The 224237-nt window shown below is 42.1% G+C and overlaps 4 protein-coding genes across 10 annotated transcripts; all 4 read left to right on the forward strand.

Annotated features, from left to right (window-relative positions):
* Positions 1-7078: 7078 nt before the first annotated feature.
* ZNF180 (zinc finger protein 180) lies at positions 7079-32680 on the forward strand. 3 transcript variants are annotated; one of them, XM_060000164.1, is made up of 5 exons: positions 7079-7297; positions 10212-10301; positions 22776-22850; positions 27536-27662; positions 28804-32680. In XM_060000164.1, exons 2-5 carry the CDS (start codon positions 10251-10253, stop codon positions 30546-30548), a joined length of 1998 nt encoding a protein of 665 aa, XP_059856147.1. In that variant the 5' UTR covers positions 7079-7297; positions 10212-10250; the 3' UTR covers positions 30549-32680. The 3 variants fall into 3 exon arrangements, with proteins under 3 accessions (XP_059856147.1, XP_059856149.1, XP_059856148.1); XM_060000165.1 differs by lacking the exon at positions 7079-7297 and adding an exon at positions 7423-7534; XM_060000166.1 differs by lacking the exon at positions 22776-22850.
* A 12792-nt stretch (positions 32681-45472) lies between these two features.
* On the forward strand, positions 45473-59714 carry ZNF285 (zinc finger protein 285). The gene is given in 11 exon segments (XM_060000643.2): positions 45473-45487; positions 46797-46854; positions 53707-53757; positions 54531-54589; positions 55976-56132; positions 58076-58425; positions 58428-58897; positions 58899-59040; positions 59042-59115; positions 59117-59262; positions 59265-59714. Coding segments are annotated over 7 exon segments (1557 nt in total). The 5' UTR covers positions 45473-45487; positions 46797-46854; positions 53707-53757; positions 54531-54589; positions 55976-56074; the 3' UTR covers positions 59582-59714.
* A 9744-nt stretch (positions 59715-69458) lies between these two features.
* LOC132416234 (zinc finger protein 112-like) lies at positions 69459-100452 on the forward strand. 2 transcript variants are annotated; one of them, XM_069540158.1, is made up of 6 exons: positions 69459-69499; positions 81001-81139; positions 81242-81286; positions 84081-84207; positions 87747-87842; positions 97043-100452. In XM_069540158.1, the coding sequence occupies exons 3-6, from the start codon at positions 81272-81274 to the stop codon at positions 99541-99543; spliced, it is 2739 nt and encodes a 912-aa protein (XP_069396259.1). In that variant the 5' UTR covers positions 69459-69499; positions 81001-81139; positions 81242-81271; the 3' UTR covers positions 99544-100452. The 2 variants fall into 2 exon arrangements, with proteins under 2 accessions (XP_069396259.1, XP_059855524.1); XM_059999541.1 differs by lacking the exon at positions 81001-81139 and having other exon boundaries at positions 69465-69499.
* Positions 100453-111068: 10616 nt separating this feature from the next.
* On the forward strand, positions 111069-168804 carry ZNF235 (zinc finger protein 235). Of its 4 annotated transcripts, XM_059999547.1 has the most exons (6): positions 111069-111171; positions 111510-111549; positions 126604-126666; positions 130127-130253; positions 131060-131155; positions 164556-168804. In XM_059999547.1, the coding sequence occupies exons 1-6, from the start codon at positions 111080-111082 to the stop codon at positions 166523-166525; spliced, it is 2388 nt and encodes a 795-aa protein (XP_059855530.1). In that variant the 5' UTR covers positions 111069-111079; the 3' UTR covers positions 166526-168804. The 4 variants fall into 4 exon arrangements, with proteins under 4 accessions (XP_059855530.1, XP_059855534.1, XP_059855532.1 ...); XM_059999551.1 differs by lacking the exons at positions 111069-111171; positions 111510-111549 and adding an exon at positions 123877-123918; XM_059999549.1 differs by lacking the exons at positions 111069-111171; positions 111510-111549 and adding an exon at positions 123978-124482.
* The last annotated feature ends 55433 nt before the right edge of the window (positions 168805-224237 follow it).

Consider the following 224237-nt stretch of genomic DNA (forward strand, 5'->3'; position numbering starts at 1 on the left):
CTGACCTAACAAGTGATGGGGTGCAAAGGAAGTTTTGGAGTAGAGATTGCAGAGGTAGCCAGGTGAGAAGGAAGAGTTCTGGGCCAGGGGTAGGGTCCTGGGTCCTAAACCTATTTCTGCTTCTGATCCTTTGTAAGAACCAGGTCAAATCTCTTTGTCTCTGGATCTCTGAAGGGTGAAAGTTGGAACTTTCCAGTTGCTGTGATTCTAAGGCAAACGGTACCTGTGGTCCCTAACTGATCTCTTTGTTCACTTCAAGAAGGAATCACCTTCCACAATCCATGGGGACTATTCTCGCGGCTCCAGGAAGCCATCGCCCAAGCTTGCGTTGCATCCCTTGGTCCCAACTCTACCAAAAGAAAACAGAGTCAAAATATGAGGTACTTTTATGCCACACTGAGTCTTTGGACAGTTGGAGAGCTGCCACTAATCTGCTTTTTCCTTCTTGCTAAAGAATCTGTAGGATAAACTATCAAGAGATTTCCTTTCAAAAATCTTTTCAATCCCATTCCACCCATTTCCATCCTATCACTTTCTGGTTCATTTCTTTCCATTCCCTTCCAATCCACTCCATTTTACTCCATCCCACATTTCCATTATATTTATTTTCACTCCATCCATTTCCTTTCTATCCATTTAACTTCATTTCCTTCTCAATTCCAGCTATTTCCTCTCCATTCCAGTTAGTTTTATTTTTCCATTCCATTCCACTCCACTCCCCCCCACTCCATGTCTTTCCATAAAATTCCTCTTATTTCCTTTTCACTTCTTTTATTCCTCTTATTTCTTCCCATTCCATTCCTTGTCATCACTTCCCACCCACCCCACTCAATGCCATTCCTTTGCATTCCATCCCACTCCACTCTGCTTTGTCTCATTGTGTTCTGTTCATCTCTTTCTTCTTTCATTCCTTTCCATTCTTTCCCACTCCTCCCTATTACATTTTATCCATTTCTATTTTTTCCTTTTAATCCCACCCCATTCATTTCTTCCACATTCCATTACTGTCTATTTTATTCCTATCACTTTCCATTTCCATACCATCACTCTATTTCATTTCCATTCTTTTCCTTCCCATCCCATTTCATTCCTGTTCTTTCCAGCCACATATTTAATCCACTCCATTCATTCTATTTCCTACTATTCCACTCCTTTCTAGTCAGTACCCTACTTATTTCCATTTTGCAGTTCCATTTGATTGGCTTTTGTTTCATCCCACCACGTTCCATTTCTTCTCATTCTGTATATTTCTTTTCCATTCACTTCATTTTCTTTCCATTTCCTTCTTTCTCATCTCTTCATTTCCCCTTCCTCATCCCTTCCCTTTCCATTCAATTCTGTTTCATTGTTTTCTATTTCCTTTCATTGCACTCTCTTCCCTTCAATTTCTACTTTTTAGAAAAAATTATCTTACTGAAGTATAGTTGATTTACAATGTTGTGCTAGTTTCTGGTGTACAGCAAAGTGCTTCAGTTATACATATATATAATAGTTTGCATCTGCTAATCCCAAGCTCCCAATCCACCCCCACCCTTCTATTTCTTGTTCATTCCTCTTTAATCCATCTCACTCTGTTGTATCACATTCCATTCTGCTCCATTACCTGTCAGATGAACCATTCTCAAAAGATGTGAATGTCTATATATCTTAGGGTTTTTTTAAATAAGAAAGACAAACCCCTTGAAAGTAGTTCAGATTAATTAAAGTGTGGATTAATTGAGAGAACAGTGGGGAATCTCAGATAACTCAGTGTCAGAAATTGCTTGTGGGCCTCATGGGGACTGGAATCAGGAAGTTTCTCTCTCTTATGGTTGCTCATTTTTGCGGATCAATGAATTTGTTCCATCGTCTTTGGTCCAGATTTAATTCCTATGCAAGCTTCCTGGTCACTACTCCTCTATAACTTCAGATTATATATGACAACATCCTCTACTACTGCTTAAAGTTTTCTAGGTTCACATTTTTCAGAGGAGAAGCACACTTACTCCAGCCGTTGGATGGATTGTACTGACAGTTGTCAGCTCTCCGATTAGCTGTGAACTGGTACAAACATAGCCTTCTAGGTCCCTCTCTTCATCAGGGTCTGGGGAAAGGAGTCGCATTTGTTTCCTTTTATCAGTAGAACAAAAGCTCTTCCTGGACATCTCACCCAGTGCACTTCCTCTTGTATCTCCTTGGGTCAGAATGCTGTCACATGGTATTTCTTCTTGCAAGGAAGGCTGAGAAAATGAGATGTTATCCTTCCCAGTCTCTTCAATAGAAGCAGGCAAGGGAGGAGATATGGGGAAGAGTGTCAGGTCAGCCCCCTCAGTGTCTGCTAGATTCTGAAGGGATGAGAAGGGGCAAACAATGCAAAGCGTCTGGAGTAGAACATTCTGAGTCGAGGGGCATCAGGTGAAAAGGACCTGAAGTGAATGTCTTTGTTATCTGTTGCTGTATAACAGATTACCACAGACTTAGTGGCTTAAAATAATACACATTTATTATATCACAGCTTCCGGGGTCAGGAGTCTAGGCACTGCTTAGATGGGTCTTCTGCAAGGCTGAAATAAAGGTGTTGGCCAAGTCTCAGGTCTCATCTGAGGCTTGACTGGGGAAGGATCCACGTCCAAGCTCATATGGTTATTGGAAGCATTCAGTTCCTTGCAGGCTGTCATAAAGAGGGCCTCAGTTTCTTACTGGCTGTCAGCTGGAGGCTGTGCTTTGCCAAGTAGCCCTCTCTGTAGGCAGCTCACAACATTGCATCTTGCTTCTTCAAAGCCATGACACATGTCATGCTCTTATAGAACAGAATCACATACATGTAAGCATGTACATCCTGTCACCTTTGCCGTATTCCAATGGGTAGATGCAAGTCACAGGTCTTGCGTTCAAGGGGAAGATTACGTAAGGGCATGAATACCAGAAGGTGAGTATAATGGGGGTCACCTTAGAGTCTGTCCTCCACAGTGGGGGAGCATGCGCCATTCCAGGAATGGAGAGGTGGCAGCATGACTGACATACAATGAGAAAGGAGGAAGACCGTCAGAATTTTCAAGGATGAGGGAGGAGAATGCCAGAAAGTTTGGGTTCCTACAGCAAGTAGCCCAGGAAAGCCCACCTAGAAATGGAACTTACCTTTTCTCTTTGTGTAATAGGTGCTTGTGAATCCAGAACACGACATGTACTGCCAAATCAACCCCTTCATCTAACAGAAGCAGAGATCTTTTCCCCAGAAATCCTAGAGAAGCCATGCTTAATCACACATTCAACGACATTTATTGCGTACATATTATATTCCAGCCATTCTCTTTGTAAACCTGGTGACATTCTATTTCAATGTGTTTTTCGGGCTCTGGACCCTAGATCCCACCAAATCTTAAGCTTTTGACTCATGTTTCTTTAAAAGCAATGGAAACAAGGCAAAAGCAGCCTAGAATTAGAGGGCCAAGTTCTGATACCCAGAAGCAGGGGATGCCATAGTATTCGCTGCATCCCAAACATGGGCAAAGACTACTGATGGACACAGCAACCAAGGGAGAAGTGTGAGTCTGAGTCAGCCGGAGTAGAGCATGGGATGTATGCATGGGTCAGACGAGCAGTGTCTTTTCAAATCGTGGTAGAGGATAAGGAACAAGGAGCTATTAAGAGATGACAAGAAAAAACATAGAGTGAAGCATGGGAATGAGGCACCTGGGGAGGCGTAGACGTGAGATGCTTAGAATCCTGAGGGACTCAAGGATGGAGATGTGAGAATGAGATTTGCTAGAGGTAAAGAGGAGTCAAGGATGACCCCCAGGTTTCTGGCCAGAGCAACTGGATGGCTGGCAGACCACTTTCTGAAGGAACAATGGGGGAGGAGCAAATTTGGGATAGAGAGGGGAAATCAAGAATTTGACTTGACATGTCAAGGATCGGTTGGAGAGTCAAGCAGGTAAACGTTCATAAAAGTCTAGATAGAGCAGGGCTTGTCACTGGGATTTGAAGTTATGGGGCTAGATGAGATCTTGTGTCGGGGGTCCCCGGGACCACCCTCAGGCTCAATGATTTGCTAAAAGGATTCAGAGGACCTGGAAGTTGTCATACTCGTTGTTATGGCTTATTACAGCAAAAGGACAGAGAGTAAAATCAGCAAAGGGAAAAGGTGTAGATGAAGTGGAGTCTGGAGGAAACCATGCATAAGCTTCCAAGGGTCCTTTCTCTGTGGAGTCACGTGGGGATTCCCGCGATATGTGACAACACGTGTGAAGTGTTGCCAACCAGGAAGGCTCACCCTGAATGTAAATGTCCACGGTTTTTACAGGGGGTCAGTCACTGAAGCTCCCGACCCCCAGAAGGAAAGCAGGTGTGTTCACTATAGATGACATTGTATAACTATCTGGACAAACCGGTACAGGCACGCAAATACACTTCTGCCTGATAGAACGTTATAAAAGCTCAGTTCCCGGAAGCTGACCAAGAACTAGTCCTTTGAAACAGGCCTTTTGGGGGGAATGTGCAGGGTTTGAGCAACTCAGGCCTGCTGAGTTAACCCTTGCCCCTACAGATCCCAAAGAGACTAGATAACACAGAGAAGAGTAGGGGCTGACGACCAGTAAGCACTGGTCCCTCCAACATTTATAGTTTGAGGTAGAGGATTGAGCAAAGGAAAAGGACTGTCCTTTTTTTTTTTCCTGCCGAAGACTTCTTCCCAGCTTTCCTCCCGAATATCCTAAGGACAGGTCACAGTCTCCCTCTCCCTTATCTTTATCTTTAAAGCAAATGAACTTACAACCTCCTTGCTCTTCAATAGATGTTGAGTCCTCACCCAACTCCTTGCCAGTAGAACCTCAGTAGGAAACTTGGGTCTCAGCCAATTGCCAAACAACTGAGAGAGAAATCTCTGTGTTAGTTGGGCATCTTTGTAGAAGGAGTTCCTGTTCCACGGTAGTGGCTGTTCCAAAGTCCCTATAATATTCAGGTTAGGTCAGGGATTTGGGTGCTCCTGGCAGTAAACATTACCATTTGTTCATTTTGAAAGAAAAAAAAAAAGACCAAACAAAAGACAAAGTCAGTTTTAAGTTATAAATTACTAATGCTTTAATGTCTGAATATCTTGAAGTAAACACACACACACAAACAAGTGAACAGAAGAGAAGGAAGATGAGCTAACACTCAAAGCACCCCATCGTGATTTTGTCCTATTTGTATTCAATCTGTAGATCATTCTGCAAAATTTGATACCTTTACAACACAACCATTGTAATGTGGCATCTGTACATCTTTTATCTCTCTCAGTAGGGTTCTGAAGGTTTCTTCTAATGTCTCTATACACCTTACTAAATTTATTTGTAAGACTTTTTTTTTGCTTCTATTATGAATAAATGTGACCCTTTCTCTGTCTTGTTTGCAAACTTAGCATTGCTTGTGTAGAGGAAAGATATTGATGTGTAGGCAAGGGGCAAAATAATGTAAAAGTTAAGAGCATGGACTCCAGAGTCAGACTTCCTGAACTCAAATACCAGCTCTGCCCTTACAATACAATCAAAGGTAATGTACTTAATATTATTGGGCTTCAGTTTCATCTTCTGTAAAAGGGAATATCTGGTTTAAAATACTGTTAAGGAAGAGATGAAAGTATTATCTGTAGATGACTGTCTCACTAAAGAAGCCAGGAGAATCAAATGGAATACTGTAAGAATTCGTAACATTTCAGTAGGTTAACCAGATACAAAATAAATATTGTTTTTAAAAAATCAACCACAATAACCAATTATAAGAAACTTTGGGGTAGAGATTACATTTCAAACAGCAATAATTTTTTGTTGTTAAAAGTCAGATTCACGTGAGGAAAACTACAGGAGTTCTTTGACAGCGTTAAATGAAAAAGCTTAAAAATACCCTGTTTTCATATAGCAGGGCTCCAGTTTTTAGCCTCCTCCCTGATGGGGTGGAAAGAACCATCACAATTTCCTCACAGGGTGATTGTGCTGGTTAACGCGATGATAAGATGTTAAAGTGTTTAACGGGGGGCCAGGAACCTTTATTCAAAACAAAGTATTTGTTGAGCAGCTATTATGTGCCAGATATCTTAGGTGCTGGGGATACAGCAGTGATCAAAATAGATATAAATCCTTTCCCTTATGGAGCGCACGGTCTCGTGGTGAAGGCAGATAGACAACAGACCAAAAACAAAACCAACAACAACAAAACACCTAAAATATATTCTACGTTAGTGAAAAGTCCTTTAGGGAAAAAGTAACGGTGCGGGGAGGAGGGAGTACGTGGGGAGTGCAGAGTGGGTTTGCAAGTTTACAGTGGTTGGTGGGGGAAATGCCTCAAGAGGTGACATTCGCCTAACGACCAGACGGTGGGGGAATCCTCAGAGGAAGAGCTTGCCAGGCAGCATGGCTAAGGTCCTGAAGTGGGAGCCTGCTGGAGTTGTTGGAGAAAGTGTAAAGGCCAGCGTGACTGGAACTGAGCCAGGAAAACGCTCAGGAGATGAAGAGAAAAGAGGAGGGGTGGGGAACAGATCCTTAAGTCCTTACAGGTAGGGGGAAAAAAACCCTCAATTTTAAAAAAAAAAAAAGGATTCTTACTATTTTACTATTATTGACTACAAAAACATTTCAGACTCTTGAAGGGCTTGACAGGAGCTCCCTGGACTGTATAACGGGTTTGTAGCAACTATCTTTGCCCACAAGGACCAAAGGAGATGGTGGGCGCAAAGCGCTTGACAAAGGCAGCAGGCGCCCAGGAGGGGTCCCCGCCGTTTCCCTCCGGATCCCGTTTTCACTGTCACTCCTGGACGTCAAGCCGAGCCCAGGGCCGGCCTTTCCCAAGCCAGCCACTCCCCACGCATCGGTGTCTTGGCCTCGGCCTCCGATCTGGCTCCTCGTCTCGGCGCCCCGCAAAAACTCGGACATGCACACTCTCAAACCCCAGTCGGACCCCAACCCTAACTCTCTCTTCCTGTGTTGCCGCGTCCGGGTGTCCACCTTCCCTGAGGAGCTGGAACCCCGCCCGCGCCGTCGAGCCTTCTGGGAATTGTAGTCCAGACTCGCCGAGCCCAAACGTACTTCCGGGTTCGGCCAGAAGCGCAGCCATTGTCCCGCGCGCGGACGTTTTTTGTCACCGCGCACCTCGGCCCTTCGGAGGTTAAGCCCAGTGGCCCTGTGGATGCCGACTAGGGGAGGGGACAGAAGTAGCTTAACCCGAGTCTGTCGTGTGCAGAATCGGGGCAGAGAGTTGCTTAACCGAGCTCGTCTTGCCGTAGAGCCGTGCTGGGCACTGAGGCTGGGACAGGCCCTGCCTGGTCCTCGACCCGGTGGACGCCCAGGTTGGTGAGGGGCGGGGCAACGCCGGTGTCCCGTGCGCGCATGCGCAGGGTCTAGGCGGGCCGCTGGGATGGCGAGTGTGGGTGGGCGATCTGGGACCTGCGTGGGCGGTGCTTCAGCTTCGGGTCACAGAAGTTGGTGGTGATACTAGGGCAGCTGCAGATCACGAGACTGTGCTCTGCGCACGTGTGCGGGTACCTGGTCGGGTGTTGCTCTTAGGATGCTCTGGGGAAGCCCAGGTTGGTGGAAGACAGGCTATATGCACGGGTGTGGGGGAAGATCCTGAGAACCCCTCCTCTCCCTCATCCAAGGCTGGAGGAGCTGAGAACGACTGGGTGATGATGTGCCCAGTTGCAGATTCTGGTTCTCGGAGGAGAGGGGCTCTGTCATTATTCCTATACTCTTGAGCAGGTGTTTGAGCAGGAAACACGAGATGGGAGGTGAGATTCTGGGTAGTTGACTCTAGGACCCTGGAGCAGACACCACTCTTTTTGCAGACCTGGGGGCGCCCTGGGTAGTGGACAGACTAAGTCGGAGTTGCAGTTTCTTGTTTTAGGAGAGGCAGCGCTACTTCAGCGGCCCCCCCTGCCCCCCCGCCCCCCGCCGTGAGACTGGCTGATGGACTGCAGACTCCTAGGTTGACGGAGAGACCAGAGCCTAGAGGCAGGTTCTAAGCAGAGGGCTTCCTACACATGTTGGAGATGTCTGAATGGAAAGCAGGAACTTGGACCAGTGATCCTGGGACCCACGTTGGATAGTGCAGAGTCCTAGGACATTCAAGTTTGCTGAAGACACTGGGTGGCAGGTACAGATTCGGAGCCCAGGAATGACAGGCTGCAGCCGCTGCCATCAGATTGACAGCTGTTTGGGAAGGAAGTGGGATGCTGCCAGCATGATTATGAAGCAGGTGTCCCCAGGATCTGTGCTCGGGCTGCCTAGCTTGCAGGCGTGAGAATGCTCCAGGTGGTAGAGGAACAGAGTCTGGGCTGCAGATTTGGACCTGGAAGGGGCGGTATGCTAGGCGGCACACAGGGGTTGACATTTGGGTTGGAGGAAGCAAAAGGACCCGGCTCCCATGGGAGCTGCTCTGTCGTGAGTTTGAGAACCCCCAGGCTGGTGAGTGCCCATGTCCTAGGCCTGATTCTGGAGTTCTCTGCTCCAGTTACTGTTTGGGTGTTCTGAAGCAATGGCGGTAAGCAGGCAGTGAGGCTGGGGACCTGAGAACCCTCACAGGGGCTGGTGGGTACTTGAGGTAGCCCAGGGAGGTTGAGGAACAGATTGGGAAATGCAGCTTCTCGTCTCAGGAGTGGGAACTTGCACAGTGCCCCGGGCTGGCCGAGGGCCCAGGTCCTGGATGCAGATTCTGGGTGTGAGACTGCACTGCGTGCGTGGGTATGCCAACAGGAGGAGGGAACCTCGATGGGTGGCCCCTGTGCGGTGGCTGCTGGAGTAGAGGCCTGAGGGCCCCAGTTTGGAGCTTTGGGTTCTGAACTTGGGAGGGCCAAGGCTGCGCTCTGCACATGCACTGGTATTTGGGCAGAATGGGCGCATGGGCAGTCCTAGGACCCTGGTGCTGCCTGAGGATGTCCAGGTGGGTGGAGGGAGTAGCTGCAGATTCTGGGCTGCAGAGGGGTAGGGCTGTGCCAGGTGCCTTCTGTGCACATGAGCAGGTACTTGGGTGAGAAAGGAGGAGCTGGAGGTGGGTATTAGAGGGCGCTGGGGTCTTTGTGCCCCTGGCACCCCACTCACAGCCTGATGATGCCCAGGTTGGTGGAGAGACAGGATCTCCCTGAGCTGCAGGTGCCCAGGAAGATGTTTGGGAGGAATCTGGGCAGGTGCGACTCAAGTAGGGGCCTGGGGAGGTTGGTGGGGGAAGCAGTTTGGGTGCGGGTTCAGGGTACAGCTGCATTGTGAACTCACCGTATACTGTTTGAGTGAGAATCCAGTGGGGCTGAGGGGTGGGTAAGAGGGAGAGATGGGGCAGGGATGGCGTGCGGAGGTGGGGGATTTGCTGTTCTAGTCTCCGACCCAGAAACATCGAGTTGGTACAAAGACAACTGAGGTCCACACTCTGGGCCTAGGAGGGGCTGGCAGGTGCTGGTGTTTGTCGGGCAGCCCCCGGTCCCATGCCGGCTTTGTTTCTGACTCAGGCCTGAGGACACCCAAGTTGGTGGAGGAGCCAGGTCAGAATTACAAATTCGGGGCCCAGGAAGATTTGGGGTAGGGGAGAATCTGGACTGGCGTTCTTCTGGTAGGAGCCCGCCCACCCTAGAATGCTTGAGGGGCCAGGTCCCGGGTGCAGCTGAGCTCTGTGCTTACACTTGGCTGTTTGAGCAGGAAGTGAGAGGCAATCCACCCGACAGGTGCTGGAGGGTCAGGCTTGTCAGTGGATCCTGGGAGGGGCGGGGCTACGTCACGAACTTCATGCAATTAGTCACGCACGGAGGTTGAGCCGTCAAGCCCAGAGCCCTGCTGTTTGCCTGAGGAGGAGGTGCTGATCTGGGGCTGCAGATTCAGGTTGAGGGTAGTGGGTGCACACCAGGGGGTCCTTGATGTGCTGGGTGTTTGTAGGGGTCCCAGGGTCCAGTGGGATAGAGAGGGACTGATCGTGCTGCAGGTTTTGGTGATGGACGGAAGGCCGCATTTGGGCATGTGGTGGGCTTCCAGGTCGGTGGTCCAGAGGCCCCAGACAGTGGAGGAGCTGCAGGCTAGAGCTGCAGAGCCTTGGCCTGGGAGAGGAACTGAGGGACTCTAGGTGCGAGCACAGTTGTTCAGGCAGGAATCTATCTGGGCAGGAGCCTCTAGAAGCACAGTTGCCATGGGTACTGCATCCCGGAAGCAGAGACTAATCCAGGGAGGGGGGAGCCACAGTGGACCTGCACGAAGATGCTGTACTCAGGGCTTCGCCCCTTGCAGCTCGGGACCTCAGGCCCCTGCCCGTGCCTGGAGGAGAGCATGGAAGAGCGGGATGAGAAGCCCCCGGGACCCCTGAAGGCCAGCGCGCAGGTGAGTGGAGCTTCCCTTCCCTTGGGAGACCCAGAGCTTGTCCCCACCCATGCCCCACAGCCTGATCCCCTGGGTTTGGGACACTGTCCAGCTCTCTTTGCAGTGTTTCGGGGGCTTCTGGTCCCTCCCGATCAGCAGGCTTCTGACACACACTATACATTTTATGGGGCTCCCTGCATTTCCTCATCCTCTTAACCCAAATAACTCTTTCTGGAAGGAATTTGGTATCCTGTATCCAAAGCCCTTAGCCAGCGACTCACAGCTTTGCTTGAGAATAAGCAATTGGAAAGAATGTTTGTGAACGTGCAATGCAAGAGGAGAGTTGAATGAGTTCTAGTAAAAAACCATGAAATGGAATTCACTGTAGCCATTGATAGGATAAAAAGATATTTATGATCTACGTTAAGTAAATAGCATTTTGAAATGATTAAAAAAAGGATGTAGTTTGCGTGTGCATAGAAAATACATTATATCAGTTAACAAAGATTATCTGTAGTTATGTTCCCAGTGACTTTATGTTTTTAGTTACTTATCTATACTTTTGTACTTCTGTACAACACATTTTAAGGTTAGGAAATTAATGATTTAAAGCATTTTCTTTGAGAACATTTCATTTCTTAAAGATGTTAAATTAGAATTTCACCTTTCCCTTCCTGGACAGTTCAATCCTGAAGCTATTAGGTGGGGCAGAGCCAGGTAGGCGTCTGCAGTTGAGGGAGGGCTGCCTGCTGTGGGGCGGCACAGCCTCATCAGGGTGATGAGGGCATCCATGTGTGAGGGTGTCAGTGACCCAGTGGAGTGAGGTAAGTGTCCACACGGAGGAGGAGGTTCTGGTTTGGGGTGACAGGGTCAGCGCAGGTGAGAAGAGCATCCAGAGAGGGGATGCCCCGGTGTGGGCAGCCCAAGTGCAGTGAGGGTGTCCATGCAAGGGGTGGTCCAGCTTAGGGTGTCCGAGCCAGAGCCAGGTGAGGCGGGCACCCGCGTTGGAGGTGGGGTGCATCCTGGTGTGGCGTATCACAGGCTGAGCAGGTTGAGGGCATCTGCATGTGAGAGTGACTCGACGTGGAGTATCAGCTCAGACGAGGGCATCCACACGGAGTCCAAGGCCAAGTGACTCGAGAGTGAGTCCTTGAGAAGAGGCCACCTGGCCTGCAGAGCCAGAGCCCAGGCAGGGTGACGAGGGCCCCTTGGCAGAGGCCGGCCCCACGTGGGGCAGCAGAGCCCAGGTGGGCCGAGGAGAACTGTGCAGGAGAGGCGGTGGCGGTGGAAATGGGAGATTAGTTACTTACAGGGGGGTCAGTCAGATAAACAGATCAAATAAGGGTCATGATGAAACCGCTAGGTGGCGTTTCGCGGGGGCTTCTTGGAGCTCCAGTTCTTTATGTCTCAGCGCAGAAAGAATTCAGCAAGAGGCAAATAAGAGATGAGGAGTGATTTATTAGAACAGGACGCTGTGAGGCTTACAGGTGGGCAGGCAAGAGGGTGCCGTGCCCCCCAAATTTAGTGGGCTACAGTTTTATAATCAAAGGAATAGTGGGGAGGGGGAAAAGACCACCTTCTTCCTCATTCTTGAGTAGATCTCACGCTTCCATCATCAGTTCTTCCTCCGTGTCGGGCAGGGGAGTTTTCTTGTCCCTACGCGGTCAAGCCGGGTCTGTCACGGCGCAGTGGAAATGAGCAAAAAGGCGGTACATGTGCCGAAAATAGTAAATCATCTCAGGTTTTAGTATAATGCCACCTTTTCCTCATATTTTTGTTTTTAGTGCACACAGAGGAGCATGTCCTAGGAATCATTAACTTACTGAGCTCACTGGGCAGGATGTGGGTCTATGCCACCATTGTTTTATTGTTTGGGGGCATGTCTCATGCTTCTGTTGCAAAGCGAGCCCGCTTGGTTTTGTGGCTAAGCAAACCTGTTTTCTTGAGTGATCATTAACTTACAGGGGTCTCCCATACTTCTTTCTTTAGTTACAATCCCCTAGTGGCATTAACTATTTAATTATCTACTTTGTCCCTTTACTCTGTCCTTATCAGTCAGTGGGAGGCAGGGTTCTCGCCATCAGCTGTGGAAAGAGAGGACTTTGGAATGAACTTGGTGGTGATCAGTGGAATTGGAGGTATTGGGGTGGCTCCTGGTATATGTAGATGTAGAAATACGTACAGATGTTGTGTGCCTCTGTGTGTGTGTGTGTGTGTGTGTGTGTGTGTGTGTGTGTGTACACACAGATATACACATAGGTATTCCCTGTCTCTGTCCACTGTGAGGGCCTGAGAGCAGTGACATTCTGATACCAGTGTGCACCCCTAGTGCCCAGATCTCAACTTCTAAATATGCCACAGGTTTTATGAGTTTACTGTTAATGGGTATTTAGTGTTCGGTTTGTTGCTGTTATAGGCAGCACTGCTATAAATGTTTTTGATTATGTAAATGATTCCTTGTACACGTACACAAGAGTTTCAGAGAGAGAAGTTAGGCAAATATAAATTTACATAAGTTTGCATTCACATCTTTATCAAAAGTACAGGTAAAATGAGTTTTGCTGTGACCATTGGTATTGTACTTTAAGCCAGTAACTTCAGGTGTTTTCTGGGAATCCTAATGGTCCTTTCACCATCTCCTTCTATGTTATACAACTGAATTAGCAATCCACTCATGATGATTTTTACTTTCCTCAAATATTTATTGATGGACTAACCAATGTAAGGCCCTGTGTGAGGTGCTGGGGAGAAAGATAGGCTCTCACAGACAGAAAGGCTACATAGATAGAAAAAGCAAAAACATCTTCCTTCTTGTATTAGTTATCTCCGGTTGCATCTCTCAAACTTAGCAGCTTAAAGCAACGAACATTTTTTATCTCACACAGTACCTGAGGGTCAGGAATCTGGGAGCAGCGTATCGGGGTGTTTCTGGCACTCGGGGTCCCTGGTGCAGCTGTAGTAAGTTGCTGGCTGGGGCTGCTGCCTTTGGAAGGCTTGCGTGGGTAGGGGATCCACTTGCAAGCTCACTCATGTGGCTGTTGGCAAGAGGCCTCAGTCCCACACCACGTAGACCTCTCCCCGGGGCTGCTCACAACACAGCAGCTGGTTTCTCCCAGAGCAAATGATGAGAGAGAGAGAGAGAGAGAGAGAGAGAGAGAGAGAGAGAGAGGGAGGGAGAGAGAGAGGGAGAGAGGAAGGGGGGAGGGGAGCGGGAGCTTGCACACAGCCAAGATGGAAGCCACCGTGTCTTTTATCATTTGATCTCAGAATGACACACCATCGCTTCCTCTGTAGTCTGTTGGTCGCACGGACCTACCCTGGTACCAGGTGGGCAAGGACTACATAAGGCTGTGAATACCAGGAGGCGCGGCGGTCACCGGGGGCCACCTTGGAGGCTGGCTTCCACACTTCTCAACTCTGAACGGCCTCTAGTTCATTTTAATCGCTATCAGAAGACGCACGGGTGCTTTGGGCCTGGAGACGGTAAGGAGAGCCCTGGCAGGGAGAGACAACCAGGGAGCCCAAGTCTTGGCTCTGAATGAGGGACACTCAAGGAGAGACTGTATTGGGACATCACCTGAGAGGTTTCAGTGACTTACATACCTGGAGGTAACTCGGCCTTGAGGCGACTCTGAACCCTGCCTGCCTTCAGGGTCCGGCCAAGGTGGTGGCGGAGCCTCGCTTGTTCCCTGTCAGTTTCAGCATCAGAGCCAGGCAGGTTGTTGATGAGTCGGTGACCCCGTGCTGGAGGGTCTGTTCTGTCCATCTGAGGAAAGTTGAGAATTTTCATAGGTAATGGTGTGGGATGGGAGAGAGAACTTGCTTGTGCATGAGCACTAGCGAGAACCTGCGGTCAGGAGGATCTCTGAGAAAATCAGGCAGGGGAACCTTCAGCTTTTGGTATGAATAGGGGTTGCTTTTACTCCCTCTCAAATTAGTAATTAAGAAACTCTGTGCCCTCCAAATGGACCCTGTACATCACTTCCCTTGAGCTGAAATGTGAACTCTGCCCTACATCTCCTGTGGGCCATAAGAGAAATTAACACACCAAGGAGGGAGATTCTCCTAGTGTGATGCCTATTAGAGTTAATATCCTGAACCTCCTCACAGATGTAGGAGTTTCCCAAAGTTTCCCAAGCTTTCACAAAGCTTGGAGAATTGAGTTCAGTAATCATTCTGTGATTTGACTGGAAGCTTTTTTTCCCCCAAGAACCACCCCCCACCCCCTGAGTTAGGTATGTTTGGTCAACTCTGTTTACAGGAGAGCCAGTAGCAAATAGTCCTAGGACTGATTTGAGCAAGGGTTCACTGTGAAGGGGACAGGCCACTCCATGAGGGCTGTGCTTGTCTCTCTTCCTCGGCCCTGGATCACACATGTTTCCACTCATGTCGCAGAGAGAACGGTTATTATCTCTTGCCTGTAACTCTTCTCCACGTGGAAGTCAACAGGCTAATTCCTATTCCAATTCTGTAAAGTACACAAAGAAAAAGGAAACCGTTTCTTCATTACATGGAGGGGTGATTGTTGAACAAAAGGGAGACTTTTTAAAATGCTCCAGAAGGACATTATACTAAGTGAAATAAGCCAGACACAGAAAGGCAAATACTGCATGATCTCACTTATGTGTGGAACGTAAAAGAGTCCAACTCGTAGAAGCAGAGAGTACAGTGGTGGTTGCCAGGCAGTGGGGGAAATGGGAAGATGTTGGTTAGATGTTGCAAAGGGTCAGTTACGTGGGATGAGTAAGTCCTGGGGAATCTAATGTACAGCATGGTGACTAAAGTTAACAATATTGTATTGTGTCCTCGAAATTTGCTGAGAGTTGATCTTAAGTGTTCTGACCATATGAAAAAACTCGTAACTATGTACAATTTTTATTTGTCAGGTATACCTCAGTAAAGTTGTAGAATAAAATAAATTGTAAATAGTGAAAAAGAATAAAAATAAAAATGCTCCAGAGCACACAGAAGTGGGAGTAAAGGCTTTTCATTCCAGTTATATATCCAAAACCGTGCGCTTATCTCTAGCCTTGTCACATTCAGACCACTCACGTTGTGCTCCTGGTCAGTACTGAGGAGGATACAAAAGTGAAAAATATACAGTTCTTTACAGTTTAGGATTCATGACCCAGGTATAGAGACATGGAATTAATTCGAGGAGAATGATTTTACTGGTACAGTTAGGGTCCAATAAAAACAGCTAAGAAACTAAGGGAAGAAGAGACAAGACTTTGTGCTATCTGGGAACGCTTCATGGAAGAGGTGGCATTTGCTCTGGAGCTTGAATGATCAGATTTTGAGCGATGGGGCCATGGAAAGGGGAGGAGTTCACATCAGGCAATCAGTGTTTGGACCATCTCTGGTGAACTCCATGGACTTCAATGAGTTTACGAAACTTTATTACCATTTATTTCTGTGTGGGTAAAATTGACATGTCACTCCCTTCTTCAAAAGAGTTTAGATAATTGTGTGAGACAGTCTGTGTTGAAGTACTCTGTGTGTTGTTAAACACACTAGCAAATGATAGGTATTATCTGAAGGAAACCGCAGGAGCTAAGACGTAAATGCAGGAGACATTCCTAAAATGGTTGGTAATCCGAAGTGGATAGAAGGAGTGGGTGGGTGTAGGGGTGTGTGTGTGTGTGTGTGTGTGTGTGTATGTGTGTACATACTTTTGAGACAACACGGTTGTTTTGTTTCTTTGGCCGCACTGTGCAGCATGCAGGATTCTAGTTCCCTGACCAGGGATCGAACCCAGGCCTCCTGCATTGGGAGCGTTGGAGTCTTAACCACTGGACTGCCAGCGAAGTCCCGACAACATGGTTTTGGAGCATTTAGTTTGAGAGAGTAAGTTGGGGGTAGGTTCTGGAGGCTGATGCTTTTTCTGAGCAGAAAGGGCGCCCAACAGAGGTTTCTTCTAACCAGAGGAGGGACTTGAACTCAGCAAGGACTTGGTGCCTTTGGGGACCAAAGGACAGTGTGAAGGCTCAGGTAGCACATTCCGTGTGGTTGTTTTACTGTCAACACTCGTTTATGAAGTGGCTACCATGTGTCAGTACAGTCGGTCCTCCATATCCTAGGGTTCTGCAGATTCAACCAACCCAGGATCAAAAAAGTTTTTTTTTAATTCCAAAAAGTTCCAAGAAACAAAACTTGAATTTGTTGCTTGCCTGGCAACTCTCTCCATCACGTTTGCATGCATTTACATAGCACTGACATTGAATGGGGTCTCATAAGTAACCTAGAGATGACTTAAAGTAGACGGGAGGACGTATGTTGGTTATATGCAAGTACTGCGCCATTTTTATATAAGGGACTTGAACATCAGTGGATTTTGGTATCAGTGGGGGTCCTGGAACCCCCCCCCCCCCAGGACACTGAGTGATGACTGTGCTGATTGAAGCACAATGAAACCATGGTAAATAGGAGAGAGGAGAGCTCAGCTCTTATGGAACCCACTCTAGTGGAAGTTGGATTTTTTTAAAAAGGCATAAATATATGTGTGATGCAAAGAAATGAAAGCAAAGTGGCGGAATTGACTTATGGGCTGGTGGCAGGGAAGGACATTTGGTGCAGAGAAGACCGTGAGCAGAAGTGATCTCTCTTTTGTTTTCCTTGTGAAAACTTTTAAATCAAAAGATGTTGACAACAGTTTTGATTAAAGAGAAGGTGCATCCGTATTCCCCAAGTAAAATGGTTTTAGCAGGTGTGGCAGATGGGGAGCATTTTGGGGTTTTGTCTCTACTAGCACCTCCTGAGTTAGAAACATGAAGTCTTTCCGTTCTTGGCTTTGTTTCTTAACTGGTCTTAAATGTTAAAAACAAACAAAAACCGCGTGAAAGATTATGTAATAATTTAAAACACAGTCCAGTGTTTCTAGCTTTTCCTTTCTTGAGAAACTTCTCATTTCCCAGGTAGTTTTAGATTATAAGATGAGTTAACTTCTGGCCCTTAAGTTGTTAGAATTCAACGTCTGCCACTTTTGTAGCAAGAAAAGACAGCTTTGGTGTTGTCACACATTAAGAATGCGATTTCTCTTAGTAGCCGAGTTTCCATGATATTTGAGTCCGTTAGCAGTTTGGGGTCAAAACTTGTGGCTCCTTGGGGCTATCTGTAGTTTTGTTGTTGTTATTTTAGCCTTGTGAGTTAGACTTGTATGTTTTTGTTCCTTGGCCTTTGGAGCTATTTTGTAATGCCCAGGCAGCCATGTTAAGGCAGTTTAACCATCCTGGCATTTGTACTCAACAGTAATGCAGGTAATTAGCAGTTAAGCTTTCACATTCGGCCACCTTTACATTGCAACAACTCCAGTTCATTAAATACTCAGCGTTACCCTTAGTACCTGCCCAGGAATTATAGAGAGGTGTTTTTAGGCTTGGAGAAATCCTTTTCTGACTTTAAGCTACCTACTTTTCATGACCCTTCCCAATGCAATGGTGAAATTTTATCTAGGTTGATAAGGGAGGGAAATTGGCACACCTGTGAAAAGTACAGTAGTTTATCTCCTTTTAGTTTATGATTGAGACTGAATGATAACTGAGTTATAATCAAGAATCAACAGTAAAATCATCCCTCGATATCCGAGAGGGATTGGTTCCAGGAGTCTCCATGTATCCCAACATCCTCAGATGTGGTTACACATTCATGGATTCAACCAACCAAGGGTTGGATAGTACTGTTCGTACTTATTGAAAGAAATTCACATATAAGTGGGCCCGGGCCGTTCAAACCCATGTTGTTCACGGGTCAACTGTACTTATTTCTCAGTGTTTGAAGATTTAAGAAGGAACAAAGTACACAGGCATATGCTGGAGGTACTGCGGGTCCGGTTCCAGACCACCGCAGTAAAGTGAATATCGAAATAAAGCGAGTCATGTGAATTTTTTGGTTTCTCAGTGCGTGTAAAAGTTACGTTCACGCTATACTGTTGTCTCTTAAGTGTGCCAGAGCATTATGTCTAAAAAATGTACATACCTTAATTTAAAAATACCTATTGCTAAAAAAAATGCTAACCATCATCTGAGCCTTCAACAAGTCATATCTTGTTGCTGCTGGAGGGTCCTGCCTCACTGCTGGTGGCTGCTGACTGATCAAGGTGGTGGGTGCTGAAGGTTTGGGGAGCTGTGGCAATTTCTTAAAATAAGACAACGATGAAGTTTGCCTCATCCATTGACTCTTTCTTTCTCGAACAGTATTTCCGTGGCATGGAGTGCTGTTTAGTAGCATTTACCCACAGTAGAACTTCCTTCAAAATTGGAGTCAATTCTCTCAAACCCCGCTGCTGCTTTATCAACTACGTTTATGTCATATTCTAAATCCTTTGTTGTCATTTCAGCAATATTCTCAGCATCTTCACTGGGAATAGATTCCATCTCAGGAAACCACTTCCTCTCCTCATCCATAAGAAACAACTCCTCATTCATTGAAGTTTTTCCATGAGATTGCAGCAATGCAGTCACATCTTCCGGCTCCACTTCTAATTCTAGTTCTCTTGCTGTTTGCACTTCATCTGTGGTTACTTCTTCCACTGAAATCTTGAACCCCTCAAAGTCATCCATGAGGGTTAGAATCAGCTTCATCCAAACTCCTGTTAATTAACAGGAACTCCTGTTAACATTAACTCCTGTTAATGTTGGTATTTTGACCTCTTCCCATGAATCACGAATGTTCTTAATGGCATCTGGAATGGTGAATCCTTCCCAGGATGTTTTCAATTGACTTTCTCCAGATCCACCAGAGGAATCACTATCTATGGCAGCCATAACCTTATGAAATGCATTTCTCAAATAATAAGACTTGACAGTTGAAATGATTCCTTGCTTCGTGGGCTGCAGAATGGATGTTGTGCTAGCAGGCATCAAAACATTAATCTCATCGTACATCTCCATCAGAGCTCTCAGGTGAGCAGTAATTTTTTTTTTTTTTTTTTGCGGTACGCGGGCCTCTCACTGCCGTGGCCTCGCCCGTTGCGGAGCACAGGCTCCGGACGCGCAGGCTCAGCGGCCAAGCTCCCACGGCATGTGGGAGCTTCCCAGACCGGGGCACGAACCCATGTGCCCTGCATCGGCAGGCGGACTCTCAACCACTGCGCCACCAGGGAAGCCCAGCAGTAACATTTTGAAAAGAATCTTTTCTTCTGAGTCATAGGTCTCAACAGCGGGCTTAAACTATTTGGTAAACTATGTTGTAAACAGATGTGCTGTCATCCAAGCTTTGTTCTTCCATTTATAGAGCACAAGTAGAGTAGATTTAACATAATTCTTAAGGGCCCTACGATTTTCAGAATGGTACATGAGCATTGGCTTTAACTTAGTCACCAGCTGCCTTAGCCCATAACCAGAGAGTCAGTCTGTCCTTTGAAGCTCTGAAGCCAGGCATTGACTTTTCCTCTCTAGCTATGAAAGTCCTAGATGGCATCTTCTTCCAACCTAAGGCTGTTTTGTGTACATTGAAAATCTGTTGTTTAGTGTAGCCTCCTTCATGAATTTCTTAGCTAGATCTTCTGGGTAACTTGCTGCAGCTTCTCCATCAGCACTTGCTGCTTCACTTTGCACCTTTATGTTACGGAGGCGGCTTCTTTCCTTAAACCTCAGGAACCAACCTCTGCTGGCTTCAGACTTCTCTTCTGCAGCTTCCTCGCCTCTCTCAGCCGTCACAGAATTCAAGAGAATTAGGGCCTTGCTCTGGAGGAGGCTTTGGCTTAAGGGAACGTTGTGGTTGGTTTGATCTTCTGTCCAGTTCACTCACACTTTCTCCATATCAGCAATAAAACTGTTTCCCTTTCTTGTCATTCGCGTGTTCACTGGAGTAGCACTTTTCATTTCCTTCAAGAACTTTTCCTTTGCATTCACACCTTGGCTGACTGGCGCAAGAGGCCTAGCTTTCAGCCCGTCTCAGCTTTCGACCTGCCTTCCTCACTAAGCTTAATCCTTTCTGGCTTTTGATTTAAAGTGAGAGATGTATGTATGACTCTTCACTTGACCACTTAGAGGCCATTGTAGGGTTATTAACTGGCCTAATTAAATATTGTTGTGTCTCAGGGAATAAGGAGTCCTGAGGAGAGGGAGAGAGACGGAGGAAGGGCTGGTCAGTGGAGAAGTCAGAATATACACAACATTTATGGGTTAAATTTGCCCTCTTATTTGGACACGGTTTGTGACACCTCAAAACAATTACAATAGTAACATCAAAGATCACTGATCACAGATCACCATGACAAGTATAATAATAATGCAGAAGTTTGAAATATTTTGAGAATTAGCAAACTGTGACACATAGACATGAAGTGGGCAAATGCTATTGGGAACATGGCACCAATAGACTTGGTATCTGTGAAGCGCAGTAAAGTGCAATGAAATGAGGTATGCCGGGGGAATTCCCTGGCAGTCCAGTGGTTAGGACTGTACCTTCACTGCTGAGGGCGTGGGTTCAATCCCTGGTTGGGGAACTAAGATCCTGCAAGCTGTGGCGAGACCAAAAAAAAAAAAAAAAAGTATGCCTGTCCTTGAACAGAATGTCATTTGACAGGATGAGTCATTGTACTCAGTAGTAAAAACTTCAGGAAGAAAAAAAAAAAAAAAAAACTTTGGGAAGCCACAAAGAAATTATCTTGTTTCAGAGTGATTTTTTCAAGAGGGAAACATTTGTTGCTGTTTGGTAAATATTGAATTAAGGAAAAGAAATGTCATTAAAAAATGGATACCATGTTGAAACACAGACTGTGAACCTGCACCTCAATTCTGCTTTTCCAAAATATAACTGCTTTTAATGCTTTTGAGACTGTCCTTCTGGACTTTTCTGGGCATGTTTGTATTTTATAAAAATTTATTTATGGTCTATATACGGTTCTTAATTTTTTCACTCCACAATATATTATAGACATCTTTCTGTCCTTTATATGCATCAATCCATGCAAATCTATCTTTTCTTCTCTTGGCTGCTAAATAATATTCAGTTATCTGGATGAAGCATAATTTATTTAACCAGGCACTTACTGATGGACACTTAATCTCTCCTCCCATTTTTGCTATGATAATGTAACTCTTTAATGAGATTTCTTGTACATACATCTAAGTGTTCTTTCTTTCCTTCTTTCTCTCTTTCTTTTCTTTCTCTCTTTCCTTCCTTCCTTCCTTCCTTCCTTCCTTCCTTCCTTCCTTCCACCCACATGTTTTGCAGGATCTTAGTTCCCCGACCCGGGATTGAACCTGTGCCAGGGCAGTGAAAGTGCTGGGTCCTAACCACTGGACTGCCAGGGAAGTCCCTAAGTGTGCTTTCTGTTATTTCCTAAGGAAATACTATCAAGAAGACTTACTGGATATTACATTTTTAAAATATTGCCATTAAAAAAACAAAAATAAAAGCAAAGAGTATATGTAAAAATGGATGAAATCTGGATAAAGTCGGTACCTGAGTTAAAAATGTTGAACTGATATCAGTTTCCTGGTTTTGACAATGTACTGTGGTTACGTGTGATAGTATCATTGGGAGAAACTGGGTGAAGGGTACACAGGAACTCTCCCTGTTCTGTTTTTGTAAATTCTTGTGAGTCTTAAACTATTTCAAAATAAAATGTTATTTTAAGAAATATATTGCCAATCCAGGGAGCTTGTATCAACTTAAACTTCCACTAGGAGTATATGAAGCTCTTGACCCGTGGGCCACCAGGGCAGGAGTCATTAGCAACAGGCCAAAGAAGCAGTCCATGTGGTTGGGATATTGGTTACATAAAGGAGATTGAGCAGATAAGTAAATATAAATAGGATAATGGGACGCAGAGAAGGAAGGTAGAAATATAGAAGGTGGGAAGACTAGAATTGTTGAATTGTAATTGGAATTATTGCTGTGAATTTTATGGTCTCTAAGGTATAGAGGTGTCATAGAAATAGAGATGTGATTTTATCTGATTGAAAGAGATGAGCATCTTTTTGTATATTCACTGGCCATTTTATTTCTTCATAGTTGAGTTGCCTGTGCATTTTCCTTTGTCTATTTTTCTTTCTTTCTGATTCGGAGGAAATCTTAACAACATAGATTCTTATTGGTGGTGCCTTTATCGGTGGCACTTTTTGCCAAATATTTTATGAAGTTAATTTGTTGATCTTTGTCTTTATCATTCTTTGGTCTTGCTGTATTACATGTTATTTCCGTACAATTCCGTGATCCAGGAATTCAGGCAGGGATTTAAGCTGGACAGTTCTTTTCTTCTGCATCGTGTCTGGGGTCACTCAGCTCCGTTCAGCTGGTAGCTGGGCTGGTCTGGAAGATGCACAAAGACATCATGCTGTTTCTGATGCCTCTTGCTCCTCCAGATGTCCCCTCTCTCTCTCCACATGCTCAGCTTGAGCTTACCAGTGGGAAGGAGCAGAAGTTTGGTAGGTGGGATGTGTTAAAACAGATGGCCTGTCAAATCCTAGCCAACTCACAGTGGGAGTTTTGAGCCATGGCTTAGCTCCCTGATTATTTTCCTTTTTCTCATCTGCTTTGCCTTCTCAGGACTGTCTCCTTCCTCAGGAGATTATCGTCAAGGTCGAGAGAGACGATGCTGGGTCACTGGCCGTTGCATCCCAGGTGAGTTGGACAGGGCCTCTGTCTTCACCTCGAGAAATGTGCATGGCTGGTGGGTGGCAGAAGCCACATTGAAGTGAGCTGGGAAGTGAGTAGAAAATGGGGAAATAGAGATAAGAGTGGGCAACTTTTTACAAAAAGTTGGTTATCTATAAAAGATTGAAGAGAGTGATAACTGCAAGGAAATCTGAGGTTGAGGGTTGTTGTCTTTTTTCCCCTAAAGGTTTGAAAGGATTTGGCTCGGTTTAAATGGTTGCAGGAAAGAGTAAGTGAAGGAAAAGAAGTTAACGGTCAGGAGAGAGAGAAGATAAAACTATAAAGCAGAACTCACAGATACAGAGAACAAACTAGTGGTTACCAGTGTAGGGGGGTGCAGTAGAGGGGTGGAGGAGTGAGAGGTACAAAGTATTGGGAGTAAGATAGGCTCAAGGATGTATTCTACAATGCGGGGAATAGAGCCAATATGTTGTAATAACTGTAAATGGAAAGTAACGTTTCAAAATTGTATAAAAATTAAAAATAATAATTTAAAAAAGAAGACAAAAGCGATAAAGCAGAGTCCTTGATTAGTGCCAGGGGAATTAATTCAGAGCATATGTGAATGCATTAACTCTATTAGAGGAAGAAGGGCTCATATAAGAAAAATGAGGTTGAGGGAATTATCTGAAGGCTTGTGTTTTTCTCTGTGAACAGTCAGGTGAAATTATCTTTTGAGCATGTGGGTGGGACTTGGAATGGAGAGATGTTTGACTAGAGTAGAGAAGACTTAAAATAGTAATTTGGATTATGAGAGACAGGCTGCTCCAGGAGGTATAATAGGGTTGCTGGTCAGTCCGAAAAGCTCATTCTGAGATAGTGACTGTTTTTAAAATTTATTTATTTATCTGTTTATTGGCCGTGCCACACAGCTTGTGGGATCTTAGTTCCCCAACCAGGGATTGAACCCGGGGCCTCGGCAGTGAGAGCGCAGAGGGATTCCCGATAGTGACTGTTAATAATACTCTATTCAGTTGCTTTTGTGGATTTTCTTTCCCTGTGGCATTCCGTAACCTACTTTCCATGGAGAGCAGATTTGACATTCAGATTTGTTTAGTTTTTGTAGCCAGGTATATTCAGTGGAAGCCCCATAGGTCAGGGTAATATTTGAAAGAGAATTTTTGAATATATCAAATAGAAAGATTGAGGTGAGTGATCCACAGGCTCTCACCTGAATAATGAAGATGGGAAAGATAAAAGAGGATGCTAAACAGAAAGGAAAAGACTACAGACTGGAGGATAGTGATAGTAGATATTTTAGTAAAGGCCCCAAACCAGCAGAGAATGAGAGGAGTAAAGGGAGTGATTAAGCATGTAAAGTGGAGAATTCTGATGTCGTAATGAAAGAGTGAGCGCTTCTGGGTGTGTGACTTGAGAGGTGGAGTACTTTATGGTGATTTCAAGATCTGGGGTCTCACACTAAGAATGAGGGGCTGGGAGTTGGGCTGGCCATATGAGTTGATGACTGAGAACATAGTCTGTGATGTTAGGGAAACTTGAGGTTGCATCCCAGTCACTAACCTTAGGCCTACGTGTTAATTTCTCCGACCTTCTAGCTCTTCATCTGAAAAATGTTGCTGCTAATGGTATTTTCTCACAAGGGGCCTTGTGAGAATTAAGTGAGTGATAATTTATGCAACATGCTTAGCACACTGCCTGATACCACATAGTAAGTGCTTCATGAAAGTCAGTTATTTTTATATTATTACCAGAGAACTCTACATGTGGATGCTATAGACTGCGCAAGACGAGACAGTACACGTTCTTGAATTAGCGGATAAATCCTGGGTATTATAAATCTTCAGTGGTTGGGGGCATGGGTGGTGTTCAAGAAGTTGGTACAACACAGCTCCAAGAAGTGAGGTAAATGGCATGAATTTCAGGGTAACTGGGAGCACACACACCCTCCTCCCCCTCTGATGCTGAGACCCCTGGGATGGGAGAGCACGACCACCCTGAGCCTGTGAGGACTTCAGAGGAGGGAGTCCTCAGGGGGGAAGTGTAGGTTTCTATTAACACAGGAATGTAGAGAGAATATTTGGTGAAGATGTAGGATTTCTTTTTTTTTTTGCTGTGCTGAGTCTTTGTTGCTGCATGCGGGCTTTCTGTAGTTGCGGTGTGCGGGCTTCTCATTGAGGTGGCTTCTATTGTTGTGGAGCATGGGCTGTAGGTGTGTGGGCTTCAGTAGTTGCAGCACGTGGGCCCTAGAGTGTGCGGGCTTCAGTAGTTGTGGTGCATGGGGTCAGTAGTTGTGGCTCGTGGGCTCTAGAGAGCAGGCTCAGTAGTTGTGGTGCACGGGCTTAGTTGCTCCACAGCATGTGGGATCTTCCGGGACCAGGGCTCGAACCCATGTCCCCTGCATTGGCAGGCGGATTCTTAACCACTGCGCCACCAGGGAAATTCCGGATTTCATTATTATAGAAGAAGAGTTCCCAAGGGCACAGTTGAAGGGTTTGGGAAGAAATTTTGAGGACTTGGGTGTAGGGGACAGATGAGAGGAAGGATAGAATAAGAGGGATAGAAGTTCAGAAACAGCCAGTATCCACGCGCTGAAGGACCTTTTCAAATGGGTATGTGATGGGCCTTGTGAGATTCAGGTGAGAGGAAAGGATTTCCGTCAGAATTTGAACCAGGATTATTTTGATATATTACAGAGTCTACTGATATACTGTTGATTCACTTACTGAAATAATTTACCAAATATATAATTAGTCTATACTACACACCAACACTGTACTAAGCTCTGGAGTTACTGCCCTCATGGATTACAGCCTAGTGACAAAGATGACCATTATGCAAATGATAAGAAAGCATCGTGAGTCTTATGATAGAAATTCCTGGAGCTTTGAGAACATATAGCCTGGGGTGCAGTGGGGGGTGCTAATCTAGTCTAGTATTATTTATTTAACATTTGAAGAAGTTTGATATTAAAGGAACCTACATTAAACAGTGAAGGGGAGTGTTTATTAAAAGGAAGCATGTATTGGAGGTTGAAAAACAGTACGTATAGATCCATGTTCAACACGGGGCAGTTTGCAAGTGATATTTCTTTTCTTTTCTTTTTTTTTTAAGTATTAGATCGATGTTTTTTATTAAGATCTTAAAAAAAATATGACCTGAAAGAATAACACATATATTTGTAGGTTCTTCTGGCTGAACTTTCTGTTTCTTTAAACTGCTGCTTAAAAATATTTACCTAATTGTTATTACCTATAAACAACATTGTGGTTCTGATTATTTTCTTTGACTCAGTTCATCCTTTTAAGATCTTCAATCCTGAAGAAATGGCACAAAACGAATAATGAGAAATAACAAATGATATTTCTGAATCCCATTTTGGGGTAACTGTGAAAACCTTTGAGATTTTAGTGAAATTTATGGGCCACAACTTAGAAAAAGGTACAGCAGCATTTTGCATGGAGTTTCTTGGGATACAGGGACTTTGTGTCCTATGCATGAACCACAGCTTAAGAACACCCCATCTATTTAAAAAGCCTTGGTAAGTGGCATTTGACTTCTGTGGTTTTTGCTGCCTTTGGGTAAGGACAGATCATCTCCAGCACTTTTTTGGAACAAAATTCCTGCCCAAAAATCTTAGGAGGAGGTTCTTTCCTGCTTAGAGGAGGCAGTCCAAGAGACCCCTTTTACATGGCAGTAATGACAGGCCCTATGGTGCAGCTCATAGTGTGGACAAAATAGAAATGTTTTCTGAAGACTTAAGAATTCAGGATAAAGGTTTCATTGGCTGTCACTTATTTTTTGAGGCTCCTCAAACCTAATCATCCTGATAATAATTCCCAGCCTTTGTTTTTTTTAGTAAACTCTGGTAATGGCTTTTCATATATCGTTACAATTAATTCACTCAACAGCACAATGAATTGGGTATCATTAATCCTAATAAATAGAAGTGGAATAAACTCACCATTAATAGACAGATGATCAGATTAGATATATTTAAAAAAAAATTCAGACATAGGCTCTTAATAGGTAAGAAAACCCACATCTCTTTTCCATATCCAGTGCTCTAAACCTGTACATACTGCCTTTCATTAAGGCCCACATTTCATTTTCCGTCTCAGGCATCAGTAAAGCCTGTGTGCCAAATCTGGCCCGTCACCTGTTTTTTGAAAATAAAGTTTTATTGTAATACAGCCACATCCATTTGTTCATGTATTTTCTGTGGCTGCTTTCTTGCTATAGCACCAGAGCTGAGTAGTTGTAATAGATAGAGACTGTATGGCTTGCCAAGCCTAAAATATTTGCTCTCTGACCTCTGAGAGAAAAAGTTTGCTGACCCTGTTCTGTTAGTTTCTCGGGAATTTGGAGGGAATTCCTAAGTAGGAATTCTATATTCACCAATGCAAAAATCAGAATAAGCATTTTCTTTAAGGTCAACAAGAGAGAAAACAGTTTACATCAGTTCTTAGCTGGTGTTCTTCTTTGGGGTTATATAAATAGGTCCAGCATCCAAAACGCAAAGGGGCTCACCTAGAAGGTACCTGTATCCCTTGACTAGAATCCTTTGAACGGTGATCATCTCAGGACAATTTCCAGGCCATCAGGTTTTCTTTCTTCCACCTGTCAAACTTTTCCTCTGTGAACATTGGAAGGAAATGATACCCAACTGAGCAGGAATGTGTGTCCTCTTTTAGGAAGGAGTGAACTTCCATAGAGTGACTGTGGACTTCACTCAGGAGGAAGAAGGCACTTTGAACCCTGCCCGGAGGACCCTGGACAGAGATGTGATCCTGGAGAACCACAGGCACCTAGTCTCTTGGGGTAAGAGTACAATCCCCTTTAATGAAGTCTATGTATTGAAATGATTTCTCATTTCCATTGATCAAGAGCTAGGGAATTCAGAGGCCAGAATGATTTTGGCCACACATAGATTGCATTTGTGCTTTTTATTCCCCAGTGAAGATTTAGTTTTAATTTGTAGGGTAGCAAAGGTACAGATTCTTGGGTTTGAGCTTATGCAGTCTTCTTGGCTCCTAAAGGCCAAGGACTGGGACCAAATTCTGCAGTGATTTTCTTTTGTCCCCAGCCCAAATACCCAAAGTCCTGTATCTTTCCCTATCGGCTTTTCAAACCAGATGCAGTCTCCTAGTTGGAACAAGGGGATAAGTATAAAAAGAGTTTCTCAACATGCATATCCAGGTGAGAAACAGACATTTGGGAGTCATTACAGGTATAGAAGATTTGTTTGAAAAATCCCCATAGGGCATGCTGCATATTTCTCCATCTCCCACTCCTGGTGGACTTATACATCACCACTTTTTCCAAGTGCGCTTCATATTGCCTGGCCTAATAGCCACCAAGGCTTCTGTTTATGAGCTAATCTTCATCCTCTCTCACTTGGGACTAAAGGAATTCATGGGGCCATATTAGCCCCTAAGGCATTTAGGGAACCTGGGATAACAGTGCCCCCATTATTTTTTCCTGGTTCACGAAGTAGTTTGACCTTGTTTTACTAACACAGACTGTGCTAGCAAGTTTCATGCCTCCAGAAATTTCTAGAAATGTAGACACTAATTTCTATTTCAGTGAACATATATCTAGCACTAAAGAAGGTAGAAAGGACCCTCTTTTTTTGCTAAGGATTGCAAAATTGTTTTGCAATTCTGTAGATTCTGCATAGGGGATCTTATTTTGGAATATGGAGATATTTGACATCTAAAGTCTTTTTATTCAGCAACACTAAGATTGAAATAGTTTCATATTAATGCCTTGTTACACTATTGGACTATGGTAGTTCTCTGCTTACTACTTCATCCCATCCTTTTGCTTTCTCAATTCATGTTATAGGTCCATAGCTGAAAACAAATCCACATATAATTGCATACTTTCTTGTCAGCTTTCATTCCCCTATTCCAGCTCTAACATTTTTTTGGCTAGGGTGTTTTATTTTGCTTCCTTCCAGAGTCGGCAACTGCACTTGGAAGAAGAGAATCAACATCAAAGCAGAGCAGTTTTGGTGATGAACCATCCCACAGAGTGAAGATAGAAAGGTTGACAAGAGATGATCCTTGGTTATCTTCATGTGAAGAAGTTCAGGATTGTAAGGAGCTTTTGGAGAAGCAACAGGAAAAACAAGAGAGACTTTTGAAGGAAGTGACATTCACTCACAGAACAGCTATTAGTCATGAGAGAGCCTGCAAAAGTGATGACCTTGAGGAGAAGCGTGGTCCAAATAACAGTCTTCTTTCACCACAGATGATACCCATAAGAAACCATTTTCATAAACATGCTTCACATGTTAAAAAATTTCATTATAATTCTATGGTAAACACTCATCAGATGATTAATGATAGTGAGAAACTCTGTGAAAATAAAGAATGTGGAAACCTCCCCCAGAGCATTCATTTTTTTCAGTTTACAAAAGCTCAAACAGAAGATAAATCCTATGGATTTAGTGACAGTATTCAACACTTTAGCCATGATAAACCCCTAAATCTACATGAGAAAATACATGCACAAGGAAAATCCTTTGATTTTAAGGAACATGGGCAAGTTTTGAACCACAGCATATCCCATAATGAACAACAGAGAATCCCTGTTGAAGAGAGTCAGTATAAATGTAATAAAACCTCCCAGAGTTCATCCCTTGCTCAAAACATGAGAAATCATTCTGAAGAGAAACCCTTTGAATGTAATCAGTGTGGGAAATCCTTCAGCTGGAGCTCTCATCTTGTTGCACATCAGAGAACTCACACAGGGGAGAAACCTTATGAATGTAACGAGTGTGGGAAATCATTCAGCCGCAGCTCTCACCTTGTTTCCCATCAGAGAACTCATACTGGAGAGAAACCTTACAGATGCAATCAGTGTGGGAAATCCTTTAGCCAGAGCTATGTCCTTGTCGTGCATCAGAGAACTCATACTGGAGAGAAGCCTTATGAATGCAGTCAGTGTGGAAAGTCATTCAGGCAGAGCTACAAACTTATTGCACATCAAAGAACTCATACTGGAGAGAAGCCCTACGAATGTAATCAATGTGGGAAATCATTTATCCAGAGCTATAAGCTTATTGCCCATCAAAGAATTCATACTGGAGAAAAGCCCTATGAATGCAATCAATGTGGAAAGTCCTTTAGTCAAAGTTACAAACTTGTCGCGCATCAGAGGAGTCACACAGGAGAAAAACCCTTTGAATGTAATCAGTGTGGAAAATCCTTCAGCTGGAGTTCTCAACTGGTTGCACACCAAAGAACTCATACTGGAGAGAAACCCTACGAATGTAATGAGTGTGGGAAATCTTTCAACCGCAGTTCTCACCTTGTTATGCATCAGAGAACTCATACTGGAGAAAAACCCTATGAATGTAATCAGTGTGGGAAGTCCTTCAGCCAGAGTTATGTTCTTGTTGTACATCAGAGAACTCATACTGGAGAAAAGCCCTATGAGTGCAGTCAGTGTGGAAAATCCTTCAGGCAGAGTTCATGCCTTACTCAACATCAGAGAACTCATACTGGAGAGAAACCCTATGAATGTAACCAATGTGGAAAAACATTCAGCTTGAGTGCTCGACTTATTGTACATCAAAGAACTCATACTGGAGAGAAACCCTTTACATGTAATCAGTGTGGGAAAGCTTTCATTAATAGTTCTAAACTTATTAGGCATCAGGCAACTCATATTGAAGAGAAACCCTATGAATGTAACTAGTTTGGAAATCTTTCAGCCAGAGTATATCCCTCCCTCCTTCCCTCCTTCTCTCCCTCGCTCCCTCCTTCCCTTCCTCCCTCCCTTCAGCCCCTCATTTCCTCCTTCCCTCCTTCCATTCCTCCAGGATTACATGTATTGGAAAGAACTACTATGAAAACAATGTGTCTGGAAAAAGCTTTCAGTTAGCTCTCTGTTATTGTGTATCTGGAAATTTGTTCTGGGGAAGAAACAGAGAAAAACTATCAAATATTTTACTTAACAGTTCCATGTTAAAAAATCAAACTTGGCCCTTATAACACATTCCCACAAAAGTAATAACTACTGGCGCTTTTCCTTGTAGAAAGCACTTCGACCTGACTTTGAGAGAATTACCATTAAATGGGCAGTATGCTGTGGAGTGATTGCCAGTGAGGTGGACCTCTTTTCCAATAAAGAATAAATGAGAATGCTGATACCAGTGGGCTTGTTGTTGAGAAGGTTGGAAAATTGCTGTAGTTGTTAGAACTTAGGCTGGAAAACGGCATTTCAGTGTATCATTTTCCAACATGATTTCCCTAGCAGCTACTTAGTAATCAGTTTCATACAGCACTTTCTCTTATATGTGAAGATTTTGTAAAAATTAGGGAAATGGCTATGATATGAACTGAAAAATGCAGGGCAAGAGTATAGAACATTCATTTCTAGAACCATCATGATAAGATATTTGTGTTTGGATCAGGGTCTAAAGGGATTCTAGGTGTATCTGTTTTAATTTTAGGCTTATGCCTGTTTTTTTTTTGTGTATGCTTTTTTATAATACTAACAAATGATATGAGTAATAGTCAAAAAAGTACAAACATTTCCATCTCTTTGACCATTTAGGAAAGACCTGACAGTCAGATAGCAAAGATCCCTCAGGGTTCTGAGAGTTCCATTTGGATTAGCATGAACAGGTTACTCCTTAGGACTTAGATTCCCAGGAATGTTCCTCATTGAGAATAAAATATTTCCCTGTGAATGTGGAACTGGAAATTTAAGCCAGAGGGACTGAGAATGCATGGGCAGTATGGAGGGCATATGGGCTTTTTTTAACCCATATATCAAAAGCAGTATAAAGGAGCTTTATTTTTATGGTGTTTTTTTTTTTTTTTTTTCTCTCCCCTCATGTAGTATTGTCTTTTTTTCCTCTGGGATATGTTCCCTAATGTGAGAATCCTCTGAATGGGAAGGTACTGCCCTGGCTAAGTGCTTGCCATCTAAATTAAGCACACAAGAATGCTTTTAGTGAGGTAATATTTGTAGCTTCTCATTGGTTTTTTAGATTTGGTTCACAAGTCTTTCTGGCCTTTGCCCCTTATCATGAATTCTAATTCTGTGGATTGTCATGGACCTGAAACCTCTGATCCCAGAGAGTTATTGAAAAATAGGCTGAGAGTTGAACTGAGAGACCAGAGCATAGAGGTAAATTCCCTGGAGAAAGAAGAAAAAAAAAAAACTAAAGTGATATCTAATAGGGGTTACCCTTAGTAAATTCTGTCCCCAGGATATGACCCTAAGTGGATTCATCTTTATGAGGGTTAAGCCAGAGAGTGCAGCACACCTCACAGTGACTGAAGTTCTGGGGGAACAGTTGTTGACGGCTGGAAAACTGGCTGCCCACCCCAGGAGAATCTTCAGTCCATGAATGCACAGATAGAGGAAGAGAAGGGGTTCTCTGTGCACTGCCTTTGGGGGAGGACATAAAATTGTGAAAATGCTAATTTGGTAGTGGGACATGGTTAGGCTTCTTTTCCCCAAAATTATAGATAAAACCAATACCAGTGCTAGGTACAAGTGGATGATTTTCACTGGGCATGTTGAATCTTACTTTGAAGACAGGAGACAGGAGACAGGATTGTACAAATGAGATTAAAGCCAACTGGGCTAAGAAGGAAGCCTGTGAAGATTTCAAGTTTTGGAAGGGGTTTATCTCAAACTAATCTTTTTAGTGTTAAAAATATTTCATTGAAAATGAAATTGATAAAACTGCAAAGAATTTTGAAGTGAGTATGTGTGTTTATTGGCCAGGTTGAATATGAGTCATCTGTGTGCACTAAGTCATAAGTATTACATCAGTTCCTAGGTGGTGAATTATGGTTGCCAAGTGTTTTGAAGTAGGGTAGATCCACTAAATAAACAAAAATGTTAATTTCATTATTTGCTCAGTAATTTCCCTCTGTAGGAAAGGTATTCTTTTAAAAAATGGTCGACCAATAATGAAGAGAAGTTAAAGTGACAGTGTGCTAAAAATACATAATTAAACCTCTGAACCTAAAATTTAGGTTTAAAAGGGGGAATCAGCAACTTGATTTTAATGACATATGTATGACACATATATAACCACGTATGTCCCCTGCATAAAAATTTTTGTGTAAAATTCACGAAGTAAAATTGTACTTTGCCATAGCAAAATGTATAGAGATTTGACAGGCCAAATTTCTTTCACCATATTCCAGTAAAATTAGAAATAAGTGAAAGGTGACCAAAGCGTTTTAAAATACATGGATGTTAAAGAATACTCTCTCTCCTAGAACTAATTTTTTAAAACGTTTTTATAGTTTTATCGAGATATAATTGACATAAGTTTAACATGTACAGCATAATGACTTGACTTACAAATATTGTGAAGTGGGGACTTCCCTGGCCGTCCAGTGGTTAGGACTCCACACTGTCACTGCCGGAGCCGTGGGTTCAATCCCTGGTCAGGGATTAATATCCCACAAGCACAGCCAAATATATATATATATATAGTGAAATGATTACCACAATGAGTTAACATCCATCATCTCATATAGATACTAAAAGAAGAAAAAGAAAAAAAGTGGGTTTTTTTTCCTGTGGAGAGAAATCTTAGGATTTGCTCTCTTAGCAGCTTTAAAATGTACCATTCAGCAGCGTTAACTGTAGTCATCATGTTTCCTCCCATACTCCTGCTTAGTCTTCAGTACTTTTGTACTTTGTCCACCTTATTTTGTGGTTTGATGTTTCAGCTTACTCCTAGGCCTGACAAAGATAAACGTGCTTTTAATGTTTTTGTTTGTTTGTTTTTATTGTTTTTATAAATTAATTTATTTATCTATTTTTGGCTGTGTTGGGTTTTCGTTGCTGCACGTGGACTTTCTCTAATTGTGGTGAGCCGGAGCTACTCTTTTTTTTTTGCGGTACGCGGGCCTCTCACTGTTGTGGCCTCTCCCGTTGAGGAGCACAGGCTCTGGACGCGCAGGCTCAGCGGCCATGGCTCACAGGCCCAGCCGCTCTGCGGCATGTGGGATCTTCCCGGACCGGGGCACGAACCCGTGTCCCCTGCATCGGCAGGCGGTCTCTCAACCACTCCGCCACCAGGGAAGCCCCTGGAGCTACTGTTTGTTGCAGTGTGCGGGCTTCTCATTGCGGTGCCTTCTCTTGTGGAGCGTGGGCTCTAGGCGCGTCGGCTTCAGTAGTTGTGGCATGTGGGTTCCAGTAGCTGTGGCTCACAGGCTCTAGAGCGCAGGCTCAGTAGTGTGGCACAGGGGCTTAGTTGCTTTGCGGCATGTGGGATCTTCCCAGACCAGGGCTTGAACCTGTGTCTCCTGCATTGGCAGGTGGATTCTCCACCGCTGCACCACCTGGGAAGCCCCTGTTTTTGTGTTTTTTTTGTCCAAAGAGATTTCAGCTTGGAGTGGGGAGGGAATCCAGACTTTTTGATGCTGTTTTCAGATATGCCTTTTATATTTCTAAATTTCTTTTGGATTTTGTACTTAATCAGTACCCTTTATTTCATATGTCTCATTTAACGTACTTGAGAAGACCAATTAATCTTACCTACCCTTTAGAACTTTATCTTGAAAAATCAGTATTCTTCCTGTTTGCTGAAAGAGGTTGCACATGGACTCAGTTTCCCTTTAGAAGACTTGATGAGTCACATCAGTAAATTGCATATTGCTCTTTACAAATTATAGCAGCCTGGGTTCTTAATTGGAAAGCACATGAGCCAGTTCTAACCAGCTGATTCAGAAGATACTAGGTGGCTTCAAGAACTGGCAAGAAAGACAATGTTCAGGGCTTCACAGAAACAACTGCTGAATCATGCTGCAGAGCCATGAGAGTTCCTTAGTGTTCCCAAAGCTCCTTGAGATATAGTAAAGAACTAACTATATCTTCTGATTCGAAGTCTGGGCAAGTGCCTGGTTCTGGTGGATCATAGGCTGTGCCTGCACCTGAGTTGTGTGGAAGGTTAAGATGCCAGGGCCACCAGTGCCTAGTGTTTCCTGGAGAGTCCATAGTTGTAGATGGGCTCTACCTTCCACTCATACTAATTCTTTGGGCAGTTTGTCATTCATAGAATTGTTACTCATTTGCTAAGCAACAGCAAAGGAAAAAACAAAAGATTTCCAGTATAGCAGGCCCTTGCCTAGCCCATATGTCAACATTTTCTTCACTCTCTCCATTTTCACTTACTCTAATATGTATATGCACCCTCCTACTTAACCTATCATACCTCTCTTATAACCAAAAACATGTGTAGTCTCTTCCTCACCCAGGGCTTCACATCTTTGCTTCCACTTCCAAGTCTGGGATCTCTGAGTGGTGTCCATTCCATTTCTAGTGAAAAACTCCTCGTGTAAAAAGATGGTTCAGATGCTGGGCATTTAAAAAGGATGGGGGGATTATAAACCAGGTCAAATTACCAAGCAAATATTCAGTAACTTTGGTTGTGAGTAGATATGCAAAAGCTTTCTAAAGCTGCTTTTGTAAAACCACAAACAAGTTGGTGACATGGGTAGTTTTTACTGCTTAGGATAATTTAATCCTCATTTGGATTTGTTTGGGGGTCTAACTAAATCAATGTCTGTTTTATTATGCTTTGCAGTAAAAATAGTATTGTTAAATTTTAAAATATCACTTTTGGCATTTGCCAAGTGGATCTTCATGTTGGAACAGTAAAGTTGGACCTTCTATCTTATGGCCAATGTGGTACTGATTTGTAATCCACTGAGGATGGCATTTCAGTGGAAACAGGTTGATAAATAGGATTGATAAACCTTTCCGTAGTAGTTTTAGCACCTTTCTGGACTCTTTAACATCTTCTGTGTTCTACTGAGGTCATGACAGTCTTCATGATCACCTCCTCTCTTCTTCAGGGAGGACTCCTGGCATTTAACTGTTGGATCAAGTTCTTGAAACACATATTCCTTTGGAATATTGTTCCTCTTTTCTGCCCAGGCTCTACTAGTTACTCTCTGACAGTGTTTGCTTAGATCTGGACTGTTGATACCTATGCCTGTGGTTCACTGCACAACAGATCCAGCAGGTTGGTGATTCTTCTGACCGGAAGTTCTTCTTCTTGTTGTATATTTGGTTTGTCCACATGTTTCTCCACCTTTCCTTGCTTTCTGAAGGGACTAGGACCACACTACCCCTGCCAGATATTTTGTAGCATGCTGGAACTTTCTATGGGTGTAAGTTCCTGATTTTTCTGTACTCTTGAAAAAACTTCATGGACATGCCATTAACTTTAATTGATAATTTATTTTTAAGAAGTAATACGTAGCTGTGATCATAAGTGGAATGTGCTGAAATTTTAGTAGTGGGGATTAGGTTATAAAAGAACCAAACCTGTGGAAAAACCAGAAGAGGGTTTTCTGATGAAATCTCAAAACTGTTTATCTGTAGTCTCTGGTATTACTATTCTCTACTAATTATATGGGGTTCCATCACTGAAACTCTCTGCTTTAGTATTTATGTTGCACTGGGTAGAGGGAGTTGGAGTCTCTTTTTGTAATCTGGTGCTTTAATTAGATATAACTGATAGTATTGATCATCTAGACCTGTATACAATACAGCCAGTTCCAAGATGTGTCCCCAGAAAACTGGATGACCAGTCACCACAGGCTACACCTATCCCCGGGTGGTGTAGCCTCTACCTTGTATGAGTATCCAACCATGGTTCCTATGTTCACATGGGAAGATGGGATGACTACTGTGTTTGGAGTATTGTTCTCTGTTACTTCTGGATAAAGTCCAGTTGCATTTTTTTATGCAAGGAAAACTGAAGTTTCTAGCTTTAAATGAAACTATAAAATTGTTTGTGGGGGGGTTGTGTTTATGAAACATTCAAATTGGTCAGAAGACACTGAATGAGAAAAAAATGTTTAAGTAAAAGATGGAGACTAGTTCACACCCTTAAAAGCTGAGCAGCCTCTTGGGTTGCACATCATCCTAGGGATCTATCAGTGATGCAGCAGCAATTTGAAACTAGGGCTCTTTGGTGAGTAGCTTATGTTAAGGCAGAAAGGTAGAAATGGGCTTGCGCTATCTTGTGAATAATAGGTTAAAAAACACTTCAAGAGACATTTGGGTGGTGTTACATATGCCACCGGGGCCACTAACCTGTGTGGAATTCCTGCCAGCCAAGCAGGAACACCTTGAGCATTGAGAAACCATTAGTCATAGACAGCTGGACCAAGGTAGGTCAATACAGAGCCATGGGTCCTTCGTAAGATGCAGTATCAAGCGTGCTGAAGAAAGGCATTCTTATTCTGTTCAGACTGGTCTAACAAAAATACTTTAAACTGGCTGTATCAGCGTCTGAGGACTCACTTCCCGCTCGTTCGCTGCACATCTTCTTGTTCTGTTCTCACAAGGACTCTGAGGTCTCTGAGGCCTCTTTTATAAGGGCACTAATCCCATTTGTGAGGTACCCTCATGACCTAACCACCTCCCAAAGGCCCTCACCCCCTAATATCACATTGGGGGTTAGGATTTCAACATATGAATTTGGTTAGGTGACACAAGAATTCAGTCCACAACAGGCACAAACTCAACTTCTAATAGCCTTCAAATAAAGGTGCATTATATTGGTCAGTTCCAGTTGCCCTGCAGGCAAGTGTTGGTCATCATTAATTTTATAACATATGAAAAACAGGCTTATATGGAGGTCCATACAGAAAAAGGCACCTTCACTAGGATGAAGATCTGGAAACTATACATTTTAATCTCACAATGAAAGGGGCATCTAAAATTCCAGCTTAGGCCCCTCACTGACTGACACTGGAGGTTGATCTCTTCATTACTTGCTACTGGTGGATAGGCCACCGGCTCTATAAGGACACATAAATATGCCATCAATAAAGGAGTCCAGCGGTGATGTAGAGGGGTGGGATAGGGAGGATGGGAGGGAGGCTCAAGAGGGAGGGGATATGGGGACGTGTACGCATATGGCTGATTCGCTTTGTTGTGCAACAGAAACTAACAGTCTTTTGAAGCAATTATACTCCAATAAAGATCTATTAAATAAATAAAAAAAAAAATAAGGGAGCCCAGCCCCAGGTGTATTTGGTCATGTTTATCATTGAAGGGAGCAGATAAGGGGGAAAAAGTGATTGGGATTAATGATAACTCACCTTCCATGAGACGCTCGTTTGCTCTTTGATAAAACTTAGGAAGAAAACAAGAAAAAATATGTAAATGAATATGGCCCATTTCATGAAATGGGAGTGGAGGTGGGGCAGGCAACGTGTAGATTATTTATCCAGGAGGCAAACCATAAAGGGGGGGAAATACAAATACCAACTCTAAAACAACACTAAATATATGGCCGAGGGATGTTTAGGAACCAAATATCTAGGTAGAATTCTGGTCAATAGTTCTTTTTCTTGTATGGTTTTCTTTTTTTTTCTTTTTTTTTTTTTTTTTCTTCTTGTATGGTTTTCTTAATCCCCTTGCTTTTAACAGTTGCTTCCATTTTTCAAGGTTGGAGGGCCTCACATCACTCAGCCAGATGTGCTAGAACCTGATTGAAATATGGGCTTCCTTCCTCTTGTGGAAAACAGTACTCCATCTACCAAACATCTGGGACAAATTAGACTATAATTGGTTTCCTACTGCCCCCCAATTTACACAAGTATAATTTAAACGGTTTAGTATAATTTAAATAATTAGATGATCTAGTGATCTAGAACCATCGAATTCCTAACCTAATCACCCGAATGCAATCAATCCACCACCTCCCTAGCTTCCATTTCCCCAGATGATAAGAACAAAATCTTAATTTATACAACACATATCTCAACTTAAAAAAAAAAAAACACAACTTTTCCTTTACGTAGGTGGTTCTTAAACTTTGCCATGCATCAGAATCAGAGGGAGTGCTTCTTATAACACAGATTTCTGGGTCGCGACCCGAGAGTTTCTGATTCAGTAGGTCTGGGGTGGAGTTTGGGGGTTTGCAATGATTCTGCTGGTCCAGGACCACAACCTGAGAACCACAGCGCTAGAACGGTTTTAAGTATTTAAATGGAATTAACTTATAATATATCGGGCTCACAAAAGTTCTAAGTTCTTGCCTTAAATTGTGCCAAACTTTTAACTTTAAATCAAATTAGGAGAGGAAGTTTGTATTGGGCAGAGTCTGGCAGCCAGAGCTGAACGAGATGCGTGAGAAGGTGTGAAGCCCCGCCCCTTCCCCCGTCCCCGCCCCCCACACCCCACCCCGCGCTCCTCCCTGGTATTTGAGCCCACCCCGGCTTCTCTCCGCTCAGATCTTCCCAGGGGAGAGCAGCGTTCAGTCTGGGTTGCCTGAGCCGCCTGCACTTGGTCCTTACAGAGTCCTCCCTGTGTGGAACCCGATTCAGAAGACAGAGGACAGAACACTTGGTAAGTCTGTGTCTTTTGTTTGTTTATTACTGCATTTGTCTCGAGACCGTGGTCCACCCCCCCACCCGACCCACGCCCGTCCTGCCACATACACAGCACACTACTCTCCATTTGTGGGGTCATAAAAAAAAGGAGGAGGCTCTGGGAGCTGCAGGCTCCTCAATCATGTCTTCATCTAAAGAGAGTGAAGTCCCATCTGGCTTCTCCCCTGAAGGGTCCCCCAGCCCTGACTCACCAAACTACATGCTACTCTCTTACCATCCCCAGATTTCTGCAGGAGTCAGCCCATCGCCCACAGGAAACACCTACTAACACACAGAACTCACCAGTTTCCTCCCCCATGTCCCTTATCTTTTCACCCACAGCCCTCAGAGAATCCCCTGTGTCCCCCAGCTACTGTCACACACTTTGCCCACAGAAGGGACACTTCTAATGGCCGACTTTACCACATTGGCCATTGGCAGCCCTTGGCTGGGCAGTGTGACCCTCCTGCCTGATTCCACAGAGGATCCCTTAATCCAGAGAGCAGGTGGGAATGACAGAGGTAGGAGCACCTGATAACAAGTACCACCTCATCCTTCTCCCCGATACCGTGGCCTTGAAGCCTAGAACCAGCCACAGTGATTGTTTGGGCCAAATAGTAGAGATACGTAGTACATACAACTCCAAATGTCATTTGTTGGAGGATGCAGGTTACCATGTTAGGCTGACCAATGAAAAGTAAGGAGCAGAAGAAGTGGAGAATGAGAAATGAGCCGAAGGGAGCTGAGTACCCAGTTTTCGACCTTGACAGTGGAGGTTTCTTGATCTTTCACAAAGATCCCGAGAATCACTGCTGTGAGTATAGACAAGGAAAGAGCAGTGCAGGCCAGCACCATCCCTACAGTGTCTTCAAATGCCAGGAAGGTCACGATTTTGGGGAGACAGCAGTCTCTCAGCGTTTGTGTACTAATGACTTGAGCACGCCACACAGTGTTTCATATCTGAAAAAACAAAAGCAAAGAGGATTTCACATTGAACAATTCATGCTTAGTCCCATGACATAATCATTATCACATTTTTTATCACTGAAAATACTGTCCACCTCTGACATGGTTTTTGGATACAAAAATCTTGTGTCACGCTGGAGAACCCATGAGCATAGTAGAGTAGTTGTTGCAGAGACTATATCAAGGTTAATACTGTCCACTTCTCTATCGGAAGTAATGCTTTCACCCACAATCATCAGAAAGTTTTATTCCACATTTGGGGTGGCTTTTGCTGTTGTTTGGTTGGTGTGTTGGTTTAACAATATCATCAAGGTTCACTTTGATTTCGTCTCTCTGCTGTCCACAAGAAATGCTTCAAGGTATGGTTTCTTCTCAGAGTTATGTGATGTGGTCCACAGCTTTATCATTACCATTTGAACTGAGAGAGAAAGGCATCCTGTAACTTTTCCAGAGGAGCAAGGAAGAAATTTTCTAAGAATCCTCTACCACCCACATCCTTCAATGTGAGGGGTGGATGTAGATATCATTCAGTCAATGAATCAACCTTCAACCTCCGATTTTCCTGCACTCCGATGTTTCTGCGATGGGGCAGCAGGATTTAGGGAAGAGAACACAAGCTTGGAAGCCAAGAATTCCTGATTACAAATTCGTTTCAACATTTCATTGGCATCTTACTGGCTATGTTACTTGGGTAAGTCATAGCAGATGGAATTAAGGTTACTAATCTGCTGCTTGTAATGTAAGGAGATTACCCTGAGTACTGGTGGCCCAACATAATCACAAGTATCCGTAAATAGGGAAGAGGTAGGCAGAAGTGTCAGGCCAGAGTGATCCATTGTTGGTTTTAAAGATGGAGGGAGAGGGCCACGTCCCCTAGGCATCAAAGTGAGGTTTCTGAGAATAGGGAGTTAGTATAGCTGATTGATACGGTTGCCATGTGGACAGATCCTCATTTGTATTCAAATTCCAAGTGGGCTAAATGGGAAAAGAAAGGGAAGAAAATATAACTTCGGGGGAAGCACCATATGGCAGATTATATTTTCCAACAAATCCTCTAAAATCCATACTTTTCTTACACTGTGACTTTAACATTCCTCCCACTGAGAGGTCGGGGGAGGGGCATTGATCTTCTTTGCCCTTGAATCTGAACAGGCTTTTGATGATGATGACAGCAGCACTATATGTGACTTTCGATGCCAAATCATAAAAAGTGTTGCAGCTTTCCCCTTGTTCTCTTGGAGCACTCGCACTTGGAACACAGCCGCCGTGCTGTGAAGCAGGCTTGGAAACCACGTGGAGAGGCCATGTGTAGGTATTGTAGTTGACAGCCCCAGCTGAGGTCCCAGCTTAACCTCTCCTTCAACCACCAGTCATGTAATTCCATTCCCCAGCTGTCAAGTTACCACCCAGCCTGTGGGTCTTCCCAGCTGAGGCTCCAGACATCATGGAACAGAGGAAAGCCATCCTTGCTGTGCCCTTTCTAATTCATGACCCAGAGAACCCATGAGCGTAATAAAGTAGTTGTTTTAAGGCACGAAGTCTGTGGTCATTTGTTAGACTATAGTAGTAAAGGGGACCTGCCACATAATCACTGTGCTCTATCAGGTTCTTTTTCTAGGCACTCAAGTATATACAAGAAGGCAAGCACATGATCCAGCAGTCCCACTCCTGGGCATATATCCAGATAAAACTCTAGTTTGAAAAGATACATACAGCCCTATATTCATAGCAGCGCTATTTACAATAGCCAAGACATGGAAACAACCTAAATGTCCATCGACAGATGAATGGATAAAGAAGATGTGGGGTGTGTGTGTGTGTGTGTGTATATATATATATATATATATATATATATATATATATATATATATATATATATAAAATGGAATACTACTCAGCCATAAGAAAGAACGAAATAATGCCATTTGCAGCAACATGGATGGACCTAGAGATTATCATACTAAGTGAAGTAACCCAGAAAGAGAAAGACAAATAGCATATGATATCACTTATATGTGGAATCTAAAAAAAAATGATACAAATGAACTTAATTACAAAACAGAAACAGAGTCACAGACATAGAAAACAAACTTATGGTTACCAAAGGGGAAAGGGGGTGAGGAAGGGATAAATTAGAGGTTTGGGATTAGCAGATACAAACTACTATATATAAAACAGATAAACAACAAGGTCCTACTGTATAGCACAGGGAACTATATTCAATATTCTATAGTAAATCATAATGGAAAAGTATGAAAAAAAATATACACATATATATAATATATATTAATATGTATATATATATATATATATGAATCACTTTGCTGTATACCAGAAACGAACACAACTTTGTAAATACTTTAAAAAAAAAAAGAAGGCGCGAGAAGTCCTCTGTAAGGGATCTCAGCAAGGAGTTCGGATATTTGTTTTTAGCCACTCAGGACTTTTAAAAGGTGACCTTTTTTACTTAGGGCAAATGCAAAGACAGAGAAGAACAAATACTGTATGATCTCACTTACATGTGGAGTCTAAAAAGGTTGAACTCATAGAAACAAAGAGTAGATTGGTGGTTGTCAGGGGCTGGGAGGTGGGGGAAATGAGAAGATATTGGCCAAAGAGCACAAACATTCAGTTATAAGATGAATAAGTTCGGGGGATCTAATGGTCAGCATAGTGACTAAAGTTAACAATACTTTACTGTATACTTGAAATAAGCTAAGAGAGCAAATCTTAATGTTCTCACCACAAAAAAGCAAGGTAACTATATGAGGTGATGGATGTGTTCACTAACCTTATATATCACAATGTAGACATATACCAAATCATGACATTGTACACCTTAACTTTACACGATGTTATTTGTCAGTTATATCTCAGTAAAGCTGGTTAAATAAATAAACAAAAGGCAGCCCCAACCAAAAAAAAAAAAAAAAATCAAGTCAAGAGCACTAAATAGGAAAAGATCAATGTTTACTGGAAAAAAGTACCAACCATAATGCTTATATAAATATAATAATCATGAATCGTTAGTGATAGAGAAGAATTGGGGGGTAACCACACCTCTTGCATTCAGTAGAAAAAGTAAAATACACATAGGAACTGACCCACATATTCAGTCATCTTCATACAATAACATAATGGATAAAATGGTAGAGCTTCAGGAGATGATACCTTATATTGAAATACATATGGCTTGTTTACAGTTTGTAGACCAGAGCTTCCTAAAAGCCAATTTCAAATTTTCCCTGGCTGTCTAAAATTATGCTATTTCCTGTGCCCTAGCCTAGATTTGTGATTAAGTGAGTTAAAAGTAGGATGTTGGGCTGGGAATATATATTTATTATAATTTCTCTGGAAATTCAGCTAAGCAGATTGGATTGTGATCCACTGTCTATGACCAAAAAGCAATGAGGAAACAAAATATTAAATTGTAAAATACACACATATATGTATATATACATAGAATAACACAGAAATCATTCAGTTAAAATTTTTATATGTCAAGACACTAAAACAAAAAATAATTAAAACCATCACTAGCAAGATTAAAATCTCTTACTATTTAATCTTGGTTTATAAGGGAATTTAAACTCACAATTAAAGGATGTTCATGTAAGGTAGAGGAAAGCATTGATCTAAACAGGGAATATTAAATTTTATAGTTTGCCAAAATCTTTAGCAGTTTCCATAACCTTAAATGCTTGTTATCACAACAGCAAAATATAACCAATACATGAATCATAGAACTCAAATTGGGAAGTGGAATGAAAAACAATTGAGGATTAAGAAATCAGTAGGAATGGAGATAAGATGAAAGCAGGATAAACCTACAGGGGAAACAAAACAGAAAAAAAAAGAAAGAGCTTAAAACCCAAACAGCTGGAATAATCCCTAGAAGAAAACAGAGCATTCAGAACGTACATTTGAGTATGAACCATAATTAGTATTTGACATGGTAACATTTCAAATCAGTTATGATAACTGGGCAAAGGCTACATAAATAGGCAATTCACCCACCACTGATATATTAACATCTATTCAACATCTCCATAATGAGACACTGTGCTTGGTTTATCAAATTGGGAAAATTTCAAGAAAATTATTATCCCTAGTTTTGATACACTAAGACTGGAAGCATAACTTCATTGGAGGACAAGGCTGTAACATCTAAAACTGAACAATCCTAGGCAACCACTTTAAATGATTCCATTATTTAGTAACGTGGAAAGCTACCCATGATATATAAAGTGAGAGAAAAAAGTTCCAAAATATGCCAATTTTGTAGGGAGAAAAATATTTTTAATACATATTTACTGTCATAGAGGATCGGGAAGTAAATGGGCCAAGATATTAATGATGATTGTTTCTGGGTGCTAGGATTACAGACGACTTTAATTTCGTCCTTTTTTCTTACATTTTTCCTTTTTTTTTTCTTACTTTTCTCCTGTGTTTTCTTAACATTGACCATGCACTATTTTGGAATTAGATATATATGTAAATATGTAATATAATACAATATGTATACATATATAATACATATGATTTTTATATGTAAGTTATATACTTAATATATATAAATATATAATAATTATATATAGTTTACACCAAAGCATCAGTAATGCTTTGTATCCCCTGTCAGGGATTGTGGATTTGTTTGAGAATATTGTCGGATTTCCTGCAATGTGAACATGTTAGTAGTGAGTGGTAACTTTTTAAAAATAAGGTTATTTACTTATGACTGCATTGGGTCTTCGTTGCTGCGTGCGGGCTTTCTCTTGTTGTGGTGAGCGGGGGCTACTCTTCCTTGTGGTGCATGGGCTTCTCATTGGTGTGGCTTCTCTTCTTGCAGGGCACAGGCTGTAGGTGTGTGGGCTTCAGTAGTTGTGGCACGCGGACTTAATAGTTGCGGCTCGCTGGCCCTAGAGCGCAGGCGCAGTAGTTGGGGCGCACGCGCTTATTTGTGCCGCAGCATGTAGGATCTTTCGGGAGCAGGACTTGAACCTGTGTCCCCTTCATTGGCAGGCGTATTCTTAACCACTGCACCACCAGGGAAGTCCCTAACTCTCTTTGTTTTAAGCAAAGTGTAGCGGCGCCCCAAAGCTGAGCGCTGCAATCTTGAGCGCCCCCTGCCCTCCGCCACGCGTCTGGCAAAGCTCCAGGCGGACGCTTATTTCCATCACCATCTGGACTCAAAGACAGCGCGCCGCAGAGGGTTCTGGGAAGTGTAGTCCGGGCCCTCCCTAGTCGCCCACTTCCGCTTCCTGTCGGCGCACCACTGCTTTGGTTTCTTATGCGACGGTGAGTAGGGAAAGGGACGTGAGTGTTCTTGGAGGTCTTTGTTCCGGCCTTAGGCACAGGGGCCAGATCTCAAGGATCTGAGGGGGAAAGGGCGGCGAATGGCGGAGGGTCGGAACCAGGGAATTTCAACGAGCTCGGCTTGGCGAAGGAAGGGTTTGAGGAAGCGGGTCGCCGAGCATCCCGGGGTGTGGGGGGATGGGGGGCGGGGCTCGGGCCGGCAGCCCTTGGTACCCCTCAGGCTCGGAAGGAGCAGTTTGAGGCCGGCAGCTCTGACTCTGAGACGGGCATGTCCCGTTTGGGAGACTCCAATCCAGGCAGTCGCGGATTGATGGTATCTTGACTTCTTTCATGGTAGCCACCCACCCACTTCTGTACTAATTTCAGAGATTTCTGTCTGTGAAGGCATTTCTTTTTTTCTTTTTTTTTTTTTTTAATTAACATCTTTATTGGGGTATAATTACTTTACAATGGTGTGTTAGTTTCTGCTTTATAACAAAGTGAATCAGTTATACATATACATATGTTCCCATATCTCTTTCTGTGAAGGCATTTCTGTAAAGAGCTGCTGAAGTTGAATCTTCATGTTCTGTATGTGTTCCTTGGAGAATTTTAAAGCACTGTGCAAGTTGTGAAAGATTCTTTTGCTGATGTATTGTTGCTGCATCTGGTTTTTGTCGCGTCTGAGGTACGCACAGGTTGAATTCCGCTCTAAATGTCACAAACTGATATAGAGACCAAACTAGTGGTTACCAGTGGGGAGAGGGGCAAGATTGGGGTAGGGGATTAAGAGGTACAAACTGTTGTGTATAAAATAAGGTACAAGGATTTATTACACAACAAAGGGAATATAGCCAACATTTTATAATAACTATAAATGGAGTATAACCTTCAAAAACTGTGAATCACTATATTGTACACCTATAACATATAATATTGTACATCAACTATACTTCAATAAAAAAAATCCTTCCCCCTCCCCCCAAAATTTAAATGTCACATAGCATGTGGGAGTCACAGCTCTGAATTCAATTCGAGACTGTGTCCTGATTCTTTTTGTCTCCTGGGAGCTACAGTGAGTGCAGGCTTGTAGACAAGGCACAAAGCAGGACTGGCATGGGACCTTCTCTCTGAGTCCTGTAGGGAGGGTGGTGCCTTTCTAGGACACCTGAAGGAAGTAATTAATAGGAGTAGATTACATCCAGCTGGTGCTCAGAGATTTTTCCCTGTGGTGTGTTGGGAATTATGATAACATCATGTTATCTCATGGCTCATTTCTTTTCTTGTTCTCTTCCAACTGTTTCTTTGCCAGAGAGAACTGCATCAAAGAGGACGGAATAATCCCAGGTCTCTTGCCACTGGAGCTCCAGGTGAGTAGGACTTTGGTCTCTTGTTGTTGTTTTATGTCAATGCTTGCTGTCTTCCCAGGTGGAGACCTGTTTTTCCGACCTCATTGTTTATCCCATGGTTTTGACACATGTCCCGTTCAGGCCCCTCAGGCTTACCCCCTTCATTCAGAAATGGGTTTCTTCTAAGGTTGGGGAATTTCCTGGTGTCTTACTCGTATGTTCTCTCCTTGGCTTCTAGTAGTGGTTCATTTGATCAGTAGATCGCTCAGGCTTACACTGTTTCAAGGATGTGCTACGTGTAGGAAAGAGGTAATAATAGTAACTAATGGTATGCGTTAATTAAGTGCTTATTATATAACAGTTATTATGTTGAGGGCTTTCACTGCTGTATCCCTGGTCCCTGGAACAGTGTGTGGCATATAGTAGCCTGTCAATAAATATTTGAATGAGTGAATTAATTTTTCTATTTATTATTTATTTATTTATTTGGCTGCACCGTGGTCTCAGTTGTGGCATGTGGGATCTAGTTCCCTGACCAGGGATCGAACCCAGGCCCCCCCTGCATTGGGAGTGCGGAGTCTTAGCCACTGGATCACCAGGGAAGTCCCTGAGTAAATTAATATATATTTAATTTGCTCAGTAACTGCAGAAGTTAGATAATATTAGTCCCATGTTACAGATAAGAATACTGAGGCTTAGAAAGGTTAAGAAACCTAACAAGTGTCACTTGGCCAGGAGATGTTATCACCAGAAGTCAGGGCCTTTGTCCTTGCACTTCCCCCTGTACTCTTCTCATGCCGGATCTTTACACAACTGATTTATTTTCATGCGGGTCTTAGAGACCTTCCATGACCACCTGATTTAATGTTGCCCCTCCCAAACCTGCCTCCAATGTTCTGTCTGAGAGAACTTACATTCTGGGGGTAAACAAGAATCTGTCACATGTGTTTCCTTTTCTTCATTGTCCTTTTTGTAATCGCTGATCACCTTTGTAGATTTGTTTACCCACCAGAAGGCATAAGAACAAGTACCTTGCCCGTCTTATTTACTGCTGCATCCCCAGTGTTTGTTGTAGCATCCAAGATGTAGTTAGGCACTGAACGTATATTTGTTAAATGAAAGGATGCTTGTATTCTGAGGTTAGTGCCTGGGGAGGAATGAATAACAGCAATGATAATAGTTTATAGAGGATTTTCTATGTGTCAAGAACTGGGCTATGAGCTTCATTCAAATAGGTAGGCATGTATATGTGTATGAGAAAGAATTAATTCTTTCCACTCTGCAAGTAAGGAATATTATCTTCATTTAACAGAAGAAAGAACAGACTCAGAGGTTTGTCACTCTTCTAGTGTTAGTACAGCTACCAAGTGGCTGAGCCAGAATTTGAACCCAAACCATTGCACAGCTCCCAATATTGAGAGACAAGAGCTGTAACTTCCAAAACCTGGCTCCTCCTTTTGCTGTCTAGGTTAAAACATCATAATTTCCCCATTTTCCTCAAGTTTCAACCCAGACTCACATTTGAGTTCTCCTCCTTTTCATCCCCGTACATAATCTTATTCATCATAATTTTATTCATCTGTTACTTCTACCTTTGCAGTATCTATTATTCCCGTTACCTCTTCATCCCACTGCCTTTGTCACCAATTATTTCTGTCATCCTCTTTCTCCCTGCAGTGTGAGCATCACATGGTCAGGGACGGTATCTTTCTTTATATCCCACGCAGCTGTCACATGGTAGAATTTCAGTCAATGTGTGCTGTCTTCCCAGCTGGAATGTCAGCTTGAGTGCAGAATCCTTTCCTGCCCTGATCACCATTGTGTCCCGACACACCCCGCATGGTCCTTAGCATGTAATTTACTAAGTGAACGAGCTGCGGAACAAAATCCATTCTGCTCTATAACTGGTATCAGCAGACCCAGGATCCAGGTAGCAGCAGGCTGAGTTCAGGCAAGTCCCAGTCTCCATTTAAATATTTATTGAGGGGTGGGGGAGGGATGGATTGGGAGTTTGGGGTTAGTAGATGCAAACTATTATCTATAGAATGGATGGACAACAAGGTCCTACTGTATAGCACAGGGAACTATATTCAATGTCCTGGGATAAACCATAATAGAAAAGAGTATAAAAAAGAATGTATATATGTGTATAACTGAGTCACTTTGCTATACAGCAGAAATTAACACAACATTGTAAATCAACTATACTTCAATAATAAAAAAAACTTTTTTTAATAAATATTTATTGAGCACCTACATTGTGCCAGGAGCAGACTGAAATCCCAGCCCTCAGAGAGCTCACGTTCTAGTGGGCGCAGAAAGACAGTAAACAAGAAAAACAGGTGGCAGTTTAGATGAGAAGTTTCATGGAGAAAAACGAAGCAGGAAAAGGGCTTTGGGAGTGCTGGCGGAGGGACTGGGAGCTTGAAGTGGGATAACCAGGGATGCTGTCACCGAGAAGGTGATGCCTGAATAGGGACCCAAAGGAGGTAGGGGGCCTGTGGACATCTGGGGAGAGGGAATGGCAGTGAAGGCCCTGAGGTGGGCGTATGACTGGTCTATTTGAAAACCAGTACGAAGGCCAGAGAGGCTGATGAGAATGAGAAAGAGGAAGGGTAAGTAGGAGATGAGGTCTCGGGAGGCCTCATAGTGTAAGGTCGTTTGGCCATCGAAAGGACGAAGGTTGTGAGTCAAGTGAAGGTTTTGGCCACAGAAGTGACATGACTTTATATTTTTAAAACTTCATTGTTTTATTTTAAGAAATTACCACCTCCACCCCAACCTTCAGCAACCACCATCCTGATCTGTCAGCAGCGTCAGCATGAAGGCAGGACCCTCCACCAGACAAAATATTATTACTCTCTGAAAGCTCAAACGATGGTTAGCATTTTTTAAAAATTTATTTATTTAATTTATTTTATTTTTGGCTGCGTTGGGTCTTTGTTGCTGTACGTGGGCTTTTCTCTAGTTGCGGCGAGCGGGGGCTACTCTTCGTTGCAGTGCATGGGTTTCTCATTGCGGTGGCTTCTCTTGTTGCAGAGCATGGGCTCTAAGCCCGTGGGCTTCAGTAGTTGTGGCTCACGGGCTCTAGAACGCAGGCTCAGTAGTTGTGGCGCACGGGTTTAGTTGCTCCGCGGCATGTGGGATCTTCCCGGACCAGGGCTCGAACCCGTGTTCACTGCATTGGCAGGCGGATTCTTAACCACTGCGCCACCATGGAAGCCTGGTTAGCATTTTTTAACAATCAAGTATTTTTTAATTTAAAAAAAAAAAGAGAGAGACCACTGTGGCTGCTTTGTAGGAAATAGACTTGCAGGCAGGACTGGAATAGAATCAGAGAGACCAGTTAGGAGGCTACTGGAGTATTTCAGGCAGGGAAGATGGTGGTTTGGATGGTGACAGCAAGAAGAATTGGTCTGAGTCTGACTATACTTTGAAGATTCTTGCTGCTGATTGGATGTGGAGTATGAAAAAGAGAGAAATCAAGGATTGCTCCAGAATATATCGCCTGCTTATTTGAAAGGGATTTGAAAGGGGAGGGGGACCTCTAGAGGCCAATCTGGAATTTGGTTTGGGGGCATGTTTGAGACACCTTTTGGACACCCGAGTGGAGCCGTCAGGTTGGCATTGAGTCATCAGCATATGGATGCGCTTTGAAGTCATGAAGTCGAATGTGTTCACCAAGAGAGTGATGAGTCGAGATAGAGAAGAACTTCCTGGACTGAATCTTGAGGCAGCCCTAACTCTTGGAGGTCAGGGACATGAGGAGGAACCACAAGGAGATTCTGTACAAACTAGAAGCCCCTGGAAACCTTGGAAATCAGCAAAGAGTATCTTAGCACGTGCTGCTTAAAGGGTGGTCCCTGGGGCAGCTGTATCAGCATCACCTGGAAACTTGTTAGAAATACAGATCCCTGGGCTCCACTGCAGAGCCCTTGCATCAGAATCTTTGGAGGTGGCATCCAGCAGTCTGTTTTAGCAATCTCTTGTGGTGATTTTTAAAAACTCTAAAGTTTGCAAAGCACAGTCCTGGAGGATCCTAAGGAGTTGAGTTTGAAAGGCATTGTTGTGGAGGACTCGTTACAGACCTGCCCTCTGCTTTCCTTTGCCCTTTATCCTCCATACAGGAGGTCAGCAGGTGAACCAGTCTTCCACATTTGCTTTGGAGAGAGCGATCCTAGTGCAGGGCAGGGCACACATGGTGTGAGACAGGTGCCTGGCAGAGCAGGCTGTGTGAAGGTCCAGGACAGGTGGTTAGAGGAAAGGTGGACACCTGAGCTCCTGAAGCGCCACAGGCCAGGGAGCATCTTAGAGTGGACATCCCAAGCAGGTGTATCTGTCTGAATTTGCCCTGTGGCTTGGATCTAAGGGAAAAACAGGTAAGGGAAGGCGGAAGCTCCCGGTCAGTGTCTTTGCATTACTTACTCTCTAGCTCCAGGCTGATTTCAAGAGTTCTGTTCTTCTGGGTGCATCACAACCTGTTGATGGGATCTGCTAAGTGCATCCGAGGGGCCACACCTGTCCAAGATAGTGAAGATAAATAAAGGAAGAAGACTGGAGTCCATCAGTGATTTAGAGATGTTAACAAGGCAGGCTGTGTGAAAGGTGCTAAGCCAGCATTTTTTTTTTTTTTTCCGGTGTGGGCCTCTCACTGTTGTGGCCTCTCCCGTTGCGGAGCACAGGCTCCGGACGCGCAGGCTCAGCGGCCACGGCCCACGGGCCCAGCTGCTCCGCGGCACGTGGGATCCTCCTGGACCGGGGCACGAACCCGTGTTCCCTGTATCTGCAGGCGGACTCTCAACCACTGCGCCACCAGGGAAGCCCTAAGCCAGCATTGTAAACATAGTGTGGCTGGGTCCCAGAGTGGTTCATCCTATCTGGTGCTGGCAGGAGAAGGCTTCATTAGAAAAGGAGTTCTTGAACTCGAGTCCATGGTGTAATGCAGCAGGTCCATGAACTTGAGTGGGAAAAAATGTATACTGGTCAAACTGAAAATCAGCATTTCCTTCCATTATGAATGTAGGCAGCAAACCGCAATAGTATTAGCAGAACCTGTGACTCTGTTATCCATGTAAATCATAGATATTCTTTTTTTAATTATTTATTTGTTTTTGGCTGCGTTGGGTCTTTGTGGCTACACATGGGCTTTCTCTTTCTCTAGTTGTGGCAAGTGTGGGCTGCTCTTCGTTGCGGTGCACGGGCTTCTCATTGCGGTGGCTTCTCTTGTTGTGGAGCACAGGCTCTGGGCACGTGGGCTTCAGTAGTTGAGCCACGTGGGCTCAGTAGTTGTGGCTCACGGACTTTAGAGCGCAGGCTTGGTTGTGGTGCATGGGCTTAGTTGCTCCGCAGCATGTGGGATCTTCCTGGACCAGGGATCAAACCCATGTCCCCTGCATTGACAGGAAGATTCTTAACCACTGCGCCACCAGGGAAGTCCCATAAATCATAGATATTCTTATAATACAGTTGGTGTAGATGTTTCAAAATATTGCTTTTGCTCATTACTATTTTGAAATTACAGTAGTTGATTCATTCTTGATAATTAATAATGAAGCACACACTTGATGTTTTAATATTTTTGAAGGTTGTCTTTAAGTGTAATTAGCTTTTAAAATCATCCTGTGTTTTATTTTATGCATTTAAAACATTATTCTGAACAGAAGTCCATAAATATCACCCAACTGTCAAAGGAGGTCATGGAACAGGAGAGGTTACAAACTCTGATTTAGAAGACATTTGCTCACCCATATCCTGATTTTTATTTTTATTTTTTAAAATTTATTTTATTGAAGAATAGTTGATTTACAGTGTTGTGTTAATTCCTGCTATACAGCAAAGCAATTCGGTTACACATTCATATACACTCTTTTTCATATTCTTTTCTTTTTTTAATATTTATTTATTTATTTATTTGGTTGTGCCGGGTCTTAGTTGCGACAGGCGGGCTCCTTAGTTGCGGCACGTGGGCTCCTTAGTTGCGACACTCAAGCTCCTTAATTGTGGCATGCGAACTCTTAGTTGCAACATGCATGTGAGATCTAGTTCCCTGGCCAGGGATTGAACCCAGGCCCCCTACATTGGGAGCACAGAGTCTTAACCACTGTGCCACTAGGGAAGTCCCTCACATTCTTTTTCATTATGGTTTATCACAGGATATAGGTCCTGTGATATACAGTATGACCTTGTTGTTTATCCATTCTATATGTAATAGTTTGCATCTGCTAATCCCAAACTCCCACTCCATCCCTCCCCGCCCCCTCCACCAGCAACCACAAATCTGTTCTCTATGTCTGTGAGTCTGTTTCTGTTTCGTAGATAAGTTCATTTGTGTTGTATTTTAGATTCCACATATAAGTGATATCATATGGTATTTGTCTTTCTCTGGCTGACTTATTTCACTTCGTATGATAATCTGTAGGTCCATTGATGTTGCTGCAACTGGCATTATTTCATTCTTTTTTTATGGCTGAGTAGCATTCCATTGTCATATCCTGATTTTTAGAATCCTTGAGGGCAGGGATGTGGAGTTTTTATTTTTGCAATCCCCAGACTGGTGCGTTAGTGAAGCTTTTGCACTCCAGGTTTTACTTCACAGGGCACAGATCCTGTATGTTGGTGGGATCTGTACCCTTCTGTAAGGCCCTGTGTCTCACTGCAAGATTTCTGCTGCTGGGCCCTCCCTGCAGACACTCCTCTGACTGTACAGCCATCTGCGACATTCATGGCTCTCTGGACTGTGAGTTCCCCCAGAGCAGGGACTGTGCATTTAGCCGTTCAGTACATATCCTCTGAATGAATGGCATCCAGAGGGTGTGAACTTTGGGGCCAGAAGAAAGAACTCAGATAAAGTCAAGTTCCTTCTCGAGCCCACAGGTCTCTGGAACGTGGAAACCAAGACGCAGGCTCTGGAGAGTGGAGGTGGAGGTAGGTACTTGGGAGCCCAGGTATCCATCCAAAGCTCTGCATCAGAGCTTGGACAGTCTCAAGAATGAAGAACCACTGGATCTTCTGCTTCTCCAGTTCAGGAAGATCAGAGAATAAATAAAACTGCTGGGCTTCCCTGGTGGCACAGTGGTTGAGAGTCTGCCTGCTAGTGCAGGGGACACGGGTTTGAGCCCTGGTCTGGGAGGATCCCACACACCGCCGAGCAACTGGGCCCATGAGCCACAACCACTGAGCCTGCGCGTCTGGAACCTGTGCTCCGCAACAAGAGAGGCCGCGATAGTGAGAGGCCCGCGCACCGCGATGAAGAGTGGCCCCCGCTCGCCGCAACTAGAGAAAGCCCTCGCACGGAAACGAAGACCCAACACAGCAAAAAAAAAAAAAAAAAGAAAAGAAAAGATTAATTAATAAACTCCTACCCCCAACAGCTTTAAAAAAAAAATAAATAAATAAAATAAACAAATAAATCTGGTTTAAAAATAAATAAAATAAAACTGCTGATGCTCCAGAAACCTAGGAGGGGTGACCACGGAGACTTTTTCCTCCTCAAGGCGGGAGGAAAGAGTTGAGAGCTTATGAAGGGTGGGGGAGAATCTAAGTCGGGTGTGGAGAGAGGAAATGTGAGGTGGATGAAGAGCTGCGTCCAGTGAAAAGAAACCAGTCTGTAAGGGGGCAGACATTCCTGAGGTCCAGGTGGGTAGTCAGAGCGCCCAGGCAGGCCCCACCTTTCTCAATGCTTCCCTCTTCTCCTGCAGCTCTGCGTTCTCAAGCCGCAGCCCTTTCCCAGGATGGGGAAGACAAAACCAAGCTTCAGGTGGGTCGAGTTCTCTTTTCTCTCCAGAAATAACAATGTAAGGCATCAGAGAGTAAACATACGTCCCTCCCTTGGTAAAAGGAAAAAGAGGGGGAAAAAACATTTTAGGTGAGCACATTACATTACTCAGTGCATTTATGCCCAAAATAGCTGTGCGAGAGAGGTGGTATGATTCTGCTTTAGAGATGAAGAAATGAGTGGTGAATCCTGGACTTGAGCCCAGGTCTGTAGGGCTCTGTAATGTGCCTGTTTGCTCTACATGCGGCCTGTCAATAATGGTTTCATCTCAGGGCCCTGAGCCCACATTATGTAGAGAGGTGACTCCAAATAATGAATCCTCCTTTTCTGCCCAGGTTTTTCTCCTCAGTGGCACATTTCTTCTCATTCATTTCCAGATGCTGTATTCTCCACGTAATACACGCTACCAAAACTTATACCATGAACAAAGTTAAAAGACAGCATATTGGGTGAAAAAAGCTTCATGCACAACAAAATTTTAATATCCTTATTTTAAAAACAGGAGCTGGGAATAAAGACCTGAGCCTTCGTGTTCAGGAAGGGAGAAAAGAGGAAAAACAAATGACCAATAATCATATGAAAAGATGATCAGCCTCTAGTAATCAAAGTGATGCAGATTGAAACAAGATGTGATTCTTTTCCTAGCAGGTGACCAAAGATTTGAAAGATCGGTGTTCACTGTTAGCTAACATATGGAGAAATGGGTACATCCACACAACTGCAGGGGCATTTCAGCCCTTGTAGAAGTTCTGCAAACCTCTGCTCCAGTATTTCCCACTCCAAGAATTCTAAGTCAGAGCAAGTGTTCAAAGAATGATCATCACAGCATTGTTTATAACAGTGAAAAAAAAAAAGATGGTGGCGTGGACTCCATGTCCATCCACTGGATTGGTGTTGGATCAATGGATTATTGTGGTTTCATTCGTCCTCTTGTCTCGACCCTGTGCTGCTATCAAGTGAGATAAAGTGGGTGAAAATATTAGGACATGGAAATATGTGCGTGCGTGCTCTCTCTCTCTCTCTCATTATATGTACACGTGTATATTGTAACTTATCTTTAAATTGGGGGAAAAGAAGTCAAAGTGAATGCAGAATTTTAAGTACTTTTTTCCATACATGATATTATTTTATAAAGCCTTCTCTAGTGAAAAGAGATTATAGAAAAAAATTTTGCAGGAATTCCCTGGCGGTCCAGTGGTTAGGACTTGGTGCTTTCACTGCCGTGGCCCCGGGTTCAGTCCCTGGTCAGGGAACTAAGAGGGTTTGGAGCAAGAAGACCACAACTTAATGACTGGCACAAAAGCTTCCAACATGGCTCTTCTTCCAGGGGTCACTTGTGCAGATGATGAATGTGGCATGTGCTTGAAGTTTTAGGAAACTGTGACCGTCAAGGACGTGGCTGTGGTCTTCACCGCGGAAGAGCTGGCGCTATTGGACTCCACCCAGATAAACCTGTACCAAGACGTGATGCTGGAGAACTTCAGGAACCTGGTCTCTGTGGGTGAGGACAGCGACCTCCCTGTAAGTAAGCATCAAACCACTGGTCCTATTTTCTCAAGTGGTCAGCTTCAAACCAGATAGAATATTCCAGTTGGAGCACAAAGGGAAACTTTGGCCACCAGAGAGAAATCTCCTAAGAGATGCACGTGCAGGTGGGAACCTGCAGTTCATGAGTTTTAGCAGATAACTGTGAGCCGGTGGTCCCCTGTAAGGTGTTGGTGAGGGAGCCCTTGTCAACGCTGCGCCCCCTGCCCTGTGGGCATCTGATGCAGTTGGCCAGCCTACCCTGACCTCCTCACACGTTTAGGCTCTCATTCTCTCCTCATATTTCTCAGAGTGAGATTGAGAAAATTCACACATTACCAAGACCTTGGTCCCTTGGTTGCCTCTAGAGCGAAACCAATGTTTTGGACAAACTAGTGTTAAAGGAACCAAATTAGGATCTGGTTGGTGGTCAGTGCAATATAAGTGTCTGCTGATTTGCTTCCGTGCTGATCAATATCTAACCTAATTTCAATTTCTCAGAGCCCCATATACAGATATGTATTACCTCAGTTTAGTTTATGAGATAGTTGCTATCATTGGCCCCCTTTTACAGAGGAAACAACTGAGGCACAGAGTGGGTAAGTAACTTGTCCAGGGCCACCCAGCTTGTCAGAGGAACTAGGATTTGAACGTTCCCAATCTGGCTGTAGACCCTGTGCTTGTAATAACCAGGTGACACTAAGTACCACTATGTCCATAGATTATAAACAGGGCTCCTTGGGCTAACTCTGCAGGATGCAACCCCATTGGTGAGTCCTGAAATCAAGTGACCATGTCGTAACTAGCAGTTTTTGAAAAGCAAAATAGATAAATGGACTAGAACACAAAAGGATTTATCAGAGTACATTGCACCTGGTAAGGTAAATCTCAGCTGATAAAACTATTTTAGTTTATGGTATGTGTCTACGTGTAGGTACTGGGTCACAGCGTAAATGCTTTTCTTACTATGGGTACAGTCAAAACCGGTGGAAAACTGCTGCTTTAAACCTGTTTCCCTTTTCTCTGACACCACCTTATGAACCAGAGTCACTGTCAATAAAATGACTCAGAAAATTACCTTGAACCAGAAGCAGTGTCCAGACGGTTTTAACCGTGGTTTTTGTGACATTTTGAAGCCTATTTTTGGGTGCCAAGGGTGTGACCATCCTCTTCTGCCTCAAACCCCTGTTTCTTATGTCCCTTTAGTACAGTCTTGTGTCCCTGGGTGCCAGGCCATTGACAGTTTCATGCTGCCAATTCTCATAGCCATGGCTGTTTGAGATTCTGCAGTAACCTCAAAGGGGAGAAGTTAAGGAATTGGATGGCAGGATCTTGGTGGACTTTGTCTCTTCATGAAGCCAGGGAACCTCAGGAAAGATAAAAAGGATGTCTCGTATTTCACAATGTTATCCCCGTTTCAATCCCCACTGCAGCTGTAGGCCCACCCTGTACAGTTGTGAAGGTTGTACACAAACATACATGATAGTTCTATCCCATATAACAATGATGTAAGGGAAGGGACATCGTAAGAGATAGGACTTGTTACTTGTTTCTGCAACCTTTTACAGGATCCTGGAAGGTCCCTGTGATCGTTTGTGCCTCTCACCATGTCCAGAACTCCATTATTATGCATATTACATGAATCATATGGGAGCCTTCCCCATGCCTTCTGTAGCAAAATGATTAAAGGCTTTTTATCAACTACTCTTATAGCCGAGAGGTGAATTTCTTCCTTTATAAACTATTTCCAAGATTTCTTTTCATTTCCCTGCAATACCTGGTTTTTAATTAGCAGCTCACCGATTAGAATTACTGGGTTTCTAATTGTTTCCTATATGACTAGGAGCCAGTGGCAACTTCTCATCCCATCCTACTTCATTTCCTCAAAGCCTTTGGATAGATGATCTCCTTGTTCACTTAGCCAAATTCTCTTTCTCCTCATAGGAGACAGGATTAAAAACAACATTTCGAACCTTCAGGAAAAAGGGTTGAGTTACCTCTCACCAGAAGCGCTCTACTTTTGGCAGATTTGGAAACGAAGGATCAGTGAATTGAGTGTGAGTCAGGGTTATGTCATGCATCTTCAAGGAGATTGTCCCCAATATTTAGAAGGAGATGTTTCCCTCTGTGAAGAGTGGGCAGAAGTGTCTGAAAATGAAAGGTATGTAATAAATGCCATTAATTTAGAAAACCAAGACATCACAGCTCGGAAAGGCCTGGCACAGGTCCTTACCCCAGAATCTTGGAAGAAAGCCAACATAATGATTGAGCCTGAGAATTCTCAGGGAAGGTACACAAGAGAATTCATATGGAAGAGAAATTGGATGGATGTGCTCAGTGTGATGGCATCTTCTTTCAGACCTCACGTGATTGTAATGATTTCCAAGAATGTAAAGGAGAGGAACCTTACAGATACACCGGCTGTGGGAAACATTTGGTTATGAAGTCAGCAGTCAAACACAGTCACGTGGTCTATGCAGTGCGGCAACCTTTCAGGTGTAATAACTATAGAATGGGTTTCATAGATGATGCAAATGCTCCTGTTCATCACAGCGCTCACACAGGAGAAAAATCTTGTAAATATGACCAGTGTGGAAAGGACTTTAGTCAGAGCTCAGGACTTACTGTTCACTATAACACCCACTCAGGGGAGAAAACTTGTGAGGGTCAGGAGTGGGCTAAGGGCTGCAAACAGAGCTCAGACCTTCCCAGGAATCAGAAAGGCCCCTTGGGAGACAAACCCTACAAAGGCATTGAATGTGGCAAAGCGCAGTTCTTCTCTTCACAACCGTCACCGAGTCCACACGGGGGAGATGCCCTACACGTGTGACATGTGTGGGAAGGGGTTCGGATTCAGGTCGCTTCTGTGTATCCAGCAGGGCGTCCACACAGGGGAAAGGCCCTATAATATGCACAGAGTGTGGGCAGGGCTTCGATCAGAGCTCCAGACTTCTTGTCCATCAGAGGGTCCACACTGGAGAGAAACTACAAATGCAACCAGTGCAGCAAATGCTTCGGCTCCAGCTCCGTCCTCCAAGTCCACTGGAGGCTGCACGTGGGGGAGAAGCCTTATAGGTGTGGCAAGTGTGGAAAGGGCTTCAGCCAAAGCACACGCCTGCACATTCACCAGAGGTCCACACAGGGGAGAAACCCTACAAATGCGACGTGTGCAGGAAGGCTTTCTCCTACAGCTCGTTTCTGCACACTCACCGGAGAGTTCACACGGGAGAAAAGCCTTACATGTGCCAAGTGTGCGGTAAGGACTTCAGTTACAGCTCCTATTTTCACTTACATCAGAGAGATCACACCCGAGAGAAACCGCATGCATGTGACGAGTGTGGGAAGGTCTTCATTCGGAACTCCGATCTTCACGTTCATCTCAGAGTCCGCACGGGAGAGAGGCCCTGTAAGTGTAAAGAATGTGGGAAGGGCTTCGGTCGTAACTCTTAATCCTCTTGCCCGTCAGACAGCACATAGAGATGAGATGGACTATGCATGTCATGAGCCTGGCAAGGCTCAGGAAGTATGTAGCTCAGACCTTCGTACTCAGCCAAGACTGCACAAGAGAACAGAAACATTATAAATGTAGTCAGTCTGTTCAATCAGGAAAACAGAAGCCACTTACGTGTTCCAGATGACAGAGGCTTACTCAGCCATTGGGAGGGCCGGGGGGGAGCAAAGGACAGGGACACGACGACCCGTGAGGTCAGCTGGCAGCACTGAAGCACGTGGTTCTTAAGGGCACTCCAGGAAACCACTGTGGATCTCAACACCTTCCTTGAAGCTCTCATCAGCTGCCGTCTGCTGTCGTGGCAAAGAAAGTGATTCTTTCTAGGTTTTGAAGCTTTGTTTATTTATTTATTTATTTATTGAATTTAGAAAGTGATTCTTGACAAATGGGTTGTTTGTGGCAATAGTTACAGGTCAAATTTCCATTAATGGATATGCCCAGGAAGGAAATTCTAATTGGGATGAGGAGAGTAAGAACTTCAGTCCAGCCATAATCTTTAGGTGATTTTGTTTTTTGTTTTTGGAGTCTCCTCTAGAAAGACAGGCTCCGTTAAGAACATTCAAAATAGTGCTCAGACATGAGAGCTATGTTATTAGTATGGTAAGAATTAGGCCATACTCAGGTTTTCAAATGCATTAGAATTTCCACACAGGAGAAGCTCTGTAGAAGTGATATTTTTAGGGTGTGGCAGAGATAGTGATATGTATTCATATTCGTACTGGTTCTATTTCCTGGGCACATAGGAAGACTCCATTTCCCAGCAGGCCTTGCAGTTAAATGTGGGCCCATGTGATTGAGTTTCAACCAATGGAGTGTGTGCAAAAGTGATATGCGCTACTTCCAGGACTGGCCCTTATAAGGATCTGTCCATGTCCTCCAGGCTTCTCTTTCCTGTCATGGTGGTTTTGGAGGCTGTTTCTTCCAGATGGGAAGGTGGCTATCTGTGTTGGACTTTTTTGTTTTTGTTTCTTTTGAGTGAGAAATAAACATTTATTGTGTTACACTACTGGGATTTGGGCAGTTTATTTGTTACAACATTGCCTAGGCTGTACTGCCTAGTACAGAGGGATTTAATAGCAACATATTTCACAGTCACTGGCGTCCACATAAGGAAGCAACATTAGAATTCGAGTTCAAAACTTTTAAAATATATTTATTTATTTATTTTGGCTGTGCCGGGTCTTAGTTGCGGCATGCAGGATCTTCATTGTGGCATGAGGGACCTTTAGTTCCGGCATGCGGACTTCTTAGTTGCGGCATGTGAACTCTTAGTTGCTACATGCATGCGGGATCTAGTTCCCTGACCAGGGCTCGAACCCGGGCTCCTGCATTGGAAGCGTGGAGTCTTACCCACTGGACCAACAGGGAGGTCCCTAAAACTTTTAAATCTTTGAGGCACTCTGTGGCAGTGCAGGCATTTAAGTGGTGTAGGTAGGACTTCTTTTTTTGCGGTATGTGGGCCTCTCACTGTTGTGGCCTCTCCCATTGCGGAGCAACAGGCTCCGGACGCGCAGGCTCAGCGGCCATGGTTCACGGGCCCAGCCGCTCCGCGGCATGTGGGATCTTCCCGGACCGGGGCACGAACCCGTGTCCCCTGCATCGGCAGGCGGACTCTCAACCACTGCGCCACCAGGGAAGCCCGGTAGGACTTCTTTAGTGAGAATCTTCATTCATTGGTCTGTACATAAAAGAGACCTGTTCCAGGTGCTGTGCATGTGATAAAACTTTACCGAAAGTGCAATCTATGGACATAAGAAATCCCATGCAGCAGAGAACTTCCGTAATGTGTAGTGAAAAAGTTTGTCAGCTCACATCTTAAATGCAATTTAAAAAAATGGTGCACTGCAAATAGTCTTAATAAAATTAAGTAAAACTAACATTTTACTCAAGTGGGTAACAACTATAGAAGGCCAAGCCAAAGTGTTCATTGTCAGAAGCAGACACTACTGTTTCTCAGCAGTCTTGTTTAATGATGGGTTTTTAGAAGGTGCTCATTTTGTCAAGTTCCTACCAAAATAGTGATTTAGTTTCGGATTATAGTTGGATTTGGGAGGAGGAGATACTTTACAATATCTTTATTCATCTTCAATAACAATGTATTCTTTTTTGTATCTTAGTTTATTTATAGGTTTCTTCATTTGGATCATATTTTATTCCTAGTTTTTCTTACATTACATTTTCATACTAGTTATCGTCTGTATCTGAAACAGCCATTCAAATGCAAATAAAACCATCCCTGAAGTATTACTTTCTTACCGATTCAGGTGGGCAATAGTGAAAGATTAACAAAGCTCATTGTCAGTAAAGGAGTAGAAAAAAGTTAGCATCCTCACATAAGTTAGTGGGGAGAAAAAAACAGGTGTAACATTTCTGGAGAGGATTTTATATATATGTATCAAAGTGTATAAGGAGCATTGTCTTTGATCCACTAATCCTACTGCTCAGAATTTATCTTTCAGACATAATTGCACAAGTTGGAAAAGATGGTTTTCGAAGGGAACATCTTCTAAGAATTTTGCAATAATAAAAATTGCAAAGAACCTAAAGATCCATGAATAAGAGATTGAGGAAGGATTTCCCTGGCAGTCCAGTGGTTAAGACTCTGCGCTTCCACTGCAAGGGCTGCTGGTTCGATCCCTAGTCAGGAAACTAAGATTCCCACATGCTGTTCAGTGTGGCCAAAAATGAAAAAGAAAAAAAAAGAGTCATGTTTAAAAAAAAAAAGAAAGATTGAGCAAATTATGGTATCCCCATGTAATGGAATAATATACACCATTAAAAATGATCTAGACCTACAAATTTTTCACATATTGTTTGGAGGGAAAAAAATGAAGTTATAAAAGATCAAGTACAATCTGTGACTAATAGAAAAGATTTTTAGAATGCAGAGCAGCACCGGGAACCATCCCCCTCCACCACTCTACACTTCACTTTTCAGTGTTGTAAGGCTTTCCCCAAATTATTTTCCTCATCTGAAAAATCTTTGCTTTTATCTTACCCTGTTTAATATATGTGAAAATTCAAAACAGATTACCAAATATTCTTTTGCCTCTCACAAAGATAGAATCTGTTATATAGGAGATCATGTGATGTGATTTGTGATAGTGCTTTCCTTGTTTTAAGCCATGTGTGTTTTTTTACATATTTGCTGTTATTTCTTTTTGTTTTTCTCTTTGTTGGAGAGAAACTGGCCCAGGATTTGCATTGGCTTTGGTTGAACAGAATGTTTCTGTTCAAATACTTTCAGTCCCTTCTATGAAGTATTCTTGCCAAAACAAAAACAAAAACAAAAAAAACCTGTATCTAATCTAGTCTTTAAATCAAAATTCTACTTTACAGGAAATCTAGAAGATTAGAGGAGAAAGTATGAGAAGCCGTTAGACAAATCCAGAATTCAGACACCTAATTTGACATCTTGATTTCTCCAACAGTTCAAGGACATTAAAAAATGGCAGTGCTTGTGTATGTATGTAGGATATAGTTCTAGAATAAATGAGCCTCAGCTGAGATAACAATCAAATACAATGAATTGATCTACTTGGATAGTAACTAGAATAAACCAGCTGTAAAATATTATTATTTTTAAGCAATACGGTATTTGGAAGGAAATGATAATGTCAAAGACTGTTTTAAAATCCTTTAGTAACAAAATTTTAAAATGATAAGTGAAGCCAGTGTGGCATGTTGATAAGTGTTAAATTTAAGGTATATGTATTTAGTATTGATATTTCATATTACTATTCTCCATACTTTCCTATTATTTTTAGAAGTTTCATTTTAAAAAATTATTTCCTGTCCAGAAGGAAAGCGGTAAGTACATACTTCCTGTAGTTTCACTTGTTATATGACTCCATCTCCTACATCAACCTACCTACCCCACAGCCTCAAATAAACATGACCTCACTTTGTTTAAACAGATCTATAGAAAAGAAATATTCTTAGCAAATATATGATGTCAAAGAGAACAACACAGGAGTAGTCAAAGGGAAGCCTGAGTTTGAACTCAAAAAATTTCGAGGAAAGAGACCTTTTCCCTAAAACAATATTTTCTCCAGTTCCTTGCCAGTGCACCTCCTCTCATTTGTCAGAAACAGCACTGCAGTTTCTGTTTTACGGCCTGAACAGTGCGTGAAACTCCTTGTGGATTCTTGGCATCTTGCAGTAAATAGTTTATACCAGACAGCAAACTCAGAAGTAGATGAAGACAGGCACAAATAAAGAGACAATGGAGTCAAACCAAGTCTGAAATTCCATGTTCCTTAAGGTCGATATCCAGTGCAGCACAGACCAAGTCCCTTGTCTTTTGTCATAGGCATATCCTGCTAAAATGTGTTAATTTTCTTTTAATGTGAAATGCGTCTCTTTTTTACCCCTAAATATCCATATTTCCTTTAAAATCCCACGTTTTAGTTTTTTCTTGGAAAAAAAAAAAATACAAGGTTGAATTTTACCAAAAGAAAGAGTGGAGGGAAGGCGGAAGCACTACCACGCAGACCATTCTGGGAGTTGTAGTCTGAAGCAGTTCCACCCCAGATAGGCAGGGCTGTAGACCCATTGGGAATTCTGGGAAGTGTAGTCCAGAAGCTGCGTGCAATCGACAACACTTCCTCTTCAGGAGTGCGGGGTGCGGCCCCTCTCGGGTGGTCTCCGGATCCAGGGAAGTGAGTTGCAAGAACTTCCGCTCCAGGGGAGGTTGCGGCCATCCTACACCATGTGGAGTGGAGACTTGAGTCCCAGCAACTACTCCGCACCTCCTCAGCCTAGACGAGGGACCAGCAGTGGCTCGGCCCTCTGCCTTGAGGAAGAGAAGCGATGGTCGGCAGACGACAAGGGGTAGAGGCATTTGCGCCTACCTCTCGGCAGAACCTCCTAGCGTTTGCAGCGGTTAGCGCGTCCCAGGTTGGGGTGATGCATCGCTGGTTTGATGGTCTGTTGGGTTCTGTGCTTCCCCAGTCTCTCCTTGACTCGCAATCAGCACAGCCACTTCCTAGTGTTATAACTTTGGGCGAGTTAATCTCTGTGAATCAGTTGCCAGGGTATAATTATATACTACTTAGTGGGATATGAGAGTTAAATGAAATTAATACTTTTAAAACGTGTGGAATAGTAATGGAGCACAGAAAAGGTTGCTTGTTATAGATGCACAGAGTTCTAAGCAAAGCAAATATAACAATGATTAAGTCTGTATGGAAAAAAGTTAATTTCCCTATATTAAAAAGGCAACATACGTAAAGGTAGAAGACATAGTAAACTGGGCTGAAAATATTGACCTATTTGACATATATTGACATATATGCTAGAAAATGGTTTAAAATCCTTAACACGAATCTTAAGATAATGAAACCTCAATAGGAATATGGATATGAATACAGCAAAGGATATGAATAGTCAAGTTTTTAAAAGAAGCAATCGCTATAGCAAGTAAATACATAGGAAAAATGTGATTAATTATCAAATAAGTGAACATGTTTAAACAAGTAGTTCTTCACTGATTCCTCTGGAATCGCGTGAAATGTAATCTAGGCTCTAAGGGTAGTAGCCAACCTTCCGCCTTAGGAGGGCAATGACGTGAGGGTTCTGGGAAGTGTAGTCTAACAGCTCTGTAGGCGGCGAACTTCCGCTACAGGGGGGCGCGGCTGTGACTAGTATCTTGTCGGGAGTTCTGGGAGCGTAACCAAGAATTGTGGGTAGAGTCACTTCCTCCAGGGAAGTGAGGTCTTGGCAGTCCTTCTTCTGGAGAAACTCAGGCACGGGACGGCAATGCTTCTTTGCTTGGCTGGGGTCAACTGTGACATGTCCTTGGCCTTATGAGAGGGAATGTGCAGCCAGAGGCAGAGGGTGGGGTTGGGCCCTACTAGATTGAGCCTTGAGTGCCACGACTGGTGGTCGAGGGTTGAGTCTCCTGTATTCTGTGCTGTCTGTTCCTAATCGCCAACTGACCCTGCAGCTCTGCCACCTCCTAGGGGTGGGGGTGTGAGATTAAGCAGCTAACTTAATCTGTTTGTGCCTTGCATTCCTTTCCTGTAAGAAGAGGGAAATAATAGTACTTACCTAGTAGAGTTGTTTGGAGGGTTAAGTGGGATAGTCACAAATAAAAGGTTTAAAGCCAAAGGTAATTGTATCTTTTGGTTAATGTATTTAATTTCCTGAGAAATGTTCAGTTACCTGACAACTTACATGAGCCCAGGAAGAGATGAGTCCCACTTGGCAGTGCTACCAGACCTTTTCTCTGATCCCTGCAGGAATCCAGGTTATTCCTGAATTTCTTCTGGGTTCATTTTCTCTCTCTTTCAGGAGAGAGAGAGAGAGAGAGAGAGAGAGAGAGAGAGAGAGAGAGAGAGTGTGTGTGTGTGTGTCTCCAGGATAGTGTGTGTTTGTGTTCTGTGATTCGTGCAGAAGGGAGACACGGTTCTGATTCCCCCCGCCTCCTTTCCTTTCCCAGCCTTAACTTCTTTTTTGAAAAGTAATTAATTAATTAATTTTATTTTTGGCCACGTTGCTGCGCGCGGGCTTTCTCTAGTTGCGGCGAGCGGGGGCTACTCTTCGTTGCGGTGCACGGGCTTCTCATTACGGTGGCTTCTCTTGTTGCGTCGGCTTCAGTAGTTGTGGCACGCGGGCTCTAGAGCACAGGCTCAATAGTTGTGGCGCATGGGCGTAGTTGCTCCGCAGCATGTGGAATCTTCCCGGACAAGGGCTCGAACCCGTGTCCCCTGCATTGGCAGGTGGATTCTTAACCACTGCGCCACCAGGGAAGTCCCTAGGTGTTTTTGTTGTTGTTTTTTTTTTAATGTTTATTTAGGCCGTGCGGGATCTTTGTTGCAGCATGCGGGATCTGTTTTTTTTGTTTGTTTGTTTTAGTCTTGCGACATGCGGACTCTTAATTGTGGCGTGCATGCGGGATCTAGTTCCCTGACCAGGGATCGAAACCGGGCCCCCTGCATTGGGAGTGCAGATTCTTAGACACTGGACCACCAGGGAAGTCCCTCTTCAGAAGATTCTGATACACATGACTTTAAAATCCTGATACCAAATATGTGAATCACCGTCGCCCTCTATTGGCAGAGCCTAACATAGACCCAGATGGCAAAGTAAAGAGAATAGCTGCAGATTTCCCTCTCATTCCAGCCCCATAAAGCAATGTAAAGAAGGTTGGGTTTGGAGCTAAGAGATAATTTATTAAATGCATACATGGAAATTTTTAAATTATCTTTTTGTTATTGATTTTTGGCTGAATTTCATTGTATTCAGAAAGCATTTAATTTTATTTCAGTATTTTGAAATTTGTTGTTATTCTTTTTGGCGCACCTTATGACCCCTTTCTGTAAATATTTTATGTGTGCTTGAAAAGATATGTATTTTATAGGTATTTCCAGCACCTTTTGTTCCCCTAGCCCCAAATGGGTGTCAAGAGTGCTACAGAGCTTCTAGGCTTTTCGGCTCTTTGACTAGACCATCACCCCAGGAGAAAAGCAGCCCCTAATACATGACTCCCCAACTTTTTCTGAATTTTAGCCCACTAACTCTCCATTACCTTGTGTTTTGATGCCTTCCAATACTTAAAAAAATGTATCCACCTTTCATGTGCCAAATGTTTGTCCCAAATTACCTATTTTATTATTACTGGAAGCGTAGGTATACAAAACATTTCCTTTATTTTGTCTAGTGTATTTTAAAATTTCCCTGACATTTTATCCCCCAAACTTACCTTTTATCAGATTGATCTTCCTTAATACGTGAGCTACGTATTAGATAAGTATTTTTAAAAAGACATTTCCTTTTGGGAGGGGTTGTTAAAGAGTCACGTGGTATAATTTCTTTAAATGATCCCCGTCTTTAAACCACTGCGCGTTTTCACATAGTGGCTGTTATGTCATTTTTCTTTTACTCCTTAGTGAGAGTACTTGCCCAGCATTAGAACTGGTTTCAGTTGGACACTGTATGGGACCTTGTTCAGCTATTTTCAACACCATATTTTCCTTATCCTTGCCAAAAATCTAAACTTTAACCTCCAGTTCACAGAATATATCAAAGTTTCAGGGCAATAAATGCCAGGTCAAAAAAGCCATCGGACAAATGCAGAATGTAAGCAATCCTACATGACAACTGATCTAGTTAGTTCACTAGGTGAAGGGCATACAAAAAAGGGGAGGGGGAGCTGTTCTAGATTATAAGAGCGTCAAGTGATATAACATCAAATACAATTAATGTACCAGCATAAAGGAAAATAATATGCATTTCTTTTTTTAAAAATTCATTTATTTTTGGCTGTGTTGGGTCTTCGTTGCTGCGCGCGGGCTTTCTCTAGTTGCGGCGAGCGGGGGCTACTCTTCGTTGCGGTCCGCAGGCTTCTCGTTGTGGTGGTTTCGCTTATTGTGGAGCACAGGCTCTAGGCACGCGGGCTCAGTAGTTGTGGCACGCGGGCTTAGTAGTTGTGGCGCGTGGGCTCTAGAGTGCAGGCTCAGTAGTTGTGGCACACAGGCATGTGGGATATTCCCGGACCCGGGCTCGAACCTGTGTCCCCTGCATTGGCAGGCAGATTCTTAACCACTGAGCCACCAGGGAAGCCCAAGGAAAATAATCTGTATTTCTTCCCCAAGAGAAGAGTGGACAATTAAACTTTCTCCTCTCTTTTTTTCTTTATTTCTGCTAGTTTTCTGACAACTTATAGTATTTATGATATCAAGAGCAGGGTGAAAATAGGTGATGTGATACTAGAAGCTCAAAAAAGAAAAAAATTCAAGATTTCATAAAGGATTTATCCCTTCCCATAGTAGAATGTTTTATCTATCACTACAGCTCCTTCCATTTGCCTTATGACCCACATTTCATAGTTAGCAATTAAAGCAAAGGAAATGTGGAAAACATTTGCTGCTGCTGCTTTATGCCCTGGTCAGTGGTTGCATCTGCTTCTTGTGGATTCTTGGCATTCACGTCCATTCTCGTGGATCTTGGCATGAACAGCTCATGGGAGGTAGCAGTGTCAAGAGTTCTAGATGCATTCACACCCATACAGAATAAAAGAAGCAATCCAGTCAAAGTAAGGTTGAGATCCTGTATTCCTTACATTCAGTGCCCAGTGCAGGCAGCACAATTTCCTTTTAGTATTGCATTTTTTGCCTACAAATCGCTTTCTTTATATAATCTATTCCCTTACTCCCTCCTTCCCTTTCTTCTTTTTTCACACTTCAAGTTTCTCTAGTCTGTCTTTATGGGTAGTTTCTATGAATAGGTAGGTGGATAAGTAAATAGAGTTTGCTCTGGTTGAGTTTGCTTTGTTTCGGTCACGTTTTAAAAAAATTTTTTTTTAAGAAAAAAGGGAGAGAAAGACCAAGCTCGACTAACAGTATAGAGTTGATTCATACTGACTATCCTAAAGAGAATACTGACTATCCAAATACTGTCTACCCAAAAGAGAAAAGGCAGTCTTGCGGAAAGGGCTGCCCCCCAGGAGATTCGGTAATGGCAGCTCAGAAGATCCACAGAATCAGAGATAGTTACGCTCCGAAAAGGCGCCTTTAAGCAAATACAGAATTGTGTAGTAGAGCGCTCTAGGTTTGGAAGCATTTCGGCTCCAGGAAGGCGGGGTTACGAAATTCATTCTGGGACGCTGTGAAGTACAATCCACACGCTTAGTATAGCAGCCAGCACTTCCGCCCTGGGAAGGCGACGAGGTGCCTGGGAATTCTGGGAAGTGTAGCCCGGGAACACCGTAGTTGGATAACTTCCGCTACAGGAGGATGAGGCTGAGTCCCTGCTCCCGTTGGGAATTCTGGGAAGCGTAGTCCAGGAGGTCTCTGTAGGCAGAGTCACTTCCGGCCCAGGTACGCGAGGCCGCGGCCTTCTTTCCTCTCGGAAAGGTGAGCCTCCCCTCCCCCGAGCCCCTCTCCCCGCGTCTACACTGACCTTTCTTCGCTTTGTTGTGGGCCAGTAGCGACCCGGCCCTCGACCTTGGGGAAAGAATCCATCTGCGGCGAAGGGCGCGGTTGGTGCTCCCTTTGAATGAGCCTCCTGGAGCGTGGGACTGTTGGTGCATCCCTGGTTTAGGGGCCCGGGCCAGGGCCGTATGTCTCTGGGGTTGGGAGTCTCCTGGGTTCTGTACTTGCCTCCCCCGCTTTTTTCGCGACCACCAGCCCGCGCTGCCGCTTCCTGACAGTATATTCGGCGAGTATGTTCATGTCTCTGTCTCCTCTTCTTTAAAGTTGGCCTTAGTGTCTACCTAATAGGGCTATTGTGAGAGTTAAATGAGAATGTTCAGGAAAAGACTTAGAACAGAGGCTGGCTTGTGGTTAAAAATCACAAGGTCTCTTGTTACTAGTATTTTTTAATTTCCTGAAAAGCGCTCAGGTCCCTGAAAGCTTTTGTGGGTCAGCGCTCCTGCTACAGTGTCCCTGGCCCTTCTCTGATCCCTGAAGGAATCGGGGCTGAACCCAGACTCCTAATTTTTTTAATTAAAAATTTTGGAGAGGATCACTTCTGGCTGTTGTCTGGGATGTGCACTGTGATTTATGCGGGAGTACTGATGAAGTTCTGATTTCTTTCAGCCTCTTTTCCTCTCCCAGCCTTACTTCTTGCAAAAGGCTGAAGTGAGGAGGGAATGACCCTTTGGCCGCAGGCAGCAGAGACTCACCTGACTAGGACTTAGCATCCTTCTTCCTCTTATGTTATCTCTTCGCAGGGGAGAAGACATTTCCATCACTCATGGGCAAATTCTGCTACAAAGATGCCCTGATATTTGTTGAATAAATGCAGGAAGGGATGGGGGAATACGTGGGCATGAGTAATAATGATAATGTTTAAACATTTAGTACTAAACATTAATCTAGGAGCTTTATATGAATGAACATACTTAATCCTCACAAGAGCCCTATGGGAACTGGGGATACTGTTATTCCCATGTTAAAGATGAGGAAACAGACACAGAGCCTGAGTTGTTTATCCTAGGTCACACAGCTAGTAAGAGGCTTACCTGGGATTTGAATTTAGGTAGTTTCGATCTGCTGCCTTAGTTCTTAATGTGTTTAGTGTCAGGTTGAGAAGGCATATTTGGATTTTTATAGAGGGTCATGAAAGCTTTGAGTTTTTGATGAGATTTTTTTCAGTTATCTGCAATTTAATTGAGTTTTATTTGAAATAATATAGTTCATATTCTATTATGAAAATAATGATTGCATATTATAGAGAAGAAAATTTATGAAGGATGTAGTACAGGATGTAGCGATAACAGTATTAATATTTTAATGTTTTCCTGTTCTGTAGATTTATTTTTGGACTTTTACTTAAGTTTTTCAAAATAGGTATCATAGGTTTTATTTTCCCCTTAAGTTCTTACTGTGGAAATTTACAAACAGAGCCAAATGTAATAAGAATAAAATAATGAACCCCTGTGGAACCATCACCCAAATTCAACCCTTGTTAACATTTGTCAGTCTTGTATCAACACACCCCTGCTCCAATTTTTTTTTGTTTCAAAATTTTAAAGCAAGTCCCCAACATTGAGTCAGTATGATAGTGATTGATTTATTGTTATAATTGCCAAAAATTGATTATCATCCATTGTTTATACCCAAGACCAAGAAAGGGAGATGTTAGCAGCTACTCCAAGGTTTTTATTTTTGCAGCTTGGAGAATGGCACTCATTTGAGAAAGCTAGGGGACACGAGCATTGCACTTTGGAGAGGGATGGTTCCAAAGTCCAATGCTCTTTGTTTTCCCGTATACAGTTTGACTTACCTATGTCTTGGGGCTCTTTGTTTCTCATCTCTCTCTTTTCATACACTGAAAGTTCTTCTGTTGCCGGGACCATGTCATATTTTTCTCTGTGTGCCCAGCACACAGTACAAGATTGGCAAGGGTTTGGAGTTAGAGTAGCTACTCAACAGACTGCCGGCATCAAGAGTTTGCAGTGCAGAATTCCTGAAATTGGAATTAGGTAACAAAACAGAATAGAAATAACCCATGGAGATGTTCCTTAATCTTTAATGTTGGTGAGCTGTAGAATCCATCATCTATTTCAGATTGTTGAAATGCTTATGAGCAATTATTTTCATGATCTAAAACAAATTTCCTGAGATATACATTGATAGAAATGGTAACAGCTAACATTTATAGATTGTGTTTTATGACCAGGCAGTGTTTCCAGTGACTTACAGATACTTATTTTTCATAACAGACCTATCATTACCCTCATTTTACAGATGAGAAGCAGGTTTTTTAAAACAATCATCGTACAGTAAAATTAACTGTTTTTTTCCTGTTTGGGATACAATTCTATTAATTTTACCACAGGTGTAGATTCGTATAATCACCACTTTCATCAGCCACAGAACAGTTCCATCACACCAAAACATTCTCCTATTTTCCTTTTATAATCACCCCTCACTGCATCTGTAACCACTGGTGACCACTATAACCCTATAATTTCATCTTTTTGAGAATGTCACACAAATGGCCTTATACCACGTGTAACCTTTTAGGGCTGGATTCTTTAACTCAGCATAATGCGTTTTTTTTAATGAAAAATTTTATTTGAGCCAAATCGAGGATTATAACCTGGGAACAGCATCTCAGAGAGCTCCAAGAACTGTTCCCAGCTTAATGCCTTTGACATTCCTCCTAGTTGTGTATCAGTACTTTGTTTTTATTGCTGATTAATATTACATTTATGGATATACCATAGTTTATCCATTCACCCATTGAAGAATATTTGGAATGTTTCTAGCTTTTGGCATTTATGAAGAAGCTGCTATAAATATTTGTGTACAAGGTTTTCTTTGCTTATTTTTCTAGAATTCATAACCAGGAATGGGATTGCTGGGTCATAAGGAAAATGTATGTTTAACTTTGTAAGAAGTGGCCAAATTATTCTCCAGAGTATCTACTATTTTGCATTCCCATTAATGATATATGAGAGTACCAGTTGCTCCACATCCTTGTCAGCACTTAGTATTTTCTGGTTTTGTTTTTTTAATTTTAGCCATATGGTAGGCATGTGTTGGTATCTTATTGTGACTTTTATATACATTTCCTTAAAGACTAATGATGTTCAGCAGATATACCTTTTTTCAGCTTATTTATCTTCTCTACTAAAGTGTTTTGCCCAGTTTTAAATTGAGTAATTGAGTTGTGTTTTCCATATTGTTGATGTTTGAGAGTTATTCATGTATTCTAGATACAAGTCCTTTGTCAAGATATGTCCTTTGCAAATATTTTTTCTCAGCCTATAGCTTATCTTTTCATTCTCTTAACAGTGTCTTTTGCAGAGCAAAAGTTTTTAATTTTGATGAAGTCTGATTTATCAGTGTTTTCTTTTATGAATTGTTCCTTTCATGTCTAAGATCTCTGCCTAATTCCAAGTCAGGAAGATTTTTCTCTTATATTTTCTTCTAGAAGTAATGATATCTACTTTTTCATTCCTAATATTGGTAACTTTTGTTGTCTCTCTTTTATTTTTTGCCACTCTTGCTAGAGTTTTTGTTATGGTAAAAAAAACAACAACTGCTTTTGGTTTCATTGATTTCTGTATTTAGCTTTATTATATCCTTTCTTTTGCTTGACTTGGGTTTATTTTGCTTCTCTTTTCTAGTATCTTAAGTGTAACTTATAGGTTTTCTTTTTTTCTTTTTTTTTTTTTTTTTGCGGTACGCGGGCCTCTCACTGTTGTGGCCTCTCCCGTTGCGGAGCACAGGCTCCGGACCCGCAGGCTCTGCGGGCCGTGGCTCACGGGCCCAGCCGCTCTGCGGCATGTGGGATCTTCCCGGACCGGGGCACGAACCCGTGTCCCCTGCATCAGCAGGCGGATTCTCAACCACTGCGCCACCAGGGAAGCCCTATAGGTTTTCTTTTAAGAAGTTGAGCAAATCCCAAACAGGATGAACTCATAGCAATCCAAGCCCAGGCACATTATAATCAAACTGCTGAAAACGAAAGACAAAGAAAGAAACTAGAAAGGAGCCAGAGAAAACTAATGCATTACCTTTATGCTCTAGTTGTCATATATTGCATGTATATAACTTGAAAACCCTATAGTGTTATAATTTTTGCTTCCAATGGTCAAATATATTTTAAAGAACTCAAGAGACGAGTAATCTATCATATTTTCCCGAATATTTACTGTTCTGTTGCTCCTCCTTCCTGATGATGCAAATTTCTTTCTTTTATTTCTTTTGAAAGTTTTCCTTCACCAATCCTTTTACAGCAAGTCTGCTCCCTGTGAATTCTTAGTTCATCTGAGAATATCTTTATTTCACCTTCATTCCTAAATATTTTTCTAAACTATTATCTTTAGTATACAATTCTGCTTTGACAGTTCTTTTCTTTCACTACTTTAAAAGTGTATTGTGCTACTTCCTTCTGGCCTCATGGTTCCTAATGAGAAATCTGGGTTCATTCGAATCATTGTACCCCTGTAGGTAATGCATTGTTCTTCTCTGGCTGCTTTCAAGCAGCATTATCACCTGGGAGCTCTATATAAAGGCAGGTCCTTGGGTCCAGTTTCATGTCAATTTATTTAGAATTTTGAAGGGGTGGGACCAAGGCTCTTACTTTTAATAGGAGCCCCAGGTGATCTTTATTTACTTTAAGATTGAACAAGTGCTTGTTGAACAGCCTCATTTAATTTTTAACATTTATTGTTTAACCTACATACAGTAAAATTATTTTTAGTGTACAATTCTGAGTTTTGGCAATTGCATCACACTAAAAATTTGTGCGGAATGAAGATCTGCCTTGTTTTAACTTTTGACAACAATGGAAATTTATAAAGTAGCTTGGCACTACTTGGGATTCAAACAAAATTAGTTGTCATTGAAATGACTTTACTACAGTATAAGTGCTATTTTTGCCTTCTAGGTTGAATTCATTAAAAAACATCATGAAGTCTGCAGCTAAAGCTAATTTCCAAAGCCATTCAGTATCCAATAATAGTGGTGGAGGGCAGCTTTTCTCACTTAGAAAGCCCGAGATTTAAAATATCACAATAAAACTTTACTGCAGCTCAGCCATTGAACTGCTGGGTGGTAAGGCAAGTCGGGATATTTAGCTTCTGTTTCTGACGAAATTCATGAAACTTTTGATGATTAAGTCCATGAGAGTAAATGAAGTTCACTGTTGATGCTGCTGCTTCAATAGCACCTGATATATTAAAATATTTTCTGCAAAGTACCTGCTGATGAATAATACAATAAAGAACCATAGACTACAAACTTACATTTTTACCAGCTTTATAAATTTGTAATCAGTTTTCACACAGTCCAGAAGATTACACTGGTTACACTGAATTAGTATGTTTTCAACTTCTTTGAAAATATTTTCACTTGTAGTTGTTCCACGCAGGCTATTCTGGTGACTTACTGATTAGTCACTTCAAACTTGGCAATGATTCCTTCAATAAACAGTTACCGAGCAACATCTGTGACATATGCTGAATTGCCAAGAGCCAAATAAAGTTTATCAGAATTATTTCCCTTGTATTTTAATTGATTATAGTGTTCCCACTGTATTCAACTCTTTGAGCAACGATTCTTGCCCAAAGTCTAATAATCTTAGAAAAGTTTATTTTTTCAGGACACATTTCTTTGGCTGCCACAGTCAAACATGATTTAATTAACTCATCATTGTTAAATTGCTTTATTTGCTTGGGACAGAAATAGAAGCTGAATATCTGAATATCCAAAACTTATTTTGGTTACAGCCTCATTTCCATTATTTTTGTGAAGAATATCTGTTCCAATGAGACGTTTCATTAAAATTTTTAAATCCTTCTGACCAATGCTTTACTGTGAATTGAGCATATTTGTGACGAATGCTTAGTCTGCTAATGTTCACATACATTGTATTCTTTTAGCATAGCTATGTTGTTGCTGTATAAAAGGCAAAAGGCTTTGCCATCTAATTCTGTAACAAAATATTTTACTTCCAATGTGCCTTAAAAGTGCAACATTTGAAGTCTCTTTTTCTCTTCTTGTTTTGACATGATGAGTATGTGCTAGTAATAAAAAAAATTAAATGTTGTGGTACATCATTACATGCGATAGTTTAAAAAACACATGTGATACTTCAATTGCTGTTGAGCTATAGCTAGGTCACTGTGATTTGTACTGTGTTTAGCAACAGTATAAAGAAATGAGAGGGGCACATACGGTCTCTGTTGTAACTACACAACTCTGCTGCTGTAGTATGAAAGCAGCCATAGGCAATATGTAAACAAATGAGCATGATGATGTTCCAATAACACTTTATGGACATTGAAATTTGAATTTCATGTAATTTTTATGTGTCTTAATATTCTTTAAAAAAATTTTCCCAACCATTTAAAAAACTCAGTGCATCTCTAAGAATGTTAAAAACCATCATTAGCACACAGCCTATACAAAAAGAAGCAGTGGACCATAATTGGCCATATTTTGCCAACGCTGATTTTGACTAGTGTTTTCATGTTTTCAGTTACATCGATTTATGTTTTATGTTTATTTTGGACTTATTGACTTCTGTCTTACGTTTATTATTTCCTTTTTTTCTGTTTGTTTTAGGTTTAATTTATTTGCCCTTTTTCCCCTAGTTCTTAGCTTAGATAATGGATTTAAGACTCCTCCTCTGTTGTAATATATACATCATTGAATACATTTTTTTAAAGAATATCTGCTTTGGCAGGATCTCATACATTTTGATATGTTGTGTCTTCATTTTCATTCCATTCAAAATATGCTCGTTCTTTCTTTCTTTGGTTGCTCTGGGTCTTAGTTGTGGCAGGCAAGCTTCTTAGTTGTGGCAGGCAGGCTCCTTTAGTTGCAGCTCGAAGGCTCCTTAGTTGTGGATGGTGGGCTCCTGAGTTGTGGTTCACCAGCTCCTTAATTGCAGCATGCAGCCTCTTTAGTTGTGGCATGTGAACTCTTAGTTGTGGCATGCATGTGGGATCTAGTTCCCTGACCAGGGATCAAACCCGGGCCCCCTGCATTGGAAGCGCAGAGTCTTAACCACTGCACCACCAGGGAAGTCCCTGCTCTACTTTCTTTTGTGACTTGGTCCATTGGTTGCTAGAAGTATGCTGTTTAATTTGTAAATGTTTGGAGATTGTCCAGATATCTTTTTGTTATTCACTTCTTGTTTAATGCTATAATAGTTAGAGAAAAATATCACTTCTGGATACATCATAAACTTCTGAAAATTAAAGATAAAAATTCTTGAGAAAATATGTGGTAGAACAATGATTCATACATCTGCAGATTTCTCATTGGAAATCATGTAGGCCAGAAAACATTGGAACAGCATCTTTGAGGTGCTTAAACAAATCGTCAACTCAGAATTATATATCCAGTGAAAATTTCCTTCAGGAAGAAGGGGGGAAAATGTCACACCTATGCTAAAAAGGAGTGTTAAAAGAAGTTCTTTAGGTTGAACAGAAATACCAGATGGAAACTAGGAACTTCAGAAATGAAAAAAGAGCAACAAAAATAGTAAGTTTTTTTGTAAATATAAAATGTTTTTCTCCTCTTAAAAATGCAACTGTTTAAAATAAAATTTATAGCTTTCTTGGCTAGAGCACTGTATATAGAGAATACATATGACAACTAATTAAAGAACGGGGGAATTGATAAAATAACACTGAGTTCACTGTGAAAGATATGTATATTGCAACCCTGGAGGAGGAAAAAAAAAAAAAGGCGATAATAGCCAAAAACTAATAGATAAAAAGAGATGAATTTAATTCTAAAAAAATTCAACCCAAAAGAGGGCAGAAAAAGGGTCATAGAGGAAGAAAATCAAGAAGGAAAAACAGGGAAAAATAATAAAATGGTAGACTTAAATCTGACCATATTAAAAATTACATGAAATGCTAATGACCTAAATATGCTAATTTTAAAAGATTGTTAAGATTGGATAAAGAACAAAAACTGAGTATATGCTGTCTAAAGGAGCCCCACTTTAGCTATAAGGGTATAGATATGTTAAAAGGATTAAAAAAAAAGTACCATGCAAACATCAATCAAAAAAGGCTGGAGTGACTATATTAATATCAGACAAAATAGACTTCAGAACAAGGACTATTACCAGGGAGAAGTAGGGACATTACACCAAGCGTCAATTCACCACGTAGACATAACAATCCTAAATGTGTACCCAGAAAACAACAGAGCTTCAAACTATGTGAAGAAAATCTGACAGAACTGAAAGAAGAGAGAGAGAAATCCACAATTAAATATGGAGATTTGAACACTCTTCTCAGCAATCAATACAAGCAGACTGAAACTCATTAAGAATACAAAACTGATTATTCCTACCTGAACAATACCATTAACCAACTTGACCTTGCTGACATTTCTAGAACATGCTATCAGTACAACAGAGTGCACATTACTTGCATAAGCTTCAGTTTTAGCAATTTCTGTTGACCTGTCTGAGTTCACTGGAGTTTCTGCTCCTTGTTTCTGATCTGTTTCTCCCACTCAGTTGCAGGTTTCTGTGTAGCAGGGACTAGGTCAGTTTCTCATTGTGTTTATTGCCAAGTATAGGGATTAGCAGAAAAGAGTTATTCAGTATCTGTTTGGGGTTGGTGTAGTTTTCCAACAGGCAGCAGAAAATAGGAACCTTCAGCTACGTGAGATTGTGTTCAAATTTTCTGAAAATGCATGTGGGAGAATAAACAGTATAACTATTCCCTGTCCTTTATCTCAGTAAGTTTTGGTGGGATGCCGAAGCCACCAGCTTTTTCAGAATATTCCAAGGGTAATATACACCTATTGATAATTACTACCTAAAGTAAATATAGTTAGAAACAAACCAAGGCTAATGTGTGGCTTCTGTATATTTCATGGTGATAATGAGGATGATACAAATAATAGCTAACATTTATTAGGTGTTTATTATGAACCTCACTGGCTTTCTAATGCTTTGGTGCATTAACTCATCTGTTCTTCATAATAACCCTATTTTTATTTCCATTTTACAGATGAAGAAACAGAGGCATCAAGAGGTTAATTAACTTGTAAAAGTTTACTTTGCCAGTAAGTGGCAGAATCAAGATTGAAGCTTGGTGGTCTGATTCTATAGCCTGGGCTCTTGGCCAAAGCCCTGCTTTTATTAGACTGGCAAAGTTTTAGGAATTAATAAGGCTGCAGCCAAACCTGTTAAAAGGTATCCTGGAGCAGCTGAGTGTTAAAAGCTAACAGGGTCAAGGATGCAGGTGGGCAAACTACTGCCCATGGCTTATTTTTGTAAATCCCCTTTTCCTCCGCAGCTAAGAATGGTTCTTATTGGGTTGGCCAAAAGGTTCATTCGGTTTTTTCCTTTAGATGGCTCTAGTAGCCCTTAGTTGTCTTTAACTTCATTCGAAACAATTTTGTTAGATTGTATGTAACAGCTGTCATATCAGTGTGCATTTAAAAAAAGACTTATGAATTTTTGTGTAGCCATTTTAATATTGAAGATGGAAGGAAAAGAAAGCAACATCTTTGGCATATTATGCCTTATTATTTCAAGAAAGGTAAAAACGTAACTGAAACTTGAAAAAAGATTTTTGCACTGTATGGAGAGGGTGCTGTGACTGATTGAATGTGTCAAAAATGGTCTGCGAAGTTTCATGCTGGAGATTTCTTGCTAGACGAGGCTCCCCGGTTGGGTAGACTGGTTGAAGTTGATAGCAATCAAATCGAGACATTAATTGAGAACAATCAACGTTACACCACGCGAGAGATCGCCGACATACTCAAAATATCCGAATCAAGCGTTGAAAATCACTTGCTCCAGCTTGGTTATGTTCATCGCTTTGATGTTTGGCTTCCATGTAAGTTAAGTGAAAAAAACCTTCTTGACCATATTTCTGCATGCGATTCTCTACTTAAAAGTAATGAAAACGTTCCGTTTTTAAAACAAATTGTGACAGGCAATGAAAAATGGATACTGTACAATAATGTGGAATGGAGGAGATTGTGGAGCAAGTGAAATAAACCACCACCAACCACACCAAAGGCCGGTCTTCATCCAAAGAAGGTGATGTTGTGTATATGGTGGGATTGGAAGGGAGCCCTCAATTATAAGCTCCTTATGGAAAACCAAACAACTAGTGCCAACAAGTCCTGCTCCCAATTAGACCAACTGAAAGCAGCACTCGACGAAAAGTGTCCAGAATCAGTCAACAGAAAATGCAAAATCTTCCATCAGGATAATGCAAGACCACATGTTTCTTTGATAACCAGGCAAAAACTGTCACAGCTTGGCTGGGAAGTTCTGATTCATCTGCCATATTCACCAGACATTGCACCTTCAGATTTCCATTTATTTCGATCTTTACAAAATTCTCTTAATAGAAAAAATTCCAATTCCCTGGAAGACTGTAAAAGGCACCTGGGACAGTTTTTTGCTCAGAAAGGTAAAAAGTTTTGGGAAGATGGAATATGAAGTTGCCTGAAAAATGGTAGAAGGTAGTGGAACAAAAGGGTGAATACATTGTTCAATAAAGTTCTTGGTGAAAATGAAAAATGTGTCTTTTATTTTTACTTAGAAACCAAAGGCACTTTTTGGCCAACCCAATACATATGAAAGGTTGTAAAAAGAACAAAAAGAACAGCATTCCACAGAGACAGTTTGTGGCCACAAAGCCCATGATTAGCCCTTTTTTGAGTTCTTCTTCTTCCACAGATGACTTTGAAGTTGCTTGGGAATAGTAAATAAGATAAATAACAGTAAATAACTATTGAGAACAGTAAATAACCTTGAGGAAGAACCCAAGAAATTACACTCCTGTTCTCCAAATCCTCCCAAGGGTCAAGCAGTGAGCCAGTGCTTTATACAGATATAGTAGCATCACGGGCTTCTTTAATCTTTATTATATCCATGTGGGAAGAGGGAAGTATCAATACCAGTTGAGCCTCCTCCCGCTTCAGGAGGAATATTCACCAGCCACTAAACTTTTCAAAAGGGTGGGCTCAGTGTCTAAACAAATGTTCTTATCAGGGCAACAACTTATTAAGTGAAAAGCCATAATCTCTGCCACGCAGATTTCTTTCAACCCCATCTGCAAGGACAGTTTTATGATGTAGAATGGTATCTGCTTCTCTGCAGCTACAAGATAATAGAAAACATTGGTATAGTTACAACAGTTTTCCACTACTAACGCACATAATCCTAACAGCAGTCTTACAATGTTGGTACTATTACGATTCCAATGCTGCAGCTTGCAGAAAGGAAACCTAGAGGTTGATTAACTTAACCATGATTAAAAATATATAGCAAATATATAGCAGTGCCAATATACAGCAATTTTATAGCAGTGTGAGGTTTTGAAAACGAATTGTCCCCAGAGGCCACTTTTAACCAGTACCTCTCCTCTCCCACTTAACTGTCTCTCCTTTCCCACATTTCCCAGGAACAGAATGAGTACCTGGGGAACGTCGAGGTGTGTGAGAACTGCCAGGTATGGCGGTGCAGGCTGTCCCATGCTCGTGGGCATCCTGCCAGGATAGCCTAGTGGCAGCTGGACCCCAGCCCACACCCTGCTTGTGAAGGTGTGTGTGCCTGGGAGGAGGGACACCTTTTTCTGATTTGCACAGAGATGCATTTCCCCCTCTCTCATGGCTTCTTTCTTTTTACCTTTTGTGCCTCTTCAGGTCTCTGCCTTTCCCCAGGAAACGGAGAAGATGATCAAGTTCCAGGTGAGTTGGATTTTTATTTCCGTCACTTAACAGGTATTTCATTTCTCAGTAAGTGGACACCTTTTTTCTCTTCCTTGCCAAGCGTAAAGAATGACAGCAGACATTTAATACCATTTGTGTGCCATGCTCTTTTGTTTCATTTTTTTTTAATTTCCCTTTTCAGTTTTTATTATCATTGTATTTCACAACTAATGGTGTGAAAGAGAATAGGAATTTTTTTTTTTTTTTTTGTTTTGTTTTTTTTTGCGGTACGCGGGCCTCTCACCGCTGTGGCCTCTCCCATTGCGGAGCAACAGGCTCCGGACGCGCAGGCTCAGCGGCCATGGCTCACGGGCCCAGCCGCTCCGCGGCATGTGGGATCTTCCCAGACCGGGTCACGAACCCGTGTCCCCTGCATCGGCAGGCGGACTCCCAACCACTGCGCCAGCAGGGAAGCCCGAGAATAGGAATTTTTTAAATGGGAAAGCCCACACGTTATTACCCTGCTTACAAATCACCTGTGTTTTCCATGCTCATTTTTCATGTGCATTCATAACTATACTTGTAATAATAGATACAATTTTGAATTTTTTCACTTAAAATTATAGCTCTTAATTTTTGTCATCTAATATTATTTCAATGAACTGTTATACACTCTCCCCCATTTTTTTTAACTATTCATCATTCACAAGCTTTTAAATTCATGAGGATTCTCACAGTTTTACACAACAGTATCAGTTTCTCTACATCTAATCTTTACTCAAAAAGCAATTCTGAGAGAATTCTGATACTATTTGTCCTTATGTTCTAGGGACTCAAAACTTAAAAAAATTTTTTTTTCTTAAGTGGTACCTTTGTAAAAAGACTACTTAAAGGATGGTTTTATCTAACAGGGTCATACTGAGGCTGAACTCAGAAAAAAATAGTGTTAGCTGTTTTTGTTCAAAAAGAGCTAGATTCTTTCTTTCCAGGACCTGAAAGCTTTCTTTATCTGTGTCTGTGTCTGTGTGCCTGTGTGTCACACCATTCATGAATTAATTTATTAGAGCATTACAGGTACTTACTTTTAAAATTTTAGTTATACTATAAGACACACAGGCACTTTCCATCTGTCGTGCTATTCACTGCTCTAAGAGGGGCTTGGAATCATCTTCACTGTCAACATGAAGATAAGAGGTTCATGTAAGTTGAAGACCTGTTCAAGTTCCTACAGTAGGCAAGTATCTGGCCAACTCCAAAGCCTTTGCTTCTGGATTAAGAGTATCAGGTGTACCATTTGGGTGGAAAGAAGGGCAGAAAAAACCCCAAACACACAGACAAACAAAAAACAAACCAGAGTTCTCATTCAGAGACCAAGACTTGAAGTTGTGATGTTCAGAGCTCCAGCCAGAACAAATACACTGTTGAGCAGGTCTTCATATAGAAATTTTAAATTTCCCTATAGCAAAAAATTAAAAGACAAATAGCAAGGTAGAAAGAAAAATCTTTATAACATACATGGAAGAAAAGACCTTACTATTCCCAAATGAATGAATGTTATTACAAAACAAGAAATAGAGATGACCAGCAAACCTATGAAAAGGGAATGATCTTCATTACTAATCAACTTTGTGAAAAAAATTTTTTTTGCCGCACCGGGTGGGATCTTAGTTCCCTGACCAGGGATCGAACCTGTGCCCCTTGCAGTGGAAGCACGGATTCTTAACCACTGGACCGCCAGGGAAGTTCCGTGAAAATTTTTTGAGATAACTAGTTTTTACTTCCCAAATTGACTTCTGAGATTATCAAAGATTTTTTCTTTTTAATATTCATGTCCATTGTTGGCCAGGGTATAGAGGTTTAGGGATTTATACTTTCTTGGAAGCAGAATAAGTTAAGAAAAATCTTTTTGGAGGAAACATCTGCCATTATGGTTTCAAAACTTTAAAGTTTGTTATTCTTCAACATTACCATTTCTACTTTTTGTAATTTATTTTAAGGAGATAGCCAGCAGAGTTCCAGGGACTAAGGTCTATATGGAAAGATTTTTTTTGCAACATTGTTTATAATAAGTAATCTAAAACTAAGCATGCATTATTTGGATCAGTTCACTATATTCTCAGTCATCAATTTCTTGAATTACTATGCAGCCCTGAAGTGGGATGCCAGAAATCGTCGTCGTCGTCGTCATCATCATCATCTTCCATCATCATCACAATAATAGTTATCATTTATTGGGTACTTACTATGTACCAGTCACTGGTCCTGAGTGCTTTACCTATAGTCACTCGTTTTATTACCAGTACCCTAAGGTACAGTTATCAGCCTGCAAATGAAGAGAGGATGAGGATCAAGTCCAAGGTCCCACAGCAGAGCATCCTGAGGTGAACACAGGCATTCAGGCTCCAGGGCTGCGCCCATAAATGCTGCACATCTAGATGGGGCACAGAGGAGGAGCTACATACTCGAACAGTAAGGGTGACTCGTGCCCTGTAAGATCAGCACATTAAATAAGTGGTGTAAGCGTATAAAAGAGGGAAAACAGACTCCATCACACGCTGGTGGAACTAAAGCTTTTCTAGCAGCCCACGCGATGCACCAGAGTTCCAGGGACTTACCTATAGGAGTACTAACAAAAGGCAGCAATTTAAAGTGCAAGGATTTCTTTTCCTGCAGCCCTTCTGGTGGATGGAATTGGCAGTGTGAAAAGCAAACAGCAGGCAGCTACTGAAATTTGACTCGGTCCCTGGGAATCCGGAACAGCTTCCCATTCTTGACACTTTCTCAGTGCTGCCCCTCTTCCATAAACATAGTCTGTGTGTGTTTGGTATTGTAGGAGCCAGTGTCCTTCAAGGACGTGGCCGTGGTCTTCACCGAGGGGGAGCTGGGGCTGCTGGACTCTGCCCAGAGGAAGCTGTACCGAGACGTGATGCTGGAGAACTTCCGGAACCTGCTCTCAGTGGGTGAGGATGGGCGCCCTCTGTGACGCAGTGTCAGCCTCCTGGGGTGTCTTTGTGTGCGTAGTTGCTTGAAGCTCTGGGACTCCTAAAATCATTCTTTGAGCTTGGGTACCTGGGAGTCCTAATAATCCCTGTGCAGCAGAGACAAGATGTTTCTGATGTTTCTGTCCAGGAAAGCAATCTGTCCTTTGAACTATAAATGGGCAGCTTGTGGTGCTGCCCCACTGGTTTGTCATAAAATCAGTTTAGTGAGTTGCTCCAGCTTCTTTGTCTTTCAGGGTTCCGGTAACTGTAGTTGTTTTTGTTTTTGGTTTTTTTTTGGTGTGGGGGGGGGGCACCACACCACACGGCTTGCGGGATCTTAGTTCCCTGACCAGGGATTGAACCTAGGCCTTCATCAGTGAAAGCACCGAGTCCTAACCACTGGACCGCCAGGGAATTCCCACTGTAGTTGTTTATAAATGTGATTTTTCACAGGTATTTTGTTTTTTGCTTTAACGATGTATTTGTAAATAACTTCAGACTTACAGAAAATTTGCAAAAGTAAAAGTATAGAACAAGAACACCCATACAGCTTTCACCTAGATTCACCTATAGTAACATTTTACCCCATTTAAATTTTATCATTTATGTGCGTGTTCTTTCTCTCTCCATAAATATTTATGTATATGTATGAAAACATATGTATATACCTAATTTTTTTCTGAACCATTTGAGGGTAATTTACGTACACCATGGCCCTATTATCTCTAAATACTTCCGTGTACATGCAGAGTTCAGGAATCCCAAGGCTCCCCTTACTCTGACACCAGTTGCAAGCTCGGGGGATCCCCTGAGCCTCAGTAGTTTGCTAGAACTCTCAGAAGCCACTAAAAGCTGTTATACTCACAGCTACACTTTATTACATGGAAAGGATACAGGATAAAATCAGCCGAGAGAAGAGATGCCTGGGGCAGAGTCCAGGGGAGTTTCCAGCACAAACTCCCAGCTGTCCTCTCCCAGTGGAGTCGTGGACAGCACTCAGTCTCCCCATCGGTGACGGGTGACCGTACATGCGGAGTGTTGCCCACCAGGGAGGCTCACACAAACCTTGGTGTCCAGAGCTTTGATTGCGGCTTGGTCACATAGATGTGGTTGGGCACCTACGTGGCTGACTTTGGTTTCCATCCGCCCCCTCACTCCCAGAAATCAAGCTGATACACATGGCCTAAAGGCTCCACCATAAATCACATTGTTAAACTCTCTGGTGCGGCCCAGGGCCTCCAGGTAAAAAAAGACACTCTTATCAGGCAGTACATGGCCAGTGCTTAGAGATCATCTCCCAAGAGCTGAGGGCAAAAGCCAGACCTCTCTTTGGGCAAGGTTAATACTTCACTGAACAGTATATTTGGTAGAAATAGGAATATTCTCTTACATATCCCCAGTGCAGATATAGTCCTTTTATCCAATCTATCATTTATACCCTAATTTTATCAGTGGAGCCAATTATATAACTTAAAGCATATTTTTCTCTCTCCAGGGCAAGATCCAACCTAGGGTCTAGTCTAGCTCTCAGTGTTTCTTTAGCCTCCTTTAATATGGAGCATTTTCACAGCATTGCTTTGCCTTTTAAGACTGTGACTTTTTAAGGAATACTGCTACTCCCTCCCCCATTTTTAATAGAGCATTCCTAGTATTTCCTCATAATTAGATTCAGATGATCCATTCTGGCTGGACCTCTGCAGTTGGTAGTGGTGTGCCCTTTTGAGGGTATCACATCTAGAGACACACCATCTGTCCCTCGTTAGTGATGCTAATTTTCATCACCCTGTCAAGATGTCCAATTTCTCCACTGTAAGATTACTGCTTTGTTTCCTCTTGCAGTCACAAGGCAACACTTTTTAAGACCACACAAACATTTCCCTATAGACTTAGCATCCATTGATGATTCTTGCCGTATCCAGTCTTTACCATGATAGTTACCAAATGATGATTTTCTGACTTCGTGCTTCCTTCACACGTAGCAGTGAGCACTTGGCATTCTACAGAAAGCAAGAGCCCCTCTCTCTTAACCATTTATTTATTATTTGTAGGGACTTGTGAATTCTCTTATAAAAATGATCTGTAATTTATTACTGTAATAATTATCTTGCTAAAGTTGTTCCAAATTTGACCCCTTTAAGCTGACTCCTTGCCCTTGTAATATGCCCCCAGCCTTTTTTTGAGCACTGTCTTATTTGGGAGCATAGCATGCTGTCTTAGGCTCATCCTGTACTTTGCCCCAGCTCTGGAATCATATATTTCATTTATTGGGGAATGGTACTTAACACCAAGGTCTGGATGCTAGGGATTGTCCTTGCCACTGTGGTTTCTTTGTTTCCTGGTCTCAGGGTTTAGAGCTAAGAGGTAGGGGTGTGTCTGTGTGTGTGTATATTCATATACATACACATATACATGCACACATATTGATATAAATATGTATACATATGAATAGCTATTCAGTTTCATTCAAAATAAGAGAGATTATACTGAAACACCGTTTTTCATCCATGAGATTAGCAAAAATTCAAAAACATAACACTGTATTTTGGGGGCAAAGCTGTGGGGAATAAAACACTTTCATGCATTGAAAGTAGGAGTGCAACTCGATACCACCCCTAAGGAGAGGAATTTGACAATATCTAACAGAACTATGGAGTTATCTTTTCCCAGTTCACTTGTAGGAATTTTCCCTAAAGATAACAAAGTGCAAAAGAGCATTAATAGTGTACTAGTTTGTGTAAGAAGGAAGGGAAAATAAGTAAATATATGAATATCTGCCGACCTTTATAAGAAGAAACACAGGAAGGATTAATCAGGAAATCATTAGTTTCTTATAAGTGGGTGGAAGTTAATAGTGTGGAAGGGATGTTTGAGAGAGTTACACTTGTCTGAATACACCTTTTTATCTAGTTTGGACTTCTGAAAATATGTTGGTTCAACACATTCTGAAGAGTAAATCAAATAAGAAGGCAAAGGGATGATAATCTAAAAGAAAAATGAATTGTATTTGAAATTAATACCTTAACCACAATGAACAGAGAAAAGAAAGAATTCATGGAAGTAGCTAAGGAACACAGTGTATAACTCTATACCCTTAGTTTTAGGTACAGTGGGAGGGGGATGGGAGAATGATTTGCAATCCTGAACACTTTTTAGTGGATTTGCTTTGATATGGAATAAGCAATTCTGAGACTATTTTAGATGTACTACAGGTGCCAAGGCCATTCAGTGGAGAAAGTATCATCTTTTCAACAGATGGTGCTGAAGCATTTGGACTTCTGTATGCATATATTTGCATGCCTCACATCTACCAAAAAATTAACTCATGATGAATAAGAGACATAATGTAAAATGTAAATTTTAGAAAGAAACACAGGAGAAAATCTTCATGACCGTGGGTTAGGCAAAGAGGTCTTAGATATGATCCCCAAAACATGATTCAGAAAAGAAAAAAAGAAAAAAACCACACAAGTGGGACTTGGTCAAAATTTAAAACTTTTGCTGTCCTCGCCTTTTTGCAGGGAATCAGCCCTTCAAACCGGAGCTTATATTCCAGCTGGAGAGAGAAGAAGAGCTTTTGATGATGGAGACGGAGACCCAGAGAGAAGGGTGTTCAGGTGAGAACCATCCAGCAGTGACCCAGAAGCCAGAGAGCCCCTCCTGAAACATGAGTCAGAAAATGTCAGGCCCTGAGGTGTCTGTCCCCTCACCCCCTCTAGCTTTCCATATTCTAGCTCATTCATCCTGTCCCAGCTGCACTGGCCCATTGCTGCCCATCAGACCTGTCAGAATTCTGCTTCTGCTTCAGGTTACTTGGCTTGCTTTGCTCTGTGCCGTGACTGAGTGAATCGGTTAATGCACGTGTGGTCTTTCACTGTCTTCGGTCCTCCTTGAGGCAGCTAATAGGTATAGAATAAATCAGTGTGATGGAGGGATACTCCAGAGTATTGTTTGTCAACTGATGAATGCCTGTCCTAATTCTGTTCAGGTGTCCTTGAGTATTCATGGATAGGTAGCCATTATTCCTAAAAGATGAATAGCCAGTCAGCTAAAGGAAATATCAAAAATGATCAATGCCGGGCTTCCCTGGTGGCGCAGTGGTTGAGAGTCCACCTGCCGATGCAGGGGACACGGGTTCATGCCCCGGTCCGGGAAGATCCCACATGCCGTGGAGCGGATGGGCCCGTGAGCCATGGCCGCTGGGCCTGTGCGTCTGGAGCCTGTGCTCCGCAACGGGAGAGGCCACAACAGTGAAAGGCCCACGTAATGCAAAAAAAAAAAAAAAAAAAAAAGATCAAGGCCAACATTATAATTGACCCTTCCCATGCAGTAATTTCAAGTGAGACACTCTTGCATTAACTTCCTCATTCAGATGCCCAGCTCTTTATCTTCCCATTCTGTCCTCTCTTCTCACTGTTGCATCCCCTAACACCTAAACACTCTCTTGACCTAGCTACGGTTTTTTTAAAAAATTTTATTCAATTTACTTAAATTAAAAAAAAAAACAGTTCACCTATTTTTCCCATTCCCCAACCGCTGCCTCTTGCAACCAACAGTCTGTTCTCTGTATCTGTGAGCTTGGTTGGTTTTGTGTGTTTGTTGTGGGGTGGGGGGTGGTGACTTTAAGTTCCACATATAACAGAGATTGAGCGGCATTTGTCTTCAAATACCTCAAGGTCTACCCGTATTGTTGCAAATGGCAAGATTTCATTTTTATTTATGGCTGAATTTTCTTTATCCATTCATCCATCAGTGGACACTTAGATTGTTTCCTTATCTTGACTATTGTAAATAATGCTGCAGTGTACATGGGGGTGCATATATTTTTTCTTTTTTTTGTATGAATTTATTTATTTATTTTGCGCTGCGTTGGGTCTTTGTTGCCGTGCACGGGCTTTCTCTAGTTGCTGTGAGAGGGGGTTACTCTTCGTTGTGGTGTATGGGCTTCTCATTGCGGTGGCTTCTCTTTGTTGCGGAGCACAGGCTGTAGGCGCGTGAGCTTCAGTAGTTGTGGCACGCAAGCTCAGTAGTTGTGGCTCGTGGGCTCTAGAGCACAGACTCAGTAGTTGTGGCGCACGGGCTTAGTTACTCCACGGCATGTGGAATCTTCCCGGACTGGGGCACGAACCCGTGTACTCTGCATCGGCAGGCGGACTCTCGGCCACTGCACCACCAGGGAAGCCCGGCAGGTGGATTCTTAATCACTGTGCCACCAGGGAAGCCCCATATATCTTTTCGAGTTACTGTTTTCGTTTTCTTCAGATAAATGCACAGAAGTAGAATTGCTGAATCATATGATAGTTCTATTTTTAATTTTTTGAGGACCCTCCATACTGATTTCCATAGTGGCTGCACCAACTTCCATTCCCACCAGTAGTGTACAAGGGCTCGCTCTCCTCCACATCCTTGCCACCATTTGTTATCTCTTGTCTTTTTGATAACAGACATCCTAACAGGTGGGAGGTGATAATCTCATTGTGGATTTGATTTGCATTTCCCTGATGATTAATGTTGTGGAGCATCTTTTTATGAACCTGTTGGCCATCTGTATGTCTTCTTTGGGAAAATGTCTATTCTGGTCTTCTGCCCATTTTTTAAATCAGATCGTTTGGTTTTTGCTATTGAATTGTATGAGTTCTTTCTATATTTTGGATATAACCCCTTATCAAATATATGATTTGCACATATTTTTCTCCCATTCAGTAGTTTGCCTTTTAGTTTTATTGTTGGTTTTCTTAGCTGTGCAGAAGCTTCTTAGTTTGACTGTAGCCCCACTTGTTTATTTTTGCTTTTGTTTCTTTTGCTTTTGATGAAGGATAAAATGATTTTTGTCCTTCATTTTGTTAATGTGGTGTATCACACGTACTGATTTGCAGATGTCAAACCATCCTTGCATCCCTACAATAAATCCCATTTGATTTTGGTGTATGACCCTTTTAATGTGTTGTTGAATTCAGTTTGCTAATATTTTGTTTAGGATTTTTACATTATGTTCATCAGAGATATTGGCCTGTAATTTTCTTTTTGAAGTGGTACTTCCAAGTTGGACATATATGCGAGTCCAAACATTTTAGTAATGTTTTTGAGTCCTCAGACCCTGGTGTCAGAAGCCATGGTCACACCTGTGTAGCCAAGGATGCTCCTGGGTGAGAAGGAAAGTCAACTGAAAATTTCAAAACAAATTACTTCACTTCTATAATTTTTTGTTTCCATCTCAGTTAACATTCAGAGTCATAACAGGAATATACTCTCTAGAGCAGAGGTCAGCAAAGTTTTTCTCTAAAGGTCCAGATAGTGAATATTTTAGGCTTTGCTGGCCATACGTGGTCTCTGTCACATATTCTTCTTTGTTTTTTCTTACACCATTTAAAAAAATGTAAAATCTATTCTTGTTCTTAAGCTACACAAAAACAGGGCTAGGGCCATAGTGTGCCAGTCCCCCTGCCTGATAGCATCAGTAGGAATGTAATGTCATATTTTAAAATATCTTTTTATTTAATTTTTTACATATACTAACATGTATATACCTTATATTAATGCAAAATTTTGAAAATGTACCTTCTTATTTTTAATATACTAATTTTTCTCCTTCATGGTACCTTGAGCAAGAAATCCCTCCCAATCTGAGATTATCTCTTCTTAAAAATAATCATCATTACATAATCCAATATGTGGCTATAACATGCATCATTTACCCATTTTTTAATTGATGGGCATTCATTTCTCTGCCGTCTCCCTTGTTTTTTTACTACTAATATAGAAAGTACAGCAATAAAAACCCCAATCCAAATGTCGTTGGGTACTAGTGATTTTATTTCTGTGGAATAAATTACCTGGTGACTCAGAGATTCAAACAGAAAAACCATCCTACTGAGCTGTTTTTTTTTGGCTGCGTCGGGTCTTAGTTGAGGCACATGGGATCTTTGTTGAAGCATGCGGGATATTTTCATTATGGCGCAGTCTCTTCGTTGCAGTGCTCAGGCTTCCCTCTGGTTGTAGTGTGCGGGTTTTCTCTCTAGTTGTGGCGTGCGGGCTCCAGGGTGCGTGGGCTCCAGAGCACGGCTCCATAGCTTACTGCACGCGGGTTCTCTCATTGAGGCGGGTTCTCTCATTGAGGCGGGTTCTCTCATTGAGGCGGGTTCTCATGTGAGCTCAGTAGTTGTGGCTCACAGGCATAGTTGCCCCACGGCATGTGGGATCTTAGGTCCCTGACCGGGATCGAACCCACGTCCCCTGCATTGGAAGGTGGATTCTTTACCACTGGACCACCAGGGAAGTCCCCTTACTGAGCTTTAACTTTGGAGTTGTAACCAAGAGAGACATAATTATCCCCATTGACTTTCCTGCAGCCTCTAGGAGCTGATTTAATTGACGTGGGCAAAGAAATATTTTTAAAATGATAGTCTTAAAACCACTCTGTTAGCAGAAGAACTATCTCAGTTTCCACTAGGAAAGAGAATGATGTCAATAAATAATGGCTTCTTTTTTTTTTGGCTGTATTGGGTCTTCGTTGCTGCGCATGGGCTTTCTTTAGTTGTGGTGAGTGGGGGCTACTCTTCATTGCAGTGAGTGGGCTCTAGGTACATGGGAGTAGTGGCATGTGGGCTCAGTAGTTGTGGCTCACAGGCTCTAGAGCGCAGGCTCAGTAGTTGTGGCACACGGCCTTTGTTGCTCCGCAACATGTGAAATCTTCCTGGACCAGGGCTCGAACCATGTGCCCTGCATTGGCAGGTGGATCCCTAACCACTGCGCCACCAGGGAAGTCCCAATAATGGCTTCTTAACTGTCCATCTCCTTGCAAGATGTTCCAAGTCGCAACCCATCCATCTCTCCCAAAGTCATCATCTGCATAAATTTCCTAGTTTTTTTTCAGGCCAGGCAAGGAAGATTCAAGGTGAGAAAAACAAGAGTTAGGAAGACCAGCCCCTGTCTTTCTTTTCATCCCCTATTCAAAAATAAGTATCTATTTCTTCATCTTTATTTTGTACACATTAGCCATTAAATAAACAAATGTTAATGTAGATTTTAGACAGTTTTCAAGCCTTCATCCCCCTAAAGATCTAGTGTATAATTTCCAACTGGTGACCATTATAACCTGAAAAAAGTTGTACTCTCAGGTTTCATACATCCTGAGGGAAAGAAAGAATATATCTCAAGTGGTAATTTGTTCCCAGTATTTTGAAACTTCAGTCCATGTAGGCATGAAACTAAGAGGTACAAACCTACCTATTGATATTTTTCCAAGTTTCCGTATTTGAACTTTGCATTTGAGCCTTACAGTTGTTTCATTACAAACTTTATACCTTCCTCAACTATTTACACCAGTGGTTTTCATACTTTTTTGGCCATGGCCTTCAGTATGTAATGTAACCCAGTACAGACCTAGGTGTGTATACATACCTGCAAGTCTGAAACAAGCATTTATGCACTGATACCCTGACATGCAGTGCAACTGTGATATTTTCTGTCCTTTTTAAAATTGCATGTCACAATCTATTCAATTGATCTTAAGCCTCACTAATCGTTTCCCACCATTAGTGTTCTTGTGCTCTTATAGGCTATTCATTCCAAATACATCCAGTAATATTCCATAATCTGTTTTCAGCCTTCTCTGCCAGTGATTAAATTTTGTCTTCTATTGGAAAGTGATAAGAAAAATAATTTTACTTGGAGTGAAAAAGATGATTTGTAGTCCATGTTTACATAAAATCAGCTTGTCAGTCCACATAAGTAAAATCTGTTTCATGGAATTGCCTGATTAATTTGATCAGAGGTGCAGAGTCCACAGCCTTTTAGAGCCACCTGCACCTGTTGCTGACATGAGGCTTCATGATCCCCAGGGGCTCTGAAAGGTGATCCTTTACCAACACTATACCTTAATGCTGCTGACTGCCACTGGTGCGATCTGAAACTCCCAGCAGGGATGGAAAGGGAAGTTTCTGGTCCGTAGAGCCAGGCAAGCATCATTGCTGTATAAACCAAGGGCTTCTGGGCTTTTTTTTTTCCCCATAGCAGATTATTCCTGTTTTTCATTTCCAGTGTCATCTCTAATTATAGCAAAACCATCTACTTCATTAACCAGGAGATACTTGCTTTTAGTAATCTCCTTCTTTCAAGTAATAAGGTGTTTCCTGCAAATTATCTTGCTTTTTCTTCTCTTTCCTTGGTAGTTTGCTGGTTCCAGCTAGATCTGAATACATTCCTGTCAGTAGTTCTCACGTAGCTGTTCTCAGCTATTTCCTTTGTTAATTTTAATTCCTTTATGGCTTAATTAGAATATCAAACATCACTGGGTTAAGAGTTTTCGAAGTTGTAACTTAACCTATATGTTAACCTTAACTAAACCTTAAGTTTTAATGCAACCTTTTATAAATACCTTATGATGTCTTACACATGCCAATCATGTTGATCTAGCATTACAATTCCTTGCCAGAATTTCCTTTTTAATAGAAAACTTACTACATTTGCATTAACTAACTGCAGACATAAAGTACATATGGGTAAAATAGCATGTTAATAAAATATGACCCATCTGTTTTTTAAATTATACATATGTTTAATTACTTTTTTCTTATAATTTTTAGATTACTTTTTTGATCATTTACAGTGGTGACATCTGATCTCAGGCTGTGATAGGCTGGCCATTTTATGCTAGAATAGTCTTTGTTTTCTGCATTTCACTTCTTCTGTCTCCACCCCACATAACCCTGTTCTTGTTTTCAAACAGGCAGATCTCGGAGATATTGCAGGTTCAGTTCCAGAGCACTGCAATAAAGCAAATATTGCATATAAAGCAAGTCACAAATTTTTTGGTTTCCTAGTGCATATAAAAGTCATGTTTATACTATACTGTAGTTTACTAAGTGTGCAATAGCATTATGCTAAAAAAACAATTCACATACCTTAACTAAAAAATACTTTATTGCTAAAAAATGCTAACCATCATCTGAGCCTTCAGTGAGTCATAGTAGTAACATCAAAGATCACAGATAACCATGACAAATATAATAATGAAAAAGTTTGAAATATTGTGAGAATTACCAAAATGTAACACAGAGACATGAAATGAGCAAATTCTGTTGGAAAAATAGTGCCAGTAGGCTTGCTCAACATAGGGTTGCCTTCAATTTGTAAGAAACTCTACCTGTGAAGCACAATAAAGCAAAGCACAATAAAACAAGGTACGGAGTATATTTTTCCCTGTAGACTGAGTTAAAATGGCTTCTAAAGTGATAGCTTTGTGGCATAGAGTTGGATGTTGTAGCCATTGTTAATGTACTTGATTAGAAAGAACTCTTCTTCTCAAGCTCACATGGAACATTCACCAAGATAGACCATATTCTGAATCAAAAAACACACCTTAACAAATTTAAAAGAATAGAAATTATGCAGTGCCTGCTCTCAGACTGCAATGGAATTAAACTAGAAGTCAATAAATCAAATAACTGGAAAACCTCAAATGGAGATTAAACAATACACTTCCAAATAACACATGGGTCAAAGAAGAAATCTCAAGAGAAATTTTAAGGTATTTTGAACTACCTGAAAATGAAAACACAACCTACCAAAATTTGTGGGCTGCAGCAAAAGCACTGCTTAGAGGAAAATTTATAGCATTGAATATATGTATTAGAAAAGAAGAAAGGTCTAAAATCAATCATCTAAGCTTCCACCTTAGGAAACTAGAAAAAGAAAAGCAAATTGTAAGCAGAAGAAAAGTAAGTAGAAGACAAGAATAAGAATTGGAAATAAGAAATCAGTAGAGAAAATCAATGAAACCAAAAGCTGGTTCTTTGAAAAGATGCCTAAAATGGATAAGCTTCTTAGCTAGGGTAATTAAGAAAAAGAGACACAAATTACTAATATCACAGAAATGCAAATTACTAATATCAGAAATGAAAGAGGGAACATGACTGCAGAACCTGTGGGCATTAAAAGAATAAAAAAGGAATACTATGAACAAACACTATGCCCACAAATTTGACAGCCTAGATGAAATAGACCAATTCCTTGAAAGACACATTTGCCAAAAGGAAAGTAAAGCTATTTACTTTATTTGACATGCCTCGTATACTGTGTCCCTTCATTTCATTATTCTATAAAATATTAATATAGTAATTGAAAGCTTTGCTTTTGAGAAACAAAAGACATCACTAGGCATTTTTTAAATTAATTTTTTATTGGAGTATAGTTGGTTGGCGTTTTATTTTTTAAAGTACTACTAAGATGAGTACTCATAGACATGCCATAAAGTGTGACCCTGCAGTCGGTGAACTGCCCCAGATCCTGCTGCCACGCAATCATCAGTGTGGCCTTTTATTTTTAATTTTTTTATACATTGGGCATAGAATGGGGCTACAGGTAAGATTTTATACAAGAAAAACTACACCATTTATTTTCAAAATTAAAAAGACACAATCCACAAGATTCTTGTGACCTTTGCTTTTCTCATCAGCAGGTGATATCTGAGTATAGCCCTACCTCTCATACAGCCTTTCAACATTGCAGTAAAACTGCCATCACCAATTCCTTTCCCATGAAAAATAACTCAACACATATATGCACTTTCAGTTCTGTGAGTGAGAGTGACTCAAGCTGTGATCTATTCATTATGTGCTTATTGAGCAACTACTATTCGCTAGGAGTGTTACAGGCAGTGAGGGTAATGCTGTGTACACAGCGAAGTGCTTGTCCTTGTGGGTAATCCACCCCAGTGTGGAGAGACAGAAAAACACAAAGAATTATTATGTTTGAGGATAATGTTCATGTTATGAAAAGAATCCTCTTTTACTGCTTCCCCCCGACCCCGGATGCTGAAAGAGAATTAACGTACTGCCAAGTATTAGGAGAGTGCACGTTATTACTTCAACCCCGTTGGACCACCGGTCCTCAGGGAGTATACTTCTCACCAGGATATGAAGATCTGTTGCCTGCTGATAATCTGAGCTTTCATAACTAAGGGACAAGCCATTTCCACCCAAACATACCCATCTTCAACTCTTCTGGAGCCTCAAATTCCCTAAACATTAAAGTAATTTTCCAGCAAAATGGTGCAAGCCAAAGTCAATATTCGCTGAGTTTTGTTTGTTTGATAACAGAGGACACCTACTGGTGCCATAAAACTTGCCTATGCTTCCCTCATCCTCCATTTTTTTCTGATGTCTTTGGAGTTGAATTCTGTCACCCGTGTTTTACATTCTGACCTGCACCATAGCCCTTGATAATTGCAAAATATCTTTTGAAAGGAGTTAAAGCTGATAATGGCTTACAGTGACTTAGAAGAGCTTATTAGTCTCATGAAGATAAAGAGCGAATTAGAGATAGGCAGTTTGATGCCTCAAGCATAAAGATCTACTTTTACCTTCATCTGCACAGCATTTAACATGCAGTCTTCTTAAAAACAAACAAAAATGTTACCATGCCCATTACTATCAGGGCAAAAAGCATTTATCCACTTGAAACTATGCTCTTTCCGATTTGAGACTATCCCCTTCTGTTTTCTTGAAATCTCCAGGCAGCCCATGATAATATGTGTATGGTTTAACTAGGCATTTTGAACAGGGCCGCCATCTTCGATGTCCAGGTTGTGTTGCAAAGCCCTGATTTTGAGGCACGCAGATAGCCTGAATTCTGTGGATCCTACTTATATTCCTGGTGTAGCCAAAGATGAGCCATTTTCTAAGTATCATCAGAGGTAGTAACACGAATTTTCCTCCAGTTTATTGAAGTTGCATATCATCATCTAAGTGCAAAATCTTGAAATCTCTGAATAAAAGCGTTCACTGTGTACACGTCTAAAATCTCTTTATTCTTATAGGAACCAAGAGTCAACATAATATGGAAAGTATTCAAGAAGTGGGATTAAGCTGCCTTTCCCCCAAAGAGCTTTCCACCTGGCAGACCTGGCAACAAGGTGCAGGCAGGTTAACTGGGTGTCAAGATTCGATGAAAATTTTTCAAGAGAATATTTCTCAGCTGCAAAAACAAGGCGATTCCCCCTGCCAAGTTTGGGCAGGAATACCAATTCAGATTTCTGAAGATGAGAACTACGTATTGACTCATATAGGAGATGGTTCCCATGACATAAAAAGTCAAGAATTTCCCTCTTGGAGAGCCCAGCATTCCTGGAGGAAAATGTATCTTACAGAGTCACGTAATTATCAGTGTAGATGTCAGAAAATTTCCATGAAAAATGATTTCTGTATGTCTGAAAGTATCAGTTGGATCTCACATCACAATGATAATCTGGGTGTACACAGAACAGAAAAAATCTATAGCTGCCATGACTGTGGAGAAGATGTCATGAAGGTTTCCTTGCTTAATCAAGACTTAATTCAGACAGGGCAAAAGCCCTACCCTGGTAATGAGTACAGAAAAGCCTTCAACAATGACTCCAGTTCTGAAGTTCTTCAGCAGTTACACTTAGAAGGCAAGCCCTGTACCTACAGTCCATGTGGAAAGGACTGTAGTTACAGTTCAGTTCTTCATACTCATCAAAGTGTTTGTAGAGGAGATAACTGTGTTTCTGAGAGTTCACATCTGCAATGCCATCAGAAAGTACAAGCAGAGGAGGTGGCATTTAAATATGAATATGGTGAGAATGTCAATCAGTGTTCCTCTCATAACACATATGAACTCACTCACACAGGAGAGGTGTCCAACAGATGCAACATTTATGAGAAGGGCTTCAGTCATAGCTTAGACCTTAGTAGTAGTTTTAGGGTCCATACTGAGCAGGAGCCCTATGAATTTGAGGAGAATGGGAATGCCTTTAACCAGAATTCTTGCCTTCGAACCCATCAGAAAATCCAAACTGAAGAGAAACTATACACAGATGTGGAGTGTGAGAAAGGTTTCATTTGTAACTCAGATTGTAACATTCAGCACAGAGTTCACGTGGAAGAGATTCCATATAATTCTGAGGTGTGTGGTAATGGCTTCAGTCTGGCCTCACATTTTCAAGACCTTCAGATAGTCCACACTAGGGAACAACCATATAAACATTATACATGTGGTAACAGCTTCAGCCACAATTCATACCTTCAAGGCCATCAGAAAATTCACATTGGAGAGAAACCTTACAAGGGGTGTGGGAACGGCTTCAATTGGAATTCAAAACCTAAAGATCATCAGAGAGTCCACACTGGAGAGAAGCCATACAAATGCAACGCATGTGGTAAAGTCTTCAGTCACAGATCAATTCTTAATGTTCATCAAAGGGTCCACACGGGAGAGAAACCTTTTAAATGTGAGGAGTGTGATAAGGGATTCAGTCGGAGTTCATACCTTCAAGCCCATCAGAGAGTCCACACTGGAGAGAAACCATACAAGTGTGAGGAGTGTGGGAAGGGATTCAGTCGGAGTTCATACCTTCAAGGCCATCAGAGAGTTCACACTGGAGAGAAACCATACAAGTGTGAGGAGTGTGGGAAGGGGTTCAGTCGGAGTTCACACCTTCAAGGCCATCAGAGAGTTCACACTGGAGAAAAGCCATTCAAGTGTGAGGAGTGCGGGAAGGGATTCAGTTGGAGCTTTAATCTTCAAATTCATCAGAGGGTTCACACAGGAGAGAAACCCTATAAGTGTGGAGAATGTGATAAGGGCTTCAGTAAGGCCTCAACTCTTCTGGCCCATCAGAGAGTCCACACAGGAGAGAAGCCATACCAATGTGATGAGTGTGGTAAGAGCTTCAGTCAGAGATCGTACCTTCAAAGCCATCAGAGTGTCCACACTGGCGAGAGACCATATATATGTGAGGTATGTGGGAAGGGCTTCAGTCAGAGAGCATATCTTCAAGGTCATCAGAGAGTCCACACCAGAGTGAAGCCATACAAATGTGAGATGTGTGGGAAGGGCTTTAGTCAGAGCTCACGCCTTGAAGCACATCAGAGGGTCCACACAGGAGGGAAACCGTACAAATGTGAGGTGTGCACAAAGGGTTTCAGTGAAAGTTCACGCCTTCAAGCGCATCAGAGGGTCCACACAGAAGGGAGGCCCTATAAATGTGAACAGTGTGGTAAGGGTTTCAGTGGGTTTTCAAGTCTTCAAGCCCATCACAGAGTCCACACTGGGGAAAAGCCATACAAATGTGAGGTGTGTGGTAAGGGCTTCAGTCAGAGATCAAACCTCCAGGCTCATCAGAGAGTCCACACGGGAGAGAAACCATACAGATGTGATGCGTGTGGTAAGGGTTTCCGTTGGAGCTCAGGTCTTCTAATTCATCAAAGAGTCCATAGTGGTGATACATTCTATAAAAGTGAAGAGTATGGTAAGGATTATCTTTCTTCAGAGAATCCATACAAAAGTGAAATTCTGTAAAATGGTATTCTATTGCGTTCTGAAGTCCTCAAACGAGAGCTGAAATTTTCCGTTCACTCCAGTTCTTAAAGTAGAAAAAGAATTTCTTTCATGAAAAGGTAATGTTTCTGCCCAACATCAACATTCACAATAGTCAGGAGACCACACAGCAGAGACATCTAACGAGAGGGGTTCCATACGGGATTTTGTGAGAACGTTAACATGTCATTGCACGTTACTTTAAGCAGTTGTTGCACTAGGGCTTAAACAAGATACGAGTATAGTCAGGATTTTAACAGAAGCACAGTGATGAGCGTGCCTAAATCCACGTCCACTGGAATGTAAAGTTAACGAGAGAAGGGGCTTCATGCATTGTGAAGTCTCCAAAGCCACGACACTGCATAACTCAATATTAGGTGCTCAGTACTTTTTGTTAAATGACTAAAAGTGTGTAAAGGTATCATGTTTGGAATTTTTATTAAGCTTATTTTCTCCAAAAAGTCATTTAAAAATGTATTTGGAGGAGGAATACTGCAAGTAATGTAAGCACTTCAAGTAAATATTATTTGAAATGTATCAGCAATATCGCTATCTGAAACTACATGAATTTGGTTGTAACCCTTTTGGGAATGGTTCTCTCCATTTGTCCCTTGTGTAAGCAGGGATGAACTGAATTTCTTACCATTTGGTCTCTTTCTCTACAGTATACTATTCATTCAAGTTTAGCTGTGAGTATGTACACCTGTGTGCACTTTAAAGGACAATACAAACTGTTAAAACAATGTTTCTGGTTAACTTTACAAAAATGGAACACTGCATTTCACATAATTGAATTTTTACTCCTGCCCTGTGTGTTAGGACAGAGTTTTACTGTAATATTTGGAAAGTGGCAGAAATGGTTACTAATGACAAATACTTTCTTAATAAATGTCAAAATTACAATACTTGGTTTTTTAGTCTCCATATTTCCATCAAAATCCTTTTGATCTGACTGATTTCTAGGCGTTATAGCCTTTGTCCAATTCAGACCTCCTTAGGCAGGATCTGTGACAAGTTTGGAGGACTTTAATTTTGTCAAGTTTCACATCTCCATACTTCTTCACTCACACAAAGAAAGAAAAATATCAATATTTTTTTATTGAAGTATAGTTGATTTACAATGTTATGTTAATTACTGCTGTACAGCAAAATGATTCAGTTATACATACATATACATTCTATTTTTTATTCTTTTCCATTATGATATATCATAGGATATTGAATATAGTTCTCTGCTATACAGTAGGACCTTATCCATTCTATATATAAAAGCTTATATCTGCTAACCCTAACCTCCCACTCCATCCCTCCCTCAACCCCCTTCCCCTTGGCAACTACCAGTCTGTTCTCTATGTCTGTGACTCTGTTTCCATTTCATAGATAGGTTCTTCTGTGTCATATTTTAGATTCCACATAAAAGTGATATCATATGTTACTTGTCCTTCGCTTTCTGACTTACTTCACTTAGTATGATAATCTCTACTTACATCCATGTTGCTACAAATGGCATTATTTTCTTCTTTTCTATGGCTGAGTAGTACTCCATTGTATGTATGTGCCACATCTTCTTTATCCATTCACCTGTTGATGGACATTTAGGTTGTTTCCATGTCTTGGCTTTGTGAATAGTGCTGCTATGAATATAGGGGGTGCATGTATCTTTTTGAATTATAGTTTTGTCTAGATATATGCCCAGACGTGGGATTGGTAGATCATATGGTAATTCTATTTTTAGTAAAGAAAGGAAAAATATTGAATTTTTCTAAACATTTTTTCAAATGTATTGATTATTAGGATAAGATTTCCTTTTACTTGCTAGTCTCTGTCTTCAAGAACAATGCATTTTGTTGGAGGGAGTGAAAAATACAAGTTTGTTAGAGAAGAGTCATACAATATGTATCAAAGTGTAAAGTGTACGTACCCATCTGGAAATCATAGAATAATAATTTAAGGTAAAGCAGTTTTAACAGAAAGGATGTGTACATAAGGGTAATTTTTTAAATTGGAAATTAATAAGAGTTTAGATAAATATCTTTGTGTTCCTATAATATGGAGCTACAGAAAGTATGAAATCAATCTAAAATGACAGAGAAGACTCACACATCTTGTTTAGTAAAAATGCGGATTGTACCTTCATAATATCCAGTTATCTTAGGTCTGTATACATATATGTTCAAATACATGCTTAATAGATTATCTGTGAAAGATTACTCACTGTCCTGTATACAGTGGTTTTCTGTGGCAAGCAGAATTTTGGCTTAGTCTTTCTTGTACTTTATTTTTAAAAATTCACAGTTAACATTTTACCAAAGCAATAAACTACTGAGATATTGTCCCTTATAGTTAAGAACTCATAATGTGATCACTCTATTTCATTAGATGGCATCAAAAAGTCTCTAGAGAGTACAGATAAATTAGGTGTTAGCAGCTTTACCTTTCTATAAAATTTCTTTAGGTCTCAAAGCACATGCAGCCTTAAATCTCCTAGTACAATTCAGTAGTAGTATAAATTGGTGCACCATAGTTTTTCTGTCAGATTTCAGCCCGTTGGGTGAATGGGGCGACCAAGGCACTGGCTTAACCTGGCTTCCAAGGTGCTAGTTCAAGTTTCACAGTATCATCAGAAATTCAGGGCTTCTAATGCATTTCTTTACTACGATCACTTCCAAAGGAAGATCATGAGAGCTCATGGTGGTTTTATCAGTTAGGATGCTTTTAGTTGTAGGTAACAAAATGTAGTTCAGAATTGCTTAAACCAAAAATGTTTCTCAGTTCATATAAGTGAAGAGATGTAGGTAAGGTAAGACTTGGGTCTGGGTCAGTCAAGGAGACTTTATTCTGCTTTAAGTCTCTTACCTCTGTCCTTTTATGTGAACTCTTGTCTTCAGTTTGCTCACAAATGAAAGTATCGCCTGCTTTATTGTTCACAGCCTAGAGGAGAGAGTTTGTCTCATTTTTAGTGTTACGTAGTCCTAGCTCCCCCAAATTCACAAGGTGTCTGATCTCTCCAATCCCCACTCAAGACTAAGACTAAACCAAGACAATACAGAACATTCCTGGTCCCCATAAACATGCTAGCTTTCTCCTAGTGACAAGCAATAGCAGGCTACATTGGGGAAAAGGCAAGAACATGGACAGAGAATCCTTCTGTGGCACAGGTGCATAGGGATAGCCAAAAGCTGAAGGTGGAGAAGGAACATTGAGGAAAATCCTCCAGCACTCCAGCCCCCACCCTAAGCACAAGGTAACATTAGAAAATTTTGAAGCAGTGTACTGAAGATAACTATTGCAACAACAGAATCCAATTTCAACTTAATTCCTGACCAGACTGATTCAACACCCCACCCTAACATCCTAGCAGAACAGGTGTGCCCAGTTCCAGGCAAAAATACTATTTATTTCAGTCTCTACTGTTTGATACATGGTACCTTGCATTCAGTAAAACCTTACAAGATTAAAAAAAATAATAACCCTCTGCCAAGAGACAGGAGACCAATCAATAAAACCACACTTAGAGATGACTATATTTTGGAAATGCCAGAGAATTTTATATGACTGGTTGATGTGTTAAATGCTTTCATGAAAAGGGCAGACAATATACATGAACAGATGAGGGAATTTCAGTGGAAATTAATATAGAATCAAATGGGAAATGCTAGAAAAGAAAATTTATCACAAAGGATGATTTTGAAGGACTTGTAAGTAGGCTAAACACAGCTGAGAAAAGTGTCAAAGAACTTGAATAAAGGCTAATCAAAATCATCCTACCTGAAACAAAAAGTGTAAAGAAAACAGAATAGAGTATCCAAGAACTACGGGGAAACTTTTTGTGGTCAAACTTACGTATAATTGGAAACCCAGGGTGAAAGGAGAGAGAGAATGAGAAGAAAAATATTTCAAGAGATAGTGGCTGCGAATATTTTTAAAATAACAAAAGACTTCACCGAATCCAAGAACTCAAGAATACACAAGCAGAATTTTAAAACAAACAATGCAAAAACCAAAAAACTAGGCACATTATTGCCAAACAGCAGCAAATGAACACTGCAGGAAATATTGACAGAAAAAGGTCACATTACATACAAAGAACAGAGATGAGGAAGAGAGGAGACTTCCCATCAAAAACCATGTAAGCCAGAAGGGACTTCCCTGGTGGTCCAGTGGTAAAGAATCCGCCTTCCATGCAGGGGACACAGGTTCAATAACTGGTCAGGAAACTAAGATCCCACGTGCTGCAGGGCAACTAAGCCTGTGCACCACAACTACTGAGCTTGTGTGCCTCAACCAGAGAGCCTACATGCCGCAAACTACAGAGCCCATGCCCTCTGGAACCCACTCGCCACAACTACAGAGCCCCTGTGCCCTGGAGCCTGTGCACCACAACTAGAGAATAGAAAACCCGTGCACCACAACTAGAGAGAAGCCTGTGTGCCACAACGAAGAGCCCACATGCTGCAACCAAAGATCCCACATGCCTCAACAAAGATCCCGTGTGCCGCAACTAAGACCCAACACAGCCATAAATAAATAAATAAAACTAGAGAGATTTCTTCTCCCCCCAACTTAAAGGAAAAAAACCAGGGGCTAAAATCCAGGGGCTTCCCTGATGGTGCAGTGGTTAAGAATCCACCTGCCAATGCAGGAGATCCGGGTTCGAGCCCTGGTCTGGGAAGGTCCCACATGCCTCAGAGCAACTAAGCCCATGTGCCACAACTACTGAGCCTGTGCTCTAGAGTCTGCTAGCCACAACTACTGAAGCCCGCATGCCTAGAGCCCATGTTCCACAACAAGAGAAGCCACTGCAATGAGAAGCCAGTGCACCACAACAAAGAGTAGCCCCTGCTCACCACAACTAGAGAAAGCCCGCATGCAGCAATGAAGACCCAATGCAGCCAAAAATAAATAAATAAAAATTTTAAAAAAAGTAAGCCAGAAGACATTGGAGTAACATCTTTAATATTCTGAAACAAAATACTGTGAATCAAAAATTCCAAGCCCAATGAAAAAATCTTCCAAAAAAGTATGCAAAATAAAGACATTTTCATATGAACAAAAGTTAATAGAATATACTGCCAGCAGATCTGCACTACAAGAAGTATTAAAGGAATTTTCCATAGGCTGGAAGAGTATCATACCAGAAACAGACTTGGATCTAATAAAGAAGTTTTAAAATGGTTAAAAAGGAAGTAAAATATAAAATAATTTTTCTTATTTCTAATCACTGGAAAATACAACTTCTAAAGCAAAAACAGGAGCAAAGTTTTGTGAGTTTATAGCATATATAAAAATAAAATGTAACGATACCACAAAACAGGGCAGAGAAATTGGAAGTAGCTGTCATATACTATGTGAATGGGCATCATATTATTAGAAAGTAGACTGAAAAATAATAGATGCATATTATAAGCCCTTGAGCAACCATTTAAAAAATTTAAGTGGCATATAACTAATAAGCCAGTAGTGGAGATAAGTTGGAATTCTAAAAGATAATCCAAAAGCAGACAGGAAAATTGAACAAATAACACATGGCACAAATAGGAAACAATTAGCATGATGGTAGGTTCAAATCCAGTGATATCAAAAATTACATTAAATGTAAATGTTCTAAACACACCACTTAAAACAGAGTTTGTCAGATTGGATTAAAAAAAAAGACCCAACTATATGCTTTATGTTTTCTACAAGAAACCCTTTTTAAATATAAAGAGATAAGTAGATTTAAAGACTAGGATGGAAAAAGTCATGCCATGCTAAAATTAGTTAAAAGAAAGCTGGAGGGGACTTCCCTGGTGGCACAGTGGTTAAGAATCCGCCTGCCAATGCAGGGGACACGGATTCGAGCCCTGGTCTGGGAAGGTCCCACATGCTGCAGAGCAGTTAAACCCATGTGCCACAACTACTGAAGCCCACATGCCTAGAGCCTGTGCTCTGCAACAAGAGAAGCCACCTCAGTGAGAAGCCTGCACACCGCAACAAAGAGTAGCCCCCGCTAGCTGCAAGTAGAGAAAGCCTGCGCACAGCAACGAAGATCCAACACAGCAATAAAGGGAGGGAGGGAGGGAGGGAGGAAGGAAGGAAGGAAAGAAAAAAAGAAAGCTGGACTAACTATATTAATATCAACAAAGAATTCATACAAGGAATATTACCAAAGATATACCAGGAAGACTTGCAGTGCCAAATGTGTATGCATCTAACAACAGAGCTTCAAGATTCATGGAAAAAAACCTGGTAGAAAACCACAAGTATAGTTGGAGACCTCAGTAGTTATGTTAGTAATTGATAAAAACAAGATGACAACATCAATAAAGACAGAGAAGGCTTGAACAACACTTCTACCCAACTTAACTTATTTGCCATTTAGAGAACACTTCATCCAACAGTGATCAAGTACACATTCGTTTCAAGTGCATTTGGAATATTCACCAAGATAAATCATATTCTGGGCCATAAAACAAGCCATGCCAAGTTTAAAAGAAGTAAAACTATACAGTGTTCTCTGACCCCAAAGTAATTAAACTACATTGAGCAAGTGATACCTGTTGCCTCCCACCTGGAGCAGCCGTCCCAGAGTGTGCACCCACTGCATGGTTTCTAGGTGTTGAGGTCCCCGTGAATATTAGGAACACCTTTGTGCCTATAAATTTGACAATTTAATCAAAATGTACAAGTTCCTTGAAAGACACAAATTACCCATGCATACACATGAAGTAGACAACCTGAATAGCCCTGTATGTCCTGAAGAAGTTGAATTTACAGATTAAAAACCAACAAAGACAACTTAGGGACAGATGATTTTACTGGCAAATTCTAGCCAAACATAAGGGAAAAAATGATTCTAATTCTACCAAAAAAAGCTTCAAAAAAAAAATAGAAGTGAAACCTTTCTAAGTTATTTTACAAAGCTAGCATTACCCTGATAACAAAATCCAACAGTGACATTATAAGAACAGAAAACTATTGACTAATATCCTTCATGAACAAAGTCACAAAAATTCTCAATGAAATATTATCATATTCAGCAATTTATAAAAAGTATAATGCATCATGAAAGTGGTATAGATTCTGGAAATGCAGATTGTTTCAATATATGAAAATCAAACTGCCTAATTCACTGTATCCACAGAAAAAAAGAAGAAAAAGATGAAGGAAAAGCATTTGACAAAATTGAACATCCATTTATGACTTCAGACAAAAAGAAACACCTAGGAATCAAAGGGAGCCTTCCTTGAGCTGATAAAGAATGTTGACAAAATACTGATAACATCATTTTTAATGGTGAAAGATTGAATAATTTTCACCCAAAGTTTGGAAACAAGTCAAAGATTTCTATTCTCACCACCATGTCAACATCATACAGGAGCTAATAGCCAGTGCACTGAAGTGAGAAAAAGAAAAGATATACAGATAGGAAAGGAAAAAATAAAACTATTTGCAGAAGACAAGATTCTCTATGTAGAAAAGTCCAAAGAATCAACAGAAAAGCTAGTAGAAATGGTGAGTTTAGCAAAGTCATAGGAAACAAAGTAAATATACAAAATCACTATGTTAGTCTTAAACTACTGGAAACTGAGATTAAGAAAGAAAAAAGCAGTACCAGTTCAGTAGCCCCAAATATATAATTTGTGTGTGTTTTGGTAGGTGGGGTGGGGGTGAGTGTGTGTGATCTCTATGCTGCATACTATGAAATACTGATGAAAGATTTAGAAGACTACTCGAAGAGATGTGACCTGTTCCATGGAATGGAAGACTCAATATTGTTAAGCCATTTATCCTAAGTTGATCTATAAGTGCAACATAGTCCCACTCAGTATCCCAGCAGGAGTTACTGCCGAAATTGACAAGCTATTTCTAAAATCTATACAAAAAACAATGAAACGAGTAGCTTTAAAAATATTAAAAAATGAAGAACAATGTTGGAAGACTCATAATGTCTGATCTCAAGACTTACTACAGGGACTTCCCTGGTGGTGCAGTGATTAAGAATCCACCTGCCAATGCAGGGGGCACGGGTTTAAGCCCTGGTTCAGGAAGATACCATATGCTGCAGAGCAACTAAGCCCGTGTGCCACAGCTACTGAGCCCATGTGCCACAACTACTGAAGCATGCGTGCCTAGTACCCGTGCTCCACAACAAGAAAAGCCATTGCAATGAGAAGCCCGCCCACCTTAACAAAGAGTAGACCCCGCTCTCCACAACTAGAGAAAGCCTGTGGGCAGCAACTAAGACCCAACACAGCCAAAAATTAAAAAGAAAAAAGAATTCATGGTTAAGATTGATTTTCTTAATTTACAGACATGCTACAATTTTCTAGTAAGGATTTCATTACTGATTTCTAGCTTTATTGCACCTTATCTAGAGAATATACTTTATATTATTAAAGTGTTTTGAAATTTGCTATTTATGCTTTATGGTCCAGCATATGGTCAAATTTTGTAAACATTCTATATGTACCTGAGCAGATGTGTATTCTACATATAATTAGATCAAATTTCCTAATTGGGTTAATTTTTCCATATACTTAACTGTTTTTTACTGTTTGTGTGTGTGTGCGCGCATGTGTGTGTATTTTATTAGGTAATCAGAGAGTATTTCTCCCTTTAGTTTTGCCAGATTAAAAAATATATTTGAGGATATTTATTACATGTATGTAGATATATATTTGTGTTATGTTCTTGGATAATTTAATCTTTTATCACTATGATGTATCCTATAGTAGTTCCAGCATAGTTTTTTGTTTTTTTTTTTTTTTTTTTTTTGCGGTACACGGGCCTCTCACTGTTGTGGCCTCTCCCGTTGCGGAGCACAGGCTCCAGACGCGCAGGCTCAGCGGCCATGGCTCACGGGCCCAGCCGCTCTGCGCATGTGGGATCTTCCCGGACCAGGGCACGAACCCGTGTCCCCTGCATCGGCAGGCGGACTCTCAACCACTGCGCCACCAGGGAAGCCCCCAGCATAGTTTTTTGGTGTTAAAATTTACTTTGTCCATTATTTATGTTGTAGTATTTTTTTTTTTTTTTTTTTTTGCGGTACGCGGTCCTCCCAGTGTTGTGGCCTCTCCCGTTGCGGAGCGCAGGCTCAGCGGCCATGGCTCACGGTCCCAGCTGCTCCGCGGCATGTGGGATCTTCCCGGATCGGGGCACGAACCCATGCGCCCCGCATCGGCAGGCGGACTCTCAACCACTGCGCCACCAGGGAAGCCCTTTGGTTTTGTTTTTTTGTTTTGTTTTGTTTGCCATGCGGCATGCAGGATCTTAGTTTCCCCACCAGGTATCAAACTGGTGCCCCCTGCAGTGGAAGTACGGAGTCTAACCACTGGACCACCAGGGAAGGCCCTATGTTGTAGTTTTTAACATAGTGATAATTTGTAGCCAAGGTTGGTAATGTCTTTCTTCCAGAGAAAATGTCATTTTCTTCCAACAGTTAGCTGTGAAGCCGTCAGCAATCCAGGATTTCCTTAATACACTCTCAGGGGATAAAGATGACTCAGAGTTGGGCTGAAAGTCTACTTCCCTTTTCACTCTTACTCTCAGTGTGCATTGCTTTGGAGTCCTCCACATAAAACAACAATTGAGGAAAAAGTTAAATGACAGATCCAGGAAGCTCTCAGACAGATCCACTATATGGGAATCCTGCATGACAAATGATATAATTTCTTCAGTAGGTCAAGAAGATGCAGGAGAGTCACGAGACTTATGCAACAATCATGCAATGAATGGACGTGTTTTGATATTCAAAAAAACCAAGTGTGAAAGACTTTTGAAAGAATTTGGGACTTCAAATAAGGATAGAATAAATTAATATTAAGGAGGTATTATTAATTTTTTTCAGTGTGATAATATTGTGGTTATGCAAATAAATGTCCTTATGTTTTTGAGAAATATATGAAAATATTTTAGGGAGAAATGACAAGATGTCATGGATCTGTACTTTATTTCAATAATAAAAAAGGAAGAAAAAAGAGTTAGATGAAGCATGTGGGGCAACACATCAATAACATTTAATCTGTAAGATGAGTTTATGCACATTTAACTTTTTTCTCCACTCGTGTTTTTTAAAGTTTTCATAATAGAATATTTCATTCTTATGCAAGAGAAAAGTAGACAGGACAACCTTTCTGGGTTTGGGGTTTTGTGGGGTTTTTTGTTTGTTTTGGTTTGGATTTGGTTTTGGTGGTGGTAGTTTTTGTTGTTCTACAGTTTTTCTGGACTTGAGCTCTTATCTCACAGGATAAATCATGGCCTCTCTGATTTCAGCTGGCTTGTGGAATACTAAAGCATGTTATTAATTTATTGGATTTACTGTGCAAAGATCAGGTTGGTAGTAGGTGATATAATATCTGAAGATAAACTCAAAAAAGAAATATTCTCAAGATTTTATGTAGGATTTACCCCTTTCAATATTGCAGTGTTTATTCCAGTTCCCTGCCAGTGCAGCTTTCATTCACTTTTAAAGTGAGAAATTAAAACCAAGGAAATGCTGGACGTTTTTAATGTTTCTGCATTATGACCTGATGAACATTTGCCTTTTTGTGATTTCTTGGTACTTCGGAATCAACAGCCCACCCTAGCTGACACCGTTAAGAGTTCCAGATGTATCCAGGTACACATGGAACAAAGAAGGCAATCCAGTCAAGGTAAGACTGAGATCTTGTGTTCCTTAAATTGTTCAGTGCAGTTCAGGCCAATCCTCTTTCAAGATCTCCGTTTTTAACCCACACATCGCTCCCACTCTATGATGATTTTTATTTTCTTTCCATATTTCAAGCTTCACTTTTCTCTCCTATACAACATATTTCCTTGACAACCGCTTATTAGTATAGTTATATGAGAAAGGTGGGGGGGGGGGAGTGAGAAAAAGAAAAGGGAAAACTGGGCTCAACCAGCAGCACAGAATTCATCCAAACTGAACCCAATTATTTGCAACACCAAAGGGCTGCATGGCAGGAAGCACCCCCATGCAGCCACTCTGGAAACTGGTCTAGAAGATCCAGATCTAGAAAAAGAAACTTCTGTCCAGGCAAGCAGGTCAGTGGCACTCAGTCCACTGGAGCTCTGGGGTCTTTTGGAGACATTTGGGCTCCAGAACACCATGTCTATAGAATATTTTCCCCTCCAGGACTCTGGGAAATTTAATCTATGTACTCAGTGTAGTAATGCACATTTCCGCCCAGGAAGCCGAAGCTGTAGTCATTGTTGCCCTAGGGCACTGTAGGAAGTGTGGTCCAGGCGCTCCCAACGACTGCAAGCACTTTTGCACCAGGCAGGCAGGACCGTGGACAGCGCTCCCCCTCGGCATTCTGGGAAACACGTCTCAGGAGCTCCGAGTACTCGCAGGCACTTCCGCCCCGATGGGCGGGGCTGTGGATGTTGTCCTCGGGCATTCTGGGAAGTGTAGTCCAGGAACTCCGTGTAGTCCCAGGCACTTCCGTTCCCAAAGGGCCGTGATGGGGAATTCTGGGAAATGTTGATCTAGGGCTCCTGGTAGTTGCAGGCACTTCCGGCCCAGGTGGGCGAGGTTATGACCATCTTTTCGAGTAATGATCGTCAGTTTCGCGTCCCGCCACCCTTCGGAACTTCTTCGAGTTGCTCTCGAGCAACAGCAACCCGGTTGTGAGTTTAAGGGGAAAAGCGGATATTTGAGATGTAAGGACGACAGTTTTAGTTCAGTTAGGCGAAGTCGTCTCGAGTTTGGGGAGATTCTCCTGTCCCGGAGTTGGGCGCGGGTCCGGGTTGCAGTCTTTCCCGCGCTCAGCTCCCCCAACTCGCCTCCCCCACGTGTCAGCCACTTTCTGGCAGTATAACATTGGGCAAGTTATTTAATCTCTCTGTGCCTTTGTGTGCTCATCTGTTAAATGGGTTGATAGCAGTACCTTCCTAGTAGTTTTGGAATGTCCTTTGTAGTTCATTAGGGCAATGGTGATATTTCACAGCCTCCTTTCCTTCCCCAGCCCTGACTTCACAAGAAGGACTTGCACCGAAGTGCAGGGGGTAAGTAACCCCTTGGCTCCTGGCCCAGGGCCCCACGTGAGTAGGACTTGGCATTCTTCTTCTGTAAAAGATGTTCACATAAATGGAAGAAAAGGTAGGTTGTGTATTTATTTGGTTGTGAGCGATGCCAATAATTAAGCCTTAGTTGTTAAGTTCCAGTCTAAGGGCTTTATACAAATTACGTTTAGAGTAGCCCTATGAAAAGTGTATTTACTGTTCAGGAATAGTAATACTTTTAAAAACTTACTTTAAAATTTTTTATTAATCTATTTTTTTAAATAAACCTATAGCAGAACTAGCTTTTATGAGAAAACTGTATTTCCATATACATATTTAATGAGAAGAGTAGCGATGTTTTACATTTTTGCATATCTCTTTAATTCTTGACTTTTTATAAGAAAAATAGCTGGATTTTCATGTTCTCTTGTGCTATCTGTTGTGAGATACTGTTTTGGTTAAAGTGATGAAGAAAATGCAGCCTCCCACAGTTATAGTTAGGAAAGAAAGGATTATTTTAATAGACTTTACAGATAATATTCTCCTTTGATACTGCACCCAAGAGCCACAAGTGATAGTTTCTTAAGGTTATGTGGAATCTGAAACCATATCAGAGGACTTTTTGTACTACATTACATTACAACCCTTTGGTCAGTTTTGTATTTTGTGTACTTTGAGTCTTTCATCCATTAATGGTTTTATGAAATGATGCATCGCTCAATTGGAAAATGTTAATGGCCGAGTTTTACAGATATTTCAAATATTGACACATTTGATTTTACAAGATTTTAAAAAATCATATTTGTCAATACCATCACCAGTCTCATCAGAAAAGTTCTGTCTCTAAAGACCTTAAGTCTTTAAGCACTGGGAGGCTGTCAAGCTCTCAGTGATACAAGTTTTCCAAAATTCCGATACTTTGCTGCCAGTAATTTTCTTTGAAGTAACAGACTTGTTTTGCTCATTTCCAAAAGTTCTGCCAGATACCTAGATCTGAGCAACCATAGTTTGTCAGTTGTTCTTTCAAGAAAAGGGATGTTTTCCAGAAAGGAATGCCTAGTATTCCTGGTAACTCCAAGAATGGCCACAGCTGCCTTTTCTTGGGACAACCATTGTTGTCAGTAAGCATATGCAGTAAGTAAGCATAAATTTTACTGTAGACTATCACAAGGACGTATACCCCAGGACTGAGATGCAGTAAAATTAATAACTTTTTAAAAAATTAATAACTTTCACTGTTTCATCAAGAACTTTCTTAAGTGAAACTATCACTGTTTTTACTATGAGTGAAAAGCAATAGAGAATACAGTGGGGCTTCCCTGGTGGCACAGTGGTTGAGAGTCCGCCTGCCAATGCAGGGGACACGGGTTCGTGCCCCGGTCCGGGAAGATCCCACATGCCGCGGAGTGGCTGGGCCTGTGAGCCATGGCCACTGAGCCTGCGCGTCCGGAGCCTGTGCTCCGCAACGGGAGAGGCCACAACAGTGAGAGGCCCGCGTACCGCAAAAAAAAAAAAAAAAAAAAAGAATACAGTGACTGCTTACATTTTTGGTGTCACTGCTTTGATTTATGCCAAGGTGCTAGTGATTTTAAACAGCATTCTTTTGCACCATCATTGTGATTACAGACAGCGAAAAAGACAACCAGTGCCTTGGTATTATTAGGAAAATAGTTTCGACCCTACAGACTCCCTGAAGGGGTCTCTGGGACCCCTAGGAGTCCACAGCCTTCCCTTGAGAACTGCTGCTGCTTTTCTTGGAGCATCTGCCAACTTTCAGAGTATTCAAAAGTTGACATATAATTATTGCTAATATTTTCATGATCTAAAACACATGTCTTTAGAAACAAACCAGCACAAATGTGTGGCTCTTATATGTATCATATGGTAACTTTGATCATAATGATGATAATTATTAGCATCTGTTGGGCACTTCTTAACAGGCAGAGACTCTAATGCTTTGCAGGTATCAGTCTGCGTATTCCTCATAAGACCCTGTTGTTTTACAGATGAGGGAACAGAAACACAGAGAGGCTCCTTGAACAATGGCTTATGCTGAGGGTCACACAGCCAGCAAATGGCAGAGCCAGAGTTAAGTCCCAGCAGCCTGGTTCCATCGCCTGGGCTCTTGGCCAGCATATTCTGCTTTCATTAGGATGTCAAGTAGGCTTAGAAGTTTTTGAGGATGAGGTCAAAACCAGGAGAAAACATATTGAAGCAGAGGGTGTTTAAGCTGAGAATAATTAAAGTCTAAAAGCTAGATGAGCAGGAAGAGGCCATGGTAAAAGAGGAACAGCCCAAGGAGAGGCCTGGAGGCTTTTGTGGGAAAGCAAGTGGAATACTAAGGCCAGAAATTCCGTGTGGTGAGAGGGAGAGAAAAGGTCTGACCTGGAAAGTTTCTGTGAATTGTGTGTTTATTTTAAAGGCGCAGGGGAGCCATAGAGGTATGTCATGCAAGAACAAAACCACATTTCCATCTTAGGCAGAACCCTGGCAACGAGAAGGGGAGCTGATTGATTAGGGGCAATATTCTGAGCACTTAAGGCTCAGACTCCGGATCCAGACCTGCTAGTTTTGAGCTCTAACACTTACTCAGTGACCTTGGGCAAGTTACTTAATCTCTCTGTGCCTCAGGGTCAAAGATGTAAAATACAGACAATATCATTACATATTTCATGAGGTTATTGTATGGGTTAAAAGAGACTATATATCATCGGTTGGATTATATATAGGTGCTGGAGTCTGGCAAAAACTAAATATATGTAAGACATTTTATTTTGTAATATCAAGCATGACAAAAGCAAGAAGTTTTCAGAAGGAATATGTAGAGCACATAGAGATATTTCAAGGTATCCTCTTCTCTCTCACCTCCTTCACTTTGAAACTTGGATGCTATCTTACCTTTGAACAAACATAAATATTCTATACGAAGGCTTCTTTTATTTTTTTAATTGAAGTATAGTTGATTTACAATGTTGCGTTTCTGCTGTACAGCAAAGTGATTCAGTTATACATACATATATATATACATTCTTTTTCATATTCTTTTCTATTATGGTTTATCACAGGATATTGAACATAGTTCCCTGTGCTATACAGTAGGACCTTACTGTTTATCCATTCTATATGTAATAGTTTGCCACTGCTAATCCCAAACTCCCAATGCATCCCTCCCCGTTGGCAACCACAAGTCTGTTCTCTCTGTCTGTGAGTCTGTCTCTGTTTGTAGATAAGTTCATGTGTGTCATATTAGATTTCACATATAAGTGATATCATATGGTATTTGTCTTTCTCCGTCTGACTTACTTCACTTAGTATGTTAAGTTCTAAGTCCATCCGTGTTGCTGTGAATGGCATTAGTTCATTCTTTTTTTATGGCTGAGTAATATTCCATTGTATATATATGTACCACATCTTCTTTATCCGTTCATCTGTTGATGGACATTTAGGTTGTTTCCATGTCTTGCCTATTGAAGACTACTTTTTAAATATGTGCTTGGGAATTCCCTGGCGGTCCAGTGGTTAGGACTCCGCGCTTTCACTGCCAAGGGCCTGGATTTAATCCCTGGTTGGGGAACTAAGATCCCACAAGCTGCACAGCACGGCCGAAAAAAAAATCTGCTTAACATGATTTCTTTATCCTTTGAATTCAGAATGTTTCAGCACAGGGAGGGGCTTATAAGAATTGCCTCTATTTTTTTTTTTTTTAAAGTTGATCTGGTAGATCTAAAATCAGGTCTGCCTTTCCACTCTGGGTATTTGCCTCCAGTGGCACTAAGAAACCATGATGCTTCTCTTTCTTCTTAGAGATTGCTCCACTGGTATCTATAATGGAGAGAAGAGGGAAGGTGGAAGTCAGGAGGCCTGGATGCTGGGCTTAGCTCCCTTCCTGGCTCGCTGGGAGCCCTTGGGCAGTTAGTTCCCTTACTCCTAGTGAGGCAGGTTGTGTAGGGGCTGGGAGCAAGGACTCAGGCCACAAATCATCTGGGTTCATCACCTAGTGCAGTGGTTCTCAGCCCTGACTGCATCCTGAAATCACCTGGGGAGCTTTCCAAAATTACAGATGCCTTGACAGATTCTAATTTAGTTTTAGCAGGGCCTAACCTTTTTTTTTTTTTTTTTTTTTTTTTTTGCAGTACGTGGGCCTCTCACTGCTGTGGCCTCTCCCGTTGCGGAGCACAGGCTCCAGACGCGCAGGCTCAGCGGCCATGGCTCACGGGCCCAGCCGCTCCACAGCATGTGGAATCTTCCCGGACCGGGGCACGAACCCGTGTCCCCTGCATCGGCAGGCGGACTCTCAACCACTGCGCCACCAGGGAAGCCCCTAAAGTAACCAATTTTATATGGATGGGCTGACATTTGAGTGGGGAACCTGAAGGAAGGGAGGGGTCATCCACATGAGGGTTCCAGACACATTGTAAGTCCATTTCCACAGTTGGCTTTCAGAGTTTGCATTGAGCCCTGTTCTCTTCATTCTCCCAGACTCTGTCTCTGTTGTAAAAGATTAGCTTCCAGGTTTTTACTTTTTTTTTTTCCCGGAATTTATGGAGCTCTGAATTACTGCTAGGTTTTTAAAACCACGTATGTTACCACATCAGCTTTCTTTCCCCTTAATTCTCATGGGAGAAATATCCCAGCAAGAGCTGAAGGACCACTCTCTGCTTTCACACTGCATTCCAGGCAGTGGGTGATAAAGGTACTTTGCTCCCAAGCTTGCAAGTTATTCCAACCATTCCAAGGCCTCACAGCCCCTTAGACATTAGCATAAGTTTCCAGTGTGATGTTCTAAGGCAAAAATGACTTTAAACTCTGTCTGAAAAATCCCCTGCTAATCCCATCTGTGAACATTTTATTAACTATTTCGAGTAGGGCCCTGATGTCCAGATGTGTAGGTTGTGCAGCGTGGCCCTGATTCTGAAACATGCAGCTCAGCAGAGTTATGTAGAGCCTGTTCATCAAGCCCCTGCCACGACAACAGAAGAGACAACTTTTTTTTTTGAAGTATAGTTGATTTACAATGTTGCGTTAATTACTGCTGTGCAGTAGTACATATATATACATTCTTTTTTAAAATATTCTTTTCCGTTATGGTTTATCATAGGATATTGAATATAGTTCTCTGTGCTATACAGTAGGACCTCATTTATCCATTCTGTATATAAAAGCTTACATCTGCTAACCCCAGCCTCTCACTCTGTCCCTCCCCCAACCCCCTCCCCCTTGGCAACCACCAGTCTGTTCCAGAAGAGACAACTTTTTTTTTTTAAAGATTTAATTTTATTTATTTTTGGCTGCATTGGGTCTTCATTGCTGCACATGGGCTTTCTCTAGTTGTGGCGAGCGGGGGCTACTCTTCGTTGTGGTGCACGGGCTTCTCCTTGCAGTGGCTTCTCTTGTTGCGGAGCACGGGCTCTAGGCGCGCGGGCTTCAGTAGTTGTGGCACAAGGGCTCATTAGTTGTGGCTCACGGGCTCTAGAGTGCAGGCTCAGTAGTCGTGGCGCACGGGCTTAGTTGCTCTGCGGCATGTGGGATCTTCCTGGACCAGGGCTCGAACCCGTGTCCCCTGCATTGGCAGGTGGATTCTTATCCACTGGGCCACCGGGAAAGTCCCCAGGAGAGACAACTTTTTTTTTTTTCTTTTTTCGGTACACGGACCTCTCACTGTTGTGGCCTCTCCCATTGTGGAGCACAGGCTCTGGACGCGCAGGCTCAGCGGCCATGGCTCACAGGCCCAGCCGCTCCACGGCATGTGGGATCTTTCTGGACCAGGGCATGAACCCGCATCCCCTGCATTGGCAGGCGGACCCTCAACCACTGCGCCACCAGGGAAGCCCAAGGAGAGACAACTTTTAATTGACTGTTCTTACAGGGTGGGAAGTGAAGTTCTCAAAACAATTCCTCTGAAGTCATGTAACATTGAGATGAAAAATTGAAAAAAAAAATCTCAAACGTTTAGGTGTCTGTCTAAATTTAGAAACTTAGGAATCACAGTAACGATAAACAGTTTAGAAATTTCTAAACCTGAAATTATTTTGGAGGTAATCAAGAATTCACAATAGTTGTGAGACAACTCGTAGTCAATATCAATCTAGAAAAACTCAGTTAAAAAAGAAGCGCAACAAGTTATCAGTATGTATCAAACCCAAAACCTCTCTCAGTCTAAAACTGACACACATAATACTTAATTATCCCTTGTGACTTAATCTTTTCTATAGCACAAACTCTTCTAAACTCTGCCTCAAAATATTCTCCATGAAGGAGCACAACCTCTAAATATATGGTATTTCCATCTGCTTTTCTCATTGTAATTCCATTACCATAAGGAGTGAATTCTTTTGCCAAAACTTGTGAAGTTTCAGTCTTCATTGAGGTGGAATTTTTTGGTTGTTTTTCTTTTCATTTGTTTGTTTTTGTTTTTAGTTGTTTGTTAGTGTTGTCTTTTTTGTCACTGTGCAGCCAACTGATTTCTAATTTGGTCTTCAGTGGGTCTCACTTAATGCCAAGTGGAGCCTAGTGGACCGCTTACTGGTTTCTGAAGCCTTGTAAATCAGAGAACATGTTACATGGTGAAAAACGTAAGCTGAACCTTCCCAGAGTTTATTAAAGTTTACTTTTGTGTCCTAAGTGCGAAATCTTGAAATCTCTGAACAAGGCAGGTCACTTGTCCACATTTCTGAATTCTCTGTCCTCATAGGAGGCAACAAAGAAAGTGAGGTGGAAACAAAGAGCTTTCCTGCTAGCAGTTCTAGCAACAACTTGCCAGTGATTTTGTACATCATCACATTTATCCAGGATGAATTTTGAAGAAGTGATGAGAGTGGGAGGAACTTTATCAGAGGATCCACGGAGGGAAACAGTTCTATGAAATGGTGTCTGTCAAAGACCTCAGTGAGGTCTAAATTCATCTAATCCTTTGGTCAAATAGGAGAGAAAATATTTTCATTAAAGTCTGTGTTTCAGGGACTTTCCCTGGCGGTCCAGTGGTTAAGACTCTGCGCTTCCACTGCAGGGGACACGGGTTCAGTCCCTGGACGGGGAACTAAGATCCCGCATGCTGCGTGGCCAAAACAAAATAAAGTCTGTGTTTCAGCCATAGCTCGACACATCCCAGTGGTTAAGAGCCCACACGGCAGAGAACCCTCGTAAGTGGTACACTAAGGACATCAGTCAGAACGGTGGCATTTATCACACATTACTCAGGAGGGAGGCCTTAGAAAGGATGACTAGGATCAGGTCCTTAAAGGTGTGATCATAGACATGCCAAAACTGATTTCCACTAGGATGTAAGCTCCATGAGGGCAGAGCTTTTGTTCACTGCTGAAGCCACACAGCATTGCTTAGTGCTTTGTAGGTGTGCTCAGAACTTGTTTGTTATATGATTAAAGAGAGAAAATGTATATAAAAGGGAGAAAATTATATTAGGTTCATCTGAAGAATTTCATATAAAATATATTCAGAAGAACCCAATGGTCTTAATAAAACTAATTCAAGTAGATAGTCAAAATGCAGAAGACCAATGGTACTACAATTCATCATCTAATTTGGTCTTACACTGGTGTGTGATTGGCTCCTGTTCTCTCCCCAGCCTTTGTTCTTATAGTGAGTGGGAAGATTTCGGGGCTGATCAAGGAAAAAGATATGACCAGGAAGTGGCAGTGGTACCCAGTCAGGTTCATCGGGATGGTACTTTGATAAGATCGCATGTGTGAAGGGAAGTCTCAGAGCATGAGACCTTACAGAGACTACAGTGGGTGGCCACCACCACCACTGAGAAGAGAAAGAGGGCAAGGGAACTTCTGGGGCAGGTGGGGATTGGAGGGGGGCTGCTTACAGGTCTAAGTGATGTCGCTCGGCAGTACAAGGCGGAGCCTTGGGGTCAGAGAACTCCGAAAGGCAGCAGCTGCTTAGGGTCTGTTACAGCGCCAGGGTTTGTCTTAATCTCTGGCTAGCAGATGTTGGATGCAATTTTGCAGAGTGTACAAAACAAGCAGGCTCCAAATGACTTAAAATGTGCTCATTTGGGCTGTATTAAAGTAATTGATTACATGAGGATTTCAGTTTGGCACCAGCAGGCTTTTGAGCTCATGGTCCCAGGCGGCTATAAAGAAGTAAATAACATAGAACAACAAGGTCCTACTGTATAACACAGGGAACCGTATTCAATATCCTGTGATAAACTATAATGGAAAAGAATATGAAAAAGAAGATATATATATATATATATATATGTACACACACATGTATAACTGAGTCACTTTGCTGTACAGCAGAAATTAACATTGTAAATCAACTATACTTCAATTAAAAAAATAAACAACATAGGGCCAATAAACGGGCTATCGTTTGCTAATTTACAAAACAGTTCTCAAATTGGGTTCTTAGTATTTGGGACTCTGTTTCATATTCCATCTCTTGTAAACAGTCTGAATTCAGCTATCCTTTATGATTTTTGTGATGGTATAGCCTGGCTAAAAAATTACTTTTGTTAATCTTTCACTAACTGGATACTCCATAACACTTAAATCTTTTGACCCCACTAGGGTGTTAAAGTAGAATTTTACTGTAACACTTAGAAAGTGTCAAAAGTATTAGCTAATGACAAAAGTTGTCACAGTAAACTTTAAACTGATAATTAGTTTTTTTATTCTTCATCTTTTCATTGAGACTTTGATGTGATTATATTCAGAGTGCTATAGCATTTCTCCCATCAACATTTGTTAGGTAGGGCTGTGTTGGATTTGAAGAATATTAATTTTGTCGAGTTCCCTATCCAACGTTCCCCCTCCTAATCCTCAAGAAAAAAAATTTTTTTAAATTGTTGCATGTGGTCATTTTACTTTCAAATTTTTCATTATTGGTGTAGGCTTGACATTCTTACACAGTTTTCTCTATGGGTAGCTGTAAAAAATGTATAAATTTCAGAGAGGAGTTAGTATATTTTGAAATGTTTAATGTGTATCTCTCTTCGATCTGCAAATCTTAGAACAGTAATTTAAATTTAAATTAGGAAATTTAAAGCATAGAAAAGATAAGTACCATGAATGATGTCACTAAGTTTTCAACAAGTGGATATAACGAGTGTTCCTCAATAAGAATTTGCGTAAGATTTGATACACTTTGATATGCTTTTAATAACATGGAGCTGTTAAAATGATGGCACAAACATGACGGGATATAATCGGATTTACGGAAAATAGGTTCTGTCTGCAGATTAATATCAAAAACATGAACATGTGTACGTGTGTATATGTGCATCAGATAGCATGTGAAGGACACCTTGTATAAACAACGACTTGTTCTGATAAGGATTTTATGGAATGTTTCTTCTACTTTTTAGATTTTGCAGTGAATGTCAGTTTACTCAAGCAATAAATCTGTGTAAAATGGGATCTCTGAAATTATCAAGTAAACTCACCCACACTCTTTCAAGTGAGGTCATCCCCCTTAGAGCTACAGAGCTGTGTTCTTATGGCTGCCTCTCCTCCTGGGGAGAATCTCGCCACTGCCTAGATTCGGGGGCTGGGACAGTGACCCGCTTCTCATGGAGTGCGACCTCTGCTGGATGAGCAGGATACTGCACTGGTCTTATTTGCCAGCCTCTCCTGGTTGATAAAACGATGTTCTGGAGTTGCTGCTTCCTGATGATACGGAAATAAATGGAACCAGCACAGAACCAGAGGGCACCTTGGTTCCACCTAGGTCATGAGGCTACTCCTTCTCTTTAGGCTTATAGCTCTTAGGAGCGACAGCATTTGCTGCTTAGCAATTCTGTTACATTTTGAGTATTTTCCTCCTGTGGGGCAATACTGTCTGAATTCATGCTCATCCTTCCTTTTGCCCTGACAAGTAAGTGATATCTAGCTTCAGTACAGAACTGTTGGCTTGCTATTAGTAAGTAGAAAGTGCTTCAACTTACTTCTGTGTTCCTGTTTTGTAGAGGAAAAGTTCAATATCAATGGATTCTTTTGCTTTTATGAGTAGCTTGTTCTTTCTGCTTGGAGGGTTCTAAGATTTTCACTTTAATCTTAGAATTCCAGAATTCTGCCAAGATGGGAATTTTTTGTTTTCTCATCAATCCAGGCATGACCTTTGGTAGCCTTATCAGTCTGCAGCGTTGTTTCTTCAGATCAAGAAAATGTTCATTCATTATCTAGTTCATTATTTTCTTGCCTCTGTTGTTTCCTTCTCCAATTTTCAGAATTCCTTTTACTCACATGATAGATTTCCAGGATATACGTTTCACATCTCCTCTCTTCCCATCATTGATTCCAGCTGATTGTATTTCTGTGCTGTATTTTGAGAAATTTCTTTCACTTAGTCTTTGAGATTACTATCTTTGCCCTCATCATTGGTAATCCTCCCCTTAAATTAATCTACTTTCAATTGGTAAATTGGAGATGGAACTTAGATGAGTGTGTGTGCCCTTGCCCATGCACTTATGGACACATACATGCTGAACTTCAGTTTCCTTAAATAATCCTATTATCATTTTTTTAAATTCAAGTTTCATCCCTCTCCTCTTGCAGCTCAGTTTCTGCAGGTGTGTGTTTTTTGTTCCAGCTAGTTTTCTGTCTTGGTTATTGGGACATCTAGGTGACAGCAGACACCTAGGTACTAGAAAATAGAATTATATCAATCCCCATGAGTGCGGTGACCCTATCTCCCAGTTGTCTATAATAGTGCCAGATTATATCTATTGCCTTAGTGTAATTAGGAACGGTACCCGTTTTCACTTTCAAAAATGTCCCAATTTAGGGAATTCCCTGGCCATCCAGTGGTTAGGACACTTTCACTGCCAGTAACTAAGATCCTGCAAGTCGTGTGGCCAAAAAAATAAAATAAAGTAAGTCCACTGTTTTTCACATATTTGCTGTTATTTGTTTTCCTATTCAAAGGTGTTTTGCCCGGGATTTGTATTGGCTTCATTTGGTCTTTGTTCAGGTGTTTCTAGTTCTACCTATGAAGTGGTCTCTTTGTCAAAAGAGATGAACTTAAATCTAATCAGTAAGCTGGGATGAAGTGAGAGAGTGGCATGGACTTATATACACTACCAAATGTAAAATAGATAGCTAGTGGGAAGCAGCCGCATAGCACAGGGAGATCAGCTCTGTGCTTTGTGTCCACCTAGAGGGGTAGGATAGGGAAAGTGGGAGGGAGACGCAAGAGGGAGGAGATATGGGGATATATGTATACGTATAGCTGATTCACTTTGTAATACAGCAGAAATGAACACACCATTGCAAAGCAATTATACTCGAATAAAGATGTTTTAAAAATTAGGACATTTCATATCAGGCCATTTAATAAATATTTTTCAAAATGTGAACTGCAAAAAAAGTCTAATTAGGCCTTTAGATTTAAATTTTACTTGATAGGAAACACATAGGCTAGAAGAAGAAATTATTTAATGACACAAAAAATAAACAATGGAGTGAAACTGAGCAGGACCCTCTGGGGTCCTCCTGGGCACAAATGCCTTTCTGTCATCCCCATCCCCCCCTTTGTCAGTTTTTGAAAACTTTCATAATAAAAAGCTACAAAATATATTCCCTGCCTAGGAGAAAAACCATGGTTTCCTGGTTCACTTGGCTTATTCACTCACCAGACACTATTTATATCAGGAGCAGAATAGAAATATATACTGAAATGTCTGAAGCCAAATGAATTAGAAAACAATTCAGGATTTTATATATGCACACATCACAATATTAAATTCCCTGCAACGGAGCTGCTTTTGTTTGACATAACAACCACTATGTTTTTTTAAAATGAAGTTCAAGATATTTCGCTTTTACAGCCTAATCGATGTGTGTATAGCCTTTTTGCAAATTCTTAGCATATTGGAATGAACCGCTCATTCCACAGAACCCTCTCAAGAGCCCTTAGGTGCCTTGCTGAATAAAGGAAGCAAAGGAGTCAAAACAATTTATTCCAACCTCTCCCTTCCCCCCAAGACAGACAGCTTGGAAACTGAAGACTGAAACTTCCTACCTATCTACCTTCCCTCCCGCAATTTACTGTGTACATTAACATAACTAGTCAGTTTTACTAGCATGCCTTTACTATTCCAGAAGATTCCTGCCCAAATTGCTTGATTGTTCATTAAAGGAGCTTCCACAAGCACCCATCAACTCTTCTATCTCTTTAAAGAACATCAACAGTTTGCACCTGTAGGTTCCTCGCCTACAAAAATCCTTGCTCTTCCCACCAATCCTGGACTGCAGCATCATGACCGTCATGCAATCCCATTCGTCTTTTGCACTGAAAGACGCCGCCTTAAACCACACTTCCAGTTCTCAGTGAATTCCAGCCTTGTCTTCCTGGCTCCGCGGACACTGTCAAGGTGCGGAAGCTCTGTGGAGGTGGTGTCACCAGGTAGCAATAAACTATGTTTTTGTCTCATTAACAGGTTTTATTGCTGATATTTGGGGAGTCAGCATTGGAAACAAGTTTGAAATCCAGTGTTCCTTAAGTTCTGTGTTAGGCAGTTCCGCCTAGGTCACTTTTACGTTTCCCACTTTTTAGTCTACCCTTTGCCTCCGCTAAAAATGTTGGGTTTTAACTTATTTTCGTAATACAAGCCTCTCTTTTCTCTCTTATACGGCCGCATTTTTAAAAAATTCGCAATTATTGTTACCCAGGAAACTATCTGCTTACGTTATTTTCTCATGAGCTTTAAGAAATGAGTAGAACAAAAGGAATCTGACAGTTCCACCAAAAGTGACTAAATCCGAGCCCGCTCCACAGTCAAAACCCAAGACAGCTGGTGGGAAGAGCGGTTCTGCGAACTTCATTCTGGGAAATGTAGTCCAGGAGGTTCGTGAAATCTGAGGCGCTTCCGCCTGGGGATTCTGGGAAGTGTAGTCCGGGAACTGTGTGTAGCCCGAGGCACTTCCGCTCCGGGAAGGCGAGGTCGGGGCCGAGATTACTCCTAGGGCGGTGAGTTAACCCAGCGTCCCTGTGATCCCTCCGAGCCTTCTCGGACTCTGCGTGGGGCCACCCGGTCCTCGCTCCTGGGGCAGGGAAGCCGCGGCGAGCGGCGGAGGGCGGGAGGGGGCAGCGGCGGCGGTGTGCGTTCCCTCGGCGAACCTCCCGCGTCGGGGGCGGGCTCGCGTCCTACATTGAGTTTGACGGTCTCCCGCGCTCTCTGCTCCCCCAGCCCTCCTACCGCTACTACGGGCCAGCTCTGTTTCTTGCGGTAAATTATTGAGCGGTTGCTTAATCTCTCTCTGCCTCAGTTTCCTCCGGTTAGTTCCTTCCCAATGATGTTCTTTTGAGGATTAAGTGAGATTATATTTTAAAAGCTTAAGAACAGTGCCTAGTGCACGGTAAAATGTTGGATGTTACCATAAATTCAGTGATAATACTTAAGCGCCCTGTTGTTGGGAAGCTCCTGCGAGCCTGGGATGGGGTCGGAGCTCCAGCTGCAGACCCATTGTGCCTTCCCTGATCACTGAGGTGGGTTTGTTCTTGGATTCCTGGATTCTTTCTGGACGCTTGTTTAGGAAGGAGAGTTATCTTCCGCTGGATCCTGGGAAAAGTCCTCTGTGGTTTATTCCAGACCGAGAAATGATCGTGGTCACGGCTTTGCACAGTGCCTGCGATGTAGCCAGGCTTCAGTTAAAAATGTTTAGTATTGTGTAACAACCCCGTATTGTTAATTTAAATGCAACACGATTTCTTAGTTTTAGGTTTTTATTAGTCATTGTTTACCTTCATGCAATGCGAGAAGAAACTTCGTTCTTTCAGCTTAATAACACGTGCAAGTAGTTACACCTATTAAGGGGAAAAAAACCCGTGGCAATTTAACGTTCATTAACAACAGCACAAACCATCTGTGAGACCACCAGTCAGAATTAGGCTTTTTTTGGAGAGTAAGGGTAAGTAAAGGGACATAGTCATCTCTGAAGTCTGTGTTTCCTAAGAGTCATCTTCTGTAAAGCAGATTCGCAAAGGCAGTTTTATGAATCTTAAGAGCACCTACTTGTCTGAAGCTGCAGGAGGGAATTCTGGCATTATTATACCCATTTACAGGTAGACTGGATTGAGGCACAGAGAGATTAATAACTTGCTCAAGGTTTATGCGACTAGTAAGTAGAAAGTGATAAGTAGAAATAACAATTTGAACCCAGGCATTTTGGCCCTGATGTCAAAAGCTCAGCTTCTCTGTACACGGGTGTAGAATTGAATCTCGGAGACAGAGTTTTGGGTGAAGTAGAAAAGGATAGCTTTATTACTTTGCCAGGCAAAGGGGGACACGGTGGGCTCCTGCCTCGAAAAACTGTGTCCCCACTTGGAGAGGATAGTGGGAAGTTTTATAGTAGTTTTTCAAGAAGGGCGTGATCAGCTCGTGGACATTCTCCTGATGAGTTGGCGGTGAGGTAAGTGGGAGTCGGCATCATCAACCTTCAGGTTCCAACTGGTCTGGGGTCTACATGCTTGTGGGCACCATACCATCATTAACTTCCCCCACCTGGAGGGGGTTTCAGTATCTGCAAAACAGCTCAAAGACATTGTTGTGTGTATCCATTGGTGGGGAAGCAGGACCTTGCCCCAAGGCTGCACTATTGTTTCTCTGGACTGTTTGTTTCTCCCTAGTCTCGCATCCCCGCTCTTCCCTAATGAACAGCTGCTTGAATCTGCCCATTGGAACTCAGGGTCATGGAGGCTGAATGAAGGCTATTTCCTGTAGTCAAAGAAATGGGGGACACAGAAAGGCTTTGTGCCCAGGAGCCCCACAGGGCCCTGCTCGGTATCAGCCCCATTAAGTTGTTGGTACTTCCCGTCTGCCTCTCATTTCCTCTAACAGCCAGCCTCAGGAATACTCTGGGAGCTACAAGAAACATGTGGGTGAGGGCTGTTTATGGACTGTTCATGAACTAAGGCAGCTGGCCGAGGAGGCCCAGGGGAAGCTGGAATCCAGCCCCTGTTCTCACTGGGTTATGTTGTCACTGCATTTGCCTAGAGAAAGGGGCCCCTCTTCCAGATCACACGAAGTACCACGTGGACTAGCACAGTTCCCAGTATCTCTCTCATGATGGCTTTCTTTCCCTTCCCCAGTTTTGCCTTCCCAGAACTCGGCCTTTCCCCAGCAGGAAGAGGAAAAAAATGACCAAATTCCAGGTAAGTCAGGTTTGCTTTTCTGTTTCTTAAAATGACATCTCATTTCACAAAGACTGGACGCATTTTTCTCCTGCTCGGGAAGGGTAAAGGGAACCAAAGGCACTTGAGGAACTGTTGTATGGCGGCCCCTTGCTTTTTGTTTATTTCCACATAATGATGTGAAAATTAATAGATAATTTTTTAAAATAAAAATGTTCCCATAATCAATTACCCTCCAATATAAAACAAAAAGTTAAAAAAATAAATTCATTACCCCCCCAAAAAAACAGTTCCCACGTTATAAACATGTTTACAAATCAGTTTTCATTTTCTCATATTCCTTTTCATTAGTGTTTACGTGTGTTGATTTGTAATCACAGTTTTCAATACCATTTTGGATTTTTATTTTTTTAATTTATTTAACTGTGCTTTTTGGCTGCATTGGGTCTTCGTTGCTGCGCGCGGGCTTTCTCTAGTTGTGGCGAACAGGGGCTACTCTTCGTGGTGGTGCGCGGGCTTCTCATTGTGGTGGCTTCTCTTGTTGTGGAGCATGGGCTCTAGGCACGCAGACTCAGTAGTTGTGGCGCACGGGCTCAGTAGTTGTGGCTCACGGGCTCTAGAGTGCAGGCTCAGTAGTTGTGGTGCATGGGCTTACTTGCTCCGTGGCTTGTGGGATCTTCCTGGACCAGGGCTCGAACCCGTGTCCCCTGCCTTGGCAGGCAGAGTCTTAGCCACTGTGCCACCAGGGAAGCCCCACATTTTGGATTTTTAAAATTGTGTAGCTCCCACAACTTGAAAGGTCACTTCATTTTCCATAGTTTACCTAGTATTTTTTTCTGTTGTCCATATTTATGTGGTTTATGAACTTTCCCATTTTAAGATGTTTGCAGTGACCGTTTTCCTACATATAACCTTTCTTCCCAAACAGGAATTCTGAGAGTTCTGCCATTTTCTTCCTAAAAGTTTGGGAACTCAATTGTTTTCTCATGGGGAGCCTCATGTTTTGTGGCTGGAATGTCTAAAGCATGGTTTCATGCAGCAGAGTCCAGCTGATACTGAACTAAGAGAAAATAATTTTGTTTTCAAACAAGAACTAGATTCTTTAATTCTAAGTTACACCACATATGTATTATAGTTAAGTATCTGTTTTGTTCACTGCCATGTTAGTATATGTTAAAGAGGTACCCAGTGATTTTGAAAAGTCTAGTAGCAGCAGGGACTTGCCAGGCATTTACTTCATGAAGCAGCTGTGTTAGGATATAGATGGTCTTATCTGCATTTTAACAGAAACAGATTTGTGAACTTTCAGATACCTGTGAAAATCCACTCAGTCCCCAGCTGACACTAAAGTTTCCATTGCCCGAGCCAGGACTTTCAGGTGTCCAATGAGGATGAGTGGAGAGACCCAGAAGAAGAGACTGCTCCACATGGGGCCCTGAGGCCACATTGTGTGTATGCCTGGTGTGGCTGGAGGACTCCAAAAATAACACTGCCCTCAGTTCCTTTTCTGAGTGCCTGTCTCTTCTTTGCCAGATGTGTCAGCTAGTTGTTTAATACACATATGCTCAGGACTCCAGTCAGAACAAATGTCGAGATGAGCTAAGTCTTTAGACAGATAACTTTTTTTTTTTTTTTTTTTTTTTTTTTTTTTTTTTGCTGAGCAGCTTGTGGGATCTTAGTTCCTTGGCCAGGGATTGAACCCGGGACCCTGGCAGTGGAAGCACCGAGTCCTAACCACTGGCCTGCCAGGGAATTCCCTAGAGAAATAATTTTAATTGTCATAAAGGAAAACACCATATGCTAAGGCATGAGACACAGGAAACAGGAGTGAGGGGTGAAGGTGGGAATTTGTACATGCTAGAAAAGGCTTAATATTCTTCATAGGAATCTTACTGATGCATCAGCTACCTCAGTAGGATTACAAGCAAGGCAAATGAACAAGCGATATGTGGGGGGAAAATACTGAAAGAGATGTTTTGATGAAGTTAAATAAATGGAAATTTTTAAAAAGAGCTGTTTTTATCACTTACCAAATTACCCAAGATTTAAGAAGTAAGATAGGGCTTCCCTGGTGGCACAGTGGTTGAGGGTCTGCCTGCCAATGCAGGGGATACGGGTTCGTGCCCCGGTCCGGGAAGATCCCACATGCCGCGGAGCGGCTGGGCCCGTTAGCCATGGCCGCTGAGCCTGCGCGTCTGGAGCCTGTGCTCCACAACGGGAGAGGCCACAACAGTGAGAGGCCCGCGTACCACAAAAAAAAAAAAAAAAAAAAAGTAAGATAATGTCCAATTTGGGCCAGAGTATGGAGAATCAGGAACACTTTTGATCTGTGACAGGAAGAGTTAATTGGGAGAATTGCCATTTTACTAGCAAAGGTGCATATTTTTTTTGACAGTGTAGTTGCCACTTCTTGGAACTTAGCCTAAGGAAATAACCAGACAAGTTGGCTAAGTTGGCTAATGCGTTTTTTGCAGCATTATTAGTAAGTTTAAAATCTTAAATTATTGTATTGTTAATTATTTGGAATGGTTAAATGTATATTTTTTCACTTTTATGAAATACCATGCAGCCGTGAATAATGATGATAATAGTAATAGAGAGGCTGACATTTTTTGAGTATCTAACGTGATACTCCCTGGAGGTCCAAGTGGTTAAGACTCCACGCTTCCACTGAATGGGGCACAGGTTCGATCCCTGGTCGGGGAACTAAGATCCCGCATGCCGTGCAGCGAGGTGGGGGAAAAAAAGAAGTGTCAGATATATCCTAAACCCTTCGCATATTCTCATTTAATCCCATCAAGTACCCTATGATGGTGTGCCCTTGTACAGATGGGGAAATTGAGGTATTGAGAAGTTAGGTGACTTGTCCAAGGTCACAAAGGTAGTAATGGACAGAGCCTTAAGTGTGAACTGAGGCAGTCAGTCTCCAAAGCCTGTGCTCTTAACCTTGACACTGAATGCTGCCACAGTTGACAGGTACAGCGTGTACCTGGGACAGAATGAACTACCTACCTGCCCCCACGGAGGTACTGAAGGCTGTTTAGATTGGCAGTCATTGACAAAATAGTGGTACTGCCCAGTGAGAGAAGGAGATAGGCACTATTATTGTAAATACCGTTGGGACTAAATTAACTCAACATTTCTTACAAAATTTGGGACTTTCAGTGAAATTGTAAAATGCATGTATGCCTTAACGTAACCGTGACAGTTCTAGAGACACAGCTATATAAAGGGCACCATGTTGCACGTATATAAGGTTTTAAGATTTTTTCTTGTCGTTCCTTCCTCCACCGACCCCACCACTCCAGCATCTTTGGTGTAACTCTGGAAGGGGAAGAGGAGACGGTGTCCTAAGAAGAGTGGTTTAGGTCGCTTAGAATCTGGAACGGCCTCCCACATGCCTCCTCCACCTTCCCAGTGCTGCCCTGCTCCCAGGGGCGGTTGCTTGTAAGATTAAGGCTACATGTGTTTGGTGTCGTAGGAGGCGGTGACCTTCAAGGACGTGGCTGTGACCTTCACGGAGGAAGAGCTGGGGCTGCTGGACTCCACCCAGAGGAAGCTGTACCGAGAGGTGATGCTGGAGAACTTCCGGAACCTGCTCTCAGTGGGTGAGGACGGGCGCCCTCCCTGTGACTTGGCATCATTCCCCATGGGCCGGGTTTCCCAACCTCGGTACTACTGCCTTTTGGGGCCAGATGGTTTCTTTGTCATGGGGACTCTCCTGTGCATTATAGGATGTTTAGTAACATCCCTGGCCTCTGCCTGTGACTTCCAGGCTTTGGGGCTCCTTAGAGACCCAGAGTTTTCCAGTCCCTTTGGAGCATAGAGACAAGATGTTTCTAGTCTTTGTTCCAAGGCAAACGTTTCTTTTGTAACTGCACTGTAAGTGAGCAGCTGAGCTTGGCTGCACCTGGCTCCTTATTTCATATTATATCTTTTTTTTTCATCCCAATCTCCTGATTTATCCCTCTCTCCCCCACTTTCATACCTTTTTTAATTTTTTTAAATTAATTTTTATTGGAGTATAGTTGCTTTACATATTATATTTTTTTTAAATTGGTGGGTCATGATCCATTGGTGGGGCATGAAATTAACTTAGTACTAAGTCTTGTAATAATGTAGAATAAAGTAGCAGTGTCAGAGCTCCTTAGCGAGAGTGGTGCACATCGTAGCAATAACTGCAGCGCTTGCAGTAAATACAGTGAGACTCTGCAAAGGACGTGATGACACAGGTCATTTAGTCTTTTGTTTCAGTGATTCGTGGGGGTAGTCACGTGTTTCTAATGAGAATGTATTTCTCACAACAGGTCTGATCAAAAATGTTCAATAAACTTTGGGGGGGTGGGCGGAGCCTTCCATCATGGGATTGGAACCAAAATTGTTCAGTACTTTTTTCCCTTTAATGTTTTCTCAGGGCACCAGTCCTCCAAGCCAGATATGATATCCCAGTTGGAGAGAGAGGAGAAACTTTGGATGACGGAGGTCCAGACCCAGAGAGGTGGGCATTCAGGTGAGGACCTCGCTGCTACAGTCCCATTATCCTGCCTCTGTTCTGGATAATCTGTCTCTTCTCTGTACGGCAGGCAAAGAGGCCCTTTGAAAACCTCAGTCACGTCACACTCCTCTACTTCAGGCCCTCCCCTGGCTCCCCATTTCACTCAGAATAAAATCCAACGTATTTAAGGGGCCCCTGTAGTGGTGTCCGTTCACCCAGCCTTAAGTCTGCATTTTTCTTCTGTCATTTCCCCCTGCCTTGCCCTCTGCCAGCCTCACTGATTCCTCAAATACGAGGATTACGCTTCTGCGTGAGGACCTTTTCCTCTCTTTTCTCTGGCTGGGAGGCTGCTACCCCACAAACCTCCAGCCCCTCTCTCCTATTCATTCATGTCTCTGCTCGGAAGTTCATCTCACCTACAGCCTTCCTTGACCACCCCTTTTAAAATACCGTCTTCACTCCATCACCTTCATTTGTGTCTAAGTACGACATCTCTAGACTTCCTAGTATATATATATGTTTTTAATTGTAGAAAAACATAACAAAATTTATCATTTTAATCATCTTTAAGTATACAGTTCAGTGGTGTTAAGTACATTCACACTGTTGTGGAACCATCAACACTGTTCATTTCCAGAACTTTTTCATCTTCCCAAACAGAAACTGTCCCCATTAAACAAGTCCTTGTTCTCTCCTTACCCCCAGGCCCTAGTAACCGCTCTTCCACCTTCTGTCTCTGTCATACAGTATCTGTCCTTTTGTGTCTGGCTTATTGCACTTAGCGTGGTATCTCCGAGGTTCGTCCACATTACGGTGTGTCAGAATTTCCTTTTTGAAGGCTGAATAATACCGCATTGTATGTATAGAGCACATTTTCTTCATCTGTCGATGGACATTTGGGTTGTTCGCAACCTTTTGGTTATTGTGAATGCTGCTGCTGTGAACGTGGGCGTCCAGATATCTGTTCAAGTCTCTGCTTTTCATTCTTTTGTGTATATACCCCAGGTAGAAATGCTGGATCATGTGGTAATTCTCTAATTTTTTGAGACACTGCCATACTTTTTTCCATGGTAGCTGCAGCATTTTACATTCCCACCAGGAATGCAGAAGGGTTCCAGTTTGTAGCATCCTCACCAATACTTGTTTTTTGTTTGTTTTTTATAGTAGCCATCCTAATGGGTATGAAGTGGTATCCCATTGTTTTTGATTTGCATTTTTCTAATGATTCGTGATGTTTAGCATCTTTTTATATTCTTATTGGCCACATGTTTATCTTCTTTGGAGAAATGTCTATGCAAGTCTTTTGCTCGTTTTTGAATCAGGGTGTTTGTTGTTTTTAGGAGTTCTTTGTGTAATTTGAATATCCCTCATCAGGTATATGATTTACAAGTATTTTCTCTCATTCTGTGTGTGGCCTTCTTACTTCATGGAGAAGGTCTTTTTTTTTTTTTTTTTTTTTTTTTTTTTGCGGTACGCGGGCCTCTCACTGTTGTGGCCTCTCCCATTGCGGAGCACAGGCTCCGGACGCGCAGGCTCGGCGGCCATGGCTCACGGGCCCAGCCGCTCTGCGGCATGTGGGATCTTCCCGGACCGGGGCACGAACCCGTGTCCCCTGCATCGGCAGGTGGACTCTCAACCACTGCGCCACCAGGGAAGCCTGGAGAAGGTCTTTTAATGCAGAAAAGTTTTTAATTTTCATGACGTGAAATTTGTCAATTTTTTTTGTTGTCGCCTGTGCCTTTGGTATCGTATCTAAGAAACCATTGCCAACTCCAACGTCATGCAGCTTTTACTGTTTTCTTCTAGGGGGTTTATAGTTTTAGCTCTTATGTTTAGGTCTGATGCATTTTGAGTTGATTTTTGTATATGGTGTAAGGAGGGGTCCAACCTCATTCTTCTGCGTGTGAATATCCAGCTTTCCCAGAACCATTTGTTGAAAAGATGGTCCTTTCCCCATTGAATGGTCTTGGCCCCCTTGTCCAAAATCATTTGACCATAAACCAGTGGTTTATTTCTGGGCTCTCTGGTCTGTTGCCTTGGTCTGTTTGTATGTCTGTCTTGCCGCCAATACCACACTGTTTTGGTTAGCTTTATAAGTTTTAAAATCAGGGTGTGAGTCCACCAACCTTCTTCTAATTTTTCAGGATTGTTTTGGCTATTTGGGTTCCCGCGAGATTCCATATGAACTTTAGGATGAGTTTTCCTATTTGTGTGTTGGGATTTTGACAGGGATTGAATCTGTAGATCCCTTTAGGTAGCACTGACAAAGTAATATTAGATCTCCCTGTCTGTGAACATGAGATGTCACTCCATTTTTTTAATGTCTTTAATTTCTTTTACCAGTGTTTTGTAGCTTTCAGTGTACAAGCCTTTCACCTCCTTGGTTCATTCCTAAGTATTTTATTCTTTTTGACGCTATTGTAAATGGAATTGTTTTATTTCGTTTTCAAACTGTTCATTGTGTATAGAAATGCAATTTTTTTTAATTGAAGTATAGTTGATTTGCAGTGTTAATTTACTGCTGTAGAGCAAAGTGATTCAGTTATACATGTATATACATTCTTTTTTTTAAATATTCTTTTCCATTATGGTTTATCACAGGGTACTGAATATATCAATAGTTCTCTGTGCTATATAGTAGGACCTTGCTGTTTATCCATTCTGTATATGATAGTTTGCATCTGCCAATCCCAGCCTCCCACTCCATCCCTTCCCCACCCCTCCACCTTGGCAACCACCAATCTGTTCTCTGTGTCTGTCATTCTGTTTCATAGATAGGTTCATTTTTTTTTTATAGGTTCATTTGTGTCATTTTTTAGATTCTACATATAAGTGATATCATATGGTATTTGTCTTTTTCTGACTTGACTTAGTATGATAATCTCTAGTTCCATCCACGTTGCTGCAAATGGCATTATTTCCTTCTTTTTAATGGCTGAGTACTATTCCATTGTATACATATACCACATCTTCTTCATCCAGTCATCTGCTGATGGACAGGTAGGTTGTTTCCATGTCTTGGCTATTGTGAGTAGTGCTGCTGTGAACATAGGGGTGCATGCATCTCTTTGAATAGTAGTTCTGTCTGGGTATGTGTGCAGGAGTGGGATTGCTGGATCATATGGCAACTCTGTTTTTAGTTTTCTGAGGAACTTCCATACTGTTTTCCACAGTGGCTAGAAATGCAACTAATTTTTGTATGTTGACATTGTATCTTGCTACTTTTAATTCATTTGCTGGTTTTAACAGTTTTTTGTGTGTGGAATCCATATTCCCAGCCAGGCAGTCATCTTCTCTGCCATTTATCTTATCCTCTCTGCCCCTCTCCTCTGATACTTAAACAATCACATGACCTAGGTGAAGTTTTCTGGTAGACTTTTCAAATGTGATATTTATAGACGTCACAGATGCAGCTGTGTAGACAAGGAGAATCTGTGTAAAAAAAAAAAGAAATTACTGAAATGAACCTTTTGCAATTCTGAGTAAGTTTGTGTAATTTGGTGTTACTCTGAACTCATTTATCATAAGTATTAGAAGAAACACCTTGGGAATTCCCTGGCAGTCCAGGGTTAGTACTCTGCACTTTCACTGCTGAGGGCCCAGGTTCAATCCCTGGTTGGGGAACTAAGATCCTGCAAGCTGCCCAGCACAGCCAAAAAAAAAAAAAAAAAAAGACGAAGCACCTTATACATTTAATCCTTGCAATAGTCCTGACCACCTGGGTGTGATGATCTGTTTTTTATGGGATGAAACTTATGCCTTTGAAAATGTCATATAGCTTGTAAGTGGGTGAGTCAGGCCTTAAAGCCTGTCTGCTTAGTAGAGGTGCTGATTTAAACCTGCTAACGTTTTTGTGGACCCCCAGACTGCCAATTTGCCATTTTCCTGCAAGTGTAGCATCTACTACAGAAGTGGAAGAATTTCAAAAACGTATAAAACGTAGAAAGTTAGTTAATCCTGAAATTGTGTATGTGCTTCATTAAGGTAATCATTTAATAAACCACCAACCTGGGGGCATATGTGATAAAAAAAAAATGATCTAATGGGATCCCATGTGTAACCCCACAGTTGAGTTCAGTTTTAACATTCATCATCATGTTTTTTATTGAAAATTGAACTGACGATTTAAAAAGTTAATTCTCTGCTTCTCTGCCTTCCCCACATACACACACCATCTGGATGATCTGGTTTTTCTCCTTTCCATGGCTTTAAACATTTTATTTTGGAAATATTAAAATGCAGAAGTAATGAAAATAGTATAGCATAGTCTGTATATTCATACCGTCTCAACAGTCGTCACTTTCTGCCATTCCCGTTTTACGTATCCTCCCACTCCCTTTTTGCTGGAGTATGTCACATCACCCACAGATACATCAGTGTCTGTCCACAGCAAGAAGTCACCTCATGCCTATCCTATGATCAGTATGGATGCGTGTATATTTATTTTTACTTTGGGTTATATCCAACATGGCATTGTTTATTTTGCTGTCAAATTGTTCCTGCTTTGACCATTGGGAGCTCTTTCAGGTTGGCTCCTATACCACTGTGCCTCGCCTCATCCTTTTGTTTTTGGAGCGTTTCCTTTCCTTCTGACTCTACAAAGTCCTCCCTGTCATCTTGTATTTTTCTTACCCAGCCTTAGAATCAGCCATCTGCCCAAGGACTCCTGGTTCCTTTTAGTGGAGAATGGTATAATTGTGCACTAATCAAAATGCTTTTTAGTTAAAATGCTTCTTAATCAACCTTACTGAGAAACAACTTACATAAAGTAAAATTCACCCTTTTTGAAAATTTATAATTTGAGAGTTACAGAAATGGTACGTAGGTAGTGTAGAAAGTTCCCGCAAGTGCCTCACCTGGTTTGCCCACTGTTAACACCCTACCTGACCAAGGTAAATTTGTCAAAACTACAAATTTCACGTTGGTATAGTACTTTTTTAAATCTAATTGGCCCTATCAAGCAATTCTTTTTTAATTTTTAAAATTTATTGAAGTAGAGTTGATTTACAATGTTGTGTTCATTTCTTCTGTACAACAAAGTGGTTCAGTTATATGTATACATTCTTTTTCATTATGGTCTATCACAGGATGTTGAATATAGTTCCCTGTGCTATACAGTAGGACCTTGTTGTTTATCTATCCTACGTATAATAGTTTGCAAGCAGTTCTTGAATAGAGCAGCATTCTACCTAGCAATTACAAGGACCCCCCAAGGAGCTGTACAAAATGGAAGGTTTTTTATAGGCAGAAAGGGGGTGGGGGAAGGAAGTTGTTAGCAGAAGAAAAGAAATGATTTAGGCCAGCTCATCTTTTTAGGGAGGCGTCTTCTTATGCAGGTTACCTCACTGGTGCTGATGTGGAGATTTCAGAGCGTCTGTTTAAAGGCCACCTTCCTGAGAGGGGTTGAAACTGCAGTTATGTCTTGGTTTGCTGTCATGGGGGCAGATGACCCCATTTGGGGCTTGTTATTTCTTAACCTTTCCCCCTTTTAATCAAAGTCTCAACTTATCTGAGAGATGTCATCAAAATGTAAGGCATTAATGCCATTCTCCGCTACTGCCCTGTGATTCTTGCAACTTTGTTGATCCCTGACGTGGAGTCCATAGGTCGTGGTTTTATTTAATCCCCGTGACATTCACAGGTCATGGGTTCCAGATACATAATCCTTAAGTCAGTCACTCTTCTTCCTTTTCCTTGTAAATTTTTTTAAAAATGTATTTGTATTATTTTTGGCTGCATTGGATCTTCGTTGCAGTGCACAGGCTTCATTGTGGTGACCTCTCTTGTTGTGGAGCACAGGCTCTAGGCGTGTGGGCTTCAGTAGCTGTAGCATGTGGGCTCAGTAGTTGTGGCTCGTGGGCTCTAGAGCGCAGGCTCAGTAGTTGTGGTGCACGGGCTTAGTTGCTCCGCGGCATGTGGGATCTTCCCGGACAAGGGCTTGAACCCGTGTCCCCTGCATTGGCAGGCGGATTCTTAACCACTGCACCACCAGGGAAGCCTCTCTTCTTCCTCTTCTGATGTTCTCATCTTAGGGAAATCATATGCTTGGCAGTCAGCAGCTGTGAACACGCATTTAAAGCTTTTGAGAGAATCCCATGAGCCAGAGTGATTTTTTTTCTTTTTATAACTATATGCAGGATAATTCCCTCTGTTTGGATATGCTTGGAACCATGGTCCCCAAGACCCAAACCAGTCAAAATCAAGTAAGTCAAAGAAATGCCATTGAAAGTCTTTTTTTTCTTTTCAAAAATTTTTTAAAAATTATTTATTTTTTAACATCTTTATTGGAGTGTAATTGCTTTACAGTGGTGTGTTAGTTTCTGCTTTATAACAAAGTGAAACAGCTATACATATATCCCCATATCTCCTCCCTCTTGCATCTCCCTCCCACCCTCCCTATCCCACCCCTCTAGGTGGTCACAAAGCACCGAGCTGATCTCCCTGTGCTATGTGGCTGCTTCCCACTAGCTGTCTGTTTTACATTTGGTAGTATATATAAGTCCATGACACTCTCTCACTTTGTCCCAGCTTACCCTTCCCCTTCCCTGTGTCCTCAAGTCCATTCTCTACGTCTGCGTCTTTATTCCTGTCCTGCCCCTAGGTTCTTCAGAACCTTTTTTTTTTTAGATTCCTTATATATGTGTCAGCATACGGTATTTATTTTTCTCTTTCTGACTTACTTCACTCTGTATGACAGTCGCTGGGTCCATCCACCTCACTACAAATAACTCAATTTGGTTTCTTTTTATGGCTGAGTAATATTCCGTTGTATAAATGTGCCACATCTTCTTTATCCATTCATCTGTCGATGGACACTTGGGTTGCTTCCATGTCCTTGCTACTGTAAATAGAGCTGCAGTGAACATTGTGGTACATGACTCTTTTTGAATTATGGTTTTCTCAGGGTATATGCCCAGTAGTGAGATTGCTGGGTTGTATGGTAGTTCTATTTTTATTTTTTTTAACGAACCTCTATACTGTTCTCTGTAGTGGGTGTATCAATTCACATTCCCACTAACAGTGCAAGAGGGTTCCCTTTCCTCCACACCATCTCCAGCATTTATGGTTTGTAGACTTTTTGATGATGGCCATTCTGACTGGTGTGAGGTGATACCTCATTGTAGTTTGATTCGCATTTCTCTAGTGATTAGTGATGTTGAGCATCCTTTCATGTGTTTGTTGGCAATCTGTATATCTTCTTTGGAGAAATGTCTGTTTAGGTCTTCTGCCCATTTTTGGATTGGGTTGTTTGTTTTTTTGATATTGAGCTGCATGAGCTGCTTGTAAATTTTGGAGATTAATCCTTTGTCGGTTGCTTCACTTGCAAATATTTTCTCCCATTCTGAGGGTTGTCTTTTGGTCTTGTTTATGGTTTCCTTTGCTGTGCAAAAGCTTTTAAGTTTCATTAGGTCCCACTTGTTTATTTTTGTTTTTATTTACATTTCTCTAAGAGGTGGGTCAGAAAAGATCTTGCTGTGATTTATGTCATAGAGTGTTCTGCCTATGTTTTCCTCTAAGAGTTTGATAGTGTCTGACCTTACATTTAGGTCTTTAATCCATTTTAAGTTTATTTTTGTGTATGGTGTTAGGGAGTGTTCTAATTTAATTGTTTTTAAAAATTATTTATTTTAATTTTGGCTTTGTTGGGTCTTTCTCTATTACTGTGCGTGGGCTTTCTCTAGTTGCAGTGAGTGGGGCTACTGTTTGTTGCAGTGCACAGGCTTCTCATTGTGGTGGCTTCTCTTGTTGCAGAGCACAGGCTCTAGGTGCACAGGCTTCAGTAGTTGTGGTGCACGGGCTTAGTTGCTCCGTGGCATGTGGTGTCTTCCCAGACCAGGGCTCGAATCCGTGTCCCCTGCATTGGCAGGCAGGTTCTAACTACTGTGCTACCAGGGAAGCCCCTAATTTCATTCTTTTACATGTAGCTGTCCAGTTTTCCCAGCACCACTTATTGAAGATGTCTTTTCTCCATTGTATATTCTTCCCTCCTTTATCAAAAACAAGGTAACCATATGAGCGTGGGCTTATCTCTGGGCTTTCTATCCTGTTCCATTGATCTATATTTCTGTTTTTGTGCCAGTACCATACTGTCTTGATTACTGAAGCTTTGTAGTATAGTCTGAGGTCTGGGAGCCTGATTCCTCCAGCTCCGTTTTTCTTTTTCAAGATTGCTTTGGATTTTCGGGGTCTTTTGTGTTTCCATACAAATTGTGAAATTTTTTGTTCTAGTTCTGTGAAAAATGCCATCAGTAGTTTGATAGGGATTGCATTGATCTGTAGATTGCTTTGGGTAGTATAGTCGTTTTCACAATGTCGATTCCTCCAATCCAAGAACATGGTATATCTCTCCATCTGTTTGTATCATCTTTAATTTCTTTCATCAGTGTCTTATAGTTTTCTGCATACAGATCTTTTGTCTCCTTAGGTAGATTTATTCCTAGGTATTTTATTCTTTTTTGTTGCAATGGTAAATGGGAGTGTTTCCTTAATTTCTTTTTCTGATCTTTGCTTGTTAATGTATAGGAATGCAAGAGATTTCTGTGCCTTAATTTTGTATCCTGCTACTTTACCAGATTCATTGATTAGCTGTAGTAGTTTTCTGGTAGCTTCTTTAGGATTCTCTATGTATAGGATCATGTCATCTGCAAACAGTGACAGCTTTACTTCTTCTTTTCCGATTTGGATTCCTTTTATTTCCTTTTCTTCTCTGATTGCTGTGGCTAAAACTTCCAAAACTATGTTGAATAAGAGTGGTGAGAGTGGGCAACCTTGTCTTGTTCCTGATCTTAGTGGAAATGCTTTCAATTATTCACCATTGAGGATGATGTTGGCTGTGGGCTTGTCATATATGGCCTTTATTATGTTGAGGAAAGTTCCCTCTATGCCTACTTTCTGCAGGGTTTTTATCATAAATGGGTGTTGAATTTTGTCAAAAGCTTTCTCTGCATCTATTGAGATGATCATATGGTTTTTCTCCTTCAATTTGTTAATATGGTTTATCACATTGATTGATTTGCATATATTGAATCCTTGCATTCCTGGAATAAACCCCTCTTGATCATGGCGTATGATCCTTTTAATGTGCTGTTGGATTCTGTTTGTTAGTATTTTGTTGAGGATTTTTGCATCTATGTTCATCAGTGATATTGGCCTGTAGTTTTCTTTCTTTGTGACATCCTTGTCTGGTTTTGGTATCAAGGTGATGGTGGCCTCGTAGAAGGAGTTTGGGAGTGTTCCTCCCTCTGCTATATTTTGGAAGAGTTTGAGAAGGATAGGTGTTAGCTCTTCTCTAAATGTTTGATAGAATTCGCCTGTGAAGCCATCTGGTCCTGGGCTTTTGTTTGTTGGAAGATTTTTAATCACAGTTTCAATTTCAGTGCTTGTGATTGGTCTGTTCATATTTTCTATTTCTTCCTGATTCAGTCTTGGCAGTTTGTGCATTTCTAAGAATTTGTCCATTTCTTCCAGATTGTCCATTTTATTGGCATAGAGTTGCTTGTAGTAATCTCTCATGATCTTTTTTATTTCTGCAGTGTCAGTTGTTACCTCTCCTTTTTCATTTCTAATTCTATTGATTTGAGTCTTCTCCCTTTTTTTCTTGATGAGTCTGGCTAAGGGTTTATCAATTTTGTTTATCTTCTCAAAGAACCAGCTTTTAGTTTTATTGATCTTTGCTATTGTTTCCTTCATTTCTTTTTCATTTATTTCTGATCTGATTTTTATGATTTCTTTCCTTCTGCTAACTTTGGGGGTTTTTTGTTCTTCTTTCTCTAATTGCTTGAGGTGCAAGGTTAGGTTGTTTATTCGAGATGTTTCCTGCTTCTTAAGGTGGGCTTGTATTGCTATAAACTTCCCTCTTAGAACTGCTTTTGTTGCATCCCATAGGTTTTGGGTCGTTGTGTCTCCATTGTCATTTGTTTCTAGGTATTTTTTTATTTCTTCTTTGATTTCTTCAGTGATCACTTTGTTATTAAGTAGTGTATTGTTTAGCCTCCATGCGTTTGTATTTTTTACAGATCTTTTCCTGTAATTGATATCTAGTTTCATGGCGTTGTGGTCGGAAAAGATACTTGATACAATTTCTATTTTCTTAAATTTACCAAGGCTTGATTTGTGACCCAAGATATGATCTATCCTGGACAATGTTCCATTAGCACTTGAGAAAAATGTGTATTCTGTTGTTTTTGGATAGAATATCCTATAAATATCAATTAAGTCCATCTTGTTTAATGTATCATTTGAAGCTTGTGTTTCCTTATTTTTCATTTTGGATGATCTGTCCATTGGTGAAAGTGGGGTGTTGAAGTCCCCTACTATGAATGTGTTACTGTTGATTTCCCCTTTTATGGCTGTTAGTATTTGCCTTATGTATTGAGGTGCTCCTATATTGGGTGCATAAATATTTACAATTGTTATATCTTCTTCTTGGATCGATCCCTTGATCATTATGTAGTGTCCTTCTTTGTCTCTTCTAATAGTCTTTATTTTAAAGTCTATTTTGTCTGATATGAGAATTGCTACTCCAGCTTTCTTTTGTTTTCCATTTGCATGGAATATCTTTTTCCATCCCCTTACTTTCAGTCTGTATGTGTCTCTAGGTCTGAAGTGGGTCTCTTGTAGACAGCATATATAAGGGTCTTGTTTTTGTATCCATTCAGCCAATCTGTGTCTTTTGGTGGGAGCATTTAGTCCATTTACATTTAAGGTAATTATTGATATGTATGTTCCTATTCCCATTTTCTAAATTGTTTTGGGTTCGTTATTATAGGTCTTTTCCTTCTCTTGTGTTTCTTGTCTAGAGAAGTTCCTTTAGCATTTGTTGTAAAGCTGGTTTGGTGGTGCTGAACTCTCTCAGCTTTTGCTTGTCTGTAAAGGTTTTAATTTCTCCATCAAATCTGAATGAGATCCTTGCTGGGTAGAGTAATCTTGGTTGCAGGTTTTTCTCCTTCATCACTTTCAGTATGTCCTGCCACTCCCTTCTGGCTTGCAGAGTTTCTGCTGAGAGATCAGCTGTTAACCTTATGGGCATTCCCTTGTATGTTATTTTTCCCTTGCTGCTTTTAATATGCTTTCTTTGTATTTAATTTTTGACAGTTTGATTAATATGTGTCTTGGCGTATTTCTCCTTGTATTTATCCTGTATGGGACTCTCTGTGCTTCCTGGACTTGATTAACTATTTCCTTTCCCATATTAGGGAAGTTTTCAACTATAATCTCTTCAAATATTTTCTCAGTCCCTTTCTTTTTCCCTTCTTCTTCTGGAACCCCTATAATTTGAATATTGGTGCGTTTAATGTTGTCCCAGAGGTCTCTGAGACTGTCCTCAGTTCTTTTCATTCTTTATTCTGCTCTGCAGTAGTTATTTCCACTATTTTATCTTCCAGGTCACTTATCCGTTCTTATGCCTCAGTTATTCTGCTATTGATCCCATCTAGAGTACTTTTAATTTCATTTATTGTGTTGTTCATCGTTGCTTGTTTCATCTTTATTTCTTCTAGGTCCTTGTTAAATGTTTCTTGCATTTTGTCCATTCTATTTCCAAGATTTTGGATCATCTTTACTATCATTATTCTGAATTCTTTTTCAGGTAGACTGCCTATTTCCTCTTCATTTGTTAGGTCTGGTGCATTTTTATCTTGCTCCTTCATCTGCTGTGTGTTTTTCTGTCTTCTCATTTTGCTTATCTAACTGTGTTTGGGGGTCTCCTTTTTGCAGGCTGCAGTTTTGTAGTTCCCGTTGTTTTTGATGTCTGTCTCCAGTGGCTAAGGTTGGTTCAGTGGGTTGTGTAGGCTTCCTGGTGGAGGGGACTAGTGCCCGTGTTCAGGTGGATGAGGCTGGATCTTGTCTTTCTGGTGGGCAGGTCCACGTCTGGTGGTGTGTTTTGGGGTGTCTGTGGACTTATTTTAGGCAGCCTTTCTGCTAATGGGTGGGGTTGTGTTCCTGTTTTGCTAGTTGTTTGGCATAGGGTGTCCAGCACTGTAGCTTGCTGGTCGTTGAGTGAAGCTGGGTGCTGGTGTTAAGATGGAGGTCTCTAGGAGATTTTCGCCATTTGATATTATGTGGAGCTGGGAGGTTTGTTGTTGACCAGTGTCCTGAAGTTGGCTCTCTCACCTCAGAGGCAGAGCTCTGACTCCTGGCTGGAGCAGCAAGAGCCTTTCATCCACACAGCTCAGAATAAAAGGGAGACAAAGTAGAGAGAATTAGTAGAGGTAGGAAGAAAGAAAGAAAGGAGGGAAGGAAGGAAGGAAAGAAGAAAGAAAATGAAAGAAGGTAAGAAGGAAAGAAAGGGAGGGAGGAAGGAAGGAAAAAGAAAGAAAGAAGGTACAGTAAAATAAAATAAAGTATAATAGCTGTTGAATTAAAAAATAATTATTTAGGAAAAAAAGGGACGGATAGAACCTTAGGACAAATGGTGGAAGCAAAGCTATACAGACAAAATCTTACACAGACGCATACACATACACCTTCACAAAAAGAGGTAAAGGGGGAAAAAATCATAAACCTTGCTCTCAAAGTCCACCTCCTCAATTTGGGATGATTCGTTGTCTAAAGGAGGGAAGGAAGGAAAGAGAGAGAGAGAAAGGAAAGAAAGAAAGAAAGAAAGAAGGTAAAGTATAATAGAGTTATTAAAATTAATTATTAAGAAAATAACAAGAATAATATTTTTAAGAATAAAAAAAAACAATGGCTGGATAGAACCCTAGGACAAATGGTGGAAGCAAAGCTATACAGACAAGATCTCACACAGAAGCATACACATACACATTCACAAAAAGAGGAAAAGGGAAGAAAATCATAGATCTTGCTCTCGAAGCCCACCTCCTCATTTTGGTATGACTCGTTGTCTATTCAGGTATTCCACAGATGCAGGGTACATCAAGTTGATGTGGAGCTTTAATCCGCTGCTCCTGAGGCTGCTGGGAGAGATTTCCCTTTCTCTTCTTTGTTCTCACAGCTCACAGGGGCGCAGCTTTGGATTTGGCCCTGGCTCTGCGTGTAGGTCATTGGAGAGCGTTTGTTTTTTGCTCAGACAGGACAGGGTTAAAGGAGCCGCTGATTCGGGGGCTCTGGGGCACTCAGCCCGGGGGAAAGGAGGGGCATGGCGTGCGGGGCGGGCCTGCGGCGGCAGAGGCCGGTGTGACGTTGCACCAGCTGAGGCCCGCTGTGCGTTCTCCCTGGGAAGTTGTCCCTGGATCCCGGGAACCTGGCAGTGGTGGGCTGCACGGGCTCCCCGGAAGGGGGCTGTGGATAGTGACCTGTGCTCGCACACAGGCTTCTTGGTGGCGGCGGCGGCAGCCTTAGCGTCTCCCGCCCGTCCCTGGGGTCCGCGCTTGTAGCCACGGCTCGCACCCGTCTCTGGAGTTCCTTTAAGCAGCGCTCTTAAACCCGTCTCCTCGTGCACCAGGAAACAAAGAGGGAAGAAAAAGTCTCTTGCCTCTTCAGCAGGTGCAGACTTTTCCCTGGACTCCCTCCCGGCTAGCCGTGGTGCACTAACCCCTTCAGGCTGTGTTCCAGCCGCCAACCCCAGTCCTCTCCCTGCGCTCCGAGGAGCCTCAGCTCCCAGCCCAGCCCGCCCTGGCGGGTGAGCAGACAAGCCCCCCGAGCTGGTGAGTGCCGGTCGGCACCGATCCTCTATGCAGGAATCTCTCCGCTTTGTCCTCCGCACCCCTGTGGCTGTGCTCTCCTCCGCGGCTCCGAAGCTCCCCCCTCCACCTCCTGCAGTCTCCGCCAGCGAAGGGGCTTCCTAGTGTGTAGAGACCTTTCCTCCTTCACAGCTCCCTCCCACTGGTGCAGGTGCCGTCCCCATTCTTTTGTCTCTGTTTTTTCTTTTTTTTTCTTTTGCCCTGCCCAGGTACGTGGGGAGTTTCTTGCCTTTTGGGAGGTCTGAGGTCTTCTGCCAGCATTCAGTAGGTGTTCTGTAGGAGTTTTTCCACGTGTAGATGTATTTCTGGTGTATCTGTGGGGAGGAAGGTGATCTCCGCGTCTTACTCTTCCACCATCTTCCCAGCACCCCCCTTTCATCACTTTAAATACGTCTTGCCACTTCCTTCTGGCTTGCAGAGTTTCTGCTGAAAGATCAGCTGTTAACCTCATGGGGATTCCGTTGTATGTTATTTGTTGTTTTTCCCTTGCTGTTTTTAATACTTTTTCTTTGTATTTAATTTTTGATAGTTTGATTAATATGTGTCTGGGCATGTTTCTCCTTGGATTTATCCTGTATGGGACTCTTTGTACTTCCTGGACTTGATTATTTCCTTTCCCATATTAGGAAAGTTTTCAACTATAATCTCTTCAAATATTTTCTCAGGCCCTTTCTTTTTCTCTTCTTCTTCTAGGATCTCTATAATTCGAATGTTGGTGTGTTTAATGTTGTCTCAAAGACTGTCCTCCATTCTTTTCATTATTTTTTCTTTATTCTGCTCTGCAGTAGTTATTTCCACTATTTTATCTTCCAGGTCACTTATCTGTTCTGCCTCAGTTATTCTGCTATTGATTCCTTCTAGAGAATTTTAAATTTCATTTATTGTGTTGTTCATCATTGTTTGTTTGCTCTTTAGTTCTTCTAGGTCCCTATTAAATGTTTCTTGTATTTTCTCCATTCTATTTCCAAGATTTTGGATCATGTTTACTGTTACTCTGAATTCTTTTTCACATAGACTGCCTATTTCCTCCTCATTTGTTTGGTCTGGTGGGCTTTTACCTTGCTCCCTCATCTGCTGTGTGTTTCTCTGTCTTCTCATTTTGCTTAACTTACTGTGTTTGGGGTCTCCTTTTTGCAGGCTGAAGATTCATAGTTCCCGTTGTTTTTGTGTCTCCCCCCAGTGGGTAAGGTTGTTTCAGTGGGTTGTGTAGGCTTCCTGGTGGAGAGGACTAGTTACTGTGTTCTGGTGGATGAGGCTGGATCTTGTCTTTCCGGTGGGCAGCACCGCGTCCAGTGGTGTGTTTTGGGGTGTCTGTGAACTGATGATGTTAGGCAGCCTCTCTGCTAATGGGTGGGGTTGTGTTCCTGTCTTGCTAGTTGCTTGGCATGCATGTCCAGCACTGTAGCTTGCTGGTTGTTGAGTGGAGCTGGGTCTGAGTGGTGAGAAGGAGATCTCTGGGAGAGTTTTCGCCATTTGATATTTCATGGAGCCGGGAGGTCTCTGGTGGACCAGTGTCCTGAACTCAGCTCTCACCTCAGAAGCACAGGCCTGACACCTGGCCAGAGCACCAAGACCCTTTTGGGAAGTCTGAGGTCTTTTGCCAGCGTTCAGTAGGTGTTCTGTAGTTGTTGTTCTACATGTAGATGTATTTCTGATGTATTTGTGGGGAGGAAGGTGATCTCCACGTCTTACTCCTCCACCATCTTGAAGCTCCTTCCCTCCTTTTTTAAAAATTTGTTTGGAGTATTGTTGATTTACAATGTTGTTAGCTTCAGGTGTACAGCAAAGTGATTCAGTTATACATATACATAGATTCATTCTTTTTCAGATTCTTTACCCATATAGGTTATTAGAGAATACTGAGTAGAGTTCCCTGTGCTATATGGTAGGCCCTTGTTGGTTATCTATTTTATATATAGTAGTATGTGTGTGTTAATCCCAAGCTCCTACTTTATCCCTCTTATCCCCCACGTTTCCCCTTTGGTAACCATAGATTTGTTGGATTTTAATTTATTTTATTTATTTATTTTTGGCTGCATTGGGTCTTCGTTGCTGCGCGCAGGCTTTCTCTAGTTGTGGCGAGCAGTGGCTACTCTTCGTTGCGGTGCGTGGGCTTCCCAGTGCAGTGGCTTCTCTTGTTGTGGAGCACGGGCTCTAGGCACACGGGCTTCAGTAGTTGTGCCCTACAGGCTATGCTGCTCTGTGGCGTGTGGGATCTTCCTGGACCAGGGCTGGAACCCGTGTCTCCTGCATTGGCAGGCAGGTTCTTAACCACTGCACACCAGGGAAGTCCTCCATTTTTCTTTGTCAGGATTGCTTTGGCTATTCAGGGTCTTTTGTGTCTGTTCTAGTTCTCTGAAAAATGCCATTGGTAACTTGATAGGGATTGCATTGAATCTGTGGATTGCCTTGGGTAGTACAGTCATTTTGACAATATTGATTCTTCCAGTCCAAGAACATGGTATATCTTTCCACCTGTTTGTGTCATCTTTGATTTCTTTCATTAGTGCCTTAAGTACAGTTTTCAGAGTACAGGTCCTTTGCCTCCTTAGGTAGGTTTATTCCTTGGTATTTTATTCTTTTTGATGTGATGGTAAATTGGATTATTTCCTTAATTTCTTTTTCTGATCTTTCATTGTTAATATATAGGAATGCAAGAGATTTCTGTGTATTAGTTTTGTATCCTGCAACTTTACCGAATTCAGTGATGCACTCTAGTAGTTTTCTGGTAGCATCTTTAGGGTTTTCTATGTATAGTATCAAAAGAGTCATCTTCTTAAGCAAGGTGGCCTCCTCAATGAACTTCTGTACCTGAGTTTCAGCTTCCTCAGAAGTGTTAACCCAGGTGCAACAGGTGGTGTTGGCCACAGCACAGGCACCTCCTCCTTCAGCTAAAAGATAATCAGGGGCTGTCATCAGGAGTGGCCTTGGCCAGAGGGTCCACATATTTCTGCTGGGCAGCTAACGTCTTAGCAGTGAAATCTGCAGTCTCTTCAAGAGTCTCTTCAGGAGTTAAGGAGTGGTTTCTGATGACAGTCTCATTCATATCTGCTCCTAATCGGGGAAGTAGGGCCCTACCAAAGGAAGCAAACCCCGAATCATGAAAAGCCTCCTGGTAGGTCCTTGCTAGAACAGGTAGGGGCACGGTTTGATAACCAAGAGGCATTGCCCAGCTGTGCACCAGCCATCTAGGCATCCGTTGGCCCAAGGAGAAACATAACCACCACAGACAAAGATAAGTCTTGTCAGGGCACAAACTACTTCCATGAAGGTGGCACTGTTACTGGATTCATTTGTAAGAATTGCTGCCTGTGCCTATTCAAGCCAGGGGTCAGTTAACTTGTATTTCAGGCTGGGAGAAAAATCTATTCTAAATTCCAGAGGTTAAGCCCCTTAGCAGTGGCCTGGGGGATGCAGATGAGGGCATAATCTCTGCAGGCCAATGCCAGAGTAAAGGAAAGAAGGGGTTTCACGGTTAGGTAAAGTCTGGATCTGGCTTCTTGGGCAGAAGCAGTCGACCTTGGTGTCAGCTACTTCTCGCCCGTCACCTTGATTTGGAGGTCCCCAGCATCTGTATAGGACCTGGTGTTAGGTGGGGTGTCTTTTTAGCCGTGGGATGTACATCCAGGGTTCAGTACCTTCTAGTTTCCCTGCAGTGTCAGTGGGCAGGAGCACTTGGTGAGGTCCCTTCGGACGGAGCTCGGGGGCTGCCTTCCTCCTGATTCCAAATCAGAAGGGTAGGAGAAAATTGCAAGTGTTAGTTTGGTGAGTCAGAGCCAGATATTGGAGGAAACTAGAAAACATTCAGGATCCAGTCCAGTTTACAGATAACATTACCTCCAAGACAATTAGCAGGACTAGAATCTAATATCTACAAAGGTGGAAACATAATTTTTTTCTCTACAATTACTCCACCTCCTTTTTTTTTTTTAAAAAAAAACACAAAGGTTTGTGTTAAATTCGGCCTGATTATTTAAAAACTCTGTTTTAAGACTGGTTTCCTGGAACTGTGTATGCAAGGTACCAGTTCGATTTTTCCAAGCAGTTCCTTGAAGCTGTGTGGTCATATATGAGTCTACGCGTATCTCAAATATGACATTTCAGTCAAAACCTTGGTAATACAGCCAGTGTTTCTAATTGTGTCCTGTCACAGGGAGAACAGATTCTTACTGAACTTATGTGAACAAATATACTATCAGGAAAATAAGGGTACTCACTGAGACTTTCTGAATTCTGGAAGGATCAGGTAAGGAGAAAAAGTAGATGTTTCATCTTTGCTCACAAAGGTATAATTTACCAGATTTCTGTAAGTCATATATAACTTAAGAGATCAAGGTCTCCTTAAAATGGGAAAACGAAAATATCAGAGCATCCTCCCCAGTTCATGTCGTCCCACATAATTAACACTCGTTTTGCTTGAATCTGGTTTTTTCCATTAGTTCTCTTGACCTTGCCTGATGATTGAAGCCAGTAGGGCAGTGATCATTCCAAGAAGTTTACAAGGTTTCTGTGTGATATACCCAGTGAGGCGGGTACCTAGATCACTGGAGATTGTGGAAGGTGTACCCCAGGCAGGAAACACCTTCTTTAATAGTGCCTTTGCCACGATGAGGGCATTGGTCTTGCAGCAGGGAAAGGCTTTACTATCTGGAAAACATCCAGACCGATGACGCATAGTGAGTGGCACTTGAATGAAGTCCAGCTGCAAAGTAATCAGAGGGTCCAGAAAGAGGACGCCTCCAGGGACAAAGATAGTTTTTCTTTAATTTTAAAAATTGAGATATAATTAACATATAACATTAATTTCAGATGTCCAACATAATGAATCAACATTTGTGTATGTCTCGAAACTATCACCACGATGAGTCTAGTTAACATCCGTCACCACACAGTTATAATTTTTTTTCTTGTGATGATAACTTTTAAAATCTACTCTTAGCAGCTTTCATATATGCAATACAGTATTATTTACCATAGTGGCCAGGCTGTACAGAGAGTTTTGACTTAAAAAAAAAGTTTTTTTTAAATGCACTGTGGTGGGTGAAGGAATGCAAACACCAAAAAATGGGGCTTGCCAGGGAGCTGGGAAGAACCAAGTGGCCATATATATCTTAGTTTTCCCAGAGCCATTGTTTACCTGTCTCAGTTTATCTGACACAGGAGCAGACTGTTGCCAGGTGACAAGGACATCGGCGTGGCAAAAGTTTGGCATTGAGGGGTCTTTCTTTGCAGAAGCAGAATGGACTTCATCCACATGCCCCACAATCTATAGATTCTACTGCTGCTACCTTTGCCTGAGAAGCGAGGGCAGTTCCCTGATGCTAGGGTTCAGTCCTTTTGGTGTGAGCCTCAATTTAGGTGACAGACATTTTATAGCAGGAGATATCACACAATTTCTGAAACACTTGTAACATGTACCAGCAGCCCTCAGGAACGGCAAGAAAGACTGAACTCAGAATGGTTCTCCAGGGCGCCGTGTCTGTATTTCTTCTGAATGCGTTCAGAAGTTCCACTTGGGATCTTGTCACTGCCACCAATCTGATAAAAAAACAAAATTCAACTGAGTAAATTTGAAGATCTGGTTGGCCTTAATCATAGGTTCAGCATCCCAGGGCTCATCATGAATAAGAAGACACCCATTTCACCCTTAGGGCTCTGAAGCCATTTCAGGAACAGAGGATAAAAGACTAAATATTAGAACAAAAGATGCTCTGATTGCTCTTCTCTCTCAGGAAATTCCAAGGGTTTTGGGAGCTGTGAGCCAGGAACCATGGGAGAAGATGAAACATTTATTATAAATCACAGTGTCACCTTTTATAGCATGTAGCCTATAGGAATTGTATCTCTAATTTTTCAGAAGTGTTTTGTGTTTTGATGCTATATAAATGGAATTAATTGTTTTTCAATTATTTGCTTGTCGGAATAGAGTTGATTTTTGTACATCAATTCTTGTAGCCTGCAATCTTCCTATATTCACGTGTTCTAGAAGCATTTTTGTACATTCCTAAAGATTTTTCTATATATAGATTTATAACTTCTGTAAATACATTATTTTACTTTCCTTTCCAATCTGTATGCCTCTTGTTTCCTTCTGCCTGAATGCAGGTAGACAGCATTCAGTCTTTCCTCACTGAGCATGGTGTTAACTGGAGGTGATTTTTTAGCGTCCTTAATGGACTGAGTTCCTTTCATTTCTTATTTAATGTGCATTTTTGTCATGTGTGGGTATGGTAATTTGTCAAATGCTTATTCGCATTTTTTCAGACAATTGTAAGAGTTTCTCCTTTATGCTTTTTTTTCTGTGTAAATATTTTTATTGATTTGAACCCTCTCCCTTTTTTCCTTGATGAGTTGGGCTAAAGGCTTATGAACTTTGTTTATCTTTTCAAAGAACCAGATTTTAGTTTCATTGATCTTTTGTTTTCTTCCTCTCTATTTCTGGTCTCATCTTCATGATTTCTTTCCTTTTACAAACTTTGGGTTTTGTTTGTTCTTTCTCTAGTTGCTTTAGGTGCAAAGTTGGGTTGTTTGAGATTTTTCTTGTTTCCTGAGGTAAGACTGTATTGCTATAAACTTCCTCGTAGAACTGCTTTTGCTTTGTCCCATAGGTTTTGGATCATTGTGCTTTCACTTTCATTTGTCCCTAGGTTTTTTTTTTTAATTTCTTCTTTGATTTGTTCAGTGATCCATTGGTTGTTTAGTAACATACTGTTTAGCCTCTATGTGTTTGTGATTTTTATAGGTTTTTTTCTTATAGTTGATTTCTAATCTCATAGCATTGTTGTCGGAAAAGATACTTGATATGATTTCAGTTTTCTTAAATTTACTGAGACTTGCTTTGTGGCCCAGCATGTGATCTATCCCGGAGAATGTTTCATGTGCACTTGAGAAGAATATGTATTCTGTTGCTTTGGGATGGAATGCCCTATAAATATCAGTTAAGTCCATCTGGTCTAATGGGTCATTTAAGGCCTGTGTTTCCCTATTGATTTTCTGGCTGGATGATCAGTCCATTGATGTAAGTGAGGTGTTAAAGTCCCTCACTATTATTGTGTTACTGTCAATTTCTCCTTTTATGGCTGTTAGCATTTGCCTTATATATTGAGGTGCTTCTATGTGGGGTGCATATATATATTTACAATCGTTATATCTTCTTGGATTGATCCCTTGAATCATTATGTAGTGTCCTTCCTTATCTTTTTTTTTTTTTTTTTTTTTTTTTTTTGCAGTACACGGGCCTCCCACTGCTGCAGCCCCTCCTGTCGCGGAGCACAGGCTCTGGATGCGCAGGCCCAGCAGCCATGGCCCACAGGCCCAGCCACTCCGTGGCACATGGGATCCTCCTGGACCGGGGCATGAACCCGCGTCGCATGCATCAGCAGGTGGACTCCCAAGCACTGCGCCACCAGGGAAGCCCCCTTCCTTATCTCTTGTAACAGTCTTTATTTTAAAGTCTATTTTGGCTGATATGAGTATTGCTGCTCCAGCTTTCTTTTGATTCCCATTTGCATGGAGTATCTTTTTTCATCCCCTCACTTTCAGTCTTCATGTGTCGCTAGATGTGAATTGGGTCTCTTGGAGAAAACATACGTTGATATCCAGGTCTCATTTTTGTATCCATTCAGCCAGTCTGTGTGTTTTGGTTGGAGTATTCAATCCATTTAGGTTTGAGGTAATTACTGATACGTATATTCTTACTGCCATGTTGTTAATTCTTTTGGGACCGTTTTCGTAGGTCTTTTTGCTTCCCTTCCTCTTCTGTTCTCTTTTCTTGTGATTTGATGACTATCTTTTGTGTTGTTTGGATTCCTTTTTCTTTTTTTGTGTATCTATTGTAGATTTTTGGTTTGCAGTTACCATGAGGTTTTTTTTTTTTTTAAACATCTTTATTGGGGTATAATTGCTTTACAATGGTGTGTTAGTTTCTGCTTTATAACAAAGTGAATCAGTCATACATAAACATATGTTCCCATATGTCTTCCCTCTTGCGTCTCCCTCCCTCCCACCCTCCCTATCCCACCCCTCCAGGCTGTCACAAAGCACCGAGCCAATATCCCTGTGCCATGCGGCTGCTTCCCACTAGCTATCTACCTTACTACGTTTGTTAGTGTGTATATGTCCATGACTCTCTCTCGCCCTGTCACAGCTCACCCTTCCCCCTCCCCATAACCTCAAGTCCGTTCTCTAGGAGGTCTGCGTCTTTATTCCTGCCTTACCCCTAGGTTCTTCATGGCATTTTTTTTTCCTTAAATTCCATATATATGTGTTAGCATATGGTATTTGTCTTTTTCTTTCTGACTTACTTCACTCTGTATGACACACTCTAGGTCTATCCACCTCATTACAAATAGCTCAATTTCGTTTCTTTTTATGGCTGAGTAATATTCCATTGTATATATGTGCCACATCTTCTTTATCCATTCATCCGATGACGGGCACTTAGGTTGTTTCCATCTCCGGGCTATTGTAAATAGAGCTGCAATGAACATTTTGGTACATGACTCTTTTTGAATTTTGGTTTTCTCAGGGTATATGCCCAGTAGTGGGATTGCTGGGTCATATGGTAGTTCTATTTGTAGTTTTTTAAGGAACCTCCATACTGTTCTCCATAGTGGCTGAACCAATTCACATTCCCACCAGCAGTGCAAGAGTGTTCCCTTTTCTCCACACCCTCTCCAGCATTTATTGTTTCTAGATTTTTTGATGATGGCCATTCTGACTGGTGTGAGATGATATCTCATTGTAGTTTTGATTTGCATTTCTCTAATGATTAATGATGTTGAGCATTCTTTCATGTGTTTGTTGGCAGTCTGTATATCTTCTTTGGAGAAATGTCTATTTAGGTCTTCTGCCCATTTTTGGATTGGGTTGTTTGTTTTTTTGTTATTGAGCTGCATGAGCTGCGTGTAAATTTTGGAGATTAATCCTTTGTCGGTTGCTTCATTTGCAAATATTTTCTCCCATTCTGAGGGTTGTCTTTTGGTCTTGTTTATGGTTTCCTTTGCTGTGCAAAAGCTTTGAAGTTTCATTAGGTCCCATTTGTTTATTTTTGTTTTTATTTCCATTACTCTAGGAGGTGGGTCAGAAAGGATCTTGCTGTGATTTATGTCATAGAGTGTTCTGCCTATGTTTTCCTCTAAGAGTTTGATAGTTTCTGGCCTTACATTTAGGTCTTTCATCCATTTTGAGCTTATTTTTATGTATGGTGTTAGGGAGTGATCTAATCTCATACTTTTAAAAGTACCTGTCCAGTTTTCCCAGCACCACTTATTGAATAGGCTGTGCTTTCTCCACCGTACATTCCTGCCACCTTTATCAAAGATAAGGTGTCCATATGTGCGTGGGTTTATCTCTGGGCTTTCTATCCTGTTCCATTGATCTATCTTTCTGTTTTTGTGCCAGTACCATACCGCCTTGATAACTGTAGCTTTGTAGTATAGTCTGAAGTCAGGGAGCCTGATTCCTCCAGTTCCTTTTTTCGTTCTCAAGATTGCTTTGGCTATTCGGGATCTTTTGTGTTTCCATACAAATTGCAAAATTTTTTGTTCTAGTTCTGTGAAAAATGCCAGTGGTAGTTTGATAGGGATTGCATTGAATCTATAGATTGCTTTGTGTAGTAGAGTCATTTTCACAATGTTGATTCTTCCAATCCAAGAACATGGTATATCTCTCCATCTGTTTGTATCATCTTTAATTTCTTTCATCAGTGTCTTATAATTTTCTGCATACAGGCCTTTTGTCTCCTTAGGTAGGTTTATTCCTAGATATTTTATTCTTTTTGTTGCAGTGGTAAATGGGAGTGTTTTCTTGATTTCACTTTCAGATTTTTCATCATTAGTATATAGGAATGCCAGAGATTTCTGTGCATTAATTTTGTATCCTGCCACTTTACCAAATTCATTGATTAGCTCTAGTAGTTTTCTGGTAGCATCTTTAGGATTCTCTGTGTATAGGATTATGTCATCTGCAAACAGTGACAGCTTTACTTCTTCTTTTCCGATTTGGATTCCTTTTATTTCCTTTTCTTCTCTGATTGCTGTGGCTAAAACTTCCAAAACTGTGTTGAATAAGAGTGGTGAGAGTGGGCAACCTTGTCTTGTTCCTGATCTTAGTGGAAATGCTTTCAATTATTCACCATTGAGGATGATGTTGGCTGTGGGCTTGTCATATATGGCCTTTATTATGTTGAGGAAAGTTCCCTCTATGCCTACTTTCTGCAGGGTTTTTATCATAAATGGGTGTTGAATTTTGTCAAAAGCTTTCTCTGCATCTATTGAGATGATCATATGATTTTTCTCCTTCAATTTGTTAATATGGTTTATCACACTGATTGATTTGCATATATTGAAGAATCCTTGCATTCCTGGAATAAACCCCACTTGATCATGGTGTATGATCCTTTTAATGTGCTGTTGGATTCTGTTTGCTAGTATTTTGTTGAGGATTTTTGCATCTATGTTCATCAGTGATATTGGCCTGTAGTTTTCTTTCTTTGTGACATCCTTGTCTGGTTTTGGTATCAAGGTGATGGTGGCCTCGTAGAAGGAGTTTGGGAGTGTTCCTCCCTCTGCTATATTTTGGAAGAGTTTGAGAAGGATAGGTGTTAGCTCTTCTCTAAATGTTTGATAGAATTCGCCTGTGAAGCCATCTGGTCCTGGGCTTTTGTTTGTTGGAAGATTTTTAATCACAGTTTCAATTTCAGTGCTTGTGATTAGTCTGTTCATATTTTCTATTTCTTCCTGATTCAGTCTTGGCAGTTTGTGCATTTCTAAGAATTTGTCCATTTCTTCCAGATTGTCCATTTTATTGGCATAGAGTTGCTTGTAGTAATCTCTCATGATCTTTTTTATTTCTGCAGTGTCAGTTGTTACCTCTCCTTTTTCATTTCTAATTCTATTGATTTGAGTCTTCTCCCTTTTTTTCTTGATGAGTCTGGCTAGTGGTTTATCTATTTTGTTTGTCTTCTCAAAGAACCAGCTTTTAGTTTTATTGATCTTTGCTATTGTTTCCTTCATTTCTTTTTCATTTATTTCTTTTTTTTTTTTTTTTTTTTTTTTGTGGTACACGGGCCTCTCACTGTTGTGGCCTCTCCCGTTGCGGAGCACAGGCTCCGGACGCCCAGGCTCAGCGGCCATGGGTCACGGGCCCAGCCGCTCCGCGGCATGTGGGATCTTCCCGGACCGGGGCACGAACCTGCGTCCCCTGCATCGGCAGGCGGACTCTCAACCACTGCGCCACCAGGGAAGCCCCTCTTTTTCATTTATTTCTGATCTGATTTTTATGATTTCTTTCCTTCTGCTAGCTTTGGGGTTTTTTTGTTCTTCTTTCTCTAATTGCTTGAGGTGCACGGTTAGGTTGTTTATTCGAGATGATTCCTGCTTCTTAAGGTGGGCTTGTATTGCTATAAACTTCCCCCTTAGAACTGCTTTTGCTGCATCCCATAGGTTTTGAGTCGTTGTGTGTCCATTGTCATTCGTTTCTAGGTATTTTTTTATTTCCTCTTTGATTTCTTCAGTGATCACTTCATTATTAAGTAGTGTATTGTTTAGCCTCCATGTGTTTGTATTTTTTACAGATCTTTTCCTGTAATTGATACCTAGTCTCATGGCGTTGTGGTCGGAAAAGGTACTTGATACAATTTCAGTTTTGTTAAATTTACCAAGGCTTGATTTGTGACCCAAGATATGATCTATCCTGGAGAATGTTCCATGAGCACTTGAGAAAAATGTGTATTCTGTTGTTTTTGGATGGAGTGTCCTATAAATATCAATTAAGTCCATCTTGTTTAATGTATCATTTAAAGCTTGTGTTTCCTTATTTATTTTCATTTTGGATGATCTGTCCTTTGGTGAAAGTGGGGTGTTGAAGTCCCCTACTATGAATGTGTTACTGTCGATTTCCCCTTTTATGGCTGTTAGTATTTGCCTTATGTATTGAAGTGCTCCTATGTTGGGTGCATAAATATTTACAATTGTTATATCTTCTTCTTGGATCGATCCCTTAATCATTATGTAGTGTCCTTCTTTGTCTCTTTTAATAGTCTTTATTTTAAAGTCTATTTTGTCTGATATGAGAATTGCTACTCCAGCTTTCTTTTGTTTTCCATTTGCATGGAATATCTTTTTCCATCCCCTTACTTTCAGTCTGTATGTGTCTCTAGGTCTGAAGTGGGTCTCTTGTAGACAGCATATATAAGGGTCTTGTTTTTGTATCCATTCAGCCAATCTGTGTCTTTTGGTGGGAGCATTTAGTCCATTTACATTTAAGGTAATTATCGATACGTATGTTCCTATTCCCATTTTCTAAATTGTTTTGGGTTCGTTATTAGAGGTCTTTTCCTTCTCTTTTGTTTCTTGCCTAGAGAAGAACCTTTAGCATTTGTTGTAAAGCTGGTTTGGTGGTGCTGAACTCTCTCAGCTTTTGCTTGTCTGTAAAGGTTTTAATTTCTCCATCAAATCTGAATGAGATCCTTGCTGGGTAGAGTAGTCTTGGTTGCAGGTTTTTCTCCTTCATCACTTTCAGTATGTCCTGCCACTCCCTTCTGGCTTGCAGGGTTTCTGCTGAGAGATCAGCTATTAACCTTATGGAGATTCCCTTATGTGTTATTTGTTGTTTTTCCCTTGCTGCTTTTAATATGCTTTCTTTGTATTTTGACAGTTTGATTAATATGTGTCTTGGCATATTTCTCCTTGTATTTATCCTGTATGGGACTCTCTGTGCTTCCTGGACTTGATTAACTATTTCCTTTCCCATATTAGGGAAGTTTTCAACTATAATCTCTTCAAATATTTTCTCAGTCCCTTTCTTTTTCTCTTCTTCTGGAACCCATATAATTCGAATGTTGGTGCGTTTAATGTTGTCCCAGAGGTCTCTGAGACTGTCCTCAGTTCTTTTCATTCTTTATTCTGCTCTGCAGTAGTTCTTTCCACTATTTTATCCTCCAGGTCACTTATCCGTTCGTCTGCCTCAGTTATTCTGCTATTGATCCCATCTAGACTACTTTTAATTTCATTTATTGTGTTGTTCATCGTTGCTTGTTTCATCTTTGCTTCTTCTAGGTCCTTGTTAACTGTTTCTTGCATTTTGTCCATTCTATTTCCAAGATTTCAGATCATCCTTACTATCATTATTCTGAATTCTTTTTCAGGTAGACTGCCTATTTCCTCTTCATTTGTTGGGTCTGGTGCATTTGAATTTGCTCCTTTATCTGCTCTGTGTTTTTCTGTCTTCTCATTTTGCTTATCTTACTGTGTTTGGGGTCTCCTTTTTGCAGACTGCAGGTTCGTAGTTCCTGCTGTTTTTGATGTCTGTCTCCAGTGGCTAAGGTTGGTTCAGTGGGTTGTGTAGGCTTCCTGGTGGAGGGGACTAGTGCCAGTGTTGTGGTGGATGAGGCTGGATCTTGTCTCTCTAGTGGGCAGGTTCACGTCTGGTGGTGTGTTTTGGGGTGTCTGTGGCCTTATTATGATTTTAGGCAGCCTCTCTGCTAATGGGTGGGGTTGTGTTCCTGTGTTGCTAGTTGTGTGGCATAGATTGTCCAGCACTGTGGCTTGCTGGTCGTTGAGTGAAGCTGGGTGCTGGTGTTAAGATGGAGGTCTCTGGGAGATTTTCGCTGTTTGATATTATGTGGAGCTGGGAGGTCTCTTGTTGACCAGTGTCCTGAAGTTGGCTCTCCTACCTCAGAGGCAGAGCCCTGACTCCTGGCTGGAGCAGCAAGAGCCTTTCATCCACACGGCTCAGAATAAAAGGGAGAAAAAGTAGAGGGAATTAGTAGAAGTATGAGGAAAGAAGGAAAGGAGGGAGGGAAGGAAGAAAGAAAGAAAGAAGGAAAGAAAGCAGGGAGGGAGGGAGGAAGGAAGGAAGGAGGGAAAGAAGGAAAGAAGGAAAAAGAAAGAAAAGATACAGTAAAAATAAAAGTATAATAAAATTATTGAATTAAAAAATTCTTATCAGAAAAAAAAAGGGACAGATAGAACCTAGGACAAATGTTGGAAGCAAAGCTATACAGACAAAATCTTACACAGAAGCATACACATACACCCTCACTAAAAGAGGTAAAGGGGGAAAAATTATAAATCTTGCTGTCAGAGACTACCTCCTCAATTTCGGATGATTCGTTGTCTAAAGGAGGGAAGGAAGGAAGGAAAGAAAGAAAGAACGAACGAAGGTAAAGTATAATAACGTTATTAAAATTAAAATTATTAAGAAAAAAGTTTTTTAAAAAAACCATGGACGGATAGAACCCTAGGACAAATGGTGGAAGCAAGACTATACAGACAAGATCTCACACAAAAACATACACATACACATTCACAGAAAGAGGAAAAGGGAAAAAAATCATAGATCTTGCTCCTAAAGTCCCCCTCCTGTATATCAAGTTGATTGTGGAGCTTTAATCCGCTGCTTCTGAGGCTGCTGGGAGAGATTTCCCTTTCTCTTCTTTGTGCTCACAGGGGCTCAGCTTTGGATTTGGCCCTGCCTCTGCGTGTAGGTCGCTGGAGGGCATCTGTTTTTTGCTCAGACAGGACGGGGTTAAAGGAGCCGCTGATTCGGGGGCTCTGGCTCACTCAGGCCGGCGGGGAGGGAGGGGCACGGAGTGCGGGGCGGGCCTGCGGCGGCAAAGTCTAGCGTGACTTTGCACCAGCCTGAGGCCCGCCGTGCGTTCTCCCTGGGAAGTTGTCCCTGGATCCCGGGAACCTGGCAGTGGCGGGCTGCACAGGCTCCGCGGACGAGGGGTGTGGAGAGTGACCTGTGCTCGCACACAGGCCCCTTGGTGGCGGCGGCAGCAGCAGCCTTAGCGTCTCCCGCCCCTCTCTGTGGTCTGCGCTTTCAGCCGCGGCTCGCGCCCGTCTCTGGGGTCCGCGCCTTTAGCCGCGGCTTGCGCCCGTCTCTGGAGCTCCTTTAAGCAGCGCTCTTAAACCCCTCTCCTCACGCACCAGGAAACAAAGAGGGAAGGAAAAGTCTCTTGCGTCTTCGGCAGGTGCAGACTTTTCCCCGGACTCCCTCCCGGCTAGCTGCGGTTCACTAACCCCTTCAGGCTATGTTCAAGCCGCCAACCCTCTCCCTGCGCTTGGTCCGAAACCGAAACCCAAGCCTCAGAGCCTCAGCTCGCAGCCCCGCCCGCCCCGGCGGGTGAGCAGACAAGCCTCTCGGGCTGGTGAGTGCCGGTCGGCACCGATCCTCTGTGCGGGAATCTCCCCGCTTTGCCCTCCGCACCCGTTGCTGTGCACTCCTCCGCGGCTTCGAAGCTCCCCCCTCCGCCTCCCGCAGTCTCCGCTCGCGAAGGGGCTTCCTAGTGTGTGGAAACTTTTCTTCCTTCACAGCTCCCTCCCACTGGTGCAGGTGCCGTCCCTATTCTTTTGTCTCTGTTTTTTCTTTTTTTTCTTTTGCCCTACCCAGGTACGTGGGGAGTTTCTTGCCGTTTGGGAGGTCTGAGGTCTTCTGCCAGCCTTCAGTAGGTGTTCTGTAGGAGTTGTTCCACGTGTAGATGTATTTCTGGTGTATCTGTGGGGAGGAAGGTGATCTCCGCGTCTTACTCTTCCGCCATCTTCAAGGTCCCCCTACCATGAGGTTTTGAGAAAACAATCTTGTATATATACACAGACTGCTATAAGTCGCAGGTCTATTAATTTCAAATGCTTTTCCAATATTCCCCATTTGTACTCTCCTCTGCTGGTTTTGATATATTTGTGTGTGGATGATATCCTACCTTTACTATGCGTTTGCCTTTACTAGTGAGCTTTTCCATTCGTAGTTTTCTTGTTTCTAGTTGTGGGCTTTTTTTTTTTTTCACCTAGACAAGTTCCTTTAGCATTTGTTATAAAGCTGGTTTTGTGGTGCTGGATTCTCTTAGCTTTTGCTTGTCTGTAAAGCTTTTGATTTCTCCATCGAATCTGAACAAGAGCCTTGCTGGGTAGAGTATTCTTGGTTGTAAGTTTTTTCCTTTCATCACTTTAAATATATCCTGGCACTCCCTTCTGGCCTGCAGAGTTTCTGCTGAAAAATCAACTGATAACCTTATGGGAATTCCCTTGTATGTTATTTGTTGCTTTTCCCTTGTTGCTTTTAATATTTTGTCTGTCTTTAATTTTTGTCAGTTTGACTAATATGTGTCTCAGCTTGTTCCTCCTTGTGTTTATCCAGTATGGGACTCTCTGCACTTCCTGGACTTGAGTGTTTCCTTTCCCATTTTAGGGAAGTTTTTGGCTCTTCTCTCTTTTTTTAAAAATTTATTTATTTATTTTTGGCTGCATTGGGTCTTTGTTGCTGAGCCTGGGCTTTCTGTAGTTGTGGCGAGCAGCGGCTACTCTTCGTCACGGTGTACAGGCTTCTCATTGCGGTGGCTTGTTGTAGAGCATGGGCTCTAGGCACATGGGTTTCAGTAGTTGTGGCATGCAGGCTCAGTAGTTGTGGCACATGGGCTTAGTTGCTCCACGGCATGTGGGCTCTTCCCGGACCAGGACTCTGGTCCCCTACATTGGCAGGCAGATTCTTAACCACTGCACCACCAGGGAAGTCCCTTATCTCTTCAAATATTTTCTCAGGCCCTTTATCTCTCTCTCCTACTTCTGGGACTCCTATAATGCAAATGTTGGTGGCATTTAATGTTGTCCCAGAGGTCTCAGACTGTCATTTCTTTTCATTCTTCTTTTTTAATTCCGTTCTGCAGCAGTGATTTCCACCATTCTGTCTTCCAGCTACTTATTGGTTCTTCTGCCTCTATTATTCTGCTGTTGATTCCTGATAGTATATTTTTCATTTCAGTTATTGTTCATCTGTTCTTTAAAATTTCTTGTATCTTCTTGGTCTGTGCCTCCATTCTTTTTCCACGATCTTGGATCATCTTTACTATCATTATTCTGAATTCTTTTTCAGGCAGATTGCCTATCTCCACTTCACTTAGTTGTTCTTCTAGAGTTTTATCTTCTTCCTTCATCTGCAACATATTTCTCTTCCATCTCATTTTGTCTAACTTTGTGTTTATGGTCTCCATTCCACAGGCTGCAGATTGTACTTCTTGCATCTGGTTTCTGCCCCCTGGTGGGTGGGGTTGGTGCAGGGGCTTGTGCAGGCCTTTCTGATGGACAGGGACATGTCAAAAAGTGACTGTGGGCTCAGGATGACTTTAGGCAGCCCGTCTGTTGATGGGTGGGGCTGTGTTCCCACCCTGTTGGCTGTTTAGCCTGAGGCATCCCAGCACTGGAGCCTGAAGGCTGTTGGGTGGGGACAGGTCTTGGTGCCAAAATGGTGACCTCCAGGAGAGCGCACGCTGAGGAATATTCCCTGGGGGCTCCCCCACCAGTGTCCTTGCCCCTGCAGTGGATCACAGCTGACCCCTGCCTCCCCAAGAGACCCTCCAAGACCCACAGGTAGGTCAGGCCCAGGCTCCTGTGGAGTCACTGCTTTGCCCTGGGTCCCGGTGCACATGCTACCTTGTGTGCGCCCTCCAGGAGTGGAGTCTCTGTTTCCCCCAGTCCTGTGGAGCTCCTGAAATCAAGCCCCACTGGCCTTCAAAGCCCAATGCTCTGGGGGCTCTTCCTCTTGATGCCAGACCCCCAGGCTGAGGAGCCTGCCATGGGGATCAGAGCTCTCCTGTGGGAGAGCCTCTGTGATGTGATTAGTTTCCAGTTTGTGGGTCACCCAGTCGGCAGGTATGGATTTGGCTGTGTCACAGAAGTGCCCCTCCTACCATCTTGTTATGGCTTCTTCTTTGCCTCTGGATGTAGAATATCTTTTTTGATAGGTTCCAGTCTTTTTTGTTAATGGTTGTTGAGAAGTAATTGATTTTGGTGTTTTCATGAGAGGAGGTGAGCTCAAGTCCTTCTACTCTGCCATCTTGTCCTCCTGCTTTATGCTATTAAAGGAGCATGAAGCACTGATGATTTCACGTGTTAAAACCACCTCGCATTCCTAGGATTCAACCCACTTATTAATAGTACCCTTTTATTGTGTATTAGAAAAAACAAGATTTTCTCTTTGTTTAGGATTTTTGCACTTACATTATGTAGGGATTTTGATCTGTAATTTTCTTTGTACTTAATGTCTTCGTCTATCTTGATATCAAGGTAATACAGGCCTTATTATACACAATACCTCAGAAAGTATACTCTCCTTTTCAGCCTTCTGCAAGGGTTTGTGTAAGACTGGTATTATTCCTTTCCTACGTGCTAAGTGGAATTCACCAGTGAAGTTGTCTGGTCCTTTTGTGAGAATGTTATTTATGACTTCAGTTCATGAACTACTTACATATTTTGCTTTTCTTGTAACAGATTTGTATGTTTCAGGGAATTGGTATATTTTATCTAAGTTGTTGAATATATCCCCTTATTCTAATGCCTTTTATGATCTTTAGTAATATCCCATCTTTTATGCCTGATGTTGGTAGTTTCTGTCTTTTTTTTTTTTTAACATCTTTATTGGTGTATAATTGCTTTACAATGGTGTATTTTGTCTTTTCTATTTTTTTCCTTGATTCAGTTTGTTTTCCTTGATTTTTTTTCCCCCTTGTTTAATTGCTTTTCACTATTTCATTTCCTCTTCTTTTTATGGCTTCTTAAATTGGAACCTTAGGTTATTGACTTTAGGCCTTTCTTGCTTTCTATATGAATATTTAAAGGTATAAATAATCTGAGTGCTGTTTAACTGCATGCCAGAAATTGATACTATTTTCTTTCATTATTATTTCAAAATATTTTCTAGTTTCCATGTGATTTCTTATAGGCCTTTTCTGCGTGTTGGTTTTGATTTTAATTCTGCTATGGTCTTTAAAAATCTTTCAAAATTTGTTTTATAGCCCTGGGTATGGTTTATCTTGATGGATGTTTTATACGTACTTGAAAAAAAAATGTATGTACTGCAGTTAGGTGCAGTGACCTGTAAGTTTCGTTTTGGTTATAGTGGTTCAGATCTTGTATGGCTTTGCTGATTTTTTTTAATGGTCTAATAAGTGTGTAAAAAATCTTCAAGTCTGTAGATTTGTCCATTTCTCATTTTAGTTCCCTCTTTTTGTTTCATTTATTTTGGAGCCTTTATTAGATACATATACATTTGTAATTGTTACATCTGCTGATCCTTGTCATAAAATGTCTTTGTATCTAAGAGTGCTCTATTTTGTAAAGTCTTTTTGTCTGTTTAGCCATTCCAGCTTTCTTAGGCTTTGCATGATATTTGTATGATACGTCTTTTCCTACCCTTTTTCTTTTGCTTACTTGTATTTAAAACATATCCCTTGTTGACAGCATGTAGTTGAACCTTGCTTTTTATATTCTCTGCCAATCTCTGCCTTTTGATTTTAGGGGAGTGCACTTCCACATAATATACTTACTGAAACCGGGTATATTTGCAATTGCTTTTGTTGGGGGAGGTCTCATGTATTTTGTTCATCTCTTTGTCCTTTTCTGTGTTCTTTCGGGTAGATCAAATATGTTTTGGTATTACACTTCCATGCCTCTGGCTGGCTTTTAGCTGCTGCTTTTCAGTCCAGGCCTTTGGTCTTTCCCATGTCTGTATCCTTAAGAGATCTGCCAGGGATATGGGCAACCTCACTCTGGACTGATCCCAAATATCCTACCTTTTCAAATTTGGCTTTTTCTTGATTGGACGTTCTCTTGGTTGCTGTAGACCTTTGTTTTTCAGAATTCCTATGAAGTCATTTTCACTACTCTCTACTTGTTTATAATGTTTTCGTGGCAGGAGCAGAGGCTTGGAGCTTCCTAGCCCACCATCTTGCTGCCGTCACTCTCTCCGTCCTTAATTCCTTACTGTTTTCCTTTCAGGAGCCGGGAATCACAATGAGGTGGAGACTCTTCATGAAACAGGAGTCAGACTCCTTTCATTGGGAGAGCTTTCGTGCTGGTACATCAAGAAACACGTTGTGAGCAAATTAACCAGAAGTCAGGACTCCGTGATAAGTATTCACGGAAAGAATTCTCAGTCCCCCAAACAACATAACTCCCCTGCAGGAGTGTCCATTCAGGCTTCTGTGGAAGACAGCTGTTTAATGACTCTTCTAGAGGATCATTCTAATGTTATTGAAAATCAAGAATTTCCAACTGGGAGAGCTCAGAATTCCTGGAATAAACTCTATCTGAATGGGACTCAGAATTATCAGAGAAGTTGTAAGCTGACTCCAGTGAAAAACAAGTTCTGTATATTTGTTCCATGTGCTAATATTTTCAGTTGTATCTCTCCTCACCTCGATGATGACACGGTGTACAAAAGAGAGAAAGCTCACGGCAACAGAGAGTGTGGTAGAGATCTCTTAAAGGCATCACCTCTGGCCCCGTGCAGTATCATTCAAACTGGACCGAAAACCTACCAGTGTAACGAACGTGAGAAAGGATTCCGTGACCACACCAGCCTTGAACTTCATCAGCAGGTACACTTGGGCAGGAAGTCCCCTACATACAGGATACATGAGAAGGGCAGTGGTTACAGCTCAGCTAGTCCCATTCAACAGAGTGTCCTCCCAGGGAAGAAACGCTATTGGTGTCACGAGTGCGGGAAGGGCTTCAGTCAGAGCTCAAACCTGCAGACTCACCAGAGAGTCCACACAGGGGAGAAGCCCTATTCATGCCACGAGTGCGGGAAGAGCTTTAATCAGACCTCACACCTGTACGCCCACCTGCCCATTCACACCGGAGAGAAGCCCTACAGATGCGAGAGCTGCGGGAAGGGCTTCAGTCGTAGCACAGACCTCAACATCCACTGCAGAGTCCACACGGGAGAGAAACCATATAAGTGTGAGGTGTGCGGGAAGGGCTTCACCCAGAGGTCCCACCTTCAGGCCCACGAAAGAATCCACACTGGAGAGAAACCATACAAGTGTGCAGATTGTGGGAAACGCTTCAGCTGTAGCTCAAATCTTCACACGCACCAGCGCGTCCACACTGAGGAGAAACCCTACCGATGTGAGGAGTGCGGCAAGTGCTTCAGCCTGAGCTTCAACCTTCACAGTCACCAGCGCGTCCACACGGGAGAGAAACCCTACAAATGTGAGGAGTGCGGGAAGGGTTTTAGTTCGGCCTCAAGCTTCCAGAGCCACCAGAGGGTTCACACGGGAGAGAAGCCGTTTCGATGCAGTGTGTGTGGGAAGGGCTTCAGCCAGAGTTCCTATTTCCAAGCCCATCAGAGAGTCCACACTGGAGAAAAGCCCTACAAGTGTGAGGTGTGTGGGAAGCGCTTCAATTGGAGCCTGAATCTTCACAACCATCAGAGGGTCCACACGGGAGAGAAACCCTATAAGTGCGAGGAGTGCGGGAAGGGCTTCAGTCAGGCCTCGAACCTTCAAGCTCATCAGAGTGTCCACACGGGGGAGAAGCCCTTCAAATGTGATGCGTGTCAGAAGCGATTCAGTCAGGCCTCCCATCTTCAAGCCCATCAGAGAGTCCACACGGGAGAGAAGCCATATAAATGTGATACATGTGGTAAGGCCTTCAGCCAGAGGTCGAATCTCCAAGTCCATCAGATAATTCACACTGGAGAGAAACCATTCAAATGCGAGGAGTGTGGGAAAGAGTTCAGCTGGAGCGCCGGGCTCAGTGCTCATCAGAGGGTCCACACGGGAGAGAAACCCTATACGTGTCAGCAGTGCGGTAAGGGCTTCAGCCAGGCCTCACATTTCCACACCCATCAGAGGGTCCACACCGGAGAGAGGCCTTACATATGTGATATATGTTGCAAGGGCTTCAGCCAGAGGTCACATCTTGTTTACCATCAGAGGGTCCACACTGGAGGGAACCTGTAGAATTGGAAGGTGAGGCATGGCCTCCAGCTAATCCACGTCTTCATCTCTATTGGAAAGTCTGTGCTCGTAGTTGTGGGAAGTTCCTGCAGAACTTGGAAACATCAAGGAATCTTCATGGGAAAGAAGTTCTGTAAAATGCTGTGTTTTTAAAGATCCAGTTGGGAGGTGAACTCTTTATACTAACATCAGGTTTCACAGAGGAAGGAAAACGTATTCTGTGAATATGGTCAGTGGTTATACCAGAGCTCTGAATGCCCCGACTCTCAAGATGTGACACAAGAGAAGAATCATTGGCATCTACCGTACACGAAGGTTATGGGCAGGACTTGAACAAAAGTATAATGATGGACAAACAATAGATGTCAACTGCAGTGTACCCTCCACATAGGGAGGGCTGTTTTTCACCATTCTGTCTCTACTGTGTAGAACTGTGCTTGGTTCCTAATAGGTGCCTGGCAATTACTGAACCAAGGGGAGGAAATCCCTCTAATTAGGACAAATATTTGAAAATTCTGGTTGGCTTCCTATCCTAAATTCATAACATACTCAAGAAGAATCCTGCAAGTCGCCTTAATAAGATTGTACTTCAATTAATATTTCCTGAAATCAGAGTCATATAATAGCCATCCACAATAGTTCTGAATGGCTGCCACCCTCCATCCAGCTTCCGTTATATGTACAGAATCACCCATTGTGTGCAGTGTAATATTTAGCATCATTAGTTTGTATTTTATAAACTGAAAGACTTTTTTAATCTAATAACATACTGCAACTTATATGATTGGAAATTTTGAACACTAATTAATTCCTTAGGGTTTTACTGAAACTCTGAAAGTGTTAAAAGTAGTTACTAGTAACAAAAAGTTTCTTAGTAAACTTGAATTGTTAATAATCGGTTTCTTTGCGTTATTTCCATTCAGGCTCAGGTCACATTGCCTTTTCTATTCATGGTCCTTCATCCAGACCTCTTTAAGCAGGAGCTTTGGCAGAAACCAAGGATATTAATTTTGTCACATTCCACCCCCATTGTTCCCCCTCTAAAAATGGGGTGGGGTAGACAAAAAACCTCTTGGATTTTGCTTGAGATTTCATTAAAGTTATCAGTTTAGATTAACTGTCATATACACAGCATTCTGTGTTCAACACCTATTAGTAGGAGTGAACATTTGCTGGTCAATAGGTATCAAAATCGTCTGCCCTGGCAAATCCTAGCATTAGAGGTTTTGCTTAGGAGATTATAGCAACAGTAAGGAAGATTGTACACAAAGATGTTTATACTGAATTTTTTAAAAAGGAAGTATCAGCAAAATATTTACATAAATATATTCTAATATATAGCCATGAAAAAATATGATATAGATGTATAATGACAGGAAAAAATTCGTCATCCACGAAAAAACTAGGTTAGAGACTTCCTGGTATAATTCAAGTAATAAGGGGATGTGTACCTGAAGATGTGATTATGTGCATAGCACTAATAGGTGGAAAGATATATTTTTTTTTTTTGTCTGTGTTGGGTCTTCGTTGCTGTGTGTGGGCTTTCTCTAGTTGTGGTGAGCAGGGGCTACTCTTTGTCGCGGTGCACGGGCTTCTCATTGCAGTGGCTTTTGTTGTTGTGGAGCATGGGCTCTAGGCTCAGTAGTTGCAGCACGCGGGTTCAGTAGTTGTGGCTCTCAGGCTCTAGAGCACAGGCTCAGTAGCTGTGGCACACAGGCTTAGTTGCTCTGCAGCATGTGGGATCTTCCCGGACCAGGGATCGAACCCATGTCCCATGCATTGGCAGGCGGATTCTCAATCACTGTGCCGGGAGGGAAGTCCCAGGTGGAAAGATATTAATATACCACCTGGTTTACTCTGGCATAGAGGGTTCGGATGATTTTTCTTTACCTTTTTGAAAAATTATTTACAGTGGCCATTATCCATTTTACCAAAGCAGTAAAACTGGGACAATAAAATAAATGAAAATCCCTTACAGCTAAATCTTAACTGCTCTATCTCATGGCCTGTAAACTTGTGTTACGGATGTACATAAAGCATGTTCACCATTGCATTATTGGTAATAGCACACGTTGCATTCATCGGTTGGATCTGACAAAAATAATTTGTGGCTTAGCCATTCTGTGGAATACTATGCAGAATCAAATGAGAAAAGATAAGTTCATAGTTACCGACATTAGTAGATATCCAGAATATGCTGAGGAAAGTGGGCAGAGACATAGAATTTTTTATGAAATGATATCTAAATTTACTGTGATGCCCTCCCTTTAAAAGTAACCAGATCATAGCCATACATACAATAATATCATACATGTATGTCATTTTATATATATATATATATATATATAAGAGATACCTAAGGGCATTATAGTAATTTTTTTTTTTTTTTGGCTGCACCTCATGGCTTGCAGGATCTTAGTTCCCTGACCAGGGATGGAACCTGGGCCACTGGTAGTAAAAGTGTGGAGTCCTAACCACTGGACCACCAGGGAATTCCCCATTACAGTAAATTTTTAATTTTTTGAAATGCTTCTATTAGAGTGTTTTAGCTCATTCTAAACACTCAGAAAAGATGTAAGAATAATAGAATTCCTTTATATCCTTTGGGTATCTAATGTGATTACAAGCAGACCTGTTTATCTAGTACCTGAACTGAGAACCCAGACAGCCTTGGCTTGTCTTTACAAATCGGTGTGGCCTCCAGCATGACAACTTCATACTAACTGGACACTATGTGGTGGCTCAAAAGTCTGCCAAGAAAAACCAGCGGAAGTACCATGGCCTTTGCTAATCTAACCTTGGAAGTAACAGTCAGTCTGCCAGTCAGTCTATTGAGACAGTCATAAAAGCCTATCCAGGAGCAAGGGGAGGGGACCTGAACCCTACTTCATGAGAGGAGTGTCAAAGAATTTGCAAACATATTTTAAGACTGCCATACATTGCTATGATATTTTCTAATCTACAGTTTATTCAGATTCCACAGTTGTCCCAATATATATATTGGTAGCATTTTTTTTTCCTGTATCAGGATCTACTCTTAAGGTGTGTCATAACCTGCATTTGATTGTCATGTTTCTTTAGTCTTTAATTCTGGATCAGTTCCACAGCCTTTCTTTGTCTTCCATGAAACTGGTAATTTTGAAGAACACAAGCTAATGTGTAGGGTGTCCCTAAATGGGGGGTTTGACTCATCATGATTAGATTCAGGTTAACTGTGGCATGAGTGTTCCATGAATGATGCATACTTCTCAGTGCATTAGAACAGGAAAGATGTATTTGTTTCATTGGTGATGGTGGCTTTGATCACTTGGATACACTGATAATTACTAGATTTCTCCACAGTAAAATTGCTGTTTGCCTTTGAAATTAATAACTAATTTGTGGGGAAATCTTGGAGACTGTGTAATAACTGCTTCATCATAACCTTCACCTACTAGTCTTAACATTCGTGGATATTCTTCTGTGAATCAGTTATTACTGTCATGATTGCAAAAGGATGACTTTCTTGCTCCATCATCCCTTCTGTATTTAGCAATTGGCTTTCTACTGTTAGAAGAGCTTTGCCTTCTCCCCCACGTCTCTTTCTCTATCATCAGTATGAACTCTTGTTTCCTGGTACAATAAGGTTGGGTTTATCTTGTATATTGCCTGCTGCGACCACAGATTCTATAGAGCCCTGAATCCTTTGGGGAAACCAAGACCTAGGGGCTGTATGTTCTCCTTGTTACTGGGATAGCAATCCTTCATGTATATGTGTGTGTGTAAAATATTGATAGCTTCCACTTCAAGTAACTATTGCTTTCTGGTCTTTCCCTATTCCATATTTAGGTCTTCAATAGTTGGAAGTAGGCTCCCAGTCATCAATCTGCTTACTCATTTGTTCAGTCCTCCAATATGCAGCAAGTAGCTTTAGAGTTGCTAAATAATGTCACTGCAAAACACACACCTGGCTCTGTTCAGGAATTTTTCTTTTACAGGTCTTTTTAGATCATATGTAGAGATGAAGTACTCTGTTTAAAAGTTACGTCACCTAGTTCTTTTTATCCCCGTTCAACCCAATTATATGATTCATTTGAAATAAAGTTAGATTCTTTTTTATGTTTATAGTCTCTTTCAGGTTCCCATCCCTCCCATCTTTTGATTTACAAAAATTGGGAAGTGGATTAAATTAAGGTGAAACTAGAATTCCCTAATATATTTCATTTGCATTGATTCCTTAGATATTTAAAATATTCTATTTACCTCCTTGGAAATACACAGTAAGTGCTTTTCACTGTTCCACATCCTTCATGAAATTAATCTTTAATGACTGCATTATATTCCTTTGAGTAGACAGACCACAGGAATGGAGAGATTGTAATGCATGATGGAAACTGGGTGGATTTACAAAAGCTGGATGGCTTATAAAAGGATATTTGTTTTATTCTTATATATTTCTTTATATTTGAAATATGCCAGGAATTTTAAATATATAAAATGAAAAGAGAAAGAGCTAGTGAGTATAGACATTTAGGGTCAGAAAATGTACAGCAGAGCTCTGTAGTTGATGTGCTTGCTTTGAGACTTGGACAATTTACTAATATATTTATAAATATTATATTTACTTATGTTAGTATATATTAATAGTATGTACTTATATGTTATTCATACAGTATATTATATATTCCTGCCTGTAAGTGAGGCATTCTTAATAAATATTCTGAAATTTCAATGAAGAAAGTTGCTTCCCCCCTCAAGGACTGTCTTTCAAATGGTCTCCTGTGTTCTCTCTCACACTCCTTGTACCACTAGGCGTGGACATGGGATGCGTGTCTTGTTAATTTCCGCTTCCGAACTATTATCTCCTTCTTCTCCCTAAATTCCAGCCCCCACCCCCCAGCATTAATTTTCATGTCATCAAACTACCCACCATTCCTTTTCCATACAGTCACCTACCAGTCTGTTCATTTCTGTATTTTAAATGTGTTGACCAAGTAAATTCCTACTGTACCAAAACTGCAACACATAAAGTATTAATTCTACACCAAATATTTAAAAAAAATTTTTTTAATTTAAAAACTATCCAAAACCGGCGACTTCCCTGGTGATCCAGTGGTTAAGACTCCGCACTCCCAATGCACGGGGCCCAGGTTTGAACTAGATCCTGCATGCTGCAACTAAGAGCCTGCATACCACAAGTAAAGATCCTGCATACTGCAAGTAAAGGTTCCGCATATAGCACCTAAAAAGATCCTGCATGCCACAACTAAGAAGATCCCATATAGCGCAACGAAGATCCTGCGAGCCACAACTAAAGACCCAGTGAAGCCAAATAAATAAATTTTAAAAATAAAAACACACTATCCAAAAGCATTGGTGAATGATCAAAAGTGGGCAGATCCTGGAGATAGGTCAACGCTTAGAAGAAGGAAATGACAGGGTCAGTTTTCTGCTTTTTATATGGCTTTTATCCTGAGAGCACATCCCAGTCAACTCTGTTTAGGGCAGCTAAAATTTTGGATTGTATCTTGGGCAGTACCATCTGGAAAACCGCAAAAGAGTTCAAGGCCTATACAACTGCTACTGGAAGATGAGGTGTGTAGGATAGCCTTGGGAAGAAGCAAGCCAGAGAGGGAAAGCCCCAAATTCTGTGTATAAGCATTTCCCCAAAGTCTGGCTGATTCTTTAACTATATAAGGCAGAGGAGACAAAGCTACCAAGCCAATAGAACTGAATTGAAATTTGAGCTGTCACCCACAGGAAAGAAACAATTTTCAGTCTGAATACAGCTAAATTGAGTAATAAAACTACTTTTTAAAAAAAGAAAATCAGCACCCTTTGGAGGAACATAATGGAATCCAGTTTCCTCAGTATATTAATGACAATGTCCAGGATATAATCCAAAGTTACTAGACAGATGAAAGAAACAGGAAAACATGACCCATTCTCAAGAGACAAGAGATCAATGGACATCTAGCCCTGAGATGATTCAGATGTTGCAATTAGCTAATTTTTTTTTTTAATTTTTGGCTGTGTTGGGTCTTCATTGCTGTGCACAGGCTTTCTGTGGTTGCAGCGAGTGGGGGCTACTCTTCGTTGCAGTGCACAGGCTTCTCATTGCAGTGGCTTCTATTGTTGCGGAGCACGGGCTCTAGGCACATGGGCTTCAGTAGTTGTGGTGTGCAGACTCTAGAGCACAGGCTCAGTAGTTGTGGCACACAGGCTTAGTTGCTCTGCAGCATGTGGGATCTTCCCAGGCCAGGGCTCGAACCCATGTCCCCTGCATTAGCAGGCAGATGCTTAACTACTGTGCCACCAGGGAAGCCCGATAATGATTTTTAAAAGCTATTATAAGGACTTACCTGGTGGCACAGTGTTTAAGAATCCTCCTGCCAATGCAGGAGACACAGGTTCGATCCCTGGTCTGGGAAGATCCCACGTGCCACGGAGCAACTAAGCCCATGTGCCACAACTACTGAGCCTGTGCACCACAACTACTGAGCCCATGCGCCTGGAGCCTGTGCTCCACAAGAGAAGCCACCGCGATGAGAAGCCCTCACACCACAACAAAGAGTAGCCCCCACTTGCTGCAACTAGAAAGCCCACATACAACAACGAAGACCCAACACAGCCAAAAAATAAATAAATAAAATTTAAAAAAAGAACCACTCTATTAAAATAAAATCTATTATAACTATGCTTAAAATGTAAAGGAGGGCTTCCCTGGTGGCACAGTGGTTGAGAGTCCGCCTGCCGATGCAGGGGACGCGGGTTTGTGCCCCGGTCCGGGAGGATCCCGCGTGCCGCGGAGCGGCTGGGCCAGTGAGCCATGGCTGCTGAGCCTGCGCGTCCAGAGCCTGTGCTCTGCAACAGGAGAGGCCACAACAGTGAGAGGCCTGTGTACTGCAAAAAATAAAAAAATAAAAATAAAAATTCTATGGGTTTCCCTGGTGGTGCAGTGGTTAAGAATCCACCTGCCAGTGCAGGGTCACAGGTTCGAGCCCTGGTCTGGGAAGATCCCACATGCTGCAGAGCAACTAAGCCTGTGAGCCACAACTACTGAGTCCGTATGCCACAACTACTGAAACCAACGCGCCTGGATCCTGTGCTCCACAACAAGAAAAGCTACCCAATGAGAAGCCCATGCACCACAAAGAGTAACCGCAAGCGCAGCAATGAAGACCCAATGCAGCCAAAAAATGTTTAAAAAAAATTCTAGAACTAAAAAATATCCTAACAAATTTATTAGATCACTGTAACAAAAGTGAAAATGACAGAGAAAAGTGTTTCAGTGAACTTTAAAATAACTTAGATGAAATGGACCTATTCTTTGAAAGACACAATCAAGAAAAAAATAGATAATCTGAATATACCTATATCTACTAAAGAAATTGAACCAGTGAGTAATTACAAAAAAGAATGCACCAGGCCCAGAGAGTTTCATTGGTGAAATTCCCAAACGTTTAAGAAAGAAATTATAGAAAATTGGTATTATTTCTTCCAGAAAATTGAAGCAGAGGGAATATGCTATGAGGCCAGCATTACCCTAATATCAAAACCAGATAAAGATATTAGAAGCAAGAAAACTACAGACAAATATCTCTCATGGACAAAGGTGTAAAAATCCTCAACAAAATAGCAAATCAAATCCAAAAATGTATGAAAAGAATTTATACCACAATCAAGAGGGATTTATTTCAGGTATACAAGGCTGGTTTAATACTTGAACATTAAATTAATCCATCACACCAATAGGCTAAATAAGAAAAATCACATGATCATATCAATAGATGCAGAAAAAGCATTTGACAAAACCTAACTCACATTTGTAACAAAAACTCAGTAAACTAGGAATAGAACTTTCCAAACTTGATAACATCTACCAAAAAACCTGCAGCAACATAATACTTAATGGTGGGAAACTGGATGCTTCCCCAAAGATCAAAGACAAGGCAAGAATGTTCACTTACACCATTCCTAGTCAACATTGTACTGGAGGTCCTAGCTAATGTAATAAAATAAGGAAACTTGGGAAGAAAGAAGTGGAACTTTGTTCACAGGTGATGTAATAGTCTATGTAGAAAATCCCAAAGCATTGAGGAGAAAATAATAACTCCTGCAAGTCAAAGTGATTATAGCCAAGTATAGAATACAATATACAAAATTCAACTGCTTCCCTGTATACCAGCAGTGAACAACTGGAATTTGAATAAAAAACAAAATACCACTGACATTAGCTCCAAAAATGAGAAATATTTAGGTACAAATCTAACAAAATAGGCACATGATCCATATGAGGGAAACTAAAACCTTGATGAAAGAAATATCTAAATAAATGGAGAGATATTCCATGTTCATGGACAGGAAGACAATACTGTCAAGATGTCAGTTTTCCTAATGTGATCTATAGACTTAATGCAGTCCCAGCCAAAATCCCATCATGTTATTTTGTTAATATTGACAATTGGATTCTAAATTGTATACGAAAAGGCAAAAGATCCAGAATAGCCAACAAAAGAAGAAGGTCAAAAGACCTGACTGTATATAGAGGTACAGACTTACTATAAAGGTGTAATCAAGATGGTGTGGTACTGGCAAAAGAATATACAAGTAGATCAGTGGAACAGAATAGAGAGCCCAGAAATAGACCCCCCCCCCCAACAAATACTAGTCAACTGATCTTTGACAAAGGAGCAAAGAGTCTTTTCAACAAATGACACGGAACAACTGGACATCCACATGCAAAAACAAATTAAAAAAAGGATCTAGAGACAGGCTTTACATACTTCACAGATCACAAACTTCAACGTAAAATGCAAAACTGTAAGACTTCTAGAAGATAACATAAGAGAAAATCTAGATGACCTTGGGGTGGGCGATAAGTTGTAGATACATAGAGCACTTACCATGTGTCCATGAAAGAAAAAAAATAATGTTAGACTTCTATAAAATTAAAAACACATTCTGCATAAGACACTATTGAAAAAAAGACAAACCACAGACTAAGAAAATTCTTACAAAACATATCTAATAAAGGATGTGTCCAAAATATACAAAGAACTCTTAAAAGTCAACAAGAGCTAACAAGCCAACTTAAAAATGGGCAAAGGATCTCAGTAGACATCTCACCAAAGAAGATATACAGATAGAAAATAAGCATATAAATATACGTTCTACATCATGTCATCAGGGAATTGCAAATTAAAATGAGATACTACCTATCAGAATGGCTATCAAAAAACTGACAACACGGGACTTTTGTGGTGGCGCAGTGGTTAAGAATCCACCTGCCAAGGTAGGGGACACAGGTTCAAGCCCTGGTCCAGGAAGATCCCACATGCCGTGGAACAACTAAACCCATGCACCACAACTACTTAGCGTGCACTCTAGAGCCCAGGAGCCACAACTACTGAATCCTGCATGCCTGGAACCTGTGCTCCACAGCAGGAGGAGCCACAGCAGTAAGAAGCCTGTGCACCGCAGCGAAGAGTAGCCCCCGCTCACCACAACTAGAGGAAGCCCACACACAGCAACGAAGACCCAACACAGCCAAAAATTAATTAATTAATTAATTTTAAAAACAAAAAACCCCCGACAACACCAAATGGTGTTAAGAACATGGTGGCAACAGGGATGATTTTTTTCATTTCCGGTGGGAAAGCAAAATGGTACAGCCATGTGGAAAGACAGTTTGACAGTTTCTTATGAAGCTAGACAGAGTCTTTCCATATGGACTGCAATCATGCTTCTAGGATCCTACCCAACTGGGTGGAAAACTTATGTATACTCAAAACCTGCACACATATTTATAGCAACTTTCATCATAATTGCCAAAAACTGGAAGCAACTAAGATGTTCCTTCAACAAGCGAATGGATATACAATCTATGGTTGTATACGTTAATTAATTTTAAAAAATACAATAACTGAAGTAAGTTCACTAGATTACTAAAATAGCAGAATGGAAAAAAACAAAATTGTCAGTGGCCTTGAAGATACATTAATAGTAATTATCAAATCTGAAGAACACAGAGAAAAAAAATCACAAAAAATTGGAGAGAACCTCTGAAATCTGAAGGATAATAAAAAGGTATAATGTGTGTGTATTTTGTTATTGTTTTTGTGGTACACGGCCCGCTCACTGTTGTGGCTTCTCCCGTTGCGGAGCACAGGCTCCGGATGCACAGGCTCAGCGGCCATGGCTCATGGGCCTAGCCACTCCACGGCATATGGGATCTTCCCGGACCAGGGCACGAACCCGTGTCCCCTGCATCGACAGGCAGACCCTCAACCACTGCACCACCAGGGAAGCCCCAATGTGTGTGTATTTATAGTCCCAGAAAGAGGGGTAAGGGGAGTGAGGCAGAAAAGAATTTGAAAACATAAAGACCAAAATTTTGCCCCATTTGGTGAAAGACATAACTTTACAGATTCAAGAAGCTCAGTGTAAAATGAACTTACCTACAAAACAGAAACAGACAGAGAGAGGACAGACTTGTGGTTACCAAAGTTTGGGGGAAGGGATGGATTGGGAGTTTGGGATTAGCAGATACAAACTCATATATAGAATGGATAAACAACAAGGTCTTAACTGTATAGCACAGGGAACTATATTCAATATTCTATGATAAACCATAATGGGAAAGAATATGAAAAAGAATGTAAATATATATGTATAACTGAATCACTTTGCTGTACAGCAGAAATTAATACAACATTGTAAATCAACTATACTTCAATAAAATAAATTTTTAAAAAAGCTCAGTGTACTCCAAATAGGAAAGACAGACCTATATACAACTGTAGTCAAACTGATGAAAATCAAGGATAAAAGTCAAATCATGAAAGCAGCTAAAGAAAAATGATATTGCAGAGGGAAACAATGATTCAAATGACAGCTGACATTTGAAAAAAAAAAGGCACCAGAAAAAAAATCTAGGGCAGAAAAAAAGAGGAGCAATGTCTTTAAAGTGTTGCAAGAAAAAAAAAATCAAACCAATCCTATTTTCAAAGAAAATGTTCTTTCAAAATAAAGGCAAAGTAAAGATATTTTCAAATAAAGGCAAACAGAGAATTCACTGCCAGCAGAACTGCACCATAATAAATGCTCGAGGAGTTTTTCAGTATGATCAGAAATGACACTGGAAACACGGATCTCCAGGAAGTAAGGGAGAAAGACAGAAATGGTAAATATGTAAACATAATATACTGTATTTCTTCTTCACTCACTAATATACATATGACTGATGATGCAAAATATATAATGTATGTTGATGCAATACATATACATTATTCACTTTACATGAAATGACACTTTAACTGTGAAAAATTATGAAGAACGTTGTAATCACTAAAACAACTGTTAGTTAAATGATGCAGCAGTACAGCCAAAAAGCCAATAGATAATTAAAATAGAACGCATAAAGATACTTAATTAGGACTTCCCTGGTGGCACAGTGGTTAAGAATCCGCCTGCCAATGCAGGGGACACGGGTTCGAGCCCTGGTCTGGGAAGATCCCACGTGCCGCGGAGCAACTAAGCCCATGTGCCACAACTACTGAGCCTGTGCTCTAGAGCCTGTGAGCCACAACTGCTGAGCCCACATGCCACGACTACTGAAGCCCACACACCTAGAGCCTATACTCTGCAACAAGAGAAGCCACTGCAATGAGAAGCCCATGCACCACAATGAAGAGTAGCCCCTACTCTCCACAACTAGAGAAAGCCCGCACTCAGCAACGAAGACCCAATGCAGCCAAAAACAAACAAATAAATAAATATATATATATTTTAAAAGATACTTAATTAGTCCCAAAGAGAGAAGGAAGGGGAAGATAGAGGAACAAAAAAACAAGAGGGTAAAACGTAAATAGTAAAACAGTAGCCCTAAATATAACCACATAAATAATTCCATTAAATCTTAACTATACAAAGGCAAGGGTTGAATGGATTAAAAAGTAACTATATGCTCTCTTCGAGAAATGTACCTTAACCATCAAGAGCCAGATGGGTTGAAAGTACACAGATGGAAGAGTCCATATGACTTTTCCCATAAGCATGAGAAGGCTGGAGCAGTTATATTAATATAAGATAAAGTAGATTTCTTTACAAAGACTCCTACAGAGCTGAAACAGGGACGTTTTTTCAGTGATAAAAAGGTCAGTACATCAGTAACATAAAAAAAAATCTTAAAAAAATTATGTGGACCATTTTTAAAGTCTTTATTGAATTTGTTACAATATTGCTTCTGTTTTATGTTTTGGTGTTTTTGGCCACGAGGCATGTGGGATTTTAGCTCCCGACCAGGGAATGAACCTGCACCCCCTGCATTGGAAGGTGAACTCTTTACCACCGGCCCACCAGGGAAGTCCCAATAACATAATTTTTAAACGTTTATGGGACAGATCACAAAGTTTTAAAACACATGAAGCAAAACTTATAAAACTAAAGGGAAAAAAATAGGAAAACCCACCAGAGGTAAAGATTTTTAGCCTCTCTCCCAGAAACTGTTAGTACAACTACACAAAATCAGTGAAGACAGATATTGACAACATCAACCACCTTCATCTAATTGATATTTACAGAACCCTTCACCCAAGAACAGCAGAACGCTGTTGACTGTTAACTGAGAGTTTAAGAGAATAATTTGGTGACAGAAAAGGAACCTATATTAATTTGGGTATGAATTAACTTAGTCACTTCATATAAGAAGACCCAAATCATATTCTTTTGATAAATATGTAATAATTTGCAGTTTAATAACATTTCTTTCTTTTAAATCATTTTGACAGTTTATCTTGACTGAAGTGTGTGAATAACAGCTGAATGATTTTTGGGACTTCGCTGGTGGTCCAATGGTTAGGATTCTGTGCTCCCACTGCAGGGGACACGGGTTCGATTCCTGGTTGGGGAACTAAGATCCTACATGCTGTGTGGCACACACACCCCAAAAAAACTTGATTTTTTAAATAATAAATCTCAAAAGTTTCACAAGGGTGGGGTGGATAAAAAGGAACTGGAACAGGAAAAATAAAAAGGGATCCAACTTCAGACAATTATGCAATTATACTGTAAAAGGCTAATAATGTTCTCTCTTCAAGAAGAGGGAAGAAAGTTTAGATGTAGAAAAAGATTTGGACATAGAATTATGTCCTTTGGGTGGGTCTATGTACATAGAATTATGTCCTTTGAGTGGGTCTATGTTCGGGTATAATTAATCTTATGTACCAGTAGAAAGAGAGAAAACAAGACCAAGTCTAAAGGTATTATTGGTTTAAAAAAAAAAAGCAGTCACTCAGATCAGCCAAGAGAGGGGGAGGGTTGGTCATTTTTGTTTGGATAATCATGTATTGTCCCTGTTGAGACATGATTGCAGAATGGTCTTGTCTTTGCCTTGATGTATCATGGTAACAAAGTGGCCTTCTCTGACGTTGATTTTCTGTGAAACTGTTTATGTCAAAAAGACTCAGCCCGGGCTTCCCTGGTGGCGCAGTGGTTGAGAGTCCGCCTGCCGATGCAGGGGACGCAGGTTCGTGCCCCGGTCCGGGAAGATCCCACATGCCGCGGAGCGGCTGGGCCCGTGAGCCATGGCCGCTGAGCCTGCGCATCTGGAGCCTGTGCTCCGCTACGGGAGGGGCCACAACAGTGAGAGACCCGCGTACGGCAAAAAAAAAAAAAAAAAAAAAAAAAGACTCAGCCCGTCTTGCCCCTCCTCCTCAGGCCAGACGCTCTATATCCTAAGAATGTCTCCAACAACTAGACACAAAGTGTGCCCACCCCTTGGGAAGTCCACCTAGGCAAACAGTGTTAGGACGAGAATTTTGTTTTTTAAGTGCATACATAATATCTGAAATTTTGCCTCTTGGCCCACAAAGCCTAAAATGTTTGCTATCTGATCCTTTTCAGAAAAAGTTTTCCAATATTGGTCTCAGGAAGAAAACACTTTATCTTTTTTTTAAAATAAATTTACTTATTTATTTATTTTTGGCTGCATTGGGTCTTTGCTGCTCACGTGGGCTTTCTCTAGTTGTGTCAAGCAGGGGCTACTCTTCGTTGCGGTGCACTGGCTTCTCATTGCGGTGGCTTCTCTTGTTTGCGGAGCACGGTCTCTAGGCGTGTGGGCTTCAGTAGTTGTGGCACATGGGCTCAGTAGCTGTAGCTCACGGGCTCTAGACCGCAGGCTCAATAGTTGTGGTGCATGGGCTTAGTTGCTCCGCAACATGTGGGATCTTCCCAGACCAGGGCTCAAACCCATGTCCCTTGCATTGGCAGGCGGATTCTTAACCACTGCACCTCAGGGAAGTCCCTATCATATCATTTCAATTGACACAGAAAAGGCATTTGACAAAATAAAACATCCAGTAATGATAAAACATCTCAGCAAACTAGGGAAAGAAGAGAACTTCCTCAACTTGATAAAAGGCACCTAGCAAAAACCAGCAGGTGACATCATACTTAATAAAGACTGAATGCTTTCCCCATGTGACTGGGAACAAAGCAAGGATGTCCACTCTCACCACTTCTATTCAAAATTGTACTAGAAGTCTTAGCCAGTGCACCAAAGCAAGAAAAAAAGTATACAGATTGGAAAGGAAGAAATAATTTTCTACCCAAGAAAATTCTAAGGAATCTACAAAAAGCTAGAATTTTAAGTAGTTTATCAAGGTCATTCGATATGAAGGCAGTACACACACACACACAAATCATTTTTCAATATCCTACCAATGTACAATTTTTAATAACCCTAGTAATGTATAATATTTCTATGCCCTAGCAATGTACAGAATTTAAAAACAATGCCATTTACAAGTGTGGAGCCCTATATCGAGGGCACAGGACAAAAATCTCCGGAATTAACCAAGCCCCCATAGCAACCGTTGCCATGGGCTCTCCTGACCTAAACCGGACAGCCCCCAACTCCGTATCAGGTACAATATTCACCTTGTAGCATCCTGACCGGTCACCTAATGCCATCCTGCCAGCAGGAGTTTTCCTTGTCTTGAGACTATAAGAGTTGGCTTCTAGCCCACAAAGGGGGTCGGCTCTCCCTGGTCTATCAGGAAGTGGGCCCTGTATTTGCAGCGCCCCTCGCTAACTCTTCTCTTTGTTCTCAATAAACTCACTCCCATCTAAAACACTTTGTGTCTGGAAATTCTTCTTCCAACCCGCACACGGACCACAGTATTTTGGTGGCCCGTACGGGGACGCTCGGGGGGGCCCCCCTCCACACTGTCGTTTCTTTTTTCGAACCCTCTGTGAACAGGCGAGAGGCACCCTCTGGTGTGTTCTGAAGGCCTCACAACCCATTACGCCCCAGCAGCTGCCACCCAAGTGGGTGAGGCCTCTCCTTTCCTCTTTCTCTCTTGGGCTCAGGACCAGGCCAATTAATATCGTACGGGCACGGGTCAGGCACTTAAAAGCCATTAGGGCGCCTGCCGCGTGAAGACTCCCGTGAAAGGGAAAGGGGGTCACGGAACAGACCAGGCTGTTAGAGCGTCTGCCCCCAGCAAGACAACTTCCGTGCACCGTGAGGCGCGTATTGGTTCAAGCAGAACACAGCCCCCTCCCCTTGGCCGCCGCCTTCCCGGCAGGACTACGAGGCCGATTCCTCAGCCTGTCTTCTCTGTTACTTTCACCTTTTTCTCGGGCCAGATTGATTTACAGGAGCCTCGGTGTTGCCTCTGAGCCGTCCCAGGAGTGCTTTCCACGTTTCAGGGAATCGCCAAACAGGGAGTCACCCGGTGGGTCCTGGGAATCTCTGTCTCTTTTCTTTCTTTCTCTGCCTGAGCCACGCGATGCCTTAGTGGCATGGTTTGTGCCTGTCTCACGCTCAGGGGTCACCTCTCATGGTCGGACGCGATTGCTGGGACGGTCGGCCCATTTTGTGCCTTCGTCGCACGGAGAGATCACTGGGACAAAGGGGACACCTTTCTGTCAGCCGGTGACTCTCAGTACCCCCCCCCCCTTCTATGGCATACAGGCTAAGAACGGGTTCTGGTATGTCTCAGGAGCCTCCCTCAGACTCACCCCTCGGCTGTATCCTCAGGAACTGGAAAACATTTGACCCTGAAAATCTCAAAAAGAAGAGGCTCATTTTCTTTTGTGACACAGCGTGGCCCCAGTATAAACTGGGGGACCGAGAACAATGGCCTGTTCATGGCACACGATCCTCCAACTTGATCTCTTTTGCTGGAAACAAGGAAAGAACTCAGAGGTCCCTCATGTCCAGACCTTTATGGCCCTTAGTCAGAATCCAGATCTGAGGGGCTCATGCCGCATGTGTCTTTCTGTTGCCACCTTCTCCCCCTGCCCCCTCTGTCTGCCTCTCCATCAGATATCCTAGGCGACCCTCTACCTGACCTTTCCTGTCCCCCACCCCATCAACCCTGCCCCTGCCTCAACCCACAGCTCGCCGTCAGCCACCCGCTTTATCAGGGTGAAAGCCCCCTCTCCCCTCCCCACACAAGATCAAGGACTGCCCAACGCCAGGAATTAGATTCTAATATGCTTCCCTTAAGGGAAGTAGCAAATGGAGACATGGGCACTATTTGAGTCCATGTTCCCTCCCATGTCTGACATTTCCCGAATTCAAAACAAGTTAGGTTCCCTCAGTCAGGATCCCACCACCTTTATTAAGGAATTTCAGGCCCTCACCATAGCCTTTGACCTGACCTGGCAAGACATGCATGTAGTCCTGACCACTTCTTGTACTCAGGAAGAGAAAAAACAGGATACGGGCATCAACCCAAGCTTGGGCAGACGAGGCACATGCTCGAAAATCCCAGTGAAAATCCAATGGGAGCAGATGCGGTCCTGAGAGCGGATCCCAGACGGAGATACCAGGCAAATGATAATGGGCCAGCAGGGGGACGAACCAGGAAAGACTACATGATCACCTGCCTTCTAGAGGGCATGAGGAAAGCAGTCATTAAACCTGTCAATTACAATCAGCTTAGGGAAGTCACTCGAGACCCTTCTGAGAACCCAGCCCTTTTTCAGGCCCGGCTAGCAGGAGCCATGAGAAAATATACCAACTTAGATCTGGATACTAACAAAGGAAGAGCAATACTTGCGGTCCACTTCATAAGCAAGTCAACCCCAGACATTAGGCAAAAGCTACAAAAACTAGACCAGGGCCCCCAGACCCCATTTCCTGTGCTACGTGATATGGCTTTTAAGGTTTTTTAACAACAGGGAGGAAGCCTCCAGGAACAGGAGGGAACAGAGAGAGAAGGAGAAATTAAGAAAGCATGCTCAATACTTTGCTCTTGATCTCCCCCAGTCCCGCTCTGGCAGGGTACAACGGGAGCTCTTCCTACCGGTCAAAAGCCACCGATGACCTGCTACCAATGAGGTCAGCCAGGGCACACCGTCAGAAACTGTCACGCCCCACCGCCTAATACCCCTTGTCCTATTTGCCAGCAGATGGGCCACTGGAGAAGGAGCTGTCCCTCCCGCCCTCAAGCCAGTGGGCCGGCACCCAAGGCTCCCGGTAACAAGGGTATGATGGGGCTCAATGCCCCAGGCAAAGTTCAGACCCAGCTGCCATTATCGGTGGTCGCTGATTACCAAGAACAGGAGCCAGACAGTCTCCCGGGTCTCGACATCCTAGAGGCGGACGATTGACGGTGCCCGGGGCTTAATATAGAGGCCTCTATGGTTCCCGTAAGACTGGAGGAGCCCCAGGTAACCCTGGATGTGGCAGGGGCTGCCATAACCTTTCTGACTGGCACTGGGGCCACTTATTCAGCCCTAACTTCCTTCTCTGGTCCTACCCGCTGTTCCTCGATCCTTCTAACAGGAATAGATGGACAACTTAGCCTTGGCCGATTTACACCTCCACTACCATGTTCCCTTGAAAATACCCTACTCTCACATTCTCTGTTGGTTCTTCCGGCCTGCCCCGTTCCTCTGCTAGGCAGAGACCTCCTGACAAGACTCAGAGCCACCCTATCTCTCGCCACAACCACTATGGCTTTAAACATTGAATCCATTCCGGACAATATTCCACCCCGTATTTACCAACAGGCACCTCCAATAATATGGGACACTTCTACTGCTGGCAAATCTACCACCGCCCCCCACCCCGGTAGTTATTAAAAGACCCGAACTCCTTTCCCAGGGTCCCACAATACCCTCTTAAAGAGGCAGCTTTAAAGGGACCACAGCCCCTAATTTCTAAGTTTCTCAAAAACGGCCTTTTAATTCCCTGCAACTCCCCACGCAATACTCCGATTCTCACAGTAAAAAAAAATCTGATAGCACGTACCGTTTGGTCCAAGATCTAAGGGCAATCAACCAGGCTGTGGTCCCCATCCACCCTCTAGTCCCAAACTGTCACATCCTCCTGAGTCACATTCCACCGGGGGACCCAATGGTATTCAGTCCTGGATCTAAAAGATGCCTTATTCTGCAGCCAGCCCAGTCCATTCTGACTCCCAATTCTTATTTGCCTTCGAATGGAGTGACCCAGACACTAAACATTCCCAACAACTCACATGCACAGTGTTACCCCAGGGGTTCAGAGACAGCCGCCACCTATTTGGCCAAGCATGAGCAAAAGACCTCTTCCCTCTACGATTGGAAGGCGAAGGCTGCCTGCCCCGACAGGCAAACCTCAGACAACAACACTGTTTTAGTCCTTAAACATTTAGCAGAAAGGGGATACCAAGTGTCCCCAGCCAAAGCTCAGATTACTTCCCAGCAGGTTACCTTCCTAGGGTTAATATTAACCCCGCGGAGGAGAAGTATTTCTCCACGCCCAAGGACTCTAATCCTAAGTATGGCCCCGCCAGCCACTGAACAACAGCTCAGAACCTTCCTGGGTGGGGCTGGCTTTTGCTGGATCTGAATCCCCACCTACGGCCTGTTGGCAAAGCCACTCTATGAGGCCCTTAAAGGACCAGAAAATCTCCCTCTTGAGTGGACCACTGAGATGGACAGATGGCTTTTAGACAGATGAAGGAGGCTCTTGTTATGGCCCCAGCCTTAGGCCTACCAGACTTAACCAAGCCATTTTCTCTTTTCACTCACAAGAGGAGAGGAATAACCCTTGGAGCGCTAACTCCATCTCTGGGGCCATCTCAGCGCCCTGTGGCGTATCTATCTAAAACATTAGATGCGACATCCCAGGGGTGGCCTCCCTGTCTTAGGGCACTGGCCGCCACAGCATTACTAACAGAAGAGGCTTCCAAACTCTCTATGGGACAACCCCTTACAGTTTATACTCCACATCAGGTCCTAGGTGTTCTCAACTCCAAAGCTTACCACTGGGTTTCAGGCAACAGAATTCAAAAATACCAAGCTTTATTTCTGGAAACATCAATTAAGACGTCAATTAAACCTTGTAATATATTAAATCCTGCTACCTTTCTGCCTAACCCGAATCCTGACACCCTATTACACTCTTGTCTAGAAACACTAGACCAGAATGACAGCACTAGGGCAGATCTCTGGGATGCACCTCTGCCCAACCCAGATGCAGAATGGTTCACAGACGGCAGTAGTTTCATGAAGGACGGGACACAGGGTCTCAGGCTATGCCAGTGTCAGTCAAGAAAATGTCAGAGTCGGGCCCACTCTATGGGGCTACCACTTCTGCCCAAAGGGTGAAACTCATTGCCTTAATTAGAGCCTTAAAACTAGGAGAGGGACTCCGAATAGATATTTACACAGACTCAACTTATGCCTTCCATGTAGTCCATGCTCATGCCTCCATCTGGGAAGAAAGGGGACTGTTAATAACACCCCAATTAAACATGGGCCAGACATTCTAGACTTGCTAGAGGCAATAAAATTCCCTAAGGAAGTGACCATTATCCATTGCAAGGCACACCAAAGGGACTCCTCAGAGATAACCAAGGGTAACAAGAAAGCAGACAGGGAAGCAAAGAAAGTCGCTCAAAGACTCGTACAAGCTCCCTTGACCCCAAATTTAAAGCCTCCCCACCCCAGTATTGTGATCTAGAGCTAAAGGAAGGGAAGAGTCGGGGATTCACCTTAACTCCTGAAGGACGGTTACAAGGCCCAGACAATACGCTCCTTCTACCAGCAGCATCTCAATGGAAGGTCTTAAACCATTCTCCACCAGGCCACCCACCTAGGGGCCAAATCTCTCTTTAAATTAGCCGAGACTGTCTTCTCTGGAAGAGGAATTCTCTCAGCACTTCAGTCCACATCACAGGCTCACCCGGTATGTCACCAGGTTAACACAGAGGGTGCCATAAGACCCCCCAAACGCTGCTCAAGCCAGTCCAAAGGTGGGGGAACCAACCAGGGGAAGACTGGCAGGTAGATTTCACTCACATGCACACCTGCAAGGGTTACAAATATCTCTTGGTTATGGTAGACACTTTCACAGGGTGGAGAGAGGCATTCCCGACTAAGACAGAAAGAGCCTCAGAAGTCACCGCGGCCTTAGTGGAACATATCATACCTAGATTCGGACTCCCAAGGTCTCTACAATCCGATAATGGGCCCACTTTTATTTCCAGCTTAACTCAGGGCAGAAGCAAAGCATTACAGATTAAATACTTTCTCCATTCAGCCTGGCACCCCCACGCGTCCAGAAAAGCACAGAGAGCTAATCAAACCCTCAAAAGGTATTTAACTAAACTGGCTATGGAGACCCATCAAACATGGGTTACACTTCTCCCCATCACGCTCTTGAGAGCCTGAAATAACCCCCAAATCTAAGACCCCTCTGAGCCCATATGAAATCCTATATGGAAGGCCCTTTTTAAACACAGATCTCCTGGTCAATCCAGAAACTCGCTACCTGGCTCAACACCTCCCAGTGTTAGGATTAACTCTCAAAAATATATGGGGAGGTGGAGTCAAGGTGGCGGTGTGGGAAGACGCGGAGTTAGCATCTGCCCACAACTAGGGCGCCTGCCGGCCACTGGTGGGGAACTCTGACCCCCAAGGAGACGGGAGGAACCCCAGAGTGAACCGGTAGGATGTAGGGGGGCCAAGGGGGGAGAAGTGAAGGCCAGACAAGATCGGCACCCCTGAGGCCGGGGAGATCAGGAGAGGCAGGTGGGAGGGACTCTCTGGGAAGAGCGGGAGAGGAGCGGAGGGCGTTTGCCCCACCCACTTGGGCCCTGGGGAGCCTGCTGAGTTCGCAGGCATATTCCCTGCCCTCCAGATCCCTCTCCAGGCCACGTGGGTGCTTGGGGGCATAGGAAGGAGGCCAAGGGGAGGACAGGAGAGGCAGGTGGGAGGAGCCCTCCAGGAGGAGGAGGAGAAGAGCGGAGGGCGATCGCCCAGCCCACTTAGGCATGGGGAGCCTACTGAGCTCCCAGGCTGGTTCTCTGTCCTCCAAAGTGCCCACCCTCCCCCGCACCGGCCGCATTGGTCCTGGGGGCATAGGAGGGAGGCCAGGGAGATCAGGAGAGGCAAGAAGGAAGGGCTCTCCCAGACCCCAGACTGGAGGAGCAGGAGAGGAGAGGAGGGCGTTTGCCCTGCCCACTCGGGCCCAGGAGGCGTGCTGGGCTCTCAGGTGAGGTCCCCCGCCCTCTGAGACCAGGGTTTGGGGGTACGCCTGAGCCCCTTCTGTTCCTTGAGCCTAAGCCCCACCCCCCACAGCCCCCAGGGCCTTTCCCAACCCTGTGGGTCCTGAGCATTGGCCCCGCCCACCACCGAACCTTGCCTTTGCTTAGGCCCCGCCCACCACAGCCAAGGCCTCCCCCCCCACTTTGTTTTTTCTTTTTTTTCTTTTCCCTCCTCTTCTTTACTATTGTGGTACTGATGTACCTTCTTGTTGTTAATTCATGTATATTTTTATTTTTACATTCTTTCTAACATATCTGTTAGTTTCCTAGTCTAGTATTATTTTTTACTTTTTTTTTTTTTTGCCACCCCACTCGGCTTGCAGGATCTTGGTTTGCGAGCCTGGGGTCAGGCGGAAGCTCCTGTGGTGGGAGCTATGAGTCCAAACCACTGGACTAACAGAGAACTTCAGACCCCAAGTAATATTCATTGGAGTGAGGTCTCACAGAGGCCCTCATCTCAGCACCAAGACCCAGCTCCTCTACGCAATAGCCTACAAACTACAGTGTTGGAAGCCTCAGGCCAAACAACCAGTAAAACAGGAACACAATCCCACTCAAAAAAAAAAAGAGAGATGGCAAAAAAATATGTCACAGATGAAGGAGCAAAGTAAAAACCTAGAAGACCAAATAAATGAAGAGGAAACAGGCAATCTACCTGAAAAAGAATTCAGAGTAATGATAGTAAAGATGATCCACAATCTTAGAAATAGAATGGAGGCACGGATTGAGAAAATACAAGAAATGTTTAACAAAGATCTAGAAGAACTAAAGAACAAACAGAGATGAACAACACAATAAGTGAAATGAAAAATACACTAGAAGGAATCAATAACAGAACAACTGAGGCAGAAGAACGAATAAGTGAGCTGGAAGATAAAACGGTGCAAATAACTGCCAAGGAGCAGAATAAAGAAAAGAATTGAAGACAACCTCAGAGACCTCTGGGACAACACTAAACGCACCAACATTCAAATTATAGGGGTCTCGGAAGAAGAGAAGAAAAACAAAGGGTCTGAGAAAATTATTGAAGAGATATAGTGGAAAACTTCCCTAACATGGGAGAGGAAATAGTCACCCAAGTCCAAGAAGCACAGAGAGTCCCATACAGGATAAACTCTAGGAAAAACACACCAATACACATATTAATCAAACTAACAAAAATTAAGTGCAAAGAAAATATATGCAAAGCAGCAAGGGAAAAACAAAAAATAACCTTATGGGGATTCCTTTGTATGTTATCAGCTGATTTTACAGTAGAAACTCTGCAGGCCAGAAGAGAGTGGCAGGATATACTTAAAGTGATGAAAGAGAAACACCTACAACCAAGATTACTCTACCCAGCAAGGATCTCATTCAGATTCGATGGAGAAGTCAAAAGCTTTACCGACAAGCAAAAGCTAAGAGAATTCAGCACCACAAAACCAGCTTTACAACAAACGCTAAAGAAACCTCTCTAAGTGGGAAACACAAGAGAAGAAAAAGACCCACAAAAACAAACCCAAATCAATTAAGAAAATGGTAATAGGAACATACATATCAATAATAACCTTGAATGTAAATGGATTAAATGCCCCAACCAAAAGACACAGGCTGGCTGAATGGATACAAAAACAAGACCCATATATATGCTGTCTACAAGAGACCCACTTCAGACCCAGGGACACATACAGACTGAAAGTGAAGGGATGGAAAAAAATACTCCATGCAAACAGAAATCAAAAGAAAGCTGGAGTAGCAGTACTTATATCACATAAAATGACTTTAAAATAAAGACTGTTACAAGATATAAGGAGAGACACTACATAATGATCAAAGAATCAATCCAAGAAGAAGATATAAAAATTAGAAATGTTTATGCACCCAACATAGGAGCACCTGAATACGTAAGGCAACTGCTAACAACCATGAAAGGAGAAATCGACAGTAACACAATAGTAGGGGACTTTAACAACCCCACTTACAGCAATGGACAGATCATCCAAACAGAAAATAAATAAGGAAACAGAAGCTTTAAATGACACAATAGACCGGATAGATCTAATTGATATTTATAGAACATTCCACCCAAAAGTGGCAGGATACACTTTTTTCTCAAGTTCACGTGGAATATTCTCCAGGATAGGTTACATCTTGGGTCACAAATCAAGTCTTGGAAAATTTAAGAAAATTGAAATTGTATCAAGCATCTTTTCTAACCACAGTGCTATGAGATTGGAAATCAATTACATAAAATAAACTGTAGAAAACACAATACATGGAGGCTAAACAGTATGCTACTAAATAACCAAGAGTTCACTGAAGAAATCAAAGAAGAAATTTAATAAATATATAGAAACAAATGACAACGAAAACACAACGACCCAAAACCCATGGGACACAGCAAAAGCAGTTCTAAAAGGGAAGTTTATAGCAATTCAATCTCACCTCAAGAAACAAGACAAGTCTCAAATAAACACTCTAATCCTACACTTAAAACAACTAGAGAAAGAAGAACAAAGAAAACTCAAAGTCAGTAGAAAGAAAGAAATCATGAAGATCAGAGTAGAAATAAATGAAATAGAAAAGAAGAAAACAATAGCAAAGATCAATAAAACTAAAAGCTGTTTTTTTGAGAAGATAAATGAAATTGATAAACCCTTAGCCAGATTCATCAAGAAAAAAAGGGAGAGGATGCAAATCAATAAAATTAGAAATGAAAAAGGAGAAATCACAACTGACACTGCAGAAATACAAAAGATTATAAGAGACTACTACAAACAACTATATACCAATAAAATGGACAACCACGAAGAAATGGACAAATTCTTGGAAAGGTACAATTTTCCAAGGCTGAACCAGGAAGAATTAGAAAATATTAACAAACCTATCACAAGTAATGAAATTGAAACCGTAATTAAAAATCTTCCAACAAAAATCTAGGACCAGATGGCTTCACAGTCGAATTCTATCAAACATTTAGAGAAGAGCTAACACCCATTCTACTCAAACTCTTCCAAGAAATTGCAGAGGGAGGAACACTCCCAAATTCATTCTACAAAGCCACCATCACCCTGATACCAAAACCAGAAAAAGATATCACAAAAAAAGAAAACTACAGGGCTTCCCTGGTGGCGCAGTGGCTGAGAGTACGCCTGCCGATGCAGGGGACACGGGTTCGTGCCCCGGTCCGGGAAGATCTCACATGCCGCGGAGTGGCTAGGCCCGTGAGCCATGGCTGCTGAGCCTGCGCGTCTGGAGCCTGTGCTCCACAACAGGAGAGGCCACAACAGTGAGAGGCCCATGTACCACACACAAAAAAAGAAAACTACAGACCAATATCACTGATGAACATAGATGCAAGAATCCTGAACAAAATACTAGCAAACAGAATCCAACAGCACATTAAAAGGATCATACACCATGACCAAGTGGGATTTATCCCAGGAATGCAAGGATTCTTCAATATACGCAAATCAATCAATGTGATACACCACATTAACAAATTAAGGAATAAAAACCATATGATCATCTCAATAGATGCAGAAAAAACTTCTGACAGAATTCAACACCGATTTATGATAAAAAGTCTCCAGATAATGGGCATAGAGGGAACCTACCTCAACATAATAAAGGCTATATATGACAACCCCACAGCAAGCATCATGCTCAATGGTGAAAAACTGAAAGCATGTCCACTAAGATCAGGAACAAGACAAGGATGTCCACTCTCACCACTCTTATTCAACATAGTTTTGGAAGTCCTAGCCACAGCGATCAGAGAAGAAAAAGAAATAAAAGGAATACAAATTGGAAAAGAAGAAGTAAAACTGTCACTGTTTGCCTATGCCATACTATACATAGAAAATCCTAAAGATGCCAACAGAAAACTACTAGAGCTAATCAATGAATGTGGTAAGGTTACAGGATACAAAATTAATGCACAGAAATCTCTGGCATTCCTACACACCAACAACGAAAAATCAGAAAGAGAAATTAAGGAAACACTCCCATTTACCATTGCAACAAAAAGAATAAAATACCTAGGAATAAACCTGCCTAAGGAGGCAAAAGACTTGTACTCAGAAAACTATAAAACACTGATGAAAGAAATCAAAGATGACATACACAGATGGAGAAATATACCATGTTCTTGGACTGGAAGAATCAATATTGTGAAAATGACTATACTACCCAAAGCAATCTACAGATTCAGTGCAATCCCTATCAAACTACCAATGGCATTCTTCACAGAATTAGAACAAAAAATCTTGCAATTTGTATGGAAACACAAAAGACCCCGAACAGCCAAAGAAATCTTGAGAAAGAAAAACGTAGTTGGAGGAATCAGGCTCCCTGACTTCAAACTATACCACAAAGCTACAGTAATCAGGACAGTATGGTACTGGCACAAAAACAGAATGGTACAGGATAGAATGCCCAGAGATAAACCCATACACATATGGGCACCTAATTTATGACAAAGGAGGCAAGAACATACAATGGAGAAAAGACAGCCTCTTCAATAAGTGGTGCTGGGAAAACTGGACAGCTACATGTAAAAGAATGAAATTAACTACCTAACACCATACACAGAAATAAACTCCAAATGGATTAAAGCCTTAAATGTAAGACCAGACACTATAAAACTTTCATAGGAAAAACACTCTTTGACATAAACCATAGCAAGATCTTTTTTGACCCACCTCCTAGAGTAACAGAAATAAAAACAAAAATAAACAAATGGGACTTAATTAAACTTAAAAGCTTTTGCACACTGAAGGAAATCATGAACAAGACAAAAAGACAACCCTCAGAATGGGAGAAAATATTTGCAAATGAAACAACAGACAAAGGATTAATCTCCAAAATATACAAACATCTCATGGAGCTCAAATATCAAAAAAACCCAAATGATCCAGTTAAAAAATGGGCAGAAGACCTAAATAGACATTTCACCAATAAAGACATACAGATGGCCAAGAGGCACATGAAAAGATGCTCAACATCACTAATTATTAGAGAAATGCAAATCAAAACTACAATGAGGTATCACCTCACGCTGGTCAGAATGGCCATTATCAAAAAAGCTAGAAACAATAAATGCTGGAAAGGGTGTGGTGAAAAGGGAACCCTCCTACACCGTTGATGGGAATGTAAATTGATACAACCACTATGGAAAACAGTATGGAGGTTCCTTAAAAAACTAAAAATAGGGCTTCCCTGGTGGCACAGTTGTTGAGAGTCTGCCTGCCGATGCAGGGGACGTGGGTTTGTGCCCCGGTCTGGGAGGATCCCACGTGCCGCAGAGCGGCTGGGTCCGTGGGCCATGGCCGCTGGGCCTGCGCTTCCAGAGCCTGTGGTCCGCGGAGGGAGAGGCCACAGCAGTGAGAGGCCCGCGTACCACAAAACAAACAAACAAACAAACAAAAAAAACACCTAAAAACTAAAAATAGAACTACCATATGACCCAGCAATGCCACTACTGGGCATATACCCCGAAAAAACCATAATTCAAAAAGGGACATGCACCACATTGTTCATTGCAGCCCTATTTACAATAGCCAGGACATGGAACCAACCTAAATTTCCATCAACAGATGAATGGATAAAGAAGATGTGGCACATATATACAATGGAATATAACTCAGCCATAAAAAGAAACAAAATTGAGTTATTTGTAGTGAGGTAGATGGACCTAGAGTCTGTCATACAGAGTGAAGTAAGTCAGAAAGAGAAAAACAAATACCATATGCTAACGCATCTATATGGAATTAAAAAATAATGGTACTGATGAACCTAGTGGCAGGGCAGGAATAAAGAGGTAGACATAGAGAATGGACTTGATGCCATGGGGTGGGAGGGCAAAGCTGGGGCAAAGTGAGGGTAGCATCGACGTATATACACTACCGAATGTAAAATAGTTGGCTGGTGGGAAGCAGCAGCATAGCAGAGGGAGATTGACTTGGTGCTTTGTGATGACCTAGAGGGGTGGGATAGGGAGGCTGCGGAGGGAGGGGATATGGGGACATATGTATGCATATGGCTGATTCACTTTGTTGTGCAACAGAAACTAACACAGTATTGTGAAGCAATTATACTCCAATAATTATCCATTAAAAAAAATATATTGAAATATTAGGACCCAAATAGTCCCAAACCTGACCCTGACCTCACAGAAACATCTAAAAACTTACTACCGGGTAACTGAGTGTACGTTAAGACTCTCCCAAAGGACCGGAAGCCATTAAGTGGGATCTGGACGGGGCTACACCAAGTCCTGCTGACCAGCCCCATGGCGGCAAAAGTCCAAGGCTTCACCCCTTGGATTCACATATCCAGACTGAAAGCAGCTCCTACCCCTGAAGAACGAAACCCCCAGGAGGTAGAAAAATTGCCGGACTCAACATATAGCTGCGAAACTCTGGAAGGTCTTCGCTTCCTTTTCAAAAAACAACCAGGTGATGTCTTCTCCTTGCTTTCTGGATCTTGAGAAACTGATTTACAACTTTTTCATTTTCCTTGTTATTTTCTGGGCCATTTCATTTCTGCTTGTACTTATCACCCTCCCTTGCAACGCGGTTCCCTAGTATTCCAGGGACTGCCTAGCTAGGATGGCACGGATCTAACGCCAATAACCTCACTTCCTTCTAATACTAATGTACACTTTAAGATAGCTACTAAATCTGCTCTTTCCATTGACCCCTATACACCAGCTTTCAATTTCCCCTTTTGGACTTGATTTTTACTGGGCGTTGCTGAAAGACATAAATTCCCAAGAATCTCAGTTACACTTACGGCCCCCAAATTATCAGAGACAATACATATTACAATTATCGTGGGACAGAATCCTCCAAGGGGACTTCCAAGATTATGCACCACAACAGGTCCATTGCCTTTTAAACCTAGGCCCTCTGGGTACATGAACTCACCATTCCCACAGTTGGCAGAAGTAACAAGCCTACTGTACCTCCTGACTTTTCTCGTTGTGCTTGCCCTTCTCCTATTCTTCATATCGTCACAAAATGAATTCGCACAGTCTCTTACTTCCCTAATGTGGCATTTCTTCTTACAGTTACTGGACTTTGCTCTTTTCCCTTCATTTCTCCATATCCCCGTCACCCGCTGACACCATAAATCAAGTCGCAAAATTAACTAATAAAACCGACTGTTGGATATACCCCAGGGGAACTCAAAACTTAGAGGAACTCTACTTATTGGCCCTCCGTACCTCCATCGAACAGTTGTGTAATCTATGAGGCCAATATTATGGGATGGATTACCTTTTGTACGGAGGCCAAAGGCAGGTAGAACCTGACACTTTTGGCACAGGTCTAGTTGTCTGTGTAGGTACAGTTTCCAGGCTCTTAGGAAAGGCACAGCTCTGTTTCCAAAACCTAGATGGATGGGGACCCATTTGGGGCTGGCTAAATGACTCTCTGTAATTACACTCTTAGTTTTAATCAGACTAGCCTGGAATGGGATCCCTGGTCAGAGGAAGATGAATATAACGTACACGAAGGTAATTTCACTTTATGTTGGGGAAATTCAAGGAAAAATGTGACTAAGAAATATATTAATGAAGACCATACCCCCATAAACAGCTCGGCCCTGGGAACTAAATAGGTGGGGATTGGTGTGACCACCGGACACTTACTTAGTTTAACCTCCCGACAAGATTCTCCTCCAACATATAACATAATTCAGCTAATATTAAGAAATTTGTTATGCCAATTCCCCGGTCACACTCATAATCAGTCAGAGCCCGGATTCTCCCCTTCATGTATAGATGACTACTTCCGCAGAGTTTGGCCTTCCCAATATAATCCCAGGCCATGGGACCCCAGTCTATTTCCAGAGGAAAACTCCCAAAAGGTCAAGGCCTGGCTCTGGGGACCCACAACGGGGGTATCCTTGAGGTGCACTGGATTTTCGTTTCATTGTGGTAACGGGGTCTATCTAGATCTTCCCACGCTTTGGAGGGGCTCCTGCACAATTATTGCTGTGACCATTACGACTACAAAGGATTTAGCTTCCTCAGGAGGCATTCCCAACCTTGGGTCCTTCCTCAAGGAGGCCTTAAGACCTGTCCTGGAGAGACAAAAATGAACCGCTGCTTGGTGGGGACATGCTTATGCTAACCCAGTTCTTGATCAGCCTGAAATAATACGTAGCGACTTTAGAGAGCTCTTCTGGTTTGCAGGCATACCCCTCTTAGAGAGGAGCGTTCTCCATCTCACCATCATGGTCCAGGAATCTTGGAAGGCTACAGTAGCAGCCATTGAGGAACAGCAGTCAGCCCCAGGCTCTCTGGCTGCGGGGGTTTTTCAAAGTAGGAGCGCCCTTAATGTTATAACAGCTGAGGTGGGAGGTGTCTGTGCCCTACTAAATGAAACAGGCTGCTTCTATATTAATACCTCCAGCCAGGTTGAAGACAACCTTCAGATTCTAAAGAAAAACATCAAATTAATAGAAGATTTAAAAGAGACAGCAGGACAGGGCCCCAAGCTGGCTTTCCAACCTCCTCTCCTCTATGGGGATCCAGATATGGACACGGCTATTGCCCTTGTTGGGACCATTAATCCTGATAGCCTTTGTTTTGTTGTTTGGCTCCTGCATTATTAACACATTATCTAGGTTCATCTCCCGACAGGTTCAAAAGATTCAATTCCAGATGGTGCTACAACAAGGGTACCAGCCAGTTGGCACGTGGACTACGTTGGAACAAGCTGCCTTTTCATTCCAAGGGCTCTCGTCTCCCTCCGTAAATACACCCTGACAGAGAGCGGGCACTGGGACCCAGGGCCCCATGATGCCCCCGTCCAGCAGGAAGAAGCTAGGAATGGTCATCGCCCCTTTCCCCAGTGACCTGGGTTTCCTATGGCCCGAGACAGGGATAGGTAGATAGTTAGTCATGAGTGGGGTGTTAAGGGGCCAAAGATTTGGTCCATAAATAAAAAGAGAGGGGAATGGGGATCCCTATGTTGAGGGCACAGGACAAAAATCTCCGGAATTAACCGAGCCCCCATAGCAACTGTTGCCATAGGCTCTCCTGACCAAAACTGGACAGCCCCTGACTCCATATCAGGTACAATATTCACCATGTAGCATCCTGACCGATCACCTAATGCCATCCTGCCAGCAGGAGTTTTCTTGTCTTGAGGCTGTAAAAGTTGGCTACCAGCCCACAAAGGGGGTCGGCTCTCCCTGGTCTATCAGGAAGTCGGCCGGCTGTATCTGCAACGCCCCTCACTAACTCTGCTCTTTGTTCTCCATAAACTCACTCCCATCTAAAACACTTTGTGTCTGGAAATTCTTCCAACCCGCGCACGGACCACAACAACAATCTCTAAAGAATGAAATGCTTAGGTATCAATCTAACAACATGTATAGAATTCGTGTGCCAAACATTACAAAGTACTGACAGAATGAAACCAAAGAACCCCTAAATAATTGAAGAGATATACAGTGTTCATGAATTAGAATATGAAACACAGTAAATGTGTCAATTATCCCCAAATTGATTTACAGATTTAATACAATATTAGTCAAAGTTCTAGAAGCATTTTATAGACTAGCTCATTCTAAAATTTATATGGAAAAGCAAAGGAACTTAAATAGACCCAAATTTTATTTTAAAAGTAGAATAAATTGGAAGAATCATAATACTTGATGTTAAGAGATACTCTAAAGCTACAGTAATCAAGATAGTGAAGGGACAGATACATAGATTAGTGGAAAATAGAAAGTCCAGAAATGTATGCATATAAATATGGCAAACTGACTTTGACAAAGATGCAAAAGAAAGGACATTCTTTCAACAAATGGTGTTTGAACAATTGACCCTCTGTGTGCAAAATGAAATGAGCCTTAACCTAAACATACACCTTATGCAAAAATTAGCAGTTATTTATAGATCTGACTACAAAATGCAAAACTATAAAAATTTAAAAAGAAGACATGAGAGGATATATGTATAACTGATTCACTTTGCTGTACACCTAAAACCAACACAACACTGTAAATCAACTATACTCCAATAAATTTTTTTTAATGAAGAAAAAATATAAAAAGAAAACATAAGAGAAAATCTTTGGAACCTGAGGTTAAGCAAAGAGTTCCTAGACTTGACACCAAAAGTGCAGTCCATACAAAAACACATTAGTAAATTCAACCTTATCCAATTTTAAAACTTATGTAAAAGACAATATTAAGAGAATGAAAAAAACGAGATCTAGACAGGAATATTTGCAAATCACATATTCAAAAAAAATCTTCTCTCCATAATATATAAATAACTTTCAAAACTCAACAATAAGAACTTTAAAACTCAACAGTAACAAACAACCTAACTGAAAATTGGAGGGTGGAAGGGAGGGTGGGACGAATTGGGAGATTAGGATTGACATATATACACTACCATGTGTAAAGTAGATAGCTAGTGGGAACATGCTATAAAGTACAGGAAGCTCAGCTCAGTACTCTGTGACGACCTAGATGTGTGGGATGGCAGCAGGAAGGGAGGTCCAAGAGGGAGGGGATATAGGTATACATATAGCTGATTCACTTCATTTTACAGGAGAAACTAACAACATTGTAAAGAAATTACACTCCAATAATTTAAAAAAGACATCAACATACACTTCCCCAAGGCAGATATAATGATGACAAATAAGCACAAGAAAATATATACAACATCATTAGCAATTAAGGAAATTACAAGTTAAACTACAATTAGACTCTACTACACACCTATTAGAATGCCTTAAAAAATAGGAACAATATCAAGTTGTCATGAGGTCCCAGAGCAACTGGAACTCTCACATATTGCTGGTGGGTGGTGGGGGAATGCAAAAGGGTACAGATACTTTGGTGGAAAACAATTTGAAAATTTATAACAAAATTAAAAATACTCAAGTACTCTTCTCAGCAGTCTTCCCTAGAGAAATGAGAACTTATGCTCATACTAAAACCTGTACATGAATGTTTATACCAGCGTTATTCATAATTTTCATTACCTGGAAATAACCCAAATGCCCTTCAATGGGAGGATGGATTAATAAACTGCAGTACATCCACACAATGGAATATCACTCAGCAATAAAAAGGAACCAACCATTAATATATACAACAACTCTGATGAATCTTAAAGACAGTTTATTAAATGAAAGAACCCAGTCACATAGCACTAAGTACTATATGATTTCATTTATATGGCATGTTCTAAAAAGAAATACCAGGCTTCTCTGGTGGTGCAGTGGCTAAGAATCCACCTGCCAATGCACGGGACACGGGTTCGAGCCCTGGTCTGGGGAGATCCCACATGCCGTAGAGCAACTAAGCCCATGTGCCACAACTACTGAGCCTGCTCTCTAGAGCCCGCAAGCTACAACTACTGAGCCCACGTGCCACAACTACTGAAGCCCGCATGCCTAGAGCCCGTGCTCTGCAACAAGAGAAGCCACTGCAATGAGAAGCCCATGCACCGCAATGAAGAGTAGCCCCCACTTGCCTCAACTAGAGAAAGCCTGCACGCAGCAACAAAGACCCAACACAGCGAAAACTAAATAAATAAAATTAAAAAATAATACCATGGTGATAGAGAGCATATCATTGGTTTTGAGGGTTTATCAATGTGGTGAGGAGTGGCTATAAAGAGATAGTATAATGAAGTTTTTGGTGTGAAGGAACCGTTTTGTACACTGAAGTACAATGATGGCTACACAAATCTATACATGTGTTAAAATTCACAGAATTAAACACTAAAGTTAAAAAGGTCATTTTTATTGTATGATAATTTTTAAGTAAACTTTGAAGAAATGAATTGACTATTTGAAGCATAAATATTTTTTGAAATTTATTACATATGTAGGGTAAAATATATAATGATAGCACAAAAGACAGAAGGCAGAAACTAGAAGTGTACAGTTGTAATGATGTGACATTGTACTTGAAGCAGTACAGTATTGCTTTAAGGTAGATTATAATGTTGCAAACTGTGTATTATAAAAAAAAAGTATAAAAGGAAAACAAGGGGGGTATAATTAATAAGTCAATAATGGAGATAAAATGGAAACATAAAAATACTCAAGCCAACAGAAAACAGGAAAAAAAGAAAGAACACATAAAATATAAAGCAGGTAGGAAGATGATAGATTTAAATCCAAACATGTAAATAGTCATATTAAGTGTAAAAGGTCTAAACACCCAATTAAAAGGCAAAGATTCTAATACTATATTTAAAAACAAAGCAAGCCCCAACTGTGTGTTGTATACAAAAACCTATTTTTAAATATAAAGATACAGGTAGGAAAAATAAAAGAATAGAAAGACACATGCGTGTCATGCAAATGCTAGTCCAAAAAAGCTAGTGTGTCTATATTATTATAAGAGTAGACTTTAGAGCAAGAAATATTAACAGGTATAAATAAAGGTATTCTACAATGATAAAGGGGTAACTTTATCAAAAAGACATGACAATTGCAAATTTGTATACATCTAATAAGGGTGCTTCAAAATACATGAAGCAATAAGGACTTAAACATAAGACATGACACCATAAAATTTCTAGAAGAAAACATAGGCAAAACATTCTCTGACATAAATCGTACCAATGTTTTCTTAGGTCAGTCTTCCAAGGCAATAGAAATAAAAACAAAAGTAAACAAATGGGACCTACCAAACTTACAAGCTTTTACATAGCAAAGGAAACCATAAAAAAAAAAAGACAACCTATGGAATGGGAGAAAATATTTGCAAATTACATGACTGACAAATGCTTACTCTCCAAAATATATAAACAGCTCACACAAGTCAACAACAACAACAAAACAACCCAATAGAAAAATGAGCAGAAGACCTTAATAGACATTTCTCCAAAGAAGATATACAGATGGACAGTAGGCACATGAAAATATGCTCAACATCAGTAATTATTAGAGAAATGCAAATCAAAACTACAATGAGGTACCACCTCACACGGGTCAGAACGACCATCACTAAAAAGTCTACAGAGGGGATGGAGTCAAGATGGCAGACTAGGAGGACATGAAGTTTGCATCTCTGCACAACTAGGGCACCTACCAGGCACTGGTGGGGGATTATGGACACCTAAAGGGATGGGAGAAACCCCCAAGGAACCAGGTAGGACATGACAGGGAGGAAGGGAGAGGAGTAGAGGCAGGACAGGAGTGGCACCCCTGAGGGATGGCTGGGGGAGTGGAGGGGTTCCCACGCCTAGAGGGACCCACCCATGGTTAGGGGATCAACTGGGACAGGGGAGACCCTCGGGAGAGCAGAGGATGGGAAGGGAACATGGCCAGTGTTTACCCTGCCCACTTGGGCCCCGAGAGCCTGCTGAGGTCCCAGGCAAATCCTCTGCCCTCTGAGGCTCCCTCTGGCTGTGCTGAACCTAAGCCCCACCCCCACACCCCACCCAGGGCCTTACCTCTAAACTCCACACTCCTGAGGCCTCCCATGGCTGTGCTGCCTTTCCTGGCCACAGGGGTCCTGAGCCTAAGCCCCGCCCCTGCCCTAAGCCCCGCCCCCTCCTAAGCCCTGTGTAAGCTCCACCCCACCCCACAGCCAAGGCCTTTTCCAGCCATTTTTTCTTTTAGATTGTGGTTGTTTTACCTTGTTGTTGTTTCATTTATGTATTTTTTCTACTACATTTTTTATTTTTCTAATTTTATTTTATACTTTGTTATTGTTCTGCTCCTTTTAGCTTGTTCCACCCCCCATTTTTTTCTTTCTTTTTTCTGTTATGGCTCTGTTTTACCTTGTTGTAGTTGTTTCACTTGTATTTTTATTTTTCCTAATACATTTTAAATTTTCTAATTTTATTTCTTATTCTGTTATTGGACTGCTCCTTTTTGTTTCTTTTCTTTTGCTGTGCCACATGGCTGGCGGGATCTTGGCTCCCAGGCTGGGGGTCAGGCCTGAGCTCCTGTGGTGGGAGCACCAAGTCCAAACCACTGGACCAACAGAGAACCTCAGACCACAGGGAATGTTTATTGAAGTGAGGTCTCCCGGAGGTCCTCACCTCAGCACCAAGACTTGACTCAACTGCCTGCAAACTCCAGTGCTGGACATCTCAGGCCATACAACCAGTAAGACAGGAATACAGCCCCAACCATCAAAAAAAATGAGAAAACAAAAAAATATGTTACAGACGAAGGAGCAAGGTAAAAACCTACAAGACCAAATAAATGAAGAGGAAATAGGCAACCTACATGAAAAAGAATTCAGAGTAATGATAGTAAAGTTGATCCAAAATCTCAGAAATAGAATAGAGGCACGGATCGAGAAACTACAAGACATGTTTAACAAAGACCTAGAAGAACTAAAGAGCAAACAAACAGTGATAAACAACACAATAATTGAAATGAAAAATACACTAGAAGGACTCAATAGTAGAATACCTGAGGCAGAAGAACAAATAAATGAGCTGGAACATAGAATGGTGGAAATTACTGCCAAGGAGCAGAATAAAGAAAAAAGAATGAAAAGAATTGAGGACAGTCTCAGATACCTCTGGGGCAACACTAAATGCACCAACATTCTAATTATAGGGGTCCCAGAAGAAGAGAAAAAGAAAGGGGCTGAGAAAATATTTGAAGAAATTATAGTCAAAAACTTCCCTAACATGGGAAAGGAAATAACCACCCAAGTCCAGGAAGCACAGAGAGTCCCATACAGGATAAACCCTAGGAGAAACACACCCAGACACATATCAATTAAACTAACAAAAATTAAATTCAAAGAAAAAAATATTCAAAGCAGCAAGGGAAAAATCAACAAATAACATACAAGGGAATCCCCACAAGGTTATCAGCTGATTTTTCAGCAGAAACTCTGCAGGCCAGAAGGGAGTGGCAGGATATATTTAAAGTGATGAAAGGGAAAAACCTACAACCAAGATTTCTCTACCCAGCAAGGATCTACATTCAGATTTGACAGAGAAATCAAAAGCTTTACAGACAAGCAAAAGCTAAGAGAATTCAGCACCACAAAACCAGCTTTAAAACAAATGCTAAAGGAACTCCTCTAGGTGGGAAACACAAGAGAAGAAAAAGACACACAAAAACAAACCCAAATCAATTAAGAAAATGGTAACAGGAACATACATTATCAATAATCATCTTGAATGTAAATGGATTAAATGCTTCACCCAAAAGTCACAGTATGGCTGAATGGATACAAAAACAAGACCTGTATATATGCTGTCTACAAGAGACCCACTTCAGACCTAGGGACACACGCAGACTGAAAGGGAGGGGATGGAAAAATATATTCCATGCAAATGGAAGTCACAAGAAAACTGGAGTAGCAATACTTGTATCAGATAAAATAGACTTTAAAATAAAGACTGTTAGGGCTTCCCTGGTGGCTCAGTGGCTCAGTGGTTGAGAGTCCGCCTGCCGATGCAGGGGACACGGGTTCGTGACCCGGTTTGGGAAGATCCCACATGCTGTGGAGTGGCTGGGCCCGTGAGCCATGGCCACTGAGCCTGCGCGTCCGGAGCCTGTGCTTCGCAACTGCACACCTAGAGCCTGTGCTCTGCGACAAGAGAAGCCACCACAATGAGAAGCCCATGTGCCACAAGGAAGAATAGTCCTGGCTCGCTGCATCTAGAGAAGCCTGTGCGCAGCAACAAAGACCAACACAGCCAAAGATAAAATTAATTAATTAAAAAGGAATTTAGTAACCATTTATCTCCTTAAAGTGATTCACCATGTTAATAAGAGACTAAAAAAAATGACCATATGGCCATTTCAATAGCTATATGAAAAGTATTTGACAAAAGTGAACAACCATTCATGATTAACACTCTCAATAAACTACGAATAGAAAGGCAACGTCCTCAAACTGATAAACCATATCTATAAGAACGCTACAGCTAGCGTATTTAATATTGAAAGAATGAATGCTTTTATGATGTCCAATCTCGCTACTTCTATTCAATATTGGACTGAAGGTCCAAGTTAGTGCAAAAACTAATAGGTGTACAAATTGGAAAGAAAGAAAACTACTTACAGATAACATGATCATGTTTTAAAATACAGTGTGTTAATAGAAAAGTTGAAGTACAGTAAGGCCAACAGATCAGGAGAAAATTGCCATTGAAAAAATATAGACAATTAACATCTTGGTGTGTTTCTTGGGTCAAGGTGGTAGGTATGGCAGGTGTGCTCTTGGAGGATATGAACTGATAGTTTGGTAAAGTATATGTAAAGATTCGAGCTGTCTGTGTGTAACTGAGGAGGAGGTTTGTGTGCAACCTATTTCTGTTGCAAATAGGTTTTAAACCATATGGCCTGATTTGAGTGTATGTCGTTAACACATTATTGACCGGGGGATTTTTGCAGAAACTAACGCCTGTGGCCGTAATACGTCTCTGGTCAAAAATGTGTTAATGGGCTTCCCTGGTGGCGCAGTGGTTGAGAGTCCACCTGCCGATGCAGGGGACACGGGTTCGTGCCCCAGTCCGGGAGGATCCCGCATGCCGCAGAGCGGCTGGGCCCGTGAGCCATGGCTGTTGAGCCTGCGCGTCAGAGCCTGTGCTCCGCAATGGGAGAGGCCACAGCAGTGAGAGGCTTGCGTACCACAAAAAAAAAAAAAAAAAAAAGTGTTAATAGGGTGTCAGGTCATTTGCCAATTGAAATATCCAGCATTAGCCTGTAGGCAGGTCCTCTGATTTTGCCAGTTACTGTGGTCCCTTGACCTCAAGGGCAAAGGATTTGTTGGTGGTAGGCAAGCTCGCAAGGTCTTTGGATCATAGCGCCTGTATCAACAGAACTTGATGGCATGCAGGCCTCAGCATTTGTCATGTGTGGTTGAAACAATGGCTTCCTTGGAAGGTTTGAGTCTCTTGACTGCAAACCAATGAACGCACCCAGACCCACAGTCAACAGTAGGGTGTGCAGCTGCACTCGATAGGCTTTGTCGTATGATGTTGAGTTTCCTTGGCACATATACCTATCAAGGAAGGCTCGTCTGGCTTCATCATTCTCTGATATGGTGTTTTTATGGGTGTAATTGTGTTCTCCCCCTTCCCAACAAATTCATATGTTGAAATCCTAACATCCAGTACCTCAGAATGTGACCCTCTTTGGAGAGAAGGTCCTTAAAGAGGTGATTATGTTAAAATGAGGTCTTTGGTGGGTGGGGGGTCTGAATACAATATGACTGGTATCCTTATAAGGGGAGGAAATTTAGACACACACAGAGACACCAGGTTTGCATCACACAAAGAAAAGGCCATGTGAGGACAGAGAAGGGGCCATCTGCAAGGCAGAGGGAAACATCCCAGAAGCAGACAGACCTGCTGATACCTTGATCTCGGATCAGACTTCTAGCGCCCTGAACTGGGGTAAGATAAATCCGTTGTTTAAGCCACCTGGTTTATAGAATTTTGTTAATGACAGCCACAGTAAATGAATACAGTGTTGAATAAATTATGTCCAAACGTGTTTGTTTTTTTTTTAAATGTACTAAGTGGAGTTTTCTATCTCCCTTTTTTGGTAGTCCACTCCGTCTGTGGGGATGGCCCTGGAATACTAATTTAATTTCCTGAAAAGGATCAGAGGGAGAACACAAATTATCTACCCCTTATAACCGGAACATTTAGCAAAGTTTTGGGGTGGTGGAATTTTAGGCTCAAATGGGTCCCAGGAGAGTATGCACCCTCAGTCTGGTTTCCAGCCCTTATTGGGTGGCAGGGCAAGATAAAACATTTATAAAGATGGGGTGATATTATTAAAGGGCCTCATATATAATGAGTCTTTTTATACATGGAGGTCAGACATAACCCACTTTTTTTTTTTTTTTTTGCCACACCACACAGCGTGTAGGATCTTAGTTCCCGGACAACAGGTTGAACCCATGCCCCCTGCAGTGGAAGCGTAGAGTCTTAACTACTGGACTGCCAGGGAAGTCCCCATAACCCACTTTAAACGTGGGAAACGGCGCTGAGAAAGGTTTTTAATGTTGGTGTGACCCAGCCAAGGAGCTCTGAATTAAGATAAAGTAAGGTCTGGGGCAAGACAGAGACCCATTTAGGAATCCATTTGCTGAACTGGAATTTGAAAAGGAGTTGTCTGAGGTGACCTTTCTGTCTTTTAATTAAATGGGCTATCTGGGACCCATCAAGGACATGAGTTCCATTGAATGCCTTTTCCAAGAGCTAGCAATGTGTATTTCGGGAAGTGAAATACGTGTCTTGGTTATTATCAGTAAGTTCTATAATTCTGAAGATGAGGAGTACCCTGGCAAGGCCTTGTATCGTGGCTTTAGTGTATGTAGAGACACGTGTGATTCGATTTATGTCCTGGGCATCTGTAAGGCAAGAGATTCTCAGAGTCCTTTACCCTAGCGCACAAACAATTTTTAGGCAGTGGTCCAGCGATTTGGTAAGTGTGAAGACGGTTCCATTTGCTGGCCAGGGCATCCAGCACTGAGAAGACTGCCTGAGGTTTGACCAAGTGTGTTGATGCTTGGGTCCCATCCTTCATCACGGACTTCCTGGTTAAGGGATGGAAAGCAGCAGCATTCCCCTGAGCTCCATCACATGGGTGGTGGCAGCACCCTCACGTAGTCCACCATCTCCCACTCCTGTTCACTCAGTTTATCCCAAGGCAGCCAAGGGATCTGGCAGGTGATGGAGGATAGGGGAGGTCACCCCCTCCTGTAGGTGGCATACGACAGAACACTATGATCTATATTCTATGTAATACACTAACAGAACTTAAGACTAGACCTACGTAAATGGAGAGATGTCGTTTTTCTTGGATAAGACAGATTGTTAAAATGTCAATTCTCCCTAGATTGATCTATAGCTGTGACACAGTCACCTTCAAAATCTCCTCAGGCTTTCCTGTAGATACTGACAAGTGGATTCTAGAATTTACATGGAAAAATTGGGACTTCCCTGGTGGTCCAGTGGTTAAGACTCTTCCCTTCCATTGCAGGGGGCACCGGTTCCATCCCTGTTCAGGGAACTAAGATCTCACATGCCGCGAGGTGTGGCCCCCCCAAAAAAACGGTCATTGATTATTGATTCATAAACACACAAGCCCAAGCTATGTAGGGGGCAATGTTGGGTGGCCCATTTATAGAAAAGACCACATCATTTACTAAATAAATAGGGCTTCCATGGTGGCACAGTGGATAAGAATCCACCTGCCAATGCAGGGGACACGGGTTCAAGCCCTGGTCCAGGAAGATCCCACATGCCACAGAGCAACTGAGCCCATGCGCCACAACTACTGAGCCTGCACTCTAGAGCCTGTGAGCCACAACTACCGAGCCCGCATGCCACAACTACTGAAAGCCATGTGCCTAGAGCCTGTGCTCCGCAACAAGAGAAGCCAGTGCAATGAGAAGCCCACGCACTGCAACAAAGAGTAGCCCCCGCTTGCCGCAACTAGAGAAAAGCCGCCGTGCAGCAACGAAGACCCAATGCAGCCAAAAATAAATAAAAATAATTGTTTTAAATTAATAAAAATTTATATGGAAAAATCATAGGGTTTAGAACATCTAACAATTTTTTTAAAAGAAAATTAGAAGGCACACTGCTTAATTTCAGGACTTACTGTAAAGCTATGGCAATCAAGATAGGTTGATATTAGGATGGAAATAGACATATAGCTCAATGAAACAGAGTAGAAAATCCATAACTAGTATCACATATATACTGTCAGTTAATTTTTGACAAAAGTACCAAGGTAATTCAATGGAGAAAGTTGTTTTTCAACAAATGGTACTGCAATAATTGAACAACCTTAGGTTAAAATATATGAGCCTTGATCCTTTGTACCATATTCACAAATTTACTCAGAATGTATCATAGACCTACACGTAAAACGGAAGCTATAAAGCTTATAACATAGAAGAAAACCTTTATGAACATGGGTTAGTCCGATTTCTTATACTGGACACAGAAAGGATGAAATCAAAAGACACTCAATAAGCTTGATAAATTCTATTTCATTAAAGATACTATTTCAAAGTTTAAAAGTTAAGATGCATAATGAGAGAAAATATTTATAAGACATAAATCTGCTGAAGGACTTGTACCCAGAATATACAGGGAACTCTTGCAATTCAAGGAAGACAAATAATCCAACTTTTTCTTAATGGAAAAAATATTTGAACATTTTCAAAAGACACAGGAAGAGGGCTTCCCTGGTGGCGCAGTGGTTGAGACTCCACCTGCTGATGCAGGGGACACGGGTTCGTGCCCCGGTCTGGGAAGATCCCACATGCTGCGGAGCGGCTGGGCCCGTGAGTCATGGCCGCTGAGCCTGCGCGTCCGGAGGCTGTGCTCCGCAACGGGAGAGGTCACAACAGTGAGAGGCCCGCGTACCGCAAAAAAAAAAAAAAAAAAAAAAAAAGACACAGGAATGACCAATAAGCACATGAATGTGCTCAACATCATTAGTCAATAAGGAAATGCAAATTAAAACCGCAGTAGTATTACTACACACCTATTAGAATGGATCAAATTGGAAGGGAGGGAGGGAGGGAGGACAGTTCATTATCAAGTTGAATAAAAAGTACCCTAAACCCCAGCAATCTCACTCCTAGGTAGTTACCCAAAAGAAATGAAAGCATACATCCAAACATCTGTATGCAATATTTATAGCAGCTTTATTCATAAGTGCCAACTGGAAGATCCATCAGCTGGTGAATAACAAATTGAGATAAATCCATACCATACTATGAAATAGAATTTTAAGGGGAATGAATATTAATGAAATATTGATGAATATCATTTGTTAAATGTAGTAAGTCATACTTGAAAGTATAATTCAATGATGACATTTCAATTGTATGATTCAGTTGATGTGACATTATAAAGATATGAATCATCTGGAAACCTCAAATGTTTGTATTGTAAATGGTACAACTTTGGGGGAAAAATGTCTGGCCGTTTTTAAAAAACCTTAATATACTATCTCTCCCGTGGCCCAGTGATTACCCTCCTGGGTGTTGATCTAGGACAAATGAAAAGATAAATCCACGAAAATACTTACACGGAAACATTTGGCAAACATGGTAGGGTTAAGGACCTCTGAAAGTTCACTCTAGGTAAAAGTAATGAAAAAATTGGCAGATACAGAATTGACTTTTTTCCCAGAACTCTGGAAATTAACCAAAGGCTTGCAGCAGCCCAGGTGTATTTAGTCAAGAAAAAAACAGCTGAATCTCAGTAAGAAGAGCAAGGCCTGCGGTTTTTTTTTTCTTTTCCATTATAGTTTATTACAAGATATTGAATATAATTCCCTGTGCTGTACCTCTTTTTTTTAAACATCTTTATTGGGGTATAATTGCTTTACAATGGTGTGTTAGTTTCCACTCCATAACAAAGTGAATCAGTCACACATAAACATATGTTACCATATCTCCTCCCTCTTGCGTCTCCCTCCCTCCCACCCTCCCTATCCCACCACTCCAGGCTGTCACAAAGCACCGAGCCAATATCCCTGTGCCATGCGGCTGCTTCCCACTAGCTATCTACCTTACTACGTTTGTTAGTGTGTATATGTCCATGACTCTCTCTCGCCCTGTCACAGCTCACCCTTCCCCCTCCCCATAACCTCAAGTCCGTTCTCTAGGAGGTCTGCATCTTTAGGCCTGTGGTTTTAACTTAGCTTAGGTCCATCTCCCACTTCCCAGCTCAGCAGTAGCCTTGGAAGCTGAGAGGCTGCATTTCCATTACTGGAGGAAGCAGAGTAGACCTAGGGCTCTTTCAAAGCCTCCTTCCCAAAGAATTATTATTGGGTCAATTGGTTGACTCCCTGGAAGGCCCAACCCGTGCAATGTTTTCACATCATGGTGGTCTGAGGCAGTTCAGCTGGGGCAGATAATGAACCAATCACAAAGCTTAAAAGGAAAAGCTGAGGAGTGAGATGTCCCTTAGGTGCTCCTGTCAACCAAAAAATAATGCAGGGGGTTTCCCTGGTGGTGCAGTGGTTGAGAGTCCACCTGCTGATGCAGGGGACGCGGGTTCGTGCCCCGGTCCGGGAGGATCCCACATGCTGCGGAGAGGCTGGGCCCGTGAGCCACGGCTGCTGAGCCTGCGCGTCCGGAGCCTGTGCTCCGCAACAGGAGAGGCCACAACAGTGAGAGGCCCGCATACCGCAAAAAGAAAATAATAATGCAGGAATCTGCAAATAAGTAAAGAGTTTATTTGGGGTCTTTAAGAACTGCAGTGTGGGAGACATAGATTCAGGCAACCACGAAAGAGTGTTCCAAGGAAGAGAAAGAGTCATGGGCTTATAAAGACATAAAGCTATGAAGGTTGTTAAAAGTTGCTCGGTGACTTGCAGCAATATGGATGGAACTAGAGATTATCACACTAAGTGAAGTAAGTCAGAAAGAGAAAGACAAATACCATATGATATCACTTCTATGTGGAATCTAAAATATGACACAAATGAACTAATCTACAAAACAGAAACAGACTCATAGACATAGAGAACAGACTTGTGGTTGCCAAGGGGGATGTGGTTGAGGGAAGGCAAGATTGGGAGTTTGGGATTAGCAGATGCAAACGATTATATATAGGATGGATAAACAACAAGGTCCTACTGTAGAGCACAGAGAACTATTTTCAATATCCTATGATAAACCATAATGGAAAATATGAAAAAGAATGTATATATATGTATAGCTGATTCACTTTGCTGTACAGCAGAAACTAACGCAACTTTGTAAATCAAGTATACTTCAGTTTAAAAAAAATAGAGAAGAAAACGTTGCTGGGTGAGAACTCCAGTGGATTCTGACGTGAGCCAGGAAATATTTTTTCTTAGGAATCATGAGGGGGTTTTTTTTACTGTAAGCATTGGTAAGTCGACAGGCGTGAATTTCTGGCAGAGGTTCTAGATAGCTCCATCAGATCAAAAGGTCAGATTCCAACCACGCTGAGACGTGCTTATGACTTATGTCACTTCCTCAATGGCCTCCTGGCTCTATTTTAGCGAGTGCTCTTAGCAATACCAACTCCGTTTTTTGTTTTTGTTTTTTTTCTGGCTGCGTTGGGTCTTCGTTGCTGACGCAGGCTTTCTCTAGTTGAGGCGAGCGGGGGCTACTCTTTGTTGCGGTGCATGGGCTTCTCATTGCAGTGGCTTCTCTTGTTGTGGAGCATGGGCTCTAGGCTCACAGGCTTCAGTAGTTGTGGCACGTGGGCTCAGTAGTTGTGGCTCACGGGCTCTAGCGCACAGGCTCAGTAGTTGTGGCACACGGACTTAGCTGCTCTCTGGCATGTGGGATCTTCCCGGACCAGGGCTCAAACCCGTGTCCCCCGCATTGGCAGGCAGATTCTTAACCACTGCACTACCAGGGAAGTCCCAAAGTCACTGTTTTCTGATATTAGTAATGAACACTCCAGCTCTCAGTTACTGTTTGCACGATGTCTTTTCACATCCTTTCACCTTCAGCCTATTTGTGTCTTTTGAAGTGTGAAAGGAAAATTAAAATGGAGTTGGGGGACTTCCCTCGTGGTGCAGTTGTTAACAATCCGCCTGCCAATGCAGGGGACACGGGTTTGAGCCCTGGTCCGGGAAGATCCCACATGCCACAGAGCAACTAAGCTCATGCACCACAACTACTGAGCCTGCGCTCTAGAGCCTGTCAGCCACAACTATTGAGCCCATGTGCCACAACTACTGAAGCCCATGCACCTAGAGCCCATGCTCTGCAGTAAGAGAAGCCACCACAATGAGAAGCCCGCACACCTCAACGAAGAGTAGCCCCCACTCACCGCAACTAGAGAAAGCCTGCACACAGCAAAGACCCAATGCAGCCAAATTAATTAAAAAAAAAAAGAAAACCCCGGCTTTGACAAAAATTGTTACAAGACACAGAGAAGGACATTTTATAATGATAAAAGTGTCAATCCAACAGCTTTTTCAACTTTACTGTTTGCAAACTGTAGTAAAATGAAAAGGGGAGACCCAAGAGACAAAGAAAATAACAACAAAATCAAAGAGACATCACATCTAACTACAACAGCAAAAAAACAGAACAGGCAAATCTATTTTATGATAATACATCAGAACAGTGTTAATCTGGTTATGCAGGAGAGGAGCATGAGGGAGGAGCCTGGGAAGGGGCATTACAAACTCCCTGGGATAACTCTATCCTGCTAGAGGCTCCAATTAATTGCACACATATTCACTTAAGATACGTGCCTTTTGATGTATGTAAGTTTCACCTCCAAAGAAAAAATATCCATCCACAAATACTGAACTCTTGTTAATGATACGGACACTGAAATACTTGGGAGGAAATATCTTCAACTTACTTTGAAATGCATCAACGTAAGATGTTTGAAGGTTAGAAGACTCACACTTTCTAATCAAAACTTCAAAGCAACAGCAGTCAAGATAATGTGGTACTGGCATAAGGATGGATATATAGATCAATGGGATGGAATTCAGAGTCCAGAGACAAAACCTTATGTCTGTGGTCAACTGGTTTTCAAACAAGGGCACCACAATCATTCAATGGGGAAAGAAGAATCTTTTCCACGAAGAGTGCTGGACAACTGGATAGCCACGTGTCAAAGAATGAAACTAGATACTTACTTCCGATTTTATACAAAATTAGCTCAAAACTGACCTAGGATTTACATGTGAGAGTTAAAGCTAGAAATATTTCCAAAGAAAACAGGTGAATATGCACGACATCGGATTTGGAAATGGATTCTTAGAACATGAGCAACAACGAAAAAGGATATCTTGGATTTCATCAAAATTAAACATTTTTGTGCAAAAGACATTACGAAGAAAATGGAAAGACAACATACAGAATGGGAGAAAATATTTGCAAATCATGTATCTGATAAGGGACTAGTATCTAGAACACATGAGGTACTCTTACAACTCAATAATACAAAGTCAAATAACTCAATTTTGAAAAGAGCAGATTAGTTGTTAGGAAAAGGCAGATCAAAACCACAAATACCACTTCACACCCACTAGGATAGCTAGAATGAAAAAAACAATCAAGTAATAACCAGTGTTGGCAAAGATGTGGAGAAATGGGAAACATGGCTGGCAGGATTGTAAAATGGTGCAGACACTTTGGAAAAGAGTCTGGCAGCTTCTCAAACATTTATACATAGTTACTACAATGTCAGGGACTATTTATGGCTATTCACTGTTCTAGTTTCAGCCCCTAGCAGCATTCTGGAAAATAGAGTAGGCAAATAATAAATATCTGTGGATGAAATAGCTAAAGGAATGAATCTCTCCATATTTCCATATTCTTATTTTCTAAAACTTTGGTTATCTTTGATCACCTTTTCATATGACAATGGTTTTATTATATTATTTTCTATATAGAGAATGAAAAACTACTTTTTCTTTTCTGTAATCTAGTTATTCAATTTTTTTTCCTATTGCTAGTTTATGAAAAGTTTATTTCGGCTCCACAACTTGTCTTAGTAATGTCATATAAACTTTTAGGATCGTTGTCAAATTCAGGAAGTCCCCTACCAAGTTTCTTTCATGTATGAGGTGCGAGATTACAAGGCATCTGAAGATCTCTTGTTCAGCGACAAGCCTTAAAAACTCTGCACTGGCAACATTCATTAACAGTTTGCAGAGGGAGAGTTCCTGGAAACCATTCCTACACTGAGACAACAGGCAATAACTTAACTATATATAAAAGTGATTGCAAACCAATAAATACATTTCACTAAATCCAAAAATAAATAAATAAAGCGTTACTAGATGACACAGCAACTCTACTTCTACCCAAGAGACATGTCCGAGACAAACGAAAACACATGCATGCAAAAACTTGTATACAGAGGTTTACGGTAGCCTTTAACCTAGCAGCCAGAAGGCGGAAACAATCCAAACTGATGAATTAAGCAAAATGTGCTACATCCATAAATGGAATATTATTCAGTCATAAAAGGGACGGAGCAGTGATACACGCCACACATGGATAAACCTTGAAAGCATTACACCAAATCACAGTCATAAAAATCATAGCCCGTCATAAAGAGTACATAGTATATGATTCCATTTTTACGAGTGGTGGAGGGGGTGTAGTAGCTAAAAGGTATAGTGTTAATTTGAGGCGACGAAAATGTTCTAAGATTAACTGTGGTGATAGTTGCACATATCTGTACGTATATTAAAAACTTTTGAATTTTACACTTTAAGTGGGTGTATTATACAGTATGTGAATTGTATCTCAGTCAAGCAGTTATAAAAAGTAAGTAAAGAAAGCACTATTCAAAATCATTTTCTATTATTGCAAATAGTTGTGAATACCTATTTTAAGAAGAGCATTGAAAACAACTGGTTTAGGAGAGGGATAAATTGGGAGTATGCGATTAACAGATGCACTCTACCATATATAAAATAGCTAAACAACAAGGATATACTGTATAGCACAGGGAACTATATTCAATATCTTCCAATAAACTATAACGAAAAAGAATTGAAAAAAGAATATAGATATATACATATGTATAACTGAGTCATTTTGCTGTACACCTGAAACAATATTGTATATCAACTATACTTCAATAATGAATAAAAATTCCAGTCAGAAAACAACTGGTTTGTAAGGCAAGTAGTAAATGTAGAAATTTTTAAATTCACTTCTACACTATTATTTGGGGAACAAACAAAACGAACAAATGACATTGCATCATAAAAGGCAAGTGCCTGGTACATCACAAATAGTAAACATTGGGTATTGTCTTTCACCCTCCAAGAAATCAGAAAACACGCGGCCACTCACTGCAAAACAAGATACGAAAACGCAACTCACCTGGAACTTGGTTGTTTTCTCCTTTCTCTGGGGAAGGGCAGAGTCACGAGAAGACAGAGCTGGAGAAAGGAAATGAAGTCATAAGAAAAAAGCAGGAATCCCCTAGCCTGTTTGGCCTCTTTGCGAAAGGTACAGGAAGGTTCCCCTTCCACCAAACAGACACAGCCCCTGGTGAGCAGAGTGTGGGCTGGGGTCCTGCCGCCTCTAGTTCACCTCGGACAAGCACCGTCAGTGCCAACAACTGGTCCTCAGAGCGCCCAGGCCAGCCATCCCACCCCAGGAAATGTGGGGCAGGGGAGGCAACAGAAATTATTTCGGGGCTGGGGCAAAAATGCCCGCGTTCAGGGGACTTCCCTGGCTGTCCAGTGGTTAAAACTTTGCCTTCCAATGCAGGAGGTGTGGGGTCGATCCCTGGTCAGGGAGCTAATATCCCACATGCCTCGTGGCCAAAACAACAAAACATAAAACAGAAGCAATATTGTAACAAATTCAATAAAGACTTTAAAAATGGTCCACATCGGGCTTCCCTGGTGGCGCAGTGGTTGGGAGTCCGCCTGCCGATGCAGGGGACACGGGTTAGTGCCCAGGTCCGGGAAGATCCCTCATGCCGCGGAGCGGCTGGGCCCGTGAGCCATGGCCGCTGGGCCTGCGCGTTTGGAGCCTGTGATCTGCAACGGGAGGGGCCGCGGCGGTGAGAGGCCCGCGTACAGCGGAAAATAAAAAAAAAAAAGGTCCACATCTTCAAAAAGAAAACAAAAACAAACCAAAAAACCCCCAAGAGGCCCGAGTTCAAATCATGGCCGTGCTACTCACTGGTCAAGTAACTGGTTTATGTTAGTCATCTGCATGTGGAAGATTCCAACAGAGGCACCTCTCGGGATAATTGTGGGGATTAACGTGTGGGCAGGTGCAAAGCTGTTCTAACTCTACTCGGGGGACCCTCTTTCCTGGTAGCTTCATAGAAGCAGATGCTATTCTGAATGGTAAAGCCGTCTTTGGCAATGTGCTTGTCAGACACCTGAGCATCAGACTGTAATCTTTGAAAAGTGTGAAATTCTGGTTGGCAGCTTTACTTATTTGTTGCTTAGTAAATTTTTTTATGTTATTTGTTTTATAAAAAGGAATCATTGTGGGAGTTCTCTGGCCGTCCAGTGGTTAGGACTCGGAGCTTTCACTGCCGAGGGCCTGGATTCGACCCCTGCTCGGTGCAAAGAAAAAAAAAGAATCACTGCCGGTGAATTTTCTTCCTGAAGCCAAAAAAGGCTCAATGACACATCCCTCTCCTATGTTCATGGACGAATGGACCTCTGACATATCCTAACTTGTCGTGTTAGAACAAAACCTTTGCGAGTCTCTGTTTCATTTAATGGTACTTGAGTAGTGATGACAAAACCCAGCCCACATAGTTGTTTTGGAGATTTTGTGAGCTTATCTACGTGAGGCTCAGTGCTTGGCACATTAGATAAATTCTCAATAACTAATGAGGAGCAGATGACTTTTGCTCCCATTTAATAGATAGGAAGGCTGAGGTTCAATGAGAATAAGGCACCCGGGTCACAGAGTTGACAATAGGCAGTGGCCAGGCCTGAATCCAGCTCTGACTCAAAAGCCTGTGCTCTTCACCCTGTCTCCGTGCTGCTCTAAAGACAAATACAAGACGAGAAAGGGGGAATTCTCATGGAATCAGGAAAGGACAGCCGAGGAGTGGATCCATTTATCTATGGCTGCTGTGGAAAATTAGCACAAACTTAGCTTCAAACAACACAAGCATATTCTCTTACAGTTCTGGAGGTCAGAGATCCAAAGCGAGTACGGCTAAAGTCAAGGTGCGGGCAGGGCTGATTCTTTCTGGGGGCGCCAGGGAAGGATCCATTCCTTGCCTCTTCCAGCTTCGAGAGGCGGCTTGTGACCCCTCCCACCCTCCTCAAAGCCAGCTGCATGGAATGTTCTCTCTAACAGGCTGCCTTCCTTTTATAAGCCTCTTGTGATTACATTGGGTCCACCTGGATCATCTAAGATCATCTCCCCATCTCAAGACATTGATTACATCTGCAAAGTCCCTCTTGCCATCTAAGGGAACATATGCATAGGTTCTGGGGATCAGGACGTGGGTGTCTTTGGGGGAGGCACTACTCAGCCATCCCCAGGGAGTGAAGGACAGACCCACGGAAGAGGGAGAAACCTCCTGATGACATAGGGCCTGCTTGCCAGATAGTATAACGCAGGGAGGGGCGTGGTTTCAAGCCACATCGTTGAGGGTTTAACACGGACTCGTTACCTCTCTGGGCCTCATCTGTGTAAAAGGAAGATTGTAACCTCCTCGCAGGGCCATCAAGAGGCAGAACGCTGTGAATACACATAAAACACAGCGCTAGGAGCCTGTGCTCCACAACGGGAGAGGCCACAGCAGTGAGAGGCCCGTGTACCGCAAAAAAAAAACAAAACAAAACACAGCACCGGGCCGCGCCCACTGTAAGCATTTGAGACACGTTCCCTATTCTCGTTAGCATCTCCCCGTACTGGCAGAAGCATCCCCTCACAACTCCCAACTTCTTCTCTGTGCCTCAGTGATCATCAGAAGCCTTCCTCCCAGTAACGGGGAGATGCACGGAGGTCTGACAATTCTGGGGGTTTAGTGGGAAAACCTCACTGGACCAAATAAGGGTTTGGTCCACCTGGCTCGGTTTTGTCCGTGACGTCCAGCAGGGTCCCTTTTCTAGACCCGACATTCCAGACTTGGCCTTTCCTGAGTTCTCGAGTCTTCACACCCCTTTATGTGGGCCATTGTTTCCACCTGGAAGACGCTCCTTCCCTTCATTTTCCTGGAAAACTTTCATGTGCCCTTAAAAACCTACTCAGCTGTGGCCTTCAGGAAGCCCTCCATCACTCTCCAGGGATATTTTATTTTATTTATTTTTAAACTTATTATCATTATTATTTTTTTGGTTGTGCCCCGAGGCATGTGGGATCTTAGTTCCCCGGCCAGGGATCCGACCCCCGCCCCCTGCAGTGGAAGCGTGGATTCTTAACCACTGGACCGCCAGGGAAGTCATTATGAAGAAAATGGAAAGACAACATACAGAATGGGAGAAAATATTTGCAAATCATGTATCTGATAAGGGACCAGTATCTAGAACATATGAAGTACTGTTACAACTCAATAATACAAAGTCAAATAACTCAATTTTGAAATGAGCAGATTAGTTGTTAAGAAAAGGCAGATCAAAACCACAAATACCACTTCACACCCACTAGGATAGCTAGAATGAAAAAAAAATCAAGTAATAACCAGTGTTGGCAAAGATGTGGAGAAATGGGAAACATGGCTGGCAGGATTGTAAAATGGTGCAGACACTTTGGAAAAGAGTCTGGCAGCTTCTCAAACATTTAAACATAGTTACTACAATGTCAGGGACTATTTATGTCTATTCACTGTTCTAGTTTCAGCCCCTAGCAGCATTCTGGAAAATAGAGTAGGCAAATAATAAATATCTGTGGATCAAATAGCTAAAGGAATGAATCTCTCCATATTTCCGTATTCTTATTTTCTAAAACTTTGGTTATCTTTGATCACCTTTTCATATGACAATGGTTTTTTATTATATTATTTTCTATATAGAGAATGAAAAACTACTTTTTCTTTTCTGTAATCTAGTTATTCAATTTTTTTTCCTATTGCTAGTTTATGAAAAGTTTATTTCGGCTCCACAACTTGTCTTAGTAATGTCATATAAACTTTTAGGATCGTTGTCAAATTCAGGAAGTCCCCTACCAAGTTTCTTTCATGTATGAGGTGCGAGATTACAAGGCATCTGAAGATCTCTTGTTCAGGGACAAGCCTTAAAAACTCTGCATTGGCAACATTCATTAACAGTTTGCAGAGGGAGAGTTCCTGGAAACCATTCCTACACTGAGACAACAGGCAATAACTTAACTATATATAAAAGTGATTGCGAACCAATAAATACATTTCACTAAATCCAAAAATAAATAAATAAAGCGTTACTAGATGACACAGCAACTCTACTTCTACCCAAGAGACATGTCCGAGACAAACGAAAACACATGCATGCAAAAACTTGTATACAGAGGTTTACGGTAGCCTTTAACCTAGCAGCCAGAAGGCGGAAACAATCCAAACTGATGAATTAAGCAAAATGTGCTACATCCATAAATGGAATATTATTCAGTCATAAAAGGGACGGAGCAGTGATACACGCCACACATGGATAAACCTTGAAAGCATTACACCAAATCACAGTCATAAAAATCATAGCCCGTCATAAAGAGTACATAGTATATGATTCCATTTTTACGAGTGGTGGAGGGGGTGTAGTAGCTAAAAGGTATAGTGTTAATTTGAGGCGACGAAAATGTTCTAAGATTAACTGTGGTGATAGTTGCACATATCTGTACGTATATTAAAAACTTTTGAATTTTACACTTTAAGTGGGTGTATTATACAGTATGTGAATTGTATCTCAGTCAAGCAGTTATAAAAAGTAAGTAAAGAAAGCACTATTCAAAATCATTTTCTATTATTGCAAATAGTTGTGAATACCTATTTTAAGAAGAGCATTGAAAACAACTGGTTTAGGAGAGGGATAAATTGGGAGTATGCGATTAACAGATGCACTCTACCATATATAAAATAGCTAAACAACAAGGATATACTGTATAGCACAGGGAACTATATTCAATACCTTCCAATAAACTATAACGAAAAAGAATTGAAAAAAGAATATAGATATATACATATGTATAACTGAGTCATTTTGCTGTACACCTGAAACAATATTGTATATCAACTATACTTCAATAATAAATAAAAATTCCAGTCAGAAAACAACTGGTTTGTAAGGCACGTAGTAAATGTAGAAATTTTTAAATTCACTTCTACACTATTATTTGGGGAACAAACAAAACGAACAAATGACATTGCATCATAAAAGGCAAGTGCCTGGTACATCACAAATAGTAAACATTGGGTATCGCCTTTCACCCTCCAAGAAATCAGAAAACACGCGGCCACTCACTGCAAAACAAGATACGAAAACGCAACTCACCTGGAACTTGGTTGTTTTCTCCTTTCTCTGGGGAAGGGCAGAGTCACGAGAAGACAGAGCTGGAGAAAGGAAATGAAGTCATAAGAAAAAAGCAGGAATCCCCTAGCCTGTTTGGCATCTTTGCGAAAGGTACAGGAAGGTTCCCCTTCCACCGAACAGACACAGCCCCTGGTGAGCAGAGTGTGGGCTGGGGTCCTGCCGCCTCTAGTTCACCTCGGACAAGCACCGTCAGTGCCAACAGCTGGTCCTCAGAGCGCCCAGGCCAGCCATCCCAAACCAGGAAATGTGGGGCAAGAGAGGCAATAGAATATATTTTGGGGCTGGGGCAAAAATGCCCGCGTTCAGGGGACTTCCCTGGCTGTCCAGTGGTTAAAACTTTGCCTTCCAATGCAGGGGGTGTAGGTTCGATCCCTGGTCAGGGAGCTAATATCCCACATGCCTCGTGGCCAAAAATCAAAACATAAAACAGAAGCAATATTGTAACAAATTCAATAAAGACTTTAAAAATGGTCCACATTGGGCTTCCCTGGTGGCGCAGTGGTTGCGAGTCCGCCTGCCGATGCAGGGGACACGGGTTCGTGCCCAGGTCCGGGAAGATCCCTCATGCCGCGGAGCGGCTGGGCCCGTGAACCATGGCCGCTGGGCCTGCGCGTTTGGAGCCTGTGATCTGCAACGGGAGGGGCCGCGGCGGTGAGAGGCCCGCGTACAGCGGAAAATAAAGAAAAAAAAAAGGTCCACATCTTCGAAAAGGAAACAAGAAACAAAAACAAACCAAAAAAACCCCCAAAAGGCCCGAGTTCAAATCATGGCCGTGCTACTCACTGGTCAAGTAACTGGTTTATGTTAGTCATCTGCGTGTGGAGGATTCCAACAGAGGCACCTCTCGGGATAATTGTGGGGATTAACGTGTGGGCAGGTGCAAAGCTGTTCTAACTCTACTCGGGGGACCCTCTTTCCTGGTAGCTTCATAGAAGCAGACGCTATTCTGAATGGTAAAGCCGTCTTTGGCAATGTGCTTGTCAGACACCCAAGCATCAGACTGTAATCTTTGAAAAGTGTGAAATTCTGGTTGGCAGCTTTACTTATTTGTTGCTTAGTAAATTTTTTTATGTTCTTATTTGTTTTATAAAAAGGAATCATTGTGGGAATTCTCTGGCCGTCCAGTGGTTAGGACTCGGAGCTTTCACTGCCGAGGGCCTGGATTCGACCCCTGCTCGGTGCAAAGAAAAAAAAAATCATTGCTAGTGCATTTTCTTCCTGAAGCCAGAAAAGGCTCAATGACACATCCCTCTCCTATGTTCATGGACGAATGGACCTCTGACATATCCTAATTTGTCGTGTTAGAACAAAACCTTTGCGAGTCTCTGTTTCATTTAATGGTACTTGAGTAGTGATGACAAAACCCAGCCCACATAGTTGTTTTGGAGATTTTGTGAGCTTATCTACGTGAGGCTCAGTGCTTGGCACATTAGATAAATTCTCAATAACTAATGAGGAGCAGATGACTTTTGCTCCCATTTAATAGATAGGAAGGCTGAGGTTCAATGAGAATATGGCACCCGGGTCACAGAGTTGACAATAGGCAGTGGCCGGGCCTGAATCCAGCTCTGACTCAAAAGCCTGTGCTCTTCACCGTGTCTCCGTGCTGCTCTAAAGACAAATACAAGACGAGAAAGGGGGAATTCTCATGGAATCAGGAAAGGACAGTCGAGGAGTGGATCCATTTATCTATGGCTGCTGTGGAAAATTAGCACAAACTTAGCTTCAAACAACACAAGCATATTCTCTTACAGTTCTGGAGGTCAGAGATCCAAAGCGAGTACGGCTAAAGTCAAGGTGCGGGCAGGGCTGATTCCTTCTGGGGGCGCCAGGGAAGGATCCATTCCTTGCCTCTTCCAGCTTCGAGAGGCGGCTTGTGACCCCTCCCACCATCCTCAAAGCCAGCTGCATGGCATGTTCTCTCTAACAGGCTGCCTTCCTTTTATAAGCCTCTTGTGATTACATTGGGTCCACCTGGATCATCTAAGATCATCTCCCCATCTCAAGACATTGATTACATCTGCAAAGTCCCTCTTGCCATATAAGGGAACATATGCATAGGTTCTGGGGATCAGGACGTGGGTGTCTTTGGGGGAGGCACTACTCAGCCATCCCCAGGGAGTGAAGGACAGACCCACGGAAGAGGGAGAAACGTCCTGCTGACATAGGGCCTGCTTGCCAGATAGTATAACGCAGGGAGGGGCGTGGTTTCAAGCCACATCGTTGAGGGTTTAACACGGACTCGTTACCTCTCTGGGCCTCATCTGTGTAAAAGGAAGATTGTAACCTCCTCGCAGGGCCATCAAGAGGCAGAACGCTGTGAATACACATAAAACACAGCGCTAGGAGCCTGTGCTCCACAACGGGAGAGGCCACAGCAGTGAGAGGCCCGCGTACCGCAAAAACAAAACAAAACAAAACACAGCACCGGGCCGCGCCCACTGTAAGCATTTGAGACACGTTCCCTATTCTCGTTAGCATCTCCCCGTACTGGCAGAAGCATCCCCTCACAACTCCCAACTTCTTCTCTGTGCCTCAGTGATCATCAGAAGCCTTCCTCCCAGAAACGGGGAGTTGCACGGAGGTCTGACAATTCTGGGGGTTTAGTGGGAAAACCTCACTGGACCAAATAAGGGTTTGGTCCACCTGGCTCGGTTTTGTCCGTGACGTCCAGCAGGGTCCCTTTTCTAGACCCGACATTCCAGACTTGGCCTTTCCTGAGTTCTCGAGTCTTCACACCCCTTTATGTGGGCCATTGTTTCCACCTGGAAGACGCTCTTTCCCTTTATTTTCCTGGAAAACTTTCATGTGCCCTTAAAAACCTACTCAGCTGTTGCCTTCAGGAAGCCCTCCATCACCCTCCAGGGATATTTTATTTTATTTATTTTTAAACTTATTATCATTATTATTTTTTTGGTTGTGCCCCGAGGCATGTGGGATCTTAGTTCCCCGGCCAGGGATCCGACCCCCGCCCCCTGCAGTGGAAGCGTGGATTCTTAACCACTGGACCGCCAGGGAAGTCCTATCCAGGTATATTTGATTAATTAACCTCCTGTGTTGCCCGAGAGGCGATCAATTCTTACTCAGCTTTGTATCGCCAGTCCCTCAGATAAAAGGGTGGAATCCACAATGAATGGAGAAGTGAATGAACCGACAAGTGGACAGGGGAGCTGTGGCCCGGGTGAGAGTTGAGGTTCCCCGGTCAGAGGATTTGGAGAACCGCAGTTTTATTTTCTGGGTTTTTTACCGTATCTACTGTTCTCAAGCATCTTGAGGACATCCGTGGGATGTCTTTGAAGACAATAAACATTTCTCATTGAAGCCCTGATTAGGCCACCGGCTCCTACCTCACAACGTTCCTGCCAGCCTTTCTTACCCCGCCTTAGAAAAGCCCTTTTCTGTTTAAATTTGAGACACTTGCAGATTTCTGAAATCGGAGGGTTCTCCCTACGACAAGTGTTTTTTTTTTTTAACATCTTTATTGGAGTATAATTGCTTTACATTGTTGTGTTAGTTTCTGCTTTATAACAAAGTGAATCAGCTCTATGTATACATATATCCCCATATCTCTTCCCTCTTGCGTCTCCCTCCCACCCTCCCTATCCCACCCCTCTAGGTGGTCACAAAGCACCGAACTGATCTCCCTGTGCTATGCAGCTGCTTCCCACCAGCTACCTATTTTACGTTTGGTAGTGCATATATACAAGTCCTTTTGAATGAAGTCTGTCCTTATTGAGGTTCAGATGTGTTTTGATTTGACAGGCAGGGCTCAAAAGTGATGAATGCTGTCAGAGTGTGGATAAGCAGCTTAGTTTCAGATGGTCTCATCTGGCAATAAGCCTTTCCTGTGGGTGTTTCCGTGTGACCCAGTGGGTCCAGAAACTTACATGATATTTCTTTTCACTTTCTTTTTTCAAAAAAAATAAGATATAGGGCTTCCCTGGTGGCGCAGTGGTTGAGAGTCCACCTGCCGATGCGGGGGACGCGGGTTTGTGCCCCGGTCCGGGAGGATCCCGCGTGCTGCGGAGCGGCTGGGCCCGTGAGCCATGGCCGCTGAGCCTGCGCGTCCGGAGCCTGTGCTCCGCAACGGGAGAGGCCACAGCAGTGAGAGGCCCGCGTACCGAAAAAAAAAAAAAAAAAAGATATATTTGACTTACAACACTGTGTAGATTTAAGGTTACAGCAGATTGATTTGATACACTTCTACTGCAAAATGATTGCCCTTGTGGTGTTAGTTAATATCTCTATCACATCACATAATTATTTCTTCAAGTGGTGAGAACAATTAATGTTTATAATACAGTT

This window comes from Delphinus delphis, chromosome 20 (genome assembly GCF_949987515.2).
Source record: "Delphinus delphis chromosome 20, mDelDel1.2, whole genome shotgun sequence".
Taxonomy (NCBI): domain Eukaryota; kingdom Metazoa; phylum Chordata; class Mammalia; order Artiodactyla; family Delphinidae; genus Delphinus; species Delphinus delphis.

Bases quoted from the DNA above. Each gene is read 5' to 3' on its own strand.
- ZNF235 (XM_059999547.1), top strand. From the start codon at position 111,080: ATGACCATCTTTTCGAGTAATGATCGTCAGTTTCGCGTCCCGCCACCC. The intron at 111,550-126,603 runs GTAAGTAACCCC...TCCCTTCCCCAG, and splicing joins CTTGCACCGAAGTGCAGGGG to TTTTGCCTTCCCAGAACTCG. The intron at 126,667-130,126 runs GTAAGTCAGGTT...TTGGTGTCGTAG, and splicing joins AAAAAATGACCAAATTCCAG to GAGGCGGTGACCTTCAAGGA.
- LOC132416234 (XM_069540158.1), top strand. The intron at 84,208-87,746 runs GTGAGGATGGGC...GCCTTTTTGCAG, and splicing joins CCGGAACCTGCTCTCAGTGG to GGAATCAGCCCTTCAAACCG. The intron at 87,843-97,042 runs GTGAGAACCATC...TTATTCTTATAG, and splicing joins CCAGAGAGAAGGGTGTTCAG to GAACCAAGAGTCAACATAAT.
- ZNF180 (XM_060000164.1), top strand. From the start codon at position 10,251: ATGGAAGAGCGGGATGAGAAGCCCCCGGGACCCCTGAAGGCCAGCGCG. The intron at 10,302-22,775 runs GTGAGTGGAGCT...TTGCCTTCTCAG, and splicing joins CCCTGAAGGCCAGCGCGCAG to GACTGTCTCCTTCCTCAGGA. The intron at 22,851-27,535 runs GTGAGTTGGACA...GTCCTCTTTTAG, and splicing joins CACTGGCCGTTGCATCCCAG to GAAGGAGTGAACTTCCATAG.